Source organism: Paroedura picta, chromosome 7, assembly GCF_049243985.1.
Source record: "Paroedura picta isolate Pp20150507F chromosome 7, Ppicta_v3.0, whole genome shotgun sequence".
Taxonomy (NCBI): Eukaryota; Metazoa; Chordata; class Lepidosauria; order Squamata; family Gekkonidae; genus Paroedura; species Paroedura picta.
The window spans coordinates 89296593-89567451 of NC_135375.1; the positions used below are offsets into that span (position 1 = coordinate 89296593).

The following is a 270859-nucleotide window of genomic DNA, read 5'->3' on the forward strand; positions in this document are numbered from 1 at the left end:
GTTACCTAGTGGAGCCTCGTCCTTAATCCTACCATGGGCAAGGAAGACACGTATCATCTGAAACATAAGATCAGTGGTGCCAATTCTCCAGCTTACCACATGAATGGCAGTACATCCATCCTACATTCACACCGGTGAATACCAATGAGAAGTGTACTGAATTCCTCATCTCAGAATGCCTATGGCAGTGCAGATCATGCCAATGTTGAGCAGACATGAGAGCCCAGAGAAGGGAATTCGAGCGTATCAGCTGTTTCTCTCCGTGCATCTTCCTTGCAGGACTGGAGGACTTCTTACGCACTACTGACAATTACCCAGCCCAAGACTCAGTGACTGTTAAGACAGTCTTCAGGCTATTACATACTTTGGTATCCCACCCTTATCCAAGAAGAAACTGTTTCTCTTCCGCCTACAGTCCCAGTCGGGTGCTCTGTATACTATGCCACTCAATGTTTCCTTAAACATACAGAACAGCCTAGTTTAACTAAACCCAGATGGTCTCACCCCTTCAGGATGTCCCTTTCATATCTGGTGATCATGAGACGCTGAAAGAATTCCCAACTTTACCTTTAATTTATTTATATTTGGAGTTATACGACGGTCCCTCCCGGCACACCGGCCCGGGGCAGTTTACAGCAGCTTAAGAACATCACATTCAATCCACTAAAATGGTTAAAAACCATAAAATGCATTTTTGTTTCTGTTTTAGAATGCTTACTTGCAGAATTACTCATATTCGGGGGAGGGGGGGCTATTAGAGGCTCTTGTAGGAGGCAGGGATTCCCAAGCAGGGGGGCATGGGAGTTCCAGATGGGGGTCTGCAGCCTTTCCCCTCCTGCCTTAATGGACCCAGCCACAAGCTAGGGAACCAGCTGCTTCCATAGATGCCCCTCCCCTCTCTCCTGAGCATGAGTTCTGTATGCCTACTCTGGCCTGTCTCCACCCCCTCCAGTAGTCCTTGAGATTGCATGTTAACACAAGTGGTGATGTCACTTCCAATGGGTGTGTGACAGGGAGGTGTGGCCAGCTGACATCACTTCTGAGGCTCCTCGAAGCCTAAAAAATTACTTCAGGGCTCCTCCACACTTTGAGACTCCTTCAAGTAGAGAAAAGCAGCATATAAGAATCAACTCTTCTTCTAAGTTTGACCCCTTGGCCCTGCAGATGGCCACCAGCACCTATGGCTTAGGCCCCTCCCTCACACCTGCGTACAGAGATTCAGCAGACTGCTAATCTTCCATTCCTATGCAATGGTCAGCCATCTCTGCACTTCGGGCATTTCAACATATACATTGGTCAATTATTGGTTTCGTAGCACATTGATGTAGGTCTTGAGGTGCAAGTTTCAAAGTCTACTGGATTGGGCTGGGCCCAGGTGGAGATGGAGGAATTTCTGGATCTCTTTCCAAGAATGGACTTGCGCTGCACCATGGGCTTGGCCCTCCCCTCCCCAAACGACAGGAGAGGAGATATGAGGCAACCAGGACTGGTAACAGAATGGCGAACTTGGGGGTTCTATCAGGTGCCCAGCCCCTGGGTAGGAAAGAAGGGCACAGTGGGTTTTCCCGAGCGTCTTCATCCTCTCCATGATTTCTGTGGCAAAAGCCTTGCTGTTGTAGTTCCTGTCCTTTTCTCCTACAACAAAGAGGATCTTTCCCTGGGCTTTTTCCACTGGGATGATACTACCCCGATGCAGCTCGGCCTGTGGGTCTCCAAAAATGTTAGATAAATCCACAGCGCCCTGCTCAGTTATTAGCATATGTTCATATTTGTATGGGATCGGTTGGATGCAGAGGTCTCGGTAATAGAGAGGATATCCATGGACAGCGTTGGTCCCATTGATGCAAACTGTAGCTTCAATCTGGGTCAGGTAGGTCGCCATGGCCAACGCTATCTCCGCCCCTTTGGATATTGCCACTATGCCAATTCTGGGGCCCCGAACCTGAGAAAGACATCAGAATCATTAGACAGAGTAAGACCCAGGAGCCTTGGGGAGGTCAGTGGAGTTAGGGGAATCACTGACTCTCAGTAGTTAGGTTCTAAAGAACATTGTACCAGGACAGCCCTGACAAGAAGATTAGGATTCTCTCCATTATGCATAAATCTGCCAGGAGCTTGGCTACTGTCCTACTGTTTAAAGAGGGTGTAGACCTTGGCTCCCCATTAAGGTGCCCACGAGGGCCATGGCACTGGCCCACTCCATTTAGAAGGTGAGAAGAACTGTTTTTATACCCCACTTTTCACTACCCAGAAGAATCCCCAAGTGACTTACACTTTTCCCTTGCTATCCCCACAGCAGACACCCACTGAAGTACATAGGGCTGAGAGCTCAAAGAGAACTGTGATTGGCCCATTGTCACCCAGCCAGCTGCATGTGGAAAAGTGGGTCCTCCAAATTACAGGCTATTGCTCTTAACCACTGCACCACACTTAGAAAGTGGGCAGAATCACGTGGGCCTTTCTCCAGCAAGGATCCTAATTGGCTTTTGAAAATATAAACAGGTGCATGAGGCAGAATTCATGCTAAATACTACCCAGTTCTTTCTTGAATGTACCACTGAAGAACACCGGAAACGCACTATGCATATTTGAATTTCCTCTCCGCTTACGTTTGGCTGACATACATTACTGGGTTCTTAGTTTGGGGTCCCCAACCCAAGAAACCATTCCCCCTGAGTGACAGGTCCTTTACAATTCCTGTAAGAACAATGCTGTCAAAAACTGGGGAGGCATCCACCTACTCCCCCCCATGTCCTTTGTCCAACCCAAAATGGTCCGGGGAAGACAATATCTGGCCCACTGGGTATCTATCTCAGGTTGTGAAAGCAGCCTAGAGACTGAAACCTGTCCTCCATGCAGAACATGGCTCCGCTCTGAGACAAGCCTCGTGTGCATGGGAGTTAAGGAGGGCCTGACTGTAGACAGAGCAGGGATTCCAGGTGCAACCTGTGTATGTCATAAGGTGCGAACTGTGTTCATGGAGAGCTTGAACAGCCAAGAGAAATCCTGCTGCTCTGACCTCTGAGCTCCATTATGAACACCATCACCAAGCTTTAGTGCTGAGACCCAAGAAAGAGATGTGACCTGGTGGCACCCAGGAATCAACTCTCCAGTGGCCAAATCCCTCGGCCAAATCCCTATGTAGCCATTCCCACGGTGACCACACTGGGGGTCCCTGAACTAGATTCCTCTTTATTTCTTGTAAATGTCCCAATAAGCAGGCACTGTAGGACTGTTATAGAACAGCCATAATGTCTGCAACCAACTCAAATAGACAAAACAGCTGTAGGAGGCACACCTTATCACTGACAATTTAACTCAGTAACCAAATCGCCCAAGAGAATTACTTGATGCAGTTAATTGGAAGCAGAAGGTACCTTGGGATGCTTCAGGAGAAACTCTGCAGCCTCCTCAAAATATTCCAGATCTATTGGGCCCAGAGCACTGGGCAGATCTTCGTAAGCAAAATAGGCTAGAGCCAAAGTCGCAAAACCGCGGTTGGCAAGAAGAGCAGCCCGGAATTCTGTCAGCCCACCAACACCGCCAAAAATGTCAATGACGCCAGGAAAGGGACCTTGTCCTGTGAACACAATAAGGACAACAAGGTGAGAACGCGGTAAGGAGGGGAAGGAGAAAGAGGGCGGAATACGAAGCTATGACAGACAGAGCAATTGATAGTTCCTTTGCTGGATGAGAGTGGACTGCAGATATCAAGATGACTCAGATTTGCCACCTCCCGCTTTAGAACAGCTGGATGTTTGAGGGTGGAGCCTGGGAGGGTGGGCTTTAGAGATGGGCCGGACCTCAGAAGGGCATAGCACCATACAGTCCACGTTTCAAAGCAGCCCTTTCCCCCAGGAGAAGGAAACACAAAGGAGGAAACTAAAGAAGGCATCTCTGCAGCCTGAAGATCAGTTGTAATTCCAGAGGATGACCAGTCCCCACCCAGAAGTTGGCCACCCTAGCTGGATGGGGGGCATACCATTAAAGCTCCTCTGCGGACAACCTCCCTGCAATCTAAGCACATGAGGGTGGGGGAAGTCCTTGCAAATCCAGCACAGGTTCCTGATTTACAGGGAAGTATTCATGCAGGGAGATTTCAAGATATGCAAATCCCCATCCTGCAGTCTGAAGGGGCACTGTCCATATTACCACTTCCATCATTTCACCAAATGCGCAAAACAGAATAGTTCTGAAGGGCGTTCTTGCGGCTCCACAGCTTCACTGCAACAATTCAGCTCAGAGAGTTACCTTTATTAAGGACACAGTCCTTCCTACACCAAGTGCCTCGCTGCCTGAAACCGAGAAGCTGGTTCATATTCCGGTTTCGCCACTGTTGCCACCTCCACCTACCCACCCACCATCCCAGTCCTATGGCCTTAGTGGGAATCTTTTTGGCCAGATTCCAGCATTAACCTATCTTGCACCCCCAAGGCATGTTATGACAGCAGCAGGTGGCCTTGGCCCTCCCTGGCACTGTTGCAACAGAGAAAAGCTGTAAAACTAGCTATTCATTGTAGCTCAGGAAAGAACCTCCTCGCTTGACTGCCTGAAAGCAGGCCCAAGGTCAGTCTGTACAAAAGCAGCACAGAAACAAGGAGAGGAAAACCAACAAGCACCTTCCAGAACTTCCTTGGAAGAGGAGCCCCTGCCCAGTTGTCCAGAGGCTATGCCTCTACAGGGCTCTACAGGGGTCCATATAGGGAGGGACCTGATTATCCTGGCCCCGCCTCAACAAAATGCCTGGCAGAATAGCTCCATCTTACAGACCCTACAGAACGCTGACAAGTCCATCAGAGCCCTCAGCTCTTCCAGGAGTTCATTCTATCAGGTCAGGGCCAGGCCCTACAGGGAGAAGTGCTGACACAGATCTCGCAAAACGGCTTGGTTGGGCAAACCATGCAATCGAGCTAGATCTGTGCAGGACTCTTATCCCAAGCCAAGCCTTCATCTTAGGCCAGAAATTTCGCCCCCATATGGAAATCTCTCTTCTCGAGGACTCTGTGAGCTTGCAACTCATAATATACATCACTGTTCAGTACACTCTGCATAAGATAAGGTTAAATGTCAAATCATATAGGGATGCGCAGTTCTGTTTTCTTTCTCTGCTTTACACTTACATGTACCTTAAAAGGTGATCAATAAAAGGAAGTGCCCCTTGAGGCACTGAGTACTCTGCTCACAATGTGCAGGTTTACTTCACCTCCCGAGGCTGGGGATAACCAGCAAATTCATACCTGTAGAGCAAGGAGCCCTGCGGGGGGCATAAGGAGACAAGCGGTCACTCAGATATGCAGGGCCCAGGCCGCGATGGCCTTAAAGGTAAGAAACAAAACCTTGAATCTGACCCGGAAGCTAATTGTTAACCAATGCAGCTGCCTCAGCATAGGCTGGACATGGACCCCCCAAGATGACCTTGTGAGGACCCTAGCATCTGCATTCTGCACCAACTGCAATATCCATGTCAAGGTCAAGGGAAGGCCTACATAGAGCGAGTTACAGAGGTCTATTCTGGAAGTGACCATTGCATGGATCACTTTGGCCAAGAGTTCTGGGGACGGGTAGGGTGCTAGTGGCCTAGCTTGGCACAGATGGTAAAATGCCGTTTTGGCTACTTTCGTGATCTGAGCCTCAATAGACAAGAGGTATCAAAGATCACCCCCAAATTCCTGGCCGCAGGCACAGCCATAAGCTGCAACCCATCCAGGCAGGGGAGGCACACTTCCTGGTCCCGCCTCCTTCTGCCCAGCCACAGCACCTCTGTCTTGGAGGGGATGAGTTCTAGGCAACTCTGCCTGAGCCATCTTCCTCTCACGTAGCTCCTGGGAATACCATGGAGCCTGCTTGAGATGGAGATGGAGAGGGCGCTGAGGAGTGATCTCGCCAATAGCAGCTGTTAGGCGGGACTGCCAGTTCTCCACCAAGACCACCAACAAGTCGCCAGAGGGCATAGGATCCCGCAGAGCATTCAGGAATCCCTTGGATTCCATAAGTCTCCGCAGGTGGATCAAAATACATCCGTCACCCAACCGGGGATGGGGTAGTACCCTCAGCCGGGCCTTTAGGGCACAGTGGTCTAACAAGATTAGTCTCCACCAGATCCACCTCTACCCCCACACCAAAGATCAAGACATGGGTATGGCCAGCTTGATGGATGGGGTTGGCAACAAATTGCAAGAACCCCAGTGTCACCATGGCTGACACCAGGTCCAGGCCAAGTCCTTAGCTATGCACTGCTTAGTTCTCGAGCTTGCCGTGTCCTTCCCCTAAACCCTCTACTGTTATGGAGAAAATGATTTTTCATTCACTCCTGGTGGTGAGTAAAGGGCTGTCAAGCCACAGCTGATATACAGTGATCCTGCTGGGTCTTCAGTGCAAGAGACCTTCAGAGGTGGTTTGCCGTTGCCTTCCTGTCCATAGTGCCCCTGGGGTTCCTGGTGGTCTCCCACCCAAGGACTAACTAGGCCCTGCCCGGCTTAGCTTCTGAGATCTGGCGGGTTTGAGCTCCCCTTGGCTGCCCAGATTCAGGCTCTGTTCCCTCTTGCCATCTTGTGAAGGACCAGGGAAAGTGAATCACCTGCGGGAAGAAAGAGAGCCCCCCGGACTCTGCCGTGCCTGACGGGGACTCTCTGCACACCAGGGGCCGTGTACCACCTCTCCACCATTTGGCTTGCCAGGGATTGCTCTTGCAGCTGAGAAACCAGGTAAATGGAATCGAAGACGTCCAGGCGGACCTTGTAGGGGCTGCTCATCACCTCTCGTTTCATCAGCCTAGAAAAGGGCTTCTCAGGCTTGAGGAGCAGGAAGAGGCCCATTGGCTGCACACCCGAATAATCCCCACCCACGGCAGCATCTCTCGTGAGGTCCACTTGGCCCCGCTGATCCGTCCAGTAGAAAGCACGGGCTTGGAAGAGCACCCCCTTCTCATCCGTCAGCGAAGCCTGGACGGTCACCAGCTGGGAGGGCTCCAGGCCGGCCACGTGGATTTTCAGGGGCTCATCCGCAAGGGAGGACTTGGGAGTAGCCGTGATCGTTGCCATCTTGAAACCAGGGAAGCTGCCTTTGAAACCTGAAACATCCAAGGAAGAAGGTGGAATAACCAAAAGGGAAGAAACTTACCCCTGAAAGCCCCCACAAAGATGGAAAAGCCAATAAGGCGAGGTGCCGTGCCCCAGAAGAGGCCGGGGTCAGACCTTGGGGCCATTCCATCCGTTCAGCTCTCTGATCATGCAGAGCTCCTAGCAGGTGGACCCAAGGGCCACTGGTCCAAACTGGCAGAGGATTATGGCAGGGGAAAGTGGCATCAAGTCACATCCGACTTACGGCAACCCTGCAGGTTTTTCAAAGTGAGAGACACTCAGAGGTGGTTCACCACTGGCTGCCTGCGCATCACAACCCTGGACTCACTCCGTGGTCTCCCATCCAAGTGCTAGTCAGGGCTGACCCTGTTTAGCTTCTGAGGCAGGAAAACTTTGATACAGGAATAGACAAAGAACAAGGCTGCAGCTTACAAGGAAGTAACTTCCTACATAGAGCTACCAAGGAGGTCCCACCTGTCCAGTTACTATCAAGTTGTAGCCCACAGAATCATGTGTGTGTGTCTGTTCATCAATATTTAACTACTGGTGAGGAAAACAATAAAGTTCAAACCAAATAAAATGTCAGGTTTTACTATTTTGTTAAGCAAAAGTGGCTTTTTTTTTGCTTCCATTAGTCATCTATTGGTTGCAGCTTTGTACCAGGTCACCATGCCCTGCAATCGTGAAAGCCAACCAAGCATCTGGCACAAGATGTAGACAACAGATACCTCAAGCTCTTGGCCTAAAAGGTTTTTTCTCTCTCCCCTTCCACGCTTTCTTAACATCCCGCCTGATGAGTCTGACATACTTTGTTGTAATATTTTGGATGCTCTTAGAATCGTAGAACCATCAAGTTGGAAGGGGCCATCCAGGCCATGTAGTCCAACCTCCTGCTCAATGCAGGATCAGCCTAAAGCATCCAGGATAAGAATCTGTCCAGCCGCTGCTTAAAGACCACCAGTGAAGGGGAGTTCACCACCTCCTTAGGCAGTAGATTCCACTGCTCTTAAGCATTTTTTGTTGATACTGTTTTGAGCTTGACGTGCATTTTATGAGCTGGTATTGGGACACACAGACAGCAGTAGCTGAGAGGGTTGACCTCTCCTTGTTATAGTTTCCCTGTAGAAACACGCATACATCATTCCTGACCTGGCATAATGATGACGCCCTATTCTGCTGCCCACGTTACCATTCCAGAGAGAAACCCTACAATCTCCCCTACTGGCCTCCTACACCTATGGCTTTCAAGGCTCTTGTGGTGAGCTTCAATGTCTATTAACTCTGCAAGATGCTGAGACCTGCTGATGCAAACAAGCTGGGAAATTTCTGGATATATGGGGGTGGAGCCTGAGGAGGGATCTCTGCAGAATATGATGCCATACAGTCCATCCTCCAAAAAGGCATTATCTCCAGTAAAGCTGATCTCTGTTCATTTCTGAAGAAAATCAATTGTTGATCTGAGAGATCTCCATGCCCCAGATGCTGGTTGGCAACCCTAGCTGTCAGGTGTACGAAACTTTACATCCATGCAGTGCAGGCTTTCTCAACCAATGTTTTGTGAAACCCTGGGGTTTCTTGATGGCCCACAAAGGGTATCCCAAATGTGTGGAAGTTAATTCATATAGATAGATAGATAGATAGATAGATAGATAGATAGATAGATAGATAGATAGATAGATAGATAGATAGATAGATAGATAGATAGATAGATAGACAGACATAGACATAGACATAGACATAGGCATAGGCATAGGCATAGGCATAGGCATAGGCATAGGCATAGGCATAGGCATAGGCATATGCATATGCATATGCATATACACACACACACACACACACACACCCTTTTGGGTTAAATAAAGGACATGGGGGGAGTAGGTGGATGCCTCCCCAGTTTTTGTCAGCATTGTTCCTACAGGAATTGTAAAGGACCTGTAACTCAGGCGGAATGGTTTCATGGGTTGGGGATCCCAAACTAAGAACCCAGTAATATATGAGTCAGTCAAACTTAAGCGGAGAGGAAATTCAAATATGCATAGTGCAGTTCCTGTGTTCTTCAGTGGTACATTCAAGAAAGAACTGGGTAGTATTTAGCATATATATATATATATGTGTGTGTATATATATATATATGTGTGTGTATATATATATATATATATATATATATATATATATATATATATATATATATATATATATATATATTTATATATTTATATTTATATTTATATATTTATATATATATATATATATATATATATAAATTAAATTTGGATTTATTGGGAGATATGACCATATACTGTCATGTCCACCCACCCCAACCCAACATGGCCAGTGATGGGTCTGCAGGAGGTGGAAAGGGGAGGGGCCCTGAGTGGGCGGGTACACCCAGGGCCCCTGGGTACTCTGCATTTCTAGGGTGCGACTTCTGGGGTTTCTCAAAACCTGAAGGATGTTTCAGGGATTTCTCAATGCTAAGTTGGGAAAGGCTGGTATAATGGAATGAGAATTCTCATCTATCTGGCAAGTCTGTGATACTCAACAGGCCTAATCAACTTGCAGAATCAAACAACATTGATTCTACAATCACGGTGCGCAGGGAGGGCTCTGCAATCCCAAGCTCCCTCTTCCCGTGCACAACAGCTCCCTGAGTGCTGAGTATAGCTTCCTTTGGATTAAAAGTAGTTGGGAAGGTGTGTGAATAACAGCCAATGAGCATAGCAATAATAAAAGAGTTGACAGATGGTTTGTAAACTAAAAGGTTGGCAAAATCTGTATCTGACGAGGTGTGCACGCACATGAAAGCTTGTCCCAGCCTTTCTCATCTTTCTTACTGTTGAGAAACCCCTGAAATATTCTTCAGGCTTCAAGAAAGGGCAGAAGTGGTGCCATCATGCAGAATATGATTGGGAAGCAGAGCTGTGTGCAGGCCCACCCAGGGCCCCCCTCCCTTGCTCTTCCCCTCCAGGCAGATCATTGGCCATTCCGGGAGGGGGAGGTAGGTCGACATGACCATATATGATTATATCACGATAAATGTTTAACAACATTTTAAAATATATTAAAAATTAATTAAGTCCCACCCATTTGGGAAACCCTTCATGAAACCCTGGTAGAGAAAGCCTGGCTTATTCCCTGGAAAACGCTTGGTTGGTCTTCAAGAAGAAAAAGAAGAAGAGTTGGTTCTTACATGCCGCTTTTCCCTACCCGAAGGAGGCTCAAAGCAGCTTACATTCACCTTCCCATTCCTCTCCCCACAACAGAGACCCTCTCCCCACAACAGAGCCCTGATATTCCTGCTCGGTCAGAACAGTTTTATCAGCGCCGTGGCGAGCCCAAGGTCACCCAGCTGGCTGTATATGGGGGAGTGCAGAATCGAACCTGGAGTCCAGGGGCTCCTGGACTCCAGCTTTGTGCTTTTGCTTCATACCCAGAGGGCTCGGCCCCCCATCTACCCCCCCTTCCTGAGTTTAACACCGTGGCTGCCTGACCCCCGGCCAGCTTTGTCAGGCAGCCTCACCAGAGAGCTGATTCCTCAAGTCATGCCACCAGCTTGCCCAGCAGATCCCTTCCAAGGGATCCTCAAAAAAAAGTGGGCACAGCTTAAAAGAAAGGAGCAAGGAGCTTTCTCTTCTGTCCGAAGACCGACTTAGGCGTCGGCCCCTTCAGACACTTCTTTAAAGACAGGCAAGAGCCAGCCTCCAGGTGGGACCTGGGGAGGCCTCGGAATTACAGCTCACCTCCAGACTATGGAGATCTGGATGCTTTGGAAAGGGGGGTCTGTGGCATCGCACCCCAGGGAGGTCCCTGTCTTCTCCAGGAGTTTCCGAGCCTGGATCAGACAGCCCTATGCCCCCCGACCCCGTGCCCCTTCTTGTAGGGGGGTGGGGGGGGGGTAATGGCAAGCCTAAGTGGAGAGGAAGGCACAGGCAGCATCGCCTCCCTTGGGCCATCCTTACAGAAAGGGGGTCGCTCTTTGGGGCACTGAGGCCTGTCCTAAAAAGACCCAGGCCAATTTTCTCTTCCCTCGACCAGGCGGCCACTTCGGCGCGGGCAACTTTCCCAATCCCGCGCCTGATACCTGCCGGGGACCTACCTGCCTCTGCGCCGGAAGGGCTCCGCTTCCCCCGTGCGCCGCCCGAAGGACTTTGGCCCCGGCGGGTCTCCGGGGGCGGAGAAGACGCGCATGCGAAGCCGAGCCCCCCCGGGAAAGCCAGCCACGCCTCCCCGGAGGTGGGGCAAAGAGAAGGCTGTGGAGGCTGAGTGGCCGGCCCGGCCCACCGGCCTCAGATTGGATGCCTCCGTCCTTTAACCAGGACACCAGGCTGGAGCTTGATGCACCGATCCCTGAAAGTCAAGGGTCGGCGCACTGTGGCTCATGCTGATGTGTGTGTGGCCCACGGGTTGCCGCTCCCTGGCCAAGAGCAAAGGAGGGTGTGCGCCTTGCTTTTGCAGACGGTGAAGCAGCCCCCTCCCCACGAAGAACCCCACGGCTGTTTCTGAAAGGACAGAATGGGGGAAATCCCCGCTCAATCCTGCCCGCTTCTTCGTTGTCCAGTTTGCCCGTCCATGACTGGTTAGTTTTCTAGCCCCTTCGTGGCTGCTGTTCCCCGTTTCACAGTCTTTAAACCCCTCCAATAAGACGGAAACGACAGGTAAAAAGGGCTAGTAAAGATGCGCCCTCCACTCCAGTTCTAAGACACACCAGCGTAGGGCGCCAGAAGAAGGGCCATCCCATCCCTCTAAGTCAAAAGGTAAAGGTATCCCCTGTGCAACCACCGGGTCATGTCTGACCCTTGGGGTGACGCCCTCCAGCGTTTTCATGGCAGACTCAATACGGGGTGGTTTGCCAGTGCCTTCCCCAGTCATTACCGTTTACCCCCCAGCAAGCTGGGTACTCGTTTTACCGACCTCGGAAGGATGGAAGGCTGAGTCAACCTTGAGCTGGCTGTTTGGATCGAACTCCCAGCTTCATGGGCAGAATTTCAGACTGCATGTCTGCTTCCTTACCACTCTGCGCCACAAGAGGCTCTCTAGCTAAGTTAATGTTTGTCTAAACATGGAGAAAGATTGACAAGCGGTTATGTCGGTCTGTAGAAAACCCCGAAGTCAACAGAGCAAGCTCCTCAGTTCCCAAGAAATGTCTCTCAGGCGACTCCTTCAAAGCCAAGGCCGGATCCTGTATGCGGAGAGGGGAGGGGTTCGCCGCCAGGGTATGTGGGTCTTAACTGAAATGGTGGGCTTTCAATTTTTTTTTTATTGGGGTGTTCCCTGGCACCAGCCGCTATGCGGGAGTGGCGGCTTAGAAAATCAATCAGTCGGCGTCCTAAAATATATTCATTTAACGGCTGAAGAATGTCCTGTGTCGTGCCGAAGCAGCGCATTCATGAAACCAGTTTAAACCAATGGCTTTCGAATGCTTCCCGCTGTCTGGGAACATTTCTCCACGGAATTATGTAGATTTGCCCTAAAAACCCATCCCCGCCAGGTGGGCCTCCACAGCCTTCTCTCCCCCCCCCCCTCCGGGGAGGCGTGGCTGGCGCGCGCGGGCTTGGCTTTCCCGCGGGGCTCGCCTTCGCACGCGCGCCTACTTCTCCGCCCCCGGAGAACCCGCCGGAGCCAAAGTCCTTCGGGCGGCGCACGGGGGAAGCGGAGCCTTTTCGGCGCACAGCGTCCGGCGCGAAGCAGGTAGGTCTCCAGGGCTTTCCCGACCTGGAGTTAGGAACCGGTCTCCGCGTCTTGCAGCTGTAGGAGGCGCAGGACTTGGGGGCTCCCGGGATTGGAAAGTTGGCCGCGCCGAAGTGGCTGTCCGGTCGAGGGAAGAGACAGCTGGGCTGTGTCCGTGTCAGCACAGGCTTCTGGGCCCCAAGCAGCGTCCCGGTTTCTGTAAGGAAACCGCAAGGGAGGCTTCATCTGTGGCTGCAAGACGGAGCTCTCCCGCTGAGGCCGGAACGAGGATTGACCGGAGTTACGATCTGTGCGTCCCGTATTGCAGGGGTAGTCAGCCTGTGGTCCTCCAGATGTGCATGGACTACAATTCCCATGAGCCCCCTGCCAGCAACTGCCGTATTGAATGTGGAAGATCAGGACCTGTAGCTACTCTGTTAAGATCTTAAGACTTTAAGATATTGACTTTGGTCCTCGGTTGGGACCAGCTGAGTATTATGTTTTAATGGGATTTTATGGGTTATGCTGTTTTATGGTTTTATTTTGTAACCCACCACGAGGCAACTTTGTTGAGAGGCGGGGTATAAATTCTTAAATAAATCTCCACTTAGGGTTGCCACTCCCCTCCACCGCTACAGGAAGGGGCATGGGGAGGGGGGGGGGACAGGCTTCTCAGATCCAGCTTCAGGAACTCCTGGAGAGGACAGGGGCCATCCAGTCCCTCTTCCAAACCATCTATTATCCCCAGGGGAACTGATCTCTGTAGTCTGGAGGTGAACTGTCATTCTGGGGGATCCCCAGGTCCCACCTGAAGGCTGGCAACCCCCTCTGTACTTTGGTTGCCTATTCCTGTATCAAAGTTTTCTTGCCTCAGAGGCTAAGCAGGGTCAGCCCTTGACGGAGGACTGGCAGTCCCTGCTATTGGCTAGCACTTGGATGGGAGACCATGGAGCAGGGGTAGAATCATAGAATCATAGAGTTGGAAGGGGCCATACAGGCCATCTAGTCCAACCCCCTGCTCAACGCAGGATTAGCCCTAAGCATCCTAAAGCATCCAAGAAAAGTGTGTATCCAACCTTTGCTTGAAGACTTCCAGTGAGGGGGCGCTCACCACCTCCTTAGGCAGCCTATTCCACTGCTGAACTACTCTGACTGTGAAAAACTTTTTCCTGATATCTAGCCTATATCGTTGTACTTGAAGTTTAAACCCATTACTGCGTGTCCTCTCCTCTGCAGCCAGCAGAAACAGCATCCTGCCCTCCTCCAAGTGACAACCTTTCAAATACTTAAAGAGGGCTATCATGTCCCCTCTCAACCTCCTTTTCTCCAGGCTGAACATTCCCAAGTCCCTCAACCTATCTTCATAGGGCTTGGTCCCTTGGCCCCAGATCATCTTCGTCGCTTTCCTCTGTACCCTTTCAATTTTATCGATGTCCTTCTTGAAGTGAGGCCTCCAGAACTGCACACAGTACTCCAGGTGTGGTCTGACCAGCGCCGTATACAATGGGACTATGACATCTTGTGATTTTGATGTGATGCCTCTGTTGATACAGCCCAAAATGGCATTTGCCTTTTTTACCGCTGCATCACACTGCCTGCTCATGTTTAGTTTACAATCCACAAGTACCCCAAGGTCTCGTTCACACACAGTGCTACCTAGAAGCGTATCCCCCATCCAGTAGGCATGCTTTTCATTTTTCTGACCCAGATGCAGAACTTTACACTTCTCTTTATTAAATTGCATCTTGTTCTCATTTGCCCATTTTTCCATTGTGTTCAGATCTCGTTGAACTCTGTCTCTATCTTCCGGAGTATTTGCCAGTCCTCCCAATTTGGTGTCATCTGCAAACTTGATGAGTAGTCCCTCCACCCCCTCATCTAGATCATTAATAAATATGTTAAAAAGTACCGGGCCGAGCACTGAACCCTGAGGTACCCCGCTACTCACCTCTCTCCAGTCTGATGAAACACCATTGACAACAACTCTTTGAGTGCGGTTCTCTAACCAATTCCTTATCCACCTAACGATCTGAAAATCCAGATTGCAGTCCTTCAACTTATCCATCAGAACATCATGGGGAACCTTGTCAAAAGCTTTACTAAAATCCAAGTAAATGACATCAACCAAATTTCCCCGATCCAGCAAACCTGTTACTTGGTCAAAAAAGGAAACTAGGTTGGTCTGGCAGGACCTGTTGGAGACAAATCCATGCTGACTTCCTTGGATCACCAAATTGTCCTCCAGATGTTTGCAGATCGCTCCCTTTAATATCTGCTCCATTATCTTCCCCACAACAGAGGTCAGACTCACTGGTCTGTAGTTTCCCGGGTCATCCTTCCTCCCTTTTCTGAAGATCGGAATAACGTTTGCTCTTTTCCAGTCCTCCGGGACATCTCCAGTCCTTAAAGAGGTTCCGAAGATGATGGACAAGGGCTGTGCAAGTTCTCTGGAAAGTTCTTTGAGTACTCTCGGGTGCATTTCATCTGGACCAGGGGATTTGAACTCATCCAGTGCAGCTAAATGCCTCTCGACAACCTCTCTATCCATGTTAACCTGCCACCCAGACACTATCCTTTGGCTACAGCCATCTCTAGATGTGCCTAAACACTTTGACCTGTGGGAAAAAACAGATGTAAAATAGGCACTAAGCCTTTCTGCTTTCTCTGCATCTTTCGTTAGAGTTTGTTCATCCACACCCAACAGCGGGCCTATTGCCTCCTTTACTTTACATTTGCTCCTCACGTAACTGAAAAATCTTTTCTTGTTACAATGGGCTTCCCTGGCCAATCTTAGCTCACTCTCAGCTTTGGCCTTTCTGATGATTGATCTACAGTGCCTAGTAACCTGTAGGTACTCTTCTTTAGAGCTCTGTCCTTCCCTCCATTTCCTGAACATTTTCCTTTTCTTTCTTAGTTCCTCTTGAAGTTCTCTGTTCATCCAAATAGGCTTCTTAGAGCTCCTGTAGTGTTTTCGTATTTCTGGAATAGTCATTGATTGAGCATGCAATAGCTCTTGTTTGAGTAGCGCCCACCCTTCACATGCTCCCTTCCCTTCCAGCATTCTCGTCCATGGTATGACACTCATCATGTTTCTGAGTTTATTAAAGTTTGCCCTACGGAAATCCAACATCCGCGTCTGGCTACAAGCTTCCTTGGCTCCCCATCTCAAAAGGAATTCTATGAGGACATGGTCACTTCCCCCTAGGGTCCCCACCTCCTTCACCTCATCCACCAACTCTTGCCTGTTGGTCAGTATTAAGTCCAGTATGGCTGAACCTCTTGTGGGTTCATCTACCATTTGATAAATGAAATTGTCAGCCAGGCAAGTCAGAAACTTGCATGACTGAGGACGCTTCCCAGAGTTTGTTTCCCAGCACACATCTGGGAAATTGAAGTCACCCATGATGACAAGGTCCTGCCGTTTGGATATTTTCTCAAGCTGCTCACAAAGTGCAGCATCCACATCCTCTCGTTGGTCAGGCGGTCGGTAGCAGACACTAACCACCACACTGTTTGTTTTCCCCTCGCTTATTTTCACCCAGATGCTTTCCACTGTAGATATGCTCTCCTTCACTAGAATTTCCTGACAGGTAAGCCCTTTCTTCACATACAGTGCCACTCCTCCACCTCTTCGATCTATTCTGTTTTTTCTGAACAGTTCATATCCATCCACCATTACATTCCAGTCATGAGAATCATTCCAGCAAGTTTCTGTGATGCCTACTAGATCATACCTTTCCATTAGCATGAGAAGTTCCAGCTCTTCCTTTTTATTGCCCATGCTTCGGGCGTTAGTATAAAGATATCTGAATCCTTTTACTTTTGGTTCCCTATGAGCTGGCCTTGCCGGTTGGGCTGCCCCCGATCGGTCTCCTTCCTTACACTCCCTATGTTGATCGTCTCCTTCCCCTAGTGGCTTTAGTTTAAAGCTCTCCTGATGAATCTCCCCAGGTTCCTGCCAAACACATTCTTCCCCAGTTTCGATAAGTGCAGTCCATCAGGTGCCAGTAGGCCTTCCTCAAGAAAGCCTATCCCATGGTCCCAGAAACCAAATCTCTCCTGCCGGCACCAACTACGCAGCCAGTGATTCACCTCCATTATCTTCCTCTCCCGACGCATTCCTCTTCCCTTGACAGGCAAGATTGAAGAGAATACCACTTGTGCCCCCATTTGCTTGAGCTTCCTCCCCAGATCTTGATAGTCTTTTTTAATAGGAGCGATGGTATTCAGGGACAGGTCATTCGTTCCCACATGGACCATCACAAATGGGTAGCGATCCGTAGATTTGAGGAGTTTGGGCAGCCGTTCTGAAACATCTTTAATTTTCGCCCCTGGCAAGCAACACACCTCTCGGGTTAGGGGGTCGGGCCCAGCCACATGGCGATCCATTCCTCTTAGCAGGGAGTCTCCAATTACCAGTACTCTCCTTTTTTTTTTCTTCTCAACTCCATTTCCTTCTGTCCCTGTGGCCTCTTCCCTTTGTCTTAGAGGTTGTTTTGGGACCTCTTCCCTTGTTGACCCTTGCACCTCCTCTGGCAGGGGCTGGCAGGGGCTTCTGGGAGTTGTAGTCCATGGACATCTGGAGGGCCGCAGTTTGACTACCCTGCCATGGAGTTTGACTACCCCTGCCATGGAGTGACTCCAGGGTCGTGATGCTCAGGCAGCCAGTGGTGAACCACCTCTGAGCATCTCCCACCTTGAAAACCCTACAGGGTTGCCATAAGTCAGCTGTGACTCGATGCCACTTTCCCCTGCCATAATCCTCTGCCAGTTTGGACCAGTGGCCCTTGGGTCCTTCTGCTAGGAGCTCTGCGTGATCAGAGAGCTGAACAGATGGAATGGCCCCAAGGTCTGACTCTTCTGGGGCACGGCACCTCACCTTAATGGCTTTTCCGTGTTCATGGGGACATTCAGGGGTAAGTTTCTTCCCTTTTGGTTATTCCACCTTCTTCCTTGGTTGTTTCAGGTTTCAAAGGCAGCTTCCCTGGTTTCAAGATGGCAACGATCACGGCTACTCCCAAGTCCTCCCTTGCGGATGAGCCCCTGAAAATCCACGTGGCCGGCCTGGAGCCCTCCCAGCTGGTGACCGTCCAGGCTTCGCTGACGGATGAGAAGGGGGTGCTCTTCCAAGCCCGTGCTTTCTACTGGACGGACCAGCGGGGCCAAGTGGACCTCACAAGAGATGCTGCCGTGGGTGGGGATTATTCGGGTGTGCAGCCGATGGGCCTCTTCCTGCTCCTCAAGCCTGAGAGGCCCTTTTCTAGGCTGATGAAACGAGAGGTGATGAGCAGCCCCTACAAGGTCCGCCTGGACGTCTTCGATTCATTTCACCTGGTTTCTCAGTTGCAGGAGCAATCCCTGGCAAGTCAAACGGTGGAGAGGTGGTACACGGCCCCTGGTGTGCAGAGAGTCCCCGTCAGGCACGGCAGAGTCCGGGGGGCTCTCTTTCTTCCCGCAGGTGATTCACTTTCCCTGGTCCTTCACAAGATGGCAAGAGGGAACAGAGCCTGAATCTGGGCAGCCAAGGGGAGCTCAAACCCGCCAGATCTCAGAAGCTAAGCCGGGCAGGGCCTAGTTAGTCCTTGGGTGGGAGACCACCAGGAAGCCCAAGGGCAATATGGACAGGAAGGAAATGGCAAACCACCTCTGAAGGTCTCTTGCACTAAAGACCCAGCAGGATCACCGTATATCAGCTGTAGCTTGACAGCCCTTTTTTCACCACCAGGAGTGAATGAAAAATCATTTTCTCCATAACAGTAGAGGGTTTAGGGGAAGGACACGGCAAGCTCGAGAACTAAGCAGTGCATAGCTAAGGAATTCACCACACCCTGCTCTGGCTTTGAAGAAAAGTGGATCTGTGGAGGGTAGGATTATGCACCGCAGTTGGCCATGAGGACTTAATAGCCTCTCTGAGTCAGAATATCAGGGTCAGACAGGGTCCAACTGCTGCCCAGGTGCTGTGGTTGGAAGCATTATGGGTAACGATAGCATTCCAGGAATCCATGCCCTGGGTGCTGAGATGTTAACTTTCCCGTGGGGTGGATGACTGTCTCATAGGCCACCAAAGTAGACCTAGATCAGGGGTGGCCAAATGGTGGACCTTCAGATGTCCATGGACTACTATTACCGTGACATTTTTGAAGGTGGGCTGTATGGCACTCTACGCTTCCAAGGTCGCTCCCCTCTCTAAAGCCCACCCACCCAGCCTCCACTGTCAAACGTCTAGCTATTTCCAAATTGGGAGTTGGCAAGTCTGAGTCTAGCCTGTTTTGCCATCATGAAATCTGCAGCCAGTCCTGTAAAGATCCTAATCCAGCAAAGAGAACTAGCAGTTGCTCTGTCTGCCATAGCTTCTTATTCCGACCTCTTTCACCTTCTTCCCCTTCAGACATCAGGTTTGGGACCTGCATATCTTGAAATCTCCCTGCATGAATACTTCCCTGTAAATCAGGAACCTGTGCTGGATTTGCAAGGACTTCCCCCACCCCCATGTGCTTAGATTGCAGGGAGGTTGTCCGCAGAGGAGCTTTAATGGTATGCCCCCCCATCCGGCTAGGGTGGCCAACTTCTGGGTGGGGACTGGTCATCCTCTGGAATTACAACTGATCTTCAGGCTGCAGAGATGCCTTCTTTAGTTTCCTCCTTTGTGTTTCCTTCTCCTGGGGGAAAGGGCTGCTTTGAAACGTGGACTGTATGGTGCTATGCCCTTCTGAGGTCCGGCCCATCTCTAAAGCCCACCCTCCCAGGCTCCACCCTCAAACATCCAGCTGTTCTAAAGCGGGAGGTAGCAAATCTGAGTCATCTTGATATAGGCTCACACCTATGCCCCCCCCCCAATCTGGGATTGGGATTGGGACTGGTACCATCAGGATCCCCTCTCCACCTGACAGTAGTAGGAAGGGGAAGTTGATTAGCCGATCTTGCCATGATAGTTAGCTAACTAATATTGTTGAAACTATAGTGTTGTTTTAATGGATTTTATGGGGTTTTTAAGATGTTGTAACCCGCCACGAGCCGCAAGGGAGTGGTGGGTAATTAATCGGGAAAAAAAAAATCTGCAGCCCACTCTCATCCAGCAAAGGAATTATCAATTGCTCAGTCTGTCATAGCTTCGTATTCCGCCCTCTTTCTCCTTCCCCTCCTTACTGTGTTCTCTCCTTGTTGTCCTTATTGTGTTCACAGGACAAGGTCCCTTTCCTGGCGTCATTGACATTTTTGGCGGTGTTGGTGGGCTGACAGAATTCCGGGCTGCTCTTCTTGCCAACCGCGGTTTTGCGACTTTGGCTCTAGCCTATTTTGCTTACGAAGATCTGCCCAGTGCTCTGGGCCCAATAGATCTGGAATATTTTGAGGAGGCTGCAGAGTTTCTCCTGAAGCATCCCAAGGTACCTTCTGCTTCCAATTAACTGCATCAAGTAATTCTCTTGGGCGATCTGGTTACTGTTTTACATTGTCAGTGGTAAGATGTGCCTCCTACAGCTGTTTTGTCTATTTTAGTTGGTTGAAGCAGTTGTGGCTGTTCTGTAACAGCCCTACAGTGCCTGCTTGTTGGGACACTTACACACAAGAAATAAAGAGGAGTCTAGTCCAGGGATGCCCAGTGTGGTGTGGCCAGGTCAGGATTTCACCCAGTGAGCTTTCTCAGTGGCCACTGGACAGTTGATGGCTACACAGGTTTTTTGCGAACTTAGCTTGGTCAGCAGGTGCCACCACAGAACAGGGACCTTCACTGTGTGGCTGAAGGCAAACCCCAGCGACCATTTTGTGGCTGGCCTCACCTCCTGCAGCAGCCATTTTTTGACAAAGAGTTTTGGGCCCCTGGCCATTCTGAACTGCTAAGAGGGGGGAATGAAATGCCCTGCAGATGACAAGGAAATACTTTGATTCCTGGGTGCCACCAGGTCACATCTCTTTCTTGGGTCTCAGCAGTAAAGCTTGGTGATGGTGTGCATAATGGAGCTCAGAGGTCACAGCAGCAGGATTTCTCTTGGCTGTTCAAGCTCTCCATGAACACAGTTCGCACCTTACGACATACACAGGTTGCACCTGGAATCCCTGCTCTGTCTACAGTCAGGCCCTCCTTAACTCCCATGCACATGAGGCTTGTCTCAGAGCGGAGCCATGTTCTGCATGGAGGACAGGTTTCAGTCTCTAGGCTGCTTTCACAACCTGAGATAGATACCCAGTGGGCCAGATATTGTCTTCCCCGGACCCTTTTGGGTTGAATGAATTCTGCCTCATGCTCCTGTTTATATTTTCAAATGCCAATTAGTATCCTTGCTGGGAAAAGCCTCACCTGACTGCCCTCTTTCTAAGCATCAGGTAGTGGTTAAGAGAAGTGACCTGTAGGCTGGAGAACAGGGTTTGATTCCCCCACTCCTCCATGTGCAGCTGGCTGAGTGACCTTGGGCCACTCACAGTTCTCTTAGAGCTGTTTTTGCAGAGCTGGTTGCTTAGAGCTTCCTCATCCCCACCTACCTCAGAGGTTGTCTGCTGTGGGGAAAGCAAGAGAAAAGTGTTTGTAAGTCACTTGGGAATTCTTCTGGGTAGTGAAAAGTGGGGTATAAAAACAGCTCTCCTCACCTTCTAAATGGAGTGGGCCAGTGCCATGGCCCTCGTGGGCCCCATTATGGGGACCCATGGTCCACACCCTGTTTAAACACCAGGACAGTAGCCAGGTTCCTCCTGGCAGATTTATGCATAACTCTAAGGCTCTTGGGTCTTACTCTGTCTAATGATTCTGATGTCTTTCTCAGGTTCGGGGGCCCAGACTTGGCATAGTGGCGATATGCAAAGGGGCGGAGATAGCGTTGGCCATGGCGACCTACCTGACCCAGATTGAAGCTACAGTTTGCATCAATGGGCCTAACGCAGTCAATGGATATCCACTCTATTACCGAGACCTCTGCATCCAACCGATCCCATACAAATATGAACGTATGCTAATAACTGAGCAGGGCGCTGTGGATTTATCTAACATTTTTGGAGACCCACAGGCCGAGCTGCATCGGGGTAGTATCATCCCAGTGGAAAAAGCCCAGGGAAAGATCCTCTTCGTTGTAGGAGAAAAGGACAGGAACTACAACAGCAAGGCTTTTGCCACAGAAATCATGGAGAGGATGAAGAAGCTCGGGAAAACCCACTGTGCCCTTCTTTCCTACCCAGGGGCTGGGCACCTGATAGAACCCCCAAGCTCGCCATTCTGTTACCAGTCCTGGTTGCCTCATCTCTCCTCTCCTGTCGTGTGGGGAGGGGAGGGCCAAGCCCATGATGCAGCACAAGTCCATTCTTGGAAAGAGATCCAGAAATTCCTCCATCTCCACCTGGGCCCAACCCAATCCAGTAGACTTTGAAACTTGCACCTCAAGACCGACATCAATGTGCTACGAAACCAGTAATTGACCAATGTATATGATAAGTTGCCCGAAGTGCAGAGATGGCTGACCATTGCATAGGAATGGAAGATTAGCAGTCTGCTGAATCTCTGTGCACAACTCTAAATAGCAGGTGTGAGGGAGGGGCCTAAGCCATAGGTGCCGGTGGCCATCTGCATGGCCTGGACAAGGGGGACAAACTTAGAAGAAGAGTTGATTCTTATATGCCGCTTTTCTCTACTCGAAGGAGTCTCAAAGCTGTTTACAATTGCCTTCCCTTCCTCTCCCCACAACAGGCACTCGGTGAGTTGGTGAGGCTGAGAGAGTTCTAAGAGAACTGATGTATGAGAACAGCTCTAGCAGGGCTGTGAAGAGCCCAAGGTCACCCAACTGACTGCATGTGGAGCAGCAGGAAATCAAACATGGCTCTCCAGATTAGAGGCTGTCGCTCGTAATCAACACCCATTTGTCTCTTAACACAAGCTGATATATGGAGCACAACTGTGGCTGCTTTGTAAAATAAAATAGAAGCAAGCTTTGGGGCAGGTGTTGCTGAATGGAAAACCATTGAGTGGGTAAGGATAAAGCAGTTTCTCCAATCTTGGTGGGGCTGTGAGCTCTTTTTGGATTTCTTTAAGGAGGCACAGTCAGCAGTGCTGTCACCAAATGGCCATCACCAGGGCATTCACAAATGGTTGTCATAACTTCTACCTGAGGATGTCAGAAAGATATTTGGTTCCCCCATTTCCAAGGACTGCAATGGGTGCCTCTGGAAGAAAACAAGCTAAATTATGCAGATTTCTGTTGATTGATCTTTAACAAGACAAAGCAGGAAGAAGTGGAGGCAACAGAACCAGCTGTTCCAGCAGAAAAGCAACCAGTTCTGGTTTGCCCTCCATGACCAAGCAGAAAATATCTTCCACCTGAGGATCTCCAGAGTTGCTTAGAGCAGGAGTAGTCAACCTGTGGTCCTCCAGATGTTCATGGATGTTCATACAATTCCCATGAGCCCCTGCCTGCCTTAGAGGCTCATGTCAGAGAGACATTTGGAAACTCCATTTCATAGAATCATAGAATCATAGAATCATAGAGTTGGAAGGGGCCATACAGGCCATCTAGTCCAACCCCCTGCTCAACGCAGGATTAGCCCTAAGCATCCTAAAGCATCCAAGAAAAGTGTGTATCCAACCTTTGCTTGAAGATTTCCAGTGAGGGGGCGCTCACCACCTCCTTAGGCAGCCTATTCCACTGCTGAACTACTCTGACTGTGAAAAACTTTTTCCTGATATCTAGCCTATATCGTTGTACTTGAAGTTTAAACCCATTACTGCGTATCCTTTCCTCTGCAGCCAGCAGAAACAGCATCCTGCCCTCCTCCAAGTGACAACCTTTCAAATACTTAAAGAGGGCTATCATGTCCCCTCTCAACCTCCTTTTCTCCAGGCTGAACATTCCCAAGTCCCTCAACCTATCTTCATAGGGCTTGGTCCCTTGGCCCCAGATCATCTTCGTCGCTCTCCTCTGTACCCTTTCAATTTTATCGATGTCCTTCTTGAAGTGAGGCCTCCAGAACTGCACACAGTACTCAGGTGTGGTCTGACCAGTGCCGTATACAATGGGACTATGACATCTTGTGATTTTGATGTGATGCCTCTGTTGATACAGCCCAAAATGGCATTTGCCTTTTTTACCGCTGCATCACACTGCCTGCTCATGTTTAGTTTACAATCCACAAGTACTCCAAGGTCTCGTTCACACACAGTGCTACCTAGAAGCGTATCCCCCATCCAGTAGGCATGCTTTTCATTTTTCTGACCCAGATGCAGAACTTTACACTTATCTTTATTAAATTGCATCTTGTTCTCATTTGCCCATTTTTCCATTGTGTTCAGATCTCGTTGAACTCTGTCTCTATCTTCCGGAGTATTTGCCAGTCCTCCCAATTTGGTGTCATCTGCAAACTTGATGAGTAGTCCCTCCACCCCCTCATCTAGATCATTAATAAATATGTTAAAAAGTACCGGGCCGAGCACCGAACCCTGAGGTACCCCGCTACTCACCTCTCTCCAGTCTGATGAAACACCATTGACAGCAACTCTTTGAGTGCGGTTCTCTAACCAATTCCCTATCCACCTAACGATCTGAAAATCCAGACTGCAGTCCTTCAACTTATCCATCAGAACATCATGGGGAACCTTGTCAAAAGCTTTACTAAAATCCAAGTAAATGGCATCAACCAAATTTCCCCGATCCAGCAAACCTGTTACTTGGTCAAAAAAGGAAACTAGGTTGGTCTGGCAGGACCTGTTGGAGACAAATCCATGCTGACTTCCTTGGATCACCAAATTGTCCTCCAGATGTTTGCAGATCGCTCCCTTTAATATCTGCTCCATTATCTTCCCCACAACAGAGGTCAGACTCACTGGTCTGTAGTTTCCCGGGTCATCCTTCCTCCCTTTTTTGATGATCGGAATAACGTTTGCTCTTTTCCAGTCCTCCGGGACATCTCCAGTCCTTAAAGAGGTTCCGAAGATGATGGACAAGGGCTGTGCAAGTTCTCTGGAAAGTTCTTTGAGTACTCTCGGGTGCATTTCATCTGGACCAGGGGTTTTGAACTCATCCAGTGCAGCTAAATGCCTCTCGACAACCTCTCTATCCATGTTAACCTGCCACCCAGACACTGTCCTTTGGCTACAGCCATCTCTAGACGTGCCTAAACACTTTGACCTGTGGGAAATAACAGATGTAAAATAGGCACTAAGCCTTTCTGCTTTCTCTGCATCTTTCGTTAGAGTTTGTCCATCCGCACCCAACAGCGGGCCTATTGCCTCCTTTACTTTACGTTTGCTCCTCACGTAACTGAAAAATCTTTTCTTGTTACAGTGGGCTTCCCTGGCCAATCTTAGCTCACTCTCAGCTTTGGCCTTTCTGATGATTGATCTACAGTGCCTAGTAACCTGTAGGTACTCTTCTTTAGAGCTCTGTCCTTCCCTCCATTTCCTGAACATTTTCCTTTTCTTTCTTAGTTCCTCTTGAAGTTCTCTGTTCATCCAAATAGGCTTCTTAGAGCTCCTGCAGTGTTTTCGTATTTCTGGAATAGTCATTGATTGAGCATGCAATAGCTCTTGTTTAAGTAGCGCCCACCCTTCACATGCTCCCTTCCCTTCCAGCATTCTCGTCCATGGTATGACACTCATCATGTCTCTGAGTTTATTAAAGTTTGCCCTACGAAAATCCAACATCCGCGTCTGGCTACAAGCTTCCTTGGCTCCCCATCTCAAAAGGAATTCTATGAGGACATGGTCACTTCCCCCTAGGGTCCCCACCTCCTTCACCTCATCCACCAACTCTTGCCTGTTGGTCAGTATTAAGTCCAGTATGGCTGAACCTCTTGTGGGTTCATCTACCATTTGATAAATGAAATTGTCAGCCAGGCAGGTCAGAAACTTGCATGACTGAGGACGCTTCGCAGAGTTTGTTTCCCAGCACACATCTGGGAAATTGAAGTCACCCATGATGACAAGGTCCTGCCGTTTGGATATTTTCTCAAGCTGCTCACAAAGTGCAGCATCCACATCCTCTCGTTGGTCAGGCGGTCGGTAGCAGACACCAACCACCACACTGTTTGTTTTCCCCTCGCTTATTTTCACCCAGATGCTTTCCACTGTAGATATGCTCTCCTTCACTAGAATTTCCTGACAGGTAAGCCCTTTCTTCACATACAGTGCCACTCCTCCACCTCTTCGATCTATTCTGTTTTTTCTGAACAGTTCATATCCATCCACCAAGGAATGGCAAAGGGTGTCACTAGGAGAAAGCAAGCTAAAGTTTTGCCTGTTGGTGCGGTTGGCTAAAGATCTGGGACATGCCATCTTTGTCAGTCAGAAAGAAGGAAAGGGAAAGTGCATGCTAGTTTTCAGCTTCTCACCTTCAAGCAGTTCTCTCTGCAGAGGCCTGCTGCTCACATTGTGCTCTATTGTCATATGTAAATTATTTGGTATTTATTCAGAAAAGACTAGAAATACTTTTCTGGCCCTAATTAGTAATGTGCATTAAGAAAATTGTGGAAGGGTCTTGTAAATGAAATTTTAGCAAAGATTCCGTAGTTACAGGGAGAGTTAGAGATGCTGTTCAACAGAAAATGTATCTGTATGGTTTTGGGAGACTGTCACTGCATATGTGTTCAGGAGTTAATTTTCTCACACTCATAAGGCTCCCGTCCTTGTTTGTATCCATTTCATATGGGAAACACACACGATTGTAAAAAAAAAAAATCATTCTAAGCTTTGTCTGTATTGACCATTAGTGCTCTGGACAATGAAGAAAGCTGACAGGATTCAGCAGAAATTTTCCATTCCCTCCTTTTAGAAATTCACAGCAGAAGTTTGTTTCTGTTAGTGCTTTTCTGACCGAACAGTCTTGTCAGAAGTCTCTCAGCCTCACCTGCTTCACAGCGTGTCTGTGGTGGGGTAAGGAAGAGAAGGCGATTGTAAGCTGCTTTGAGACTCCTTCAGCAGTGAAAATCAGGGTATAAAATCCAACTTTTCCTCTTCATATGCTCACAGCTTAACTACCTCACAGGGTTGTTGTGATGATAAAAGATAGGAGAGAACAGTGTAAGCCAGGGGTAATCAACCTGTGTTCCTCCAGATGTTCATGGACTACGATTCCCATGAGCCACTGCCAGCAAACACTGGCATGGGCTCATGGGAATTGTAGTCCATGGACATCTGGAGGACCACAGGTTGACTACCCCTGGTGTAAGCTGCTTGGGGTCCCTTCTTGAGGGAACGTATAGTAGAAATGAAGTGAATAAATAAAATTTATGAAAACTGCTTGATATTATCCTGTCAACTTAGAAGAAAAGACCAGAAGACCGACTTCCAGCCTCCCTGATTATTTATCAAACTGTTTGCATTGAGTTGGGACCTCGAATCGCCCTGTGCCTAAGTGAAGAGCCTTGTGCTAGAATCTTGTTCTAGACATTCTGAAATATCAAATGGAGTCAAATGTTAACAAAAGGATTTTGTGCACCAAACTGCTTGACAGTATGAGGGTGAAACTATAATGCTTATCTCCCTTTTCCTTTTTAAAACTGAAAAGGATTTAACTTGGGAGAAGAACTGGGGCAAGCAGCTGTCAGCTGTAGTACACATTACGTGGATCTGAGAGAACAAAAAGTGACCTTGACCCTTCTTTCTCTCAAATGACAGGATTTTACATGTGGACGAGTTATTGTTTAGATCAGTGGTCCCCAACCTTTTTATTACCAGGGACCAGTCAATGCTTGACAATTTTACTGAGGCCCGGGGGGGGGGGGGTAGTCCTTTGCCACTTGCTTTCCCGCCGGCGCCCCTGACTTCCCGCTGCCCGCTGGGGGGCGCTGCCAGCAGCAGCTGTGCAGTGCCAGGCCGAGGGGGAGCCCCAGCCATGGCAGCCGCCGGAGAGCACCAAAGGTGAGCCGGCAGCAGAGTGGCAGGGCAGCCCCCGAGGCAGCAGCTGGGGAGGAGGACGAGGAGGAGCCGCGGCCCAGTACCAACTGATCCATGGACCAGTATCGGTCCCCAAACCAGGGGTTGGGGACCGCTGGTTTAGATGATCCAGGCATAACACAGAGGGGTGTGGGCTCTTCATTTCAGTGGCCATCATTTCCCCGCAATAGTGACCAATCCGAAAGTACCATCATAGGCCACACAGTGTCACTGTAGAACAACTTTTGGAGGCATCTGGATTGTTCCTAATAATGTGGACTTTGTTTCTGGATCTTTCCTTGGAGTTATTTCTGGCCTCTGTCTAGTTAAAACTTGGCATTAGTACTGTGCTCAAAATCTGGAAACTGTAAGGTCTGACTGCATATGCTGAAGATAAGACTTCACAGCAATGCTTTCCCAGAAGACATTCCCATATGTCACATGTTTTAGGATTGCCAACAGCTGATGCTCCCTAGTCAGGCCTTTTATAATTAGCACCTGGTTCTCTCTACTTTCAGACTAGACAGAACCTTGCTCAGCTTCAACAGGACTTCTCAGATGTTTTTTGGTGCTTTGATGATTGGGCACAGTTGTAGTGTCGTTCTTAGGGTGGCAGACTAGATTCTAGGAGCTCCAACTACAAATCACCACATGCCATGATGCTCAACAGTAGGGTTGCCAGCTAGGGGTGCAGATAGGAGATACAAAGGCCATGAAAGGCTTTGTATGTAATAGTCGATATCATGAATTGAGCCTGGTAATTGAAAGGTACATATGACAGGTACCTATGACACAGTACATACTTCCCCACTGTGAGGTAAATTTTCCCTCCAAAATGAACTGTTGTTCCCTCAGAGACTAGTATGGGTTTCTTTGTTATAATAATGTTTGCTAATCCGCCCTGTCATTATTAGATCCTTTCGGATTTATTCAGCTGTCTTCTCTTTAAAAACAAAACATCCTTTGTCAGAAGCACTGAGGTATTTTTGCCAGCAAACAAACTTAAGCTTTTATATAAAAAGGGAAAAAGTTGGGAGTTAAGAAAACAGATTTCTTTATACAAATCAGTCATTACACAGCTTCTAGTTCTTAGTTACAGGCTTTTTCTGAGGTTCTTGCACTATTTTGCAATGGAAAAAACTCTCTTAAACTGATTTCTTCACTGTGTTTATTCCCAAAGCACATTTTTCTTTGCTCTTTTTATCTCTCCCCGGTCCCTAAAAAGTATTATTAGCTTGTACTACTACTTTCTTCCTTCCAGGATGAACCAGTATCCAACTGCCTTCTGGGGGAACTGAAGTATTTTCTCTCAGGCCCATTATGAACAGAGTGGAAGGTCCGCATTCGGGGTGGAATAGCGGCGGCTAAAATCACCAATTATGCACGCTGCAGGCGGCAACCGGGCACAGAGTCAGCGTATGCCGCCGAAAAAGCCGCGTTAGCGAGATGCGGAAGAAAGTGGAGCTTCTCGGGACCAGGGTGCAACCAGAAGCGGCTCCGGAGTAGCCATGTGCATAATCGGATACTCTGGATTTTGCCGCCATTGCATTCCATCCCGTGCATAAGCGGTTTCCTTCGCTTCTTCCTCCTCCGCGTTCTCCATGCCGCTGTTTCAGCAGCAGTGCATAATAGGCCTCACACATACATATATCTTAGGAAATACATCTCTGATTCCTCCTTCTCTTCCTTAGGATTCACCTTGGGAGTAAACACCTGACTCCCCAAATTCTCACTGCTAAGTAATTGCTCTAGATACAGCTCTAGACACAGTCCAGACACTATGGTGATTAGCTCTCAAGAGAAAACTGTTCTCTCCTCAAAGGAGTTAATCGGCTAAATTCAGTAAGAATCAGACATCCCTCATCCCAGTCTCGGACTGAACTGCCTTTCCCTCCAGCCCACAACTAGTATATCAACAGAGTTAGGTAGAGATTTTATTAGCTAACAAATGCTTGTTTTGATATTAGCTGGCAAAAAAATTAAGACTCGTTTGCTGTTCTTACAAGCTTAGATCCATTTACATAATGAAGATACAAGCACTACCTTGAAATGGCCTTGAATCTAGATGTTCATAGGCCAGGACCCTCATATTTATGTGGTAAGGTCCTTCTTATGTTGTTATTGTATCACAATAACTCCTGTAATAATTTTGTAAGAACCATATGTAATCTTATGAAATTATATAAAAACAATGTTTTTAATAGCAGATGTTTAGTTTTTGTCTCTTTACAGCGATCCCATTTGTTATTTTACTGACAAGGGTGATCCAGCAGATATTATGTACCTGGACCGGGATTTTTTTCATACAGTTCCTCACCATAGGCTCCTAGGAAAACTTAGCAGTCATGGGTAAGAAACTGGGCTCTTATGGCTTAGAATGTGGCTTAACAACAGGAGAGGAAAAGACTTTGTTTTCCAAGGGCAGAGAGAACTGCTTGAAGCTGAGAAGCTGGAAAATAACATGTACTTTCCCTTTCCTTCTTTCTGACTGACCGAGATGCCAGCATTCGGCAGATTGAATATGTACCATGTGGTTTTGACTAAGCAAGTGTTGCCAAACGTTTTGGTATGTTTCTTGTGATTGTACAGCAGATTCCAAATATTCAAGCATGCTACAGTGGACAAAGAAAAAGCAGACAAAGAACAACAAAAAAGGTCAAGGTGATTTATTGTCCAACATTTCATTTCAGTTGCTGCCATTTCCAATCAACAGCAGCCAGCCCGTAAGTAGAAATGTCCTATCACCAACCACGAAGTACTGATGCTGCAGAACAAAGCCTGCTGCTAGTAGCATTAGTTTTTGCAAGAAGTGATTACAAACATGAGAGTTCTCTTGGGTGCTTTCAGGCATTCCTCTAGATGTCTCAGTACTGCCAGCGGATTTTCAGGTTTGGGGGAAGCTCTATTGTGCTGAGTTCATCAAACTTGGAGACGTCTTTCACGGGTATGCTGTAAAAAGCCAGAACATCACTGGCACTCTTCATCTGATGGAGACGGGAATTAGGGACAGCATGTCCCAGATCTTTAGCCAACTGCGCCAACAAACAATACTTTAGCTTGCTTTCTCCTAGAGACACCCTTTGCCATTCCTTGGAAATGGAGGATCCAAATATGTCTCTGACATGAGCCTCTAAGCGACTCTGGAGATCCTTAGGTGGAAGATATTTTCTGCTTGGTCGTGGAGGGCAAACCAGAACTGGTTGCTTTTCCACTGGAACAGCTGGTTCTTTTGCCTCCAGTTCCTGCTTCTTCCTGTTAAAGATCAATCAACAGAAAACTGCATAACTTTAATTGTCTTTCTATCATGCCCTATATCAATAAAAAACTTACAAGGAAATTCTAACCTCTATTTAATCTGCATATCAGCCATGACATGGATTTTGAGCAAGTTTATTTTCTCAGCCAATATATCACTTGTCAGTGCAGAAATCCAAACCAAGTTCGTCTGCATCTATGTCCATCAGTCAAGGTCACTACATTACACTAATGAATGTCACTAACAATTATTGTGGGAATGGCATGTTCCTACTGTCAAAACTGATCAGGGGAGTGGGGAGTCTGAAGTCATAAAGCTGTTCACTGTTTGGTGCTCTTTTTGAAACAGACCAAGCATTTACTCCCCACATCAATTATTAGATTGGGACTGCAGGCCTCACCATGTTTTTCACAGGAAATACCTGTGATTAGGGAAATAGCATGGGAAAAAGATAAAACACCTAACTACCACCAATCCCATTTTAGATTCCACCCCCACTTTATAACAGAAAAAGAAAGGTTATCATCTATACCCAACTATTCACCACCCAAAGCAGCGGTCCCCAACCTTTTTATCACCGGGGACCACTCACTGGGGACCACTCAACGCCTTTTACTGAGGCCCGGTGGGGGGGGGGGTAGTTTACTCCTCTACTCTCAACCACTGCCCTAGCGCTCTGATTGCTATGGTAATGTTTAAACATCCCTTCAAAATAAGATACAGACACACCACAACAATGAAGTGTGTTGTAAATGGCTGGGGGGGATGAAGTAAAGGGCCGGGGGGGGGGGAGAAGGCGTCCTTCGGGGCCCACCTCCAAGTAATCTAAGGACCACATGTGGTCCGCGGCCCACAGGTTGGGGATCGCTAACCCAAAGGACTTGTAAAGTAGTTTCCAATTGCCTTCCCTTCCTCTCCCCACAACAGACATCCTGTGAGATAGGTGGGGCTGAGATCCCTGGCAGGACTGCTCTATGAGAAAGACTCTAATAGGGCTGTAACTAGCCCAAGGTCACCAGACGGCGCAGGGAATTAAACCCTGCTCTCCAGATTACAGGCAATTGCTTTTAATCACTACACCATATTGGTTCTCAGATGATCCAATCAAATAGCATGTACGTGGCCCTTTGAGTGTACAACTGTTTCCACTTGGAAAATTTTCACCAGGGAACAAAGTTCACTTTAAACTCCCTTTGTGTTTTCCGTACTGAAGGTCCTACAATTTGTAAGAAATTCCTAGACAATTAAATGTTTCATTTTGACAGCCCTATCAGTCTACCATTGGAGGATAATAGAATCCTAAATTTGTAAGTAGATGCAAGTGTGCTAGTATCACAAACTAATTCTTAAAAAAACCTAACTTCTGTTCCTAGCCTTTATCAAAATAATACCAACATTAAACCTTCACTAAAATTAAAAAGCTGCCCTAAAAACCCAAGTTAAAATCACAATAACAACAAAACCGAGTTGAGTTTGGACCCAAATCCCCCCCCCCCCCTAACCTCTCTCTCGGTGGTGGTGGTGCTGCTGCCAGGATAAGATGAAGGAGGGGAGACCCACAAATTATGCCTTGGGACCCTTCAAAAAATGGGCGTGATAAAATGCCCTCAGACAAATAAGTGATGCTGCAGCGTGGCGAAGTAGTTGCCCCACTCTAATTAATTCCGGGAGACCGGAGCTCCAGAATGATCCTGGATTACTCCATAACGGCCAGCCTAACCCTCCCCCCGAGGCTCCTTGCCCGAATTAACAGAGCGATGCCAAGAAGGAAAGCGGGAAATCAAAATACATTTTCTTCCCTGGCAAACTGATATTACCTCCAGTTCCTCCAGAAGGCCCTGCGAGGAGGAACCCCCAAATTCAGCCTCTGCCTCCAAACCATGAGAAACTCAGTAGCGGCCGCCATCTTGGAATAATCACAGAACACGCTCCGCCCCAACTACGCAATAAGGCTGCGTCTGCGGTGAAGCAACCCCGTACCGGGACTCTTTCCCACGCCCCCCTCCCAGTTATCATGGGAGCGGAAGGCACGTCCGGAACTCGTCGCTGAGCCTTGTGGGAGTAGTAGTTTACTTGGTAAGTAGTCCGCCGCGTGAGATGCTCTCGGTGGAAGTATGATCGGATGGTTGTCTGTAGTCGCCTTAGCAACCGAGAGTGCCCACTTCTGGCGCTGTTGCATATAGGCCCGTCCTCAGCCCTCCTTTTCTATGGAAACCCAGTGGTGCAATCAGTTTTACGACCGAGCATTCGATTTGGACGCTCCTCCATCTCCCGGGGGGGGGGAGGGGGGCTGAGTGTCTCGCAAATGTAGGTTCCCCTGAGAGACGGAGGAGTAGGGTGGCTCGAGCAAGGCGGATGCGGAGATATGGGAAAACAGAGATTTGGGGATAGAGCCTGGGGAGAACATTGGTGGGGTACAAGGCCGTAGAGTTCACCCTCCAAAGCATGCATTTTCTCTGAAGCCCAAGGAGCTGTAAGTCTGGGGGATCCCCACCAGGAGGCTGGCATCCGTACGAGTTTTGCACAGGTGAATCCAATTGCAAAAAGCAGGTAAACTGGTCTTGATCATTAGGAGATCATCAGTTATAATATTGGGTGCTCTCCAGGTGTCACCTAGAGGTTGGCAACCTTACTGACCAGCTTGCATTACTGCAGAGCAAAGTTAAGTTAGCTGGAAAACAAGGATCAGTGTCTCGTTAAATAGGCTTGAACGTACCTAATTAATGCAGATTTGTTGCCAGGTTCTTCAAACGTGTCTTGAGATTTTTGTGCAGTTTGGTTTGGTTCACAGTTTTTAACAGCTATATAGTTGGATTCCCCCCCCCCCCATTCTTACTGAAGAGAGCTAGCCTATTGCTGATAAACACGAGAAAGTGTTTATCTAATCATCAGCCTATATGTGTGACCTCTGCATCTTTGGAACTGAATTTCCTCATACACTTTTCTCATGCACCAATCTTTTCTCTTTTTGTGGGAAAATACCAGTGTATCTTTTTAGAGGAGGTTTTTTATGAAATCAGATTTAATCAGCTAAGTGATGAAAAACACGATTCTTGATATTTGTTTCATTTTGTGGGTCCTGTTGCATATAGAATCTCCTTTCCAATATGAAAGAATATATGGGAGTGGGGGAATAGGAATTAAATATCTTTAAAGATCATAGCTCTCCCCCCCACCTTCATTCCTATCCATTCCTATGTTGATTTAGAATGGAAAGGTATTTACCATGAGACCCACAGCAGAGTAGATGTGCGGGTTTGCAGCCAGCGTGTAACTGCGTCTACAAATACAATTGTTTACTGTGCCGTAATCAATTAAGATCTGCCATGCGTCAGCAAATACTCAAGCGCTTTCTGCTCTGAAGAGCCAACCAAACATACATGCGGCCAGTACAAAACCCAGATATGTTTCTTGCCTGATTCTAATGTTTATTCCAAACAAGTCCAGCTGTTCATAATAGATCTTGTTTCAAGATAAGTATACTTAGAACAGTAGCCTTTTTAAAAAATTCTGGCATTGTTTATTAGAATGTTTGTATCCTCCTTTTTTCACAGTACATGGCTACTCACAGACCCTAACTAATAAAATGGGCTTGGTTAGACATAGTCTGGGAGCTCCTTCTAGTGCTAGGCGACAACATCAAGGGAAGGTCTTGGAGACTATGAAGAAGAAGGTTGGTTCTTATATGACGCTTTTTATTAGAAGGAGTCTCAAAGGGCTTATAGTCGCCTTCCCTTCCCCTCCCCACAACAGACACCCTGTGAGGTGGGTGAGGCTGAGAGAGCCCTGATATTACTGCTCAGTCAGAACAGCTTTATCAGTGCTGTGGCAAGCCCAAGGTCACCCAGCTGGCTGCATGTGGGGGAGCGCAGAATCAAACCCGACTTGCCGGATTAGAAGTCCATGCTTTTAACCACTACACCAAGCTGGCTCTGTTTATTGGCCTTGGCCAGTGCGTGAAATAGGCCTGCCAGTTTGCCCTCTGTAGCAGTCATTCTTCAGCTCCTTCCCTTGTTCTATAGAGCAGCAGGTGGGAAGGAGTGCTAATACAACAGAAGAATTGGACATGTGTCTCAGCACCTAAATTTCCTTTTTTGAGTGCAGTGTGGTTGGACTCTCCTTATTGATCAGTTTCGTGCTGGGTGTATTTTCTGAAATAGGAAGTTCTTCAATCTGTATTTACTCTCTGGTAGCATCTTAGCAGAACATTAGCAGTTCTCCTCCCTTCATTGGTGAACAAGCTCTTTTCCTATCATGTACAGTTTTTTTACAAGGCAGATGAGTTTTGCAATATGCATTTATTGTTAAAATGGGGGGGGGGGATTATTGAAAAGGAAAGGCACCGAACCTGGTTCAGAAGTGGTGGTTTGTGCATATGTGTACCCACACGTAGAATGGGCTATCAGGCACTTTCCCACGAAATGGGACCATTAATCTCCTTTCCAATCTCAGTGACCTTATATCTCCCCCGTTCTTTCCACTGTGTCTCCAGGGGCTACTGGATGGGTTTCTCTGCTAGGGTGATTTAACCAACTTCTTGTCCTGCAGCGGCTTCTATGCTGCATAATCCAGGAGGTCTCCCTGCTGTCATCATTGGCTTTTTGTCTATCGCAGAGGTTTTGCAGATACAAAGATCCAACATATCATGTATGGGAAAAGAGAGAAGGGTCAATGGAAGGGATGAGAGAACCCACTAGCCAGTCTTGTCTACTGGCCAAGTGCAAGATGAGCCATGTTGGCCCAGGTTCTATCTGCATTTGAATTAGTGAGACCAGCGCTCAAAATAGGACACCCCTGTACTTATGCTCAAAGTAATAACAGAGCATACTTTTGAGACAGGAAATGAATAAAATGGAAACAATTGCTAATTTTGTACAGGCATTTATTCTCTTTGCTGCAGCAAGAAGATAATTCACAGCTTGTGGACTGGAAACATTGAACAATAAGGGTGTACCGATTTTTACTCGATATGTCAGATTCTGAGGCTGGAAGCTTGATTCAATCCTTTGTGGCAATGATTCGGTATCTGATATTGCCCAGCTCTCCAGTTAACTGTAGAAGCATCTAAAGCCCAGCTGTCTTGAGAGAGGATTAAAGTCAGTGAAGGATGGACTCCCTAAAATCCATCCCGTTTCTTTGAGGTGTGAGGATGTGGTGAGCCTACATGAGCCTTGCGTTGAAGAGCAGACAGATGCAAAGGCACTTGTTGTACCAAACCACCTTTCCCACCAGGTTGTGTTACATGAGCGTTTACTTTTTGGACCTCTTCTTTCCGCTACATGGAGGAATGAGCTGAATCCATGCTAGCATGGATCTAGTATGTGTAACTTGCAGTAAAAAGCGATTGGCTGGCTGCAGCACTGCTCTTCCCAGAGGTGGTGTATTGGCCTCTGCAGGCTAAACCGTTAATCTGAAAAACAAGAAAAAGAGTCTGTTGTAGAGAAGAAAGATTCGAGCAAAGGACAGACAAAGTGTGCATCTGTGGCTTAATTCAAATGAAACAGGAAAGGTTGGCCATGGTAATTGGTCCCTGATGATTGTGTGTTCACAGTAAAGATTAAAAATACAGAACACGGACTCCATGCTAATAGGGAGAGGTCTGCTTCATCGCACGGCCCCCCCTTTCCCTGTTCATGTCCTACCGCCAGAAAACAAAAACATGAATGTGTTTTAGATAGGGTTGCTGCCCGCTCCCAATATTACTGTGCACACTGAAGAGAACACACCAGTACATTTTATTTCCACTGATTCACGGGCATATCGCATTGCGGTCCCATAGCTACAAGGACCTCGGCATTACAAAAAAAAATTAGCGATCCAGAAATGCAGAGGGGAGGGCAGATGCGAGGCAGGCAAAATGCTAATGAGACAGTCACACCTTTCTTCTTTCAGACAGGCTTGCCCCTGTTTGCACCTCGTTGTGCACCGCAACAAGGAAAGGGAAGCGGATTCTCCCACATTCCCTCATTGCAGGACAATGGTGACAAAAACTCGTGCCAACCACTGAAGAGCTATGGGTTGCTGACATCATGAGAAAGCAGCATTAAAACCCGCGAACAATAAGGGGCTTGGCAGGGGCAAATTCCTCATGCAGAAATGGTCTGACTCTACAGGTCATTCTCCTTGAAAAGCAGTCCCTGGCTCTGCATTTGGAAAATAGCTGTTAAAACTGAACACAGGCCCTGAGGTGAGAGATAATTGTACAAGCAGTTTGCACTGAGCAAAGCACTGTAGACTCTGGGCAGGGTACTGGTGTGACACACTTAGCATGCACCTTGCATGTGAATGTGTCCTAAGGTCAGAGAAAAAGGGATTGCAGCAATGCAGTGATATGCTGATACTCCCTGTACTCGATAGCACCTCTTTGCTTTAGGGTCTTTGATACTTGCAAAGACAACTGACCTTTGCTCGGGTGCGGAAGGCCTCCTGTGCAGCCTTCTTGTTGGCGGCTTTGCCAGCCCATGCATCTAGAGCAGACGCCTGCAGGGCCCGTCCGTAGGAGAAAGTCAGCTTCCAAGGTTTTGGCAGGGGGCACAGATTGATGGCATTGAGGTTGACGGAAGCCTCCTCTTCACTTTGGCCTCCAGAAAGGAAGCAAATCCCTGTAGGAAGGGAGGACAAGATGGAGCTGTCACAATGGGAAGCAGTGAGAAATAAATTTACCATCAATCACAGGATTTCAGAGAACGGAACCAGGGCTTGAATACATATTACGTTTTCCTTGCACCCTTTAGGGACATATGCTATCTGATGTCCTCCCGAAGGAAGCCAATTGCTAGGTGTGTGGGGCCCAATTCAGACTCGGACCATGGTGCAACTAACCCCATACCATTTTCCTAACCCTAAATGGCCCCACAGACGGTGATTTGTCCTCCTGAAGAGAACAGTACTCACCAACAAAACATGTGGTGCACCCAACTGGCCAACTAGCATTTTGAGGCTGTAGCCCATTATTGCATGCCCCATCCCAATGTGAATTGGGTCTTACAAACCTGGGAATTGAGCTTCCCAGGATAAAACGTGCAAATGCACATGGGCTACATAGACCAAGGGAGAGAGAATGGTTGAAACCAAAGAATCAATCCTTTTGCCAGCCCAACTGCCTTAGTATGAGATACACAAGAGCGACAAGCTCCAGAATGCTTTCCTGGGAATACCGTGGAAAAACAAAATACTTGAACAGAAGACTATGAACGTCAGGAAGTACAGGGCCGCAGAGAATTACCAGGAACAGCAGCGGGGACGGTGCGACTGAGGGCGGTGACCGTCGCCATGGCCACCTCTTCAGGGGTATACTTCCTGGGACAAGCTTGCCCTGCCGTCACCATGTTGGGCTTCAGCAGAGTTCCTTCCAGATAGACGTGGTGATCATTCAGCGCCTTGTAGACAGCAGCCAATACCTAGGAAGGCCAGAAGAGGCGGGGATGAAGGACTGAGGCAGGTCTACTAGGTTCGGGGGGGGGGGGGGGGCTTTACTACTTTCAGTGTATGTAGGGCTATCCTGATATAACTTAGGCCTTAGCTGTTGAGGAAAACATGCTGGGAGAAAAGAGAATGCACCCTCTGTTATTGACTCATTTGACTGCATTACTCAAAATAGTTCAAAACTGTCTTAAGGGCAGGCAGGTTTTAAAAAGGTTTAAGAAAATAAAACAAGCCACGTTTTAGTATTTATGTACCTCTGCTTTCCTCTTTGTAGGTTACTTGGGAATGAGCTGTGAAGCATATGATTTACTTGTGCATCAACATTAAATATCGACGTAGTTCATTGACAATTTGTATTTTTATTTTCATAGAAATAAAAATGTGTATATAGCCTCCTTCAAAAGCTTATTTGTTCCTTTGAAAGAAGGAAGAAGAGCTGGTTTTTCATGCCCTGCTTTTCACTGCCCAAAGGAGTCCCTAAGCAGCTTACAAACACCTTTCTTTTCCTCTCCCCACAACAAACACCCTGTGAGGTAGATGAGTCTGAGAGAGCTCTGAGAGAACTGTACCTGACCCAAGGTCACCCAGCTGGCTGCATGTGGAGGAGTGGGGAATCAAACCCGCTGCTCTTAACCATCACTATACCAGGTTGGCTCTCAGAAGGGCCAGCTTACCTTTTCTGTCACATACTGGCAGCGCTGGAGGTCATGTTCTCCATCAGGTAGGATCTCAGGTTCCACAATGGGGACTAGGCCATGCTGAAGTTGAATAAGACAGAACAGTGAATGGAATTCTGCCTAGAGCAGATAGTCAGCATTTCTACTTTATGAGCTTACAAAGGGTCATGGAAGTGGGGAATAGGCCTTCCCCCCCCTGCCAGCCTCTCCAGTCAAGCTAGCAGAAATGCACTGAAATGTGGAGACTGCCTACCTGTTGGCAGATACTGGCGTAACGTGCCAATGTGTTAGCATTTTCCTGGATGGCAAGAGGAGATGGAGTTGTATCGGTGATCTTCAGCACAGCACGCCATTTGCCAAAATCCGCTCCGTCTTTCTTATACTGGGCACAGCGTTCACCTAAACCATCCAAACCTGCAGGGATGAAGAGGTGTCTAAGTATTTTCTAGAAGATTTGAAATGCAATGCATAGGGGAACAGATTGGGAGAATGATCTAGCAGAAGCATTACACATTGTACTCCTTGACACAGACACCAGCTGGTGCTGCCGCAGCCCTGAGTCCCTGCTTCAGGCTGAGAACAACTTCCTATTTGGTTGACACATGCGGTGTCAGCATTTTGCCTCTCTGAGGCTCTTGTCTTTTCTGAATGAAGACCATTTTGCTCTCAAACCCCAATCCCCTTCACCAATTTCCTATGAAAAATCCCACCCTCCATTTAAGTCTTCTGAATCTTCTCACAGCCCCAATACTGTTTGTCAACATTTCATCACTGATCTTTTATTTCAGATGCTAGAATGTTTATGAATGTTGTGGCACAATTGGTCAGCTGGGTTTTTTTTGGGGGGGGAGGAGTCTCATAGGCAAGTTGCAAACTGGCGAGTTGTAAAGATTTGTGAGCTACCACACAGTACTGATGGACATCTGTTTGGCACTGACTTTTGGAAATGTTTGTCTAACAGTAAAGCAGCTGGCTACAGATCAGTCATGAAAAGCAGCAAATCTGGGTCTTCCATAAAGAAGAAGAGTTGGTTCTTGTATGCCGCTCTTGTTTACCCGAAGGAGTCTCAAAGTGGCTTACATTCACCTTCCCTTTCCTCTCCCCACAACAGACACCCTGTGAGGTAGGTGAGGCTGAGAGAGCCCGGATATTACTGCTCAGTCACAACAGCTTTATCAGTGCTGAGGTGAGTCCAAGGTCACCAAACTGGTTGCATATGTAGGAGCGTGGAATCAAACCTGGCTTGCCAGATTAGAAGTCCACACTCCTAACCACTCCTAAAAATTACACCAAGGAAAGGTCTATATGTTCAGTGGATGCCCTATATGTGCAGGAAAATAGTTCTCTGTAAATAAAAAGGAAGAAAAAAATAAAATACAACCCATCCACCCTGCCTGAGGAATACTGAAAATGCTCAAGTTGGCTAAAGATTGAAAAGAGCAGAAAAGGAAATGGGGTGGATTAGCATTCCAAGATCCTGAGAGCTTTTAAAATCCTAAAGAAGGAGATTTCCAAATTGTGATACCCACAGACACCCTCCCACATGCATACACAATTTTTCTATAACTGTGTTACTTTCTTGTGCTGCCACAGAGGACAATCCCATGAAATTACCGCTTGAACTCCTGCATGAATCTTTAGACTAAGAGCCATCTTAAAGGTGCAGCAGAATCATCTCACCTTGAATGGTGGTTTCTCCATTAGTTCCTGCCAATGGGGCTGTCCCTTTATCCAGCTGTAAAAATCCATTAAAAACAACTTGTGTTAGCAAAATGCTGGTGGAAAAGCCAGAGGAGATATTCTAACTATAGTATTATGTGTATGTATTCAGGCACACATAAGCAAGCTATGGAGCAGAGGAATATATGCTGCATTAATGCGTGCTTAACCTTTGTGACCCTCATCACCCCACTGATGGGGCATTAGAAGAAGAGAAGAAGAAGAGTTGGTTCTTATATGCCGCTTTTCCCTACCCAAAGGAGGCTCAAAGCGGCTTACAGTCGCCTTCCCATTCCTCTCCCCACAACAGACACCCTGAGGGGTGGGTGAGGCTGAGAGAGCCCTGATATCACTGCTCGGTCAGAACAGTTTTATCAGTGCCAAGGTCACCCAGCTGGCTGCATGTGGGGGAGTGCAGAATCGAACCCGGCATGCCAGATTAGAAGTCCGCACTCCTAACCACTACACCAAACTTAGCAACAGCCAGCTGAGTGACTCGCCTTCATGGTGCCAACCAATGCAGCTCCAGATCCCAAGCTGTTCTAGGCCTCATTGTCTCCATTCTCCAAGACGGGCCTGCAAGACAGCCTCTTGCAATGGAATACACTAAGACAGGTTGAGAAATTCCATTTTTCTGCCCTAGCTATCTTTGACAGAGATTCTGGATCATCCCCTCTTCAGGGACCATGAAGCTATTTACCTTGATTCCAACCACTATGCCTTTATCCTTAATGACGGCTGGGAAGGGCTTTCCAGTACTGTCCTTTTGATAGAGGGTCTCGTGGAAGAAAATAACTCCCCCAATTTGCTGATTGATGGAAGAGTCGGCCGAGAAGAGGATCTCACGGAAAGTGCGCCGATTCTCCTCAGTGTTTTCTACTTTGATCCGCTGCAGCCTGTTTCCCATAGTACCTGTGAAGAGCAGAGGGACGCAATGGATAGCTCCTCAGTTTGCTGCCATTTCATAGTAACTTCCTTTGCAAAAAGCTCCGCTGAACTCAGGAGGAAGGGAAGGAGAGCATGAGCCTTCGTTTAACTTATGGCTAAAACGATCGTGGGGAAGAATTTGGAAGGAAATATAAACTGTGTTCAGGATTGCCACCTTCACAGCCCTAGAATTACCTCTGCAGTGTAGCGGCAGAAAAGGAGGTGGGAAACGTGTTCATGGAACACAATACATATTGCAGGCCTTTGACCCTTGATCTAGAAAGGACTGCATGAAACCAACATAGCCGTAGGAAGAGCCCTGAAATGTTTTTCTTGGTATCTGGACTTGTTTTCACAATGATCTCCAAGTCCCGGTGCTGCAGGTGTCTTACTGGCCAAGAGGGGTGGCGCTCACGGTTTGAAAGCCAATAGATCTTTGGGAGAGGTATTGGTTGCCAGATGATTGCTTCAGTGTACTGCTTTGGCCATTGGAAGTCAGCACATAACAGCACATTCAGACAACCTCCTCTTATTCCAAAGAGGGTTCTGCAAATGGTTCCCAAAGAGGGTAAAGCCCAGGAATTTCTCTTTCATGAGTCATCTAAATGAAATTCCCAGTTATCAATACCATGAAAAGGCCCAGGCATAAATGCTTCAGGCTAGGTGTGAACATCTCCCCCTCTTCCTCCTTCTATGCATTGAGTGACCTTAAAAGACTGAACAAGACTATTGGAACCATTATTTCCCGCCAATGCAGTTCACTCAATTCCTTGTGCAATTCCAAAGACCAAAACTATGCTATAATAGCAAGGAAAGTCTATACCATGCGATATGATATGGCATGCTAGGTTAAGGGTAGACAAAGCATTTCGTTACTCAATGAAGAATTAAATTGTGGCGTTCCTTGTAAGTGGGTGTAGTTGTGAGCACTGGCATTAATTACTTTAAAGAAGTTAGGCCGACTCAGGGAGATGGATAAGTCCATCAAAGGCAGTAAACCTCTGAATACCACTGCTTGGAGGCAGTATTAGGGAAAACTTCAGCCTCTCTGCTCTGTTTTTTTTTTGTTGTTGTTTTGGCCATGCCTAATAGCTTGGGGTGGCTACTGTTTGAAACAGGATGCTGGATTAAATGGACTACTGGGCCCATTCTGTGCAGGTTGGATAATGCACTTTCAATGTATTTTTGTAGCTGGATAATCTAAAGTGCATTGAAAGTGCATTATCCAACATGTGCATTATTATTATTATTATTATTATTATTATTATTATTATTATTGGATTTCTAGCCCGCCCCTCCCCTGAGGCTTGTGGCGGGTAATAATATGTAAAACCCCTAATACATAAAACACCTAAAAACAGTCCCCAGCCCACCCAACCTGATGGTGGCGGAACTATCCGGGAAATGAGGGGTCACTGCAGATATAGAGGGGGGAGCGATCTAAAAGGGGGGGCACCAGCCTCAACCATAATAGGCCCTGGTCTCATCCAGCATTGCATCTCTTATGCTGTGGAGCTGAATGTGGAACTTGAGTTCTGGATTCTAGTATTCCTATAATAGATGCAAATATGGACCTCAGCCTGCCTCTGAATGGCACACTTACTTCAGGAATCATTGTATTCGGAATGCAGAGTTAATTTAATTGAGTTGATTAACTGAGACCAATCAAGCTTGAAAGAAGATCGAGGATGCCAACAGAGATTCAGCGACACTCACCCACAGATTCATCTGCAGCCAGGATCCCTTTGCCTGTGGCCACGATCCTCTGCGCTATGTCAGAGAGGGCCTTTTTCTGCTCTGAAGAGAGGGCTGGAAATTGGTGGGTCATGATGGCTGAAAACAAATGTTTAAAACCCAAACTTTAATAAATTCAGTCCATTTCTTAACCATGGGTCAGTCATTCCAATAAGAAAACAACAGACCAGAACAATAATACATTCCAGACAAAACACCAAAGGGTTCCAAGAGTTGCCAACCTCCAAGTAACACATGGAGATGTCCCAATATTACAGTATATCTCCAAACTACTGGAGTTAAATCCATGGGTTCAAGATGGACACAGACATTGGAAGTGATCTGAACTCTTTATTAGGAACCCAGCAAGGTATAACAAGAAGCAGAACTGAACCAAGAAATTCACAATCAACCCCAGCAGATATACACAAGCCCTTCTTCCCATCAGTGTGTGCTCTTGGTCAATTTTTAAAGTGACTGGATCCGGCAGGTGGGATCTAGCCATGCATTGATCAATTACAGAGCAGGTTTACAATCCTGCCTGGACCTCAAGCTTGGTCCTCAGCAGAACCACAGAGACAATAACCAGGATCAGTTCTCGGGGAGTAATTGGTGGCTTTGGAAAGTGGACTCCAGGGCACTGTGGCCTATTGAAGTCCCTCCCCTCCCTAAACCCCGCCTTCCCCAGGCCTCACCCCCCAAATCACCCGCTATTTCTCAACCCAGAGCTGGCCGCTCTGTTCATTGTGCCATAAAGGCCAACTTCCCTAGTTACTTATGGACAGTTTCTGACAGAAATTAAAGGCAGGATTTGACACATTATCTTCACTTAGCTCTATTATAAAATACAGTTCAAATTATGAAACTTCGTATCAGGTTTTGAGAAACCCCAGAAGTGGTTGATTGTGGAGAACATTGTTGATAGCATAGCCGTGTACATGCCCACCCGGGGGCCCTCCCCTTCCCACCCCCTCCAGGCCCATCATTGGCCATTTTGGAATGGTGGGTTGACCTGACCCTATACAGTCATATCACCAGATAAATGTTTAACAATTTTTTAAAAAAAAGATACAATTAATTGCAAAATCAATTCTTACCTATTCAGGACATCATTCCAGGGGCATCAAGAAACCACAGGGTTTCACTAAACCCTGCTCTATGGCATTGAACTCCCCCACACACACACACACACACAAGGTCCATGTGTCCGTCAGACTCCATCCTCAATCTCCAGGATTTTCCCAGCATGGAGCTAGTAACCTCTCCCTCAGGTTCTTACATTGGGCTACTCTGGAAATTATTTCCAAGGTTCTTTCAGTTGCCCCATGTGCCCCTGCTTTCCTTTTTCCTCTTCAAGGAGGCAGCAGCAGGAATGGAGGGGAGGGAGTGGAATGGGATGAGAGAGCTGGAACATTTTAGCATCCAGGGTCTAGAATGGCCTTCTGAAATTAGTGTAGGTGCAGGAAGACAACACCATCTGGAGACCTGGCTCACCTGCTTCCTCTCCTTGGACAAAGAGACTGACCTCTCACATTTCCCCAGTCCCCCCCCCCCATTGAGCATCCTAAGTCTTTTATGCCATTTGCTTTGGGTAAGGATCATGGGAGGAGGGTCTCCAGATGGGATTTTTGTCCTAGGGCCCCATGGTAGATCTGAGCAGCTCTGCTTTGGCTCTCAAAGAGCAAACAGGTTGTCCATTTAAAAACTGGGTCAAAGGAACAAGTACGGCACCCTTAATTGCAGGCTCAGCAAAATTCTCAGATCAGCGTGTTTATTCTTATCAGATTTCCCCCCCTCAGCTAACAAACCCTCTTGTCCACTCGGCCAGCTTTCTCAGTGTTTGCTAACGTGCTGTTCCTTTGGCCTTTTAATGAATGCCTGGGACTTTGCATGTGAGAGGTTATTAGCCCATAGGAAGGGGACTAATTTCCATGCTTCAAGAGGGAGAGATCTAAATCCACAGTGCCTGCTCTGTTTTAGTATCTTGAATTACAACAGCATCTTTGCTGTCCTCAGCAGTTCCTGATTTTATCTCAGAGATCAAATTAGATTCAAGTGTTCTTTGGCAGCAATTACATTTAAGACAAGTCCCAGGCGTGCTGCAGCCAAGACAATAAACAAGACACTTTAAAGACTAACAATTTGATTGTGGCATAAACTTTCATGAGTTAAGTTTGGGATATGCCGGGCTACAGATCATGTTTCAGATATTTATGTTGCTACAGCCCTGAATGTAGGCCTTTTTAAGCCCTGGTGATTCCCCTTCATTTATACCATGCATTCCCTTTGAGTATATTTTTCCCTTCTGCATGCCAATTCACTGCTGCTAGGCACTTAAAGTGTCCTTTAAAAAAAAAATACAAGCTCCGTGAAGTCTGTTGATCTATTATTCTGTGATAATGGACAGGAGATGGGCAGCGAATGCAGAAAGAGCAACTGTCCTTCTGACAAAGTATCTCAGAGTCTACCCCAAATAAGAAAGGCCCGCCTGCTACTGAACACAGTGTTTTATACCATTGATATTTACACTCCTTGGGCCTTTATCTCGTAATGTGGATAAGGCTAATGCTGAACTTTCCTACCTGGTTTCCACTTTTTATAACTTATATAGATTACTAAGAACGCTAAATAAGCTGGGGTAAACTCTGACTTGGGAAACTGAGATCAGAATGTGATGAGGAAGTTATTTGTTCTTCATGTCACTATGTGACGTGTTTTCAGATCCTTGTAAGGGATAAGTTTAATTAATCGTGACATTGTTGTATATGTTTTTTTAATTGTAGTTTTAAACCACACATTAATAATAGATTGTGCTGATATAGAATGACCGAGACCAGTAGGGATAGTCAAAACCTGAAATGCATGAAGATAGATCAGATTTAGCTCTTTTGGCCAATCAGGCTCTACTAACTGCTGACACCTTAAGCAAGATCTACTGTAAACTGGATTAAATTTCTTCTCAAATAAAATTTTTGATGCATAGCAGAGAGAATTCACAAGGGTCACTCAAAAGTGAACATACTAACTGAGGGTGATGAGCTGGTAGACATACAGGAGGAACCTCAATTTTTCCTGGATCCATACAGAGATGTATTAACAACCTCTCCTTTTATTTCTTGGAGTATTTGCTGGTTCTCCAGGTCATTTACAAAAAATGTGATGTTTTGGCACCAGTTGAATGTTGACACCCCCTCAGTTCCTGCATTGTACAGGTGGTTGGACTGGATGGTCCTGGAGACCCCTTCCAACTCTATGATTCTATGAAGTTGGGTAAGAGACCAACAGGATGGGCAGTGCAAAACTGTGCATGTTGGCTGCAAGATGAAACCAAAGCTCAAATCAACACAGCCAAAAATAATAGAATTCCATCCATGACGTAAAAGTATTAGCAGCTAATGTCTGAAGGTACAGTAGGACTTTGACTCACGTGCCTTTGTCTTGCAGCGTGGCCCATCCATGTGGCCTTCTGCTTGTTGGTGACAGGGCCCAACACAATACCAACACAATCTTCCATACCAGTGAGAATTATACATCCCACAATTCCTGTTTTTATTGCTTTTAAAAAAAATGAACTGCAGAGTATCTGTTTATTTTAATACATCCTCCTTATATAGTTCTTAGCCAACGAAGGTTTTTCAGGTCTAGAAGAAACAGTATTCTGTAGAACCATTTGTGGCATCGTTCCAAGGGACGTCAGAGACTTCTTAATCAAATAAAAATGTTTGCCTTATTCAGGTTCTGGCAGAGAGCCAACAGGACCCAGGGCTGTCTTGTCAACAGTGCTAGAAACCTCCTCTTTGCTTGCAGCGGCAGGGCAAAGAAAAAGGGGAAAAACCTACTGACATGAGTACAAAGGTTGCCTTCTGTTAATATTCCAACCTGTTGTGGCCAAAGGGCAGGAGGAGGATGGGAAAATGGGAAAGATTTCAACATTATTGGTACATTGATCATATCAGGTCCCCTCGAAAACATGGTGTTTTCGGAGGAAGGGTCAGCAAGGATGGGGGGGGGATTCTGCAACCTTCATGTTGATTTTTCAGATTCTACAACTGACTGAACTGCCTCTGTTTCTGCAGGGTCTTTGAATGACATTGTTGGTGCTTGAGCAGTCCAATAGAGTAATAATGCTGTAATCTTACTTTTTCTCTTGTGTCTTTAATTCTGTGTTTCATATTACTTTGATCTTATGCAGTACAATATGTTGTGTCTCTGGGTAGCAGCAACCTCAAAAGATAGCATAGAAACATGCCAAATACATTCGTAATAATGGGCCATCATTCTATAGATGTGCAAGATGCTGATCTCTAAACTTCAGGTGCCCAGTGCCATAAATTAGGTGTATGCACATCCCTGCCTTTTTTGGATTAATTTAAAATGAGTCTTTATTCATTTTTCATTAACCTCCTTTGCTCCTACAGTAACTGGCCAGGCACCATGCAGGCAGTGAGGGGTGGTGTAGGTCAGTCTTTTTTTCCAAATGTTGTTTTTTTCTGGAGTTAGGAAATACCATTCCCATTTTCCTGGTTTGCTATCCAGCACTAGGACCACAATACGTGGAGGTGGGGAAAGATTCCATAGCCGTGATATTCTCCCCATGGAGGTACCACTGAAATATTTTTCAGGCTTTGAGGTACCAGGAAGTGTTGTCAGCTGGCCACGCCTCCCTGCCACGCCCCCCAGAATTGTGAGGAACTTTGGGTGACAAAGGTTTAAATGGCTGGGGCCCCTCCCCTTCTCTCTCCCTGCAGGCGTGTCATTGGCTACTTTGGGAGGGGATGAGTCAACCTGCCCAAATAAGGGTCGAATTTTTAAAAAATTAAACACTTTTTCTTTCCCCTTTGCCTGGAGCTGGAAATGGCAGACATAAGGTGGGAGGGCTCTCCCCAGCCGCCATTTTGGAAAACCTCATGCCGCAATACCATTGAGGGGTACCATGGTTGGGAAACCCTGCTCTAATTATTCTACCAGCCCAGCTCTTTCAGGCTGCTACTGTCCATCCATTAGGGTTGCCAGATCCTCTTGGCTACCAACAGGGGACACATGGGGTAGGGTTGCCAGATCCAGGATGGAGAACTTCTGGAGATTTGGGTGGAGTCTGGGGAGGACAGGGACCTCAGTGGAGAACCATGCCATAGAGTCCTCCCTCCAAAACCTCCATTTTCTCCAGGGGAATGGAGCTGTGTTGCCTGTCGATGAGTTGTAATTCTGGGGGACCCCCAGGGCCCACCTAGAGGCTGGCATCCCTAACTTTCATGTGGACAGCCTGCAAAGTTCTAGGATCTTGTGCTGCTTCCAGGGCTGAATCTGCACTTATTTTGTTTATTCCATTCTGGATCCTGCTGAATCCAGATTGATTTGAACTCGGGTCTTCCTCTTCCTCCCCTTCCCCATAGAAACAGAAAAGTGTTCTGCGTTTAGGGAGGCTCAGAAGGGCGGGGGAGAGCCAAGCATAGCAGGAGCCTCTTTCTTTCTTTTCTGTTCTTGAATGAGGAGGGGGGGAGAGTATCAGAGACAGCAGAGGAGGAGGGGGGAACCACGAGGCAAACATCTACCGGCAAAAGTTAGGGCTTCTGCTGAGAGAAAATTAGGTCTTCCTCTTTAAGAAAAGCTTGGCAGCCTTGGACAATCAGGGCTTCTCTACCACAGAGTCAGCCAGGCCAATCAGGTCTTCTCTACCACAGAGTCTACATCAAATGCAAAGCAGCCGGAGATCTTCATGGTTTCTTAATCCGATTCTTAAAATATTGAGGGTTAAAAGCACTCTATGATATTGCAGGATAAAGGCAGGGTCACTCCGAAACAATCATGCTTGTTGCAGAGGGAAAATTTAAATCGGACAAAATCAAAATGGGAATCACATTCAGTGGAGATGGCAGGGACTGAATCAGCTTGGGGTTGTAATAAAAGCTCCATGCAGACTCCACCCAGGTGAGCACTCCTGAAAGTATGTTGCAGAATCCTCTAATGCAGTGGTCCCCAACCTTTTTGAGGCTGGGGACTGGCGGCAGCAGAGAGGGCGATTGCCCGGCCGCGCATGCCATGCATGCGTGGCCGTGCATGTGTGTATGCGCGATGCGTGGCTGAAATCGCGCATGCGTGGCACTTTCGCGCATGCGCACCTGTGTGAAATTGCCGCGGATGCATGATTCTGGCCATGCATGGTGCATATGCACATGCGTGGCCCTGCTTCCCTCTCCCCCCCTCCCACAGTAAGAAGCTTGCCGGGCTGCAAGCTTGCAGCCTGGGAAGTTTTTTACTGCGGGGGGGGCGGGGGGGAGCTGCGGCCCGGTGCCAGGGCGGCCCGGTGGTTGGGGACCACTACTCTACTGTGATGCTAGGGGTGTTAGCCTAAAGGAGCAAAACAGCCAGATTTGAGTCCAGTGACGCCTTCGAAACCAACAAGGTTTTGGAGTTAGATGTTTCCAAGCGTCAAAACTCCCTTCATCGGATATGCTAGGGAGAGCAAAAGTTCCCTTTGCCCCACTCTCAAAAGACTTTCTTTTGCTTTTGCAATTCACAACCCACTTACCCCCCATCCCATGGGGTTTTCAAGGCAGGAGGCATTCAGGGGTGATTTGCCATTGCCTGCCTCTGCATAGTAACCCTAGATGTCTTTGGTAGTCTCCCATCCAATACTGACCAGGGCCCATTCTGCACACATAGGACAATGCACTTTCAGTGTGCTTTGGCAGCTGGATTTTCCTGTGCAAAACAGGAAAATCTACTTCTGAAGTACACTGAAAGTCCATTATCTATTGCGTGCAGAATAGGCCCAGATCTGATCTTCCTTAGCACAAAGACTTGGTTAGGCCAGGCTATGCAGGTCAGGACTTACACCCGCCCCCCAAAAGAAAATTTTGTTGGCCTCGTAAAATGCTCCTGGACTTGAGTCCAGCCATTCTACTGCAGACTCACACAGCTACCCTCCAATGCAACAGCAATTAAAAACCCTTTTGAGTTAACTTAGGTGACAATGGGTGGTGGGAGAGGAAGACACTGAGGATTGTTAAGGAAGTCAAATGGTTCAAATGCACGTTGCCAGTCCAGGAACAATGGAGAGGTGGGTGTCATTGCGTGATGCCTCCTGGAAGCAGCCAACCGATTGCTTCAGGCAGCAGGATTAGCAAAGCTCTTGATTGAGTGCAGCTTGCAATTCCTTGAAAAACTGGTTCTCTCCAGCCACAGTGGGTGGAATTGAATCTTTCCTAGAGTCACACAAATGAAGGTGACAAGCTGGGACCCATGACAGTTTCACCAAGGAAGGGAACAGGGACTGGACTCTGCAAGTGTGATCCCACTTTTGGACCTTGGGATTCTAAAAGAAGCAGTCATTGACAGAAACGTATGGCAAAAGCTTTCCTGTAGCATCGCGGAAGGTTGGACATGACTGAACGGATAACATTATCATCATTCTGGAGAAGTCTCCTCACCACTTACAAAAAAGTGCTGGTGAAGTCATGCATTGCCCAGAGATCCTTGAGGCTGCTTCTCTAGGCTGCTTGCATCCCATCAGCTGGTGGCCTAAGGGCAAGTATGTCTACCTTCTGTAGCCATGTCCCACCACCATACCCCGTTTAGAATTGCCATTTACAGGGGGAAACATCCTGTCCCTTTAAAGGAAGCTTAAGGGGTTAAAATGGGCATAGCAAGGAGACAACATCCCTCCCATTAAGTCTCTATTAAGGATGCAGACCCCCACCCCCCACCCCCAATCCATCTTTTAAACTGTTCCTCTCTTACTTCCACATTAGAATGTGATCTGGACATGGAAGACAGAAGGAAGTCTGTTGGTCTTAAAGGTGCCACTGGCCTCAAAGTTTTAATCTGGGCATATCAGCTTTCATATGCATGCACCCTTAGACCCAACACAAAGTGGCATTGTTAAGAGATCTGCAGCTAAACACTGGCATCGGCCCCCTTTGCACCTTCAGGCAACACCTACTGCATTCGCTTCCTTAAGGGATCCGCACACACACAATGTCATTTCAGCAACGCTTCACATCCACACTGGTGCTTAGACATTTTATGAGAGCACACAGGGAAAACTACCCTCACAGGTCTCCCTCCCACATATTATATACTATTTACTTTTAGGGATGTTCTCTTGCAGTACCTGGGCACAAGAGAAGCTGCAGCCTCCACCTGTGTGGGCTGAAGCCCCCCTCACCCCCATCTCGACAAAACTATTCCTTCATCCTTCTACCTGTTTTTGAACACTCAATGCTATCTATAGAGAAATCACTTCACCAATATGAGGCACGACACATGCTGTCAGACACACCTATTTCACAAATCCTTTTCATGCACTACACACCGGGCATTATTTCGGCTCCCAAAGCAAAGCTCATTCATTCTGTACCCCCTAGGGCCGATTTTGAAACAGCCATACATTTTTAAGAGCTGCTGTAGGAAGAGCCTCTGCAGAAATTGCAACAAAATTGACACATTTGCTCCTTGCCCTCCTGTTGCAACAAACTGTAACCCAGAAAGTGTTGAAATGTCAGCAATATCACACCAGCTTCTCACAGTTGTATGATTCGCTTCTCCACACACACCCCTTTCTCCCTCCCAAAGTTTCCCAAGCATCACATGACCACGCACCTTTAGGGTATATAATCTGGGCCTGTTCCAGAAATGCCTGTTGGTTGGGTAGCTGCAGCCAAACAGGTTAAGCACTCCGACTGAGAAACCCTTTATACTGATCTAAGCCACGTTACGCATTAACTTCTCCCTGTTCCACCCCTCCTCTTCTGCCAGCAGATTGGAGAAGGGCGGGTACTCAGGAGCTCTCATTGGCTGCAGCTGAGTGACCCTTTCAACCAATCAGAGGTGCCCTTCTCTTTCTCGTCCCCCCCCCCCCATTCTGATTATTACACACCCAGAGAGAATATCTCCTAGGGACGGAGGCAGTGCACATACACTAATAGCTCTAAGTCTGCAAGGCTAAATCTTTAGGTAGCTCTGCTTCAGACATCACAGAAAGCAATCCTGTTTCTCTTTTTTAATTCCCACTTTTCTTTAGGTCGGTCCTTGCTCATATCTTCACAAGAGTACTGCGGCATTGGCTAAATGGAGACAGAAGAGCTATGCAAGCTAGCCTGGAATTTAAACTACCCAGGATTGGAAGAGCCTAGTCTGATTTTGTAAGCACTACAATCATGCTAGCTGATATACTGATGGCCAAAAAACAAAAAGGCTTTACTATATACACACACACACACATATGTATGACTTTTGCATGTTTGAATTGTGGAAATGGACCGACATTGGCCATGTATATACAACTGGCAACACTATTATGTGATAATCTATGCCAAAGAGGAGGGGGGAAAGTCACTCATAACAACTGGTAGATTCAGGTGGGTAGTTGTGTTGGTCTGAAGGAGCAGAACAAAGTGTGACTCCAGTGGCACCTTTAAGACCAACCAAGTTTTATTCAAGGTGTAAGCTTCTGAGTGTTGCACCTGAACGCTTATAGCTTGAATAAAACTTAGTTGGTGTGAAAAGTGCCACTGGACTCAAATGGTGTTCTGCTGATTGCTGTGGGTTTTCTGGGCTGTGCAGCCAGGGCCGGGTAGTTTCAGTCCCTGACATTTCGCTAGTAACTGTGGATAGCATCTTCAGAGGTAGACAACCCACAGCGACCAGTTGACTCTGGCTGTGAAGGCCTCCCAACAATCCTTTGTTCTGCCACTTCAGACCAATACAGCTACGCACCTGGAGCTATCTCCATGGAAGGCACCGCATTAAGCCACAAGGAATGTAACTCCATCAGGAAGACGTGTATTTGCATGCAAAACCGTAGGGCTTGAATAAAACTTGATTGGACTTATAGGTAGCACCGGACTCAGACTTTGTTCAAAACAGCTGGGTGAGAAGCAAGCAAGAGAAATCCACTCTGAGAAGGGCTCTGTAACAATCTCAAATTGACTTGGATTTCAGGGATTTTGTTCAGCTAACACAAATACCAGGTAACCTTGGACATTAGCTCTTGCTTTCATTGAGAAAGGAATGCAATGTTTGCTGAGGCACTGACATTCTCTCCCTACGCTGTTGAAGAGATATTGCTGGACTTTTAGCCATCATGCAAACAACAGCTAGCCAATTGGGTGTAGTGGTGTAGAGTTTGGAGTAGTGGTTTAAGAGTGGCCATTTCTAATCCGGCAAACCGGATTTGATTCCCTGCTCCTCCACATGCAGCCAGCTGGGTGACCTTGGGCTACTCACAGTGCTGTTAGAGCTGTTCTCACAGAGCAGTTTCTGTCAGCCCCACTTACCTTACAGGGTTTCTGTTGAGGGGGGAGGAAGAGAAAGTCGACTTGAAGACACTTTGAGGTTCCTTCAGGTAGGGAAAAGTGGGGTATAAAACCCAACTCTTCTTCTTCTAGCTGCAATACACGTGTGTAGAAGTAACCAGGATTCTGTTTTCATAAGAATCTCCTCCCAGTCTAGAGAGATGCTAATTAAATTGACACTTGTCAAAGACTGATTTATTACCTAACTCTGCTGTGATCTGTAATGACTCCCAGGCAACAGCGATGTGTAGGCCTTTAAAAGCCCTTCGAAAATCATCCTCCATCAAACAATTCAGGGTTTTAAAATAATCAAAATCTAGAATGTTTCAGAAAACCTGGAGAATTGTTAAATGTGGTTAAAACAGCTTATCAAAGAACTGCTACTAAGAACTAAAAGAACAAAATCTGAGTCCATTAGTGCCTTAAAATAGGGATAGTCAACCTGTGGTCCTCCAGATGTTCATGGACAACAATTCCCATGAGCCCCTGCCAGCGTTTGCTGGCAGGGACTCATGGGAATTGTAGTCCATGAACATCTGGAGGACCACAGGTTGACTACCCCTGCCTTAAAAGACCTCAGAACATTGACCAGGGCATAAGTTTCATGTTTACATCTAACAAAGTGAGCTTTGACTTATGGAAGTTTAGACTCTGATAAATTTGGTTGGTCTTTAAGGTGCCTCTGGACTCATGTTTTGTTCAACCATCACAGACTATCGTGGCTATGGTGGTCCAGCTGAAATCCTCTTCTAAGAATTAAAAGGCGGCAGTAGTCCCGCTCTCTTCTACCGCTGTGTGTTCCTATATTTGCTTGCAACCAAGTAATCCCCTAGTTTTCAGACAGGATTGCCATCTGCCAGGAGGGAACAATGTCCTGCCCCTTTAATAAGGATGTTACTGACCTTTATGCTAGTAAAGCTTCAGCTGCTCATTTCTACACATTAATGCTGATTCTGAGCTTACTTTGTTTTTCCTGTTGTGGATTCTGCTGAATTCAGTTCGATTTGAACTTGGGTCTTCCTCTACCCTTTCCCCCCCCAATTGAAACCGAAAGTGTTCTGCATTTGATTGGGGAAGTTCAGAATGGGGAGGGGAGCCAAGTGCAGCAGGAGCCTCTTTCTTTTTTTGAATGGGGGTGGGAGAGAGAGGATTGGAGACAGCAGAGGAGGGGGGAATAAATCTAAGAGGTAAATCTCTGCTGAGAGAACTTAGGGCTTCTGGAGCACAATCACTTTAAGACAAGCCTTGCAACCAGGAACCAGGAAGTCTTTGAACTGATGCCCTGGCCAATCAGGGAAGAATGCTTTGCTGTGAGGCATGGAGAAGGGAGTTAATTTGAAAAAAGCAAAACTCTGCACATTTACTGATGCCGGTTTTCAAATATCAAGGGTTATATCCACTTCTGAATATTGTGGGGGGGAAATAGCGGCACTCCAGATCAATCATGCATGTTGCAGAGGGAAAATGTAAAGCGCCCAAAAACAAAACGGAAATCGAATTAAGTGTAGATGGGAGGGATTCATTCAAACTGAGAATGGTTTAAAAGGCCCATGAAGACTACACCTAGGTCTCTATGATAAAGTGATGGGACATTTTTTTCTCCAGGTCTATTAGTAATCCAATTTTCAGACCATGTTCTTGGCCATGCTAGCATTTCTCAGATGGGCAGCAGAGTTATTCTGTAGCCAGACTCCTGCTTTGTCTAGAATTCCAGTAGCTTATCAGGAATTCCTTCCTGAAAATGATTGTCAATCAAGTGGCAAGAAGCCAAGTGGTAACTGATCCACATGAGGTGGAAGAAGTGCTCCAGCAGTTTTATGGCTCTTGTGTTATCAGTAAGAATGGTTGTTCGGTACAAGGCTCTACTGGCACAATATACCCTTGTTTTGATACATTACATGCCTTGGGTCTCCGTCCTCAGTTCATTCTCTTCTAGTAGGGGTTGCTAAACAGTCATTTAGGGAACAAAGACTTTGTCAGCTTTTTTCCTTTGGGAACTAAATAAAATGTCCAGCAACTGTTCATACCCCCCACACTTTGGCATGGAGAGATTCCCACCTTGCCGTGTCCTACCCCTGAAGATGCCATCTGCAATTACTGGCAAAATGTCAGGGACAAAAACTACCAGGCCAGGGCCACATGAGCCAGGAATACCCACAACAGCCGATGTAGCTCTACTTAGAACTGTGAATGAACAAAATACAAAATACAAAATACATTCCTTGTATGTAGTCAAAATCCGCATGCGTGCCATGATCATGACTGGGATTTGCATCCTCCCAATGAAACTTTGCAGGATATTCCCCCACCAAAAGACTGCTCTGCCTTTTGAATAAGGCAGAAAGGCCACATGAACCAGCATCCCTCCCTAATCCGAAACTGTTTGTGACTGATGGACTTTGAAATAGCTCTGCAAGAGAATACACAGAGTGACAGGAGAGAGCACACTTATGAAAGGAGAGGGGGAAAGGAGAAGGGCTTGGATTAAGAGCAAGCTAGACCAGACTGTACTTTAACTCTGACTGGCCAGGCACATAATGTTGATTTTCTTGTGCTCAGACATGAACAGCCACAGAGGGCTGCCAACAACAGGGAGAAAAGTCTTTCTTCTTTAACTGAGGCTTGAGTTGAGGCTTTTCACGGTGGGGAGGCCTTGTTTTTCCTCCAAGTGGTTGACAATGAAAGCTACCCAATGAAAGGTGCACTGACTAACCCACGCCATCCTAGCAATGCTTTGATGTAGCTTTTTGATGTAGCTTCCATCCTGGGTTTCAAGCAGAAACCGCATTGGTTGCCCTGGTGGATTACCTGTGAGATCAATGGGGGATCACCTCCTAGTGGTGCCTTCTGGAATTCTAAAAGGCTGATAGGGCTGCAAACAAAAACCTAATGGCACTTGATCACATTTGGCAATAGAAACAGATGTTGGTCATCTTTAGGAGTCCACTGGAAGTTTGTTTGTTGTTTTCCAGTGATGGATTTATATGGCTATCCCATTGCCCCTTTGACACAACTGATCATGGTATTGTACTTCTGATTCACCTAGAGTGGTCGGGAGTCCTTCTGGGGTTCTGCTTCAACTGGAGGGTAAATTTCAGAAGGTGGCAATGGAGGACCTTATGGTGTGGATTGCCATGGGGAGTCTGTTTTGTTTCCCAGGATCTTTAATGTGTAGAGATTGGGACAGGTTTATATGTATGATACCCAACTTGTATTCTTCCTCATATAATTCAGGTGAACAGAACATATTCCAAATAGGTGCATCATGTCAGCAATGAGATCGATGGTTAAGGCATGTATCTCCATACATAGTGTACCATGAAAGTGGTGGATGGAGTTGCACTCCCCATTACAGAACAGGTTCTGGGTGTTGTGAGCTAAATTAAAGCCCAGCAGCACCTTTTGAGACCAACAAGATTTTCAGAATCTAAATTTTCAAGACTCAAAGCACCCATCATCAGATAACAAAGGGAGCTTTGACTCTCAAAAGCCTATACCCCGCAAATCTGGGCTTGGGTCTAGTTGTTTGATCAGTGTTGGTACAACTGAAGACAATTGGCCTTGTGTGTGTAGTAAGCCTTAGTAGGTGTCCTCACACCATGCTAACCCAAGACACCTGTCCTGGGTGGTACTCCAACATCTCCACTAGCATCTATGATATTTTGGAGCACAATTTCAACATCTCCAATGGCATCTATGCTATTTTGGAGCACAATTTCAACATCTCCACTAGCATCTATGCTATTTTGGGGCACGATTCAAAGTGGTGGTGCTGACTTTTAGAACCTGAAACCTCCAGAGGTGATGGTGCTTTTAGAACCACCTTCTCCCACGAGGCTGCATGTCCATCGAGCTTGACCCTGGAGGCCTTTCTTCCTTGCTTTTCATAGCTGAGCAAATGCCTGCTGCTCTTTGGATGTTATCATCTGTTTATGCACGTTCCTCCCGAGAGTTCACCTGGAACCAGCACTTTTACAGACCAACATTGTTGTGTTGGTTTATTTATCTTGGTGTTCATACTATGTGTTAAGAGTAGGAGTGCTGGACTCATGCTTCCCGGATCATAGTCCCAACACCATGCTGGCTTGAAATACAGAATGGAATATAATCCCCATAGGATGCTGTGAGCATAAATTGGGAAGCATAGTTGGTTGTGGACGTCATCTCTCCACCCTGCAGTTTTCAGTTGGTTGTGCATTCTGGTCAATTATTACATGTGGCCACATCTAAACTGGTACATCTTCACATCAGGGAACTCTACATCTTCAGGTTAAGATAATGCCCATCAAGCACACAATGCCCATCATTTGGGACATTCTCCTACCAGAATTTGGAACCTTTCTATTCAGAAGGGATGGTGTTCTTGGCAGTAACCTCCTTCCTGTTGATACTGCTTTGCAGGGACATTTATTTATAAGCCCTGGCACAGAGGGTTGCAATGAAAAGGTTTTGCAGTGTAGTGGCTGGAGTATCTGACTTTTGCCAGGAAGACCTGGGCCCAAAGCTCGGTCAGCCAGGACATTCTCAGCATGCCCTTCCTATTCCTGTCCAGTCCAGCCTACCTTACAGGATTCTTGTGAAGAGAGACAAGAGGAAGAACGGTGACTAGTGCTTTGAACTGCTTTGTGGGAGAAATGAGATAAGACCGTATCTTCATTGAACACTCACATTAACCTAATAATAACCGTATTATTAAAACAAACACCACTTCCATAGCGTTCCACAAAGATAGCAGTACCTCCGTAACCAGGCACTTAGCACAGTGAATAGAGCCATCAGTTAAAGCTTCGCTTGCAGGAGAAATGTATACTTCAGTGCGAGGTCTTCTTGGTTTAGGCACTGAAGCTTTTGTGCTTCAAATAACTTCAGCTCTATTGAAGTGGACATCCCTGATCGGACACATATTTAGTTGTTCTCCAGGGGTTTGGAAGACGGTCTTTGAAGGCCATTCACCTACAAGCCCTCCAGTTCCATTCCATAGAACAGTGGCATGGCCCTCTTCAAAAGCCAGGGCTTCTCGTTAACCATAACCATCAGTGCCAAATCATATGCCACAGCCTTCCCATGTTCCTCTCTTCCTTGAGAACAAACAACCAAGAGGGCGTTATTACCACTAAGAGGCATCTGTTGATAAGCAGTGGGACAGGAAACCAATGAACCTCATTTAAACACCAACTTGAATAACAATCTGGATGGTCTTCCAGAAAATGGATCACATGGCAGTTTCACAATCGCAGAGCATCCATGTGCAAGCACCCATGAGAAGGCCCCATTCTGTGTAATTGCCCACCCAGGTGATGAGGCACATTGCTGACGCCTATCTCAGGGCAGGCTGCCACCACTGATGCTTCCTGAGTGACTAGTTGAAGGCTGACACTGCAGATAGGGGCACACTATGTCAGCCTGCAAATGGTGTGCCTAAAAAACCCGTCTCTTCTACACTATTCAAGATAGAATAGCCCTGTCTTCCAGTACACCAGGCCATCCCATTGCTAAAAGAAAGAGGAACAGTTTTTTAAACAAAAGAAGGAGAAAAGACCAGGCTGCAAAATGCATCCAGGGTCCTGCCCCCACCCCAAGAAATGGTTCCCTGTGGAACCACCATGACATTCCCAGGACCCACCCCTTACTTCACCTGGTGACTGTGTGATTTGGACTTGTCTGGCTCAATTGGCCCTTTGGGTGGCCAAAGCCTCCAGACTTCCCCCCCCCCCCCCTCTTAGCTGCTCTGGCAAGAGGGAAGTCTCTTGCAGTGGTGGAAGATGCTGTTACATTGCAGCCAACTTATGGTAACCCCATATGGTTTCCATGGCATGAGACGCTCTGAAGTGGTTTGCCATGGCCTGCCTGTGCAGCAACCCTGGACTTCCTTGGTGGTCTGTCATCAAGGCTCTGGCCAAGGCTGACCCTGCTTAGTTCCTGAGATCTGATGAGATCAGGCAAGCCTGGGCCACGCAGGTCAGAGCCCACAGGAGCCACTGGGACCCTTTGAAGAAGACTGCAACTTGACCCTTTAGAAAGGAGGTCAGGGTTCATCTACCATTAACAGTCACATTGGAGAGGGATTTCTGGCCAGCTCAGCTTGCCATGCCTTGATGAGAAATACAGGAGCATCTGAACTGTCTTCTGCCCAACTATGAATGGTGCATACAATATTTAGTTTCACAAAAGTTCAGCAGCAGGTGACGGAGGCCTAAAATTCTCAGTAAGAACACTGACAACTTGATAGCAAATCACTTTATTATAAAAATGGTAAAACCTTAAACCAAATGCACTAGTATTATTATTTTTTTTGTATCTGACCTGGAGGTGTGTGTATGTGTGTGTAGATGATTCAGCACCACAGTCCATCCCTTGCATGGTAGTTATCGAGGCCCTTTTTAAAGATCTTTAAGAGATTAGCCCTCACATCACCCTGTCTTCAAACTTCTGCAATTGCAGTAGAGTGTGTGTGGTTTCAAAACCCTGTCTATGGGGATGATCTACATCCGGTAAACCACAAAAAGGAGGGGGAAGGCCGAAAGGAAACGCCTCTTCCTCTGCACTATGGTTGAGTCTTGCAGTCAGCCCTTGCCCGTTCATAGAAGTCTAAAGAGACATAGGTCTGACATGAGCTCTCTGGCAGTATCCTTAGGGAGAAGTTGGGGGAGGGGGGTGCCTTTCTTTGCCTGGAACTATAGCACTGCTGCTGCCAGGGCAGAGGTGGATGGACCAAGTATCCACTCTTACATATATTCTGAGGGATAGAAAACTAGAGTACTTCTGCTGGGTGTGAAAATATATTTGACTAGCTCCCCCCTCCCCCCACCAGCCCACAGTCCCAGGCACTCCCCCCTCCCTCCCAGCGCCTGCTTTCCAGCCTGGAACTCCTTCCAAATGGAAGAAGTCGGAGGAGGATGTGACCAGGGGTTGGCTGTTCCATTCAGGAATGGGGCAGCCAGGACAGCTGACCTGATTGGTGGTTAGGCGGTGAGTCCCAGCTCCTCCCAGCAACCCTTACCGGCTTTATTAATGGTTACAGATTACAGATGAGTTTCATTAGGTGTGTGGCAGGGCACTGGGAATTCAACACTCCCCTTCTCCCAAGTTGAAAAAATTGGGTTTTTTTAGACTGCATTCTTCCCCCTCTACTTGCACATTAGGATTGAATGAATGGGTTTCCATAACCTCCAATGGCAAATAACTGACAAGGAAATAGCCTGGCTTGCTTGCAGGTTTAACCGTAAGCAGCACCTGAGCCAACATTCTTAAGTAGGACAGCAGCCCCATGCGGTTGGGGAGTGTATTTTCCAGCTGGGAATGGCCAGATAATGTAGCGCAAGATGATTTTGGGTTTATAGCGCAAGACGATTTCGGGTTTTTATTCGGGTTTATTTCGGATTTCGCCTTTGATTGTGTTCAGCACGAACAGTTCGGTTTATTTCCGTTTGTCGTCTGGATTTAGAAAGGCAAGCGAGAACGCTGCAAATTAAAAACACACCTGTGTTCTTGGGTGAAAACCCTGACAAGGTAACAGAGGCCAGAGTCTTCTAGTCTCCGCTCTGCTCTGAACCTTGCTGGGTGATGCTACACCAGCCACTGGCTCTTTTTCAACCTAACCTGCCTCACAGCAATAGTGCAAGTGGGAAATGAAGCACAAAAGAAGGCTTGGGAGGAGGGCAATGAGATCAGCGTGACAGGCAGGAAACCCAGATATGCCACACGATTTCTGAACAGAGCAAGATTTCACCACTTGTCTGTCACAAACAACAAATCTTACAGGCAAATTATATCAATGTAGATTTTTAAAAAGAAAATTAACTGTCCATTTTATTTGGATTAGCTGACACAGGCTTCAGGTGCAGCCTCCCTTTCTGCTACTGCTAGTTTTTTCACTCTCAGAAGGGGCTTTTTCTTTTCTTTTTCTTTTTTGCCAAGTCTTCCCTCTCACTGGAGCCCTCGCCCTTATGACCCCCACAATGTCCTTGGGGGCTCACTAACATACAGTGCACAAATCTGAGCATTACAGAATATGGCAGGAGAGGGAAGGGACAAAAGTCCCTGTTTACGCTACTCTGCTCTGCAGACATGCAGCACAGGCTTTGAGCTGCAAGCTCTGGAGCTGCCTGAGCATGTGCTGTCAAGACACAGCCCCCAGAGCCAACTTCACTGAGCCTAAGGGCTCCCTTCTACTTTGTTTGCAGTCTGCGAAGCTGGGGGGGGGGGCACTTGCAAGAAGTGATTGAAGGGGCACGAACCATCAGAAACTGTTTGCAGTTTTGTGAAATCTTTGTGCTTCCAATGGCAGAGTGCCACTAAGTCGCTGCTGACTAATGGTGACCCCATAGGGCAGTGATGGCCAAACTGTGGGTCTCATGCAGTGCATACTGGCAGAGGCTCATGGTAATTGTAGTCCATGGACATCTGGAGAGACCTGCTGTAGGGTTTTGGATTTCTTTGGTGGTTTCCCATCCAAGTATCAGACAGGAGCTGATGAGATTGGGCTGGCCTGGACCCTCCAGGTCCAGGCATGCTCTCAATACACTCCCTTTTACTGGGCCAAGGAAGACACAACTCCCTTCTTGTTGGCTACTGCTAAGAGAAGTCCATCAGATACCAACCAGAAATATACCACTGGAACACAACGTTCTGTCCATCTCTAGCCAGATGTGTTCCCCACAGTCATGATGGCAACAGAATTAAAGACTGGATTCTGCCCTGCGATAGCAGAGGAGAAATGTCCTTCCATCTGCACAACACGCTGCATGGCAGTAAGTGAGAACAAGTGTTGATTCTTCATTTTGGGCCAGTGTACAGAAATTAAAAATGCAATCAGCCCATCCAGCCCAGCTGAGGAGCATGGTATGAATGACTGAAGGAGGTCACTATCGGAGGAGGGGCTGCTGAAATACACCTTGCACTGGGTCGTGTAAGTGGAAGCCGCAAGGTGCGACACTGCCAAGGGGACACAGTGCAAGGGCCATCAGTGGTGTTTCCACTTGCACAAGATCTCTTGCATCAATGAAATGTTTTGGCAGATCGGACCAGCACCCTTCTCCTATCCCAGTTATCATTCAAACAGTATCCCTCAAATGACACCTTCTCACATTGCTATGGCCTATGTAGAAGGACGCTTCATTCTTCCTACAGCCCGGCATATCTGTGAACAATCTATATGGGTTTGAACTCTGCCTTTTCCCTGCCTTAGTGGAGAGTCTGTGACATGAACAGGTGTATAAATCAGTTAATCCAGCCTGGGAAAGGGGCAACTTTATTTATTTTTTGTTAGCACGTTTGTTTTGTTACATATGAACTCCTACTAAACGAAAACAATGTTCTTCTTCTTTTTTAAGACTACTGCCTCTGTGAAAAGAGAGCACCAGTCCTCCTGGAGCTTGCAGTTCACACAGATTATCGAGAGTGCAAAAGAAGTACGGAAAAACTTTTCAGGAGTTGTGTACAAAGACTGCATAAGGCACTTCTGCTTCTTAAGAAACCACTGACCACAAAAAAGGGGTCGTCAGACTGACTAGCACTTAAGACCAGAAAAGGTGTGAGAAGAAGAAATGGGGGAAGTGGGGAGAGACAGGAACAGTTGCCTGTAGGACAGCCCTGTATAGTGCTAACCCCTCATGGCTGACTTGCAGGGAAGCAAGTGCTTGAACAGGCTGAGGCCAAGGGAAGGAAATTCCTCCCAATTGTCCCATCTTGGGGAATGTGTATCATGGTAGGGGAAGCATGGGAGAAACTGGAGGGAAGCATGTCTAGTAAGGGTACAAAGATAATCCAGCCTAACTGGATGGATCTTCTACAGCCTGTGGTGTCTCTTCACAATGGAAGCTTCTTAGGCATAGGGAGACTTGGATTTAAAATCTCACATGCATTGTGAACTGGTACACACTACTTCTGGAGAATGGTGCTATGGCAACAGATGCAGGACTGGCTCCAAAATGACCAGGAAATAGAGACACTGGGTGAGATTTATGTAACAAACTGGCAATGATGACTTGCCCTACCCCCCGGTCTTCTGTCCTGGTGATATCAATCTTTTGTTGATAGGGGCTAAGATAGGTAGCTATCAACTGTTTTATCTTATGCTTAGAAGCAAACCAAGAGAAGGGAAAACAACTCTTGAAAATGTTTATTAGAAAGTGTTTACAAAGAAACACTTTTGGTATTTGCAGCCAGCCACCAAGCTCTTGCCCTGTAAGAATTCAGAGAGATAACCAGATACCCCCTGTGCGTCTATATTGCTGGGGTGGAGCATTTCAGGCAAGAGACTAATGCTCTCCAAACAACACTCACAACCACCTTATCAAATCAGCACAGCATGTCCAGAAAAAGGCTTAACTTGAACCCACCTGCTCGTTTTGTATGTGTAGTTTCTTTTATATATGGGCTTTTCCCCACATTCCCATTTTACTCACTGGTACATGTCTGTTTCTCTGGGGGGAGGGGAGTGGGCAGTTCTGTTCCACATGAGTTTGGCTCCCTCTGGGTTACAGCTGCAGGGAGATATGCTGGAAATAAACTACTGTAATAGTCAACTGACCACTAGGGGGAGCAAAACACATGCCGAAAAGGGGGGGACAAAAGCAAAGAAACAGAAATAGGCACTTAACAGATGGTAAAATGAGAATGTGGGAAAGTCCTAGGACAGGGAACATGCAAGCACTCAGCAAATTCCCCTTTTATTCAAAACCACCCGAAGGAGTGTAATACAGTCACAGGAGGTTCTTGCTTTTAGTCTGGTCTAATGGTCTCCTCCACAGCCCCCGAACAGAGATCCCTTCCACAGATACATTTCAAGGTGACAGGGAGAAAGGAGGAACTCACCAATCCATAATGGAGTGGAAGGAGAAGAAGCCTCTTTAGGAATCCACAGTCGCTAATTTAAACCTGTTGCTGAACTAGAAAAGACAGAAAGGGTTCACCGGCAGTACAATAGGATGTGCTAAATTCTCAAGTGCAGCAAAGAGTCCAAATGAGCAGTTGTGGCTTTCTAGAGAGGCTTCCTGTTGTTAGTGATGCTCCAAGACAATAGGCATCATTGTGCTGTCTATTCCCTTGTGCTTGCACGTGAACAAAAACGGGCAGGTCGCTTGCCTGGATTCTCAGACCAGCAGAGCAACTCAGGCCACACACGCACGCACGCACGCACTCACACTCACTCAGAGCTCACTTTGCAGCATCAGAGCAGCTTGGGACTGCCATTCACCCTGAGGCTAGAAAACATCCCCACATGCCGGACCAGATTGGGCTCCACCACAAATGCCCGTTCTCCCTTGGTGCGCAAGAGCGAGTAAAGGGCGGTATCTTTGGCAAAGCCTGGCCGGCAGTGCACGTCACTCAGGTACCCCAAGGCACGGCGGGCAGAGGAGGCAGAGAACAGTGTTGCGGGTGTGCAGCATTCTGTGACGGGCACGATGCTGTAGAGCGGAGGGGCCAAGCGGCGGAGTTCCAAAAAGTAGTGGCGTCCCACCAGTTCTACCAGCAGCATGCTGTACAGGGCAAAGAAGAGCACAATCGGCCAACTGAGGCTGGAGCGGCTGGAGGCCCAGGCATAGGCAAGGCCCAGCAAGGACCCCAGAAACATGCCTAGTCCGAGCCACTCAAGGATCCTCATGGGCTCGGGATTGATATAATGCTGGAGCCTCTCTGGGTGGTAAAGCTTCACGTACAGGGCATCTTTTAGGTGTGTCTTGGAGAGCCGCACCTGCAATAGGTGATGCAACACTGGGAAGATCTCCTCCTCGGGGACAGCATCATCTTCCACCAGCAGCACATACTCCGGGCTGTAGGCCTGCAATGACTTCTCCAGACAGTAGGTGTAATCCCGTTTTTCCCTCTCAAACTGGTTCAGTGAAAGCTCTGCCTTCTCACGGCCTCCGTAGCGGCTCACTGTCGCCATAAAATTGGACAGCAGTTTGGCATCCCAGTGGCTACCCGGATCCATTTCCACATTGCAGAGCAGGATTTGGTGGCGGCGGCAGGGAGGGCCGCATTCCCGGAGGAGGCGGTGGAAACGGGAGGCCACCTGAAGGACATAGTGGAATTCGGGCCGCCTCTGGACCGTGATGATGGTAATCAGTAGCCACGGGCGGAAGGCATCGCTGCCCGACCTCTCTGATGCATTAGGGGTCTGCAGTCTCTCGAAGTAATTGAGGGCGTTCAGACCGTCCTCTTGGTTCTGCTTCAGGAAGTCTTGGCTCATGGGGCGCAGGTACCAGCGTCGCACGTAGAAATACGAGTAGAGGAGATGCTGGCAAGTCAACGGTGCGAGCACGCCGAAGGTCACCACCGTCAAAGCGAGGAGCTGCACAAAGGGGCTTGACCAACGGCACAACCTCCCCCATGGCTGCAGCAGTCCTCGCGGGAGCATGGCTGCTGGTTACAAGGCCTGGCAGTTGAGGACTCATGCCTTGGGTCATTCATTTAGCCCATTGTTTCCTCTGGGATATGGGGGGGGGGGGGCGAGGATATGAACAGTCTTGTATTGAATTGAGCTAACCGCACAATTCAAACCTGCAGAGAAGGGGAGACAAATTATTTATATATTTATAATTTAATTTATACCCCACCCCTCCTGACGAAGTTGGCCTGAGGAGGCTTACAATTTTTTAAAAATAATACAACAATTTCCATTAAAAAAACCCTCAATTAATCCCCGATAAAATAATAGTACAATCTAAAAACTCCAACAGATGGTGGAAACAACATCCCTTTTCTGCTTACCACACAACATAGACACTTTGACCACCTTCACAGTAGAAAAGAAGGATCATAGGAACACCTGCCTCTCCCAAGGGCCAAATTTGACATGATGGCAACTATAGGATGACCTCATTCAGATGGATTCAATTGTAAAGAATGTAGCCATTAAAAACTTTTTAAAGTGCTCAGACATGCTCTTTTTCTTGGCCTGAACTTTTAATGGAGAACAGCATCTTTTTTTTGGTGTGGGGGGGAGTTATTTGCAGTTTTATTACAGATTATTTGAATCTGATTTGTAAGATGCCTCAAGATGAGGAAAAGTGGCATATAAATACCTGAATACATACGTAATGTACCGTAGAATACATGGAAAAGGTTGATCCAATTGCTTTGAGATATGGGAGCAAATACATATGGTTAACTCAAGATATGGTAAATCAGAAAAAGTGGGGGTACCCAAGGTGGGTGGTATGCCCCCTCCCCCGGTGGTGGAGGGATCCAGGGGGCGGTGAGGTATTTTGGAGCAGTAGGGGGGCAGTGGTCTTATCCTTCCTGCTGCAGCTGCATTTTCCTAGCAAGAGACATTCCAGGGTGGTTAACCTTTGCCTTTCTCTAGGTAGAAGAAACCCTGGGCTTCCTTGGTAGTTCTCTAGGTAGTAGCAACCCTGGACTTCCCCAGTGCTGACTGGGGCCCACCCTGCTCAGCTTCCTGATGAAAACAGCTTCAGAAGGTGGGATGGGATCATGTTCCTACTGAGCTCCTCCCCCTCCTCAGATTCTGTCCTTCCCAGGCTCTACCCCAGATCTAAAGTGTATTTTGAATTTGCAGTATACCTTAACACCTGTGTGTGTATGTGGGGAGGGGGGGGACTAGGTATATGGCCTTGAAGCCAAGGGCAACCCAAGAAAGTCTGGGAACCACTGGGCCATTCAGTCTGGTTTTGGCTTCAAACCCCAGTCGAGTGTATTGAATTCTTCCATTGTCTAGCTGCATTAAGAGCCAACAGGGAATGCTTCGAGATGGCTATGTTTCAGCCTGGACTGTATACATTCCTCAGAGATGTGTAAACCCACTACAGCTCAAGTACTAGGGCTGCCAGCACTGGGTTGAGCCATATCTGGAGAGTCGAGTTTTCAAAGCAGCCATTTTCTCCAGGTGAGCTGTTGCCCGTAGGTGAGTTGTAACAGCAGGCACTTTCCAACAACCACCTGGAGATTCAACAAACATGAAAGCCAAACAACGTTGGTTGAAAACCAGGGGGGAAAACCCAAAATGTTTGAAGCTAGTAGAAAATCAAAATCTTGTTTAATGTGGTCACTAATCTGAATCTTCATCAAAGTGCTATGTTCTTTGCCCTACATTTAGGGAAGCACAGAAATTGGCAACCGTCCAATGAAGCAATTCAATATATAACATACAAGTCCAGACTATAACAGTCAAGTAATCCCCAGTAATGATCGGTTTCTACTTGCCAGAGTGCTCTTCTGGACTGTAGCTTAATTGCATCATTGGATGGTTACCCATTTCTATACTTCCCGAAATGTAGGGAGTTTCTTTTGGCAAAGAACATAGCCTTTTAAATAAGATTCACATTAGTGACCACGCTTAACAATATTTTGATTTTCTATTTTTCCACCACCTGGAGGTTGGCAATCCTAGGTACAACGGTAAGGAGTCTTCTTATTTCTTGGTAGGAACTTTTCGTCCTCTATTATTGATTCTGACTGCATGAAATCCTACTTTCCACACACACCCCAAAGATGTAATCTAACATTTACAGTAATCCAACTGTGAGCCTGCCAAAATTCAACATCAAGTGCAGGCATGATAGGGCCTTAATATCTGAGAAATTTTAGGTTTCTTTCCTCCTCCAGTTACTTAAAAACAAAACAGCATCCATGTTATGAAGGGTTCCATAGAGTTCCAAACTCTGCACAATGCCTTGTGTCCTTTGGGTCAAAAGTATCCCAAGATTTTGTTCCCTTTTTTGGATTCTGCATCAGCCAATATGCCTTCCTATAACCTTTTCCTTCTCTTTCAGTCCACCCACAAATATTGGTTGCTTACAAATATTGGTTGCTTCCACATTTGGCAGCTAGATTCAAGTCCAGCAGCCCCACAGGGCAAATGTTTCAGGGGAGGAGCTTTGTTGAATCAATGCTCTCTTTGTCAAACACAAGTAGAAATGGAGGTCCCTGGGTCCTCCAGTCAGCAGCTGGGAGGGGCATTGTAAAGGAGGAACTGAGGATGTAGAGATACAGTCTGATAAGAGCCGAGGAGAAATGCTCGTTCCTCATAGAATCATAGTGTTGGAAGGGACCATACAGGCTATCTAGTCCAACCCCCCTCCATAATGTGGGATCATAAGGACTTTGATATTCCTTGGTATTTTACCACCTCAGTCCTTGCTTTCCTATACGAGATATTTAACAATTCCTCATCATGGCAGGGCATTTGCTCCAGCTCGGAAGAAATGGGAGATTTTGTAATATTCCACTACTAAATCGACTTTGTTCTTGTGGCTAGGGTAAAGTTGGTACTTTATGTCATAAAATATTGGAATTCTCTCTCTTCAAAACCTTTTAGGAATTGCTGGATCTTACCTGTTTTATCATGTTTATCGTTTAATATTTTTCAAAGGGATGCTATCCCTATGTGATGCTAGACAGAAATCCTAATATCAACTTATTGGCTGCTAAAATCTTGTCTATCACACTTTCCTCTGGAAACTAATTTAGGATTATTCTAGTCATTGCTCAAGATCTATTGATTCGAAGAAGTCTTAAAAGGAAAGGAATGCGCAGTCTAAAATGCTATTGATTTTTTTGGGTAGCTTCATAATGCTGCTGATTCATAGTCTGCTTATGACTGAGTGGAATCTTGAGATCCATTACACATGCACTAATGCCAGGTTCCCACCCTATACTTGTGGATCCGCCCCCCCCCCCACTTTTCGCTGAAATGCAGAATTTTGCATGTGTCTCTGCAGAATTTTCACTTCGTTACTTTCAGCCCAACATCTCAACCTGTTGGGGTCTTTCTGCATTTTATTTCTGTCTTCCAAGAGGTTAGCCATACCTCCTCCCAGATATGTCATCTGCAAAGCTGAGAAAGGTTCCCTCCTGCCTCTCATTGAAGTTGCTGAAAACAACACTGCAGACCCAGAAGAGGTTCTGGTGGCACCCCACTTGAGACCTCCCTCCCGCCATTTATAAAGTCTTCGAGGGCAATTCTCCAACCATTTTCCCCTGACACTCACTTGGGCAGGGGACAGGGCACATCACTGGGGGTCCCCTGCCAGAACCATGTTAAGTGATAACCCTAAGGTGGAAGCAGCAGCTATTCTAGGGGCCACTCATGGATTCTGCCTTGATCTGAATCCAGTTCCCATAATCCCCAGCATATAAGTTCTGTGGACAGACCTGGGGACCATGTAGGGCCTTAGTCATTCTTCTGTCTCTTTCATAATTTCTTTTGCTTAGTTCATGCAAATTAGAGAAGATGCCACCTTACTTTCCTTCCATCTCTTGATTATATCCTCATTCCTGTTGGCATGACCTATAGAATTCTTCCATTTTCCAAACAGCAGGTACTCAAAAGCAACTGAAAATTATCTCCACTAACATGAATATAAATCTGTTGGGGACATTCCTTTGAAGGAGAGACAGCATAATCTCAAATGACAATGTACTGGTGGTGTCTTCAAAATGGTAGGAAGTTCAAAACCAGGCATTATTCTATAATGAAAACAGATGCTTGCTGGGTGCTGATAAAGCACTTCTTATTCCAGCGCAAAGGAAGAAAGCTGGGCATGGGCCTTTGCTTTGGGAGATAAGTGGGTGCCAGGAAACCCACTGGCAGATGCCACAGTGCCCACTGGCACCGTGTTGGGGTTGTCCACACTAAAGGCTTACACACAGTTGACATGTAAAGCTTCCAAACTGCTAGGATATCCTGGGAGGAATAGCGTACGTCTTAGTTAAAGTCATTTCCTTTGATACAATGTCCACTCAGGAAAGGAATCCTGCATCTTCCCAAGCAGAAAGAACTGGCCAGTTAAGTCGAAACTTGGCTTTACCACTTAGATGCTTCCTTATTCTTAGGCATGTGTGAAATAGCACCTTTCTTTTGTTAAAGAACCAGCTGGGCAAGTAGAAGGTTACAAAGTGAGTTCCTTGAAGCAGCTCTGCAATAGCAGTTTTCAATTCCAGATTGGAAATCACCGCAGTTAGCAAGGTGGCAGACAGAAGAGCACGCAAAGTCTTGACAAAAAGTGGCCAGTACCTCTATAAACAAGGTACTTTCGATACTTCCCCGTTTTGCGTCTTTGCCTATAATTTTAAGAACGCTAGGGCTAGCATTTTCACAACTGCCATGGTAATGGTGACGGTGACGGAAATGCAGGACCAACATTTCCTCACAAGCCCTTTGTTGGTGGTTCAAGGACTAAAGCAGAAGGTCTGGGTTCATGACCCACATGTTTCCATCTCCCTTTCCCCAAACTTTGCTCATTTCTATCTGGACCTCTAGCCTGTGGTAGGCCCCCAAGGCAGTTGCCGCACTTCCCAAAAAGAGAAGCGATGTAGCCAAAGCCACCCTTACCCTTTTCCTCTAGCAAAGAACTAACTGAATGTGCTGAGATACTAACATATCTATTTGTTTATCTTGCCATCAAGTCACAGCTGAGTAACGGTGACCCCGTAGGGTTTTCAAGGCAAGAGACTGTTCAGACGTGGCCTGCCTCCATGTCACAACTGACCTGGAGGTCTCCCATCCAAATATGAGGCAGGGTTGACTCTGCTTAGCTTTGGAGATCTGACAAGACTGAGTTTGCCTGGCCTATCAAGGCCTCTAGGGGTATGCCAGTATAATAATCTCTGCACTGTAGATAAGGAGCCCAAAATATCAGGATTTGAACCCAAAGGTGAGGCTGCACATTATGTGAAAGACTACTTTTTTTTTTAAAGCCCTTATGAAAACAAATAGCATTCGAAGGTCAGGGTTACAATTATTGCCACCTCTCCTGCGGTTGAGGGAAAGTATGATTACTCATATACTTTCCTCATTAGAGATAAAAATAGTTCAAAGGTGGCAATTTTCAATGGGGAGAAAACAAACTCTCGACAAGAGTCAAGATAGCGTCTGTCGGCCCACCCTGATCGGCCCTTTGAAATCACAGGCAGCGTTCTAGATAAGTATGTGCATAGTGCTGGTCTAAAGCCACCTAGCAAAATGTCTGGCAGAGGGGAGCTTTAAACTGGAAGCACCCCAGTCTGCGGTTCAGCCTCTCAGCCCCTGTGTTAGTTCTTACTTGAGTCGTTTTGTTTGCCCTCGAGTTCTTCTATTTTTCACATTTAAGGAACTGGATCGCAAATGACGCCACCATGCCAAACACATCCCTTGATCTACGTGTCACGGACAGCAGTCAAGTCCACACGAGGAAAGAAAGAAAGCCATCTAAGGGGACTCTGGGCGTGCTGGATGCTTGTCTATGTTTCTTTCTAGCATGGATGTAGACCGCACACACCCACTAGTCGCCAACAATGGTATGATGCCATGGAAATGACAATGCAAAAATAGACCCAAATGAATTTTGGCTCCATACAACTGTGTCTGTTGGTGTGACTACCTGGATTGCAGTCATGCCTCTAGCCCTAAAGTTCCTTTTTGGTCTGTTTTGTTCCTATCCACCTTCTTCTCTTTCTCCTCTCTGATCCCTCATCAACGACTTCTTCTCCAACAGCCATCAACAGATTTTTAAAAACTCTGTTCTCTTCTTCCCCAGGATTCTACAAATGCCTTTCCCCTCCTCTCCCCACAACAGAGACCTTCTGAGGTAGGTGGGGCTGAGAGAGCCCTGAGAGAACAGCTTTACAAGAACAGCTCTAAGAGAATGATTCTCCAGATTCTCCTCTCTGCTGCTCTTTAATCACTATACCATGCAGGCTGCTTTTGCCCGTCAGTTTGCCCGTCAGTTTGCAAGGAGGATGCCTGCCTCTTCTTCAGGAAAGAAACAGGTGATACATATCTGTGCAGATTTCGTATTTTTGATGGGGGATTTTGCTTCGGCTCAGTGTGGCTACCTGCAACCTCTGTTTGGGAAACAGCAGATAAAAACAACTGCCCTGCGAAAGGCTGGGTTTACGAGGCAATGTTAGAGCATCATCTACATTTAATTTCCCACGTGATTACTAAGACAGTTCTGTTTGGAATGATGTTTGATTAATCTCTGGCTTTTGGCATCAGCAATTTTGTAAACATCTAGCCTGGTCAAAGGCTATGGAGAACCCGACATTGTACATCCTGTTTTCTTCTGCTCTGTTTCCTTTCTTTTGACTGAAGTACTTTTTGCACGCTGCATGGTGAAATTGTGGACAGGAGAAATAGGTGGGGCACAGGAAGCATACAGTTAGACCAAATTACAGAATTCTCAAAGAGGGGGGAAACAGTGGTTATGGGTAACTTCAGTTACTCAGATATCTGTTGGAAGACCAACTCTGCTAAAAATACAAACTCCTTTAATTTCTTAACTTGTCTTGCTGATAGATAACTGGTTAACAGATTGTACCCAAATAGTACTTGTTAATGGTTCAGCATCCTCTTGGAGAAGAGTGACAAGCGGAGTTCCCCAGGGATCTGTCCTGGGGCCTGTGTTGTTCAACATATTTATAAATGATTTGGATGAGGGATTAAAGGGTATACTTATTAAATTTGCAGATGCTACTAAACTGGGAGGGGTAGCAAACACAACTGAAGACAGCAACAGAATACAGGATGATCTTGATAGGCTCAAGAAGTGGGCTAAACTGTATAAAATGAAGTTCAGTAGGGACAAATGTAAAATTCTGCATTTAGGTAAAGGTAAAAAGGTAAAGGTAAAGGTATCCCCTGTGCAAGCACCGAGTCATGTCTGACCCTTGGGGTGACGCCCTCCAGCGTTTTCATGGCAGACTCAATACGGGCTGGTTTGCCAGTGCCTTCCCCAGTCATTACCGTTTATCCCCCAGCAAGCTGGGTACTCATTTTACCGACCTCGGAAGGATGGAAGGCTGAGTCAACCTTGAGCCGGCTGCTGGGATTGAACTCCCAACCTCATGGGCAAAGCTTTCAGGCGGCTGCCTTACCACTCTGCGCCACAAGAGGCATTTAGGTAGGAAAAACCAAATACATCAATATAAGATGGGGGAGACTTGTCTTGGCAGTAGTATGTGCAAAAAGGATCTAGGACTCTTAGTAAACTATACATTGAACATGAGTCAACAGTGTGACTCAGTGGCTAAAAAGGCAAATGGGATTTTGAGCTGTATCAAACAGAGTATGGTGTCTAGATCACGGGAGGTGATGGTACCGCTTTACTCTGCTCTGGTTTGGCCTCACTTGGAGTATGGTGTTCAGTTTTGGTCACCCCAATTGAAGAGGGGTGTAGACAAACTGAAGCATGTCCAGGGGAGGGAAACAAAGATGGCGAGGGGTTTGGGGACCAAGACGTATGAGGAAAAGTTGGGGGAGCTTGGTCTGTTTAGCCTGGAGAGGAGATGACTGAGAGGGGATCTGATAACCATCTTCAAGAATTTAAAAGGCTAGCATATAGAGGATGGAGCAGAGTTGTTCTCTCTTGCCCTGGAGGGATGGACCAGAACCAATGGGATTAAATTAATGCAAAAGAAATTCGGTCTAAACATCAGGAAGAAGTTCCTGACAGAGTGGTTTTTCATGGGAACAGGCTTCCTTGGGAGGTGGTGGGTTCTCCATCTTTGGAAATTTTTTAACAGAGGCTGGATAGCCATCTGACAGAGAGGCTGATTCTGTGAGGGTTCACGGGGGTGGCAGGTTACAGTGGAGGAGCGCTAGAGTTGTGAGTGTCCTGAATAGTGCAGGGGGTTAGACTAGATCGCCCATGGGGTCCCTTCCAACTCTATGATTCTATGAGTCAGAGTAAGAGAGTGCACTGCATGCAAGTATTTAACAAGATCTTTTAAAAAACTATCTCAAGCATTGCTGAAATGAAGCTGAATCCCCAGTGTTTGGGCATGACCAGTTTTTCCAGAACAAAAGATTATTATAGAACTTTTATTACACAATACATTAATTACAGGAACATTAGATATACTATTAAACAATATAGTATAACTAATGTTTTTGTAATTAATGTAATAAAAGTTCAATAATAATCTTTTTTTAAATAAGGTGATTTAAAATGGGTGTGACCAGTACCTGTTGGAGGAAAACATTTGGTGACAAGCAATGCATTTGGAGGAAAATGTTTCCACTACACTGGAAAACAAGTCACCTATTGATCCTAAACTTGAATCCAATAACAAAAATAAAGACTTCCAACTCCCTTCTTAGTTATCCTCAATTATTAGAGCAAATCACTTTCATCAGAGAGCGCATCAGTATTCAACATAACATCACCCACACTGGATCTAAGACTTATGCAGAATCCACACTTTTACAAGAAATCTGGGACTTGCGTCTCCTCCACAACGAATTTCAGATGCACTCCCTGAAGATGGTGATTTGAAATGGGTGTGGTCGGTACCTGTAGGAAGAAAGCCTCTGGCAACAGACAATGCTTATGAAGGAAAATATTTCCACTACACTGGAAAACAAGTCAATAAAATTCCATGCTGTATTGTGGACATTTTCTATGTTGTATGTAGGACAATTATATTGCATAGTGAAATTGCAGAACCTGCTGTGGTGATGGTGATCAGGTCGCCAGACTTGAAAAGGACTGCAGACAATTCCACAGAGGATGGGGCCATCCATAAAGAAGATGGATTTTGCAGACAATGTCCTTCTGGAGCAGGCCTAACTGTTAGGACTAATGATACCTCAGTAAAATCTATGCCCCTTTAGCTGCATCTGCAGAAATCCTTTTACCTGCCTAGAGGAGAGAAGCTTATCATGAATATACTCCCTGAAAGAAGGATCAATTATATGATTTAAAAAAAAAAATTATTGGACTACAGTCGTAAAAAGAGATGGCAAGTCTGGCTGGGGGATGGAAAGCAAGTCCAAGGCCTTTTGATATCCGTGTAGAACAAGGAAACCACTTCCACTAAGACGGCAACTGTTAATCTGTTCTCCTGAGGAAAGTGCTCTCGCTTAGCTGATCCTGAGTCTTGGGCAAACCTCGAGGCCTTGATATCCTGGTCTCTGCCGCCAAGATTATGCTTTGCCCTGAAATAGGTCACTGCCCCGAGAAAATCTAGCAGAGATCACAGTGAGATATTCTGGTCACGGCCTAACTGTCACGCCATGCAGCCTCCATCTTTTTAGAGCAGCATGTGAGGCAGGCCACCTGACAGTCACGGCCCAGCTTCGAAAGGCTGGGCGACGCTGGACGAGAACCATTCAATGGACTCAGATGGCAGAGGTTCACCGCAGCGGCTACCAGAAAGCGTCTACACTTGGAGAAGGCACGCCACATCTACCAATGATTAACACAGCCAGTTGAACCCGGAACGCTGACATTCTGCAACGTACATGCGTGAGTGACAGGCTAGAGACCCTAATCACCAGGATCCTTCTCTTTTAATTTTTAAAAAGTAAATTGTGTCTAAGGTAAGGCAGGGCTTGTGGCATTTTCACGATGGCTGCCCTACTGCAGAGCAATTCTATCTTCTCTGCATCCGGCGTGGAATGTGAGGCAGATCTGAACAAAGAAAACAGCGCTGGGTGGGGCGGGGCGGGGCGCAGGTTGCACATTGGTGCCCTCTGGGAAGAGGCCATTAACAGCCACAAGCCCAGCCTCCTAGGCAGGGCTGCCGAGAAGATCCTGGTAGGGCCCCTGTAAACAGCGCACTGATGCAACGCATCCCTTCTGTATCACACCTTATTATTGCTGCGACGTCAGCAAAGGCCTTGTGCTGGCATAGTGCACTCATGTAACTTCCATGAGTATACTGCAGTCATGCACTTATATATGTGACTGCCTTTCTCCAGAGCCTAACATACCACGAGGGAAAGAAACAACACATCATTTGAAAACATTAAAAGAAGAAATAAAATACACCACAATGACACAATGACACAATGATACCCACACCACCATAGCCCAGATACCAAATGCTCCGTTTTAGAGCTTCACTGGATAGTCACAACCTCTTCAAGAAGCCACTGGAAGTCACTGAAAAAGCCAGAGTCCTGGCTGTCACAGAGTGTACCCCAGCAGGGAGAAGCCGCAGTACAGAGTAGGTTCCTTGTGTTATTGGGTGGCACCAAGGCAAGGCCTTCTTTGGCCACTAGGTTATACCTGACTGGTGGTGATCCCCATCCACCGGGTTTCCAAAGCAAGAGACCAAGAGGGGTGGTTTGCTATGGCCTGCCTCTGTGGGGCTACCCGGGACTTCGTGGCTGGTCTCCCATCCAAATACTGGCCAGGGCTGACCCTGCTTAGCTTCTGAGATCTGCAGAGATCCAGGCGAGGGACAATGAATGCGCACCTTCATGAGCTCGGCAACTCTCTGGCATTAGATGGCAATGCAAGAGACCAGTCCTACCCTTTTGGATGTGACATGTAAGTCTCAGAGTTCACACTGTATGGCCTACAAAGGTCTTTTCTAGTCTTGGACAGAATCCAGGTTTTACAGCCCCATCCTAGGCATGATTCCTGTAAAGTAAGCCCCATCCAGTTTAATTAGGACTTGTTTTCTAGCAAGTTATGGAGAGCAACTGAAACCCTCTTGTCTGCAGTGAAGTCCCCCTTTCTCCTGAAAAAAAAAAAAAGATTACAACCCTTTTTGGATACACCCCCCCACACACACACACGCTAATTCTCCTTTCCTGTTCCTCTGGGGGAAAGTAAGGATTAGGTAGCCTTGCCAAGCAGAGATTTCTAGGATTAGAGTACTTTCCTGGGTGAATGGGGGGGGTGTATTGTGGGGAGGCAAATGCCAGCTGATCTTCCGTTCCGCCCTCTGCAAGGCTGCCATTTGAGGAAGACCACAAACACCCCCTGCCGAGACAAGCATCATGATGGCCAAAGGTATCCTACTTGGGGAAATCCACCCTGATTTCATGGCTGCCTCAAAGTCTTGATGGCTCTCTTGAAGTATTTGGAAGGTGGTCACGTGGAGGAGGGCAGGGAGCCGTTCCTGTGGGCAGCAGAGGATAGGACCCCCAGTCATGGGTTTCAACTGCATGGAGAATGGTACTGGCTAGATATCCGGAAGAAGATTTTCAGGGCCAGAGTAGTTCAGCGGTGGAATGGACTGCCTAAGGGAGTGGTGAGCTCCCCCTCACTGGCAGTCTTCAAGCGGAAGCTGGACAGCTACTTCTCCTGGATGCTTTTAGGCTGATCCTGCATTGAGCAGGGGGCTGGACTAGATGGCCTCCATGCACCTTTCCAACTTTATGATTCCATAATATAAAAGTAAAAATCCGGCGGCTTCCTTTAGGGCCAGAGCGACACGCAGCAGCCTCCCCCACCCCCCTGCTTCGCAGAACCAAGCGGAGCGGAAGCATTCGCACGATCCCCGACTTCACGCCGGCGCCGCAGAAATGTCGCTCAAGCGGGCACGGGCGGATGGCGAAAGGCCGCGCAAGCCGCAGCTCGAGGCGGATCCGCGCCGCATCCGACTACGGGGCTTCCTCCCCAGAAAGCGTGCGGAGCGCAGTCGGCCGGGAGCCGCTTCGGAGCGGACGAGCCTCATCTGAGGGCGGCTTCCGAAGAGCCCGGCCGGGGCTGCCCTCCCCTCCCCTCACCCCCGGCCTCTGTTCCCGCTGGGGCCGGAGGAGACCCCGCCTGGGCCCTTTCCCGTCTGCTCGCCCCACCTCAACCCGCGCCAAATGGCGTCGCGGAACACGAAGCGCTCTGCAGGGCGCGGGCGGCGCGGAGCGGCTCATTCCGGCAGCCAGACTCGCAGACCCGCAGCGACCAGGGCACCGCCCCAGACCCCAGCCTCCCCCCCCCCCCCCCGCAACGATACCTGCCAAAGCCGCCCTCCGTCCGGGAGGTTGTGCGCCGGAGGTTCCTGCGTCGAAGGCGCGGCGGGTCCTGCCCGCTTGTTGCTCCGTCGGATCCGCCCCCCGTGAGCAGCGGCAGGCCGGCCCGGTGGGATTAGCAGGGCCCGGGGGCGGGCCTTGCGCCTCCCTGCCTGGCTGCCTGCCTGGCTGCCTCCCACCCGCTAGCGGGCAGCCCCGGGGCAAAGGCGCGCCGGTGCCCTCGGCTCGCTGGCTTGTGCAGTAGCCGCTGGACGAGGAGGACGCGCCGGGTCGCTTTGGGTCGGCGACCCTCCAGACGAGGCTCTCCGGGGATGAGACGCTCGGAAGACCCGTCGGCCTCCTGCCGCATCGCCCTTCCACTGGACAGGCGCGGGGAACATTTCAAGGCGACCCAACAACTGTCGGGCCGAACAGTTTTCTCTGGAGCTCGTCAAAGGTGGCGCACTTGTTTCGTGCCGGCATCAATCCGGATTTGCAAGCGAGTCCTCCTGCTCCGGTTGAAGGGGCTGGGAGAGACGACGCTCCGTGTCCAGGGTCCTCTGCGCATTTATAGAACCCAGCCCTTTGGGGCCACTGAAGCCCTCACTCTGCCTATATGGAATGGCTGGGGAAATTCTGTTTCACTGTATCTGAGGAAGTGTGCAGCACACGAAAGCTTATGCTTTGAAGAAAACTTCGTTGGGCTTAAAGATGCCACGGGACTTAAACTTAGGTTTTTTTAAAAGGTTCATAGTTATATGTTTAATTTTAAGCAGTTGTATTAGGGAGTGGGTAAAAGTCAGATCTAGTTGATTTTAAACAGATCTTCATGAATGCATGTGATTTTTTAATGGAATAAAACCACCATTAAACTGAGTCTTATAGGCGGCAGCACCAAAATCATGCATCCACGGGGCCAGCAATGGCACAAAAACGTAACTGAAATACAGATGTTCATGGATCCTCATGAGTTTTGCACAAGGTTATGCCAATTTCATCATCAGATTATCTATAACAGCGGTCCCCAACCCCCGGTCTGGAGATCGGGACCAGTCCGTAGCTCAGTCGGCACCAGGCCGTGGCTCCTTGTCCTCCTCCCTGGCTGCTGCCTCGGGGGCTGCCCTGCCACTCGGTCACCGGCTCACCTTTGGTGCTCTCCAGCAGCTGCCATGGCTGGGACTCACCCGCGGCGTGGCACTGCCCAGCTGCTGCTGGCAGCGCCCCCGCAGCAGGTGGCGGGAAGGCAGGGGCACCAGGGGGAAAGCAAGTGGAGCAGGGGCTCAGGTGGTGGTGGCGACATCCCTCAGCAAAAGACTACCCCTCCCCCGGGCCTCATTAAAATTGTCAAGCGTTGACCAGTCCCCAGTGATAAAAAGGTTGGGGACCTCTGATCTATAATGTCAGTAGCCAAAGGCTACGCAGCAAAAATCACTGATCCATTTCTTTGTGGCAGTGCCAAAGCAAAAAAACATGATTCCAATGCATGGATCCTCATGGGCCCTCAGGGTTTTTGCCCTGGGTGAACCCGTCACATATCATGGCTATGGCCATGGCTTACGGCAGTGGTCCCCAACCCCCCGTCCGGGGACCAGTACCGGTCCGTGGATCAGTTGGTACCGGGCCACAGCTCATCCTCCTTCCCAGCTGCTGCCTTTGGGGCTGCCCTGCCACTCTACCGCCGGCTTACCTTTGGTGGTCTTCAGTGGCCATCATCACTGGGGCTCCCCCTCGGTGTGGCACTGCGCAGTTGCTGCTGGCAGTGCCCCCCAGTGGGCAGCGGGAAGTCAGGGGCACCGGTGGGAAAGCAAGCGGAGCAGGGGCTCAGGCGGCGACGTCCCTCGGCAAAAGACCCCCCCCCTGGGCCTCAGTAAAATTGTCAAGAATTGACCGGTCCCCGGTGATAAAAAGGTTTGGGACCACTGGCTTATGGCACAAAAATCACAGATCCACACCTTCATGGTGATGCCCTCAAGCAAAAACGTGTTCCCGAGGCACAGATCCTGATGGATACTCTGGGTTTTTGCACTGGGTCACTTCAAACTCACTATCAGCATCACATCCTGTCCATGGCCACAGCTTGCACCACAAAAATCACGCCTTCGAGGTGACACCATGTGGCAAAAACAGGATTCGGAAGCATGGCACCTGATGCTCTCCCAGCCTCGGCCCAGCCCAAGCCAAGCATTGCAGCATTGGGGTGACTGAAAGATTTGCCTTGGGCAATCACGTATCATGGCTATGGCCACATCCTGTACTACAGAAGTCATGAATCCACACCTTCATGGCAACAATTAACGACACAATTCCAAGGAAATTTTGGGCCTCCCTCCCGCCCCACTGCCCTCCGTTTTCCCCATGCTTCCTCCTTAGTTTAACATCTGGTGGGCCACTGTGGTGATGAATCACTATCAGTAAAGGCTGGTATGATAGTGACAAACTGCAGTTGCAAATGTTTTGTGCTGTGATTCATTTAACAGTCTTGCTGTGCTTTAAATTCCGTAAACCAGGGGTAGTCAAACTGCGGCCCTCCAGATGTCCATGGACTACAATTCCCAGAAGCCCCTGCCAGCATTCGCTGGCAGGGACTCCTGGGAATTGTAGTCCATGGACATCTGGAGGGCCGCAGTTTGACTACCCCTGCCGTAAACCATCCTGAGATGGTATTCCGAGAGGGGTGGTATACAAATCTCTATATAAATAAAATAAACAAACATCATGGAGCAAAAACATGATGCCGAAGCAATTTCAAAGCACAGATCTTGATGGATCCTCAGGGTTTTTGCATTGGATCATCCCAGACTCCATCAGGGTTCATTTCCCCTGACTCATGTAGAGGCCTCGGACACAGAGCAACCCAACCCCCAGTTCCCTCCATGGGGAGAGAGTGAAAACATATCAACAGGATGCACAGAGGGGGAGGGAGGGAGACAGACAACCAGGCTGAAGGAACAGATAACCTCACAACAGTGATGGCAAATGATACCCAGTCGCCTGCCACAGCTGGGGAAAGGAAAAGCCCAGGCTATCAGGAGAGGAACAGACCAGGTTCAAGACTCCGAACAAGCACCCCACCCTCTCCTGCTGGAAGAGGGAAGACACCTTTAAGCCCTCAAGGGAGAGGAGTCCCAAAGGGAGAGGAGAATAAAAGGCGAGGCCTTGAGAAACAGGAAATAAGAGCTGGAAAGCAGAGAAAGAAAGAAACTGGGCATCATGGCATCTGAGCCGGTTGTGTTGCAGGCTAAAGGGCTGCAAGGACATCCATCCAGTTTCTTGGGGGTTGCCCAGTGGGATGAAAGGAGTGGCCAGAGCTGCAATCCCTGTGGAAATACCCAAGGACCCAACAAATTGCTAGTCCGTATGGGGAAGTTTGGGTGCTGGTAGGACTGGCTAGCAGCTGAATTCCATGGCTGTAATTCAGGCAGTGTGGAAAACAGGCCAGAGGGAGACTCACCCAACTAATGATGCCAGAGCCAAGAGCCTCCTGGTCTGCAGGTCCAGATGCAGAAGACATAGGCAACACCCTGGCACCCATGGACCTCAGCTGTATCAGCTAGTGGTTGGCCACACAACAGACACAGCTGATGGAGAACTTGTGGCAAATGTAGCAGGAGGCTCATGTGGAGATGGTATGGGAGCTCTTCCAGGCAGTAGGGGCATTAACACCTATGCCCAGCTTTGGAGTGGTAACTCCGGGCACTAGCCAGCGACCAAATGTCCTTTCCTGGTTCCCTTTGACCAAGATGACTATGGAAGATGATGCAGAACCCATCTTGGAAGCCTTTGAAAGAACAGAGGAGGCAAAATGCTGGCCAAAGGAGCAGTGGGCTTTTCTCATTGGGCCATACCTAACCAGAGCAGCTCAAGTGGAGGCGCAAGTTCGCAGTAGGGCTGAGGTGGTTGTGTATGAACACTTAAAGGCAGCAATCTTATCTTAGACCGATAATAAGAGTATCCTGAAACTCAGTACCTGAGTTTCCGAGCCCTTCTGTACTAGCCCTCAGATCAGTCTTGGGCTCTATTGGCTAAACTGAGCGGCTGTTACTGACCACTAAAGAAGGTTTGTGTATGGTGAAAGAGTTTGTGATGGAACAATTGCTTCAGATACTCCCTGCTCACGTTAGACATTGAGTGGTATGTCAGAATCTCAGAGAACTAAGAGAGACTATGGAATGTGTGGAGAACAACCTAGTGGCTGATGCACGGAAAGAACCTCAGGAAAGACTCTGGCAAATCCCAGGGCCACATTCAGGGATGGAGATCGGGCCTCTGCAAAGCAACAGAAGAGTGCCGCCTGTCAAGCAAACAGACTTTTTGGGACCCTTGCCCAACCAGATCATCTTAAGCATGGTCACTACAGGATATCTCCTGGTCAGACAGGGACTCCCAGCCCCTCAGTACCAAAGACTCCTGAGAAAAGGGGATGGAAGTATGCAGGGTATCAGGATGCTTCAATAAGGGACCCTGTTTCACCTGCCAACAATGGGGACACTACCACAATGTCTCAGGAAGAAGCAGAACCCAGAGAAGAAAACCATCATGCAAGCAGCCAATAGCCACAGCTTGATCCTATCATGGTGCCAATCCAGGTGGAAGATCAACTGAAGGCGTTAGTCAACAGGCCCATCTCCATGGTGAGGGAAGCTCTGGTGGGGGCAATGGTGCTTATCCAGTGACTGGTCAAAATAGCCTGTTATCAAGGACACAGTAGGAGGCATCCCATCATCTCATTGCCTGTGACATACTTAGGGCACACCTGTAAAACGGAAGTGGTTCTCATAAAGACCCTCCCATATTATATCTTTCTAGGGTGTAACAGTGCAGATTCTGAGATGTTGCTTCAAATGGTCGTTCTCTGAAGTGTTGGCTGTTGCCTTTTCTGGGCAAGAAGGGGCAGATGATCCAGGAGAAGGCCCTTCAGATGGCCAACCATAGAGTCATCAGGATGTGGGACCTGGATCCAGTCTGTGGTTATGGACATGACATGTGACTTTGCTGGTGACTTTGAGACAATATAATGCAAAACCTTTGAGGACCCATGTTTTGGAACCAGATTTTTTTGCACTGTGGTGGTATCACATAGTGGTGGATGTATGATTTTTGTAGTGCAATCTGTGGTTATGGACATATGTGGACATATGATTTGATGGTTTGTTTGAGACAACATAATGCAAAAACCCTGAGGATCCATGCTCTGGAACCATGTGTTTGCAGTATGTTGTTGCCACAAAGCCATGAATGTATGAAGTTTGTATGCAAACAGTGCCCATGGACTTGATATGTGATTTCATGGTGACACTTGGATCACCCAAAACAAAAACCCTGATGATCCAATATATGCACTAATAAGGAAAGACACAATTGAAAATTTTGGGCAGCCTTTGGAAGAGAGCTAATGACTGAAAATTAGACATCTTTCATTAAGTGACTCTGATACTTTACAGCTTACTCTGGAGCTTTTATTGGCTACCGAACAAATAATTATCCTATGGCTGTATTTGGATGTGTGACACAATTTACTAATTTAACAGAATTAATGTTTGCTTTATATTGCCATTGTCATGATGGAAGTTCATAGTCTGAGGAAGAGTGCTTGCACTCGAAAGCTCACGCTTGGAATACATCTTTGTTGGTCTTAAAGGTGCTACTGGACTCTGATTTTATTGTGCTACTTCAGACCAATATGGCTACCAATTTGAATCTAATATTTTATATGTGTTAAGAACTGTTGTGTGTTAAAAGTCTGGGGAAATATGACGGGGTCTTTTCCCGCATCCCCCCAAGCAGAAAATCGCCCCTGAGAGACTGAACATTGCCCCTTGGGCTGACATCGCCCAGTGATATTAGTGAATTCACACCTGGAAAGAGAAGCACTGAGGTGTCCAGGGTTTTATTAGAGGTGAGAATGCTGCCGTCTGTGATGCAGTTGGGATATGTATTGGTATTTTATGGTATTGTGTATTTTTGCTGCAATGTTGTTGTGAACTGCCTTGAACTGGCTGGTCCAGGAGGGGTGATATATTAATTTAACAAACAAATAAATCTAGACCTTTGAAGAAAGCCCTACAAGGGCCGAAGCGAGTCAGTCTATTGGTTCACATAGCGCATAGCATGCTGGTTTCCCATAGCCTATGGGCTGGACATACGTTTTTAATTCCTATAGTTGTTTTTTAAAACTTGTGCACAGTAAAACAAATATAATTTTAATAACAATACATTCAACTTTTGTAGGTTACCAGATCGGGTTTTTATGGTTTTAGTGTAAAAATCATATCAATTCATGAGGATCTGTATCTCAGATTCGCATTTCTTGTTGCTGCAGTGCCATAAAAATATGGATCCATATTTTTAATGGTCCAGTCAATCTCATTTGGATAAACCCATGTGTTCTAGAGCTTTGACCCATTGCAACAGGCCTGCAAAATGTTAACCTCAAAATACCTCTTCCATGGGACAAACTAATCCCAGTCAGGGCAGTGGATTTCACAATAAGAAAAGATCCAGGTTTAATGGGACCTTCTAGCATAAATAGGTTTACCGTGGCATATTTCATTGAAGCTTTAAATGCTAGGCATTTGCTTGTCTTTAAGGGACAACTAGCCTTTTTGCGATTTTCAAAACAGACATTTCTACTCTCATCTTTGGGTTTATCAGGCCACATTTTATCACTCAGCAAATCAACAGCCTTCTTTTGAAAAAACATCTCTCCCCCCCCCCTTTTTTTTTTTTTTAACGGCTGCTCTATTTCCCATAAGCTTACTCATTTCAGTATAAGGGAAACGCGCTTTGCGACCATCTTGACATCTTTGCACCAGGTTCCGTTAAAAACAACGGCCGGCCTGGCATTTAGATTGCACGACCGCGTCGGGGAGGGGACAGGAGTGGGGAATCCGCCTGGCATCTATTCAGACCTCAGAAAGGAGGCAGACATATTTTCTGGTGGGTACGCCAGCTTCCAACTGGCAGGACTCAACGGGCTTTGGACGCCATGTTGGATAAGGGCGAGGGGACCGTGACGTTTCGCCGTTCGCCCGCAGAACTCGGAGGCCATATTTGGTAAGGGCAAAGGCGCGTCGAGACGGCCGGAAAGAAAGTGCGGTCGGCTGTCATATTTAGTATGGGCACGGAGGCCCCGAAGCGGATTGGTTCAACCCGACGAATGACCGCTTCCTTGAGAGACGGCCGTGGGCGGCCCTAGGCCCGGCTGGAGAGCTGGTGAGTATGGAAGGAGCCTTTGGGATGCAGGGGGAACAGTCCTTGGCCAGAGGCGAGAGGCAGAGGAGGACAGAAAGGGGTGCAGCAGAGGTCGACAGAGTAGAGGGTAACCCAGCGGCCTGTGCTGGGGCGGGGGGGGGGTGCTGGTGGTTCCGTGGCTGGAGTGGCATTTCCCCGGGGGGAAGACCTCTGGCAGCCTAGGGAGGGGAATGGGTTGCATTACGGAATTGATCCCAAATAGTCCCGTGGCACCTTAAAGCCTCCCAGAGGCATGGGGTGGCCAAACTGAGGCTCTCCAGATGTCCATGGACTACAATTCCCATGAGCTCCTGCCAGCATCACTTTGGCCACCCCTGGCATAGGTGTTCCCATGTCCGAGCTCGCCTGGTACGAAGTGTGCCTTCCTGGAGGAGCATATATTTGCATAAAATTGCAACAGAAAGAGGGAAGTGGCGTGCCTTCCTTTCTGGTACGTGCAAATAGGCCTCCATGGAGGTAGGCTTCTATGAGGGGCTCTCAGCCTTGCAACCGCCTATGATGGAATAAGCCTTGTTAGCCTCTCAGGGGGTTACTGGACTCTGGCTTGTTTTCGCTGCCATATAATACATGTATGTTCACACTGCTTTTCCACAGAGGAGCGCTGAGCAGGGTGCTTGGGCTCAGTGCTCTCTGTTTAATCATTACAGCCAGAGATGCAGTGTGGAGAATTTTCCTGTGCTTTATGTTTCTGTTTGTGTGTGTGTGTGTGGAGGGGGTATGCTCATTTGTAGTCTCTTACTTTGCAAAATTACGAGCAATTAACAGATACCATTGCCAATATAATCTTAGGAAAGCTTGCCAGTTTTCAAGTTGTTCTAAATTCTAATGATACGTAAAGGTGACATTAAAATTATGAATACAAGGGTTGCCAGCTCTGGGTGGGGAAATACCTGGAGACTTTGGGCATGGTGAGTCCTCAGTGGTGAAAAATGCTATGGAGTCCACCCTCCAAAGCAACCATTTTCTCTGTTACCTGGAGATGAGCTGTAATACCAGGGGATCCCCAGACCATCCCTAATAGAAAATAGATGATGAAAGAGAAAACAAATCAAGAAAAACTATATTTAAAGGTTTCCTATTTTACCTATAATAAATATATATCAAATTACTTACCAGTTACACGATTGCTTATATAAAAGAAATGAAATCCCCCTTTTTTCTGTAAACTCATATTTCCCCCTTAATCCTTAAAACTGTATCCCATAAGTTCATTTGTCTCCATATCATGCAAAAAGTCAGTAAGGTTTCCAATTAGCAACAAATGTAGATCTTGTCCTTTCTCTAATTAAAGATGTGAATTTAGCCATCTCTGTCAATTCCATCATTTTAATGAACTATCGTTTTGTTACAGGTAAGAAGTAGTTCTTTGTGTGATTGCCCTGTTAGTATGTAAATCATGTTCAGTGCCTCTGTTTTCCCCTGAAAATTAAGCAAGATTAAGGAAGTATGTTATATTGTCATTACATTTTCACAAATAGTGTTTCAATAAAATAATTTTCAGCCAGTGCTGAATCACACTTGATATTTTTTCCATCATGAAATATTTCAATTCACAAATTAAATTCCTAGAGGGAGATGAAATATGAGATAGGGTACTTCCTAAAATATGCTTACTATTGTAAGTCAAAATAACTGTACTAGATCAGATCACACTCTATCAGGGGTACTCAAACTGACATATGGAGGCCACAGTTTGACTACCCCTGATTTATAGCGATGGGAGATGTTCCAATTTATGTTTTCCCAGAAAACCCACATCAGTGCATACAGCAGTTCTGCGAAACAGGTTAAGATGAGAAATTGCAGCTGGCCCGAGGCTACTTAGCTTTCTCCCTCCCTCCCTTCCAATTTATATCCCTCCACTCTCTGTGGATTTGTGGCAGGTTACAGAAAATTGAGTAAAACCCTAGTAAAAACAATCATCAACCCCTTAATACCATAAAACCACAAGAGGCAGCATAATCCCGTTCCTTTCCCATCTGCAGTCAATCATCACAGGGTGGAGGTTCGGAGAATGGTATAACATTGGCTGGAGGATGGGCCCTAGTTGTTCCTGGTCCTGGCCTCATCCGAAGACTTGGATGAAGAGCTCTGTTTTGCAGACCCTGTGGAACTGAGACTGCTTCGTCAGGGCCTGCAGTTCACCCGGGAGCTCATTCCACCAGGTTGGGGCCAAGACCAAAAAGCCCTGGCCTGGGCTGAGGCCAGGCATGCTTATCTGGGGCCAGGAACCACAAGCAGATTAGCACCCGTGAAGCAGAGAACCCTGTGGGGGGCATAAGGAGACAAGTTGTCCCTCAGGTAGGCAGAGCCCAAGCTGGCCTTAAATGTTAGTACCAAAACCTTGAATCTAATCTGGACCGCAACTGGCAACCAGTGCAACTGCCACAGCACAGGCTGGATGTGGGCTTTCCAAGATGTACCTGTGAGGACTAGGGTTGAGTGTTTCGGCACACCTCAGCTGCTTTGGCGATCGCGGAAGCCCGAGGTGGCGCTGGTGCCGTCTCTCCCCTCCGTGCTGCAGTGCTGGCCGCCTTGGGCTTCCGCGATTGCCAGAGCAGTCGAAGTACGCCGAAGTGCCCAACCCTAGCGAGGACCCTAGCAGCTGTATTTTGCACCAGATGTAATTTCTGGGTCAAAGACAAGGGTAGGCCAACGTAGAGTGAGTTACAGAAGTCTGATCCAGAGGTGACTGTTGCATGGATCACTGTGGCTAGACAGTTCAAGGGCAGGTAGGGCACTGGTAGCCTTGCCTGGCAAAGATGGAAAAATGCCATGCGAGCTACACCTGTGACCTGGGCCTCCACTGAAAGGGAGGTATCCAGAATCACCCCCACATTTCTAGCTATGGACATGATGTTGAGCTGTACCCCAGCCACAGTTGGTAAAGGCACTTTCTGTCCAGCCTCTTTCCTGCCCAGTTACAGGATGTACAGCTTGGAGGGGGTTGAGTTTCAAGTGACACTGCTCTAACCATCCAGCAACCACGATCGTTTCTGGCAGGGGGGAGGGGAGTCTGAGTGGCCGTCCATGAGTGGGTGTCATCCACATATTGATAACAACCCTGTCCATAACTCCGGCCCAGCTGGGCCAGAGGGCACATAAAGATGTTAAATAGTGTAGGGGAGAGTACTGCTCCCTGTGGGACTACACAAGGGAGTTGATAGGGATGCGATAACTCTTCCCTAGCAGTTACCCTGTGTGTCTGGTTCTGGAGAAAGGAGAACAGCCATTGAAGGGTGGTGGGCCAACAGCTTGTGGTTGACTACATTGAACACAGTGGACAGAACAAGCAATACAAGTATGACTGAACTGCCTCCATCCAGCTGGTGCCAGAGATCATCCATCAAGGCGACCAGCACTGTTTCCCCCCCATGGCCAGGACAAAAGCCAGACTGGTATTAGTCTAGCCCCAGAGTTTTATCCAAGTATGCCAAAAGGTGGTCCACTGCAGCCCTTTCCAGCACCTTGCCCAGGAACGTCAAATGCAACACTGGGCGATAGCTGGCCAGATCCCACAGGTCCAGTGATTTTTTTTCCAGTAAGGGATAGGCCACCGCCTCCTTTAGCATCTCTGGGAACACCCCAGTAGACAGGGAGAGGTTGACAATTTCTTCCAGAGGGCCTCCTGTCCGATAGTCCAGTAGTCTAGTTTTGAGCATCTAGGATGGACAGGGATCGAGGGGGCAGGGGGTCGTCCTCACTGACCCCAGCAGCTTGTCCACTTTCAGAACCCAAAGTGAAAGAGACAAGTGAAAGAGACACCTGAATCCATCAAACATACCCCCCTGAGGTGGCCAGGGCATCCAGTCTCAGTGCCAGGCACAGTGTGTGTGTGGGGGGGGGAGGGTGGTGGTGGTGGTTGAGCCTGGGGACCTCAAACCTAGCTAGACTCGAACCATTGCACTGTGCTGCCTTTCCCCCTTGAGAAATACCATTCCCACAGAAGAGAAAGATAATAAGAAATGGAAGGGGGGAGGGGAGGTAGAACTCCTTCAAAACTGAAGAGGCCACCACTTGCTGAATTTCTTCAGATGATTTGTGTTTTCTCTCGTTAAATGCTCTGTACTCTTTTGTAGCTTGGTTCTTCCTTCAGTGTTCAGAGGTTCTTCAGTACATGGTGACATTGGCTTAAAATAAAGTGGGAGCTCCCAAATGTTTTCTGCTGTTTCTGGAGAACCGGGGGTGAGGCCTTCCCCCTGGGCTGCTGGTGCGCATCATGTCTAGAGATGTAAAACTTCTAGAAATTTTGAAACTACGTGGAGAAAAAGTAAGTTTGGGGAAAATTCAAAATCTGTGCAATATTTACTGTCCTATCAAACCCAAACTAATTTTCTGCCTTAGCAACATGAAATACATCATTTGGGACTTACTGAAGATATGAAATTGAAATGTTTGACATATTTATGCAAATGAAAAAGTTATAAATGCCTTAGTTTTGTACACAAAGCAAGCAATAGGGCACTGGGATACCAATATGGTGTATCAAGTGTCACAGTATAATAAACAGACTTCCAAGGAGTCTTTAAACTTCAGTGGGTTCTTTAATGTTCAGACTATTAAACCGATCACAACGTGTTTCGCTGTGTGGCTTTTTCAAGGGACATCAATTCTTAGAAAATATATAAAGGCACAATTAGTGATTGTTCGGAAAATAATAATTGTATACTAATAATAATAAGATATACTTGACTAATGTCGTGAATACATACTCAGTGTTTTCTGTCTGGTCCTTCACTGGGTCTTACCCCTCCTATTTAGTTTTGTACAAGCAAAGTTGCAAACAAACCTAATAGGTGAGAGAAAACTGCAAGCTGGAGCTCACTTTGCTATCTCAGTAAGTGTACCCTAATATCTCAGAGTCAAATATTTGCATACAACAGATGTGACTTATTTGGAGTTTATTTCAAACATGCTTTCAGTGATTGAAATCCTGGAACAAAACAGTGCAGGCCAAAACAAGGACACCATTCTAAATTCATTGGGATAGCAAGTCTGCTTAGGATGGTATTGAAAATAGAGAAGCAGCAATAATATAGTAAACTTCTGTCTTTTCCAGGCAACACTTTAAAGAGCAGACATCTTTAGCAAAGAAAGTCACCATGAGTGGAATTGGGAACAAACGAGTGGTGGCAGAGTCCAGCCCCTCGGGACCCCCAGAGAAGAAGGCCGGGGTTGAAGACTCAGGGACCACTGTGGAGACCATTAAACTTGGTGGCGTCTCTTCAACGGTTTGTATTTCTCTACAAAATGACAGGATTAATTCCTGCATATTCTGTTTATGTCCTGATAGTATTAACTGGAGTCTCCAAAATTCAGGCTGGGGGGAATACCTGTGTAGGGGGCTTTACAGTAGTCTAGTCTTGATGTTTCTATGGCATGGATCCAGTTGGCAAAGTCAATATTGAGGGCCATTTTCCAGGCTAAACTAAGTTGGTAAAAAGTGTTTTTTGGTTTTTTTGCAGCTGCATTGCTTTTCCAGCATTAAAGTTGGGTCCATTATAACCACTAGGCTCTTGACCAAGTCAATGGGGGTCAAAGGAACCCCATCAAATGTGGAATGCTCAATGTCCTTCAACATTTGTGTTTTACCAAACTGTATGACCTGTGTATTGTCAGTGTTTTGTTTCAGTTTGTTCACTCAGCCAGACAGGCAGGGATTCAGGACTTTGACCATATCACTAGGTGATTTGGGGTGTTGTCATTATAATGTTGACAGCCAACCCCAGTACTATGAAAGGTTTGTCCTAGGGGTTGTACATACAGGTTGCATAGAATGGGGAATAGGATTGCTCCCCGTAGAATCCCAAAGGATAGGTCCCATACCGATGATGTCTCCACCCCTGTAAAGTGATGTGATATTGTCTTTTGCCTCACCTTGACTCCAGTAGTCACTAGGGTGAGCTTCATCAGCCATCTGCGTGGTTTGAAGCCTAGTTCTTACTGAAGCCCTTTGCGTATCTCAGATGCAGATAAATGATAACATTATTAACTGATCTCTCCTTGCACATAAAAAACCCTTAGCACATGTAGGTCAGGACTCTTTTGTTTCACAACGTTTCAGCATTGATTTCTTGTCCATGATCATGACAAACTGCGATTTCTGCAACCTTATTTCCAGCCTTGGTAAAGTACCGCAGTTTCCAGTGCTTAGTAATTAACAGGCTAGCTCCTATCATTAATGTGATGCTAAATATCATTGGTTAATGGGTAGCTGTTCAGCCCAAAAGACTCTTCAATACTCCAATATCTCTAATCCCTTTCTGAATCCCATTCCAGTCATCCTTATCTATTGTTCCTCTTAATATTTGTGAAACAGTCCTGGGGGTAGAGAGTGTCCTGTCTGTCTGAGATGGAATAGGGCCCTCCCTCTCCAGCTCCTGCCCTCCTTCCCTGGACGCTAGCCACTTTGCTGTCAGACGCCTGAGAGACACACACAGAGACACAGAGAGCTCTGCCAAACTGCAAAGCAACCCTGATTACCTGCTATGGCTCCTGCTGAGAGAGAGAGAGAGAGGAAGAGAGAGATCTGTGCCTGCTGGTGTCCCCTGGGTCCTAGCGCCCATTAAATTCCTGGTTGCAATGGGCTTTCTTGCTAGTCTTTTATAGGAATCATAGAGTTGGAAGGGGCCATACAGGCCATCTAGTCCAACCCCCTGCTCAATGCAGTATCAGCCCAAAGCATCCTAAAGCAAAGAAAACGTGCCTAACCAATGGGGTTTCTACATGGAGCTTTTTGGGTGTGTTTGTTCAGTCATGATCTCCAGCTGCTGTCCCTTTGTAGTGATAAACTTGCTCAATACGATTGCAGGAAGAGCTGGACATTCGCACCCTGCAGACCAAGAACCGCAAGCTGGCCGAGATGCTGGACCAGCGGCAGGCCATTGAGGATGAGCTGCGGGAGCACATTGAGAAGCTCGAGCGGCGACAGGCCACGGACGACGCTTCCCTGTTGATTGTCAATCGCTACTGGAGCCAGGTCTGCCAACCGTTTGTTTCTTTTGCTGTTCCATTTTCCATAATGTGTTTGTCCTCCTGAAGTTAACTGGAGCGTTTCCCCCCCTCTTTTCATTCAGTTTGACGAAAACATCCGCATCATCTTGAAACGCTATGACTTAGACCAAGGCCTGGGAGACCTCCTGTCAGAACGGAAAGCGTTGGTAGTGCCAGAGCCGGAACCAGATTCTGACAGCAACCAGGAACGTAAAGATGAGAGGGAGCGAGGTGAGGCTTGTGCTCCTGCCTGGGTTTAAAATTATTATAATCGCTCAAATACATTCAGCAATGATGCACAGATAAACACCATTCTCATTCAGCCCCATCAACTTAAGGAGAATTTCCAAATCTTAACTGTACACCCAAGTCAATGCTTACTTTTTAAGAGATTCCATTGGGAAAATATTTTTCCAGAAGTCAGTAAAAAAGGACCCTATGGTGAACAAAAAGTCCTTGTGCATTTTTGTTCATACTGTCATCTCATTTCAATATTGATTTCTTGTCCATGATTGTAACAGATTACAATTCCCACCTTGGTAAAGTACGGCAGTTCTCAATGCTTTTCAGTTAACAGTTTAGCTGCCTCTTGTTAAATGTGATGTCATCGGTTCATGGGTAGCTGTTCTGCCCAAAAGACATATCATTTTACTCCAGTGTCTCTAATCCCTTTCTGAACCCTATTCCATCCATCTTTTATAATTCAGCTTGCCCACCATGTGGCGATCGGAGCCGTGATGCCTTCCTCATCTCCAGCATATACCTGCAGTGTTTGCAGACATTTTTGCTTATCTGTGAGGTGTAAAGTACCACCCTTAGGAAATTTTCTCCGGCCTCTACATTTTTTAGATCATCATATCACTTTTTAATAATTACTTGTCCATACTTTGGCGGGCACTTCCTATTTTATACCTATCACCCAATTTTGCAATTGGCTTATACTTTCTCTCGTAATGCCATTTTACAGAAACCTAGATATGCCCTTGAGAGGTAAGAAATAATTTCTTTTTGGGGTTTATGGGAGTATAGAGGTCATTTTGTGTCTATTTCCTTGCTTCCTTGTTTTTAGGGGAAAGATTTGAGCCTGCATTCTCCTTTCTGGCTACCCTGGCCAGCAGCACCAGTGAGGAAATGGAGTCTCAGCTGCAGGAACGGGTGGAGTCTTCCCGCCGTGCTGTCACTCAGATTGTGACCATGTACGACAAGCTACAGGAGAGAGTGGATATGCTGTCCCAAAAGCTGAACAGTGGAGGTAAGGCGTAGATCCAAATCTCTTCCTCCTTGGGCAAACGCAGGATATTGTTTGCATCTGACAGTGGGCGTGCAATTGCTAAATGGCAGAAGTAGTATTTAGATGAGTACTGTCCCTTTGAAGTCGGCCTAGTAAAAAATCGATAATTTATGGGACTTCTCTGGGTGTGCCACACAGTTCACAGAAGCTGTCGGAAGAAAAGTTTTCAGTTTACTCACTAAATGCTTCTCACGATGATTAATAGGTCTTAGGGAATTGGCAAGGCCTGGTTTGTCTTTTATTATTATTATATATTATTATATTATCATCATCATTATTAAGTTTATTAACCACCCCTCTCTGAATCCAGGCTCGGAGCAGTGCACAACATATATTTCCCCAGTAGTGTTAAAAGCAGAATATAAAAACTGTAATCACAAAAAATAGCAGTAAAAACTCTATCTTAATGCTCAGTATATGTGGGTAGTATGTTGGTACCGTATGTACTCGAGTATAAGCTGAGTTTTTCAGCACATTTTTTACACGGAAAAAGCCCCCCTCAGCTTATACTTGAGTATATGTGTTATCCCTGGGGGAAGGGGCGGGGACATACAGTTCATCTGTGTCCTGGTTTTAGCCTGGTGGAAAAGTGCCATTTTACAGGCCCTGTGGAACACAGTTCTGACGACAAATATATCTATAGTGAGCCAAGCCACTGTGATTGCTGACAGGCCCAAGGTTTAGGGTCATTCTACAGCCAGCCCCGACTGCACAGGAAAATTGCAGTGTGGCTCTTTTGGTGGATAGTCATTGTGAATGTGGCTCTCTGTGAGCCATGGAGTGAGTAGCACTGCCGTAGATTCCTTCAAATTCAATAGTACCTGAAAAGGACAATATCAGGGTTTTCCAGCATGTTCTTTCAAGCCTACTTTGTAGCCTTGAGAACTAGAAGCTTAGAGTAATTCCAAGGATGCTGAATTCTGCACTTGAATTGCATATGTGCAGTCCTAATGGCTGCCTGCCTGCCAGGTTCTTATGTCCTGTGGTCCCCATGTGGTGGAGAGCCCCTAAGGGTCAGAGGATCTCATGAGCAGGGAGAAGGGGGAGTGGGGAGTTGGAGAAAATTAAACTCCCCCTCCCCCTGCTGACTGGAGGGTATCAGTGGGAAATGACAGCAGAATCCAAGCCGGTGCTTTTCACAGTAGTGTCCCCAATGCCATTCTTCCTCCAGATGTGTCTCTGATGGAGGAGGCTGTCCAAGAACTGAACTCCTGCCTTGGAAATGAAAACAGGCGGCTACAGGAACTGGCAGACTTGCTGCAGGAAAAGCACCGCGCCATGTCACAAGAGGTACGGAAGGAAAGGAATGTGCACTGAAGTCAACAGTGAGGTGATGAGCAAAACAAGTTAATGAGAATGTTGGCAACAGATATTCTGCTACTTGAGATGCGGAGGAAAGGGAGGGGATGTTGCTGATTGGAGGCGTTTGTGCTAGCTGGAGATCTGACGGGGCTGAGTGTCAAAGACAGGGTTTATGCTTGGGGGTCACCATATCCTTGCAAGGATGATATGATTCCCCGGTCTCCAGACCTATAACAGACCCCCCTTTTGATAGTTTGACCAAGGCTGGGTTTGGACTCACCCATGCATTGGAACACACCAATAAAAAACTACAGGCTTTATTGAAAAGATGTAAAAATTGGTTCAGACTTAAACCGAAGGCAAGAATAAGTAGGTGAATATAATAACAACAGCTTTAAATTTACAACAGGGCCAAATGCTGATGTTTAAACTGTCAGGTTGACACTGAATCATCATATTTGTTGATCCCTTTTCTGTCCCATCCTTCTCCAAGGAGGCCTGGGAAATGCACTTATCCATTCAGCCCAGTGATATAGTTGGGCAAGACATTTTCTCAGTGCTAGTCTATTTAACTAGCAGCTCTCCCAGTGCTCTTTCATTGCACCACATTGATTCTTTATAGAGTGGATCTGGGAAGCATCAAAGAGAGAGAGGAAACGTAGACACCTGTTGTTTGAGGGTGATAGAAGGTGCCCGTGGGATATCACTGGCTGCAGTGTGAATGGGCTTGGGTTGAACCTGGGACTTGAGTGTTCCCGCCTCTCATCCATGGTAACAAGAGTAGTTGCTTTCATAGCTTGCCATTTATGTCAGAACTGGGAAACCACAGTCTGGGCTTTCAAGAGCCAGATCATACTGGAGTTATGAATCCTGGGTTGTAAGGCCAAAGGGGCATGAAATGCAGGAAACATACGGTGAGCTGTAATTTTGTAAAAATTCACATATAAAGGAAAAGTTGAGAGACTGTTCCTAAAAAGTGGAGAGAGCCAGTTTGGTGTAGTGGTTAGGAGTGCAGACTTCTAATCTGGCATGCCGGGTTCGATGCTGCACTCCCCCACATGCAGCCAGCTGGGTGACCTTGGGCTCCCCACGGCACTGATAAAACTGTTCTGACCGAGCAGTGATATCAGGACTCTCTCAGCCTCACCCACCCCACAGGGTGTCTGTTGTGGGGAGAGGAATGGGAAGGCGACTGTAAGCCGCTTTGAGCCTCCTTCGGGTAGGGAAAAGCGGCATATATGAGCCAACTCTTCATCTTCTTCAAAGAGATAACCGTTGTTGCCATCTACAGTTGCCAGCTCAAACTATTCCTGTGTTTTTCCCCACCAGCTAGAAAATTGGAATATGGCTGTATGCACAATGCATACAGCCAGGTCTTTGGTTGAGGCAGGTTGTTTAAGAACGCCCCCCCCCCCCCCCCGCGCAGTTTGCACTACATCATCAATAGAAGTGGAGGGAGTGGAAGGCTTTATTTCCTTACTTTTCTGCCACCTGGAGGTTGGTGGTTTTAAGATCAGGGATTTTATGGGGTTTTATGTAATCTGTCTTGAGTCTCTCCAAGGAGGAAGGTGGACTATAAATGTAACAAATAAATAATAAAGGTGTCCCAAGTGAAGGGTTAAAAAGAAATCCATGGGGCAAAAGGTGCACAAAGTTAGGTGTTTGTAGTCACTCTGCAGAAGAGCACCAAGAACACCATTTCCTGCATTGACCCACTTTCTTGTTTCTGACGTTCCAGTTTTCCAAATTGCAAGGGAAGGTGGAGACAGCAGAGTCTCGTGTGTCCGTGTTGGAGACTATGATTGACGACCTCCAGTGGGACATTGACAAAATCCGCAAACGGGAACAACGGCTCAATAGGCATCTAGCAGACGTCCTCGAGCGGGTAAGCATTGGGCCGGGCCAGGAGCTGAGATGGGAAAGTATTTCTCTCCCGCCCTTCCTCTGAGGTGCTTGGGAGAAGTTACAGTGGACATTCAGTTTATAATGGATCTTATATCTCAGAAGAACCTTGCTTAGGTAGGTGAGTCTAAAAGAGGGCGACCGGCCCGAAGGCACCCCTTGAGCTTCATGGCCCAAGCAGGGTTCCAAACCCAGATAAAATCTGTGATATCTTTAGGAGAAAAGTGCCCCCCCTTCCCCCAGATAAGCTTGGATTTTATCTTACTTTGCGTCCAGCTATCTTACACATTCATCCAGTCTGATAGATGGAAAAATAAAATTCTGAAATCCTGAACATAATGTTATATGCTACAATACTGGTTTTTATTAGCTGAAAATGGCTGCTTTAGGAGGGAGAGGGTTTAGAATAGACTCCATCTGATGTCGGCCCAGGCAGTATCCTGTGATTTTTCTGCTTTCGGAAGTTTGGTAATGGCGAGCAGAAGTATTTTGGGAGCAGAATATGTTCTTGCAGAGGCATTTTGCTCTTCCTCCTCTTACAGGATAAATTTGGCTTATAATCAGGGACAGAGTATAAGCCAGGATGTCACAAGAGTTCATAAGAAATATTTGTAAAGGATCACACAGAAAGTGATACTGTACGCTGAGAAAATTTCAGCTTACATTACTTAATCCCAAGTTTCTGGGAAGCTACAGTTGAAAGCCTATGGCTAATGTTTATGAATATTGCAGAAGCCAAAGGGCGGTTCTGCAAGTTTTCCAGGAGCTCAGCGGAGAGTCTTCTTAGTTTTTTTCCCTCTTTGCATCATGGCAAAACTGGGAGAATTTATGCATAGCATTGTAGACTATACAAGGTAGATGCAGAGAAATGCTGCACCAGCAGTGTATGTAAATTGCAGAATTTGCCTTGGGCTGAGTACAGAATCTAAGTGTAGAGTAACATGCCTAACAAGGAGAGGAGCAATTCATTGGCTACATGCGTTGTGCAGGGCAGTTGGAATTGATGGCTTTCCCCCCCTTCTAAATGTGGAAGCCAAGTTTCTAGCTCTGAGCATAGAGAGAGTGTTTTGCAGGGTGGTGGAGAGGGGAGACCACCTCTGTCTTTAATACTGATGTTTATTATCAGATGCCTAGTACTGTTTATGTAGAGCCCAGATTACCAGTGAAGAATGATGGTTAAAGGTCTGTCCTCCTTGTCCACAGGTACTTGGAAATAAGCCCCATTATACTTGATGGATCTCATTTAGGAATCTCCTTACATAGATTTGGACTCAAACAGGTGTTTTGTGTGTGTGAAGGTGAAACTTCTTTGTTTTTGTTAAAAAAAAATACCCTTATCTTTGCAGGTGAATTCAAAAGGATACAAGGTGTACGGGGCAGGGAGCAGTCTATATGGGGGCACCATCACCATCAACTCTCGTAAGGTGACTTTCACGAATACGCGGGGATAGCTGGGCGAGAGGGGCAAAGCGAGGCCTTAACTCTTCTGCCCTCTTCTGCCTTCTCCTGTCCAGTTTGAGGAGATGAACGCGGAGCTCGAGGAGAACAAGGAGCTGGCTGAGAACCGCCTGAGTGAAGTGGAGAAGCTGCGTCAAGACTTCGAGGAAGTGACAAGTCAGAACGAGAAGCTGAAGGTAATGAAAACACACCCCTGCCTCTGAGTTAAGCCTGGAGACATGTGTGCTTACCTGTGTCTGTTTAATAAGCTTATTTGCCTCATTTATATTGGAATACTAGTAATAATAGTCACAGCAGTTTTAAAACGATAGCAAGCAACCCACAGTTCAGAATGACAACATCAAAGTCAAGTTCTTAAAAGAAGCAAACCTGTCATGAAAGCAAGGGAGAATAAATGGTGGTGGAACATGCAGCCCAGCAATGGCTGGCTTAAGGGGAAGCCCATGGGGTTTCCTGGCCAAGAGATGAACAGAGGTGCCTTGCCACCAGCGGCCTGCGCATAGCAATCCTGCCCTTCCTTGGTGGTCTCCCATCCAAGTACTAACCGGGATTGACCCTGCTGACCTGCTGAACAGGGATACTATAAGCAGTGCGAAATCTCAGCTGCAGTGGGTCAGAATCCTAATCAGTAAAATTATAGAAGATTATGAAAGCAATTTAAAAAATTAAGCAATTAAAGCAATTTAAAAAATTAAGAATCTTGGTGGAGGAAGAAAGAGTTAACCCGCTTTCTAAAAGGTAATCAAGAAGTGACCAGTTGGACATGTGCCGGGTTTGATGATATGTTTTTCTAGTCTTTCATATACTGCTGGACTTTGTCTTACTTGGTTGAGGAGTCTGCTGAAAAGACTCTGACCTGGTTTGGCAATGGTTATGCACGAGGCCTTTTCAGAGGAACTCTCGGTGTCAGACACAGATTCAGGTGACTCATTACAAGAAGGGAAGCCCAGGCAAAGATGCCAACAGTGGCTTCCTTTTACAGAGCAGGTAGCTCTGTCAGGCCTCCTTATTGTGAATGCTGGACTGCTCCAGTTGCACCAAAGATGCCAGAATTTAGCCTCCCTTCTAGTGAAGGCTGGTTGGAAGATGGGAAGGTCCAGGGTGGTAGCGTGCAGGGCTGCAGGAGGCAGGGCCACTGGGCCCCAGAAGCCTTGAATGGTTTGATGAATACCGTTTCTTGCAGCATTCTAGTGTGGTCTGGACAAACCTGCCCTTTTAATCTTGTTTTGTGAACTCTTTAATACACTTTCAGCAGTTTTGTCTAAAGACATCTGAGTCTGAATTTGTAATTTTGTTCCGAACATTGTCTTGGCTTTATTGTAGTAATTGCTTTTGGCTTTCTAGCCAAGCTTTTTGGGCAGCAGGATTTGCTCATTTGAAAACAACAACAACAACAGAAACACATTGGCTGTATTGTGGTGAAGAAACCCCCAGTGTGCAGGTTGTAGGGCCTTAAAATGGAGATCAGGGGGTGGTCCAGCCTTGACTGGATTAGGTTGTATCGGGTGCAAAATAGCTGTCAAGGGCAAAGTTGCATGTGAAGAGCATCTTTTTTCCTTAATGATTTAAATGTGGCATTTCCCAAAATGAAGACTGTAGGTTGCACTTTTGGTCCACTGATGATAACATTCTAAAATTGTGAAAAGGATTCCAAAAATACCTTTTTATTCAGGCTACTCAAAATAGCCAGTAAGCATTTTGAGTTTGCTGGGAGCTGTCTGATGCAATGCTGTCACCACGTGGCCAGTTGGGGAATATGCAGAGTGAATTCCTGTCTCCTGCAGCAGCTTTATATCTAGATCACCTTCTCCTTTGTGCATGGGAAGCAGCTTCAGAGTATGTTAAAATAAATGCTGTTAGTGTTTGTTTTGTGATTTTGTCTTAAAGTAGGGGCCAGTGGAACTGGTAGTTTCCCCAATTCCATTATTTAAAAGAGCCAGCAGGGTGTTGTGATCAAGTATTGGCCTGTGACCTGGGGGACCCAGATCCAAATCCTTGCTTAGCATGAAGCTTCCTGGGTGGCCTAGAGCCAGCCATCCTTTCTCAAGCTAATTCCCTCCCAAGGATATTAGCGGTGTGCATTCGTGTTCATCTGAACCAAAATTATACCTTATTGTTAATGGTATTTGTATGAATCACATCCTGAATACAAAAAGTAACAAATATTTCCGAGCTTTCTTCCTTTGACACAGACACATTTTTTCAATAACTGTTTTCAAAACAGAATACATTGATGTCGACTAAGGTTCACAAGTGTGCTGTTGTGCTCCAGCAGGCCCCGCTCACATCCAGCAGTAAGGGTCTAGGGCTCCATTTGCCTCTTGTTCTGTGGGCGCTAAAGGAGGGGAGCCCGGAATTTGAGGTTCATACCATGCTGTTGCGTCCAGTTATCGTATCAAGGCAGGCTTATCCTGCTCCTAGCCTCTGATCAACTGGTCTGCTTATATTACTGATGCTGAATGGGGAGAGGAGAAATCACTGAGCCAGCAGCTCCGAACTTCAGACCCCTAATCCTCCCAATCTTCACCCTCCCCGGGGGGTCGCTTTAAAAAATGAGAATGTTTCCTCAGTGGTTTGGCACCTCATTGTACTCATGATCCACAAACGGAGAATGAGTGTGGCGCAATGGTTCAAGACCAGGGCTTGGGGGGACAGCAATGTTCACACCCCCCCCCCCGTTAAACCTGAAGTTCTCTGTTGGAATGCTGGCCCAGTGCTTTGTCCAATCAGGTCTCAGCATTGGCATGAGGATCAAATGGAAGAAGGGACCCCAGCGATTGACGTGAGGATAAGTGTAAGGTGATGGACAAAGCAGTGGTTTGGAGGGCAGGTGATGGTGCGAGGGATGGCGCCTAAGCGTGGCTTTTAAACAGGCAGCTTGGGCTCTGACTTGATTGACCTTGTGGATAGTCTTGCGGCTTTAGCCCCTGCAAAGGGCATGATGCAACACCATTTTCTTTTCTTTCCTCCTCCTCTTCTGTTGCGCTGGCCAGGTGGATCTGAGGCGGGCCGTGGAGGAGGTGGTAAAGGAGACCCCCGAGTACCGCTGCATGCAGTCCCAATTTTCTGTCCTCTATAACGAGAGCCTCCAACTGAAAGCGCAGCTGGACGAGGCCCGCACTCTACTCCACGGGACCCGAAGTACCCACCAGCGCCAAGTGGAACTCATTGAGGTGACTGCTCCTTCTTTTTGGTCCCTCCTGACTCAAGAAGCTGGCGATGCCTTGTGATCACTGCGCATCTGCTTGCTGTCTGCCAGCTGTTGAGCACTGCACGTAGCACAGGAGGGGTCTAGGTCTCTCCCAGAAGAGGGGAATGCTGGTAAAAACTCACAGAAGAAGAAGGACGGGATGGCTGGTAACGTAGTCCTGTGGGGCTAGGAGAGGCTTGGAGATTCATGGCCAAGCAGAGCAGATAGTACTGGGCTATGTGGACCGATGGGACGGCTCTGTATCAGGAAGCTTTCCCGTGTAATACCAGCAAGATTTACTGTGTTCATCCACCTGGGCAAGCAGAGTCGAATTTACTTCCTGTGTTGTCTGTCTTATGCACAACCTCCATAGACTCATTAGAGATCCAGTGTGATCCAGGGTTTTGAAACTCCAGAGGGGTATGTGGGTGCAGTACATGTCCATAGGGCCCACCACGATGATGCACTTGCCCATCTTCCTTGGCACACACGTCACCACCCTTCTCATAACACAAACAGGAAATCATTCTGGAATGATTTCCTTCACCTTAGGGGAGCCTGCGAGGAAGAGAGCTACGTGATCAGTGTCAAGAGTTGGGATTCTAGAGGTGCCCAGGCGAGTTCCTTTATTTCTGTACATCAGCACATTTTACATTGGCTGATGTAATTCAGCTTCTGCGTGCCTTGAGTTTTGGAAAGGCACAAGCAGTCTTCTGGGATTGGACATCCCGCCCCGGTAGTGCTTTGTGGCTGGAGTTGGATTCGCACAAACTTTGGTTTGTAGGAGACTGAGTTGCCTGTGAGGCTTCACTCCTTGAAGTCGTGGTTGGGAAAGCTGGGAAGAACAAAGAACAACCTGTGCTAGCTGCCCTGCACCTTAGAAGCATAACGGCAGCCATCGGCCTCTGCTGGTGATCAGTCTGTGGGTGTTAGGAAAAGGCTTTGCAGGGAGCGTTCAGGAGAGAATTCCTTCCTCTAGTAATCTGTGCCCTCCCCTGGGGAGGGAAAGTTCTCCTTTCTGCAGCCTCTCATCTGCCCATCCAAGTGGGAAGCACCTGTCCCAAAGCTGCTCTCCTTGTTGTTCTTCCCCCTCCAGCGGGATGAAGTCAGCCTGCACAAGAAATTGCGCACCGAGGTCATTCAGCTGGAGGATACCCTCGCCCAAGTCCGCAAGGAGTACGAGATGCTGCGGATTGAGTTTGAACAGACGCTGGCAGCCAACGAGCAAGCAGGTGCATCGGCCCTTGATTTAGCACGCTGTGACCCACAGTGGCCCCCGGGATGGGTTACCAGCATTCAGCAAAGTATGATTATCCAATAGATACTTCCACGTCAAGTCTCATCATATGAGGCCTTTTCTCGGATCCAGCAGCTTTTCTCAGCCTTTTTGCATTAAATCAACTTGTTCTGGAAAAACTGGTCATGCCCAAACACTGGGGATTCAGCTTCATTTCAGCAATGCTTGAGATAGTTTTTAAAAAGATCTTGTTAAATACTTGCATGCAGTGCACTCTCTTACTCTGAATCATAGAATCCTAGAATCATAGAGTTGAAAGGGACCTCATGGGTCATCTAGTCCAACCCCCTGCACTATGCAGGACACTCACAACCCTTTAGCTCATCCACTGTAACCTGCCACCCCCTTGAGCCTTCACAGAATCAGCCTCTCTGTCAGATGGCTATCCAGCCTCTGTTTAAAAATTTCCAAAGATGGAGAACCCACCACCTCCCGAGAAAGCCTGTTCCACTAAGAAACCGCTCTAACTGTCAGGAACTTCTTCCGGATGTTGAGACGGAATTTCTTTTGAATTAATTTCATCTTATTGGTTCTGGTCCATTCCTTTGGAGCAAGAGAGAACAACTCTGCTCCATCCTCTATATGCTAGCCTTTTAAATACTTGAAGATGGTTATCAGATCCCCTCTCAGTTGTCTCCTCTCCAGGCTAAACAGACCAAGCTCCTCCAACCTTTCCCCATACGTCTTGGTCTCCAAACCCCTCACCATCTTTGTTGCCCTCCTCTGGACACGCTCCAGTTTGTCTACATCCCTCTTCAACTGGGGTTCCCAAAACTGAACACAGTACTGGCCATCCTTTGCCCACCACTTCTCTAATAGACCACTCTGGTCACTATAGTTTCCCTGTGACTCTAGAGAGTTGGTGTAGAATGGGCTTGTGGCCAGCATGGTCTGGAGAAATCCAGCAATGGTGTGCAAGAGTTTTGGGCTTAGAAACTGTAGAAAGTGTGAGATGAGCTTCCAGCAGCCAGGAAGGAAGCTGATCCTGCGTTGAGCAGGGGGTTGGACTAGATGACCTGTATGGTCCCTTCCAACTCTATGATTCTAAGGAAGGTCTGCTTCTTTGTTGGTGTCTCCCTTGTCCTTTCATTTCTTATTCCACTGGAGACAATGTAGTATTTTGCTTCCTAGTAAAACCTACAGGCAGTGCAGAGCTGGGGTAGCCATCCTTTCACAGGAATATTTTATTCCCTGCTCTTATAACTACAGTCTGGAGCATCAACAATTCAGCAGCAGCAGCAGCAGCAGCAACAACAAAACCCAGTAATAATAACAAGGAATTCCTACATTTTTATCATGCCAGTAAAGTTATGCACTGGGTGTGAATCAACCAGGAATGACTTGGGTATCCATTTTAGATTCAGCAAGGCAGTTGTTATGCCAGAACTGTGGAGACCTCTCTGTAACCCTCCTGTGCGATGGTTTCTGTGCAGGTCCCATTAATCGGGAGATGCGTCACCTCATCAGTAGCCTCCAGAATCACAACCACCAGCTGAAAGGGGAGGTGTTGCGGTACAAGCGGAAGCTGAGGGAGGCTCAGTCTGACTTGAGCAAGGTAAGTGACATGGCAGAGGGAGGAGCTGTTGTGGAACTCTGCTTGGTTAGGTCCAATTTTTTGTCTTAGCTTTGAGGTTTGGGAAAGTTGGCCTCTGGGACCTCTGCAGTTTGTTTTCTGGGGGGGGGGGGTCTAACCATTTGAAGTCCAAGGCAACCTCCAGAACTCAAGCAGTGGGCCTAAATTCATGCAAATGGTAAACTTGTTCAGTTATTTGCTAGGACTGTTGGAGATGCTTGTCAGTTCTATAAAAGAACCTCAGATTTATATGAGCATGACAAAGCTGGTGGACTCAAACTTAGCAGGCTGGAGAAAGAGGAGGAAATGGGGAAATCCTGCTCTGCAAGGTCCATGGATGATAAGGAATCCCTATGACAAAGAATTGCTCATACATTTGCATGTGCCTATCTTCCCTCCTGTTCTCCCAGACCCGCTCCCGCAGTGGCAGCACCCTCTTGCACTCCCAGTCCAGCACCGAAGACACCAAGGAGGAGTTGCCCGAGATCAAACAAGAGCCTGACAACATCTCTGCTTCATCCGCGGCCTCCAAAGCTCCCGCCGAGGATGCCTCCGAAACCAAGGCCAAGCGAGACGAGGAGGAGCGGGAGCGCGAGAGGCGGGAGAAGGAGCGGGAGAAAGAGAAGGAGAAAGAGAAGGAGAGGGAGCGGGAGAAGGAGAAAGAGAGGGAGCGGGAGAAGCAGAAGCAGAAGGAGTCTGAGAAGGAGAGGGACTCTGGCAAAGAGAAGGACAAAGGGAAGCATGACGACGGGAGGAAAAAGGAGGCAGAAGTGATCAAACAGCTGAAGGCTGATCTCAAGTAAGGCGGGTCCCGCAGCTGTCCTTCCCCAATGGCATGGGTGGGGTTGAAGAGACGTGCCGTTTCAGAACTGATTGCTCGTCATCCCACTTCTTAAGGCTCCAAGTGGCCTGCAAATAACCCTAACTCCAAGCCCTTACAGGAAGGCACATAACTTACATGGCAGGCACTGGAAGACTTTGAGCGAAGCTTTCTAGAACTGGGTGCGGAGGCTTCCTGGCAATTGCAGGCATGACCGTGTGCCTCTTTTCGGCTGTCATTCCAGCATGGTTGTCCATCTGTGGTAGATGGCAATAGTGGAGTGCTGGGTTCAGGAGCCACTGTGAAGCCTGTCCAGGCCATCCCCATTCTGTGCCTGAATTTACCAATGAGTCCCTTTGGGTTATTTCTTTACTGCCAGCATAGGCCATTGGAAAGAGTGTTAGTCAATGGAGCCCAGTGGTCTCCCCCTCACACAGGGAGGAGAATCTACCATTATTCGTCAAGGTTAGGTTACTTCCTCAGTCTCCTTGTTTCTGGAATGAGCAATGGTGTTTGTGTACTTCCTCTGGGGCAAAAAGTGACTTTTGCGAGTCTCAAGATGGCTGTTGTCGCCCTGTCATGGGGGCTGGGGGCGGTGGTAGAAGGTGCTCGTGCTGCTTGTGTAACTGTTATCTTTCCCTTTGTTTAGGAAGGCCCAAGAAAGCCAGAAGGAAATGAAGTTGTTGTTAGATATGTACCGCTCTGCCCCAAAGGAGCAGAGAGACAAAGTTCAATTAATGGCTGCGGAGAAGAAGGCCAAAGCTGAGGTAATCCTGTCTGCCATTCTCTCTCTTGTCTAGAAGAGAGTAGATTTGAAATGGCTTCTGCTGTATCTGCAAAGACCTCGATTTTACCTTGTGAAACAGAGTTCTTTCCAGAATTTTTAAACAGAGGCTGGATAACCATCTGATGAATTGCTGATTCTGTGAAGGTTCAAGGGTGTGGCAGGTTACAGTGGATGAGCAATAGGGTTGTGTGAGGGGTTGGACTAGATGACCCAGGAGGTCTCTTCCAATTCTATGATTCTGTGATTCTAGAATGGCATTCCCTCTGCTAATGTTTTGTTTTGGATCCAGGTAATCACAATTAATTCCTTAAAAATACATACTTTTCTAGAAAAATTTCGTCAAGGAGGTTTTGAGTGAAGTTTGGTACCTTCCAGTTGCTCTGACCTGGATGACCCAGACTAGCCTGATCTTGTCAGATCTCAGAAGCTAAGCAGGGTCCGCTCTGGTTAGTCCTTGGACGGGAGACCAAGGGATTCTGTTGTGGAGGCATGCAATGGCCAGCCACCTCTGAAGTTCTCTTGCCTTGAAAGCCCTGTGGGGACAACCATCAGTCAGTTGTGATTTGATGGCAAGAACAACATCAACAGAAAGTTCTCATTAAATCGAGAGAGAGAGAGAGAGAAAGAAATCCTTTCGAGTGTTACAAGCTCATTCCCCATCTTCTCACATCCCTCTTCTGCTTGCTGCAGTTGGAAGACCTGAGGCAAAGACTGAAGGAACTGGAGGACAAGGAGAAGAAAGAGAGCAAAAAGATGGCTGATGAGGATGCCCTCCGGAAGATCCGGGCCGTGGAGGAGCAGATTGAATACTTGCAGAAGAAGCTGGCTATGGCTAAGCAGGCAAGGAGTGCTTTCTCCTTAGGAAGTCTCTGAGGCAGTGGGCCTCTGGCGTCTTGCAATACATAAAGGGTGGTGAGGCATGCTGTGCCTGTTGAGGGCAGGTTGGCTGGGAGGTCTTTGCATCATTTGCATAGTGTCTCAGGTCTCCTTACAAACCCGGCCCCAATAATTTGTGTCCAAAAGTCTGCCTACTGAGTTCAAGAAGGAACTCGGGGACTCCTGGATTTGCAGAAAAGGGGTTGGGGAACAGAACCAAGAAATATTTGTGTTGTAATCTTGTGAGGCTCCAGGCCAGGCGTTGTCAAACGGCGGCCCTCCAGATGTCCATGGACTACAATTCCCATGAGCCCCTGCCAGCGCTGGCAGGGGCTCATGGGAATTGTAGTCCATGGACATCTGGAGGGCCGCCGTTTGACTACCTCTGCTCTAGGCAATCTCAGAATGGCTGTCAAGATCTTATCTTGCAAGATCATCACAGGGGGAAGAAGAATGGGCAAGCGTGAAGATGGGGAGGGGAGCAGAGCCAGCACAGGAGGAAGGTTGAGCAAAAGGCTGAGAAATGGGTACTGGGAGGGGGGAGGAATTCTCCTCCTCCATAAGTTTTGTGAGCCTTCGTTGTGTGTCTATTTATACACATATGTCCCACAGGCAACTGAATCCCCAAAGGTGCACAAAGCAGAGCAGGCTGTGGGATAGGGAATCATTTTGCAAATCCAGAAGGCCATTGCAGGAGAAACTAGTGGTACCCACTGATTTGATGAGGGGAAAGTGCCTTTCTTCTCCCATGGGCCTCTATCAGTTCCTGGGTGTGAAGCCAAGCTGCTTGCAACATCTTCCACGCTGTCAGTGGGCCATGTATTCAACAGGTCTCACTCTTCCTCGCCGCTCTTCTGGCCGCAACCTTGATTCGGTTTGTTTTTTGAAAGCGGCCTGGGTAACCACAGAAGGGCAGGGCAGGGCAGAGCTCACGGCTTGACTCCCCCCCCCCCCCCGTTTGTTTGCAGGAGGAAGAGGCGCTGCTCTCTGAAATGGACGTGACGGGCCAAGCCTTTGAGGACATGCAGGAGCAGAACATTCGGCTGATGCAGCAGCTGAGGGAGAAGGACGACGCCAACTTCAAGCTCATGTCGGAACGCATCAAATCCAACCAGATCCACAAGCTGCTAAAGGAAGAGAAGGAGGAGTTGGCAGACCAGGTTCTGACCCTGAAGACCCAGGTAATTAATTGGATTACGGGAGATGGAGCAGCGGAGCGCAAGCCCACCTCCTTCTTGAACCAAGGCATGCATTAACGCTGTGGCTCTTTTCAATGTGCAAGAAATGTATTTTGCTGTATCATACTTGGGACGAGGCATTTGCTGTGGTTTTCTGTAGGATTGCAGGCGGCATAATTACCGTTAGCTTGGGGCAACCTTGGATCCCCCACAGCCCAAGGGGCTCATTGCTTCTTTCCCTCTGTGTTTGCCTTGGAAGGTGGAAGCCCAGCTGCAGGTCGTACGGAAGCTGGAGGAGAAAGAGCACCTGCTCCAGAGCAACATCGGGACGGGGGAGAAGGAGCTGGGCTTGCGGACCCAGGCCCTGGAGATGAACAAGCGGAAGGTACGGGCTGCTGTCCCTCAAAACGAATTCGGCCTGCCTGCTGCGGATGGTTCAGGGAGCCCTTGAAAGCAGTGGGAGGGGAGTGTGTGTGTGTGTGTGTGTGTGTGTGTGTGTGTGTGGGCGGGGGGTGGGGGCGTTGAGTGATCATTCTGTTTGATCTCCTCATGGAGAGAACATTGCGAAATCTCCAATGAAGCTGTAATTAGGGCACAAAAGCAGAAATTACAGGCTCAAAAAAAAGGGAAAGCAGTGACCACAAAGCAGTATGACAAAGATGAGAAAGGGCAGTGGATGAAAGGAACGACCGAGCCGGAGGAATAAAGAGGGAACAGCCAGATGAAAATAATGAGGCTGCCTGAGGTTTTCGGGAGGGAGGAGCAATGAGAATCTCGGGGAAGGAGAATGAACCGAGGGGCTGGAGGTCGAGTGAAAAAGAAAAGTAAGCAACAATGTTGTGAAAGTGTTCTCCGCCTCCAGAGATCGCACAGGTGTCACCAGCGTGGGTGGCGTTTCTGGGTCTGCAAAATCTATGCTTCCTGATTCATAGAGGAGAAATTTGCTGGGACTCCTCAGCCCAGCACTTGGATTTGGATTTTGATGACAGAGTCCAGTCAAGGGCTTGCAGGGGACTGAGGACACTTATAGAAACTGGGGCAGGACCCACAGCCTGAGTGGGTCCTAATCCTGTGTTAACGTAATTTTCAAGCTTTGGGATGTGATAAGAGGTGAGGTTTTGGACTTGTTTAATTTTGGATCCATTTGTGTGCATGCAGGCAAGTTCTTTTCTTAGAACATCCCTTTTAAAGCTTAAAATACAAACGGAGTTCAGAGTAGCGCGTGTGGTCTTGAGATTAGGGATGTGCGTTTGGCTTGGTTAAACTTGGCAAAAGTTTTAAAGCAGACTCACGATTCTTTGGTTTGAGTTGACTTTTGATTTCAAGTCCTGAATCGCTGACCCAAATTGCTCCTGCTGGACCCAGCTCCTCCGACCAAGAGCCAGGTTTACCCATCTGCCAGACAGACTGGCCAGGCGAGGATCGGGGAGGGGGCGTGTCAGTTCCACACCCTCACTTCCTGTCCCTCCTGGGGCCAGCTCTTCTGACTGGCAGCTGAGTTTATCCAGTTACCAATCAGAGGAGCCAGGTGAGAATCCAAGGGCAACAGGAGATGACAGGTCAGCGCCACACCTGTGCTGGGATTTACCCAGCTGTCAGTCAGAGGAGCCAGGTGAATATGGGGGCGGGCGGGCAGGAGCTGGCAGGCAAGGATCAGGAAAACCCAGCTGTCAGTTGGAGGAGCCTGTCAAGGATGGGGGTGGGTAGGAGCTGACATGTCAGCTCTGCACCTGCGCTCCCTGTCCCTGCTGGGGCTGGCTTCTCCAAATGACATCTGGGTTTACCCAGCTACAAGCCAGAGGAGCAAGGCCAGGATTGGGGGGGGGGGGGGCTGTTTGGCAGGGTCTGCTGGGCTCAGCAGATTCCAGTCTGATTCTGCAGCGATCATCTGTTTGATTGGCTGTGCAAGGGGGAGGGTTGATTGGTCCCTTCCTGCACAGCCCAAGTTGATTCCAGGGAGAGAAGTCTCTCTGCAGATCAACTGTTTTTAGGGCTGGGGGGCAGTTCGAATGGGCTTTCCCCCCACAGCCTGACAAACTGCTGAGCCACAGACAGAAGTCTCTCTGCCGTATCAGCTTGGGCTGTGTGGGTGTGAGTGGGAGGGTTGACCCTACCCCCTCTCCTCGGTAAAGCTTGACAACGATTCACAGATAGAATCCTCTTTGCAGATCAGCTGTTGGGCAGTTCTGGAGGCATTTCATTGGACCTGGGTGCCATTAAATACTTCAGCCCTGAAAAAATTTCCTGCATCAAGCCGATCTAGATAAACAGTGCGTGAGCAGGGACATGACAGAGATAGAGATAGTAATGTTTAGAGATATAACAAGTAATGTGTAGTTTGGAAAAAGTGGTACAGAGAAGTTATCTTTTCCAATCAGAGTCATCTGATGAGCATGATAAGCGATAGATTCCTGACAGTTCCCTCCACAAACTTCAGTGCATCAGTACTTGGAATTCACTGCCTCCAGATATGGGAGCCTCCCCTGTCTTCGATAAGGTGTAGACCAATCAAGAGAGGATAGCTCTGCCAACGGCTATTGGGCATAATTATGGGTTGTGAATACCAGTTGCTGGGGGCAGACAGGTCGCAGTCAAGGAGCGCCATTGCCTTCTTGTCCTGCCCATGGACCTCCGGGGGCCTCAGATCCCACTCCTTTGGGAGAGCAGAATGCAGGTCTCTGTGGACCCTGTGGTCTGCTCCAACAGGGCTCTCCTCAGTTGCATCTCTTCCAAGAGAGCCCATTTGGCAGAGTGGTTTCCTAGTATGGACTAGGCTCCAGGAGAGCCAGGTTTGAGACCCCACTCTGCTTTCCGGGCTATCAGCTTAACCTTCCTCCAGGGGGTTGGGGAGGTAAAATGAGGGAGACCGAATCACGTAAGCTCCCCAAGCTCTTAGGAGGAAGGGTGGGGCGAAAGTAGACCAAACAGACCAATAGATTGACGTCCAAAGTCACCTCATGTGACTGGACCAAACATCCCTTAAGGTTCCTTTAAGAAGTGTGGTGATGTTGAATTCCCATTCCTTGCACCCACAATGTCTGCAGCAAAATAAATCCCTTTATATATCTGGGGAGCCTCTGGGGAAGGGCGGGGTATAAATGTAAAAATAAATCTCCATATTTATTTGCAGGCCATGGATGCAGCCCAGCTGGCTGATGACCTTCGGGCACAGCTAGAGCTGGCCCAGAAAAAGCTACATGACTTCCAGGATGAGATTGTGGAGAACAGCGTGACCAAGGAGAAGGACATGTTCAACTTCAAGAGGGCTCAGGTACCCAGGGCCCTTTGCCTCCTGAGGCATAGCCTTGAGCAGAGCAGGACTGCTTCTTTTTGGCCTCCATGTGCCTTGCTTGGTGAACTCTGTCACTTGCCTTCTGCTGACTTCCCTCTACTGTTCCTCTCACTGGAAGATAAAGGCTTACAGGGGCCTATGTGAGGACTGGATTTCTGGACCAAGCCGGTGACCTGCTTTAGTTCAGCGACTTATTTCCGAAAGGGGCCAGGTTGCTGGGGAGGCCACATGTGGGGCATCATAGCAAAAGCTCTCCTTTGTACCCAGCATCTGGTGCTGAGTGCTGGAACTGCCGTGTAGAGCTAATAATCATCAGTAGGGCCGATCCACCATGATGTCCCATCTGGCAGCTTCACGTTTTGAGGAGGAGCCGTTCTTCAGTGGGTTAAAAGCCAAGAGAGTGGCACTTGGAAACCCTTGCAGAAGTTGACCTGTTCACAGTCTGTCCCCCCCTTCCTTCCTCCCTTCCCCCCTTCCCTTCAACTCTCAGAAGACTCTGCCCCCCACTGATGCATCTGCCTGCTTCATATTTTCTCTGCAGGAGGATATCTCGAGACTACGGAGGAAGCTGGAGACCACAAAGAAACCTGACATGGTGCCCAACTGTGACGAGATCCTTATGGAGGAGATCAAAGATTACAAGGTAGGACACCTGATCCAGAAGTTCCCTCTTGGATGGTGGTTCGGGCATGGTTGCATTTGGGGTGGGGGGTGTATCTGGCTACACTCTGCATCAGGTTTTGTGGATGGAAGTCAGTAAGGCCAGGTGTAGTCTGGAATTTATGGCCAGTTTTTTTTTTCTCGAATAGAGTCCCAAAGCCGCTGTAGCAACCCTCTCCCATTTTATCTTCGTCTCAGGCCAAATGGCGATGTGGGTCTCTGGGATCCTAGTCCATCCCTCTTAACCCCATGTTGACTCTCCATATAGGTATGGGATAACTATAGGATATCGTCCTTATAGGGCAGGGGTGGCCAAACTGTGGCTCTGCCCCCGTCCATGGTGGAGGGGGCTTATGGTCATTGTGGTCCATAGACATCAGGCCACCCCTGTTCTAGGGTAATAGTCCCGAGAATGTCCTCTAACCCAGGGCTAGTCAACCTGTGGTCCTCCAGATGTCCATGGACTACAATTCCCATGAGCCCCTGCCAGCGTTTGCTGGCAGGGGCTCATGGGAATTGTAGTCCATGAACATCTGGAGGACCACAGGTTGACTACCCCTGCTCTAACCCCTTTGTGCAAAGGACTCCTTGGCGTAGTCCTCTCGTTGGCTGTTCGGGGAGGGTTGCCCTCATTGGCTCCCTGGTCTACCAGCCCCGGCTCATCACAACGTGTCTCCGGTTCCGCAGGCTCGTCTGACCTGCCCCTGCTGTAACATGCGCAAGAAGGACGCCGTGCTCACCAAATGCTTCCACGTCTTCTGCTTTGAGTGCGTGAAGACCCGCTACGACACCCGGCAGCGCAAGTGTCCCAAGTGCAACGCCGCTTTCGGGGCCAACGACTTTCACCGCATCTACATTGGCTGAGCCCCTGCCCAGGAAGGGCCGGAGAAACCCCTCTGTTGCCAACTACCCAGGGCCCCCCTTCGACTTGCAGGCTGGAAACTGCTCCTTTGCGTCGGCTGCATTCCCTTGTCTATTTTTAAAAATGCAATTCTCCGTGGGTTAGAGAGTAAAACGGGATTCTCTTTGGACTCTCTCTGCTCTTGTTCTTTCTGGGGACGGCCATCCCCGGCGTGATCCTGCCTCGTTGCCTCCGCTCCTTGGGGTTGACCGTCTTTGTTTACGTGGCCTCTAGTTCCACAGCCCACGTGAATCAGCCTTACACTGGAAAATTAGCTCGGGTAGTTACAAGCCGTCCGTCCGTCTGTCCTGGTGCGTCTCTTTTAAATTTAATTTTAAATTTAATTTTCTTTCCCTGCGTTGTGTCTGTCTGCGCGAGCAGACTGTCTTTGTTTTGAGAGGCTTCTCTTCCTGATTGCGGTGGTTCAGCGTGACCCTTATTGCCCGTTCAAGAGCTCGGGGTGCTGGCACGAAGGAACTCCACGCGGGTGAAGTATGAGGAGCGACATGGGACCAGTTCTGGGCACCAAACGGTGGAGGGGCTAGCAAAGAAGGCGCCTTCTCTGGGGGCTGCGTGCCTGGGCATGCCGAAGGAAGGGGAGCAGCTCGGTCTGATTCACTCTTCAGTTCCCTTTCGTGAGTCCCACTCATGACACAGTTTGGGAACAAACCTCATGCGCAGTGCCATCCCACATGTGTCACAGCTCCGTAAACAGAAGCCTACATAAATAGGACCTCTGCCTGCCGTCTGTCTGCTCTCCCCCCGCCCCTTTTTACAGCAGATGGCTCATGCATGAACAGTCACATTAGGCTTGTACAGGGCGGGGACTGTGGCCTGTGCCCTGTTCTGCACAGGATCCACACGTGGGACTGAAGCGTGATCCATATCCTCGAGACCTGCTTTTCCATTCAGAGGCCCCCTTGGACTGCCACACTGGCACTTCCTTCCGAGGCTGTTTTGGTCTCTCCTCACTCTTCTGGGCGGGGGCGGGGGGGGGGGTGAGGAGGCATTTTATTATTTTGTTCTTCTTTTGCTGTGAGAGACGAGTGATTGATTGGCATTGCATCTCTGTTTCAATAAAAGCTGTGTCATTCTAGAAACTCTTCGGGGACTCTCTCTATACCGCTCGTGCTTTGTGCTGCTGCTGTCCTTTTTTCTAACATGTCAAGACTTAAAGCTCACGCTTGGAAGGCGATGAAGCCCTCCTGGAAGCGTCTTGCCAAAGTCAGATCCACTCAAGACGTTTGCGACGGAGAGCACTTGAAAGGCTTTCGATCAGCCCTTGATGTCCGCCTCCCCTTTCAGACTCCCACTGCCATTCCAACGACCGTGCAAAAAGGGAAGGGCGACAGTGTGGGACCCCTTGTGCTGGACAGCCACTGGGGCTGTCCAAAGACCGGAGAAGGAACTTCTTAGTGCTGCCAAACCCAGATCCTCCCATGGCTGCTCTCAGGAGGGTTCTTGATCCAGGCCCCCCATCCCAAGAGGACATGGCATTTTCCTCCCGGGGCCTCAGGAGAGCAGCAAGTGTCAGTCCCAGCCATGTTCCGGGGCAAGAGGAGAGACTGGGTCAACTTCTGCCCATGATGCGAGTGTTCTGTGCACACAATCTCAGGAGCCAATTGTCTGACTAGGCAGGTTTTAAAGAAAGCACCACACGCCTTTGGGACCCCAGAAGTCTCGGGATAACGGCTTTTTAAAGAGACGTGCTTCTGCTGTTCCCGTCCCAGCTCTGCTAAGTCACAGGTCAGTGCCTAGTTCCAGCTAACGCCTAGCACTGTCCAGTGGTGTTTGGCTGCCAAACTATTTCAACATGAAGCATCAGGAGGCAAAGCATAGTTGCTGGTGGCCATAAAGTGGGCAGCCTTTCTCTGCTCAGCATGTCAGCCTTTGCACAGGCTCTTGATTCCGTTGCAGGCTTCTGTTGATGACTCTGTGCCTTCCTATACGCTTTTTGGACATTTCTTTTTACTCCAAAAGGCAAATGAGTCACTGCCCGTTGGTGGAGTACTGGAACACGCTCGTGATGTCAAGGACTCGGAGCCCCTACAGGAGCTGATGACTCCTTCCTTGGGCCGGTGTGTGTGGCTTAATGATCAAATCGGGCATCTGTTTCCAACTGGGCAGTGGGTGCCAGGGCAGACGGACTGTTTCAATGCAAGATGGGCTGTGCCAGGGACCCTGGGCGGCGAGAAATAGCTCTGCAATGGAACGGCATTGGCTTTTGGCTGCTCACGTCAGTAGTCGCCACTCCATTGACGCTGCCCTCGATCCTTTCGAGATGGTAAACCCCGTGGGGGAAAGGACCTGTCTTTGGGGAGGGGGAATGCACTATAAATTGCTTTTGTGCCTCGATTGGGCTGTCTATAATTCCTGCCCTGAATCGATACTGTAAGAAAAGAATGAGGCTGGTCGGGGAATGCCTAGTATTCAGACTTGAGTCTTGTGTGTCATCCCGCTTTATGGCAATAATAGTCCAGGTTGCAGTACAGACTTAGAGCCTTCCTACTGAGTTGAGGGTTCAGTGCATGCTTAACAGTAGGCTCGCCAACCCTGACCCTCCTCAAAGCCCATTGGCTTCGGTGGATTTAGAAAGGGGTAACTTTGCTTAAATTCCCCTGTAAATCTCTCCTGTTCAAAACTGTGGGGCATTAAGTGCCTCACGTCAACTGGATTTCGTCCTTAGCATGTACGGAGTGCTTTCCCCAGTCGTTCAGTCAGACAAGTGTAGTGATCCATCCAACGACCCGGTGAGGGAGGCCGTTATCCCACTAGGGCAGATGGTTCCACTAAGGCCCCTTCGCCTTTGGAGCAGAGGCTAAGGGGGAGTCGACACCCCTTTAAATAGTCGTGCTCCTTCGGTACTAGAGGTTGAGTTTGTAGAGAAGGTGTGGATGCTGTACATAGGATCTCTCCTCAGCACCTTTCCCTGGGAGAGGCTTAATCCACGGAAATTGCCTTGCGGGATCCGACCAGGGTTCCATTTCATCCTGCATTCTGCTTCCAACCTAGGAAGCGCCTCATAATTACATTGTAGTTAATATATTTTGATGCTTTGGTTTTTTAACTTTCATTTTGCAAGCTGCCCTGGGGAGATTCTGAGAGAGGGAAAAACCTAAATAAATAAGCAGGGCATGAAAGGGGATCATCCTCATCAGCTTTCCAGGAATCGGAAGGGGCATGGCAGATGAGGGAAAATCGTACTATAGAATATTAGCCTGTCTTACAAATAGAAATGCAGCTCAGCAGATGAAGAAGGGGTCAAAGATGTCTCCCTCCAGGGCTAGTTTTCTATTTGCTTGGTGTTCTTTATGCAAAGGGATTTTCACAACTGTACTTTCTCATCTGTATTTTGGATCTCTATGGTCCAGAGGTGGCCAAACTGGCTCTCCAGATGTCCATAGACTACAATTACCATGAGCTCCTGCTATGCTAACAGGGGCTCATGGTAATTGCAGTCCATGGACATATGGAGAGCTAGTTTGGCCACTCCTGTCTCACCTCATTCTCTTGCATGTCTGGACCAGAACCTTTGGACGATATTGCTTGTTATGGACCCTCTGTGCAGTTTAGCTGCCATGACTAATAATGGAGGCTTAACCTACACGACTTTTTCTAATCCCTGTAACTAACACCTAGGGGCTGCTCTCTGCACAGGTAGGTAAGTCCCACGCACGGAGGCCAGCTACAACTATGATTCAGAGTCAGACTTTAAATCATCTTTGTTTTGGCGTACTGCTTCCCCCAAGTTACTAATTTATGCTCATGTACAAACTTTTTAAAAGCCAGAGTTCAGGGGCATATTGGCTGCTGTAGCAACTCAGGAGAGGTTGAGAGAGTTGGGCATGCGTAGCTTGGGGGAAGAGGAGGGCAAGGGGTGATATGACAGCTGTGTTTAATTACGTTAAAGGTAGACCTATTGAAAAGGGTGTCCACTTGTTTACTGCTGCTTTAGAGACAAGGACTTGGAGCAATGGGTTCAGATTACGGGAAACGAGGTTCGACTTCAATATTAGGCAACAATTTCTGATGGTGAGGGCTGTTCGTGGATGGTATGTGCTGCCTCAGAGGGTGGGGAGGTCTCCTTCATCGGACGTTTTCAGGAGGAGATTGGATGAGCATCTGTCAGAGGGACTGGATGGTCCTCTGGTCTCCTCCAGCTCTGTGTGATTCTTATTCTGAGAATGGTATGTGAACATGAAGCAGAGTAAGAGAAGAAGGGCCTTTGGTAGCAGGAGCTGCAGGGAAATTGTATTTCTTTCCCCTAGGCTCATGGGCCTCCTCGTCTCTATGCTGATGCTCATTCTGTGAATGACGTGATCATGAATTTCACACTAGATTCTTTTGACAGGCCTGCACTTATCACCTATCAAGGCTGTTTTTAACCATACAGTAAATATTTAACTCTTATAGATTCCATCACTTGAACTTTCTCTGGATTGAGCCCTCTGAATGAACATATCCTATGTATCATGGAGCTTTTGTGCAGGAAATTCCAAGTCAAATGGCCCTCTACGTCTGATAAAAGCTTACACTGGCCAATAATAACCATCCCATAAAACAGGCAAAAAAGGTTGTGAGATTAGGGTTGGCTGTTCCATTTGAGACGGAAGGGGAATTAAAGGATTTTACCTGAACAGAGTCTGTTTCTGTTCATAATTATGACACCAGTCATGGTCAACCACCCAAGCCATTGTGCAAATCAACCAGCCTAAAAATAGTATTAAAATTTATTTAAAACCAAAAAAAAACATACAACTATGACTCCCCTCCCCCAAACCAGAGATTTTATCCAGAAAAAGAACATGGCCAGGGAATGCCTGGAAGGCAAGGAAAGACTTCATGATTAATTTCACACCAAAGATGTTAAACATAGTTTAGTGCTGGCTTTCGGCTGGGTATTTGAAAAATGCTACTTATATACTGGAGAGAGGGAAAGAGGTGGGTTTTGAGTGGGGTCAGGTAGCCTGGTAGAAGGGGGCCTTCTCTAGGCACTCTCTGTCATACACATTTGTGTCTAGCTAGATGGTGGGAGGGGAGATACAGGCCAGGAGTTGGTGGTAGGTTCCATCTCCTCTGTAGAGCCACTTCAAGGCAGTTACTGAAGCATTAGGCACGCTCCCTCAAAGATACGCCCACACTCACAAACTACCATTTCCTCTTCTTGATCTCCAGTTGGCAGAAAATCTTGATCTGAAGCATGTTGCCTGTTCATACAAGTCTAGGTGTAAACGCTAGCTGCTTTAGGCATGTCCCTGCTGCTCTGTGTAAGATGTCTTAACAAGGGATGGTTTGGTTCTGTGTTGATCCTGGGCTGCTAGCCCACTGCCTAGCCAATGTGGGGATCTATGGTACAGCCCTGAAATGACTGCAATCCTTTTTCCAAGGTTGGGGACAGAGAGTGATCCTAGGGGAGAGATCTTCCAAGTAGTATGCCGTAATAGGGCTATTCTCTCTTCAGTGTTGCTTAACATATATACATGCCTCCTGCTGATCTGGAGTTCCAGGCTGGGATGTTATCAATATGTTGATAGCATCCAGATATGTCTGTTGATGGACGGTCTCCTGTCACACCCACCCCCCAGATTCGTTGGCTAGGTGTCTGGAGGCCATGGTGGCTCAACTGGAGGTGGCTGAAGTTAAATCCAGCTAAGATGGAAGTCCTCTGGCTGGATCAGAATGTCCCAGGTGAAATTGTGCAATTCCCAGCTCTTGATGGAGTCTAGCTTCAGGGACTGTCAGGAGTCTGGGGGGGGGGGGATCCTGATGCCTCTTCATTTATGGAGGCTCGAGTCACCGATGTCACCTGCCAGGCATTTTACCATCTTCACCAGGCATAACAATTAGCACCCTACCCATCAGCACCTGACTTAGCTGCTGTGATCCATGCAGTGGTCACCTCCAGGCTGGACTACTGTGACTCGCTCTACATAGGGCTACTCTTGAAACTGCTCCAGAAACTTCAACTGGTCCAGAATGCAGCAGCACGGATCCTTAATGGGGCCCAATGGAGAGCAAATATTTGACCTGCTGCACTGGCTCCAGGATGAAGACCAGGCAAGTTCAAGGTTTTGGTTTTAGCCTTCAAATCCCTAAACAGATTAAGACCACTGTACCTATGGGACAAGCCTCTTCCGTTATGTCCTTCAAAGAACACTGAAATTGAGCCAGCAAAATCTGCTCAGGATCCCTGGCCCCAAAGAAGATAAACGCCTCAACCAAGGCAGCCCTGGCCCCAGCCTTGTGGGACCCTCTGCCTAGCGAAATCTGGGCCCTGCAGGACCTTAAGCAGTTCTGTATGGATGGTAAAGCCAAGTTGTCCTGCAGGCCAATGGCTGAGGCCTCAGGAAAGCATCAGAGTTCTCCCTGCCCAAATCCATCTGACAAATCGCCATCTAAGAAATGATACTTCAGGCGTGGTTTCCCTCTTTCTCGATAAACATATTAGCACCAGGCAAACAGCAGTGCCTTTTGAATCTTTTTAGAAATGTGTATTTTGAGTAAAGTTAAGGTTCATATATTTTGTACGACATATGTCTTAGATGTTGTCACCTCCCCTGAGCTTTTGAGGAAGGGCAGGTTAGAAATACAATAATAAAATAAATGCCTTGCTGGTTACCACCAAGTGGACATCTCAAGCTTGGTACATAACCCACTGAGATGAACCATGTGCAGGTTGACCAAGTTGTGGAGGCCACCACCGACTGAAGGGGAATCACACAGCTCCAGGAAAACTGGATCTTACCAGCAATATATGTTAGACAGGGGTGGAGTGGAATGGGGTGGGGGAATGATTTGTCAGGTGGTTGTATACTATATATTTTTTCACCCACTGCTTGCATGGCACCTGCATAAAGAACATACATTTACAACTGGATAGCAAGCCACCACTGGCATATCACACATCACGTTTCACTGAAGGATACCACTGCGTTCCAAAAACATTAAGCCATGGGAGTGGCTTGGGGCTGGCCAAGGGGCCTGCAGTTCCCCACCGCCAGCCTACCAGGTCCCTCGAGTGATGACTGGAAAATGTAGGCCAAAAAGATGAGGAGAGAGAGAGACTGGGAACTCGCAGCATCATCAAGACCCTGCAACAGATCAAACCATCGGTAGCTTTCCAAAAGAACAGAAGGCTTTGTTGTTCATTTGTTTTGGGAGTACAGGGCCTGCTAAAGGTAGCCAGGAGATTCTTTGCAAATGGTAAGAAGTGGAGAAGGCCTGCCCTCCACCTTGGCAGCTAATTCTGACTAGGTCAATCGGGGAGAGAGAGGGTTGTGAGGAGGAAGTGGCCTGGAAGAAAAATTTAAAAGAAAAACAAGACCTTACCTACTTACAGGAAGTTCTGGCCATCAACTTCCGGGTGATTCCAAGAGCTCACCTCTGGGTAGCTCTTGGAATCATCAGGAACTTGATGGGCAGAACTTCTTGTAAACAGATAAGAAACTCTTAAGGTCATTTTACCATAGAGTTTCTGGTGATTCCCAGGACTACCCTTGGCACTTTTGAGTAGTCCTAGAATAGAAATACCAGACCCCCCCCCCCACGCAGGCAGCAGAGTTTTGGGCACTCCTCTCTGATACCAGCCAGCTGCCCAGCGAGGGGGGGGGGAGAATTACCTCCCCAAACAGGCAAGAAGTTGGAAATGAATGCAACAAGCCTACATTACCCAGAAGTGATGTAGGATGGGGGGGGGGGGTGATATGCTCTCCTTTGGGGTAAAACTCTATGGTAAGAAGCTAATTTTATCATAGAGGTTTTCCCCACAAATCTGAGCATAAGCCCTGATGTGCCCAGCGTGCCTAAGTCAGTTCTGTGTGTTGTAGGCATGTTGTGTATTTCCAGTTTCTTCCCTCCCTGTCCTGGTAAGTTCACCCTCCATCCCCTGCTGGATGCTCCAACAGGCCTGGCAAGCCTACTTTAGGAATCTTTAGGCACTGTATGGTAGCAGACGAGGTCTTGTTCTTTTAAAATTTGTCTCCTCAAGGCAATTGTGTCCACCCTGTTTGGCCCCAGTTTCCCCTCTCTGATCAGGTGAGCAAGGGCTGCGATTAACCGGAGGTCTCCCGCCATATGCAGACAAATGGGAGAACATAATTTTCCAAGACATTTGGCCACTGGGTTACTTTTTATGCCAAATGATGATGATGGGGTGCTGAAATCTGGACTCTACAAGTTTCACCTTCCAAAGGAAAGGAGGTTATATTTGAACACTCCCTCTTACATGGATTGAACTGCATTCTGTGCAGGTAGTGAATGACACCAGAGGGAGAAAGGTAGCACCTTCTGGGTCAGTTGACTTCACCTGGGAAGATTTTGTACAGGAGCATTTGAAAATATTGCTGTGTCCAGAATTCCATACCCTCCGCCTCCCCTGTGTAGTGAGTGGACCATTGCTTGCAGTCACAGAACCGTTTATCCTTTTGGTCTGGCTCTTTTAGGGCACTGTCTCTCCCAGTGACCAGACTGGTGAAGAGAAAGATCTGAGAATTAAGAAAGGCAAAAACAGAGCCTTGGGATGTGCCCTCTGGGAGGTGACCCCAGCCAGGCCGTCACAATTTCGACTAGCAAAATCCACACAAAGCATCACCAGGATACACAATTTAGAATCATCATTTTAAAGTCGCTCTCGTTCTTTCCCCCTTTTTAAAAATCAATGCACAGAAAGGGCCCCGGCGTGAAAATTCCACTTGAGTGTGGTGAGGAGAACAACAGGAGGCCGCGTAGCATGGAGGCCCTCCATTTCCTGTAGGCCCAAGTCCCCGAGAGGCCGCCTTCCCATGGTGCTGGAGCTAGCCAGGAGCTCAGAGCTGCTGCCTTTGCAGGCGATGAAGGAAAATATTGCTTGCTGATTCCAACAGCCACTTCCTGGCATTACCCCTCCCACCCAACAAGTGTGTATTGGAATTGTTCCAGGAAAGCGGTGAGGGTGGGCAACGTAGCCCCTTAGGACTCGGCGGTCCTGTTGGTCCTCTGAAACTCTTCCAGCTCCAGTTTCCTGCTCATGGCCAGCTGCAGTTCCTGTTTGATCACCTGAATCTGCTTTTCCAGCTCGGAGAGTTCTTGCATCACTGAGGTCCTCGCCACGTTCAGGGATTCTGCTTTCCCATTGGTGGTCAAGGAGGCCGGGGCCTCTCTCTTCAGCGGGGGGAGAGAGATGTCCTGCTGCTGTTGCTTGAGGATCACGTCCGTCTGCCGTTCCTCACTGCAGATGTATTTCTTCCGATGGCAGTTGCCTGGGTTGGCTGTGTTCCACACCGAGTGCTGGCTGTTCCCCGCATTGGACCTACACGAGGGAGTCACACCGAGAGTTAGGAGGCAGCCACCGGTTGGCACTTACTCTTTGCCGGTTGGCACTTACGCTTTTCTATAGAAGTAGAAGCCAAAACCTCTTCCTGGTTTCATAGCTAAGGTCACCAATAAGGGGGTGGGGGAACACTAAGGATATGAAATCTCTTCCATCTGGGTTATCCTGAGGATCCAGGAAAACCACTCTCAGGCAGCAGGGGGAGAGGGGTCCAGTGGCAAAGCATCAGCTTTGCATGTGCAAGATCCAAAGTTCAGTCCCTGGCATCTCCTGTCAGGGTGAGCTCTAGGAGCACCCAGAATTCAATGGTTAAACTGGGGAAATGTCAAGGTTCTGTGAATCCTTTAACCCTCCCTGTACTGAAGCTCAAACAAAGATTGTTTGGCTCCCTGAAATAGCAGAATGATTGCAACAGAAGGGTTTGTTTGTTTTTTGAAGAATAATCCACACTAAGACATTCTTCAAGATATAAAAACCAATACACGCTGATTGCAGCAAAACAAAACCTTGAATTTCTTCACACATGAAGAATGATGCCTTATCTTGGGGGGGGGGGAAACATGTTGAGAGACCAATACTTCTGCAGTCCTTGGTCTTGACTACTAGACTGTATGTAGGGCTACCCTTGAAGAATATTTGGACCTTTCAGGTTGAAAGGCACACCTTGAAGGCACATGAGTTATCAACCTGGATAAAGTTATGGAAGTTGTAATGTGGGCAGTGCCACAATGGGAATCTACATGGAGACACTACCCATGCAGCTGTAATCTTAAGGAAGGGTGGGTGGGTAAAAATCTGCTCAAAAATGAAGACTGATGGCCATGCCACCACTCTAAAGGCTGAAACCTGTTGAGCATTGAAGTACATTACTAGAAGGAAAGCCCAAAGGATGGGTGCAGAAGAGGCTTCTCTCCGAGCCTCATGGCGGCGGGGAACTCAAGGAGCCGGCAGCACTTTTCCCCACTGGGAGAGGTGCTGCCTGACTCCCTGGGCTCCAGCGCTGTCCCCGTGGATGCTGTCTCTGCACCCTGTAGGAGCGGGGGACTTCTCCCAGAGCGCTGAACTTTTGGAAGGCCCCTGGTGGGCAGGCCTCACTCTGGAGCCTTCATGACATTCAGCACATCATGAGAAGTACCAATCCCTCTTTATATATATAGACGAGCCTCTTACAAACTCCTTGCAATCAATCCTGTTGTTAAGGAGTCTTTGCTTCTGCTGTAGGCACATCTGTAACGTTGGCCCCTCAGTTAAAACAAAAAAAACACCACTGGCAAAAGCACAACCATAGAAAAAGATGAATCTGTTACTCAACAGAATCCATCTGTTTCCGCACAGAACAATTGCTGTGTCTTTACCAGTCTTCAACGCAGCCGTGCTTCCTATAGCTCCTGGCTGGAATAAGTCACAACTACCTTCATCCCAGAAATGGTTTCACAGATCTTGGAAAACTGTCTTAAGAACAACATTAGCTTATTACGTGAGCTCTATCAATATATGCCACAATAAAGCCTGCTGGCTCATAGGCCTATGTTTATTGTGTTCTGGAATTTTGAGTAAATTATGATCCAGGACTCAGATTTTTGTGTCTTTTGATTTGATATAATCTTAGGGGATATGCAATATCTCTTCTGTGCTGTTATAGAAAAAGCTTTTTATATATATAAAAAAAGGAACTGAAAATCCTGACGCACTTAAAACTGTCAGAAGGCTCAGTGCTGGTACATTATTAAAAAGAGACTTTGGGGAAGCATAGGACTAAAGGAAGTATTGGTCTACGGTTCCCCCGGGAAATACTAATAATATAGCAGAAGTTACTTTCATCGTTCCTCAATTTCTTACCATTTCCCTTAGAGCAACCATCTAAAAGAATAAGTAAGTGTTATCGTGTAATGGACTGGGACGAGGGGAGCTGTCTTTTTCTGTGAATTCCCCGTCCGCCTGGGGTCTGCTATTGCGCCACGGCCCTGTAGACGTTATAGACAAATCCACCACAGATACATAACAAATTTGAACTGGCTTGTTGGCCAAAGGGTTCCAATTAGTCATGGCAAACATTAAGGAGGTATTTTTACGATGGTTTTCTGCCCTTCTGTAGTCTCCTCAGCTGCCCCATTTCAAGTAGCTTATTTCTTTGTGTCACAAAAGCGACTGGGAAGTTATATTTGCCTCTGGATCTTGTTTTGTCAGATCTCGAAATTGCACCCTTCAGTCCCGCTGGGTTCATTACGGGGACTTGAAAGAGGCAGAACCATGGAAGAACCCAGGCAGCTGCCTTCAATATTAATTACCTTGGGAGTGATAACGAAGAACAGCTGTCAGATCTGAGGAGACGTTGCAATGGCGGTCAGTATACTAAAGCTTCTCAGAGAACAGCACCAACATGTTGTAAATAGCACTGTTATTTTAAACATTCAGTGGAACGGAGGTTCAAGTTGTTATGAAGGTGGGGTGGGGCGGGGTGGACCTTGACACCATGACAGTTTATCTTCATTTCAGAAGTTGTAACTAAATGCAAGCCAGGGAGAGTCACAAAAAATAGAAATCGGATTTCAGCTGGGAAAGGGCCATTTTGGTCTACAGGCCAAGCACCGGAGATGAATGCCAGTCATAAAAACCAACCAACCAACAATCCCTGGAAGGAGAGCTACAGGCCAAATGACCTCACTGGGAGAGCTTGGAGTATATCTCATGAAGGGTAAGATCCTTAACACTGGATTGGGGGACATGTTTTCACCTAAGTTGGAGGAAGGGTTATAAGGTGGAATCTTTCTTTGTTTGCATCCTTTGGCAAGAGGCTGTGACCTGCGTTGGTACCCAACCTCCTCCAGAAAGGTGCAGTAGGAGATTTGGGGTGTGTTTCCTCCATCTAAGGTAACTGTCTTATATTGTAACCTAACTGGACTTATGGTTCATTTTTCTTAAATCTGTCTCTACAAGAGCTGAGTGCTATTTTCCATGTATGTTTTCTCATTTAATCTTTAACAATAAAACTTCTTTCTGGTGACTCAAATCTCCTCTGCTCACAGAAGACTGCTAATACACATCAAGAACATGCATCTATGGGAGGAGTTGAATAAACTGCGGGAGCTCTGCTCTTTGTACCTGCTCAGAGGCTGCCTTACCAAGGTTCCCCAAGGTACTGGTGATGTGATAGGCTGGGTTTTATATCTCAGAGTGGTGGCTCTGAAGAAGACCACGCCTTTGCATCTGGGCAAATACGTTGCATACAACATGCATGTGAGAAAATGCAAACCCAGGATAGGTTTGTTACAGATGTTACTGGGGGGGGGGAGTTCCAGGGAGGAAAAAAGGCCAAATAAAAAGAGGTGTAGGACAAACTTGCATTGCAGTCTTCCTCTGTTATGGTAAACTGGTTTGGCCCCAAGGCATTTAACTGGAACAAATAGTAATATATGTGAGCAAAAATGGGAAGTTTACAGTACAGCCCTAAGCAGTTTAGAAGAAGATTATCCTTTTCCGCACAGGAAAATCCTGTGCAAAAGCACACTGATGGTGCATTATCCAACATGGGAGCATAGGACATTGTCATAAGGTTGCCAGAAGCCAGAAGTGAGTTGATGGCACTTAGCACACACAGACATCAAAGAATCATCCCAAGATGGCTAAATAGGCATTGAAAAGTGATTCATACTGTTCTCCCAAACACTCAGAGAGTTAAAGCCTTTACTCATACCAAAAGACAGTTCTGATTTGCAGTTGCTTCACTGGTCTTCCCATAATGTGCCCCAAGTATGAAAGCCCCAGTTGAATTATTTTAGCTTCTAAGGAGAATTCAGGCTTGATTTGGTCCAGAACTGACCAATTTGTCTTTCTGGTGACCCATAGTATCCGTAAAACTCTCTTCCGACACCACATTTCAAATGAATCAACTTTCTCCCTGTCTGCTTTTTTCATTGTCCAGCTTTCACACCCAAGCATAGTAATGAAGAATACCGTGGCATAAATTAACTTGATCTTGGTCTCCGGAGACACATCCTTACACTTCAGGATCTGTTCTAGCTCCTCCATGGCTTCCCTTCCCAATTTACATACCATGTACTACTTAATGGACTGTTAAAACAACAGTGAATCTAACAGTAATAGACATTGTTAATTTCTATTGTATATCTTATTTGAATATAGAATCAGAGAATCAGAGAATTATAGAGTTGGAAGAGACCTTCTGGGTCATCTAATCCAACCCCCTGCACTATGCAGGACACTCACAACCCTATGTTCAATCCTTTTCAATCGGTGGATTCAAGGTGGTTTTATTGTACATGCTTTTAACTTGTATATTAGACCCTTTTGTAATTTTGGACTTTTGCTTTGTCTATTTCAGTTTTGCTTTGGGCAAATATGGCTACCTCCAACTTCTCCCTCTCTGGGAGTTTGAGTTCGTAAAGAACCTTCTTGGCTCTGCTGAGCACAAGCAATACATGGCAACCGAGATTGCCTGCCAAACTGTCCTGTCAGTGGTGAGATCTGACAGGAGAATGATGCATATGAAAACTGACGTGCCTGATGTTGCCATTGGAGAAAGGCATGGTATCATAACAGTTCTTTATTATTTATGGCTTGGGGAGCACAATAATAAATACCTTTGTTTGTTTGCCTTGTACAAGGCTATCTTTGCTATTGTTTGCATCTTCCTTTTAATAAAAAACGGGTTTTGTGTCTGGGGAACTAATATCAGAGATCCATCGGTAAACAGATTTTGAATAGTGTTTGTTCTTACCTCTTTTCAACTCGCTTTGCTTTAGGCTGGTGCTTGTCTTCTATAAATGAACTATTTAGAGCTCGGTGGAGTCTCTGGAGAAAAGGATAGGAAAGTACATTTGTTAGTATTAAAACTAACCTTGAATTTGTGTGTGTGTGTGGGGGGGGGGATTAAGACAGTGAGCAGATTTTCTATGGATTTCTATGGCACCTTTTGCATTTATGTGTGGCTGGGTTTAGTATTTGGTGAGAATCCACCAGTGTCCAGCCACATCATGTGGGGAGGTCTGATAGCTCATTAGTGCTGTGTGCAGAAGGCCCTCAGAGACAGCACCTGGGAACTTCCATTAAAGCTGAGGAAGTATTTGGACTGAGGTCTCAAAGAGCTGCTGCAGGTCCCAACAGACCATACTAAGCTGGGCGGAGGGAGGGGGCACTGACTTAGTATCAGGCAACTTCATATTGTCTCAGCCAGGGGTGGGCAAACTGTGGCCCTCCAAATGTCCATGGACTACAATTCCCATGAGCCCCTGCCAGCATATGCTTAAAAAAAAAATTTGTACCACCATCTTGTTGTTAATTGTTGATGTTAGTGTTTAACTGAAGGGTTGGGAAGATGTTTATTTAACGCTGTCTAGTTTTTATGGGGTATTGTTTTATTGTTTTATTCTTGTGAGCCACCTCGAGTTGACTTTGTCAGGAGAGGCGAGATGTAAACAAACAAATAAAACTGAGAATAAGTACTCTTTGAAACTATTTTACCAGTACTTAGGAAATTGCCTATGATGATGATGCTCTGTATCTACAGAGGGACTGTATGTTGCATGGCTAGACAACCGGCATCTGGAGAAGCATCCAAGATATTCCAAAGTGCAATGCTTCATTTTTCCAAGTGAGGTGAACTACAGCTACTTGCTTAACCAATTTCTTGGCCTCAAGGACAGAAGGTTACCCTACTAATTTTATCCAGACTGTAGGCCATTGACTCTATCCTGTAGGATTTTGTAAGGACTATGTAGAATTTATTGTGATTCCCTAACTATCTAACTCCACTCCTTCATCTGCATTGCCCCACTGTTGGTTGTATTTCTTGGTCACACTAGAAGGCGGGTGTTTGAAGTGCCATATACTGAGACCATCCATTTCAATTTGTTGCGGGGAGAGCATTCCATCATTAAGTGGTTCTACGGTGCCAAAACACCCACCTGACTTGTATGGAGCCAATATTTCATTCTGGATTTCTTTTTAATTCTAGGGATCACCAGTCTATATACTATGTGTTCTCCAATGGTCGTGAGAATCGATAAACCAAACCCAACGCATAACATCACAAACAGGCCTGAAAAGTGCTTGATTCCCATCTGCAATGTCTGTTGGGAAGGCAGAGAACACTGACATATTAATGATATCACCAAACCATACATACATACATACAGAAAAGGAAAAGATTGTATATATCAAATTAAAGATTGCCATACATTGTATAATATAGTAAAATATAAGCTAAAAACAACAGAGTTGTCTCCTCTTCATCTAAGCCCTAATAATAGTTAGTGTTTAACTGTATCACTATTTACCACTATGCTAATAATTTTCATCATGACAACTTATTCCATTAAACATCTTATTACCTCTACATATTCACCTTAGCATTTTATAATCTTAGCTATAATCACCAATATTATTATACTATTTCAAAACAATAGAACATCATACGTGACATATTAAAAAGGAAACAATAAAAGAACAATTCTTAATATTCAACGTCCAATACTTTATAAGATTCTATAGTAATTTAAGTTGCTCTCATTGTACATTTCACTCCTGCCCTCATAATAAACTTTCCACCTTTCCTCAAATTTTGAAATCGATCTATTTTCTTTTTTTAATAATATTTTATTGAAATAGATAAGAGTCAGACAAAAAAGTATGAACAGAGGAAAGTCAAGACAGAAATATTCCAGATAAAATAGAAAGCCATCAGTTACATTTTCAACACTTCAGCAACCTACATCAAATACATTCTAGTTTTTTCTCTAATCAAAATGGTAAGTTTAGCCATTTCTGAAGATTTCATTAATGCCAACATCAGGCTTCTTCTGTAGGCATTTTTGAGGCATTCCAATTCTCTTGTTGCTATCACCATACATAGGAACAGATTTCCATAACTATTTTCAATTTGTTGATCAATTTTTCAAATGTAACTTTAATTTCCCCATTGTAATATATTCAAATAATATATTTTATTATTTCAATCTTTCACGCTTGGGCAAACATCTCTAAACTCCTGTTCCCCAGGCTCTGCCTCCAAATTCCCAGGAATTTCCTAATGTGGAATTGGCAACCCTAGCACGAGGTCTGGGTACTAGGTAGATGTTTCAATGAAACATTGATGTCTTAATGGTGTTTTTCTATTTATTGTTGCAAATCGCCCTGAGCCCGTTTCTGAGAAGGGGTAGCGTATCAATAAAATGATTAAATAAATCAATAAATCACACCGTGCCAAGTATCCTCCTTCGTTGGCAGGGGAGATCCACCATAGAGCATGAGCGAATGAGAAGAGCAACATATTGCAAGACTGCTCCTCCTTGAAGCCGATGCTTGGAGATCAGCTTCAGGGATGCATTTAATGGGGAGGGGAAGGAGAAACCAATCACAACAACACGGCTGCGGTGGGGGGAGATGAAACAATGAATGGTCTTGACACTGGCGATGTCTTGAGTTGTTGATTCTATACGGCGCAAACAGACATTCTCTTTAATGGTACTAGAAAACAAAACAATGCCCATATATTTCAGTGTCTTTCTAGAACAGCCACTTTCCCTGACCCGTTTCATTATTGGTAGAGGCTAAAATCCAGCTTTTCACTAATTATTTTGTCAATCCATCTGGCCCAAATCCCCATTTTCCAGTTGGCACACCATCTCAACTGTCATGGGGTTTATTCGGCAGTAATGTGAATGGATCCAAATCAGCAAAGACACTGTGGTGGGAACAGTGTAGGAAGAGAGAACTGAAAGGTCTGATCAAGGTAAAATTGCACAAAAACAGCTTCTCTAAATGTTTATGCTTGCAAGGTAACTATGACAATGTGAAAAGTGGGTATAAAATCCAATTCCTCTTCTGATACATACAATCTAACTAGCCTTTGTCATGATGCAGAAACAGCATTTGTGTCCCTGTACTGGTCACAGGCCTGGAGAGATCTCTCTGAGTGCAGAACCAGTCTAAAGCACATGGGGGCATGCTATTCCAAGTAAAATATACTCATGCTTGAGCTAGCAGCTGGTCTACAAAGGCAGATAGACGGTTGTGATAGAGGAGCTTCTTGGACTAACCTGTTTCAGATGGGGGAGGAATCATGTTCCCTCATATTAAAAGACAATTAAAAAAACCCCAGAAGGTCCAGAAGAGGTTTTTAGTCTGGCTTTTCACCTAGGGCAAGGTTAGTCAAATTGCGGCCCTCCAGATGTCCATGGACTACAATTCCCATGAGCCCCTGCCAACACCCCTGACCTAGGGTGTTAACTATCCACATGCAGAAGCAGGACAATGTGCCATCAAGGGTCCCCGCCCAGGGCATTCCAGGAAAGAGACCAGCAGGGGTGGGTTGCCGTGGCCTTCCTCTGCATAGCCACTCCAGTCTCCCTTGGGGGTCTGCCATGGAAGTACGGACCACGGTTGACCCTGCTTAACTCCCCAGCCTAGGCTAAGATGCCTTATTGAGGCTACAATTTATTTATTATTGCATTTATAGACCACCCCTCTCTGAAAACAGGCTCAGGACGGCTTACAACAGATCAAAATTTGGTTTCAAATACAATAAATGCCCCAGGCTCCATTTGCCTGCTTCTTCTCCATGTATTCAGTGGTGGGATGTTCTGGGGAGGAAAGGAGCAGTGTGATTTCATTTGCTTGTTCTGGCCTCAACCATAAGAAGACAGGAATAGTGCTGTTGTACAGGCCTTGCTGAACTTCAGCCATACCCTTAGGCCCTGGATCTCAGCTGGCAACTGATCCCACCAGGTTGGAGCCAAGGGCAAGAAAACTCTGGTTCTGTTCGAGGGAAGGTACACTTCTTTTGAGCCAGGGACCACCAACATGTTCATATCTGAATATTTTAGTGTTCTTTCGGTGGTTGCATTGGGAAGGACGGAACTTCAGCTATTCTTTTTGGAAGCATAGGTACAGCCCTCCATACATCTCTGTTTAAAATGGTAGTCTCAAGACTCCTAACCGGGAGTGTGTTGGAGCACATAAGGGAGCTGATCTGAAGCAGCAAATAATTCCTTGGAGGTTAAAGATAAGCTTCACTGCATTAAAATTGCTGCACTGAGCTAACCCTAAGGCATTGTGGCTTCAGTAGCAAAGCAACCCCCTTCTCCTCCCCTCAATTCTGCTTGCTCTTCCTTGGCATGAGTTGCGTTTGTAATCTAATTTCTTTCGCCGGCTGAAGTAAAGCTTGATAAGGAATGCACCGCTGGAGAAAGGTTTCCAATTCGAGATCATTCTCTTCATATTAAGAATTGATTCATTAAGTATGGCAGCTACGCTTGATTAATTAAGTCGTGAGTGTAATGATTCCATTTACTTAATGGAGAAGAAAAGGGCATTTTTAATTTGTACAAGCTGGTGCCAAATCAAAGAGGGAGTGGGCAGTGTTTTAACAGGGGCGCCCCCCCGCCCCTGCTGCATAAAGTACTTTTCTAAATATGGAAATGTGGCAACCTGGTTGATTTTGGGAGCCTCTCTTCCCTTCCCTAAGAAGCAAAAATAAGGTGTTTTGTCATGTTTTGTGAGTAGCTTATATAAAAATAAAATAAAATAAAATAGAAAGATGAAAATTGACAGCAGTGGAAGGGCTGTAGGAGCTGTGGTACAAAAATGCATCTTGGAGATTTCCATTTATAGCAATTATGATCCCAGCCTGACCTCTTGGATATGCATACAAATTTCCCCTTCTCTCAGAGCACATCTATATTCTAGACTTAATCCAACATCTCCCATGTGCTTTTCCTGGAGAACTTTAAGCAACATAGATCTGTTCTTTAGTACAGAAACAGCAGCATCAGGTAAAAGGCTGCCATATCGAGGATGGAGCAGAGTTGTTCTCTCTTGTCCCAGAGGGACAGACCAGAACCAATGGGATGAAATTCATTGAAAAGAAATTCCATCTAAACATCTGGAAGAAGTTCCTGACAGAGCAGTTCCTCAGTGGAACAGACTTCCTCGGGAAGTGGTAGATTCTCCATCTTTGGAAATTTTTAAACAGAGGCTGAATAGCCATCTGACAGAGAGGTTGATTTTGTGAAGGAAAAGGGGTGGCAGGTTACAGTGGGTGAGAGATAGGGTTGTGAGTGTCCTACATTGGGGGGGGGGAGGTTGGACTAGATGACCCAAGTGGTACCTTCCAACTCTATGATTCTATGATTCTATGTAAGGTTGCCAATTGCCATATTATACCTGGGGATCTCCCACTGTTACAATTGATCTCCAGATGACTAAGATCAGTTCCTCTGGGAAAATGGCTACTTTGGAGGGTGGACTCTATGGCGTTATCCCCTGCTAGGGTCCCTTCCCTCACTAAACCTGCCCTCCATTTCTCACATCTCTGGGCATTTCACAGCCCAGAGCTGGCAACTCTTTGAGGGAGACAGTGCACATTGACCTAACTTTGTAATGTGGCTGTAAGCTAGTAGAGAGCCTCATTCACTTTCTGAAGCTTCCAGGTAAAATGCCTAGTACTATCTCTAATTGAGGTATCTCAAGTGGGAAAGATGGGAAAGATCTCTACTGATTTCCTTGAGGAGGGCAGACAATGCTGAGCTAGTGTGATTTGGGTGTAAGGCTGCTTCATATACAGAAATCTTTATCCTATGTGACCGAGGGCATCCAAGTAAAAAAAAACAAGAACAAAACAACAAAACGTCAATCAAGGTTAGATGAAGTTGGTAAATTGTCCAGCAGAGAACAGGGTATATTGCCTATCACACGTTTATCTATAAAAACTGGAAATAAAGGTCTTGAAATAAATTTGGGAGGAATTTCATCTGGGGGGGAGTGCAAATGTGTTTGTTTTGTGCCTAAAATTGGTTAGAAAGCTGCAGAGCAAGTGACAAAACCAGGAAGATAGATATTTCATCATTTCAAGGGTCACCCAAATCGATACTTCACTTACAGATCTGGCCATGGTCGTATCATTAGTCTTTGCTGACACGTCTTTGTACGCCAGCCAAAAAATTGCATCAAAAGGGATTCCAGGGGAAAACTCTATGAAATAATGATTCAGGGCCCTGTTGAGGAATGTTCACAAGGAAGAAACTTCTCTTCTTCACTCTTCCAACCCAAGAGAAATGGCAGTGGACTCAGCAGAAATGCGTGGGGATTACTGTGGTTTGAGAACACATTCATGTCACAAGGCTATAGGTAGATGGTGTTCTAATGGCAATCCCGCGGCCTTCCATGTACGCTATTAGAAGGGGGCATGCACATCTGGAGCTCCCTTGCCAGCATTTTCAGGATCAGAAATAACAGAGCTGGAAAAGGTCTTTGCCTAAGGTTTCAGTGGGATGCTGTCATGCAGGGGCATTATCCAGTCACACAGGTATTCCGAGCCAGGGTCCAGTAGATCCCGGGGGGTCTGTAGGAGCACTGAAGGGAGTTCACAAGAGTTCTGGTGTGACATAGGGATGTCTTCTCAGGGATGTCTGGGATGTCTTCTCAGCTCCTACTCTTCTTTTCAGCCTACATGAGGCAGGGCCACCGTAGTAGTAGTAAAGGTGGGGGGAGAGAGCAAAAGAGTCGAGTCTGCACAGGCTTTTAATCCCTCCATCTACACTGAATTCAATTTCCATTTTGATTTTTGATGCTTTAAATTTTCTCTTTTCAACATGCATGATTGATCAGCAGTAACCCTACCGTTCCCCCGCAATATCTAGGAGTGGATATAAGCTGTGATATTTGGAAAAACTGCCATCAGTAAGTGTGTAGGTTTTTGCTTTTTGCAAATTAACTTCCTGCTCCAAAGCAGTCTTCCCTGATTGGCCAGGGTGTCAGTTCAAAGACTTCCTGGTTCCCGGTTGCAAGGCTTCCCTCCCTGTTTTAAAGTGACTGTGCTCCAGAAGCCCACACTTCTCTCAAAAGAGATTTGCCTCGTTCTCTGAGAGGCTGCTGCTGGCTCAGGAGTCAAAAGAGAAGGAATAAAGCACTAGTGCTGGCTGGACTTCACCAGACGCCCCCCCCCCCCTGCCAGTTCAGGAAAGGTAGTTCAGCTTCATGACCAGCATTCCCCTCCTCTCTCTGAGCTTCCCCAATCAAGTGCAGAAGGTTTTCTGTTTTCGGGGTGGGAGGAAGGAGAAAGACCCGGGTTCAAATCGATCTGAATTCAGCAGGATCAACAGAGGGGGGAGGGGGGAGTTAGTGCAGAATCAGCCCAGGAGGGCTCAGGGTGCAGATAGTGACATCAATTCTGTGGATGTGGTGGGGAGGCATGACAAGCTGATATACCTTTTGGGGCTCCTTGAAGTCTGAAAAATTATTTCACGGGCTCCTCCACAGACAAAAGGTTGGAGCAGTCTTTCTATTAACAGAAGAGAATGGTGATTTTTGTTGAGCCCCCCCTTTCACTGCAGACCTCCCTCCCCAGCACCCTTTGTGCTGCTTGTAAAGAATCCACTGACTCCCAGCAACAAAACCTCAGGGGGTTCCGTGAATTGCAAGAGGAGGAGGAGGAGGAGGAGGAGGAGGAGGAGGAGGGAATGATTTTTCTCCTTGTCAGATACGGAGGGGTCGTGGCACAGTGGAAAACATTCTTGGATATTTGTAGATTGGTGGACACTTGGATGCATGCCAGCAGCATTTTATCCTTCAGCTAACCAAATGTCTTCCTTCTCCTGTGATAATATTGAATCTATTTCATACCCTTATGAAAAATTAAAGAAAAAGAACCCTGATCCCATTACAAACATGATTTTTCAAATACATACCATTTTAGGAATGTAACAGAATTCTATACTAGCTTTTTTAGGCGTTCTGCTCCAACTCTACCTAAGTGGAGTGCACATGACTCCCCCCCCCAAAAAAAACCCTAATGTGATTGCACTTGTGTTTTCTATGCACACCAGACTTTGGTACATGCAAATAGACCTTTGAAGAAAGATCTTTGCATGTACCAAATCTGTATGCAAACAAATGATACATGCATCACTAGATTTCCATTAAATGGCCACCATGTGCATTGGAAAGATAATTTGTAGTGTACACTTTCATGACATGCAATTGGAAAGCCAAAATGGAGTGTCTAAAAAAAGACTAGTATGAAGATCCCAATTTCCCACCAGGGCAGTCTCTGCAAAGAAAGGTTAAATTCTGTGCTGTGGATCAATGATTCCAGTTAGGCAAATCTGCATGTTCCTGTGTGTGTTTTGCATAATTGATTCTCTTTCTGCTGGCCAGGGGGAGGACAAGGAGTTTGGCGGAGGAAACCCTGCTGTTTTGGCTCGAGATTTCATCAGCCACAGCTGACACAGCTTCACAGTTATCACGGCAGCCCCAAAACATGGAAATTTCCCCCTCAAAAAAGGCTGAGATCTTTAGGATACATGAAGTACTATACAATATAGTCCTTGAAAAATGGAATTCCCTGTATAAAAATTATCAGCACTGTTATATTTATAACCGGCTTTTCTCCCCAGAAGGGATCTAAAGCAGGTTATGAGATCTTTCTCCCTTCCTCCATTACTTCCTCACAACCACTTTCTCGGGAGGTAAGCTAGGCTGACTGCTGCAAAGTCACTCAGCATGCCTCTATGGCAAAGGAGGGATTTGAACCTGAATCTCCCAGACCTGGTCCTCACACTCTAACCATTGTATGAAGCCTCCTGAAATCTAAGAACACTTGCAATGTCTAGCTGGATCAGATGGAGGATTCATCTAGTGCACCATGGTCACAAGGGTGGCCTGCCTAGGGTTGCCAGGTTCATTGAAGCTGCCAATGAGGGATTTGGGGTTTGGGTGTGTTCCAGAAGCTTATTCCAAAGCTGGAAGGACTCTGGAAATGAATCCAACATGCTGACATCACCCAATGTTCACATGTTGGGGACATCAGGGGAAGGGAAGCGGGTGACACTCTTGCTTTTGGGCAAAACTCTATGGTGAAATGTGCTTCTAACCATTGAGTTTTGCCCAAAAACTAGAGTGTCACCCTCCTGATGACCCTGATGTGCCAATGTCACTTCCAGGTGATGTCAGTGCATTGGGTTAATTTCTGGAGTCCTTATGATTTTAGGTAAGTTTGGTGGGGAGTTGGGGGTGGGTGGGGTTAGGAGGACTGGGAAAGTGGGAGAACCCCATTTTAACCAGGGAACCAGTCAACATCCTGCCAGATGCCTCTGATACCTCAGAAGGGATGGCCTCCTCTCTTTTTAGCCTTGCCACCTGCTTTTCAAGGGAAGAGAGTTTCTGAATTTAGTCCTCAGTAGTATGGAAAGGGTGCAATCACTGGGGAGTTCAACTTACACACGACACTGGGGCAAAATAAAACAGGAGTCCCACGGCACCTTAGAACAGTGGTCCTCAACCCCCAGTCCGGAGACCAGTATCGGTCCGTAGATCAGTCAGTACCGGGCTGCAGCTCCTCCTCACCCTCCTCCCCGGCTGGTGCTCTCCAGTGGCCACCATGGCTGGGGCTCCCCCTTGGTGTGGCACTGCGCAGCTGCTGCTGGCAGCGCCCCCCAGCGGGCGGTGAGATATCAGGGGCACCAGCGGGAAAGCAAGGGGAGCAGGGGCTCAGCCGGCGGCGGCGATGTCCCTCAGCAAAAGACTCTCCCCACCCCGTCTCAGTAAAATTGTCAAGCGTTGACCAGTCCCCGGTGATAAAAAGGCTGGGGACCACTGCCTTAGAACACTAAGAATGTGTTCTGGCATAAGCTTTCTTGAGTCCAAGCTTGCTTCTTCAGGTCCACTGGACTGCACAGTCAGAGGCTAAATGGCTCCTTCCCTCTCCCTTTCTATTGTGAAGGTGAAAAGCACTGACCTAATGAGGGAATCCCAGGAAGGGAGCCCCACCTCATGGAAGCTTATCCTGGAATGCCGTCTGATCTCCTTTCAGGGGCCACGGAGCTGCTGTTTTGTTTTGCTGCTACAGACAAGCAGGGCATCATCTAACACTGAGGTCCCGGAATGGATCCCCATCTGCATGATGTACAGGGCAATTCTAAGCATTTATTTCAACGCACTTTGAAGGGTGAGACGGCTGAGGATTGCTCTGGGCTTGCAAACTGAGGCCGCGTCTTCCCCTAGTGAGTCAGTCTCTCTATTCTTCGGTCTTCCCCTTTTTCTGCCGCCTTCTCCTTTGATTGACTTTCTTAGTGACTTTGCATCGTGTAATCCAAGTATAACAGCTTCAGTCTGGTCCTCTTAGCTTCAAGGGAGAGTTCTGGCTTTATTAGATCTGAAGCTGCCATATGTCTTTTTGGCAGTCCACAGTATCTGTAAAACTCTTCTCCAACACCACATTTCAGAGGAACCAACAGTCTTCCTGCCTGCTTTCTTTGCTGTCCAGTTTTCACACCCACCCCTAGTCACGGGCAGAGCTATAGCGCGAATTATCCTGATCTTGTTGGCCAGTGACATCTCCTTACACTCGTGCCGGCTGTATTTGAGCTCCCCTCCGAGGCTCCACTAGGTGTCTCTCTTTTTGTACAGATGAATTACAGTTTCCAAGTCTCTCCGGCAAAGGTGCTTTCCTGTGATTTCGCGTTTTAACACAATTCAGCACCCGCGTTCTAAACCATCACCGTTTATACATTTCCCTTGCACCGTTGCCAAGAAATGCTTTAAAACATAAAAAGGAACTTGCTGGGCTCTCCCTTCCTGACCTTTGGAAGCCACTCATTAAAAATGAACCTTGACATCAATCCTGTGTCCCTCTGCCCAGCTTTTCGGCCCCCTGGCGAATGCGAACCTTGCCTGGAATGGGCCTGGTGCTAATTGACTCCAATGGCCCACTGGTGCTTTTAACGGGATTTCATCCAAGAGGAATGTGTTCCAAGATGTAAAGGACCAAAAGGTCACAGATGACACCGTTTGCCTGTTGCAAGTTTGCTCTGTTGAAGGGTGGCCTTCCTCCAAGCACGTTTTAGTCTGCTTGACACAGTTTCTGGATTGCTTGATGTGCAATTCGCTGGGGATAAGCTGCTTGGAATTCTGGCACACTAACTGGGGTGGGGTGGAGAAGGGGTGGGGGGCTTAATATTGACCGAGTCTTAATATGCAGAGGAGCTGCAAAGCACCAGCTGCTTAAAGGATAATTTTATTGAGAAGACTAAATAAAAGTGTGAGAGGAGAGAGATAGTCCTAACTGTCTAACTGACAAACTGTCGAGGGAATCAGAGAGGAAGTGTCCTCAAAGGAGCAGGAAGTCTCCAATCGAGCCAATTAGGACACAAAACCTCCCCTTCCACCACACACTGCCAGGGAAGGACAGGCAGGGAGTATTCAGTGGTGGCACTCTTGGCAGACATGGTGGTGGTGTTCCCATCTGTGCATACCACACCACCCAGCGCTGTTGGGGGAAGCTCACGTTGCCAGCGGGAGGGAAAGACCCCCAGGCAGGTGGGGATGTGTGTGAGCTGGAAGAATGGCACAGAAGGGGTTCATGTGCTGGTCCAAGGAGGACAGGGGGCCCTGAGCACTCTGTGCCTGAGGCTCTCCAAAATCTGGAACTGGACCTGAGATTTTAGGCAGTTCACCTCTACAGCACTTTTCTGCACCCCAAAGCTTTCTTTATATTAGAGCTGTAATAGGACAGGCCTGTTCTCAGTTTGCAAGCCTGGATCTGCCTTGTCCACCCTCTTTTCCAGCTGCCTGCCAACTCCAGGAGAGCTGCCAAAGGTTCTCTCTCTAGGTAACACAGTGCCACCACATGGTCATAGTACAGAGCTGCCTGCTGGGAGGGCCAGGACTCCAGCTGTCCCTTCCACTTCTGAGGTTTCGTCTCTGTTTTTCCCACAACGCTGGGCTAATATTTCCAAGATAGGAGAGTCAGAGAACCAGTGTCAGCTTGAAATTTTGATGAGCAAGGTTCATAAACATATGTTTAGCATAGCACAGAGTTAAGCAAAAGAGTCAAAAGAAATGGGGTGAAATTGGGTGTCTGTCTGCTAAAAAGAAACCCTAACTGTTGTAAACTATAGAGTAGGCACCTTTGCTTAAGAAGTTCCCAGTTCTTATGGTGTGGTCAATTCACCTGGCAGCCACATGGTCCAAGATGGCTGCTCACCTCAGCTCCTAAGTCAGAGCAAGCTCCTACTTTTATGGCCAGCAGGTGAAAGAGACCTCCTTCCTGTGGTCAGCAGCAGAAATACTCTCTGTCCGCTCCCACAGGAAGCTCCTTTGTTTCCTATGGGATTTGGAAAAGAAGAAGCTCCCCCACTTCAGGTACCTGCTTCCTGGCTGGGCAAATTAGCATTTGAAAGGAGGTGAACATTTTGTCATAGGAGCCAGCCATCTTTAACTTTTTCCCCACCCAGGTTTCCTGCCATCTCTAGGGAAGGTTAGTGAACACTGGTCCTGAATCAGCCTGATCAGCATCGGCAGAAGATCTCTTACCTCAGTCACAGCGAAGCTCCTTTTCCCGCATGGCACCACCTTGTACCACTTGTCATGCAAGACGTCCATGAAGCCATGGGATTTGTACTGGCTTATCAGTTCAGAGATGTTTGAAGTTAGTGGAGAGTTTGGAGGAAGACCAATGCCGTATCCTAGGGAAAGAAAAGTCACTGCAGTCACAGGAGTCCAAAGCCATTCTCAAGCAATCCTTTTTTGGCCATCCTCTTCCCGGAATTAGTTGCCGGATTATGAGGCATCCTTTTCACAGGTATTTGGGTGGCACCAAGCATGCCGGACTGAAGGCACCAGCTACAGCTACATTTATTTAACTAGATGCTCTATTCATTCCCATTGTGTACTTGTTTCCTTGGTTCGAATAACACCTTTACACATTTTAATTATCTTCAAAACTTTATGTGACATTTCATATTTGTTCTCTCTTTGGAATTGTTTTTGACTGTTGATCTAAAACAAGACGAGGTCCAGTGGAAGCTTAAAGCCCTGATGTGACAGAGTGGTTAGAGTGTAGATTAGGACCGGGAAGGACTGGATTCGAATCCAGATACAGAGGCCTGCTGAAGGACCCTGAGGTGAGTCTGTCACAATCTTTCCACCTAACCAGCCCTCACAAAGTGGCTGTTGTGTGAGTTAAGTGTTGGTGGGAGAGGAGAAGGATATAGAAAGCTGTCTGGGGTTATTAAAAAACAAATGGACAAAAAAATACAATTTCAACATAAGCCTTTTTGAGTCGTAATTGTCCCACAAGAAGCCATGTCAAGGGCTCCTAGGAGGAAGATCAGGATGAAAACGTGAAAGGCACAGACATGATGAAATTGATCAGTTTCTTCTCGATTCAGATTTGGCAGGATAACTGCAGACCAGAGGCAGACCATTCTTTAGGTTTCGAGAAACCCCAGAAGTGGTGCAGAATATGGCTGGGAAGCATAGCTGTGTTCATGCCCACCTGCGGTCCCTTCCCATCCCCTCCAGGTCCATCCTTGGCCATTTTGGGAGGGATGGGGGGGGGGGTTGATGTGGCCATATATGGTCATATCACCCAATGAATGTTTAAAAGATTTTTTAAAAAAATGTATACAAAATTAACTCCCACACATTTGGGAAACCCTTCTAAGGCCGTCAAGAAACTCCAGGGTTTCACAAAACCCTGGTTGAGAAAGCCTGTTCTACACAGATGTTGACATACTTGCCTCGCAATATTAAATGCATCTGATTTCCCAGACTTCCTGCACAAAACCTGCTTCCTACATTTTTTTCTGAATTGTTTCCAGCTTTGTCTGCATATTTCTTGAAAGGTGGTTGCCAACTAAAGCCCAAACTGAATTAGGACAAATACAATTTAGAATTTGCTGTCTGGCCCAGCACTTTTGGAGACCCATTTTGAGGCTGCATAAAAGAATTAGAATATTTAGAGGCTGGATTCTCCAGCAAAAGGATCCTGGAATTCCAGTACCATTCCTTTAACTTAGTGAATGTATATCTAATTGTGTATCATAATTTTGGCATTAAAGTGAAATAATGGGCACTGTGGACCCAACTATCAGATCTTCCAAAAGGAAACAAGACTCCCCCTGTCTTAAATCTTCTGTGTTGTGTGAAAATTTGTGTAACCCTGTTCAGTCTCTAAATGGTGATCTTGTTGGCTGAGTTCAAATTTGTGAAGAGGATTGAAGCACCAGGCTGCTTAAATTCTTAAAATAGTTCTATTAAGAGAAACAACTCTGTATAGAAAGAGAGAGGAGAGAGATCTAATTAACTGGTCTGTTGTTCATTCAGTCTGTTCAACTGCTGTTCTGGAGGCATGCAGGCAGGAAGTGGACTCAAAGGAGCAGGAAGTCTTCAAAGAACCAATCAGGACACTGGAGGAGAGCATCTGAAAAATTGCAGGAAGTTCCTATTCTATGTTGAATATACAACTCATCCGATGCCCCCCGCAGGATATTCTTTTTATACTGTTGAATCATGCACATTGCAGATTTTGCATATCCCAACAGATCAGTAATCGAGCAAACTGTATGTGTTGTGATGTCTCTGGATACGCAGATGGATGATCAAGACTGTAACAACCAAACGCTTTAAAGTTCAAGGGAGAAAGCTCTCTTCAGGAGAGCAGAGTCTTCCCAAGAACAGCTCTGGAAGAAGCTCAGATCAAGATAACTGACACTGGTGGTGTCTTGCAACTGCTTTTCAGTTATTGGGCCATGCAATACACAGATATGTGTCACATCTACTTTGGCCCCTCTAGGGGCAGTGTTGCTTTGAGTTCCCAGTCTTCAGGCAGTAGCTGGAGATCTCCTGGAAATGCAGCTGGTCTTCGGGTGACACAGCTCATCCCCCCTGGAGAAAACGGCTGCTTTTGAAGCTACATTCAGTGGCGTTATACCCCATCGAGGTCCTCCCCTCCTCAAACCTGCCCCTCCCCAGGGTCCACCTTTAAAATTGGCAGGTATTTCCCAAACCAGAACTGGCCACCCTAATTGTTGCCTCACCTCATGAAGTCAGCTAAGCAGAAGGGGAAGAGGGGAGGCAAACTGCATGGTACAGCCCCGAGAAAGTGTTGGAGAGAGGCACTGGGCCCTATGGGGGGGGGGGAATTCCAGGAGACACGAGTGAATACACACTGGCAAGTCCGCTAGCATCTTGCATCCTAAGTTTGATGAAATGTTGCATCCTCGTTGGGGAGCTGCTTCCCATGAGAAGAGAAAGGCAACATCAGGTTTTAACCAGGTTTTTGTGTTTTTTTTTAAGCTTTTGTGCCTATTAAGTGGGTGAATTCACAAACAACTCTGCAATTTGCCAGCGGGAGATTGCTAATTGCTTGTATAATCGCCCATTTAGCGCATGCAGATTCATGACTATTTGTGGAACAGGAGCCGCGACGCCATGCGCCAAACTCCTCCGTTTTTTGCGAGCCCCATGCTGGAAAGTGGCAGGAGGTCGGCAGCCCTGGTGCCGTGTTACACAACTCAGAAATGAGGCAAAGTTGGGGTGTTTCCACGTACGTACACAGGAGGCTATATTTAGCAAGCTGAGCTGGCCTGCTCGAGGGCCTTGCCCCTTGTAATCAGTTAAGCGCATACACTGAGAGGAAATGGCTAGCCTGGGTCTAGGGAGGTGAAAGCCCAGACAATCTGATCTACCAAAAATAGGGCAGGCTGAAGAATCGTTGTGAATCTGAAGCTGGCAGCCATAGAAAGAGCATTATTATTTATCATGTGGCAGAGTTACACACAGGAAGCATATCAGTAGACCTTATAAAACCCAATCTGACAAGTCACCCACTACCTGATTGGCCATCATCCAGGAATGGCCCAGTTTGGACCCAATGAGGAGGCAGTCCTCAGCCAGGAAGGGCTTAATAAGGAGTCAGCTCTCCACCTCCAACTTCCTGCCGATTTAAGAAGTTTGCTGGTTGGAAGAGGAGCTGGCCTCAGAGCATGCACTGGCTGAAAAGTAAGTTGCCCTAGCCTCCTGGCCTCTTTCAACTTGGAGGCCATGGGGGCTGGAAGCTGGGGTAGCCTCTGCATACCTTCTAGAGATCCCAGAAACAGCTCCTGATGGCCTCCTGGGTCCCAGGGAGCCCAGGAAAAGCCTCTGCCCTGGGAATGTTTACTCATGAGTAAGTCATGTGAGGTTTGCAATTTGCAATCTGAGAAGAGAGGAATGCTCCTCCCAGTAGAAGAATTGTTTTTATACCCTGCTTTTCACTGCCTCAAGGAGTCTCAGGGTGGCTTATAATCGCCTTCCCTTCCGCTCCCCACAATAGACACCTTGTGAGGTAAGTGAGGCTGAGAAAGCTCTGAGAGAAACTGCTCTGTGAGAACAGAGCTGTGAGTAGCACAAGGTCATCAGCATGTGGAGGAGCAGGGAATCAAATCCAGCTCACCACATTAAAAGGTGCCACTCTTAACCACTATACCAAGCTGTACAAATTGCCATTGCCTTAAAGAGATGTAGCCAGAGCACAGGCAGAAGCAGCTGTTGCAGGAAGATGGTGTAAGTCTTTTTGGACTTGCTCATTGACTGATATGGGATTCTTTTACTTTAATTTTGGACCTTCTGGCCAATGGCTCCTTGGAGCAATCCAAGGAGGGAGATACTCAGGTATTTCCTACATGAAGAGGTGACTGAATGGTTAAAAAGGTTTTGCAATTTCAGAAGAAAGGAATACTTTTGTCGTCTGTGTTCTCTTTCTCTCTCTGTCTGTATAGAGGGGAATGCCACACAGCCCCCATCCCCATCCCAAGCAGCCCTTTCCTCCAGGAGACCTGATTTCTGCAATCTGGAGAGCAGCTTCCATTTTGGGGGTTCTCTGGGTTCCACCAGGTGAGATCAGGACCCTCCAGGACCTTCAACAGGCCTGTAAGACAGCTGTTCCACCAGTCATATGGCCGAAGCTAGAAAACCAACTAATATTGTGGGTATGCTAGCATCCCTGCTTAAGAATTCCACCCACAAGAAAAGATATTTACCCACCCAGTATAGATTAGTACACACCCCCCCCCTCAGAATGTTTTCAGGAGATGGATTGTAAGTAAATAATTTTAAGCTAAATTGATATATTAATTATGGGAAGCTTATGATTTGTAAATTTTGTCTTTTGTTGTCACCCGTCCTGACCCATATGGGAAGGATGGGATATAAAAATAAAGTTATTTTTATACCAATATTTATTTATTTATTTATTTGTTTGTTTGTTTGTTTGTTTATTTATTTATTATATTTCTATACTGCTACCTCTCGAAAGACTCATGGCGGTGTACAAATTAAAACCATAACTCCCCATAAAACTAATTCAAGAATCCTCCAAAATCTATGTTTCATTCCCCCTAAATATTAATATCATATTATTCAATCACAGCTGGGGAGAATACAAAGCGCTCTGTCACATCTCCTTAGAAAGGACAACACTCACATTCCTCTGGCAGATAGAAAATAGCTTGGCAGGTTGCACCACAATCACATTCAGGGCCTGGTATATTGCCCATTGAAACAACATGCCTGCAGCACTGCCAAAGCCTGTTCGTATTCTATTAGCTGTCTTCCATAAGTACAGTGATGCAGAATGCATCCCCCTTTCGTCTTGCCCTAGCTACTTATCCAAAGGAGGCAGAATGTACTGGACTGGCAGCTCTTCGATGCTAAGTTGGAGATCCACAGGAAGACAAAACTTTCTTAAGCCTCTTTTCCCTGCAAGTTAACCATTACGGTCATTTGATAAGATGCATTGTATACGGCGCGGGGTTCTTGTTGCTCCATGCGTTCATTATGGGTCCAGTCAACTGGATGGACTCTGGGAATTCCATGCTCGGAACAATTCCTGGGTATGTTCAGTCCTAGTTTGGGTCAGGACAGGATGATCCAGCCTTCCTTCCCATGTGCCCAACCAGAAATGGCCCAGGGAGCCGTTTTGGGAACGGACAAGTAACTTTCCCTAGAGAAGCACCCAGTGAATCTTCAGAGTATTCCAGCTTGGGAAAATGGCATGGGGAGAATTTTATTGCTTACTCAGTAAGTAGAAGCGCAACTGGGAAACATATATAAACCACATCATTTCTTTTAATTTAGCAGTTTTAATCTGGATGCCCGTTTTCACCACCTGGACCTTCAAAATGTATGTATGTATGTATGTATGTATGTATGTATGTATGTATGTATGTATGTATGTATGTATGTATCTATGTATTTAAATTTATATACCACTGCTCACTCATGTCTGTTTCATCTTATGAGAAACCTCCTTCCTCTTCTCTCACTTCTCATCGACTTTGGGAATGCCCTTTGACTTCCAGTGCTGTGCGCACACTAATGTGTGGCTGTGACTAAATTCAACAGAAAAGCCAAAAGCAGCAAAGTCAACAGTGAAGTCGAAGCCATTATTTAAAGCTGTAAGACAAACGCAGGAGCCAAGATGCAGAGCCTGCAAGACGAAGCAGTACGGCAGTCTGGGAAAGATGCCATTGGGAAGGAGAGCTTTACATGACATGTCCTCCTGTCTGATTGGTGTTCCAACTGATCTCTAGACCAGGGGTAGTCAACCTGCGGTCCTCCAGATGTTCATGAACTACAATTCCCATGAGCCTTGCCAGCGTTTGCTGGCAGGGGCTCATGGGAATTGTAGTCCGTGAACATCTGGAGCAGTGGTCCCCAACCTGCGGGCCACGGCCCGCTGCCGGGCCGCAAAGGCCATGGCACCGGGCCGCGGCTCCCTCTCCCCGCCCCGCCCCCGCAGTAAAAAACTTCCCAGGCCGCAAGCTTGCGGCCCGGGAAGCTTCTTACTGCGGGAGGCGGGGAGAGGGAATCAGGGCCGGGCCGCGCCTGTGCGGGCCACGCCCGCTCGGCCCGATCCGCGGGCGCGGCCCGTGGGCGCGGCCCGGGCGCGGCCCGCGGGCGCGGCCCGATCCGCGGGCGCGGCGTGGGCGCGGCCCACGGGCGCGGGCCGATCCGTGGGCGCGGCCCGCGGGCCGATCCGCGGGCGTGGCCCGCACGGGTGCGGTCCGCGGGGGCGCGGCCCGATGCCCTGCCGGTCCCCAGCCTCGGAAAGGTTGGGGACCACTGATCTGGAGGACCGCAGGTTGACTACCCCTGCTGTAGACCATAGAGATTGGTTCACCAGGATAAAATGGCTGCTCTGGAGGGTGGACTCTATGGCACTGTTCCCCCCCCCCCCCCCAAGGTCTGTCCTCTCCCCAAACCTTGTTCTCCCCGGCTCCATCCCCCCCCCCCCAAAAAAAAAAATCTGGCAGACAACAGCTAGCTGGACGGGTCTCTCTTCTCTTCTGTTTCTACATAGTTACTTCTCTTCATAAATAAAACTCTTTTATTCTTTAAGCATCCTAGTGCTTTGCTCTCTCTGCATATTCAACCTCTGCCAACAGGAACTGAGTGCAGGCGCTTATTCGTACCTTCAATAGCGAACGGTTTCCCAACGGTCAAAAGTTTGCAGTCTGCATCTATCGATACTTCATAATCCAGGAGTGCTTTATCCATGATGAAGGCATCGAGCTTCTCTGGATCATGCCTGAAGCCAAAGGACAACATCAAACAACTCCCCTTGGAAAACGAACAAGAAGCGATGAGGCTGGACTCATTTGTACAGAATTTGTATTGTTTCCGGATGGAAACTCTGAATCTATTTGACCTCCTCCTCAGGAAGCTTTTGCTACCAACAGAGCACAAAATCAAACAGAAATCTAATTTATGTCAGTAAACACAAGCGTGTCCTGCAAATAAAGGATTGATGCAGCGTGGGGTAGAAGAAGCGTTTGGGGGGATCAGACCAAAGAGCAACTTAATCCAGCATTTGGTTTCCAGGGCAGTCCAGTGTGATGCTTCTGGGGACTTTACAGCAGGGGTAGTCAAACTGCGGCCCTCCAGATGTCCATGGACTACAATTCCCAGGAGCCCCTGCCAGCATTTGCTGGCAGGGGCTCCTGGGAATTGTAGTCCATGGACATCTGGAGGGCCGCAGTTTGACTACCTCTGCTTTACAGTGTTCGAGGGAAGGGCCATGTTTACCCAAAACTAAGCCCCATTGAGTGCAGTGGGACTTACTCCCCAGCAAGTGTGCTTGGGAGGACTGCCTTAGTCCCAGAGGCCCATGCTTTCTCTTGAGAACATCCACCCTCCACCTCCGATTTCATCAGTTCCCCAAGAGAGTGGAGGGGCATGAGATTTCTGCTTCACAACTGGGAAATCAGCTACGAGTCAAAGCAAGCGGGATAACCTTATACATTTGTTACAAGCAGGGCACGAAGGCAGCGTTTTTCTCTGTTTGCATACACGCTGAGAGCAGTTCCTTGGAGAGAGCTGTATTAGTGTACGGAGCGGTTTTGAACTCGGCAGACGGAAGAGTCAAACACAATGGTACAGTTTTACATAACATAATTAAGCTGATTTTCCAATCATTTTCTGACTCTGGAGAACTCGCGGAAGCATAGTGTGTGTGAGTGGGGGGGAGAAAGAACTCTAAGGGCATTTCCAGCTAAGCAAATAATATTTTCAATTAAGCAAACTATATGGGATCCAGCTTGTAGTGATTATGAAGAGTGGCCTCCAATCTGGAGAGCCAGGTTTGATTCCCTGCTCCTCTGCATGCAGCCAGCTGGGTGACCTTGGGCCAGTCACAGTCCTGATGGAGCCGTTCTCACAGAGCAGTTCTGTCAGAGATCTCTCAGCCCCACCCTACCTCACAGGGTATCTGTGATGGGGAGAGGAAGGGTAGTGAAAAGGAGGGTATAAAAACCAACTCTTTTTCTTCTTCCATTTCCCAGGATTCTTTGAGGAGAGTTGTAGGGCATGGATCATTCCATGACACAATACAGTAACCTATGTTTCTTATGAGCTGGCACTAAGAAGAAAAGTTGGTTTTTATACCTTGCTTTTGACTACCCAAAGGAGTCTCAAAGTGGCTTACAATCACCTTCCCTTCCTCTCCCCACAACCGACACCCTGTGAGGTAGGTGAGGCTGAGAAAGCCCTGATATCACTGCTCGGTCAGAACAGCTTTATCAGGGCTGTGGCGAGCCCAAGGTCACCCAGCTGGCTGCATGTGGGGGAGCAGGGAATCAAACCCGATTCACCTGATTAGATGCCACTGCTTTTAACCACTACACCATGCTGGCTTCAGGTCCACATTTATGTGTCCAGTTTCTGGCAGCTTCTCTACATTTTAAAAGTTAACTTTAATCAAGGTGGATTATTGGGAGCCAGTTTGGAGTTCCATATTGTGGCTAGGGGAACAGGACCTGTGCCTTTCCCATGAATATACATTTCCTTGTTATTTTGGGGCTTGTTGCGCGTTCTGAAAGGGCATATAGCTGATCCAATATCTGCATGTGAGGATTCAAGGATCTGTCAGCTCATGCTGCTGAGTCTCCTGTGAACCCTTCCGCAGGTTGGAGGCTGTAGCAGGGGCATTCATGTCTAAGTATTCATGGCTATGTATGAATGAGGATTCACGTGATTCCTGGCACCCTTCTAAAGGGATCTCTCTATTATCTGCTAGCACTCTGATTGGCCAATCCAAACAAGCAACAGGGTCGAAAAAGCAATGTCAAAGAGCACACTAACCAATTGACGGTTTTAAAAGGCCATTTCCCCCCCTCTGGATTGCAATCAATGCACCCTGTAAATACTAAAAAAATTCATCCTGGCTGAAACACGCATACCCAAGAGCTCTTGGCAGACAAATAAATAAACTAAGATTGTATTGATTATATCCCAAATGCAAAGAAGGCCCAGCTCATTATAGTCAAACGTGAGGGTTTCTAAGACTCACTGACATAAAATTTTATTCCTGGATGAGTCCCTCGGGAACAGCAAAGGGGTCAATGGCAAAGAGGAAATGGTTGCAAATAGCCTGGTCCATGTCTCTTCCTTTTCTTCCCCTGTTTTTGCTCTCCCTGTGTCTAAATTTAGATTATAGACTAGAATCATAGAGTTGGAGGGGGCCAAACAGGCCATCTAGTCTAATCCCCTGCTCAATGCAGGATCATAATCCTCCTTGGGGAATATGGATTGGACCCAGGCTGCGTCTTCTGCTTACTGAAGACAATTCCCTCAGGAGAATAGAATTCCCCTGCTTCCTTTCTCTCACCAAAGTCCACTGATCACCCAGAAACGATGCTCTTTGGGGATAAGGGACCCTTGGGAATGGCATGAAGGGCACAAACGGGAAGTTGGCATTAATGAAGCAAGAAGTGGTAGAAATGACCTCCCCTTCAGGATCTAACCCAAAGCTACTGCCTTGGATATCGATATCTCTTAAAGGGGAGGGGATATGTGAATGGGGAAACGGCTGCACTGAAATATTCATTAAGGGCTCAATGCCAGGGCCCCATTTTTTTCATCTGCTGAAATTCCCATAATATGCACACCCTCATCTCCCCAGCCCTCCCTCCCTCATAATGACAAGCATTTTAGTAACATACCAGATGGGAATTCTGATATATTAGGACTATTTATTGGCTCTCTCAAGAGCTCTGGGGCTCCAGTCCTACCCAGTGGAGGTCACAGGTATTGAGCGCAAAGTGAACACTTACTTCAGGTATGCCACTCCATCTGGAGTCGCAGGCACGTTGTACCTCTTCATGTACTCATGCATATCTGGAAAGCTTTGCTTGAAATAATCTTCAGCGCTGCTTTCTCGCACAGTCCCAAAGCGAAATCCTTGTGAGGGGTGATGCAGCTGGGGAGAAAGACAGAGAGAGAATTTTTATCATCCATTTTCTCTACCAGTTCCTGTTCCGGATATATCAAACTGATAAGAATCACTATTTTTGTGCTTAGAGAGTTGCACAGGTGACGCTAAGATATTTGGTGGGCTGTAAACCTCATCTTCTCATCAAGGAAGAAATCAAGATGTTATAGAGGCCTGGGGATGGAGGTTCTGTGACTGTGAGTTCCCACATCTCATAGAATTGCCTGGTAACGTTTTATACATGGTTCTCATTTATTTATTGACTAGGATCATAGGCCATTTTAAAAATGGGCTTTGAAAGGGATGGAAGGGAGGAGGGCGTGAGAGGGTGGCCACAGCTCCCTTTGGCCCACAAAGCAGTCTTTGGCCCACACCAGCAGCAACAGGACTTTGCAGCCCGCAGGGATGCTGCAAACTCCCCCCTCACCGGCTCCCTCCCAGCAGAAGCGTTCCTGCAGGCCGCAAAGCCCTGTCGCTGCCTCTCTCCTCATGGGTGACAAATGGCGGCCGCGGCTCGGCGCGGCCCGCTGTTGACGCGGCGGGGGTGCCCAGTGGGGAAGCGGCTCTCAGCGGCGTCATCGGGCCGCGCCGGAGCGCGGCTGAAGAGGGGCGGGGCGGCCGGCTATAAGAAGGCCGGAGCTGGCACGCCCGCCCTCTTTCGTGCCAGCCGCTCGAAGGGACAGACACCCGCCCACCCTCCCCGTGTTTATTGTTGTTTTCTTGGTGTTGGGAAGTTTATTGTCGCAGTCGGATATGCCAGGTAGGGAGCCTGTTGGCAGGGAGCCCGTCTGCGTGCGGGACTCCCTGAGGTGGGGGTCTCATTAAAGAGACTGGTGTGTCCCGGGCGCGGCCTACCCGGCTGGGAGGCCAGGGGCCCGGGGGGCCAAGCGGCGGGGGGACACCAATGGAGGCGGACGCCCTTTGGGTTCCTTGCGGCCGCTTCCCTGGATTCCGCGGCGGAAGGCGTCCCATCCTCCCGGCTGGGAGTGAGGTGTGGAGCCGGGCGCCGCGGTTCAAAGCAAGCAGCCGGACGGCTGAAGGGGTCAGGCTCCCTTACCTTCATATGCCAACCCTACGTTAGGGTGGTTTGCTAATAAACGGCTGCGGCCAAGTTATACGCCAAAAGCTGGAGTCGTGTCTTCGCTGGTTGAGTCGCCACCTGCAAGTCAATGGAGGCCACAGCCACAAGGCTTCTAGCAAGCAAGGAGGGAGGGTGGGAGCTGGAAGGGGAGGGCCAATCAGGGTGGACCTGGACAGACAGGGCCCTGGACAGTCTCCTCCCAGGAGGCTGTTTCTCAAATATATAAGGGAGCAAAATAGTGTTAAGGACTAGCTATAGCAACAGGACTGGTAGTCCAGAGGCCAGCGGTATGGGCTCTTCCCTCCTTGATTCATCATCACAACATTCTTGCAAAGTAGGGGAAGTTATTGTTTCCCACGAAGACACGCAAAAAACCCACTTTGTGTCGACTGTCAAACTCCATCGGAGGTCACAGGTGGAAATACAACACCAAAGCCGAATATCAAACGCATTCGTTATCCGGCGTCAATCTTTGAGATGTCAAATAAAATACCAAACCATGAAATTAACCTGTCGGCTGGTTCCTATAAATATGAAATTGTCAGTGAGTATTCAGCAAACATTCCGATATGCCAAGTAAGATGAAATCCAACATCAAAATTCACAGGAGGCAGAGAGGGGGGGGAGCAAATTAATTTCTGCTCTTGAGAAACGCCTCTGCTCTGTGTCAAAACCATCATGGACAAAACATGGCTGAATCTGGAGGGCCCAGAAGAGCCCTGCGCTGTTGAGTACCAAGGTGACCTTGCTAAAACGCAGCATATGCCAGTCTTCTCTCGGCCCTTTTGAAGGCCAAGGCCGAGAGAGCAGCTCTTAGGGTGAAAAGTGCTGCTCGTAGCTTGCTGCTCTCTAACACTCAGTACCACTTATTCACTGTAGTGCTGTTTGAGAAGGGAAACAAACAGATCCATTATCAGGCTTTTCATAGGCCTACTTAAGCACCTCATTATGGTGCCTGTCATTATAGCATTATTGCACCTTTGCTGTTCCGTGACTGAAATGATCTCCCCCCCCCAGCCCCCATCACGTTTCAGAGACTTTGAACAATACTGCTGATGACACCCCCCCCCCCCAAGCTACCTCTTCCCCACAAAGGGTACAATTTGTGACCCAGAATGCTATAGAAAATGGAGAACTGAAGAGTTATGCAAAATCTGTTCCTGGGGAAATTAATTTGCCTCTTTATTGATGCCCCAGTTTGTCAGATCAAGAGAATGGCTCAGCCCAGCAGCACTAAAGAGACTTGGGAATATTTCCACCCCAAAACATTATTTCCATGTCCATCTTCACTTTGGAAGCTAACCAAGAGCACCATGGGGCCTAACATGGGTGATACAATAGCTGGGTTTAATTATGTAAAAGGTAGAGATGTTAAAGAGGGGGACAGCTTATTTACTGCAGCTTTAGAAACAAGGAGCAATGGATTCAAATTACAGGAAAGGAGGTGCCACTTAAATATGACAAAGCCTTTTCTGATGATGAGGGCCGTTCGTGGATGGAATATGCTGCCTCGGAGGGTGGTGGAGTCTCCTTTGTTGGAAGATTTTAGGAGGAGATTAGATGAGCACCTATCCAGGAGTGTGTGATTTAAAAATCCCTGAGAAGGTGAGGACCTGGACTGGATGGCTCTTTGTGGTACTCCAGCTCTGTGTGATTCCGACTCTGAAACACATTTATCTCCTCCACCTGAAATGGTAGAGTTTCTAGCCAGTGGCTGTCTGAAGGTGCTCTATGGTAAAACCCACAGAGTTTCCAGTGATTCCTAGAGTGACATGACAGCACTTCTGGGATTACTCTAGAAATGCAACATCATGGTGCTGTTATCAGTTTTCTCCTACAGGTTGACGGAGTGGCAGCAGGTATTCCTGAGAGGAGCTCTCCTGCCATAAAGGGAGACCTGGAAAGTGTACCTGAAGGGCCACAGGTAATCCCTACCTTGCAGCCTCTAGCTGGGTAGAACCTGACCAGGCAGTTTTCGCCTCACCACTTCAAGGTAAATTCTCTGTGAAAAGGCCACTTGGAATTCTCTCTTTCATAAACTTAAATGCCTCCAATTTGAAGCTGCCAGCCCTTAAAGACAAAAATACTAAGCAGGGCTACTCAGAAACCTACTCAGGTCTGTTCAAGATAAGTTATTCCCAGGTATGTGGCCTTAGAATTGCATTGTCAATTAATTGCATGAGGTTTTATTGATTGTGTAAATTGGCATATATTTGCATATACGGGAAACATTTCTAATGGCAAAAAAGCAGACTTTCAGGGTTTTTTTAAAGACTCTGGTTGGTCATCTCTGGGGCAACAGGGCATTCTTACCCAAATGTTCCCCTTTTAAGATGGTGGCTGCCATCCAGAATTAATAACAGTAGTAATAATTACACTTAAAATTTGCTTCCCTGGAAATTGGGGACATCATTTTAGCTGACTGGAATGCTTCTGCTTCATTAACCTCACTGATCAAACATTGTTCTTCCAGCTCTCCTGCTGTCCCTCCCTCCCTCCCACTTGTCTCCTGAACTGGGCTGTTCACAAGAAGTATTCCTTCCCTTGGGATGCCCACATCTGCACTGAGCAAAGCCCCCCCCCTCCAGTCAGGGGGTCATTTCCTCCGTCCCCATTCTGCCCAAGCATACGAGGTCTCCCCAACAGGACCTACATCTGGACACGTTCTCAAACACAGGGCTTCACACAGACCAGAAAACTCTACGTTCAGATTTGTGGACTGCTTGGAGCTTCCTTTCAAACTGCCAAGACTGAGACGCCTGTGGGGGGACACTTCAACCTTCCAGAAAATTCAGTGGGTAACCTTAAAGCAGCTGTTTTGTTGCAAAGAAACTTCAAAAACAGATTGAAAAGGGAAATTGCTGAAATGCAAATATTCAGGTGAGTAGCTGTGTCTGTCTGAAGTAGCAAAACAAAATTTGAGTCCAGTGGCATCTGAAAGACCCACACAGTTTTATTCTAGGCGTGAGCTTTGCAAAAATTTTATTCTGCTGAAATGCAAGTTATTACAATACTCAGAACAATGGAATCTCTAGGACTCAAGAAGGATATTGGTTTCTTATCTCACTACATATGCTAACCTGCATTCTTAAAAATCCCTAGAATGGCCAAGTATCCTTTAAATGTATCTCTTATCTAGAATAATTGATTTGAACCAGTTGATTGTAATGTAACTATGACTAGTACAATGCAATGTATATTGGAATTGTATATAACAAATGCTCCACTTCCAGGAAGATGATGCCCTAAGATGCTTCCATGCTTGAGAGGAGAGGAAGGGGGCAAAAGGGCAAGGCCTCAGCTAACTGCTGTCAGCCATTGAGAATATATTTGGACATCATTACTCTATGTAGAAACTTCTATAGAATCCAAAATGTTTCCCATGCAATTCAATCACAAGTGAATAAAAACAAATCCAAATAGCTGCTTTTTCCTGTTTAACTCTGGAACCTGTTAACCATTTCCGTTATGTTGTATGTCAATTTACTCTCACACTCCGCCTAGACGTGTGAACGAATTATTTCCATTCCGTGACATGGTATCTGAGGAAGTGTGTGCACACACGAAAGCTCATACCTTGAATAAAACGTTGTGGGTCTTAAAGATGCCCCTGGGCACTAAATTTGTTCTGCTGTTCAAAATGCAGATCCCGTAATAGGGCATCAGATTTAAGGGCCCCAGTGTTGCATGCACGGACACCATACTCTGAGGGAAAAACCTGTTAACTGAACTGTCTGGCCATTCCTTAGCAGCGAGAGGCAGAGAACAGTTCACAACGCCTTTAAAACTGGCACCCAGTTGTTCTACAGTGGTGTCCTCCAGCAATATCACATACATTAACTGCTTACTGTCTAGCAGTTTTAGAGCTATTCTCACAGAGAAGTCCTGTCAGAGCTCCCTCAGCCCCACCTACCTCACAAGGCGTCTGTGTGGGGAGAGGAAGGGAAGAATCACAGAATCATAGAGGATTCTGCATGAGGAATTTGCTCCCTGGACATAATTAATTTCGGGGCTTAGGGGGAGGGCATAAGCTTGAGTCCCTAAAACAACCGCTGTGAAAGGATTGGTGGCTTGCAGTGACAAGCCAATGAGCTGGGGTGGGGGGGGGTAGAGAAGTTCGGGTTGTTCTCTCTTCTGGATTCTCTGTCGCCCTGTCGGGAGGCAAAAAGCCATGATGAGGCAGTGGGAAAATGTGGGAAGGGTCTCCCGTCAGGAAGCTTGCAAATGTGTGGCTTCCAAATGCACGTTTGCAAGCAGGAGGCGGTGTGAGTTTTGTGCCTCCATGTGGAATCGGTCACTGAGTTGGAAGAGACCTCCAGGGTCATCTAATCCAACCCTCTGCACAATGCAGGAACTCACAACTACCTGCCTACCCACAGTGACCCCAATTTCATGCCCAAGCCTTTAATATAGGCTTAAAGGTTTTTATTTATTAGGCAATGTTATTTCTCTCCCTGTCATAAAAACCTTCAGCTGCCCATTCTCCACACGTTAAGTCTGTACTGACTGGCAACTCTAATTTCTGAGGCTTGTTCTGGGACCTGTCTGGGTTCGGCTTCAGTTCAGATAAATCACTGGGAGTATTTCTTTCCTTTCTCCACCCCTCCCCCCTTTGGCTGAAGTTCTTTGCAAACATTTTGGGGACAGGATGTCATTTGAGAAGCTGAGCTCTGCTTTCTGCCCCATCACTTTTCTGTTTTGTAATTACGTGTCAGTTTGCATCTCTGTATATAAATAAGCATGGGATGGGGGGTGGTGTCGCATGGATCTTGACCTCATCAGATCTCAGAAGCTAAGCGGGGTTGGTACTTAGAGGGGACACCAAGGAAGACTCTGCAGAGGAAGGCAATAGCTAACCAACTCTGTCTCCCACTTGTCTTGAAAGATCCTTGCTGGGGTCATCATAAGTTGTGTGCTGTCCAGATAGCCAGTCAAAATACTAAGAGGTAAGGGTTATTCTCCCCTTTTGCTTTAAGAGCCAGGATGCTGGGAATTGTAGAAGAAGAAGAAGAGTTGATTCATATATGCTGCTTTTCTCTACCAGAAGGAGTCTCAAAGTGGCTTACATTCGCCTTCTCTTTCCTCTCCCCACAACAGACACCCTGTGAGTTGGGTGAGGCTGAGAGAACCCTGATATTACTGAAGAAGAAGAAGAGTTGGTTTTTATATGCCGCTTTTCTCTACCCGAAGGAGCCTCAAAGTGGCTTACAGTCGCCTTCCCTTTTCTCTCCCTTCTCTCCCTTTTCTCTCTCTCTCGCCTTCCCTTTTCTCTCCCCTGGGAGGTGGGTAAGGCTGAGAGAGCCCTGATATCATTGCTCGGTCAGAACAGTTTTATCAGTGCTGTGGTGAAGAAGAAGAGTTGGTTCTTATATGCTGCTTTTCTCTACCCAAAGGAGCCTCAAAGTGGCTTACAGTCGCCTTCCCATTCCTCTCCCCACAGCAGACACCCTGGGAGGTGGGTAAGGCTGAGAGAGCCCTGATATCATTGCTCGGTCAGAACAGCTTTATCAGTGCCATGGCGAGCAGAATCGAACCCGGCATGCCACTCCTAACCACTACACCAAACTGGCTCTCTTAGTCAATTAGTCCTTTTGAGTTCAGTTGTAGTTCAAAGAAACATTGAAGAAATAAAACTGTGTTCGTAATAGGGATAATGAGCTGAACTGACAGGAACAAGGTGGTTGAACTTTGAAGAACAAGAATGAAATCTATTCAGAAAGGAAGATGCCACTGAGGTAAGTATTACCATTCATCCAGGAGTGATGGGACGTTAGACAGCACTGTGGGCACTTTTCTCTGGCAGGGTTATGACATACCAATGCAGCTCTATGCAGCTACTCACATATGAAGCAAACCTTGTTAGCCTCCTCTTTGAACACGGTCAGTACTCCAGAGAGGGAAACGTAACCAGAGATGTGACCTCTCTACAGAGCTTTAATTCACACTTCTGCTAAACTTTTCCTTCTCCACCACTCCGCCACTCACAGTGCCTGACCTCTCGCTCTCAGCCCTCAAAGCCTAACTCAGCCTTCCCGGCCTTTTCCAGTACGTAGCTCCTGCTGATTGATTCAGACTACCGCTTGCACGTGGAACCTTTGTGCTGGAGTCCATTTTTGGGCTCCCGCTGTCACATACATCTTTAGTATAGATTTTGGGCTCTCCATTATCTTCCTGGCCACACGCATAAACACCCTGCAATGTCTTTTCCCGTAGGCAAGGAGCCAGCGGTCATTACAACGAACAAATGATAACCATGCGTGTGAGAACCAGTCCTAAATGGAACCTTTCAGTTAAGATTTGCCGGGGTGGATAAACTTTAATTCAGGAAATTTCTCCATAGCTAATAATACGCAGCAATGGAGTCATCCAAAGACCTCTCTGCAGCTTGAGATAACTGAAATGTATCCTTGGAATTAGCATTCCCCATTGCATTTGAAGACTAGCCAAACAGAAAGGTGAATAATTGCCCCATAACACAGCAGGAGCAATTGCTACTATCAGTGCTTTATTGGGGGGGGGGGAGGTACGGCACGCTATCTCAGGAGCTTGGGAAGAAATGCTCTTATTGCAGTCTTGTGCACACTGATTCATGATGATTAAATCTAAATGAACTGGAGTGCTGTAGATTCATCTCCATCTCTGCGACGTGGACCTTCCTGCAAAAATGCAGATCTGGAAACCCAAAGTCCCTGTAACCATCAGGGATATGAACATGTATTGCAGGAAGAAACCAGAAGGGGTGAAGGCCAGTGCTAGAGCAGAGGTGATTTCTCCTAGGATCTATAGGATCACAGGATCTATAGCAGAAACTGGTGCACCAGTCTAAAGACAGGTGCCATACACGCTACCTGTCTCCACTTCAGAATTCCTGTCTTGTTGTCTTGGACCCTCTGAAGTCTAGCCGTTCATGTTGTCTGATGTTTCCAGCAAGGAAGAGTGCCTATCCTCACTTACACTTTGTGGGATGCTCCGATTTGATTAGCTAGCCACCTTCCCTACCAGTCAGCTCTTGGTTCTTATTTCATAAGGTAAAGTTAAAGGTAAAGGTATCCCCTGTGCAAGCATCAAGTCATGTCTGACCCTCTAGCGTTTTCTTGGCAGACTCAATACGGGGTGGTTTGCCATTCCCTTCCTCAGTCATTGCCGTTTTACCCCCCAGCAAGTTGGGTACTCATTTTACCATCCTGAGAAGGATGGAAGGCTGAGTCAACCTTGAGCCGGCTACTGGGATCGAACTCTTATTTCATATCATCATATAAATATTTGGAGTTTGTTTATTTTAACCAAGTGTGGCAATCCTGTTGTTAGTCATGTTGGAGACTTGTCAGAAGGGTGGGCGATAAAGATTTTCAACACAATGGATGATCAGATATGAATGAAGAGAAATGTCCTAATCCAGATAGATGCATGCCTTTGTAGCAATCCTGGGTGGGTCCCCATCCAGGGCCAACCCAGCCAGCATCTGAATGAGCTGGCCTGGGCCATCCCAAGTCAAAATAATATACAAAGCATAGAGGTACGTAAACATTGTAATGCAAACCCAGTTGCTTCCTCACCAGGACGCCTTCTTTCCCCCAGCCTCTCTCCTGCTGATGGGCTAATGGCAGATCTGCTTCTGCTGAGCATTCCCAGAGCAATTTCGCCATGGAAGCTGTTTTCAGAAGGAAATAGAACAGCTCAAGCAACCCAGTGCCGGCTAAGTGGTTTCACAGTAGGTGCTTCTGGCTTTTGAAATGGGAAATCTGGTGGTACAGCCGTGCAGTCCAGATGGCCTCCAGAATATGGAATGAAGCCAAAAAGAAAAGAAAAGACCTCAATTACGCAGCCACCATACTTGACTGAGATGGCGTTTCTTTCCGGGGAAACCTGGGGCTCCTTGATGAGTAGCTGAACAACAGCAGAAAACTTCCCCAGGAGAAAGCATGCCTCCCCCCTGGAGTGCTTTGCTGTACAAAAGTGCTTTGTGTTAGATTGTCAGCTTTTGAACAGGCCCCTGTTGTTGTCCCTTCAATGCAGTCTCACTCATCTGGAAACAGTTGATCCCCTCACAGGAGGTGCTTGGTTTGGCTCTTCCTAGCTTCTTGTAATTGTCCTCAGGGCAGCCATTTTGTGATTGGCCCAACCTCCCATGGCAGTCATTTTATGATTCACTTTCTCACCTTTCTAGAAATACCCACAGGCTCAACAACATTGGGACTCCTAATCTTCTAGTGCACATTTCTACACAACATAAATATTTCTACACAACTATAAATATTTCTATAAATATTTCTACACATTTCTACCCAACATATTTGCCCCCCCCAACATTTTAGGGCCATCAAAAAAGCCCTGTTTCTTTTCCACTACAAACAAAACTTCTGTCAGTTATGACAACAGGACTGCAAAGGCCCCTTAATGTCCTCTAAATCTTCTCAGTGCCATCCAGAACTATGCCAGTTTATACATTCGGACGGAGAACGACAGGGGATGTTAACCAATACTTTTTCTCCAGTCCGTAATGACATTTAAAAATATTGTTTCTGGACCATGAATTATTATATCAACAGCAAGAATGAGTAATAGAATACTGAGTTCTTGACTGAAAATTAAATGATTGGCCTGTAGACTCATCAATGACCTTAGACTTCACCCCCACTGAGAACTTGGTATGCTCGATTTACTAATATTGCAAGAGTGGAATTTGCAGCTGCCTCCTCGAATGTAAAAGATCTGGCCTAATTACAGCAGAACGTGCAGGGTGTAGTTTGCTGTGGATTTGCAGTCAATCTAATAAGGTGTTTGGTTCAGGAGACTGAGCCACCTATCTTCAAACCAAATCTCCCTTTCAAAACTCCAGTGAGGATTAAATAGGGCTTTATTTGGTGTTTCCTTTCGCTTTCCTTCTTCAAAATGCTAATGTTTGACACATTTGTTTCGCTTAGTTGCTTTAGATCTTTATCTGAATTGAAATGGCTTTTTGCTGTTGTTGTTCTAGTTCACTTACAGTTTAACTGCCAGAAGGGAATTATCCCCCCCCCCCCCCAAGCCCACAGAAGACAGTAGTAGGACAACTGGTATTGTCAGGACTCAGAAGATGCCCATACTTAAATCTATACCAGGAGGATACCAACTCACTTGAACGACTTCAGACGAGTCTTTTGGATCAGAGCAATGTTTCATCCAGTCCAGCATCCTTTCCATGATTAGCCAATTCCTTCGTGTTTTTTGCACTCCTATTGTAATAGGACACTTTACAAAATGCAACATTAGGGACTGGTTTATTTCTCCGGCTCTGAATGTGCTCAGGGTTAAACTGGAATGGTAATGAGTAGATGACTGGGGAAGGCCCTGGCAAACCACCCCATATTGAGTCTGCCATGAAAATGCTGGAGGGCATCACCCCAAGGGTCAGACATGCTTGCACAGGGGATACCTTTACCTTTACCGCTGAAATATACAAGATCTACTGGGCATAAGTGCAGACGGACAGCTAGCAAGAACTGCAAGGTTAGGGACCTCCCTCTATTTCAAAATTGTTCACTTCTTGTATCTGATTGGCTCATTGAGGTTTTCCTTTATCCTCAAAGAAAAATTAGTCTCTTCCTCTCTCCCAGCTAATACAGACAGACAGGCTTCCATCTCTTCTCACTCCTAGTGTGATCAGCTTTTCTGCATATTTAGACTCTGCCAGCAGCTATTACTTGGTGGTCCAAGTAATGGCAAGAATGGCAAGAATAGTCAAGGGTCACTGGGGGGGTCTCCATACAAAGATTCCCTCTCCACTTCCATCAGCTTATTTAGGTCCAACTCAAATATCCTGTGAATGTAAATGACAAAGGACCAGCACCCTCCAAGAAGGACCTGCAGTTAAAAAATTTATTGATGTGGAACACATCTACTAGTGCATTCTCTCAAGCAGAAATGATAACGGATGTGACATCCATTGTCCTGACTTAGGGAGTGCGCTAGTAGTGCCACCACCAGCAGAGCTCTGAGGCCCAGGGCTGGGTCTTGGAGCACTGCTGGTGGTGGTGCTCTATTTTCCACCCTGGCCCCGCCCTCTGAAGAGTGGGGGCAGGCCAGGGAGGTGAGAAGACACACTGTCGCTACCAGCAGCACTCCACTTTGCAGCCTGGCTCCACCCTCCACAAACTGGGGGCAGGCTAGGGAGGCAAGGAGACATGAGGCCACTGCTGGCAGCATTCCAAGGCCCAGTCCTGGACCTTGGAGCTTTAGCATGCCAATAGTGGATGGAGGCAGAATTCCTTCTGCAGGTAAGGAGGGGGAAGAGGGAGAAACCAGGAAGGAAGGGTGGATGGGAAAGGCAAGGGAAGAGTGGGGGGAAAGGTGTGTGTGTGGGGGAGGGACCAGGAAGGAGAGGTAGGTTCAAGATGGGAGGGGGGAAGGAGATGGAGAGGAAGGGGACCAGGACTATAGAGGCCCACAGCAGGTATGTGTCCCATATACACTGTGATAGTTGGACTCTCACTAGATTGTTTTCTGTCATTGATCAATCGCTTCATGTTGGTCTCCTGTAGAAGAGTTCAGTAGCATCTTAACAGCCAGCGTAGTGGAGTGGTTAAGAGCAGTGGTCTCCAATCTGGAGATTTGGGTTTGATTCCCCACTCCTGCACATGCAGCCAGCTGGGTGACCTTGGGCCTGTCATAATTCTCTCAGAGCTCTCTCAGCCCCATCCACCTCATTGCAGCCTACCCCACAATAGACATCCTGTGAGGTAGGTGGATCTGAGAGAGCTCTGAGAGAACTATAACTGGCCCAAGGTCACCCAACGGGCTGAATGTGGAGTCATGGGTATTGGAATGATGAACAGATCTCTGCTACCATTTGTCAGAATCTCTGTTACCAATTCTATTGAACCCCTTGCCACTTATTGTTGTGGAGGAACAATACAGAAAAAGAGAAAGAAAAGAGAAAATCACCTTGCCCCACTGCATAAATACCACCTTTAGTACACCTTAAGAGAGTGCAGTTTTAAGCCTTTACCTTAACTCCTGAGGGGAGGGTTCCATGAGAAGCAGGAACTCTGGACAGAGGCTAAAATAATAAAGTTTACTTGCGCAGATTTACATAATCATATATAATACTTTCTGATCCGGTCTTTCACCAGACCAGGGCCACAAAAACTTAGCAAGTTACAAGATACAAACTTTACATAATGGAGACTCTAAGACAGAGAAGCAATGTGACTCTGAGTACAAAAGGCCCAGTTTTTCTTTTATTGAAGAGAGCAAGTAAGCAGCGCCAGCAGGAACAAAGCCCTCTTGAGTTTCTCAGAGGCTAGACTAGTTCAAACTGGTTTCTTGCAAGAGTCTGCAGTTCCTGAGCATGTAGCCAGGCATCTGCTGAGCATATGATCAGGATCTTTCAGTGTAGAAACACCAGCCCTTCAGTGTAGGCCTGGACCAAATAACTTGCTGATTGCATTTCAACAATGAGGAATCAAACCTGGTTTTATTTAAAAGAGAAACAACTTTTCATAGAAAGAGAGGAGAGAGAGGCCTAAACTGGAGGCAAGCAGGGAGGAAGTGTGCTCAAAGGAGCAGGAAGTCTCAGGGCCTTTTCGCACAGGGATCTTTGTTGCAAATTGTTTGCGGAATGAAAAATCGCCATTTAAAATAGTGGAATTCGTCGTTATGCATACCTGCCTTTGTAGTGGAATCAGTTGCGTTTTTTAGCGTTTCCCACAGGCTTCCGGTCTCGGCAGAAATCGCTAGAAAGGAAGCGCTATTCCCAAGCTCGTCCCGCCCCTGGCCGTCAAGCAGCCAATGGGCAGCCGTTAGCATGCTCCCAAACAGCCCCTTTCCCTTTAAGAAAGGTTTTTTTTTAAAAAAAAAAACGACCCATAGCAATGAATCTAGGTAGATTCGTTGCTACGGAGAGACCCATCCAGCTGCCTAATGTGAGCTGTCGTTTGATTGTATGATCATTTGCACGCTGCCTCGAGTGATAAAAAAAAAATCCCCCCCCCCTCTCACGGGCACGATTTTCGGCTGAATTTATTTGTAAAAAATAAAGGGACTTTATTTCAGCAAACGGGCTTTTCAGTTGTTTGTGCTTAGTGACTAAAGGTGAAGGACTGAAGCCAGGGAAGCCTCTAAACAGAAAGAGGCTCGCCGGTGCGTTTATCCCCGCTCGCTCGGAGAAAAAAAAATGGCGATCGCTTCGCCGGAAGTTTGGAGGAGAGAGCCAGGGGGAGGGACTTTGAAGAACCAGCAACAATGGTAACGCACAGGTCTTTAGCGCTACTGTTGCAGATTGGTTGCAGGAGTGTATCGCTATCCGGAGGGTGAATCCACTTTTCTGGATTCCCCTGAAAGCGCCACAACGAAGCGCTTTTTGCTGATTGGTTTCAGGATTGTTGCAGATTGTCTACGACGTCGTGGGTTATGTCAAATTAGTAGCATTTCCAAATAGCAACCATTCTGCTACTTTGAAGCCGTGCGAAATGGCCCTCAAAATTAGCCAATCAGGACACAGAGATGACCTGAAAAATATCAGGAAGTTCCTGTTCTAAATATTCTAACTCCACCTCCAACCATTCTCCGTATTCTTTTCAGTCATGCACACTGCACATCTTTGCATATTTCAACACTAAGTTCCACCAAAGTTAATGGGTTTCAAAGGGCAGAATCCTGCTTAGGATGACACAATTGGAGGCTGATTAATAATAACGTAATGAGGCCACTGTGATCGAAACAGCAGCAGGTTCCTTGGATGGTGGCTAGAGAGCTTTCCAGGTTGAAAGACTGTGAGTGAATGTTGTTCTTTCCTGTCACTGTTTCAGTTACCAGGACATTATAATTTTTACAACCAAGGGTGAGTCATAAAAGAGCACTTGACCCTTATTAAGTCCTTCCTGTTCAAGAGGAATCCTGATGCTAAATGGACATGGCGTGATTTGCCATCCTCCTGAGGAATTCCAGCAGATGTACTGGAGGAGACATTTGACTTCTACTGTGAAATCTGCGGAATCTTTCAGCAGACTTATTGGTCAGGCCTGTTGCTCATAGCAACACTTAATGATTTACACAGCAGCCACTACAGAAACGGAAAAGCAGATGCATAGAGTATAGTGTGATAATACATCCTTATGATTTTGGAAGATTTATAGTTTAAAAAAATAAGGGGAGTCATATGACAATATGACAATGCCCTTGTAGTCAGAATGACACCCTTCTCTAAGTTCTTGATTTTTTGCCCCCTATGGGCCCTGTTGGCCTCCCACAATGGGCTAAGGAAACACAGATTAGCCTCACTTCCATATGAGAGAACAACTCTGCTTCTATTCTCCATGAGTTTGCCACTCCCTTTCTTCTACAAAATTCAAGCAAATTGTTTGTCCTGTGCTCCCCTGTTGGGTGTATATATGTCACCTCTGTCTCCGTCTCCACTCCAGAGCACACTGGAGCAGAAAGCAGAACAGCAATTAAGACCACCTACTCATATAAAATATTGAAAAAAAAAACTTTCATTAAGCAAGTGAGGCAGTTCAATGACTGGTGGAAATTGAAAATGACAGAAAACCCTAACAGGGTTATTCTCTTCAGCCGGCATATCTGTTAACTCTTATGGTTGGAAGATGTGTCAAACTTTCTTTTCACTGCCTCTATTGCAGCCAATTCATAAGCAGAGTGGACACTCAACGGATTTTTCTAACCCCCCTCCCCCAAACAATTATTGTAATGTTTAGCAACAACTATATGAAAGAAAAGGGGATTAGGTTGGGATCATTGCTGGTTTTCAAACTGCACATACTCAGGACTTTTCTGCATGTTGGACTTAATCCTTATTTTCTGGAGAGTCAATTCACAAACACTGGAATTAGTTTGAGCATAGTTGTTGCTTACATCTGCCCTTCTTGGATATTTTCACAGTTCTGGAGTCAGCTTATTTTCTTCTGTGGGTGCCTTAAATAATGATGATTTTCAAGTGAGGGTGCTGTCATTATCAATGATGTTACAGTACTCCCCCTTTAAGAATATTCTTTCTTTCTTTCTTTCTTTCTTTCTTTCTTTCTTTCTTTCTTTCTTTCTTTCTTTCTTTCTTTCTTTCTTTCTTTCTTTCTTTCTTTCTTTCTTTCCCCCGTATAAAGACTTAACTTGAAAAAAAAAAACATCACAGCTGGGAATTCAGAGAACCTCCTAGCTTATTGTTACAATGCTTCAGTGGTGCATCATTATTTTAGGGCCATTAAAAAGAAAGACAAAGAAATCACTCATATTCAGGGTGGGGTGGGGAAGAGGGAATGAAACAGGAACAAAGGTCATGTAGTCCAACCCACTGCAAATACTGCTGCCCACCCCCCTCCAGTGAGTAACATGATAACCATAGACCAATAATTGAACAGTGGGCTAGAAGTGGGTGGAAGTGGGCAGGACAAAGGAAACCGACAACAAAGCATACAAAGATGTTTTTCTGGTTCAAAATTGGCCTCCAGAAAAACATCAGGGTAAAATTGGTCTTAAGACAACTGGACAATTGGAAAAGGCAGGAGGGGGGGGGGAAACCAAAGAGAAAACTAAAGGTACAAAAATGTGCATAAAAATCAGGGGATAAAACAAAGTAATATGGGGCCACAACCATGCCCACCCCCCGAATAATGCACTCCATGTAGGGAAGCCCTTTTGAGTGACTTGAGCAACTTTTAATGATGATGTGGTATATGCTGCCCACAGTTTAACACATAAAGAAAACTGTTTTCAAAAATTTAGGGGAGAGAGAGATCTGTTCTGTGGCCTCTCCCTCTGGGTTTTGCTTGTAAATCCTCTGCTGTGGCTGAGCAGATGTGCTTCAGAATGAGTAACTCTTAGCATTTACGTCCTTGCTTTGGGAGTGTGCAATGTACGTCACATGCATTTACTCAGCTCTGGGTGGTTTCTTATCTTCCTACTGCTGATGGGGTTCTGAATTCATAGCTAAAGTGAGATATCAAACAGGCTCTTTTCAGCTCTCACTCTTAGCTGCTATACCGTGAAATTGTTTCGTTGTGAAACTTTAACTCCAAGGTTGTGCTGATGGTATTATTCCTAAAAGGATCAGGGCAAAACTATGTGTGACACTGACTTGAATGCACATATGAGGGAATGTATCTTAACTTCACTATGTAGAACACAGAGGCTCCTGAAATGCAGACGCTAGACCTCCTGGTGGTCCAGATCTGGTTTGCCCTAACTGGCATTTTCTACTATATAACAAATAGACTGGGACCATTTTTGCAATCCTGCTTACTGACATGTTTGTGCTATTAAATATGCAAAGTAGCCCATGATTTCCCCACCAAAACCCCCATGTTCGGGAGTAAAATTGAATTGCATGCTCCCTTACCTTGTAGTTTTCAGAAAGTCAGATGTGCCAGTTTTAAATTTTCTGTGGAGGCTTAATGCAAAGTTTTCTAGTGAAGTATTTATTATTTTTTGGGGGGGGGGAAACATTGCCTGCCATATTGCCATGTGTCCATATGTTCTCCCCCCCCCACACACACACACATAGCCCCTTCCTTCCTCAGCTGCGATTGCTGGGCTTTTAATTTTTTAAAAAATTCTTGTTATTGCACTTCAGTGCAGTGATTTATTTTTTTTGGGGGGGGCGGTTGTGACCAGTGGGTGAGCTTTAAACCATCGCCATGCTGCTTTTGGTAACATTTTACATGTGCTTTGCTCCCTCCAGTGGTCAATGAGATATTATACCACTGTATGTTCAGCATACCTCCTTGCAGATTTAATCTGTACGTTTTTATACCAACCTATTGAATTGACCACTAAAGGAAGCAAAACACATGCCCCTCCCAAAGAAACAGGAATTTACAAAAGAAGAAAATAAGAATACAGAAAAGCCTGAAGAAAGAATCTTGTGAGAGTTTGGGAAGTTCTGCTGGGCAGCCATGACTTGCTCCAGCCCGGTATTGGAAGCAGAGTGGGAGTGGACAAGAAGGAAACACTCTGGCTTCAGCAGCCCTTTCAGAGATCCCAGAAGCTCAGGGCTGCTTCAACATTTGGAAGAGACTAGCAACAACAACAACAACAACAATGCTGACATTGTGCATTAAAACAAACCTGACATTGCTGACATTGTACATTAAAACAAACCAGGGAATTTGTCAGATGCCACAAATTAAGAAGAGTTTAAATCTGAGGCCTTCTTTGAGCTTGAAATTCAAGTCTCATGACCCCCTATCCTCAGTACAAGGTACTGTGGGTGTAACAGCCAGCATCTATGACCATAGAGTCCCAAAGAAAGGGGAGTTTAGGCACACAGACCACATTGGGAGCTTCATGTGGAAATCTCTCTTGCTATTCTGGATGAACCCCATAGCATGTCCCAACAATAATATCTAGTCAAACTGTGGCCCTCCAGATGTCAACGGACTACAATTCCCATTTGCTGGCAGGGGCTCATGGGAATTGTAGTCCATGGACATCTGGAGGGCCACAGTTTGACTGCCCCTCATCTACGCCCTCCCCATAATCCTAACCCAATGATCAGGCAGTTCTCCTGGGTGAATATCGATGTCAACCACACCTTCATCACACACTGGTGGCAAAGGTTGACCTCACTAGCCTAAATGCAGTCCCAAGCACCAGGCAGCATCCCCCAATCTCCCCCACTCAGCCCCAGCAGTCATATGAAGGAAGAAGGGAGAGAGTAGTGGGGAAAAGATAAAAAGGTTGTCGAGATTCAGTTGCATAAAATCTAGGTTATTTTCTATGAACGCATGTTGTGCTAGCCGAGAACTACCAGAGGGTTGGGCAGTAAATTTGTACCTTGCTTAATGTGACAAAATTCCTTGCAATAGCTCTTGCATATAATTGCAACAACAACAACAACAACAACAGCTCAACTCCAGAATACAATGTTGCTTGGAACAAGAATCCTGTGAAGATACATTATCAGTTCCCAAGAACTTGGCCAGATCTCAAATTTCAAAACACCATCAACCTGTCAAATACTTGACTGTGAGAGTTATTATTATATATTATATATTGCAAATGACAGGGAACAACTTTCCTTGGTGTAGTGGTTAAAAGCTATGATTTTTAATCTGGCGAGTTGGATTTGATTCCCTGTTCCTCCCATTCCTCCCCATGCAGGCAGCTGGGTAACCTTGGGCTGGAAACAGTCCTAATAGGGCTGTTCTCACAGTCCTGTCAGGGTTCTCTGAGACCTACCTACCTCAAAGGGTGTCTGTTGTGTGGAGAGGAAGGGAAGGGGATTGTAATTTGCTTTGAGACTCCTTCAGGTAGTGAAAAGCAGGGTATAACAACCAACTCTTCTTCTTGGCAAACGTGAGATTCAAACCAGCACCCTTCAGGATCAAAGTTTATTCTCCTGGCCACTGCACGACTCTAGCTCTCATATATTTAATTAATCTCAGCAAGCTTTTTCTGGCTCTGTTCTGACAGTTCCTATTTCGCTTCAGGATGACTGGACTGAAAAGTCTTCCTCCCTGTCAAAAAAATAAATAACAGGATACATTTCAGAGAATCCTACACACTCCCATAATTGAGAAAGTAAATTCGGAGAAACCTCATCGCACAGGGTCAGCAACTTAATTCTCCTCAGACTCTCACCCCAAATCCATCCAACAATTTGGAAAAGCTCCAGCTGGCTTGAGGGGACCCTGACTAAGTTTTCTTGCCCTGCTGTTTCCTTTTGATTAAATGGCTCTCTGTTGAACCAATATTTCTCGGGAGCAAATGGCTCTTTTTCTTTTCTTTTTTTAAATGAAAGCTTTGGCGTAGGAGGAAGACAGGCAGTTCCTGAGAAGGATTCGGATTTCTTTCTTGGCAGCGGCTGAAAAAGCTTCGAAGGCGTCCCAAGATAAATTAATTAAGGGGGAATGCTGTTCCGGATTTCAGCATTGGCAAATGACAGCATGACAACTGTACATCTTCATAGCCGTGTGCACTTCATGTCTCCTGGTACTGTATGACTACAACACACAGATGGGAGGAGGAGCGCCAGACAAGCTGCTTTCCTGTCGGGAAGGCCAGACTCATGTCATTATCAGGCATTTCGGTCTTCTAGATTTTGATTACTTCAGATCGATAGCAATTAATCTACTCCTGGAATGAAGTCTGAGGGGAAAGTAGTCAAGAGAAAAATGATGCAATCTGTAGCTGCCGCGCCAGTAATATCAGGATGGTTCACCCTGGCAAAGCAAATCACACGCCCGGATTTATTTGTTCACTTAATATGATTTTACCCTGCCCTCAGGACAGCAGACGGACCCCTACCTCTGGCTTATCTTTATATGAAATACCCGGCGGTTGGGGGGAGTGTAGAGGTTGAGGAGGGTGAGGTTGGGAAGGGGAAGGACCAATGGGAGATAATGCCACAGAAGCCTCCTTCCAAGGGGCAGGTGCCATTTTCTCCAGGCGAACTGATCTCTATTGCCTGGTGGCCACTTGGAATAGCAAGAGATCTCCAGCCACCACCTGGAGGTTGGCAACACACCTGTGAAGTGGGTTAGGTTGAGAAAGAGAGCGCAAGTGGGTCAAGATTATGCAGAGAGTTTCATGGTGGGTGGGACGGGCCGCTCCCATCGCTAGGCCATATTAGCTCTCGCCCAGCAAAAAGAGAAGGGGAAACAAAACCCAGCCTCTAAGAGAGTTGTGAACCTAAAAAGGTTGAGAGAACTAAAAAAAATCATTGGTATTTTATTTATAGAGGTCAAATATATAAAAGTAATCCAAACAATAGAAAGAGCAGGGTGGGTTGTTTATTCCTATAGGCTATACATATATAAGTGACATATATCCAAATATCCAGAGACCTAATGTGTTTCGACCTTTTGCAGGTCTTCCTCAGTGGTCAGTATTAAGCACACACGTATGTTTTAAATTGCGAAAACACACATAAAATATACATATAAAATGGTTATTATCAACCACTCTGTGTGTAAAAAAGTCATCATTCAAGTGGAGGCCCCCTATGAGGAACCTACAACTGATTCTGCTTATACCCAAGGGTGGTTAGTGGACACAGCACTTTCTAAAACCCTGATTTGTGCACAGGAATTTATAACATCTAGTACAGTGGTCCCCAACCTTTTTATCACCGGGGACCACTCAACACCTTTTACTGAGGCCCGGTGGGGGGGGGGTAGTGTACTCCTCTACTCTCAACCACTGCCCTAGCGCTCTCTGATCGCTATGGTAATGTTTAAACATCCCTTCAAGATAAGATACAGACACGCCACAACAATGAAGTGTGTTGTAAAGGGCTGGGGGGGATGAAGTAAAAGGCTGGGGGGGGGGAGAGAAGGCATCCTTCGGGGCCCACCTCCAATTAGTTGAAGGACCACATGTGGTCCGCGTCCCACAGGTTGGGGATCGCTAATCTAGTGGACATACAAGGAACCTCCATTTGAATACTTTTTTTTTTACCCCTCTGGTGGTTGATAACCATTTTATATGCACATTCTATGCGTATTTGTAGGTTTTAAGATATCTGTGTGTGCTTGGTATAGAGAGACAGCTTGGTGTAGTGGTTAGGAGCACCGACTTCTAATCTGGCAAGTCGGGTTTGATTCCCTGTTCTCCCACATGCAGCCAGTGGGGTGATCTTGGGCTTGTCACAGTCCTGTTAGAGCTGTTCTGACTGAGCAGTAATATCAGGGCTCTCTCAGCCTCATCTAACTCACAAGGTGTCTGTTGTTGGGAGAGGAAAGGGAAGGAGATTATAAGCCTCTTTGGGACTCCTTTGGGTAGAGAAAAGTAGCATATAAGAACCAACTCTTCTTCTTCTTCTTCTTCTTCTTCTACTTCTACTTCTTCTACTTCTTCTACTTCTTCTTCTGGATGTTTAGATATATGTAACTTATATATGTGTGACCTACAGGAATAATTGTTACTCCCTGCTGGTTTTATTATTTTTATATACTTGACCTCCATAAATAAAATACCAATGATATATTTACTCTAATCACATCAAGCACAAGGGCCTAATTCTCAGAAGGTTCTATGTACCTGCTTTACCACATGGGTCCAACCTGGCGTGGAAGATCACTCTACACGGGGATAAGGTGAACTAGAAATCTGGTGTTTTACTTCAAGAATGCTCCAAAGCTGCTTATAATAATTTAAAATACAATACAAAGATAATACCTATTAACTCCAAACAAAAATGTCAGGCAAAGCAATCATGATCCCTCCTCCCAAGGGTTAATGTGCTTTAGGTCAAATTGTTTCCATCTTGCAGGTGCTCCTAACTGGATCCTGCCTGTGTCTCCTACCTTCAAGGACAAGGCATAGCCTGAGATACCTGGCTACAGAGAAATAGGATGGAAGGGGGAGAGCGAGAGAGAAGGGGCAGTTTTCTGGAGGATTCTAACAAGGATGGAATCTGATTGGATCAGTCTCATCACCTGACTCAGGTAGACCAAAGCCTAGTGATTAAGGAAAGAGAAGCTAGCTTGGATTTTCAGAGGCTACATCTATGAATTGTTGCAGCAATGTAGACGAAAAACTTGAACTGTGGCCTGCAATTTGAAGACTCTACCTCCTAATGCCATTCTAAAGAATATTAGGTAGGAAGCTAGCTGTTACTATTGTCTGCCTTGCTTGTTTTGAAGTCTTGAGCTGTGCCTAATGTAATTGCTCAAATTAATATTTCTAAACTTCTTTGAATCAATTACATATCTATTTTTATGAAACATCTGGTGATTTGCACACTCTTTCCCCAGGGATCCACTGAGTCGAGGTTAGAACTCATAGATGCCAAACATATATACTAAAACACCAAATTAGATTGTAAGATGAATACCAAGCCAGCAGTAAGAATACAACAAAGGGATTTTATCTTGTTTATACATTTGGGGCCCAATGAGGACTCAAAGAAGTCTACCACATGGTTTTCCCCTCTTCCATGTCATCCTTACAATAACCATCTTTAGGCCAATGGATTTGAATCCGGGTCAAAGAGATCTTAGACTAAAACTCTAACTACTACAGCAAGCTGGTTTAGATGTATATATTTGGTTGCTTGTCTACAAAGCATCACTGTTTTAGATGCCTACAGAAAAGGACAAAAAGTTGCCAGTTAGAGTAATGGCAAACACATCTCTGTGGTTATGATTTCATGAACAGGAAAAGTGCCAACTTTATTTCATAGCTCACGGCGCAGTTTTCTGAACCTTCTCCAAAAATTTTATTTTATTTATTTATAGTCCAATTTATATCATGAGTACAATGCAAAAGCTGCACCTAAATGTTGATATGACTGATTGTGGCCCATTCAATCTCTTCTAGCTGAACCAGACACTGACATCTCAGTTGCAAAGTTATTTTAACCAGTAAGAAAATATTATTCACTTTATCAAACCACTCCAAAAGCAGTGGGCACTTTTTTGATGGCCTGCAAAGGCGAGCCTGGCTGTGTTAATCATATATAGCAGAATGACCTTAAATGTAGCCAGGAACAGTGAAACACAGTTTAAAAGGCATAATTTCAGACAGCCTTGTATAATAATATCATAGCCTACATTTAGCAAATAAGGGATCTTAGCCTGGTATTTCTGGCAGGGAGCTGACCTCTCCTCTCCTTGGCGACTGCCCACTCAGGTGCAGAGGAAGGAAGAGACTCTCTGTCCCTTACCCAGTGATAATAACCTTTCAGCCAGTGGATTTCCTGCATCGCTGAACAGGCCCCTCTAGGGTTCTGACGGAAGGACTCCGCTGCCACCACCCTCTCTATGGTGCATTTTGACTGAACGTTTGCATCAGATGTCTGTCTCTCTGCACGTGCTTCTTTCTCGGGGACACCAAGGTACTCTGGCAACAGGCACTTCAGATGGCAAAGTTTCTTATCTCCTTTTCAGGGCAGAAAAGTCTGTTTAATATTTCAGCGCAGGCTGTCGGCTTGCTTGAGAGCTCATGGGGGATTTTATTTCTAAGTCAGACCTGCCATCTGCCAGCCCAAAATCATACTTGTCTTCCACCACCTTGAAAAGGTTAGCATTCTTATAAAGGAAAAAATAAAACAGCCTTTAAAAGAAAAAAAAAGCTGCATATTAAAAGGGAGTTCTTTTGATTTAGGAATTCACTCAAGGCCCGGCGAGCGCCACACTACGGGGAGGGAGGCACGGCCGCCAGCAGGCTGGTGGGCACAAACACACTTGCGTGGAGCTCTGCACAGGTGTGTTTGCATCCGCTGGTGGGCGCAAATGCATGTGTGCAACCGCTTCGTGCATGTGCATTTGTGCAGAACTGTCACACATGCTCATTTGCGCCCCCGGGGCTAGAGGAGTAGAGTCCTACCCAGGTCTTACTGCCCTAGACCCTCTTGTTTCAGGCACATTTCTCCAGCCTTGGAGTTGGCCAAAGTGGGAGAATAGTTCATTGAGATGATGGATTTCTGTGTGGTGAGGTAGGGAAAGAAGGAGGATTCATTTCCCCTCCCACTGGCACCCATTTTCACATTAAAACATGTCTGCCCTCACCACACTCTTATTTGTCAAGATGCAGGCATTTGAACAAGCAGACACGGATGCTCACCTTACCTCCAGTTTGGCTTTCAGGCATTAGTGCTCTAGCAAGGGGTAGTCAACCTGTGGTCCTCCAGATGTCCATGAACTACAATTCCCACGAGCCCCTGCCAGCAAATGCTGGCAGGGGCTCGTGGGAATTGTAGTCCATGGACATCTGGAGGACCACAGGTTGACTACCCCTGTTCTAGCAGGACTATCATTTGCTTGCCTTAGTTCTTCATCCAGAACGAAATGCTACAGAAAACACAAGGCTTTCACTGTCCATACACTCTTGCCCTCTTCCTTGGCAACTTGGTGAAGTTTCTTTTTAACCCTTTGACCATGGGGCTTGAGACTTCTATACTAGAAAACTTGAATGTGGCCTGCAATTTGGCTGCAATCCACCGGAAAAGAGCCAAACCACCTTTCCACAACTATTAGACAGCACAAGACCTAATCAAAACTTAAGGAATGCTCCAAATCTGGACAGTGACTAGGGATTTCCACCTGGGAATCCCCTGGAATTATAGCTCATCTTCAGGTGACCGAGATCAGTTCCCCTGGACAAAATGGCTGCTTCGTATTATACTCCACTGAGGTCCCTCTCCAAGTCCTGCCCACTTCTGGCTCCACCCCCAAGGTCTCCAGAGCTGGCAACCTTAACAGCGACCTACCCAAACGACCATAAGGATTCAGTAGCCCAAAGGGTAAAACTCCTCTACAATCTTTGAAGGAAGGTTGTGAATACAGAGAATAGAAGGAGAGGCTTAGCCGGAGAGAACAGGTCTGGAGTTCACTTGAAGGGCGAGCTTTTGACATCCATATTATTATCCCTATAATTACCGACTAGTGCTAATAGTTCTGATTGGAGTGAGATGCCAGGACCAAATACCCACAGGTCCAGTTTTGTTTAAGATCTGGATCAAAGCCAACATTTCATTTAAACTTTCCCCTAAGATTGCATGTTCCTACATCTCTCCATTTTGATTTGTTTGATATTCCGTTCTGCTGGGTCAATATTTCAAGCATTTCCTTAAAGGTCAAAGCTTCTGACTTGTACCACCAACATTACTGTTGTGCTCAGAGAAGCCATGTGTGTTATAACATATCCTTCACCGGAGACAGTGCCAGAAATGTTATTACTGAGCACAGTGGAAGCAGTGAAGGTCTGAAGGAAAGGTGCAGACAGGCATATGAGAAATGGTCATTTCCCACAGTCTTTGGTAGTTAGTTGGTACTAAACAATACCTATGTTATATCTAATTTTGAACCATGCCCTAGATAATGGATTAAAAAATCTACACTATGGAGCCAGGGCTAGATGAGGGTTTTTCTACAATCCTGGTGGAAGCCACATATTCACAGACAATTCTGGAAGCTTGAAAAAAAAATACATTGGGCAGGTTAAGCTCAGCAATGGGAGTTGTGTCTGTAGCTTTAAGAAATGACTACTCCCTGAGATCGATTGGACCTGGAACCTTCTGCATGCAATACAGATGCTCTAACGTTGAACCACAGCTGTCACCTTAAAGTTAAGGTCTATCCAGGGGCTCATAAGCTCAGGACATGATTAGGATGGTTATGCATTTGATCCACTCTCTCCCCTTGTAACAAAATCAAATCAATAAACCTTTAATGGCATAATCTGCAAAAGGAGTAACAGTGATCAGAATAAAGTAAGATGTTAATAACGAACTAAAATGAGATGAAATGGATTAAAAGAGGCTATCCAGTTTGATGATGGCTAAGGGTTTTGCAGAGGAATCCAGCTACAGCTGCTGAAATCACTGGGTCGCCTTGTAACAAATCTTGAGTGGGAACAAGTTTAATCTTTCAGCAGATACTGAAAGAGAGAGAGAGAGACAGAGAGAGAGATGAGTCTTCTCTCCCACTAAGATCAATAGGATTTACAAATTCTTATCTGGGGCAGGATTGTGCCTTGACTCCCTAAGCTGCAATCAATATTTCCCGAGAACCCACCATATAATCACACCTGCAGGGGAGCAGCGATGGCTGGGATGTAGTTCTCCCGAGGGTGTTTGTACGTCTTAAGTGCTGTCCTTTCAGCTCTGCCTTGCCTTCTCCTGAACGAATTCCACCACAAATACAACCAGGCAGGAGCTAACTGCACACAGAGAAGGGAGGGAGGATTTGTCATAGCCAATTAAGGAGAGGATGAGAGTCACCCAGAGGCTTTCCAGTTAATTAAACACATCTGGGGGGGGGGGAGAAGCAGCCCATTAATTTGATAGGAGTTGGTCCAGACGTCCATGCAAGTTGCTTCTTGATCGCTGAGACTGCCAAGCCTCTAACCATCATGAATGCCAGCCGTACCCCCACATCTGTTTGTCAGCTGGAATGAAAAAATGCTGTTCTAGGCTCTCAGCTATGGTAGATGGGGAAGCATCGTTTCCCTCTCTGGCCTGAGCCTCCCTCCCATGTGATCCCATCCGATGCAAGCAACGTTAGGAGCTGGGATTGCTGAAATGACATATAAGAAGATGTTATGAGAAGGGCTTGCAGGGTGGGCCAGGCTACCTGGAACTCTTGGAGCTGTGGTGTAGCCGCTGGTAGCTTTGCACTAGAATTTGGTTTCTCCAGGTTCAAATTCCCACTTTGCTGTCCATCAAGCTTTCACAGCAGAACAGGGATTCAAGCCAAGGACTCACCGATCCTAGTATAAAACTTTCTATCTGAGGGACCATCTGTTGTCCTATGCCCTCCCCAGGGCCTTACCCTCTGTGGGCACTGACTTGCTGGTTGTTCCCAGCCCTAGAGAAGCTTGCCTGGCGTTGACCAGGGCCAGGGCCTTTTCAGGACCCCCACCTGGTGGAATGAGCTCACAGGAGAGCTGCAGGAGCTTTCAGCATTCCACAGGGCCTGCAAGACGGAGCTCTTCCACCAGGTTTATGGTTGAGGCCATGGTTTGAGAGAAAGATCTTGTGCCCCCCCCCCCAGTGTTAAAGGCAGCAGTACACTAGGGGCATCTATTAGTGTTGGGTCATGGCTCCCCTCACCATGTCCCCCTTTGGGGATGTTCATGGGGGGATGCATAGTTGATCACACTGCCATGTTTCTCCTTATGTTGTAATTTTTATGTCCTATTTTAAATTCTAATGGGGTTTTATTGGGGTTTTTAATGGACTGTTGTAACCCACCATGAGCCAGCTCTGGGAGTAGTGGGGAATAAAAATCTAAATCTAAATAATAATAATAATAATCGTGAACAGTCAGTTCTGGGTGAGCCATGGCAGCTGCAGCAAGCCAAAACAGCCCAGGAAAGGGTTCTGTTTCCTTCCCCTCCTCTTTATATATTTTTCCAGGTAAGGGGCATGTGTGATGATTTGCCTTTTATGCCCCAGGTGCTAGATGTCTACAAATGACTGAATAAGTGACATTCATAAATGTTGATCCAGTAAGCTGGCTTTGACAGAAAACGTGGCCTTTGGCAAGTGAAATCCCCATGTGCTAAAGCCAATCCGTTATCCTGGGGCACAGGATGCTTTAACAGTAATGAAGACTCTGGATCAGAACTATTTGCAAGGGACAAGTTCGTATCGCTGCAGCTTCTGTTGTGGTTCCCCTTGATGGATCAGGTGCTGCATATGGAACAGAACTTGTTAGCTGGGGAAAGAAGCCAATACAGGCAAAATAAATCGGATTACCATTGCAACAGTCAACTAACTCTCTTATAATAATGAATATTCTATGAGGAGGCAATAAAAGCTTTTTAAAAGTAAGAATCACTAGTACAATTCATTCTGTTGAACGGAATCACTTTCCATCCCATTCGAAGCGCTGCTAGTACAAAGAACATCATCCGAGAGCTTACAATAAGAACTGTGTCCTGAAATGCATAAGAATTTCTTATGTTGTATATTCATTAGACTGTATGCAAAGAGGTGTGCATTTCTTCACTGCGGCACAATTGAGAAAGCACCTCTCAGTCGGACTATACAGGCTTCCTGTCCTGATGGAGTGGATCTAATAGAGCTACCATCTCTGGGTTGGGAAACACATGGAGATTTTGGGGGTGGAGCCTGGGGTGGGCAAGATTTGGGGCGGGGATGGATGTCACTCATGTGTCAGCACAGGCAGACTCCTTGGGAGATAAGGGCTGACTCATGACAAGAGACTTCATCAAGGTATAATGCTATAGAGTTCACAGTCCAAAGTGGTCATTTTCCCCAGATGATCTCTGTTGCCTGGAAAACAATTCTAATAGCAGGAGATATCCAGCCACTACCTGGAAGTTGGCCACCCTAGGGTCCAAGAGACCTTCCTCCAGCTTAAAGAGCCTTCCTGCAATTTAAGTGGCTCTTCCTCCAATGGAAGATTGGAGGTTGGAGGAAGGCATCAGACTTTGCTCAGTAGAATGGCAGGGTAAGATCCACCTCATAATCTGAATCAGGTCTACTATATTTAAGGAACAATTCACATGTGCCTATAAATAAGCTGCTTTATTAACATGTCCTCCCCTCTTTTGATGGAGGTCAATTGACCCTTGCTGACTCAGTGAAATGCCATGGATGTAGCTTCATTACAAGTTAACTGAACCCTTAAATCCATGAAGCTGCTGAATCAAACCCTTGGTTCATAAATGTCAGTATTGTCTACTTCGACAGCAGTGGCTCTCCAGGGTCTCAGGATGAGCTCTTTTAACTGTGGATGCTGGGGATTTAATTTAGGGCCTTCTGCATGCAAAGCAGATATTCTGCCAGTGAGCCACAGCTGCCAAAAAGAAAAAAAATGCTTTCAACTGACTCAGATAGCCTATAAGATGGCTCTTACATTGATATGGCTGACCTCTCCATCTGGATCCACACCACAGTGACATTGAGACTAGACTACTGTAATGCACAGTATTTGGTCTCCCCTCAACTGGGAAACTCCAGCTGGTCCAGAATGCTGTGGCTCAACTATGAGCAGGAACAAGATAGAACATGCCTATCACGCCTATTCTGCACAAGCTCCGCTGGCTGCTCATTCATTGCTGGGCTCAGGTGAAGTCATTGGCCTTCTTGGTCTTGGCCCACCTTATTTGTGGGACCACCTGTCTAACTATGCTTCGCTACAGCAACTTTGCTCATGTCGGCAGGGGCTTCTGCAGGTGCCATCCTGCCAATGAGCACAATCAACCACAGCCTGGGCATGGGCTTTCTCCCGTTGAGGCTCTCAGCTTGTGGAACGGCCTGCCCAAAAGGGTCAGAAAAGCTCATATTCTCCCAGCTTCCCACAATCTGTGCAAACCTGAATTATTTAAGAGGGCTTCTCTGCACAGGTCATAGCATTGCACTTTACAAGATGGTTCACAAATGTACTTGGATAATTGATTAGGGACTGTGCTGTCTATTGCTCGGTAATAGCTTATTGTAAGTGGAATCCTAGTATGGAATTCTTGTACCACTTAATGCATCTTGTTAATACTTCTGCCACAGGTGTTGAACTCATTCGTTAAGAGCTGGTTCTGACATAAATGTCACTTGGCTGGGCTGGGTCAGCATGCCATAAGACTCAAAAAGAGAAGAAAAGAACTTAACCCCCCCCCCCAAATGAATCAAGAGCCCCAAAGAGGTTAAAGAGATAGAAATGTGTGGCCTATGACTGTATACAATGTGTAGATAATTTTAAATGCCCAAATATATGAAAATGCATGCAATTATTTACAAGCATTTTCATCTGTCCCAGTTAATATTTCTGGTAAGGGCTTGGAGGAGGAGCTGGTCTCATCCATTCAGGGTGGTTGTCCCGCCCCTGCCTCCTCCTCCATCCGGCTTGCCTGTCTGTCCAGCGGCCAGCCAACTTCCTTCTGTCCCCCCCACCCCTTGTCTATCCCCTCCTCATTCCACTTCCCTTGGAGGGTCGGAGGCTACAGATCCCTGCCATGTGAGAGCTGCCCCTGCCAGTGAATTCCCTGCAGCCTGCAGCCTTTCCAGGTCCTGGGGGGAGGGAGAGGGCATCTGCAGAGTTCTTCCACCACCACCCCGCCCAATCTAGCGCCCATTGTATTCCTGAATGCAATTGACTTTGCCCCTAGTATATTTCTAATATTTGAGTTTTTTAGCCAAGCCGTGAACCCCTAGCATGATTCAGGTCCCAAATGGCAAGCGCTGAATATATTTGGCTTTTAATTTGAGCCCCCAAAGCAACTGATCTATAGAGAGAAGCCTTCCCATAAATTAGACATTTGGTAGCTCTATTTCCTTTAAATGTCTGAGTAAAAAAATCTGGTTTACCCAAATCAAGATAAACCCAAATCCCAGTATTAAAACTGGGATTTAATAGAAAGCCAAATCAGGTCAATTGGGTCTGAACCTAACATTTATTGGATTCTCCCCACACAGTTTGGTGTAGTGGTTAGGAGTGCAGACTTCTTCTTCTTCTTCTTCTTCTTCTTCTTCTTCTTCTTCTTCTTCTTCTTCTTCTTCTTCTTCTTCTTCTTCTTCTTTTTCTTCTTCTTCTTCTTCTTCTTCTTCTTCTTCCAGACTTTTAAATTTGAATGCATTGTTTATTGAATGTCCCATTTTGTTGATTGTCGCAACCCATTTTGTGTAATCTACCCTGAGTCCTGGGAGAAAGGCAGACTAGAAGCAACAAATAAATAAGCAAGCATATCATTACTCAGTTATTCAAAACCTCCACTGAGATTTGAGTTGAAGAATACCCATGCCGTTTGCCAGATTAAACATGGTAAACTCCTAGCCATGCTTCTCCTTCCCTCCTCTGCCCTCTGAAGAAGCAGAGTAAAAAGGTGTGGGAAATGTCATCATGTTGAGCAACTCTGTAGGAACTTCCCAAACCTATATGGTCTTGGGAAATTCTGAGAGTGTTGCTTGATCCTGCTATGTTTCTTTCCCCCATGCCTGGTCCTCAAAACCCTTTAGGAGGTGTCAGGCGTGCCCACGGCAACCCTAATAATAAATGATGGGAAAGTTCCACCTGCAAGAAGTCATCTTTGATAGTTCATTCACGTGATCCACCAGTTTATTCTTGCTGTGACCACCAAGTGATGAAAGTGTGAACCAATCTTCTTAAGCTCTTCAAATGACAAAATAGGAAATGTGATCATTTATGACTCTTTTACTGCAGATATGACAAATAGCTCTCATATTTTATATCCTGCTCTTTCTTACACAAATCTCAGGGCAGTATATTCAATTCTGTTCTCTCATTATACACAATACTTCAGATCGCTCTAATCCGGTAGCAGAAAGATCCAAAACTCAAATGCATCAAATTGCAGCAAAAGGATTCCTTACCTTAGGGTCATGTATTCCAGAGAGCTCTTCATAGATTTTCTCTCCCACCATAACAGCAGCCAGATTAGCCGTGTAAGTTGACAGACAAAATAAACAAAATATGGCCCAGAGGTTCATTAAGAACCTTCCGGTCCAGCACTTGGGGGGTTTGATGGCAGCAGTTCTACCAAACAAGATGGCGTAACAAACGTTCAAGGCAGAGGAGAAAGAGAACACTTTGTTCCTGTTTCTTCCCTTTGGGGTCATCCCAAAAGGGCTTTTCCATTCATACAGGGTGAGGAAGATGGCGGTGATGTGGAGAGCCACAAATATTCCCAGCCACATGGTCCAGTGGAGTGGCCACATAAAGGCTCCAATAGGAGCCGCCGTGTCTTTGGTTCTCACCAGGATGCCCAAGCTGGTTGAAAAAAATGGGCTGGTGAAATCGATCACTTGGCTACGGGCGGTGTTGATACTGAATGATGTCACGGCCATGTGGGCGGTCCCAGCCAAGAGGTCCCCCACAAGCCCCGTCCACTGGCCGTTTTTCCAAGCCCCATATTTCCCATCCCCAACAATGTAGAGGTCAAAATCAAAGTTCATATCTTCAGCCAGTTTTTCCAATAAATCTATACAATAGCCATAGCAGCACTTTTTTAATTCAGAGGGCACTGTGTCATTGCCTCCTTGGAGGCTTTCAAAGAGAGTATCCAGCAGTGCTGAATTATTGGTCAAGGGATCCAAGCAGAGCTGCCCAGCTGGGCATAATCCTTCATCATCCACATTCCTTGTGAACACAAAGGGGTGTTCAATGAGGGTCACTACTCTCAGGTGTAGCCTGGTAGGATGTTGGTTGTGACTCTTGTGCCTCTGGGCCTGTTCTGGCCAGATCCCATAGTCCATTATGACCCTGCCTTCTTGCCAGCTCCCCAAACGAGTCCACATAGGATTCCCTACAGGATCATGCTGCAGGTTCCAGATGAAGAAGTTGTTTTCAGAACTGATGATGGAGGAACCTTTGACTTTAATGTGCCCACTAAGCCCATAAAAAGTGGTGTTGGCTAAAAACCTGTAGGACAAAAGGAAAAAGTTAAAATCATTTACCGTAAGTAATCAATTTCGCAACATTGCTTTAGGTTAATGATTGCTGGGCCCTTCCATTGCTATGTCCTTTCTTTTAAAAAGGCTAGGATTGCCATGTGCCTGCTAGGATTGGGAGAGCTTCTGGAACCAGTGTTTTTTTTTCCAGAAGCCAGTGAGAAGAAAAAAAAAAAAAACCATGGTCGCCAGCAACAACATGATTTCTTTTCTGGAAAATTCCAGAAGAGATATCATGTCTCTCTAGGAAAGGCCTTAGAGTTGTTGGTGATTCCTAGAAAACCAGGGCATCACTCCTGGGTTACCCTGGAAATGCTGTCAGGCCATCACTGACGGACACCTTCCCCTGTACCACCTGATCTCCGGCCCAGCAGCCCTAAAAAAGGCCCACTCAACTTCTTCCCAGGGATGAAGATCCTGTTCCCATGCTGTGTATATTCATATCCACCTGTCTTTCCCCATTTGGAATATTGGGGAAATCGCATGCATTATCCCCTTCCAACCAGAATTTCTGCCTCCAGGATTTGACAAGCTGTCAGAGAAATTTCCCTATTTTCCTCTTTTTCTTTCTTGATTTGACTCTCAACTGTTTTTATCATTCTCGGGACAACAAACATATGCAGAACTAATCATAGTGTTTTCAGAGAATGCTATTTCTTTAAAAAGCAAGGTTTACAAACAAATATTCTTTACGTATATATAGAGACCCTATATAAACTGAACATCCTAACATGTCTGCATTGGATTGACAGGTCCATTCTGGCAATTGGTAGGGGGTGAGGATGGGGGAAAGAGAAAGGAAGTGACACAACACCAGAAGTGACATCATCATGCCAATGATATCCAGGAGATGCTGTGGTATTTGGATAAAACTCTAGGGAAAACCGGCTTCTACCATAGTATTTTGGCCCAAATATCAGAGTGTTGCCTGGATGTCAGTGGCATGATGATATCACCTCCTGCGTGACATCGGTCTCAAGATCTAGGCCTTCTTCTGGTCACCCCACACACATACTGGCTAGCTGACTGGCAGCCAGAAGTAGGACTTGGTGGTAGGGGATCCTGGCCCACACAGTGGTGGCTGGGTCTGGCAATCCTATATCTGCAAATGGTCTTATTTTTCTACCTGCTGACAGGCATTTGTCCATGAACATTAAAATTTTAAGGGCTGTCCCAGTCTCAACCAACCACTTCAAAACTTTTTTTTTTTTACTTTTCCAGTCTGGCCACATTATTCATTGTTCTTGCAATTTTGGACTACTGTAACATACTGTATACTGAGCAGCCCTTGAAGACAACTCAGAAGCTACAATGGGTTGATAATGCAGCAGCCCAGGAATAATCAGGGCCTCGCTGATCACATCTCAGTTATTTAAAAACAGCTACATTTGCTGCCGGTCTGTTTCCAAATTCAGAAAGGCGGGTTGATGTGATCTTTGAGGCCTAGGACTCAGATGTCTGAAGGACAGGCCAACTCCAGTCTTTAAACTGCTGCCTATTGGCTGGCCACTCAGCTTAGTGGGCTCCACTTGGAACTGACTAGAGCCCATTGCTTTTCCAACATGGCTCCCCCCCTTGTGGAACAGGCTCATTGACAAGAGGGGAACACAGTCTTGAAGTTTTTAGGAAGCCCGGTAAGTCCATTTTATTGGTCAGGGCTTTTAAGGTGATTTAAGCGGGAGGCATTTTCTTGAGGATGAGCAGTGAATAGGTTGGGGCTGATTCTACCCCTATTTTACTACTCTCACTGAGCAAAGTTTGACCTCTTCTTCCAGCCTGAGGAGTCTTCCTCATATAGCTCTTCCTGAGTATGCATAGAAGGAGTTTAGTACATTGTCCCCACAAGAATTCTTTTTTGGGTAGAATCGTCTCCTACATATAGATATCAGAGCAGTGGTATGTCTATTTAACCCAGAAGAGCCCTAGAAGTCAAGGTTCCCGGGTGGATTAATTGAATTGTTCCATATTCATTAGTTTGATGACTTGGTCATTTTGTTTTGTTTTATCTCACTAAGTCTAGCAGGAAAATGAGAATGGGCAGCAAGTCAAAACCACATGGCGCTTTAATTACCTAAGGAGCAGCGTTAAAATGCCATAATTTACAGACGAGATGGGTCTTTCAAAGCCTAATGCTTTCCCCTCCTTGTAACAAGGGCGATTGTGAGATTAGGAATTAACTCAGCAGAGATGTGGCTGTCACAAAGGCCTCGAGTGTAAGTACTCCGTCGCCGAAGCACAGCCCCAAATCTAAAAGAGAGCCATTTGTGCTTTGCGGTTCAGAGAGCCCAGTTCTGATTGCTGCTACAAATCCTGTGAGCCCAGCTTTGAATCCTCAAAAGGGCTTTAGAAATGTTGCAGGAAAGGATGCAGAAGAACATGCACCGAGTCTGGCAGAGCCCATATAGTCCTGGATCCTGTTTTGCTGATATTTCGGGTTCACAACAGATAACCAGGGCTGAATCTGCACGGAGCTTTTATTCCAATCCCAGATTGAATCAATCCCTGCCATCTACACTGAATGCAATTTCCACTTTGATTGTGGGCAATTTAAATTTTCCATCTGCAACAAGCAGGATTGATCTGGAGTGACACTACCTTTCCCCCGCGATATCCTGGAGTGGATATAACACTTGATATTTGAAAAATTGGCATGAGTAAACATGCAGCTGTCTGCTTTCCCCAAAATAACTTGCTGCCAAGCCTCCAACATTGTAGAAAAGTCCTGATTGACCAGGGCATCAGTTCAAAGACTTCCTCCTTCCCAGGTCGCAAAGCTTCCATTAAAGGGGAAGCCCTAACTTCTCTAAGCAGAAGCTCCAGAAGCCCTAATTTATCTCGGCAGAGATTTTCAACTTGGATTTATGCCCCCTCTTCTGCTGTCTCCAATCCCCCCCCCCCCGTTCAAGAAAAGAAAGAGGCTCCTGCTGTGCTTGGCTCCCCCCCCCCGCCCGTCTGAGCTTCCTTAACCAAATGCAGAACATTTTCTGTTTCAATAGGGAGAGATAGAGGAAGACCCGAGTTCAAATCAATCTAAATTCAGCATGACCCACAACGGAATAAACAAAGTAAGTGCAGAATCAGGCCAGATGCCTCCTGGAGCCCCCTGAAACAGAGAATGGTCCTCTCTCTCTGTTGCTGCCCCCTGCACTAGTGGCCACTGATGTCTCCTCTGTACATTTTTCTAAATCTCTTTCAAAGCCACCCAATTTAGTGGCCGTTACAGTATCTTTTGGCACGGAATTCCATAAATATATATATTTTAGTCTGTCCTGCACTGATCGTTTCCCCATGGTGTCTATCATCAGGAGCACGTTATTACTTAATTTGTTTTTACTGCTGTGGCTGGCAAAACTGATTTAGTGGCTGCATGTCTACCTATTCTTTCTTCCACCACCAGTTGCTGTTTTCTCATCCAGAAACTGACTAGTCCCCCCCCACCCCGCAATTAGTTAAAATTCTTCAAAGATGCTATATCGCATGATTTCAGACCCTGGGACCTTAAGTGCAATCTTACGAGAGCAATACGAAGCATATATAACAATAATACAGTGCTGCCAGATCACAGCCAGCTTATGGAGATCCCTCATGGCATTTTCAAGGCAAGAGATGTTCAGAGGTGTTTTGCTATTCCCTTCCTGTTCACAGCAACCCTCATTTTCTTTGGTAGTCTTCCATTTCTATACATTCTCGCAGAATCTCACATACAACTGGAAGAGACCACAAAGGTCCCCCACATTCTCAGGACTTAAAAATCACATATTCTTGGCAGTTGCTCATCCAATCTTAGCTTCTAAGAACCTGACAAAAGCTAGCTAGGGCTATTCAGGCAGTTCACTAGCTGTTTAGTTTTGCTGCTGTATGAAACAGCAAGAAAACCCTCTCTGTTGTGTTCATGCAGATATATGTGTGTGCATGAGTGGGAGAGAGGCGGGGCATGGATTCCAAGACCTGCATCTCCAGCAAGGCTCTAATTTGGTCATTCAAACATTGCTTGAATATTAGACCCACTTGTCATATTTTTACACAGAAATTAATTGAGAGAGGATCTTACTTTGATAAATACTGTCCTGAAGTGAGATTTTTTTCTTCCACGTTCAAGCAATTAGTGGTGCTTGGAATAAGAGCCAGTTCTGGTTTGATCATTGTAGCAGAAGCGACAGCTCTAGCTACCAGCTCCATTGCATCCTGTACATAGTCTTCAAAAAAAGACTGCGATGTTTTCCCATGAGCTATGAGACCCAACGGCAAACCTTCTGTCCTCAGCTCTTCCACGTTATGTGAATCCCCAAGTATCCAGTGAAGTTCAGGAGGCATCACCCCAAACTGGGTAGTTATCTCGAAAATCCGTCTTGTGCTTTCCATGTCACAGCCAAACATGACCACTGTTGACGTTGTGTCTTTAATGTTCTCCAGATGAACTTGCAAGTAAGTCAAGAGGTCACTGGTCGAGGTGAGGTTTCCTGTGATGTTGATAATGGATCCCAGATGGAATTTGGAGCTTTGCTGTGTGAGGAAAAGAAAGTCGGTGATGTTCCACTCTTCCTGGCAGACCATCAAGCTGAAATTATACCAGTTGTTCAAAGCCAAGATGGAGAAAGTGACATCTGCGTCAAAGCTTAATGAGCTCTCTAAACTCAACTGTAGGTGAAGAGGATTCTGAAAAATAAGAAAGATATTAGTTAGAATGCTAACAAAGATAAAACATTTACAAAGATAAATGCGTATCCTCCACCTGTCAGTAGTGGGAGGGGAAGTAATTAGCTGATCTTGCCATGCTAGTTAGTTAATTAATAATGTCGAATTGTAGTCGTGGTTTTAATGGATTTTAATGGGGTTTTAAGATGTTGTAACCCGCCACGAGCCGCAAAGGAGTGGCGGGGAATAAATCGAATAATAATGATAATGATAATGATAATGATAATGATAATGATAATGATAATGATAATGATAATGATAATAATAATAATAATAATAATAATAATAATAATAATAATAATAATAATTTCTTGGTCCCCCCCTCATTTGCACCCTGATCTGCCAGCTGTCATCCTGGAATACTAACAATCAATATTTTTAACTTTTATTGGGCTGGAAGTACAAATCCAATTCATATCTATAAGCACAGATTCAAATTCCTTGCTATTGCTAAAGAGAACAAAAGAGCTCCTGTGTTAGATCAGACCCATGGTTCATCTAGTCCAGCATCCCATAACCAACCAGATACTTTGGAAGGCCTACAAACTGCTTTGGAAGGCCTACAAACTACAAGACAACCCCCCCCCCCCCATTACATAACATGCCCCCTCTATATTCCACAATCCAACACATCTTGCTACACTTGGCTTTCTTTTAGATTGTTGGTTTCTACTGGAAGGAAAGCTACACAACCTAGGCTATAACAGCGTTGCCCACTGATCAGGGGATCTGAGGCTGTTTATGCAGCAAATCTCAGCTTTCTAGGCACTCTGGAAGTACTGCAGCCATATGGGAGGGAACTTCATTTCACCCATACTGAAAGAGAGCTCAAAAAAAGTCTCATGATACTTTTCAGTGAGATGTGAATTACATAGGCACCGAATTTCCGAGTTTCTAGTTGATGTGGAAGCGGCCTTGACAATCTTGAACCATTGTTGACATGTGTGCATAGAGGGATAATACGTATTGATGGGGGAACCGAAGCTAGCTGACTTCACCCTTGCACATGATCACCTTACTCCTACGAAACCCATTTGTACCAGCATATGCACAGTGCCAACACATGGACAAATCAGAGAAAGTAGCAGAGGGGCAGAGCCTTCACACTAACCTTTCACATGTCCATGGACCTGAACTGAAAGGGTGCTCTCTCTCATCTGATTCCTATATGCACAGTACCCTGACCCCGCATTTGTCTTGTGTACAGTGCTACCACCAGGGTCCCCATTGTCTGTAAATGCTTGTGGTCTGCATGTAAAATTTTATTTAATCTGTTGGATTGCAGCTGCAAAGTGTTATCCATGCAGATCAAGAGATGCTAGATCACAAATGTTATCATTTTTTAAGTACAGCTGAGCTCCCCCGCCAAGCCAGTTAGAATCATAGAATCATAGAATCATAGAGTTGGAAGGGGCCATACAGGCCATCTAGTCCAACCCCCTGCTCTACGCAGGATCAGCCCTAAGCATCCTAAAGCAGTTGGCTCCTCTGCAGCCACCCTCTTGCCTCTTCTGCTGCTATCCAGTGGGAAACTTCCCGAAGGGTAGCTGTTCTTGTTGGCAGAGTTGAAATATGTAAAAGCACAAGTACATAAAACACCACACATGGATATGTCATTAATAATGTCTGAATGGGAAAAATGGTTTTAAGGTATTGGAGAAACACATGAGAGGAAATCCAGCTGCTTGCCAAGACTGGAGCCTGGCTTGTGCTTGGAGGAAGGAGGAGGAAGCAGGAAGGATTTGGGCGGTCACTCAGCTCTTGCAGGAGTGTCCTCTGCTGCCATCTGTGAGGCACTGGATGGGTTGGGCCTGATGCATCCTCACTAGCCTCTAATCTTGATATTTTTATTTCCTTTACTGTATTTTTTCACCCAGAGTTGAACCCACGTGGATGATAACCTTATCAACTTAGCTTGTTATTCCTGTAAGGCCCTTGTTTCTATTAAACATCTTCATTATGATGTGTACTGTCATGACCCACCCATTGCCTATATATGTGGACTTGTATTTCCTATTTCATTATGCCTGAGGAAGTGTGCGTGCCCATGAAAGCTTACTCCTTAAATAAGACTTAGTTGGCCATAATGGTGCCCCTGGACTCAAACACTGACCGGCTGCTTTGAAGCAACACTGTGATCTACCTGTATCTATCTATAAAGTTCAGTTTGTGTTTCAGACAAATAAAAGTGCCAAATTTCAATGTTCTGTGCCAAAGTGATGGAAAAACAAAGACACAAACAGACTAGCAAAACACAGTGATAAAAAACAGAGTGAAATATTTTCCGTGCAACAGACAGAAGGAGACACAAGCGGTCAATTCTCCAGTGTCCCATGATGCAATGCCATTGTTCCATGATGTGAAGGGCATCCAGATGGTAGTGTGGGCACAAGGTGGAAAAAGATTAACAGAGAGATGACAAAATGTATTTCTGGACCTTGGATGGCATCAGGTAAAAAGCTCCGGCTTTGCATTAGGGTGGTAAAGTTTATGATGTATTGGTTTTGGAGCCATTTAAAAAAAATGGGGGAAAAAATTCCATTTGTTTACAGTCATTTTGCAACAGTAACGAATAGGAATAACAATGAATCAATACGCAAATGTAATTCAGGACATTTCAATTCATTTTCCTGAGGCCTGGAAGGCTGCTGAAGTAGAACAGAGGGAAAGGGAGTCAGGAGAGATTAGTAGATGTGAAACTGACTTTGGAGATCTCCAGCTTTTTTTGAATAGAGAAATTTATTGACAAATCTTTCTTTTCATAGTGTTTCTAGAGCCAGTTTCTAGAGTCATTCTCTACAAGCAGCAGTTGCCCCCCCCCCCACTTCTGCAATGCACTAGAGAAAGAAATGCACTTCTTTTTTAATTGCCTCTAAAACCAGAGTCTTCCCCCAACCAAAATGTAAAATATGGCCAGGGGGATCAGTTTGGTGCAAGGAATAAACATAGAGAGTTTCATCCAAACATGCTAGAAAGCCAAGAAATCTGTTTCCTGTTGAAATTAATGCTGACAAAAATTAACGTAATGATGAAAACCAGTACAAATGAACAATGCTTTCGAAACAAAAACGACCATGAGAAAATTGTGCACATCTGTCATATCAGATACACTCAAGATCCGAGAGATGACGATGACTTCCCAACTGTCCTGAAATGCCTCCCCACAGATGGTTTTAACCTTTACACAGGCATAGATTTCAGTTTAGAGAAGGCAAGCAAAGTCTAAAGCTATAGCCAGTAGATGGATGCCACACCGGAACGTGGCTGCTAGAAATGCATGGTGCATTTGAGAACACTGATCAAGAGATCAAGCCGCAAGACATAGAACACTGCGGATCCATTCAGCGGCAAGAGTGAGATCCCAATGATGGCGGCAATACCTGGAACAAATGGCTAGTTATTGCATGCGCCAAGAAGCCGTGCAAGTGGCCAGCACTGACATATCTGGTCAGCCCGCAGAAGAAAAGAAAAATATGTAGCTGACTTGCTATAGAAGTGAAACAAGCAGACCTAGATTCTGGGATGAAGCCAAAGCAGGATGACTCTACAGGACTGTCTGGCACTCAAACACATAACTGCTGCAGTGACGAATCAACAAAGGGACTACTGCCCATAACTGCCTGAAGCCACCTTCCACCCACCTCCCCTGCTAGCAACCTCCTCCCAGAGTACCTAACTCCTTTCCTTTCCATTCTCTTTAACACAGTTCAGCTTGCCATGACTGAAACCTCTTTTGTGAGACTCTGAGAAACACTGTCAAGCATGGTCAACCTGCCATGTTCTGTTGAAAGATACCTAGGGAAGTGTGGTAGAGAACAACATGAGTCATTCTGGCATATGGATGGAGGGTAGTGAGGATATCATGGTGGCAGTGGCAGGTGTGGCCACCACTGAAGATCCACCATGTGAGGCCAGTATTCTACCATGCTTCAAAGAGCTGTCCCTCCCTATGAGTCCAAGGAGAAAGTACCAATGAAAGATAGATGCAGCTACAACCAGCCTTCCCAGTAAATCACACCCAGTTCTCACCATTGGGCATCATATTAAAATCGTTTGCTAGCTGTACCATAGGATTTTCTTGGGAAATTTTTTTTTACAAGGTAGGTTGCTGGGTCTTTCCTTAACCCTCCCAAATTACCCATGATCCCATGATGCAAAGTGCCATCAAGTAGCAGCTGATTTATGGCAACCCTTCAGAGTTGTCAAGGCAAGAAAAAACAAAGGTGGTTTGCCATTGCTTGCCCCTGTAGGGCTAGCCTGGAGTTTCTTCGTGGACTCCCATTCAAATATTAACCACAGCTGACCCTGCTTAGCTTCTGAGATCCAATGAGGTCAGATTACCCTGGGCTATCCAGTTTAGGACAGAAACTATTCTCCCAGCAGCCAATAAACACACAATTAGCTCCAGATCAGTTTGTTCTATTTGCCCTTTTAAACAATTGAACAAAGTAGATTCAAGATTACATGGAATGTCATGTCTCAACATATCATTCAATGCTTAGTGCGTGAATCCAAGAATTTCTTAATGGGGGGCAGGATGAAGAACCCGAGATGTAGAGCTACAAACTTTTAGCCAAGAGGCTAAATAATCAAACACTTAATATTACAGTAACTACATTCCTCAGTGATGTTGAAAGTTATCCCTATGGAGTCACATAAATGGCTAATCAAGCAAACAGGCATCTAGAAATACACATCATTTGTGATGTTCATATAGTACATTTCAGCAGAGATTATCTCAAAGCAGTTTATACATACACTAGATATTAAGCCCGCCGTGGCCAGAATTCAGCAGGCGCTAGCGTGGTGGGTGTGTGGACGGATGGGGCGAAGGAAGGAGGAGAGGGAGAAAGAGAGACAGAGAGAAAGACAGAAAGAAAGGGAGGAAGATAGAAACAGATAGAAGAAGAGGGAGAGAAACAGGGAGCGAGAAAGAGGCAGATAGGAGAGAGGGAGAAATGCTGGGAGGAAGGGAAGGACAAAGGGAATGCTGGGAGGAAGGAAGGCAGGAAGGGAGTCAGGTAGGTGGCATGAAAGGGGACGGGGTAGGGGTGATAGGAAGAGGGGGGTAAGGTGCTATGGGTGGAGTGAATAGTAGTGGCGGCGGCGGCGGGGGGGTCCTGGCCTTCTGCCAATCCTGCCCCAGGGCCCGGCAGAAGGCTCCGTGGGGGTGCAGAGGAAGGTTTCCGGGGCGGGGAAAGGAGCAGGGACGCCGCGCCAAAGACACAGCATCCCTGCTCCTTTCCCTAGGGCAAGGGGAGGCCGCAGGAGGACTCACCGTGTCGGAAGGCTGCTTGTCCTTCTGCACGGCAAGTCCCCTGGCGGGGGAGGCTGCTTGGCCCTTGAGTGCCACTCAGACAGGCGAATCAGGAGCCGCAAAGCGACTCCTGTTTCGCCCCTCCAAGTTTTTATCCAGGACAGGGCCCGCCCTAACTCCTCCCCATTAGCCCTTAGGGATTTATTTTATCCGCTCCATAGGAGCGGTTAAAGGTACTGGCCTTGATTACAAATGATAGTGCCATCCTAAGCAAAGTCGTATCTTTCTAAATCCAATGAAATCTATGAGCTTAGAAGAGTGTAAACTTGTTTAGGATGAGGCTGTGAGCCACTGAAACATTGCTTGAAATGCAAAGTCACATTCTTCTTGTGATCAACTGTAAATAATGGTGCCATTGGTCAAGTTTTTCCTCTTTGGGACCCCTGACAGTGATTCACGAGTGATGTTCTGGAATATTTCTGTTCCTGATCGTCTCAGCGGCAAAGGCTTTCTCGGATGTCAGTTACGAATCACCATCAGGAACCTAAGAATGTGAAATCCGAGCAATGGCATCATGGCCAGACCTTGGGAAGAACCTGACTGCCAATTAAGAGCAGGATTTCAGCTACCGAGAAGAAAATATAACTCTTAGGGGACAACCTGAAATCAACAAAAGATCCCCATTGTTTTCTAAAGATGAGATCTCTTCAGACCTAAGGAAAACACCAGCTGTTGAAGCAGCAAAAAAAAATCAAGCAATGGAAGCAAAATTAGAAACCTTCTAGGACTAATCAACTGTGCCTCAAGAATTATCCCCAATTATTCCACAATCAGATTCACTACAATGCTTAACAGACAATGTTGAGTGGGGAGGAGCCCAGACACAACAGAGAGCTTTCCAAGCAATAAAAATTAATCAGTACAGCTACAGCAGCAAATTAACAAACCCTGTGAAGGAATTATACGTGCATTTCTGACTAGACTTGGAGGGTGCAATGGGCTTTTGTGTCATAGCATATGCAATCTGAGCATTAATTGACACAGAGCAGTAATACTTGCAGAGAGAAAGCAAGATCTTGGGAATTGTTTGGGGAGGGGAATGTTTCCATTGATATTGTTATAAAGTGCCCCCCCATCAGTGACCAGAGAAATTTCTAACCTTTCAAATTCAAAACATCAAGGAATGCAAATCTAGGGGAAGAAAGCTCAAGTAGATCTACTCAAGAAGTAAACCCCACGGCATTCTATTGGACATAATAGGACAGTGTCTGTAGAACTGCAACATATTGCTCCATTCATTGTGCCATTCAAATCAAGCCTTGATTCTGCCATTCATGCCTGAGCCACAAACTGCATTCAGATATCACTTTTAGTGGACGTTAACTTGCCAAGGGCACAAATGTGGTGTGTTGCCATCCACCCTCTGCCCTCCTTCCATTCTCCTGAATTGCCCTGCATGAAATCAAAGGAAATCAAATGCTTCCCCAAAGAAACAAAAGAGCCATTTTGCAGAAAGGAATAGTGCTTATACTCAAAAGAAGGTTATTGGACAACGAATGGGAGCAATGCAAGAAAAGGTTGGTGATGTTTGCCCATGTAAATGACACTCTTGTGGCTGCAGCTGCACTTCTGAAGCAATCCCAACAAATGAGTACTAAAACGTTCTCACAATGGATGGAAGGAACCCTAAAGCTTGGATAGGACTAAGGTGGCTTGCCTTGCATGGCTGCTGCACCTCATATGACTGAGAATCGTGTAGAATGACTGCCTTACTAAGACCACAGCCTGGAACACAGGAAGATGTGGTGGCCTTTTTCAATCAGGAGATCACCTGCTGGTTGTTATGGATGAAGAACCTTATAATGCCTTGACATGAAGACAGTGAAATCTTCATCTGCTACAGCAGCCATTACAAAACTGGACCAAGTCATCTCTGCTTTTGGATTCCAAATGAACCAACCAAACAATGGCCTTCCTTTCTATGGAATGGTCTTTGGCACAGTCAAATCATGCTGGGTTTGCTCACCGGACAGAAATGCCTGTGTAAATGAAAGCCAATGGAGAAGCCTAAAGATTCATAGGAACCATTAGAAACACGTGAAGCTCCTCTGTATTGCAAGCGACATGGCACACATATGTAGACGATATACAAGTTTCTTGACAGCTACTTTATCTAATAGAACTAGTCATGTGCTTGCAGCAGTGACATTCAATGACAGCATTTCCACCTGTGCACCAGAATACTCTCCTCTGACCATGAAACAGTTCTGATTTCAATTCAACCATGGAGAAGAGCAACTTCAACATAAGAGTCAATATAATTGGAAAACACAATGACAAGGAACCTGTGATGAATGACAAGGAGGCACAGTCTTTGTGCCACACAAGGAGGAAGGGAAATTAGCAACTGTCACTGATGTCATTCTAGCGACAGTAAAAGAAGCTCAGGCACCCACGAGCCCAACATGGAAAGAAAATGGTTCCATCATTAGAAATCCATCTAATTTTAAGGTCTTTCGGGAAGTCTCTGTTAAGGACAAAGAGGAGAATGAAGATGTATGACAATCTAACACCCCAGGTAATGGGAAAGAACCAGCAAGGAACATAGAAAGTGCAGCACTAGCACAGAAAGTGCAGCAATAGCACAGAACATCAGAAATGTTGACACCCATCAATGTTCTTGGGAGATTAGGCGTATCGAGTGTATGTGAATGTACATATTAGCATAACTGTTGACTTTATATTTTATACTGAAATGATGGGAAAGGACATTGCATCCAGCAGAGAGAGCTCCTCAAGAGCTAGAAGACTAGAAGTGCAAGGCACATGGAGTTGTGAGCCAGGACTGATCATTGTTTAGTTTGTTGAACCACTGTCTGAAAAAATAAATGTGTGCTTTGCTAATCTAGTGGGTATGTGGGAGACTGAATGAAGATCCTCAAACCAGAGCAAAGTTTTCAGTTTCCATTAATGGGAAGCGTTTCCATCAATTGAATGAAACTTTTTCTGCTTCCCCTTCTACTGGAGCCACAGAAGCCTTCACAGTAGTCTCCATGAACAGCAAATTGAGTCTGGATATGTGACAGACAGGAGGCTGAAGGGGAAAACAGCCACTCAGCTGAGCCTATGGAGGTGCTGCTCCAGCATCCAATCTGGCTCTTGAAGGGAGCTAAAGGCAATTGGGCTGAGCCAGCTTGGCACAGGCTGGGCAGTCATCATGGGGTGAAAGTCTGGGACAGACAGCTTGAAGGAGGGAAAGTTTCAGAGCTGTGGACAAAGGGACAAGGGAATGAGGGTCTGAAACCCAAAGGAAGGGTGAAATGGTGAGATGTAGAAAGAAGGAGAGCGGCATTAAATGATACGTTGCTGATTCTGTTGGGTGCACATTGTCCATGCAGCTGCGTGGTGACGGATATCAGGTGGAACCTACTTTGACAAGTTAAAAAAAATTCTGAACTTCACAGGCTTTCTGATCATGTGATGCTAGAAGACAAGTAGGGTTACTTGCCTTGTCTGGAGTTCTTTTGGGGACTATGTTAATTTTTCACAGGTCATCCTTTCCTTGCTGATTAACTCAGAAAGGCTATTTGACAGTCCTCCCTGATGGTTGAGTATCCTTTTGGATATTACCTAAATATGCAGGAATGGGCTTAATGGCTCAGATAGGTTTGTCATCCCATTTCCCCAAATTGAGGGCGATCTCACAGAATCACAAGGCATGCACTCAGGCAATGGGGTTGTACAGTTTCCTTGTTGGGAGAGAGCACGTCAGTTGCTTTCATTTCCTTGATGGGTCAGGTAAAAGTTCTTTGCCCGAAATGGACTCTGCTCATTCTACTAGTATTTTCCCTGGACTTTGGATTATAACATATTTGAGGGGACAGCTATGTTCTCAAAATAGAAAATGTCTTTGTAAAATGGAAAATGATTTTAAATGTTACCTGATGTGAGATCAGAGAACATTTGTCCCTACAACGCCACCCTACTTGTTCCGTATGTGCTGAGTGATCTTACCTGCACCACTAGTGCTTATGCAATGATGACAACGTTATAGTGCGAGTGTGTGGGCCACCTTGCTACATTCAAAACAGTTGTAGGCAAAGGCTCTGATTCATAATGTGATGGCCCAGGTCCACTTGGTAAGTACTATGACATATGGGAGCCCTCAACATAATTTATATGTCAATATTTAAGGAGTCCATCTGAATTAGAATGTTGAGACTGGTCAACGTCAACCTAGTCAATGTCATACCAAGTGTAGCTTCTGCATCACAGACATGATAAGAAAAAGGACCTCCTGGTTTCCTTATTGGTTCAGGTGTGCCAGTTTCTAGTCATCAGGGCTAAGTGACAAGAAACGATGGATGAACAATAATCTTATCATCATGTTCAATGCAGACAACTATCTAGATATTCAGAAGTGAGGAAGGGTGGTCAGATGATCTGGTCACTGTAGCTCCATCTTACCCCTTCCAGAGCCATTCCATCCACTTACCTAATTTACAGCAGGCCGCCCATCCCGCTATGTTCCACAAGCTATATTTCAGAATTAAGAGCATAAATATTCATGAGAGCACCTATGAAAGGAAAGCTAATTTTGACCACCTTAAAGGTCCTTGGCTCCTTGAAGCAAAAGGGATGGGGCAACCGGCCAAGCTTCCCAAACAAACTGACATCGGCTGTTGATTCCCTTTCTAACACACACACACACACACACACACACTCACCGGCACAAACTGTCTTCTCATTGATTCACTTAAGGCTTGTCAGAATTTGTCTTGGAAATGATTCCTCTTTGGACCACAGATCAGGCTGAAGGGTTGCTTAGCATCTTGGAAGGCAATCTGCAAGCTCCCCCCACCCCCGCCACCGCCCACTAATAGGCATGAATATTTAAACTTTTGTACAAGGGCAAACAGGCAGTAAGAAAAAAAAAAAGAAAGAAAGAAAATTATGAAGAGTCAGCCATTTTTGGAAACAATGATCTATTATTTAGCCCCCTCCCTGGTTTCAAATGAGGATAAATAAAAAGTAAAGAACTGCAGGTGTTCTTATTTAGAGGGCATCTAAAAGAGGAGGGATGAGCTGGAACCTTAAGTAGGCTACTTTTTAGAGAAGGAAATCGGACCAAAGATGAAAGGTTGCCTGAATTGGCCTGAAGTTGAAGCTTAATAGCATCAATAAGTGAGAGACTTTATACTAGAGCCTAACTTTTATTGCCAGGGCTATTGGATTGGCACTGCATCATAGGACAGGTAGATGTATTGATCCATGCTTTATACACGGTTAGAAGATAAGTTAGTCTGAATGTCAAAACTGGTCCTCAACTTAGAAAGAAAACCATGGTTCAGAGTGGAGTCCACTATCCTTGGTTAACACATCAGTTAGTACGTTGGTGATAAGCAAACCATGATTCAGGCCATTTCTGCTTCTCCCATCTCTACTTCCAAGCAGGTCTGTCCGTCTCACTATCATTTCCCCATACACATGATACAGGTTGGGCACAGCTTGACAAATTATGCTGTGGTTTCAATGGCTACTTGAGAACCTGAATGCCAGTGTGGTGTAGTGGTTAAAGTGTCATGTTGAGACACAGGAGATAATCCCGGGCCTGGGGACCAAGCCCAGTGAGGAAAGGCTGAATGTCCAGCCTGGGGAGGAGGAGGCTGAGAGAGGACATGATTACTGTTTCTGGTTGGGTGCTGCCAAGAGACGGCAAGCCCCCAGGCTTTGCTTTGGAGGAAGAGATGCCATTTGGTTCTGGTTCTCTCCTTCCTGCACAGCCAGGCTGCTAGGCTCAGAGATACAAGACTCTCCCTTGGCCAAGCTGAAGGTACAGTCTGGAGTGGTGGTTAAGAATGGTGGCCTCTAATCTGGAGAACCGGGTTTGATTCCTCTCCCCTCCACACAGAGCCTGCTGGGTGACCCTGAGCCAGTCACCGTTCTCTCAGAGCTCTCACAGCCTCACCTAACTCACAAGATATCAGTTGTGGGAACAGGAAGGGAAGGCAATTGTTAGCTGCTTTGAGACTCATGAGGCCTGCTGAGTGACATTAGCCCCGTTAAAGTTCCCTCAGAGCACTCTCTGCCCCACCTACCTCACAAGGTTGTGGGATGAGGAAGGGGAGGCAATTGTCAGCCGCTTTGAGACTTCTCAAATGAGACTCCTTTGGAGAAAAGTGGGGTACAAAAGCCAACCCTTCTTCTCCATGGCTGTGTCACATCTGTCTGGAATGAACTCACAGCTTGGCTAGTCAGCCAACTGGCAGGGAGCCGCTTGGCATTCCCTGTATTTCTTATGTGCCATTCAAGACATTTGGATTTCATAACCAGGTCTTGAGAAAAATGTGTGGTGAATGCCTGAGTTTATATCTGCACTGGACTGACTTATATCCCTTCTGTGTTTCTGGAGAATGATTGGTGGTGGTGGTGGTGGAGGAAGGGAGTGAATGTGTCAACATGAAATAAGACTGCAGAAATAAACACCCCAAATATATATTTTTCCCGTAACAAACCTCATACTTTCCTGCTAGCATCCTCAGCAGCTGAGCCGTCCTACGGATCCCTATTCTTCTCCCCCTCCCCAGGAAGTCCTATCTGGGACACATCAGTCCTTTGAGCCTTCTCTTCCTCTGGGCCGTTAGAGGGCACTCTCCACCCACTTTGCAAGGGAACCTTCTGCAGTGCAACGTCTCTCTCCCGATTGCCAAGATGCCCCTTGCCGGGCACATAAGTCTGCAGCCCCTGCAATAATCTGTCACGCTTCCCAGCAACGCTCCAGCTTCCCAGCAACGCTGCAGAGATGTCCTTGTAGCAAGAAAAGGAGGTAAGAGTTCCACTGACCCGTCTGTCAAGGCCACTGTGGTGATGATTATGAGCTAAAGGAGCTGGTGGGGAGACAAGCCAGCTCACTGTCCAGTGTAGGCTGGAGCAAGGGAGACTTGGCAGGAATGGACAGGGATCCTATGCTTCAGTGGCAAGGATGCGGAATTTTAAAATGTGCACTTTGTGGCTTGCCCACTGCTCTTGCTCCTTCCGGGAAGGACTCTTGGCTCTTTGGATGGCGCAAACCTGGTGTGCCACAAAGGAATCATTCATACAGGATGTTTTTTAAACATAGGCCAGTGGCTCCCAACCTGGGGTTTGGGACCCCTTTGTGGGTCGAACGACCCTTTCACAGGGGTCGTGGCAGGGCAAGCACCTTGGCCGGGTAGGCACCGTCCACACAACAGCCTTGCAAGGTAGATCGAGATAGAGCGTTCGTCTGTCTGGGAAAGAGTGAGATTGGCATGATGGGACAAGAGGCAGAACTGAACTGAGAAACCCCAGGGGGAAAACAATTTATATACAATCATGAATAATGGATCTTCACGCCACTTCTTAGTTTTGATTTAATTTCTGTGAAAGAACACTTGCATAAATTTTATGGTTGGGGGTCACCACAACATGAGGAACTGTATTTAAGGGTCACGGCATTAGGAAGGTTGAGAACCACCGGCATAGGCTTCCAAGGGTTTCTTTGCACCCCAAAACTTTTCAGTCCCTGGCCCCTACTTGGTGGAATGAGCTCCCAGAGGAGACTTGGGTCCTGTTGTAGCTGGCGCAGTTCTGCAGGGCCTGCAAGATGGAGCTCTTCCACCAAGCTTTAGGTTGGGACCAGTGACTTCATAACATCCACGCCCTCCCAACAAAACACCCCCACAGAAGTATGCAGCCTGGAAAGGTCTACAGGTAGTGATCAATCATCTGATGCTGCTTTACTTGAGATAGCTGCTAATTTGTTAATTAATTTTGTTGTGGCGCAGAGTGATCTGTCTAACTGATCTGTTCAGGGGGCAAGCAGGGAGGAAGTCTGCTCAAAGGAGCAGGAAGTCTCCAAAGAGCCAATCAGGACACTGGAGGAGATAATTTGAAAAAGATCTGGCAGTTTCCCATCTAACCATGCTAAATCTCCTCCAATGCCCCCTGCAGGACAGTGTTTATATGCCGCTCAATCACCCGCCCTGCAGATCTTGCATATTCCAACAGAATCAACTCCTCTGGGGTCAAAAAAGAGCCGCTGGCTGTAGGGGAAAGATAAGAAAATCTATAGCTGTCCATGCCTCGTATATTCAAGAGCTGTTACCAGGCCAGTGACACATGACGTGGAGCCTGACTTTGGGGCAGAAATGTTATCTTTCCTCTGTGACTCCTTCTTGAGGGACTGTTCTGTGGGATACAACCTTGTAGGAGGAAATGGCTGCAGAGGGGGGCGGGGGCTCTTTCTGTTTCGTTTCCTGTCACCAAGTCAGTTATCAGTGACAGGCAGAGCCTGCCCTTCAGTGTCCTATCAAGGGCTGTCAAGAGGGGTCAGCGTTTCAGCAGCCCTGTCAGAAAGGCGTTCTCCTGGCCAGTTGCTAGATAGAAGTCTGGAATGAAAAAACAGAGGATGTCTGATGCATTTCCCCATGGATTTCTGGAAAAAAAACCCTCTTTGCCAGCTAGAAACAAAACAAATTGGCAGCATATGCACCAACGTGGGCTTGATGCCTTTAGAAAAATTGCTTCTCAGCTAAGGGAAAGGGCACCCTACCCACGTTCAGACACACCGTGTGCTTGTTTGCCGTTTGTCCGTAAAATAAAGACAAATAAACCTCCCCCAAGGGAAAAGGCACGCTGAACCCAGAGCAGGCTGGGAAATGAAAGCAGCCCTGGGGAAAGTGAAGTTAAGAAGTCCCTGCTGTGCTATAAGCCACCACTGCAGGAATCACTCAGCTCCGTGGGCCTGACAATGGCTGCTGGCCCACCCACGGCCTCATCCCCCCAAATTGGAGCAGTTCCATGTTGGAAGAGGCAAGATCGGCTGTTTGCATGATTGAGCAGCATATAGTGGCAGTAGTGACCTCCACAGAAGGTAGCTACCACAAGGGTATTGGCTCCATATCACCTGACCAGGATGGGAAACTCATGGGAGAAGAAGCTCTCTCTCTTTTCTTCTTCTTCTTCTTCATTAATCACTAAAGTTGAACTTGCGTGCAGACAACTCACTCCCTACCTGTTTGCCTTCCCTGGGGATGTCCTGCTAACTGGCAAGCTTGCCCCACCTGTCCCCTGCCAGTGGCCAGGGAGGATCTGGCGACCCTAGTTGAGAGTCCCCGTATTTTAGCTTCTATTACAGGCAGGGCTGGATTTACATGGAAAGAGGCCCTAGGCTATTCCACTTATGTGGCCTTTTCACCTCCCATTTTTAAGTTTGTAAATTACATGAGAGATAATAAAATACATCATTACTGTGATATATATCAATATGTTAAATGGTACTAACCTTTATTTAAAAATGTGGAATATAGGCCCCTCTTGATCTTGAGGCCCTAGGCTGAAGCCTAGTTAGGAAAATCCGGTCCTGATTACAGGACACTAAATAATGCACTTTCAATCTGCTTCCAATGCACTTTATCTAATCAGCTAGATGTAGTGGTTAAGTGCCGCAGCCTCTAATCTGCAGAACTGGGTTTGATTCCCCACTCCTCCATATGCAGCCAGCTGGGTGCCCTTGGGTCAATCACAGTTCTCTCTGAGCTCTCTCAACCTCACCTACCTCTCAGGGTGTCTCTTGAGGGGAGAGGAAGGGAAGGCGATGGTAAGCTGCCTTGAGACTCCTTTGGGTCATGGGAAAACAGCTCTTCTTCTTCTTAACCCTCCCCCCCCCACGTACTTCACAGCCCCAATCTGCTGTTTGGCATTAAATAACCCATGGGAAATTCATTCATGAAGCTTTCCTCATTTCATTGATTTTGTCATTTACTTAAGCCTCGTTTCAGGCCAGAGGAAGAAGCAAGAACTATTCAGTGGAAAGACTGATCCAGATCCAGTGTTCGTCTGTCTGTAGCAGTAGAGAAGAGCAAGCGTCCTGTAGCATCTTAAAGACTAGCACCTTTTGCAGCAGGCTGCAAGCTTCTATCAGTCACTGGCCGCATCTTCAGAACTTGGCAGAGAGATTGAAGCTGTACACGGCACGACCCATGCTGATAAAGGCTGATAGTGGCTCGATGCCATGCTGTGATGTGGGATGCCAGAGCACATGGTGGGCAGCATCGCAGTGTGAAAACTTCATTGCAAGGCTCAGAGGGGCATTGGGTTACCCAAAAGACAAAAATGCCAATGCCCTTTCCACTGGGAAATCTTCCCATGAGCTCTCTGTTTTAGCACTAATCCTTGGATTGCAACAGAGACCATTACCGGTTCTAATGTCGGATTGGGAGAAAAAAATCTGGCATCCAGTGCTGAGCACTTCTGAAGACTTGCAGTACTTTGTGTGTGTGTGTGTGTGTGTGTTTTCCCCCTGAGAGGCATTTTTCAAAGGAATTAAATGCTTCTGAGCGCGTGGAGAATTCCTCGCCTGCCAGGCGGGAGACTGCACGGTGGAAATCAGTCTCATAGAAAGCCGATTAATCATTTTTCACAGTCAGAGGAGTTCAGCAGTGGAATCGGCTGCCCCAGGAAGTGGTGACTTCCCCCTCATGGGCAGCTGCTGGACAGATCCTTATCCTGAATGCTTGAGGCAGATCCTGCACTGAGCAGGGGGCTGGACTAGGTGGCCCCTCCCAACTCTAGGATTCTATGAAAACACCGACCCCCCCCATCCCTTTCCTGGCTTTGTATCTTCCTGTTTTGGCAAGAAGGTCAGAGGATGAAACTGCTGGTCAGGCCAGTAAAATTCTGTCCAGTAAGCAATTCCTGCTACACACACACACAAACACACAAACAAACACACACACACACCCTACATCTGGCAATAGCTCACTCTGTGCTTCACAGCAGAATGTGTGAACTGCTTCTATTGAAGGGCATAGGCCCTGTTTGCCAGACAACAGCAAAACACTGAGGTATTGCATCTGTGATGGATTACTCCGTATGTGCAAGTGAAGAAGAAGGAAGAGATGGATTTTTTTTTGTGCCCCACTTTTTACTACCTCAAGGAGTTTCACAGCAGCTTCCAATCACCTTCCCTTTTTCTCCCCACAACAGACACCCAGTGAGGTAGGTGGGCTGAGAGAGCTCTGAGACAACTATGGCGGGCCCGAGGTCACCCAGCTGGCTGCATGTGAAGGAGTGGGGAATCAAACCCGGTTCTCCAGATTAGAGGCTGCTGCTCTTTAAACACTCCCCCAAGTGAGATATAATCAGCTTAGTTGGAGAGGTGATTTCCAGGAAGGGCTCAAACCAATGCCTTGGAAGCAGAACTGGGTCCAAGGATTCCCCTCTGCAGAGCAGGGCTTTCTCACCTCCCTCCCCCAACAGCCCTAAATGCCCCCCAGTCCTTTTTGAGGGGTCCCATGTCTCCCAGGAACAGGCTTTCACAGGGGGTCCAAGTTGGGTTGCAACTGCACTCTGCAGGCAGAAATCCACAGAACTGCTGCTCCAGTTCCAAGCCAATCAATTTAAAACCAGCCAAGTGCTTTCTTGTGCAGATAACCCTCGGGTTGCAACAGAGATAATGGCCCTTTCTAATATTGGATTGGAGGTGGGGAATCTGGCTTCTGATGCTGAGCACTTCTGAATACTTGCAGTATATCGATCTGGGCTGAATCTGCACTTACTTTGTTTATTCCGTTGTGGATCCTGCTGAATCCAGATCGATTTGAACTCTGGTCTTCCTCTATCCCCCCCTCAATTGAAACCGAAAAGTGTTCTGCACATGGTTAGGGAAGCTCAGAAGGGGGGAGCCAAGTGCAGCAGGAGCCTCTTTCTTTCTTTTCTTGAAGGGGGGTGGAAGAGGATTGGAGACAGCAGAAGAGGGAGAAAAAAACCAAGAGGCAAATTTCTACTGAGAGAAGTTAGGGCTTCTGGAGCTTCTGCTGAGAGAAGTTAGGGCTTCTCCTTTAAGGCTTGCCTTGGGAACGAGGAAACCTTTGAAATGAAGCCTTGGCCAGTCAGGGCTTTCCTACAATGGAGGCTCAGCAGCAAGCAGAGAGCTGCATGCTTTCTCATGCTGATTTTAAAATATCAATGGTTATATCCGCTTTAGGATATTGCAGGGGAAAGCTAGGGTTACTCCAGATCAGTCTTGCTTGCTGCAGAGGGAAAATTCAAATTGGATAAAATCAAAATGGAAATCACATTCAGTGGAGACAGCAGGGACTGAATTGACTTGAGATTGGAATAAAAGCTCTGTGCAGATTCAGTCCTGGATTCAGCAAGATCCACAACAGAATAAACAAAGTAAGTGCAGATTCAGCCCGTCTGCATAGGAAGCAGAAGCTTTCCCTGAGCCACAGGCCCTCCCCAAGCAGAAGCCCAGTAGCAGCTTCAGGACCGGCAGCACTGGCTCCATTGTGAGCTTTCATTTAAGCCCAAGTGAAGCTAAAGCCAAGCTTGAATCAGTGTTCTTAGGCTAGATTTTGCCCCTGAACGTCTTTTTTGTTTTGCTGCCCTAGAGTGACATGGCTATCCCTCTTTAATAAATGGGAACAGCTACTTTCATATTTTACATTATTATCATGAATCCACAATAGTGTCTCAGATGGCCCCTGCCTCTCTCTAAAGCTGATAATATCTGAAGGGATCTCTCCTCCCTCCCCCTTCAAGGATGTGATCAGATCGCTAGTAGTCTGCAAAAAAATCTACTGAGAGGATATCTTTTTCTGTGTGGGGGAGACCAATGCCCATTCCGCACACATAGGATAATTCACTTTCAATGCGCTTTGGCAGTTGGATTTTTCTGTGCGGAACAGGATAATCTACTTCTAAATACATTGAAAGTGCAAAATAGGCCCAGCACAGTTTCTTTAACTCAAATGTTCCTAAGTTTGATGTTCTTTTTCCACCCCCACAAAAGTGTGGGTGGAGAGCGACTTCTTCCGGACAGAAGGAGAGGAATGTTATAAGCTGCTTTGGATTCCTTTGGGAGGAAAAGTGGGGTACAAATATCTAAACAGTTATATTTAAGTAAATCAGGCCTGGCTTCTTGATGAATTTAGGAAAAGATTGACCAGCCTGTCTAAACTTACCCAAACAAAGTTTCCCTTGACATCCTTTGGCTAGTTTCACAGAAAGTGTGCTGCTCCTGTCAGTGACTGATGACTCTATATATTTCCCCTTCAAAGTCACCTTCAAGGTGCCAGTAAAAATGTTAGGCTCTTATTAAAAAGACCAGTTTTTTAACAAAAATTTCTTTTTTCTCCCACATCCATTTTTAAACAGCATTAAAAGTGGCCTTGTAGCAGTATCTTTTAGAAGCCTCAGGCCAAATTCCTCGCTGATTTATATGCTCTGCAGTCTGACTTAATTTCAGATCTGAATATTTTACAGTCAGGAAAACAGACTGCAGAAACCTGAACAGTTGGAAGCTCACCAGATGCTTCTTGAGCAAGTGCTGCATCGAGGGGGAGCAAGGAAGCCTGGTGTGCTGCCATCACAGAGATGGTGAAGTTCATGTTTTGAGGGGCGGGGGGGGGGAATCCAAGATAATGCCGGTGTTTTGCTTGCTCAGCCATGGGCAGCCCTGGAAATTTCTAGCAGGGTGTTTTTCTTGCCGATGCTTCCACTTCAGGCTTTGGACATTTTTGGCCTTGTCTAGTGTGTTCCCTCTCCCAGGGTCAGGGAGAGAAACATGAGGCCACTGGCTGTATCATATTCTGCACAGCGTAAGAAAAGGATTCTAGTGGGAATGATTTCCAGCCACACCATTAACCTGAACTGGATCTTATTCGGAAGATTTGCTTGGGACAAAATCATTTGAATGACTTCTTATACTACTGACTGGATTTTAAACATTTATCTGTTGTTGAATGGCCAGCAGAGCCGATCCTTCTCCTCTGTGCAGCAGGGCATGCAACGTGCTCCATATCTACACTTGCAGCTGTGTAGGAACAGGAAGGCCAGTGGGGGGCAGGGAGTCCGTATGGGTAACTGCTTGCCCTGAGGCAGTTCTGCAAATATGTAGAGCTAGACATAACTAAGGCTTCCAGCTCTTGTAATAAAAGATCTCAGCCCCCTGGTCATCTTCACATGCACTGCTTTATTTCCCACCTCTTTCATAGAACCATAGAGTTGGAAGGGGCCATCCAGGCCATCCAGTCCCACCACCTGCTCAATGCAGGATCAGCTTAAAGCATCCAGGATAAGTACTGTCCAGCCACTGCTTGAAGATGGCCTGTGAAGTAGGTGATGAGGAGAGAGACAGCCTTTAGGCTGTGGTACCTTGAACTGTGTTATCTTTCCTTCTCTCTTTGCCTGGCACAGAGGTTTGTCATCTTCTGGGGCAAGGCCCAAACGTTCTTATCTGAGCAGGCTTCATGAATGGCCTTTGCTAATAGGTCTGGTGAGTTGCAGAGTTCGCTGTTGGCTGAATAGAGGGAATCACAGAAGGCAAAACATGGCAAATGTTGGTGTGTCCAGGAGAAGACCCAGCTTAGGTCTTAGGAGTGTGGACTTCTAATCAGGCGAGCTGGGTTTGATTCCCCGCTCCCCCACATGTAGCCACTTGGGTGACCTTGGTCTCGCCACAGCCCTGATAAAGCTGTTCTGACCGAGCAGTATTATCAGGGCAATTGTTACCCTGGCGGAGATAATCTGGAAAAGATTTGGCAGTTCCTGATCTAACTATGCTAACTACACATCTCCTCTGATGCCCCCTGCAGGACGCTCAATCATTGAAAGGGAAGCTGTAACTCTATACATGGTAGTGGAAAGTGCCATCAAGTTGAAGGCATGGGGTTTCCAAGGCAATAGATGAACAGAGATGGTTTGTAGTTGCCTTCCTCTACATACCAACTCCTGACTTCCTTGGTTGTCTATCAAGAAAATACTAACCAAGCCAGGGCCAACCCTGCTTAGTTCCCAAGATCTGGGTAGTCTAGCTGGGGTAGTCAAACTGCGGCCCTCCAGACGTCCATGGAGTACAATTCCCATGAGCCCCTGCCAGCATTAGGGGCTCATGGGAATTGTAGTCCATGGACATCTGGAGGGCCGCAGTTTAACTACCCCTGGGCCTAGGCCATCCAGGCAGGGTCTGTGAACACGTGCATGCCTATTTATAACCTGAGGGCTGCAAGTCCTTTTTTTTTAGTAGGATAACAGAGCTTGTAGGAAACAAATCAGTAACATCGAAAACTTCATTTTTCTAGCTCACTGAGAGGAACTGTTACAGCGTTTAATTAACGGGAGCACTTCTTGCGGGAGGTCGTAATTTAAGACTGAGACAATACATTATTTCTTGCTGATGTTGCATTTCTGCCACAGTGCCAGGTGTACTTCTTTCTCTTCTCCGGGAAAAGCCCCACATGAAATGGTTATCCCCCACCCCTTTTGAACATCTGTTTTCTTGCGGAAAGTTATAAATATCTTCCTGCCGACTAGGTTAAAAACAGCCCAGATCCCATTAACTGAAAATACGCATGGCCAGCTTCCGCACTGGTGTTCCCCGAAACATCTGGAAAGCTGCTAATATTCTCACCTGGAACTTTAGCTACTTTCTCTACATTTTTATGAATGCCACTGGTGTGAAACTGGTGTCAGTGGTCATGTCATAAAAGAAGCTTCACCTGATCAGAGTTTTCCTTTCTTTTCCGCAAATAAATCCCCTGGGAATTCATCATGGTTCAGAGATGCTCGTCCTTCTTCTTGGCTGTGGCCCCCATTTGAATGGTTGGGGAATGAACACATTGAAGAAAAGGAGGGACACAGATCTTGTACATGGAGGAAAAACCATGTATATGGACCTTGTAGATTTAATGTCCATTGGACTGTTTAACATTCATGTGATACCCAAAGAAGAAAATATCAGAAATGGAAATAATAGCAAATGTCTTTGTCCATGAATAGCCAGTATTCATTTCCAGTAACCGGAGCCTGATTAATCAGTCTGACTGCATATTTCAGTAAGTGTGCTCACACAGTTTCCACAAGTCACCATCAAAAATAAAAGATCCTAGCAAAACTCAGTTGCCATTGGGGGCCGAGGGTCATAGAGGTGAGCACAGCAGGAGGAAGAAAACCTCCAAAGCAAGTTGGAGAATTAAATGGCCACAGATTTTATTGAATACAAATGCCAGGAAGCTTGGCTTAGCACAGACACAGATCCTGCACTGAGTGACCCACCTGCCATCAGATGAACCACATTGAGGAAGTAGCAATCCAAAGAGCCATGTAGGTGCTGACTGTAGGGTGGTTCACCCATGTAGGGTGGTTCGTTTGCCACTTGGTGGTAAGCCCTGTTGACAGCCCCCAAGCTGGGCATGCCACTTAATTGGTTCCACCTCAGGAGCCCATAAGGGGGTCCTATAATGCAGGATGCGGGTGGGCAGACATTACCTCCCTAGCCAAAGGACCCAAGCATAAAGCAGACAGGATGAGGTTGATCTGGAGGAGTATCCAGGAACCACATTGAAGCTGGCCAATCTTGAATGGCCATCACCAGGGATGGAGACCTCAAGGTCCGGCCAGAATGGTCATGCTCTTTCACATCACCTAGTGAAGGTTGGCCAAACTTTGACTCTCCAGATGTCCATGGACAATGATTCCTATGAGCCCCTGACAGCATGGGTGGGCATGTGCTGACAGGGGCTCATGAGAATTTTAGTCCATGAACATCTGGAAAGCCATAGCTTAGCCACTGCTGACCTAGTGCCTGGTTCTTCCCACTGGAGGTGCCAGGGATTGAATCCTGGACCTTCTGCATGCCAAGCAGATGCTCCACCACTAAGCTGGAAATGCCTTGCCTCAGTTCCTCAGGATGCAAGCCTCCAGGCCAATAATTTCACAAGCAATTGGCTGCACTTTTTCTCTGTGGTGTCTCCGTTGCCCTTTGGAAAGGAGTCCTTCCTCACATGGAGGTCGTAGTAACTTTGTGGACAGGAAGCGCTTGGAGAGCTAACTCTTATTATGTCAGCCATAACTGTCCTTGTGATGTTATTTATGCTTCTGCATGTTAAGGACAATGCATTAAGCATTAGCTCTGGTTATAAAGCATTTCCATAAAGCAGGACTTGACATCTGGTTGGCTGAAACACTGTCTCCCACATTAACAGACTCTCTAGGTGACAAAGACCAAAGAGGGAGCTTGAAAGAAATCAGTGGAGACCAAATGAGGGACAAAGCTTCTCGGTGGCTCTTTTGACCCTCAGCCCATTCCTTGCCAGTTCTTTGGGACCTGGATTACCAGTTTGAAACCATATAAACCAGGATGGTGTAGAAAGGTTTTTGACACCTTCTGTAACAAACTTGGAAGGAGACACTTTCTGGCACATTGATGTGTGAATAGAGGAATCCTGGCTGGGTACAATATATTGGTCTAGAACTATGAAGAGCCAGCAAGGTGTAGTCGTTAAGAATGGTGCTGGTGGACTCTAATCTGGAGAACTGGGTTCGATTCCCCATTCCCTGCTGGGTGACCAGTCACACACTATTCTCCCTGAGCTCTCTCAGCCCCATACTGCCTCACTGGGGGCCTGATGTAGGGAGAGGAAAGGAAGGTGATTGTAAGCCACTTGGAGACTCCTTCAGGAAGATAAAGCTTTTAGGGGTCTCCAGGATTTAATCAAATGATTAAATTTGCCTACCTCCTTTGCCACCTGGGTAAGGTAGCAACAGCACTGGAGAAACATCTCCCCTAGGACCACCCCTGTGGCCACCCCTGTGAACAACTCTGAAGTCCAGGATGGACACCAGAGGCCCTGTCACTGCAGCACAACGTAGAGACCTGAGGGACATTGTTGTATGCCTTTCTGGCATATGGAGTGCAGAGCATGCTCCAGAGAGGGATTGCCAACCTCCAGGTAGAGACTGGAGATCTCACGGAATTGTCACTCATACCCAGACTGCATAGATCAGCTTCCCTAGAGAAAATGCCTGCTTTGGAGGATAGAGTCTATGGCATTAGGTCCCACTGAGGTGCTTTCCCTCCCTACACCTCACCCTCCCCAGGGTCAACCCCGCAATGTCCAGGAATTTCCCAACCCGGCACGGGTAATCCTATTCTGGAGGCAGATGTGGCAGGAATAGAGCATTTGAAAGGCACCGGGATGGAAAATAAAATATCAGAGTCCTCCAGAACTATGATTCTCTGACAGCAAAGTCATTTATTACTATGATTTATTCATAAAATAATCTGCGGCAGCTTTTTAAATTTAACCATATAAATTAGTATTTACTTAATCCATTTATTTAATCCATTTAGGATGTTCAAAGCACTACGCGCATTTGAGTCCTGTCATTTTTTATAACAATCCTTTACAGAAAGGGGGGATATATTCTGCCTCCACAAATCCAGGCTGTCTGATCTGGGTATTATGCAAATTTCTGCTACTTATTCAAATCAAGCACCTTAGTTCTTGCCCTGTGTACCCATGGCTTTGTGGCTGCCAAGGCAGAGAAACTGTGAGCTTGCCAATCATGGCTGTGACTTCCCTTAATGGTGAACCTTTTAGAGATGGAGGGCCCAAACTGCAACCCCCAAACCCACTTATTTATCGCAAAGCGCCAACACGGCAATTGAACCTGAATACTGAGGATTTAGTTTAGAAAAAACAACTCACCCATCAACATCTTTTGTCTTAAAAGAAAACCACAATAACAGAGCCCTTTGCTGTTGGGCTATTTATATTTAGGTTTTGTCTTTCCCCCCCTTTTCCCCCTCACCTTTCCCTTCCCTCCCTTCCTTCACCTTTGCTCCTTTGAGGGGAAGCAGCGAGGCCTGGCGTGTGTGAAGGTGGGCAGCGGTGTGTGGCGTCTCCAGTGGGGTCTGGCCCAGCTCTGCTCTCCCCGGGCTCCATTCAATGCAGCCTTTCCACTCCCGCTGGCAGGAAGTTGCCAGCGCAGCTGAGCGACCCGAGCCAGCCAATCACTTCCCAGGGCAGGGAATACCTGGGATGGGTCCTCCCTGTCCTCTGGGCACCAGGAAGCCAGACACTGTGCAGGCTGACTGAGTCAACTCTGTGCTGGGGGTGATGATGCGCGTGACCAGAGAGAAGGCTCTGGCACACATGCCATAGGTTCACCACCCCAGGGCTAGAACAATGGAAGGTGGGCTTGTTTCTCATTAAACTAGACTCTCTCCACCAGGGTTTCATGAAACCCTGGGGCTTCTTGATGGCTCCGGAAGGGTTTCCTGAGTGGGTGGGAGTTAATTAATATTTTTTAAACATTTTAAAAAACATTTATTGGGTGATATGACCACATATGGCCATGTTGACCTACCCCCTCCCTCCCAAAATAGCCAATGATGGGCCTGGAGGGAGTGGAAAAATAGGGGCTCCTGGTTGGGCGTGTACACAGCTATGCTTCCCAACCATATTCTTCACGATCGTGTCACTTCTGGGAGTCAACCATTATTTTTTCTTTAAAAACCCCCAAACCACTAGGAAAATGGGTTCAGGCGAGCATGACTGAGGGGAAATGAGGTAATCTAACAAGTGAACAGGAATGAAGCTTTCCAGAAGGAAACACGAGGATAAGAGAAATATTAACAACTGACTAGGAGTTGTGGGATGTTGGGTTTTACATAGCACACGACCAAGGAAAAACTTTCTCTCAGACACATTCGTAACATTCAGTTATAATTAAAGTACACTCCAGGCATAAGAAGCCCCCTGGCCTACTGTAGTGCCTTAGTTCTTGAAATCTGATATTTCCAGGTATCTTTAGTTCACACTGCTGTTAAACTAATCCTTCTTCCTCCTCCACAGCTTCCAACGTCTCATGCTCATCTCTCAAAACCTAACTGACTAAACCTTCCCTGGCAAATCTTATCATTTCCCTTACACAAAGCTCCTATTGGTCGGTTCAAAGCCCTGATTCGATCTAGATTTTGTGTTCTCTTGGGGACTCCTGCCATGGTAGATCTGGGATTCCCAACCAGGGGTCTGCAGATCCCCAGGGAGCTCCAGAAGGGTTCTGTGCCTTTCTCCGCCTGCCTTAAGGGATTCACTCACAAGCTAGACAACTGGCCGATTAGTAGGCTGCTGTTACACCTGCTTGTCCTCCAAACTACCTGGAATAAGTATTATATAAAAAATAATTTTTGAAGAATTTTCTCTTAAGATAATTATTAATGCCGGCCCTGAATGAAAATAGATACAATTCTTTGTAATATTTTTTAGTTGATTTGCCACTGAAGAAAATACGTTTGAAAATGCTTGATAACCAGTCTGCATTCTGGCATACTTTATTTGAATTATAGAGGACTTTGCTTATTGACTTTACTGGGGTAGCCTGTCAGCTTCTTTGATAGTTTACTCCATGGGGTGGCGGGGAAGTGTGGCCAGCTGACATCAGTTCCAGCCCCCCCCCCCAAATTATTTCAAGGTCTCCTCTATGGTCAAAATGTTGAAAAAGGCTACCACTGGGCAGTATAGTTATTCTGAAGTTGCAGATGCAGAGTGATATCTCGGGAATTAGCTTGTACAACCACAAAGGACAGGGCATGATTAAATGACCTCACCACAGAGGTATTGCAGAATTCCCCACCCTCAGTGAGGCCTGACCGGAAGAAGACAAGCCAGATCAACAATTCATATGGAGACAAAAGAACCCTGGCTATGGGATTCTATCAAGAGTCTAATTCATTTCTGGTGGCACACTGGTATTTTCTCCTGGCATCCTAGTCTGGGTCCCAGCCACAACCCAGCCCTTAGTTAATCCCATGCAAGCCCACCAGTGTCTTTGGTGGACTTAATGCTGTTTTGGCTTGTAGCTTATAAACACAGGGAACAACATCTTTGCCACTGGTTCTCTTGTGCTGGAATATGCAAGATCCGTAGTGTGCATGATTCAAAAGGATATGAAGAATATCCTGCAGGGGGCATCAGGAGAGATATGTAGAGTTGGAATAGGAACATCCTGATGTTTTCCAAATAGCTGCATCCTCTGTCCTGCCTGGCTCATTTGGAGACTACCTGCTCCTCTGAGCATCCTTCCTCCTTTCTTGCCTCCTCAACACAACAGAAGGAAGACAACTGGGCAGTTAGACAGTTAGGTCTCTCTCTCTCTCTCTCTCTCTCTCTCTCTCTCTCTCCCCATCCAAAGTTGTTTCTCTTCTAAATAAAACTATTTTGTTCTTTTACACAGCCTGATGCTGAGCGCCTTTTGCACATTTAAACTCCGCCAACATCTTGGAAGGGTTTCATATTCCTGCAATCAAAAAAGAACCCCCAAAGCGAGGATGTAAAAATAGTGCTCAAGAGATGATGATCGCTAAAGGAGATGTTTGGGGTGTAATTGGATGTGAACACAACACTAATTGCTTTGGCCAGCCACTAAGTGCCCAGTACCAAGTGAGTAATTAATCTGGACAAGAAATGGCCCCAGAGATGACAGGGCAAATTGTAGTCTGGCTGTAATGGTTGCTGTCATGGCCCAATTTTGAATCCGAGTCCACAAGAGAGCACTATGGGATGTGATAGACCATTTATGGGACACGTGTTTTGTTGGACTTTATGCCACCAGGCTTAATGACCTGATTATTTTTAAAAGAGGATGTTTGCTCCATAAACCTCAGAGGACCAACTGAACTTGTTGCTAAATTTTGTGTACAAGAAAGACAGTATATAAGGGTTAAACCAAAAGAACTCCACTAGCTCATCTGAAAGGGATGCTGGACGAGAAACTGAAACCAGCAGGGTGGAGCAAACATTACATCCTCACATCTGGGTTTTCAAAATTTTGTTTCAAAAATTCTGGGACCTAAATGTTGCCATTGTTAACGGTGCCTTGGAAAGCTTTGATGGGTAGAAGGTGGTCATTGCATCAGCATCAAGCCAATAGCCTAATGCCTGGCATCTAGTGTAGGGTGAAAAAGCTGTACAAGGATGTGTGCCTAAAAGCACCCCTTCCTGCCATGCTGTCCAACTTCTCCACTTCCAGCCACTGTAATTTTCTCTGCTCAACACATCCTGTGTGAGTTGAAAGATGGGCAGGAGCACATATGCGCCCAACAGTCCCAAATGCAGTTGTGAAGAATTGTTGTTGTTGTTAGGTACGAAGTCATGTCTGACCCATTGTGACCCCATGGACAATGATCCTCCAGGCCTTCCTGTCCTCTACCATTCCCCAGAGTCCATTTAAGTTTGCACCAACTGCTTCAGTGACTCCATCCAGCCACCCCGTTCTCTGTCTTCCCATTTTTCTTTTGCCCTCAATCGCTCCCAGCATTAGGCTTTTCTCCAGGGAGTCCTTCCTTCCCAAGAGGTGGCCAAAGTATTTGAGTTTCATCTTCAGGATCTGGCCTTCTAAGGAGCAGTCAGGGCTGATCTCCTCTAGGACTGACCAGTTTGTTTGCCTTGCAGTCCAAGGGACTCGCAAGAGTCTTCTCCAGCACCAGAGTTCAAAAGCCTCAATTCTTTGACGCTCGGCCTTCCTTATGGTCCATGTGAAGAATAGTATCCCTAAATAGTTCAAAACATATGAAAATTTCAATATGACAATTTCAATGCCTCACTTGTAGTGGTGAGGTTATGGCTCAGACAGCATGCACTTTGCATGCAGAGTGTCCTAAATTCCCAAGGTTTAAGGATTTCAAGTCCCAGATATACAAACTTGGCACCTTAAGTTAAACTTAAACATACTCATCATACAGCCCATTGCAGAGCTATGAATAGAAGTCCTGACCATGAAGTAACAATTTCCCCTTTTACAGCCTCGGATTTGGGCAGGCTGCCGCACAATGTGTGGAAAGACCTTAATTTCCTTGGTTTCTTCCTCATTTTTCCTCACTTATGCAGTGATTTTAGGTCCATTCAAGGCACAGTGGTCAGGCATCTACTTCCCATTCAGAACATCCCAGATTCAATTCCCAGCATCTCCACTTTGAAGGATCCAGGTAACAGAGGATGTGAACGACCTCTGTCTGAGATGCTAGAGAACCACTGCCAGACAAATAACGACCTTATAGGTTGCTTCTGACTTATGGTGACCCTATGAATCCATATCCTTTCATTAGCAGTCTTTCTCAGATCTTGAATCAATCCATCATGCCTGGTCTTCCTCTCTTCCTGCTTCCTAGCATTATTCTCTTCTCCAGAGACTCTTATCTTCTCATGATATACTCAAAATATGATAGCCTCAATTTAGTCATTTTAGCTTCTAGGGGAAGTTTAGGCTTGATTTGATCTAGAACCCACTGATTAGTCTTTTGGGCCATCCATGGTCTCCATGAAACTATCTCCCAACACCACAGTTCAGACTAATCAACTTTCCTCCTGCTAGCTTTCTTCACTGGCCAATTATCACACACACACATAGTGATGGGGTCTACTATGGTATGAATGATCTTGGATCTTCGTTGCCAGTGACAAATCCATACACTTAACAATCTTCTGTAGCTCCTTCATGGTTGCTCTTCCCAGTCTCTTTCTCCTTCTGATTTCTTGGTCGCAATTTCCTTTTCGGTTGAAGGAGCCAAGGAAGAGAAAATCTTGAACAATGTCTATTTCTTCATCACCAGCCTTAAAGTTGAATAATTTTCCAGTAGTCATTACTTTGGTCATGGTTTGATCCAGAGCCAAGTGACACATTATAAAGATTGATGAATTGGATTGCCCTGGCCTTGACTTTTTTCCCTGCACTATTCTGTGTAGCTGCAGCTCCAAAGAAGGACATTTGTAACCTGTTGTTTGGCTTTTATGATAAGGCAGTTTCAGTGTTCAAAGAAACTTTGGGGATTTTCATGTGAATAACATCAAGTTAATTCCTGCAGTGAGGCTGCTTTTAAAGGTGCAAGGCCAGGGCAAGGAAAACAAGTGGCAACTCGGGGTCAAGTTTGCTATATGGGACTGAGAAAAATGACATTTGCCATCCACATGAGTCGGTATTTCACCTGGAGTCTTCAGTAAAAAGGTAGACAACAAATGAAGTAAGTAAATAGATCTGTAACATCCCCTCTTCTGCACATCTATTAGAGGAGCAACATATGTGTCTTCCTTTTGCCCGAGAAACTACGAATGAAGACAAAACGTATTGATTTTAGCCAATCAGATTCCATTTTAGTTTAAGTGGATGTTTATTGTGAATTCTTGGGGCTTAAATTTCCAGTGGGCATAATACAGAGGCTGTCTTTGGGCAGCAACAGCTGCTCTGGAGCATAGTTTTCTCTGGATTCCATTAGTTCCATTAGCTTCCAGCCACCTGGGCTTGGATCTGTTTAAAAATCCGCTACAAGTTGCAGACCTTATCAAGCTTAGTCAATACCTAGCCTGCATGGGACATCCAGGAATGTCTTGAAAACCACAAGCATTGGCAAGTCTGCTGTTAGTCTCTCTGGCAAGTCTGCTCTCTCTCTCTCTCTCTCTCTCTCTCTCTCTCTCTCTCTCTCTCTCTCTCTCTCACACACACACACACACACACACACACACACAAACCATTTGTCACAGAAACACTGAGAATACAGATGAGGCCAGGGGATGAATCAGCACAAAGGATAACCGTGTGGAAAGGAAAGGGGTGCCCGGCTCATATGTCCCTGACATTTGATTCCCGCTATGTAATCCTAATGCTTAAACGATGACTGTAATTTCCTCATTCATTTCCCACTGGCAAGGGCTAATGGTCCACCACCGTGCCGTCTCCCACCCCTCCATCTGCCGCCTGCAGCGATTCGGATTTCTGCATCTGAAACCTCTGAGATAAAAGTTAATTAGCCAGCACAGCACAGATCAGATCTTTCCAGGCCGGATGCTTTCTTGCCAGGTAAGGCAAGCTGGTCTTCTCTCTCTCTCTTCCTCTAGTCTCCATCATCAAACCTGTGAGATTCTCATCTTGAAGGAAACTCTGGCCGGCAGCCCTGGGGGAACCCACCTTAACATTCCTTCCATCTTGTGGAGAACACGGGCTTATTTTATTTATTTCGTCAAAGCCCCATTCTCTTATTCCTGGTGACTGCAAAGAGTGGGGAGGGAGTAAGAGAATCGGGCTTTGATGAAATAAATAAAATCCCATGCTCTCCACAAGATGGAAGGAATGTTAAGGTGGGTTCCCCCAGAGCTGCTGGCCAGAGTTTCCTTCAAGATGAGAATCCCACAGGTTTGATGATGGAGACTAGAGGGAGAGAGAGAGAGAGAGAGAGAGAGAGAGAGAGAGAGAGAGAGAGAGAGAGAGAGAGAGAGGGAGACCAGCTTGCCTTACCTAGCAAGAAAGCATCCAGCCTGGAAAGATCTGATCTGTGCTGTGCTGGCTAATTAACTTTTATCTCCGAGGTTTCAGATGCAGAAATCTGAGGCTGGGACTGACTGCATGCGATGCATCCTTTCCAAAAGAGAGAGAGAGAGAGAGCTCTTCCCTAACAGCAGACTTGTCAATGCTTGTGGTTTTCAAGACATTACTGGATGTCTCCTGCTTGGCCATTGCCGCCTTCTGCCAAGTCTTCTCTGGTGGTCTCCCTTCCAAGTACCAGTCCGGCTTTGCTTTTCTTGCTTTGCTTTTCTTCCAAGAGCTGAGCAGATCGGGCCCTACCTTGACGCTGTCCCTCCCACTGTGTTAGTGCCTCCCCCCCATTCTTCCTGCAGTCTTGCTTGAGAAGTGCATCAGGGAACTCCTGCCCTGTCGGTGGCTTGGCTTGCCCTTTTCATTGCATTACCCAATCGACAGGGCAATGATTTTGTACCAGTCAGCCGCAGAGTTGCTTTGTCACGCCGTGCCAGATAAATGAAACAAACCTGAGCTCCAGGAGTGCATGACAACTCCCGGAGTAATTAATTTCTGCAACTTGCCAGCTCTTGTTTTTAAGAAATGGCTGCAACTCCCCCCCCCCCTCCCCAAGCCTGGCTAGCTCTGAAGCATCGCAAAGGAAGCTTCCAACAACCATCCACTTTGAGCGGACAGCTGTAGCTGCAAAATGTTTCTTGGCCAGGCTCAGGGTGCACCGAGGAAGCTGGAAGTTGGGGAAATGGAACAAGGAGAGCTGCTCTTTTTTCCTGACGTTATCAGCAGTTGCTCTGCTAGCCCATCAGATAGACCAAGCCGTTCCAGATCACTACCTGTTAACATTAGCAGGAAGACAGAGTCAAATTCGCAGGGACCAAAGATGTTTCGGGGCCCAAGGCAAAAAAGACTGTTGTTCTGGCAGTCAGTACGGAACGATAAACCAACACATGACCATTTACTGCTACTGATGTGCTGCAGAACTTACCTGGCAACTGAGAAAAGCTGGCCCTGGGATTTCAGCTGCCAAAAGAAATTGGCTAGATTGAGGGCAGATGACGCATCACGGAGGCCGGGGCTCTCCAGTTCCTGCCCCAGTTGTGGGGTGTGCATTTGGATTGTGATTTTGCCACACATGGAGAATGGGCTACAGCTTCCCCCCATTCACACCTGTGACTGTTTCATTGTAGAGAAAGAGATGAGGCCTGTCGAGCAGTGGTCCCCAACCTTTTTATCACCGGGGACCAGTCAACGCTTGACAATTTTACTGAGGCCCGGTGGGGGGGGGGGATAGTCTTTTGCTGAGGGACGTCGCCGCTGCCTGAGCCCCTGCTCCACTTGCTTTCCCACCGGTGCCCCTGACTTCCCGCTGCCTGATGGGGGGTGCTGCCAGCAGCAGCTGCACAGTGCCACTCTGAGGGGGAGCCCCAGCTATGGCGGCTGCCGGAGAGCACCAAAGGTGAGCCAGCGGCAGAGTGGCAGGGCAGCCCTGGAGGCAGCAGCCGGGGAGGAGTACGAGGAGGAACCACGGCCCGGTACCAACTGATCTACGGACCGGTCCCGGTCCCCGGACCAGGGGTTGGGACCACTGCTGAAGAGCAACAAGGGAAGTCTGCTCCAGTGATGCCTACTGATGTCAGCGGCCATCTGAACTTCTGGGAAAGGCTGCATAACACCCTGGGGAGCTCTCCTGTATAACCACTACATTTTCTTTGTCTATGAAGGCTTTCAAAGTGTGTGTGACGTTAATTCATTAAAATTTTAACACAAACAAGCCAACCCCACCCCCAAGAAACCAGCCACCACCTCTTCTCTTTCCTGGAAGCATTTGTTTGAAAATGTCAAGAAATTAATCTGGGTTATTTTCCAATGATGTTGCATTCACCTCACACCCTAGCTTTTCTGTGTGCGGGTGTGAGAAAAAGCCAGAGCATTCTATTGTCAAACAAACTGCATGCCAGAAACTCATTAAATCAATGATCCAGAGCTGACACCTGTGCACATTTTAGGAGCTCTGCCCATACTACTCATATCTGCCTTGTCATCTACTCCCACAAAGTAGAAATTGGGAAAAGGGAAGAAGGTGGAAAAAGACATTCTTTTTACTGGCTTCCTGGCTACCTGTGTCCTGACTGGCTGTCAAACTGGTGTAGCACTTTCCAGTGCATAGAATGTGGGTTGGGAGACGGGAGGGAGGGGCATTCTTCTCTGGCTTGGATTATAATGCCAAAGCAGGGACAGGCTGTAAAGCAAGCTTTTTGACTGAAAGGAAGCATTTACTCAAGCTTGGATTCCTAGCCCCAGATGGTTCAGGTTTGGCACCAGCATTTAAACACTGCCCATGGATGGATGGAAACTGCTGTCGAGTCACAGCCAACTCATGCACCTTATGGAGAGGTGATAGCCTTTGATCTCTCTACCAGCAACACTTTGGTTTCTCTTTGTAAAGTACACTGAATTCTAGGGGATTCATTGGCTGTTTTGACAAAGGATTATCATTGGCTGTATCTGGTTGAGACACAGATGTAACAGAACTGATTTTTGCTATATATTCCCTGTCATGTAAGAAGATCATAGTCTGACGAAGGGTGCTTGCACTCGAAAGCTCACGCCTTGATTAAATCTTTGTTGGTCTTAAAGGTGCTAGCGGACTCTGATTTTATTGTGCTACTTCAGACCAACACGGCTACTCATTTGAATCTAGCCAATTTATGTATCTTTACTAGAGAATGCCTTTGTATTACAACTCAAAAGTTTCTCAGATTGCAATACTAAAAACTGTATATACCTTGGAAGAAGAAGAGTTAGTTCTTATATGCTATTGTTCTCTACCCAAAGAAGTCTCAAAGTGGCTTATAATCTCCTTCCCTTTCCTCTCCTCACAACAGAAACCCTGTGAGGGAGGTGAGGCTGATATTACTGCTCGGTCAGAACAGCCTTATCAATGCTGTGGCAAGCCCAAGGTCACCCTGCTGGCTGCATGTTGGGGAGTGGGGAATCAAACCTGGCTCGCCAGATTAGAAGTCAGGGCTCCCAAGCTGGATTTGTCCCTGTGGAAAGAAATATATATGGATATCCACCAGACCAATTAAGCTTTGTTTTTGGAAGCATCAGTCAAGGATGAGAAATCAATCCAAAGAAGCACTCTTGGTGGCACACTATATTGACACGGGGCCGAAAACTGAAGATTTCAAATTTGTCATCTTGGAGACTGTCCAAGGCTTGCGAAAGAATTGAGAAAGGATTTTTTTACCAAAAGGGGCAACATTTATTCTTCACTTACCTACATTCTTTCCAGCTGGTTTGAACAATAAGATGGATTTATTGTGTTATATATGATTATTTATGGGTTCCTTGTCAGAAGAATGTTTAGCCTATCTGCTTGTTTTTTTTAAAATATGTTAGAATGGTAAAGGCTTAATGGCTTAAAAGTGCTTAAAAGTACTTTATTAGGTTTCTTTAACATCATTTTCTATGTATAATTGAGAACACCTGTCATGTATTATTTAAGTCAGTATAGCCAAGCATTTCTTAACATCTGGAGCACAAATGAAGAGACTCTCTCCATTAGACGCAAGTAAAAAATAGTATTTGTTTAATGCTCTGTAGATCTTTGCTGATTTATGTTTCTAGGAATGTTGGGACAATATGTTTGTACATTAGAACATTCAAATATTATTTTCTCATGTAGATATAAAAACAATCCTGAAGAAGACCGTATAAATAGTTGAAATCAGCTTTACTGGAAGCTGATCGACTGTGGATTCTGACTTTAAATTGACTTTGTGTATTACCAGGAAGAATAATCTACATGAGAAAGATCTGTGGATTGCCCTTGACTATGACTTTAAGTTCGCTTTTGTGTATCACTATAAAGATTATCCCACATTAGTAAAATTTGCTGATTATATTAAAAATAGCTGAAGACATTTTTTTTGCATTTTTTAACTGTCTCAAACAGCTTCACATATGTATTGTAACCTGCACCGTTTGGCCATTTTCGTTGAACCTCCCGGTGGTGGCTGGAAATCTTTTGGGATTAGAAATGATCTGCAGGTGATGGAGACTGGAAAATGGCTGCTCTGGAGGGTGGACTATATGATATTAGATCCTGCTGAGGTCCTTTCCTTCCCTGAATCCTGGTCTCCCCAGACTCTGGGGTTATGGAAGTGGCTGGGTCAGGTCCCACTGAGAAGAAAGCAGTCTTTGCTCATTGATGTGGATCCCAGTTTAGGCTATGGAGACTTCCATCATCTTAAGGATTATTATTTATTGTATGGTGCATGTGTGGTGCAGCCAGGTTATCCAAAGGTTGTCTGGCAGCCAGGCAAGGGACATTAGGTAGTGGTTTGCCATTGCCTGCCTCTGCATCACAACTCCTAGTGTGCCGTGAAGGGACTACCACCCAAATCCCTGGAGGTCTCCCATGCAAATACTAGCCAGGCCCTGCTTAGCTTTGGAGATTGGACATGATCAGGCTTTCCTGGGTCCTCCATGTATTATAATTATCAATAATAAAAATAAATTAATAATATTTCTTGAAATGTTATTTAAGATTTTTATATGTCTGCCTTTCTCCAGAGAAGCTCCAGACAGGTTGGGCAACAACAATGTAAGAACTATGATGAGTCATTATTATTGATGAATCATTAAAGCGGCAGACAGAAACATTAAAAGCCAATCTAAAAATGGCTGATCAGCAGAGCATTCTCCTATCAGCAGAGCATTCTCCTATTGGTCAAGTTCAGGCTGCATCCAAAGCTCTCTGGAATAACTTTTGTTTGACATCTCACTAGAAAGCCAGGAGGGCTTCTTCTTCTAGGAAGCCAGTCCAGATGAATGAGACGGTCGCTGAAAAAGCTCAAGCCGGCCTGTTGCTGAACGTTGCACAGCTAAGGGGATTTCTGACCAAAGCTCCTGCTTGGAACACCAAAGCTGCCCCATGAGAATATGCAGGGAGAGGTTGTCCTACAAGTATGTAGGGCCCAGGTAATTGAGGGCTTTAAGACTGAGTGCCAGCACCTTGAACTGGACCTGGAAACTGCAGCCAAGGATGAGACCTCAGAATAGGAGTGAATCGATTCAACCAGCTAGTCCCTGGTAACAAATGGGAGGCTGCCTTGCACACCAGCTGCAGTTTCTTAATCCTCTTCCAGGGTAGCTTCCTGTAAATGACATTACAGTAATCCAGCCTTGAGATGAATGAAGCATGGATTGCGGCCAGATCTGGCATTGAAAGAAGGAACCAGACCTAGCCAGAGAAAAAGTATTTCTCTCTGTCAAGGGCACCTTTTTCTCTAACAGGAAACAAGAACCCAGCAAGACAACCAAGCAGAGTCTTTTGGGGAAAGAGGCAGGAACCACATCCCCATTGGAAGCAGGAGCCCTTCCAGCCAGCCTGACTTTTGCATTCTGTTCAGCAGGTGATATTTGCAGACAGCCACACGACCTCTGCAGAGAGGCCCTGGTCCAGGACAGAGGCTGCAGCAGCTGGTGGCTTATTCAGAGGAAAATATTGCAGCATGGCATGAGCATACTGATGATTATGTACAGAAAGGTATCACCCGTTTTCTGTCTGTGTCTCCTTCCACAAACTATTTCCTCTTTCCCTCCTTCTGGCAATCCTCTTTCCCTTCATCCCATGGGACCTGGAATCATGGATCATCTTCCCCTGGAGAAAATGTTTGTTTTGGAGGGTGGAACCAATAGCATTACACTTCACTGAGTTCCCTCCTTGCCCCAGATCCCACCCACTTCCAGTTCCACTCCCTAAGTCACTAGGTATTTCCCGACCCAGAACTGACAACCCTACACAAAGATATTAAACAAGGGAGATCCTACAGAGTCCCCACATCAGCTCCCAAGAGGACGATTCAGCATCTCCCGAGGTCAAAAGTCTGCCTAAAAGGACTGGAATCACCTCAGCATTGCTCCTGTAGCCCCTCTCACCTCCCAGGTTTTTGAGGGATAGAGGATCCTCCACAAAGCCAAGGCAATGCTGGGCTCGGTACATTTGCATGTGGCTTGCTCAAGCTAGGAGTTGCCTTCCCTGACTGGGCCCAGAACACCTGAGCCAGGAGCCACTGTCTCTGGGCCAGGTGTAGCCCTTTGACCCTGGACTGGACCATCCTAAGTATGTGTATTTGTGGAAGGAGGGCAGGTCATTGGCCACCAGGAAATTCTCTGACAGCTGTAATGGTCAGTCCATACCTGACACAAGGGCCACTTGGCTTAGCTTCTTCTGAGCTTCCAGATGGCCTCCAAGGCAGCAGCTACCATGAACCTTCCACCCTTGTCCCTCCAACTCTGGGTTGGAAAATACCTAGAGATTTTGTGGGTGGAGGCAGAGAAGTGGTGGAGTTTGAGGAGGAGACGAACTTCAATGGATATAATGCCATGAAGTCTACCTTCCAAAGTGGCTGTTTACTCCAGGTGAACTGATCTTTGTCACTTGGAGATCAGTTATGATCCCAGGAAATCTCTAGCCACCACTTGGAGGTTGGCAGCCCTATCCATATATCTGTCTTCACTGGATTCTGGTCATTCGGAAGGAAGAAACAGATACTTCTCAGAGGGCTGGGGTTACATCAGTTCTGATGCAGATGAGTCCCTGTGTTGGTCTGAAGCAGCAGAACAGAGTTCAAGTCCAGTGACACCTTTAAGGCCAACAGGGTTTTATTCAAGGCATAAGCTGTGGTGGGCATGCCCATGGACTCCAACTACTGTTAGATCAGTGGTCTACTTGCTACTGTGATTGTGTTACACACTGCTCTGCTCTGATATCTTAAGAACATCACAATCCCACAGGAAGAGAGGACAATGCAGTTACTCATCAAGGAGGAAGAAGAAGAGGAAGACGAAGAAGAAGAAGAAGAGCCGGTTTTTATATGCCTCTTTTTACTACCTGTTTACAATTGCCTACCCTTTCTCTCCCCACAACAGACACCCTTTGAGGGGGGTGAAAGCTGAGTGAGCTTGGAGGGAACTGTGACTAGCCCAAGGTCACCCATACATCTCTGAGTATTGTGTTATAATTTTTTTGTAGTAATAAAAGTTTTATTTCGTTAGCCATGGGCTGTCACAATCACACCTATTACATAATCCATATGTAGTCTCTCTATATAATGAGTGATTAGTACTTCTCATGATGTGCTCAATGCTCAAAATGCTCCAGAGCGAGCCCCACCCACCAGGAGCCTTCCAAATGCTTGGCATGCTGGGAGAAGTCCCCTGCCAGTGCAGAGCGTAGAGAGAAAGCTCTCTGTGCCCCATGACGGCGGTGCCAGGGCCAGGGAGCTGGCCAGTGCCTCTTTTCCTGGGGAGAGATGATGCCTGACTCTCAGAGTTCCCTGCTGCCGCAGAGCAGAGAGAGAAAGCTCTTTGCACTGGGTCCCTTTAAATCCCCCCCCCCAGTGCCTGGTGCATTTCTGACCGCAATGGGCTTCTAGTTAAATATTTAAAAATACATACATACATGTATAATGTCATAGAAGGCTTAAAAGCTATCGAGTAGAGATAGCTAAAATTGACGACAAATTGTGAGGTTTGAATCTGAATAAGCCCAATCATTAAAAGCTCCCCTTACAGAAATTGGACCTGATCTCTCTAGCAGCAAGGGCAAAGAGCGCAACTCCATTAGAAAACTAAAGGTCATCATCAGACAACAGCAAAACCAATTTCTCCAGTGCTGTAGTGTCCCAGGCAATGGGCAATTGTTTCTAATAAATGTATTTCTTGGATCGTCCTGGAGGGGGAAGCCCAAGACAGGAGGCGTAAGGTCCACAATGGCCTGATTGCCATGGATACAAAGGCATTCTGATGCAGGGGAGTGGCAGGACCGGCCACTGCGGACTTGAAACCTCAACCAGGGGAAAGCCATCCTTAGTGTGAAAGTTGTCATATTTGTGTCTGGTAGGACAGATAATCCTGTGCCTCTGTGCAAACCAGAACACCCAGGACTATCCAAGGATGTTTGGATCCAGCCCATGCCTGAGCTGTTCGGCTTGATTCCACGCCTGTTTATTCAGAAGTCCCCTTGACTTCCATGAGGCTTACCCCCGGCACGCTCATCTAGGATCGGCATCCTTGGCTTTGTTTCCCGTCTCTTCGCTTTCTTCCCCTGCGTGGGATTACACGACTGTGTACAGTCAGAGGGTCTCCGGATGTCGCTTCACCGTCAGCATCGAAACCCCCCCCCTCCCCGCCTGCTAACCATTACTTGTCAGAGCTTCAGAGCAACGCGTGTCCTTATGGAGGAAAACCCAGGCTGCCTTGGCCAAACGATTGCTTCAAAATTGCTGCATTTTCTTTCGGAGTTATGATTTATTCTTTCCAAATGGCCATGGTGAAGGAAGCAGCCGTCCCTGGTAATAACAGTGTTTGGATTTATTGTCACTTGACGTTAGCAAATAAATCTCAGGGGAGGTAGGGGAGAAATCAAGCAGTTCTATCAGATTGCTCCTCTTTGACATTACGCGTGTTTACACGAAGGGCGGGCGTGACAGATGCTTCTTGTAAATCTAAATCCGTGACTAAATCCCCACCATCCCTCCTTTTGTTAGGTCTTTTTAGTGGTTTCAACATTTGGAAAGAGCAAGAGTGTTTCGCTGGCCTTTCCCAGGAGGATATCTCAGGGGCCGGTGTTCACACACTGAGGTTGGATTGTAAGTCTCCCAGGAGGGGCCACGAGATCTCCAAGAAAAAGCTAATCTCCAGGCTATGGAGATCCGTTCCCCTGCAGGAAACAGCAGCTCTGGAGGGTGGGATAGATCAGGGTTAGTCAACCTGTGGTAGTCAAATGCTGGCAGGGGCTCATGGGAATTGTAGTCCATGAACATCTGGAGGACCATAGGTTGACTACACCTGGATTACATTATAGCCTGCTGAGGTCCTCCCTTCCAACCCCCACCCTCTCCAGGAATTTCCCACCCCAGAGTTGGCACCCCTGCATTCAGGCCAGGGCTGTGCATCCTTCCCCGGCAAATTACTTTTGTTATTCCGTATAGTTTGAACACATCCTCCCACTCATGAAGTCAAAGTTCTCCCTTCTGACTGGCCCAAAGTCCCCTAGGAATCTGAATGGCACAGTGGGCATCTGAACCCAGGACTCCCCCATCTGCTATACTCACTACTACGCTAAGCTGGTCGTGTTGTATACATTCTGTCTGCAATGTATGACTCATGCCAGCCTAACACATTAGCATCTTGACGGAGTTCCATAATGTATTCTAGACAGTTCCAATCAGAAAACCAGAAATGATTCTAGTGAACTATGTAGAAATTGTTTATCTATCAGCACTTGACATTAAATTTCTTTGCCTCTGCAGGAATACTGTTTCCGTGCTATTGGAAATCCCAGCTTTTGCCTAGCAAAGGGAAACAAACAGTTGTTAAAAACGGGGGATACAATGAAAATGGAAACATACAACTAAGAGAGAGAGAGAGAGAGAGAGAGAGAGAGAGAGAGAGAGAGAGAGAGAGAGAGAGAGAGAGAGAGAGAGAGAGAGAGAGAGAACAGCTGGGGGGGTTATACCTTACTTTTCACTACCCAAAGAATCCCAAAGTGGCTTACAAACACACAGAATCATAGAATCATAGAGTTGGAAGGGATCTCATGGGTCATCTAGTCCAACCCCCTGCACCATGCAGGACACCCACAACCCTATCACTCATCCACTGTAACCTGCCACTCTCTTAAGCCTTCACAGAATCAGCCTCTCTGTCAGATGGCTATCCAGCCTCTACTTAAAAATGTCCAAAGATGGAGAACCCACCACCTCCCGAGGAAGCCTGTTCCAATAAAAAAACGCTCTGTCAGGACCACTGACAAACCACTCTAACACCTTTCCTTCCTCTTGCCACGATATACATCACATGAGGTAGGTGGGGCAGAGAGAGCTCTAACAGAACTGCTCTGTGAGAATGGCTCTAGGAGAACTGTGAATGGCCCAAGGTCACCCAGATGACTGCATATGAAGGAGGGGGAATCAAACCCAGTTCTCTATATTAGAGATCGCCACTCTTAACCATGACACCAGTACACCATGGCTATATTGGCAGCATGGTGGGATTCTAGGAGTGATGGGTGTGACCCGGTGTCCATTGTTCTTTGTCCTTCAGAAGGACCCAATGAGTATTTGCTTCTTAGGAGCCTTGCAGAAACAGTATGTTGTAGTTGAAAATATATGCAGTAATCAGTAATTTTTCGGTCAAGGCAAAGCAAAATACCAATATTCAGTTTCTGGCAGTGTGGTTGGCCAGCCATGGAGTTTTAGGTAGGCCTCTGGAGCTTTGTTCCCTGATCAATGCAAATATTATTCAGGGAGTTCGCTGGCAACGGCTCACCAGGAATTCCCAAGCAGGTTGCACAGCTGTGAGAGTTAGAAAGGAAGGGGAATCTGGAAGAAACTGACTTCTGCATCCTTTACGAAGGTCTACTCTTTCCCCCTGCGATCACCATTGTGTGGGGAATGTTCAGCAGCAGAGCTGGACTTGTGTACAACATAAGCAAGGACCTGTGTATGTTCCCTGATTAAAAGGGGCCTGTAAATGCAACAATGATCTGAAATCCCATTTTGGGTGATCTTATGGAGCCTCTTAAACTTGACCTAGCATGGGGCCTCTGTGGGAGCAAGCCATAGCAGGTCTACTCAGAAGTCTGGCCCATTGTCTTCGGTGGGTCTCACTCCCAGGTCCTGGTCTGAGGCTTATGCAACCAGCAGGATGTTGCTGCCATTAGAAAGCATAATGGGTGATTTAAAAACACCATGAAGTTGTGGCAGGATGAGGTGTTCTTGTTCTCTCCTCCACTGTTTCAATGGCTGCAATGCCAGCTCCAACTTGTGAAATGCAAGGAGACTTTGTAGATGGCGTGGGGGGGGGGCTCTGCACAGTACAATGCCAGAGACTTCTCCCTCCAAAGGGCCATTTTCTCCAAGGGAACCAGAGAAAATGTCTGGGGATCACTTGTACTAGTGGGAAATCTCCAGGCAAACTGTTAAAGATCTTTGTGGCTGGAGAAACTCAATGTTTGTTGTCCTTACTGATAGCCGGTAAAGGATTCCATATGTACAAGGTCGGATAGTTACTTAGTCGAAGTGCATACCTGCAGCACAGACAGACAGTGAAGCCTCTGGTTGCTCTTCTCAATTAATGGAATCAACTTTATATATATATAAAGGCCTAATTCAGTTGTTTGCTCCAAGAGCCAGCTTGGTGTAATGGTTAAGAGTGTGGACTTCTAATCTGGCGAGCAAGGTTTGATTCTGTGCTCCCCCACATGCAACCAGCTGGGTGACCTTTGGCTCATCATGGCACTGATAAAGCTGTTCTGACTTAGCAGTAATATCAGGGCTCTCTCAGCCTCACCTCCCTCACAGGGTGTCTGTTGTGGGGAGAAGAAAGGGAAGGTGAATGTAAGCTGCTTTGAGACTCCTTCGGGTAGAGAAAAGCAGCATATAAGAACCAATTCTTCTTCTTCTTCTTCTTCTTCTTCTTCTTCTTCTTCTTCTTCTTCTTCTTCTTCTTCTTCTTCTTCTTCTTCTTCTTCTTCTTCTTCTTCTTCTTCTTCTTCTTCTTCTTCTTCTTCTTCTTCTTCTTCTTCTTCTTCTTCTTCTTCTTCTTCTTCTTCTTCTTCTTCTTCTTCTTCTTCTTCTTCTTCTTCTTCTTCTTCTTCTTCTTCTTCTTCTTCTTCTTCTTCTTCTTCTTCTTCTTCTGTCTTTTACATGATTCTTTGATTACTTATTGAGTGTGCTAGATTTGAGAATAGTTTTGTAGGGTTTGCATTTTGTCATTAAAATTGTATGCAATACTTTTTCAATTTGTATAGTTTCGTGGCTTTGAGGTTCGTTGTGGTTTGCATGTCATCCTTTCTGAATTTTGCCACAAGGCTGCCTGTTCTTTTGGTGTCCACATGAAGGTCGGCAACCCTCTGCAATGCCCACTGTGGGGAGGGAGCTTTTGGTGTTCGAAAAGGGCAGAACAAGCACACCTCCCCATATCACGCTGGGAGGGCCCAATCCGGACTGCCAGATTTTAAAACCACTTGCATCTTCCCCGAGTCAGACTTGGGGACGCCACTGTGTCTTACTTGGCTCTGACGGTCCCAGGGTCAGGCCTATTCACCTCCAGTCTCTGCCATGCCCCACACATACTCTAGACTGGAGTACCTGAAGAACGGCTGCATAGCAACGTGTTCTCATGCGTTTTACTCCTTTGTCACCCATCGTCATGCAAGCAGAGAGGGGCAATGCACTGCCAGTCAGACTAGCCCTGAATCTACAACTTTTGGCAGTGATTATATTCCACAGTAGTTTTCATTGCTGTCACCTTCAAGCAACCTTGCAAAGTTTTTTGTCAGGAGCTGCCAGCCTCCAAGGAAGAAAGGTCTGCTCCCCAGATGTCAGCGCCGATCAATACCCTGTCAGAGAGCTGGTGAGCGAGCTTGAGGTGTAGAGTTACAACAACACCCCCTTCCTCCATCTCCTGTCTCCAGACTGACTAATATGCTCAGATTCCACACTGGAAAGAGAGGAGCTGCAAGAATGCAGGAAGCATCTCGGGGCTTTTTCTTGAAGTGTACCAGGACAGCTTTCCCCATATGAGCCAACTTCAGGTCTACTGAGATATTCATAGTTTCAGGTGGCTATTTGTGTTGATCTGCAGTAGAAGACCAAAGTTTAAGGCTAGTAACAGTCCATCAAGTTTTCCAGAGTGTAAGCTTTCAAATAATAAATCTCCCTTACTCAGATCCGTTTGTGACATCCTTATTTTGCTCCGCATTCAAAACTCCATTGCTCGAAAGGATAAAGCTGTGGCTGAGACTTGCATAGCCCCCTTACTGAGAAGACCAGGCCTTTCCTGCAGTAGCTTCTTTGCTGCCAGGGCCATTCTTGCATTAGTTCCCTTGCTGAGAAGACCAGGCCTTTCCTGCAGTAGCTTCCTTGCTGACAAAACCAGGGCCATTCTTGCATTAGCTCCCTTGCTGAGAAGACCAGGGCCTTTCCTGCAGTAGCCTCCTTGCTGAGAAGACCAGGGCCATTCTGCAGTAGCTTCCTTGCTGAGAAGACTCACATCCATTCAGGAAACACATCCATTCAGGAATGGGGCTGCCAAGAACCCCCCAGGGTTTCACGAAACTCTGGTTGAGAAAACATGATCTAGCATTATAAAATGACCCTCTGGCAATATTGGCAAAGGCTGAATTGTGTCCTGTCATGCACTGTTGTGCATCTGTTAGCTCATAAGTACATAAATACATAGATGTGTACCCTACTGGACCAGACCAGAGATTTATCTCATCCAACCTCCAGTTGGTCACAGTGGATTAGGAGAAGCTTCCAGGGATCCCCCAATAAGTGTAGGGAGTCAGCTACTGATCCTCCCTTCAAATGTTGCTCAGAAGCATGTTGTCTCTGAACATGGAAGTTTCAGGTAGTCATAACAGTCATGAGATGTTGAACTTGTCCACACCCATGAAAATGTCCAATCATGGAAGTGTCTAATCCTCCTTTAAAGTCAAGTTAACTGTGGCATGCTATATCTTTTGGCAGTGCGTTTTAGATGTTAATTATGTTTTGTATGAAGAACATTTCTTTTTGTCTGTCCAGTTTATTGTCCATTACCTTCTTTGAGGCACCCTCAGCTCTAGGAGAAAAAGTTCTGTCCAGTTTTTCCATGTTATATAACTTTTTTGTATCCCCACTTTCTCCCCCCCACCAATCTCAAAGCTCTCAAGTATTTCCTGATAGGAAATATACTTCACCTTATCTCTCCAGTGGGACACCCTTTTCTCAGTTCTTTATAAGAGAAGGAAGCTAGAATGTCCCAGGCCATTCCAAAAGTGATTGTACCAGATATCATGGGGTGGGGTGGGGTGGGGTTTCCAATCCAGAACCTCTTCTCTTAGGTCCAGTGAAAAGCACCTCAAGCAGAAAGGCTGAGCCAGGTTCCTTACTGAGACCTTAGAGAGCTGCAGCAAGTGCTGAGCTTCAAAATTCATCATTGACATAACTGCATATGGCAGACCCTTATATTATAGCTCTCTTATTGCTTCCTACTGGCTACTGACCTGGCTCAGCAGGCTCACTTATGTCCTTCATTTACCTCTATATATGTGTTGGCAGATTTGTTTCTAGTGTCTGTTTCCGTACAATCCAATTGCTCATCCCAGACTAGTCAATGACCGGTTGTATCAGAGACCAGGTACATCATTTTGGTTCACAAGGTTCTAAATATGCATTTTTTGTTTTTTGTTGCCCAGCTGCATTGGGTACCAACTCTTCTTCTGGAGAGGGCAAAACACACTCTGGCCTCATGAAGGAAACAACATGAATAACACCAGTGCAAAGTAAGTTACAGTTTTTTTCTCCCAAGTGTGCATTGCTCCGGGTGTCGTGTGCATAATTATATGCAGAAGTACTGCAGAATGTTTCATTCTTTTAATAAGCTTGAGTCAAGTCCATAGTTATTCCAATGATGAGGCTGCCAGTGGGATGTTGTCACAATTGGGTTGTCAGTTGTTTGCTGAGAGGACTGTACACATGGTACAGCTCAGCCATAACCACCAGAGAAATACCTCCACAATGAATGCTTTCTCTGCCATGACTATAAGGTCTTGAACAGCTCAACCATATGGTACAGCTCAACCATAACCACCAGAGAAATACCTCCGCAATGAATGTTTTCTCTGCCATGACTATAAGGTCTTGAACAGCTCAACCATATGGTACAGCTCAACCATAACCACCAGAGAAATACCTCCACAATGAATGTTTTCTCTGCCATGACTATAAGGTCTTGAACAGCTCAACCATATGGTACAGCTCAACCATAACCACCAGAGAAATACCTCCACAATGAATGTTTTCTCTGCCATGACTATAAGGTCTTGAACAGCTCAACCATATGGTACAGCTCAACCATAACCACCAGAGAAATACCTCCACAATGAATGTTTTCTCTGCCATGACTATAAGGGTCTTGAACAGCTCAACCATATGGTACAGCTCAACCATAACCACCAGAGAAATACCTCCACAATGAATGTTTTCTCTGCCATGACTATAAGGTCTTGAACAGCTCAACCATATGGTACAGCTCAACCATAACCACCAGAGAAATACCTCCGCAATGAATGTTTTCTCTGCCATGACTATAAGGTCTTAAACAGCTCAGCCATATGGTACAGCTCAACCATAACCACCAGAGAAATACCTCCGCAATGAATGTTTTCTCTGCCATGACTATAAGGTCTTGAACAGCTCAACCATATGGTACAGCTCAACCATAACCACCAGAGAAATACCTCCGCAATGAATGTTTTCTCTGCCATGACTATAAGGTCTTGAACAGCTCAACCATATGGTACAGCTCAACCATAACCACCAGAGAAATACCTCCACAATGAATGTTTTCTCTGCCATGACTATAAGGGTCTTGAACAGCTCAACCATATGGTACAGCTCAACCATAACCACCAGAGAAATACCTCCACAATGAATGTTTTCTCTGCCATGACTATAAGGTCTTGAACAGCTCAACCATATGGTACAGCTCAACCATAACCACCAGAGAAATACCTCCACAATGAATGTTTTCTCTGCCATGACTATAAGGGTCTTGAACAGCTCAACCATATGGTACAGCTCAACCATAACCACCAGAGAAATACCTCCACAATGAATGTTTTCTCTGCCATGACTATAAGGTCTTGAACAGCTCAACCATATGGTACAGCTCAACCATAACCACCAGAGAAATACCTCCACAATGAATGTTTTCTCTGCCATGACTATAAGGGTCTTGAACAGCTCAACCATATGGTACAGCTCAACCATAACCACCAGAGAAATACCGCCACAATGAATGTTTTCTCTACCATGACTATAAGGGTCTTGAACCACACGTCCTTCAAATGAAAAATGGTGGCTGCATGGCACAGCTGAATGTTCACATGATTTGGAATCCCATTAGCAACCACACTGCTGCAGTATTACGAGCACTTACAGCATATCTGCCCATTGCAAATAATGAAATCTTTTGCAGTAATATTTCTGCATGTAATGATGCATGACCAAAAGTCATCTTAAACAACCATCTTAAACAACAACAACAACGTAGTATTGTTCTGTCCATGACATTCCTACCTTATCCTTCCCCCAAGAACCTCTGAGAGGCATACATGATTCCCCTCTTCCTGCAACAAGCCTTTGAGGTAGGTCAGACTGAGAAAGAGCAACAAGGCCACTCAATAGACTTCATGGCAGAGTGGTGGTTTGAAGATGCTTCTCTCCAGTTGCAGCCCCACACTCTAATGAGTGCACTAAACTTGCTTCCTGTTTTCTATTGGCTACTGTGGGGGTGGGGTGGAGGCCAAATACATCCAGCATGGCATCCCATTCATTTTTTTTCCACATAAGGTATATGAAAATTGAGCCTGGGATGAGTGCTACACTCTGGGTGCCATTGGTTGGTCATGCTAGAGGATTTCTCTCTCTTTGATTCATACCCAAACATACAATTTCTACCAAACAATGTGTTAAATATGGCTGAGAAGATTCCACAGAGACATAATACCACTCATCATCTGGAAATGAAGAGCAGAAAATGTCCTAATGAATCTCAGCTGAACAGCATACAAGATGCCTGCAGACCAAACAAGGATTGCTTTCCATCTGGAAATCTTTCAGAAAGCAAGCTTAAGCTGGATCTCAAAATATACAAGCAAACAGCAGGAGGAAAACAGCATTTACGAATGACTACAGATCAGATGGTTTGTTTAGACAAACAATCCAGATTCCACAAAGTCAGCAGCTCCTCCATGCTACAAAACAAGGCGTGACCCATCCTGAGTCAACCCAGCAGCCTGGGGAGGAGAGAGGTCCCCACTCATTCTTAGTCCAAGGAAAACTCCCATTTTTTCTCCACTAACAGGACTGCTCGATATTGGGTCACTCTGATTGTGACACTTCAGCTTCTCTATTGTATATTGATTAGGTATAGACTGACTTGTAGCACATCTCCTTGACTCACTAAACTCAATGCAGCCCATTGGTCCTACATCAACAACCTCAATGCCTTAAAGTCCTCTTTTTTGATGCCTGCTTGGAATTGCAGGTGATGGGTATGTGGCAGGCCACTATGTACGACAGACCGGCTGACTGGTTCAGTGGGCCACAAACCCACTTGTCAAAAAAAAAAAAAATCCACAAGTACAGTTTTCCTTCCAGCTTCCATGTGGACCCATGCATATGAATTTGTTAAACTGAAAAAAAAAGTTAAAATGGATGCAAAATTCAAAGAAATAAGAAACCCATATGTTGTCTTCTCTCCCTGACTCTTTTGTCACCTCTCCCCTTAAGGTATAATCCTGAGGTAAGTTACTTGCAGGTGCATCCTATCCTGTGCATGTCTATTCAGATGTCCCATTGAGTACAGCGAGGTATACTCATCACTGAATGCACTCAGAACTATAGTCTTGGTCCTTGTGTGCCTCAGTTATCCAAGGGGAAAATAACAGCTTTCTCAGACTTAAAGAGGCCTTTTTGGGTCCTAAGACCTTCTGCAAACCAAACGACGAGAAATAAATGAGAGGGGGAAGAAACCATGGTAATACTATTTTAAATGGTCATGGTCATCAATTCCCTGGAGTGAACAGAGATGGGTCTCTAATCTCTGGCTTGTTGCTCTGTCACAGTCCTGTAACTGAAATGCAAGCAAGCAAACAGAACCTGCCAGGGGTGTTCTTTGTCAAAGGGTACACCAAAGTTGCTTTAAAGGGCACAGTGCAATCTGTAGAAGAGTTGCATCCTTCTAAGAGACACAGACCAACAGACCTAAAAGGACGGAACTCTGTTGACAGTCGCCCTGTAAGGCAGCAAAGATCGTTGCTGGGAAAAGCACACCATTTTAATCCAAATAATAATGCATCCGATTGTGGACCCTTCAGTCTTGCCTACATAGAATGTATCTCTCAGTGAGTTTTTCTGTATCTGTATGTACAGAGCTGTATGAGCCACAAGCAGTTCACTTTCCCTTAACCCGTGCATTCCATGATCTCCTAGGTGAATGGACTAGGAGCTGTGCAGCAACTTTAAGGAAGACCCAGGCTGAGTTGTTTAAAAGTTTCCCGGGTGTCAGAAATGACCCCTTCAGACCAAAGTTGAAAACCAAGGGATCTCTCTGCCGATCCGCCTGGTTTAAGGGGGGCGGATTCTTAGAATGCAAAGTAGGCAAGTGAAAGCCCCTCCTCTCATTCCCTGGAACAGGTCCTGGCACAACCGTCCCCCTGATCCCCAAAGTCTTGGCCAAGCCGAGCTCTCTTGAGTGGGTAGGAAACTAGCGGCGGGAGAAAATCGAGCGTGGCAAATGCCAACTCAGAAGCGAGACGGGCGGCAAAGAGAAAACTTGGACGGGGAGAAGGGAGGGAGGGAGCCGTCTGTGCCCAGCTTCCAACCGCAGAGGCTGGTGCGCTGTCCGCGGTGCTGAAACCTGGCCGCTGTCCGTGGTGCTGAACCCCCGTCATCCAAAGTCTGACCTCCCCATCGCGGCGGCTCCCCCCGGCAGGTTTCCCCCCACAATCCCGTCACAATAGCTTCCCAGCGCAACCTCCCACAGTGTGGCGACCCCCAGGCGTGCTCCGACCGGGCTGGGCGGCCTCGCCCCCCGCTTCCCTGCCCCCCCACCCCTACCCCCACCCCGCCCTTACCTGGCTCTTTCGGGGGAACTCGTCGAGCACGATGCTGATGACGGGGATGTGCAGAGCGGTGGCCACGAAGTCCATCTCCAGCATCTCGCTTCTGCTCTGCGGGAAGGCGAGGATGGCGGAGACCCCTTGGACCACCACGGTGTGGCAGATGCTCTGCAAGAAGGAGACCGGGTCGTTGCTCCACGAGGCGCTGGGGGAGGAGAAGGGGAAGAGCGGGAGATCGCCCAGGCCGGCCTCGATGGCCATCACGACCTCCAGGGACAGGTTGTAGGGCAGGAGTCCTCTGACGCGGTTGAGGTGCTCCACCGCCCCAAGGAGCGCCTCCCGGGGCAGCAAGGGCGGGAGCTCCCCGGTGCGACTCGCGTTGCCGCCCAGGTGCCCGGCGTCTAAGTGCGCCCTGCTCCTCAGGCCGGTCCCGATCCTCCACCTCCCTTGCCATCCGGAATCTTTCCCGTCGGTCGTCCGGGGCGTCTGCAGCACCGCTTCGGGGCCGCCCCCAGCTCGTTGTCCTTCTCCTTCTCCGGCCGGGATCCCCGCGAGCGGGATGTCATGGCGCGCTCCGCCGCCGGCTCGGGAAGGGGCGGTAGCCCAGGGCTGCAGGTGCGCCGCCCCGATCCTGACCGTGTGCCCGATCCGCTTGAGGATCTGGCAGGGCTGCGGGTGGCAGGCGGAGCCGGGCACCCCGGCCAGCACCAGGGCGCAGGGGGGCAGGAGCAAGAGGCAGATCCTGCTCAGGAGCCACCACACGCTCAGTCTCCACATCACTGGAGAGCCCGGGGACCAGCGCGCCCCGGAGAAGCCCGCTTCTCCCCCGCCGCCTCAGCCTCCGCCGCCTCAGCCTGGCGCTCCTCGGCCGCCCGCAGCCATCCAAGGGGGAGCGCTCGCCGGTCACTCGGGCGCCCCGGGGCTCCGCACGCCGGCCTGGGCAGGGCACCGACGGTCAGGCGCCTCGCCTAGGCGAAGGCTCGGCAGCCCCGCCTCGCGCTCCCCGGCCGCCGGCCCTCCCACCGCCCCCGACGGGCCCCGGGGCGCAGGAGCCGAGCAGCGGCCGCAGCCATCCAGTCCCGGGCGGGAGCGCGGCGGGGCTCGGCGCCGAGGGGCCCGCGGGCCACGGGCGACGGCAGGCACAGCGCTCCCCGCGCCCCCCGCCGCCTCCTCCTCATCGCCCCCCGACGCCCCCAGACCCTGCTCGGCGGCCGCTCTCCCCAGCGGGCGCCCGTCCGCCCCGCGGCACCAAGAAGAGACCAAGTTGCCCGGCGGCAGCCAGCCAGCCACGCAGCCAGGCAGGCAAGAAGGCAGGCAGGAGCCGCGCTGGGCTGGGCGGAGCGGAGTGGAGCGAGCGGCAACCGCGCTTCGCCGCTCGCCGCTCGCTGGCCGAAGTGGCTGCAGCCGGTCGCTTGGCTGCGCTAAACTCCCACCGACCGACCGCCAAAGGCGGCTCTGGAGAGGCGAGCAGGGGTAGCCGGCGGAGAAGGGCGAGCCCGCCGCACGGAATGCTGGGAGTCGTAGTTCCCTAGCCAGTCCCCCTCGCGCCTGTGGGGAAGCCCGGGATTTCGGGAAGCGCCGGGACCCCTGTGGCCCCGCACCCCGCGGAGGCCTCCCGGACCCTGCCCGGAGCCTGGTGGTCCCACGAGCAGCTCCTGCCCGCGCCGCCGGCCGGTGTCAGTGCTATCCCGTCGGGCGTAACTGTGTGCGGGACAGCGCCGTCCAGCTCTGCGCGGAATGCCTGCCCCCCCCCCCCCCACGCTTGCTCTCCGACGGGCTGACGGAAAAGCAACGCAAAGGACTTTCTGCGGCACGAGTCGAATTGCGGCAAGAGTCAAATTTATGTCTCTTGACTCCGGGCGAAATCCTCGTCCGCGACTGTGTTCCTTCCGTCGTCTAAAACTTCAAATTGGGGGGGGGGGGGGGAGGGGGGATGAAAAGGGCCGCGGAATCCACTTGGGAGCCCGTCTTTTTCTCTCTCGCCAGCCTCTTTTGCCCAAATCCCGCACATTAGGCAGAGGACCCGTAGCTCCGTGGCACTGGATTGCTTTCTTACTTCATTTCTCCCTCTATAGGAGCCAAAGCAGTTCACTTGGTTCTCCCCTCTTCCACTGTATCAACAACCCTGCGGGGTAGGCTAGGTGGAGTGTGTGTGACGGATCCAAGTGCATCCAGCAAGCATTCTCAGCTAAGAAGGGATTCAGACCTGGGTCTCCCGGATGCTTGGCAACCAGATACAATCCCCAGCATCTCAGGATCCACCAGGATCAGGTAGAAGATAATGGAAAAGACCTCTTCTGCTGCCAGTCAACATGAACACTGATCCTGACAAGTGGTCTGACCCACTAGACCCCAGATTCATGTATTCAGAACAGGCAGAAATGCAACAGGTGAAGTAAAAAAAAAAAACAGCCCAGCAGATATAGAACTGTGTGTGTGTGTGTGGGGGGGGGGGGAGAATAACACATCCATTTATTATATGCTGTTCATTTTTAAAGGCACAGAAGCTTTGTCCAGCAGTGACAAAAAATGGCACCTCTATTTCCAGCAACTTATGAGAGAAGCATGAAGGAAGATCCCTTTATACACTCACAGTACGATGATTGGACAGGCAGAACTTGTAGGTGTGGGTGAGCCATCCCAAATGTGCCGCCACCTCATCAGTACTATCCCATGACCCTTCAGACACAAAATGCTTCTGTGATGCTGATTTGTGCATTCAGCATGTGAGTCATCGTGCAGTGAGGAGTCCACGTGGTCACACACGTGTGTGGACTGACCCCCTGAGACCATGGGCAAATGGCAAGGCAATCAAGACTGCTTCATGGGGGGCACGTTGCATTTCAAATTATTCAATTCTTTTGTCAAGAATAAATAATCACTGCACAAGAGGAGGAAGAAGAAGAGTTGGTTCTCATTTGCCACTTTTCTCTACCAGGAGGCTCAAAGTGGCTTACAGTTGCCTTTCCTTTCCTCTCCCTATAACAGACACTCTGTGAGGCTGAGAGAGCCCTGATATCACTGCTCAGTCAGAACAGCTTTATCAGTGCTGAGCCCAAGGTCACCCAGCTGGCTGCATGTGGACCAGGAGCAGGGAATCAAACCCGGCATGCCAGATTAGAAGCCATTAAGCCAAGGGAACTTGAACCCTTAGCCTTTCTCAGCCCTGGTGCTGGCCTGGTGGAATGGTCCCCCAAGTGAGATCAGGGCCTTGTGTCAGTTTGCAGGGCCTGCAAGACAGAGCTGTTCCACCAGGCTGATGGCTGAGGCCCACAGAGCACCACCAACAAGCTGACCTCCCTACACAGACAACATGCTTCGTATGCCACAGAGTTAACATGAGGGCGCTTGACCCCCTCCCTCCCACCAGAGAGAAGGCAAGGAGCTCCTGGATATTTAATGTAAACTGGCTGTAATGATTTAAAGGTGAGCTGCCATCAGCCCTCGGGGAAAGGCAGCATAAAAATCTTAATCTATAACCATTAATAAAGCCGGTAAGGGATGCTGGGAGGATCTAGGACTCACTGCCGAACCACCAATCAGGTCAGCTGTCCTGGCTGTCCCATACCTGATTGGCCATCCATCCAATGAATGGCCAATCGGGACGGATATCCCGCCCCTGGTTGCACCCCCTTCCAACTTCTTCCATTTGGAAAGAGTTCCAGCCCAGTAAGCAGGAGCTGGGAGGGAGGGGGGAGGGCCTGGGACTGTGGGCTGGGGGAGGGGACCCCTGGCAACACTCCTGCTGCCCTGAGCAGCTCCAATTGCAGCCTTGCCAGGCCTTGGTAGAGCTGCTTGGGTGGCAGGAGGAGGAGCGGATGCCTGCCAGTGTCGTCCCCCCCCCCGGTCTGAAAAGGCCCGCTGAGGTCTCTCCAGGCCTCGACTGGCCTGCCCAGGGTGGAAGGTGGGGTGGCCTAGTGCCCCTTGTATTCAGGGATACAACGGGCTTTTCTGTGAGTGAGTGTGTGTGTGTGCGCGTGTATGTATATGTATGAAAGGGCTGCTTTATACATCAGAGGAAAACAACAGCAGCAGTGATGCTTGAAAAAGCAGCTCTTGTTCTAAAAAGGAGCTTGAACCATGCCCTTCGCGATCTGTTGATCTAGTACCGTAATAAAGACATTTGAATTTGATAGAATTTGATAGAAGTTGTTTCATATACTTGATTGTGTTTGTGGAAACAAATCTCTGGGCACAAAATACATAGACACAATGATGCTACGTATCAGTGAAGTGCACAGATTCACACCATAGACTTTCATCCCTCCCTCCCTCCCTCCCTCCCTCCATGCCTCCATCCATGGGGACGGACAAGAGCTCATCAACATTGCATTCAGGGGCTGATGAGTTAAAAGACCCTCAGCACATACAATGACCTTACGCTGAGTCAGATCGCCCCTTCTGAGTGGCAGCAGCTCTTTAGGCTCCCAGTCTTTCACATTAGTGATGCCGACCTGGTACTTTTACGTGGAGATGTCAGGGACTGAACTTGGGACCTTTTGCCTGCCAAGCAGAAGCTTTGCCACTGAATTCTAGCCCTTCCCAGTAACAGCCTCTGCTTGGAGAGCCACTTCCGATTAGAATCAACAACCCCTGGCTAAAGGGACCACTAGTCGACTCAGTAGAAGGTAACTTCATAGGTCAGTTCCCATGGCTGAAATTCTAACATATGAAGTGGGACTGGAGACAGCAAAAGCGACCCAGGAAATGGCCGCAAAACACCGTGTAGCAAACAACAACAGCTGCTGGGTAGGACAGAGAAGACTGGCTGGGCTCCAAGGAGGAGTGCAAGATGTTCCAGAAGCCCAAGGAGGCTTTGGAGTTGGGTTCCTTGAATCACAGTCCTCCATGCCAGATGGTGGACCGTTTTTGAAACGTTGAGGAGTTCCAAAAGCAGATTGCCATAAAGCGCAGGGAGGTTATTGTTGCAAAGGAAAATAAAGGAACGCAACAATCCAAGGCCCGTTTGCTCAAGCCTCCGGTTGTTTTTTGGATCCTGAATGTTACATCTTATTTTCGCCCAGTTTCAAGTGGAATATTTCTCAAGGGGATTGCCTCTACAGGCTTAAAACTGACAAGATATGAACGTTTTGGTTAACACAATAATAGAATTGAGAGTTTGCGGGCCTCTTATCTGGAGACCTGGGTTTGATTCCATACTCTTCCACATGCGGCCAACTGAGTGAACTTACTGGGCCAGTCACAGTTCTCTCAGAGCTCTCTCAGCCCCACCTACCTCATACGGCGTCTGTTGTGGGGAGAGGAAAAGAAGGCGTTTGTAAGTCACCTTAATTGAGTCAAAGGCTGAGAGCCTTGCTGAGAATATAATGGTGGGTTGTCTTGCTTAACATGTTTCAAAAATCTACAGTGAGATCAAAATGGTCTAGTCAGTGCCAGCCTACTCTAGAGCAATTTGGGACCACGACACTGCGGACTGCTGATGGAGCATACTGTTGAAGGTGCCCAAGAAAAAGTTATGTTCAAGAGAAAGGATGAACACAGTTCTTTCCCTGATATTTTAGTTTATCAGCTTCAGCTTTTCGTATGGTAGAACATTTCATATATAACTTCCTGTCTTTAGCCTAGACCAGGGGTAGTCAAACTGCGGCCCTCCAGATGTCCATGGACTACAATTCCCAGGAGCCCCCTGCCAGCATTCGCTGGCAGGGGCTCCTGGGAATTGCAGTCCATGGACATCTGGAGGGCCGCAGTTTGACTACCCCTGGCCTAGACGGTCTAGAAGTTGACTATCGCCTCCTTCGGCATCATGGGTAAGTTGGTTCTCGATCTTGTTGTTGGAGAATGGCGCATATAAGTACATCACGTCCTTTTCTCTGCAACAAATGCAGAAAAGGGATTTCATTGTGAAAACCAGCCATTTAAATGGGAGCGCATCGTTCCTGCCAGCATGGTACGGTGTCTGACATATTAGACTAGGATCTGAGGGGCACAGGTTCGAATCCCTGCCCTGCCATGGGCACTTCCTGGTTGACCTTAGGCCAGCCACATGCTCACAGGCTAATCTACCTCACAGGATTGTTGTGAGGGAAAGATGGTAATGCCTCTCCCCCCGCCCACTGGGGAGAAAAGCAATTCATACGGAAGTAAAAGTCCGTCCATTGATAGGCATGGCATGGCGAGTTCTCCACTGGGATTTTCATATCCAGAAACAGACATCAATGAAAAGAAAATGCGTGTTCTCTCTCTCTGCATTTTGTGTAGATATGCTGTAAATTCCTCCCATTACTTATTCCCCCATCCTCTCTAATTGTTATATCCAGTGATGTCAGAATCAAATGATATCGTCCCCTCTGAATGTGGGGTCCCTCTATTGGGTGCCAAATCTGTCTCTCCCTTTGCCTTAGTGTTTTTTTTTCTTTCTTTTTGGCTTTTCTGCCTTCCTGTATGGCAGGGATAGTCAACCTGTGGTCCTCCAGATGTCCATGGACTCCAATTCCCATGAGCCCCTGCCAGCATTTGCTGGCAGGGGCTCATGGGAATTGGAGTCCATGGACAGCATTTGCTGGCAGGGGCTCATGGGAATTGGAGTCCATGGACATCTGGAGGACCACAGGTTGACTACCCCTGCTGTATGGGATCCTACCACTTTATTCGCTGCTTCCCACAAGCAAAGAACCAATCCTGACTTTCTTCACGGGGGAAGAAGGGACTCATGATGAACTTGGGAGACATCCCTTTATGTCTGCAGAAACACCCAGGAGCAGTTGCCTCCATCATAGAATACTGGGCTTTTGTGACTGGTCACGGACCCCACAACAGTCATTTTTATAATTGGCTCTGCTCTCAATGGTGGCCCTTTTGTGGTGGCAACCCTTCCTTTGCTCAGCATTTTAGAAAACCAATGAAGACCCCTCCCAAGGCTCAACCAGATGGGGGTTCCTCTGGTCTATATATCTAAAAGTAATGGAGTTTTTGGCTGGCTTCTGGACATTGGCACAGAGATGGGGAGGCAAATAATGACTCCAATTTAGCTAGCTTTGTCCATCAACCTGATGTATTTGTAAGGCAATCATATGAGGCCATCACATGTCAGAGCTTGCCTGGTGTTAGGAAGACTAGAGGAAGACTAGGACTCAAGGACATGGGTCAGTGATGGCATGGCATCATTTCGGGGGGAAACCTACAAGTGACCTTCCAGTAATTCTTAGAGAGGTGTGATATCACTTCTGAGTTTTCTCCAGAAGGGACATCATGCCATAGCCTGGTGCACATTTCTTCAAAATAATACTTTTCTGGGAAATGGGAGCTGAGGGCAGGGAATCGCACACCCTTACTAGGAGACTGGCAACTCTACAAACAGCTGCTTTGGCTTCCCTATCAACCGCAGGCCAGCTTGGCTCAAACCGACTCGAGCAGGTTAAGACCTACCGTTGTCTGTCTAGCAACAATTCCGTTCTGTTGGGCAGTGGGCTTTGTTCATTAGAGCAAAGTTGTGAACGGCACCAAGAAGCCTGACCAAGGCAGATTTTCTCCCTGCTGGTAAAGCTGACAAGTCGTTCTGTTCATCGTCTCCAAACAACACGTGTGGGTGTCCATTCGGCTATTCTGTGCACATTTGCTTCTGCGCTAATTAGCGTCTTTCCAAAGAGGAGAAACAGGCATTTTTAATTGGGGGAGGAATCTAGAACACATCATTAGGCTGAGCATCCGTGGCACCATCAAAATGCACAACCACATGGGGTACCATAAAGGTTTTATTGCTGCCTGTTTGGAAAAACATATATAATCTAGCCATCTCAAACAAGTGGCCGTAACTGACTTTATCGCACCCTGCGCATTAACTCATATTTCGCCTTATAGCTGGCATGGCACCCGATGGCATTTTGTATTCTTCTTCCGCAGCTCTGCTTTTGGATGTTCTTCCTGCAGACAAAGCTGAACAAACACGTCCGTAGTCTCTGGCCATATCCACTTTGTGTAGCTCAGTGGTTTTTTTTTCTTTCTTTTTGGCTTTTCTGCCTTCCTGTATGGCAGGGATAGTCAACCTGTGGTCCTCCAGATGTCCATGGACTCCAATTCCCATGAGCCCCTGCCAGCAAATGCTGGCAGGGGCTCCTGGGAATTGTAGTCCATGGACATCTGGAGGGCCACAGTTTGACTACCCCTGAGCTACACAAAGTGGATATGGCCAGAGACCACGGACGTGTTTGTTCAGCTTTGTCCGCAGGAAGAACATCCAAAAGCAGAGCTGCGGAAGAAGAATACAAAATGGTGTAGCTAGATTTATTCCATTTGTACTGGGAGCCTGGGGAAAGCAGTTCTTAAAAATAAAATTCCCCCATCTCCTCCTCTTTGTCATCTTAACAATAGTTAGCTATAGTTCTTCACATATTTTGTAACCACTCTTTTTTACCACGATGGTATTAATTTTCATCATCGCTGCTTATGCCATATTAAACACCCTTTCACCTTTGCATTGCAGCCTGAACATATCAGCATATTAGCAGAGCTGTGACTTGATGGTAATTTCCGTCCCCCAAATGGAGAAGCAGAGAACAAGGTTATAAGCTAGGTCCCCAGTGGAGAGCTAAAGCTGGGTATATCTATGTAAACAAACAAGCCAAAGAGTCAGTGTGTGAAAAGGAATTTTTAAAGGACCATCCTAAGCAGAATCACCTCTTTCCAAGTCAGCCAAAGTCAACGGATGTAACTTGATGTAGCCAGCTTGGTGTAGTGGTTAGGAGTGCGGACTTCTAGTCTGGCAAGCTGAGTTTGATTCTGCACTCCCCCACATGCAGCCCACTGGGTGACCTTGAGCTAGCCAAGAAAACTGAGAAAACTGCTCTGACTGAGCAGGAATATGAGGGCTCTCTCAGCCTCCCCTCACAGGGTGTCTGTTGTGGGGAGAGGAAAGGAAAGAAGGCGAATGTAAGCCACTGAGAGTCCTTTGGGTAGAGAAAAGTGGCATATAGGAACCAACTCTTCTTCTTCCTCTTTGCTTAGGAGCACATCATGGTTGACTTTTCATGGAACTGAGGCTTTTCTGCAGCAAAAGAAGGCTTGTGAAAAAGAAAGCTAGAACCAAAAGCCTATTGTGCACTCTTGTAGGTTTTGAGGATCTAAATAAGCTGCGCCACCTTCATGTTGCCAGCCATAAAGGGCAAATGCAGGAATCCATCCAGCCACATGGGAAATGTGGGGAAGCCTAGCTACTTGGTAACCGCCGGCACCTTTACCAAACTTGAGGACATACCACATTTTGATCAATGCAGATAAGCAAGCAACAAACTCATAGTGATGTCATCAATACCAACATCTGGATTGGCTCCCGTAGAAGCCTAGTTTAGAACCATCCAAATCTTTGTACACATCGAGGATTCCTCCTCCCCCTCCCCTTCGCCAGACTCTGGTTTGCAGGGCTTACTCTGCTCCTGAGCTTTTGCATTGCAGATCAGCTTACAGTTGCGTCCCCTCCCTGCACGCAACTCAAACATTCCTGCAGCGGAGAACAGTTGGCGGGGGCTAGCTTATAAATGTTAATGGGAGGTGATTTGCAGATCTAAGCATATTCACTCTGTTGTGCCCAAACAGGTAGCCGGAGTAACAAATAGCGGAAGAAGACACGATTAAAAATAATGTCGTGTTTGCCTGAGGAACTTACTGATGAGCTGCTGCCGCATAATGGAAGAAGTCGATTAGAGAAATCTCAAAATGGAATGACTAATGGAAGCTGGAGGGGGGATTCTTGGCAGACGTACACCCACGGGGTGGTTTCATTGAGAAAAATCTCTGGACGCATTCCGGCCTCTCTGCATCGAGTAAAGAGCTGGTTCCCTATGGCAGGGGTAGTCAACCTGTGGTCCTCCAGATGTTCATGGACTACAATTCCCATGAGCCCCTGCCAGACTCATGGGAATTGTAGTCCATGAACATCTGGAGGACCACAGGTTGACTACCCCTGCCCTATGGCAAGACCCCATGATGCTCTGAGAGGATGTGAGCACATGGAACATGTGGATGTGGGGAAGGATGCCCTTCCTTCCATGGGCTAGGGAACAAGCCATGGCATTGTTCTCATCTGCCTGGCCTGTCTGTCCACACGCTCCAGGCACAATGTGGAATCTCCATAGGGGTTAACGGCTCCCTTCCCACTTTATTCAATCAATTGCTTAATTTGGGCCACATAAATGTACAGAGACAGGATTCCTGCACTTACACCCCATCTAGGGATTTATTTATGTATTTATTGGTTGGAAATGTTTATCTGCCACTGTTGGAGGAGGCAGCTCATGACATAAAAGAGAACGCTGCAGAATGTATACATATGAAAATTAACCAGCATTGAAAACCAGGTGATAAGACCTCAAGCATTAAAATAGCTGAAAGCACAGAAGGACATAAAACCCCATTTCGAAAAGCCCACAATCCCTTTCCATTCTTTCATCCAAATTTCTGTTCCCGAAGTTTGCCAGCTCTAATGGAGCCATCGTGGAGTGGAAGAGGAAACAGCGTACTCCATGCTCCCTCTCTTTTCTCTCTCCCCTCCTTATAAAGTTCCCCGTCCTCTATTTATAAAGTCTTTATAGAGACTGTGGACCCCGGAAAAAATAAATCAGAGCCAGGAATTTAGAGTTTTCCAGCTGCCTGGGCCTTTTCACATTCACATTTTCCTTGCTTGTAAGTTCCTTTCTAACTCCCCCCCCCAAATGTGTTTTGCTTTAGTCTGGCATAAATACCTGCAATTTAAATCTTCATAGCAAATCAATTGCTTTAGGATGCTTAGGGCTGATCCTGCGTTGAGCAGGGGGTTGATGGCCTGTATGGCCCCTTCCTACTCTATGATTCTATGATTCTGATCACTAAACTGCAGGTTATTATGCTGTAATATTGAACTGACCACTAGAGGGAGGAAAACACCTGTAGAACGCCTCCCCCCCCCCCCCCAATAAGCAGGAATGTACAAGCCAGGAAGATGAGCATGTGGGAAAGCCTAGCGTCTCTAAACTAAGCAGCATCACTTCTAGGCTCTGAGGCTCCATCTAGGCAATTGGAAACCCTTTCGAAAGTTCGCTCCTGAGAACCCACTTCTGGGCCCACAGGAGATACCAAGGCACTTCAAGAAATTTTACAAGCTTGATCTAGGATGATCTCATTTGATCCCATGAAGGGTCTGAGGGTATGGGGACCCTGTTAGGATTATGAAATCTGACCTCGTTTTTGCAGTCTTTTCTGGAAAAGATAGGGGTCCGTGTGAAGTCTCTCAAAGTCGCTCATGTTGCACATCGGCCCATTTCCCGCCTTTTTTCCTTGCGTTCCAAGTTAAAGAGGAACTCAAGGGGTGGGGGCAGCGGCGTTTCAGCAGGAGAAACCATGTCGCATTAGAAGCACGAACCTCCCTCTCCTCTCACGAGGCACCATATGTCTGAAGTTTAGCTCTGAGAAAGGAGGCTGGGATGGGCTGTGAACGGATCTCCCCACCTCTCATTTGGTATGATCATCACCTAGGGAAACTTGCTTTTTGACCAGGGGCCAGTTACAATGGCTCAGCCTGGCCTCCCCCACAGAACTGTTGCCAATAAAATAGATGGGGAATCCTATCCGTTTTTACAGTGCCATCTATTAGCCTTATTGTGGTGGTGCTGGTGGGTGTCCATCTCTTCCTCTGTGTCAACACCATCTAAGACAGGGGTAGTCAAACTGCGGCCCTCCAGATGTCCGTGGACTACAATTCCCATGAGCCCCTGCCAGCTTTGCTGGCATGGGCTCATGGGAATTGTAGTCCACGGACATCTGGAGGGCCGCAGTTTGACTACCCCTGATCCAAGAGGCGGTGCCATTAGGAAGGCCATGTGCTCGGAGGCATGGCTTAGTCAGTACGCAGAGAAGCTAGAAAAGTGTGCAGTGTGTAGTCACCTTTTGTTCCTCATGATGACTGGGAGGAATTCCTTATGAATGAAACCGTACGCTAAAAGGTTGCCATTCCCTGCTGAAAGTTCCGCAGGGCCTCTGGAGGCCAGCCGAAATTGCTCTGGGGGCAGGGGCCGCCTTCCCTACTCCCAGGCAGGCCAAGTGTTTAGCGGCAGGAAAACGTTGTTTCACATCTCAGGTTCACAATGAGAGATCTCTGAGCACCGACACGACAGGCGAACGCGGCATCTCAGTTTGCTCTCGCTGGGGAGGCGCATGACTGAGAATGCAAGGGAAGGCTTCCTTCAAACAGAACGGGAGATAAAGCACCTTAAGGGGTGGTTCAACCAAATAAGCAATTGTGTGTGCGCATGTGTATGAGTGCGCGTGCGTGCCTTGGGGACCCAACCCTGCCTGCAAACTTCCATCACTTCAACATGCAGATGAATCAGCAGACGTGCTAACTGATTAATCGTCAGGAGCTAATTTTCATCAGTGAGGGCTAATTTCAATTGGAGGAGCCGAACGCCCGCTCGTTTTGCGAGGCTGGCTTGCTACTGATGCCTTCCCGCAATCAAGCATGAAGGATGGATGGCCTTTTGTTTATTATTAGGACCGCAATCCCACTCGTTCTTCGTTATCTCCAAAGGGCATCTGAATGGAGATCTCAGCGATAAGCAGTTTTATTTAAATCTAGGCTCTTAATGAATGAGCGAACGCAGCAGCTGACTTGCTGACAGTCAGGGGAAGAGGCATGAGTTTTGAGCAAAGCTACAGCACTGACAGAGGCCAGGGCGCCTTGCGGGAACACAGCTCCTCTGCAAGCAAATTAACAGAAGCACCTCTTAGCTTTGTAGGAGCTTAGCGTCGTATTAATCAGGATGAGGATTTACATGCAGAGAAGAAGAAGCTTCAGTTTTCTGACTAACCTGGAACACTGCGACAGCTTAGTGCAGGGAAGAGTTCTGAAGCTAAGGCATTACACAGGATGGGAAATAGGACTTCCAGCTCCCATGCACGGGGGGATTCTCCTGCTGGAATATTCACCAGCTGTCCCTGCCAGGCCTGTTGGCTTGCTATGTGCGGAGAACACAGGGACACAAACCCGATTGCCTGACTGTCCGTCAAAGGTGAACCCCAGAAGACGGGGAACAAACTCAACCCCAAATATTCCAGATTTGTCAAGACAGTCAAGCTACAACAAATGAAATCAAATCACAAATTAAATATTTATTATACAGTATGCACTGTATCTTCAGACACGGAATGTTTTTAATTTTACAGACGTGTAGTCTGGGGATTACTTCTAATTCCAGGAGGCTGGCAACCATAGAATGCAGGCCACACCATTAACTATAGCTAATTATGGTTCCATACATAATAGAATCGTATATCTCCTACACAGAAACCGAGGCACTTTTATACTGCATAATGCCCTTTCCCTCCATTTTCAATGCACCTTAATGATCATTTGCTGGTGTATTTTGCCATTTCACACTATAAATGTGATGACCCTGTTTGGCATCCAAGATCTGATGAGATCTGGCAAGCCTGGATTATCCAAGTGAGGGATTTATTGAATTCCCCCCCCCCTATTTCTTGACTGAGCTGTACCTGCAGTGAATGCAGGGATAGGTTGTACATCTATGGTTTGGATGAAACCCAGGAACGTGACAAGAGGAAACACATAGTCTATTCCTTCCTTGATGTGCCTCTTAAAGATCCAAAGGAGCTGTGAGGTTCAGACAAGGATGGCATCCATCCCTGGAGGAGCAGTCTCCGTTGACAGCCTTGGCTAGGGCGAGAAAATGCTCAGAGACAAAATCCGGTCGTGTAGGAGGATAAAACAAACACTTTAGCAAAATGTCATGCTGTAAATTTACTGCGATAACAAGCCCACGGTGAGCAATAAAACAAACACAAGGAAAAGGCGTAATGAATAAGCTAAGCAATCAAAAAGAAATAGCAGTCCTTTAACATACCGCTTTGGGTGGAGGGAAGAAAAGGAGGTTTATTAATCATTATTTGCATAGAAACTATCGATTCACGTGGAATCGCACTATTGCCCAGTTAGGTGCACAGTTTTCTGGTGGACTGGAGACTGACTTCCAAATCTCATTGATTTTACCCCAACCCAATGGGTCTACAAAGAGAGAGGCCAGAGTGAAAGGCTGTCCAGCAGCACAGGTTCTTGCTGTGGGAGAGGAAAGGGTACATGGCACATGCTGAGAGGCACTTGTGCATCCTTTCTAAGCTGGAGGTGGGCCTCCCGAGGGGAAGGGAGAATGAAGCAGAGGGAGAAATTGGAAGAAATGAAGATGACAGGGCAGGAAGTAGGTAAGCAGAGGCCCAAGATCCTGGGAAAGTACAGATGCATGTAGGCATTATAGTTACATCACAGCTCCAATCCAATAGCTGCTTTCCAGCACTGAACTCAAGGAGGTTTTCATGAAGTTTCTAAGATGTCTCCCATCCAGATATAGAGCAAATCCAGTCTCCTGAGCTTCAGCAAGACTAGAAGAAGAAGAGCTGTTTTTTGTGCCCTGCTTTTTACTATTTACCATGCTTATTAAATTTATAGACCGCCCCTCTCTACAAACAGGTTTGGAACAGTTTGCAGCATATTAACATTCAGTTTAAAATACAATAAAACAACAAATACCTCATGCTCTGTTTTCCCACCTCTTCTCCTTCCTTGATGTGCCTCTACTTGGGAGGGGGGAACTCTCGGGCTTTGGATCCCATGGAGGTGCAGGGATGCCAGACTAAATAACTATGAAATGCAATGCTGCATGAAGCTTTCTGGTGTATCACCAAGATGAGTTGTCACCCAACGCCCCTACCAGCAAGGCTGCTATCTCATGTAGCTTCAAACTCTGCAGCTGCAGGAAGCAGGAAGCTTAATAGAAGAGGGTGGGAGAAAGCTGGGGTCAAGAGAAAGAAAGGTGTGCAGGCCAGGAGAGAAGAAAAACTGAGTCTGGGGCATAACTGTTTTGCCCTGACCGGGATTTCATCAGATCTCTGAAACTAAGCAGGGTCAACCGTGGTGAGTATTTGGGTGGGAGACCAGCCAGGAATGCCAGGGTCATGATGCTGAGGCAGGCAATGGCAAACCACCTCTGGAGGTTGCTTGTCTTACAAACACGATGGTGACGGGATTGCCATAAGTCAGCTGTAACTTGAAAGCCCTTTCCACTCCCAAGCACCTGATCTTGTTAGCCAAACTTGTTCCCAGTACTTAGTGGATATTTTGCTAGTTTATGACTGATCGGCGTATCTAGAATGGTTCTATTTTAACCTTGATTTAATGAAAGGGACACGTTTCTCAAGTTCACCGTGTTAGTGATTCGGAAGAGAGAGCGCCTGTAAAGTAAGTGATATGTAACCGACTGAATTGTCTTCAGTCACTGGAAAATCCCTGAACCACATAGCAGTCACTATTATATAATGACCCACTGGTTCATAAAACTCAATAACGAGGATCTTATTTTAAAATATAAAATCCCACATGCTTTTAAAAGTAACTTTTCCCCACCTCTGATCTTTATCTTTAGGGCTACCCTAAAGTTTTGTTTCGGTGAGACTATGGTTGTCTTTCCTCCGTGAATCCAAATGATTGAAGGAGGGAGGACAATGCACGTTTTGTTGGGATCTTACCGAAACATTGCAGCTGACCTTTCCAATCCATTGTGGAAGTCTTCAATTGCTACCACTAAGGTCTCCCTGACCCTTTTCTATTTTGCTTTTCGGTTTTTCAGACCCACACATTTGGAGCTAAAAATATTGAAGAAACCTCTGAGATTTAAAAGAAAAATTCTGTAACTTAGACCAGAGGTTTTCTTTATTATAAAAGTCAATACCAGCCAGTGTTTCATATTTTTTTATCCCACCCTTCCTCTAAGGAGTTCAGGACAGTGTGCATTATTTTCATCCTTCCCATTTCATCTTCAAACTGCCCCATTTTAAGTGGCTTAGTCTGAAAGAAAGACTGGCCTAAGGTCGCCCAGAGAGCAACTTGGTTGAGTAATGATTTGAACCTTTCTCTTTTCACGTTTAGTCCGACACGCTAACCACTATGGAGAAAAAAGATCCAGCCCTCTAAAAAGAGGAGTAGGAAAAAATGTTAAATACTACAAGCCAACATATAAAAGCCATCAGACAAATGTCTAAAGTCTTCCAGCAATGGATAGGATGGAACACCAAAACACCAAGAGTCAACGATAAAGGTGTAAATAAATCATCAATTATGGAGAGAGAGCAGATATACAGCCTCAGGTGTCAATGCTGAGCATAAACAGCATGTTCACTGGTGAGAACGACACCTCAATATCAAGGGAAAGCTAGCTAAACGCCATTCTGAACCATGTCTCCCTCAAAGATAAAAATGGTCATCATTATACAAAGAATGGCTGGATTATAAATGCCTCGTAGACCAGGGGTAGTAAACCTGTGGTCCTCCAGATGTTCATGGACTACAATTCCCATGAGCTCCTGGGAATTGTAGTCCATGAACATCTGGAGGACCACAGGTTGACTACCCCTGTCGTAGACCACCAATAGACCAATCATTGCTCCTATTAGAGAAGTTGTACTGATTTTATATTGGGGTATTTTAGAAGGGAATTTGTGTTTATCTTAAAGGAAAGTGTAGAACGGCAGCTGACAGTCCTCAGGTGATTTGGTGTGGCTATTCACAACATTGTGAAGGACAACTGCAAATTAGTTTTGAATCTGCTTGCTGCTACTGGAAGAGCATCGTCAATCGCTCACATGTCTAGGCTGACTCAATTAATGGGAACTGGAAAAAATATGCTGGCTTGTAGATTTCTTCAAAACAGAGTTTATTGACTGGAATAATAACTTTCAAGACTCACCCTTGTGACCTTCTTGATTTATTGTAGACATTAGATTATATCTTACAGGTATCATGGAAGTTTGTTTATTTATTTTTATTTATTTATTTAGATTTTTATACCGCCCTTCCCTATGGCTCTGGGCGGTTTACAGAAAACATTTTGGAACATGTCCATGGGACAGTATCAATATAACAATATAACAATATAACAACAAGAACATACCAACTAGAACTAGAACAGTATTCCAACAACAATAACATTGACACTCCCTTGCTAGGCTTGGCCTCTCAGTCTGGGGAGGGGGGGATCTCTAGATGTTATGGGTCAGTCGGCCTCAAGTTACTCACAATATTTATTAAACAGGTACAAATGAGGGCTGGCATGCTTCTTTGGTCATCCGGAGATCTCTTGATGTCACCTGGAGGTCGGGAACCACATCTGACACCTGAAGCATAGACCAGAGCTTACATTTATGTTCAGTGCGTAGGTGTTGGACATGCACAAGGAAGTTTCCAAGAACAAATGGAGCAGAACATTCATTTCGAAATGATTTTAACACACACAGACACGAAGCTGCCTGATGCTGAGTCAGACCACTGGTCAATTCAGTTCAGTGTTGTGCACTCTGACTGGCAGTAGGTCAGCACTTCATGCGGAGGGCCTTCACATCACCTCTCTGATTCTTTTAATGGGAGATGCTGAGGAAAGCATGAACCTCTGAGCCACAGCTCATCCCCTCATCTTGGGGTCCAAGGCAGGAAATGATGAAAGCAGAAGAAATTTCCAGTGTGAGGCAGAAGACCTCAGCCTGGTCTGGACCACAGCATGAAGGAAAAAGGTTTTCCTGGTTCTCTCCTACTACCACCACCTCAATCTCAAACAGCCCCACACAGTTTTTATTTGCCCCATTGGGGACAATGAACAGCTTGTTTACATGATGTAGGTCTATGTTCTCCACCCCTCCCCTCACCCCCCCAGAATAAATATCAGGAGGACTCTAAAACCTGAATAGTAGAAAGGGAGGATGGGAGCCAACACTGCTTTCTGATATCTGAGATCCCAGCTGGAGCCTCCCATAGCTGCTTGTACATTGGATCAGGAATTTTCCAGTGTCTCTTCTCTTTTGAAGGACTGAACGTTTAAAAATCTGTCATCCTATGAGCTAAGCAGGGTGAGTCAAAGCCCTGCCCTCACACGCCAGGAACAAAAGAAATGTAAGCATTATGCAGACAGTTTGCACTTACAGATGAGGCTTATGGGAGTTATTGCAATGAATCTGTGGCCATTTCTTTGGATTCAGTGTCATAAGGATGCCTGTCCTCAGGAGGGACCTGGAGATCCCCTGGAAGTACAGGCAACATGGATCAGGCAACATGGATCAGTCCTCGTGGAGCAAATGGCTACTTTGGAGGGTGGACTCTCTAGCTTTACACTCCACTGAGGTCCCTCCCCAGCCCAAGTCATGCCCACTCCTAAATCCACTGTTTCCCAGCCCAGAGCTGGCAACCCTAGCTGTGCCTTCAGGTCACAGTTAACTTATAGACCCCCCTCAAGGGGGTTTCTAGGTAAGAGCCAACCTGTGGTAGCTTGCCATTGCCTGCCTCCATATCACAAACCTCATATTCTGTGGAGGTCTCCCACCCAAAACTGGCCAGGACTGACCCTGCTTAGCTTCCAAAATCTCATGCACTCAGGCTAGCCTGAGCTATCCTAGTCAGGGTGTTCTTACCACAGGCAACAGCCTACATGGTTGGACTGGCATGACACACCCATGCATCAAGCCACTCCTGAAACCCATACTGGACTGGGAAAGGGCAAGCCAGACCACCAGCACAAAGCACTCTGGGAGCACCAGGAGCCATGTTTGGACCACCTGACGCAGCTCCTGGAAGATGCCTTTCTGCACAGAAACGGGGTGAGACAAAAAAGCACCTGTGTTCCCTGACATCCCCTCCCGTCCAGTGTATTGCTACCTTGTGGCCAGCAGGCTCCTTTTTCAATCTCATCCTGAAGGTAAAATCCTTTGTTAATACCCCAACACCCTTTCCTGTCCCAACATTAGCAAGAGTTGAATCACTCTCATCAACTTGACACTAGATAGCAGCTAGTTTCCTGACTCTTCACAAAGCGTTCTATTCCCCTCCCCCCAAATATCCCCTTTTATTAATCCCATCATCTCAATCACCACCACGATAGGGTGGTCAAACCTTTTGTTTATCGTCCGGAAAGCTAATCCAGCCCGTGTGCTTTCCCACCCTGAGTACCTGCCTGAAAAGGGTATAAAAACTCTTCCCTGAGGCCCCCAAGCCCTCTCTGGTGGCCAGCTTCCCTGGTACCAATCCTGCCAGGTGCCTAACTTGAATGCAGGTTCATTCACATTACTCTGCTTCTTTCCAGCACACCCCATATCCAGATCGGTAATTACAAACCTTGCTGACCCTCATTCCCTATACCTAGTCATTTCCTTTTCTTTTTTTCCTTGTGTCAGTGTAATTGCATATCTGTTAGTGACGTTTACCATTCATCTTATATGTTTGTCCCAGTAGAAACAGAATTCTTTTATTTTGATTTCTGTTGTCTTCCTAAAAGGAGATAATTACCTAGTAAAACACAGGCAATAGGTCCTGCTAGTTTCCCCCTCTTACTTAGCGATTCCCCACGGCTGCGTGTTTATTAACATGCATTTTGGGTAACAAAGTGATTCAGTGCATGAAATGAACTTGGTAAGGGTTAACGGCTGCCCCTTTGCTATCTATAAACACATCTTAGCCAAGTTTGAAATGTGAATGTTAAATTTTATGGCAACAATATCAAGTTTAACTACCTTCTTTGCTGCATTTTCTATTACTCTTTTCAAGAGCTTTGCCGATTGCGAACTTGTTAAGAACTAATTGTATCATTTCCTACTTAATGATCTTTTTTGTGTGTGTGCTCTGTATTTGCTTCTTGGAGTAATTCACCAAACAGAATCATCAGAAGTATTTGAGTTTTATTTTTTATTCTAATCGGGTTTTTTCCCCCTAATGTAAGTAATATTTAATTATTCAGCTTTGCCTGACTCAGAGAGGACTGGGGTGATTTTGAATGGGTATAGGGTTGCCAAACTCCAGGTGGGGAACTGGGGAGATCGCCTGGAATCACAATGGATCTCTTCAAGGTCTCTTCAGGCAAAGGGACATAGAATTTGTGACAACAGCAGTTGTTTGTTAAAAGACACTAGATGTGCTGCAACCCAGCAATTTAGTCAATCAAGGGAAGAACAGACGATTACAAAGGATGTATTTTCATCAAGGTTTCCAAACCATACACAGGTTTGGACTTCAGCTGAAGTTGGGAAGAAAAACAGCTGGTTTTTATACCCTGATTTCCCTACATGAAGGAGTCACCAAGTGGCTTTCCATCACCTTCCCTTTCTCTCCCCACAACAGACACACTGTGAGGCAGGCGGGGCTGAGGGAGCTCTGAGAAAACTGTGTCTGGCCCCAGGTCACCCAGCTGGCCGCATGTGGAGGAGGGAATCAAGTCAGGTATGATTGTGAGAATTGACCCCACCATCTGGTATCCGGATGTGTTCTGCATCTGGACACAGAGATCTTGTCTGACAATCATGGTTAGTACGGTCATTGACAGATTTGCCTCGTGAAATAGACCTATCTTCTATGCTCCATTCAAACACAAGGGATTGTTGGGAATATCTTGCCATCTGCACAACATCTCAGCTGCATTTCTGTCTGCAGATCTGAAGTCTAGGCAGGCTGAGAGACACAAGCCCTTTGACATGAGTCAGAGGGCAAGACCCAAAGTGGTCTTGAAAGCCAGCGTGGCATAGCGGTTAAAGAGTGGAAGACTCTAATCCAGAGAACCAGGTTTGATTCCCTATTCTTCCACATGCAGCCAGCTGGGTGACCTTGGGCTAGTCACAGTCCTCTTAGAACTGTTCTCACAGAGTGGTTCTCTCAGAGCTTTCTCAGCCCCACATTGCAGGGTGTCCATTGTGGGGGAAGGAAGGGAAAGGTGTTTCTATGGTACTTTGGGGCTCCTTTGGGTAATGAAAAGTGGGGTATAAAAAAACAGCTCTTCGACTTCTTCTTAGCCCTTGGGTCACAGCAGGAGACCACAGAGTGAGTAGGCCACTGGATTAAAAACCTGCAAAGGGCTTTTTTCCTTCCCTTGTTTATTTATGTTTGTGTGTTTAAATGTGTTATTTAAACTGGGGTTTTTAAAGGCTATTTTGGGAGAAAAGTGACTACTGACGTACCAAAATAAAAATAAAATACTGCCTTTGTTCAGATCTATTTCCAACCCAGAGGTGGTTCTGTCCATCACCTCAAGCAAGACAAGGCACAGCCCATTTTCGAGTAATTTGCCATGTTTCCCCGTCGTCATTAGGAGTGTGTTCTGCCAACATGAAACAAAGGCTACAAAGTCCAGCTGCCGCTACTATTTATTATAATGTTGCCGCTGCCGGCAATAAATATCTTGTCCCTTGATAGATTCATGATCTTAATTACAATTTCATGAATAGTCCTTTGGATGCCAGATGGTAAACTTAAGCAATCAAGTCAGATCTGGGGCTCACTTTGCAGCTAAATGAATTGACTGTCATGGCCTTTCCAGTCACATCCCATACGAGGAAGAAAGAAGCCGCCCCGCTCAGAGCCGATGGTTGCATGCCGAAATGCCAGACGAACGAACAAAATCGTTCCTAGGCTTGTCACTTCCACTAATTGCTATGAAGCATTTGTATGACATATATTTTATTTATGAGCCTTAATAACATGCCGTGGCAATTATATGCTTGTCTAAGCATTTCCCCTCGTTGGGAAGATGGCATCTGATTTTCCTTAAGACTAAAAATGCATTTCAGGTTCGACACGAGTTCCTTGGCCTGGCAGAGAGAGATGTTGCTGCCCCGCTTCCCCATTGAAAACAAAGTCCATGATTTGCCAAGCAGCTCAGCTGCCCAGGTAAGAGGAGGCTGGCAACTGAGCCGGGGTTCTGGTCAGTCAGCCAGGCATTCTGTGTTTAGGGCTGTTGTCAGAGGAGGTGGTCGTGCAAAGCAGGGGTAGTCAACCTGTGGTCCTCCAGATGCCCATGGACTACAATTCCCATGAGACCCTGCCAGCGTTTGCTGGCAGGGGCTCATGGGAATTGTAGTCCATGGACATCTGGAGGACCACAGGTTGACTACCCCTGGTGCAAAGTGTTGTGAAAGGTGCAGTCAACCAGTGACAACCCTGGACGGTTCTCACAGCAAAGAGGTGGTTTGCCACTGCCTGCCTTGGTAGAGCTACCATGGTGGTCTCTCATCCAAGCTAACCAGTAGGGATGGGCATGAACTGGGACACACATTTTAAAGATACCATGAAATGGCCCTGGTTCGTGATCCCCTGAACCTTTGATGGAATTTTGTCTGGTTCAGGGTTCGGCTGGCAGCCTTTTTATGCTGCCAGGAGAGAGGCACAAATGCCTTTCTGCGAGCCTATAACACCTGCAAGCCATTTCAGTGCACTGGCTGACTTCCATTGTTTTCAAAGAGAGGGAAGGGGATCAGTGTGCTGAAATGGCTGCTGTGGGGCAATCCAGAAAACCCCAAGCTGATTGTGTGGAGAACTCACTGTCCACATGATTGGCTGTTTGCCAGGTTGTGCTGGGCAGCCCAGCAGACCCTGAGCCTGATCAAACTGTTTGGCAAGAAACCGTTTTTGCCTGTCATTTGGCTTCCTCCTGCTTTTAAGCGGGGAGAAGTGAAACAGACTGGCACAAAATGGAGTGGTTCGTTCCAGGGGATTGGATCATCAGGGGAATTTTCCATTCTGTGCCCAAACCTACTAACCAGGGCTGATCCAGCTTAACTTCCAAGATCTGATGAGATTGGGCTAGCCTGGGACACCCAGATCATACAGATATAAAGTGCTGTAGTACATTGAGTGAGATCAGTTGTCCATCTAGTTTCAGACTTTAGTTCACAATGAGGAAGAAGAGTTGGTTCTTATATGCCGCTTTTCTCTACCCGAAGAGTCTCAAAGTGGATTACATTCGCCTTCCTTTCCTCTCCCCACAACAGACACCCTGTGAGGTAGGTGAGGCTGAAAGAGCCCTGATATTACTGATATTACTGGTCAGAACAGCTTTATCAGTGCTGTGGCGAGCCCAAGGTCACTCAACTGGCAGAATGTGTGGGAGCGGGGAATCAAACCTGTCTCGCCAGATTACAAGTCAGTGCTCCTAGCCACTACACCAAGGTGGCTTGGTGAAATATGGATTGGCAAGCAAAGATGTCTGAAGTGATTCATTAGAACTGTGGTTCCCAATCCTTTGAGAATGAGGATCCCTTTTAAACATTAAACAAATTGCAGCCCCCAGCCCCACTTGATCATAGTTGTATGATTAGTATGTGTTCATTGGGGAAAGTTCTAAAGACAAAAAGATTGAAATGATAATGCTAAGTGTGCATATGGATCCATGGACCCCTTGCTATAACTTTGAGCCCCCTGTCCCAGGGTTCCCAGTCCTAAGGATAGGAATCATTGCATCAGAAATTCATATACTTCCAAATGTTAGGGACCCATTTGAACTGATTTGTCTCTTTCTCCTGTGAGATTTATATCTTTTGCTGCCTTGGGCCTCTAACACACATCGCTTGAAAAGAGTTGGGACATGTTTATGGAGGATAGGTTCATGATAATTAAAGAGCACCTCCACAATCAGGAGCAGCAAACTTCCAACTACCAGGATGAGAATGCAGCACCTTAGCCACAGTGGCCTGTTTGGTGATTGTTTCGGGCAATTGTTTGGTCATGGTGTGAAAAAAAGATCCTGGATAAGACCGTTTACGCACTGGGAACTTCACTGCCCTAGCTTCCATGCAGGAGAACAAATTGAGGGCAGATGAGGTACACCAAGCCAAATGCACCCCCATGTGGGTGCAGGAAGAGGTGAGGCAACCTGCCATGACTAAAACTCCAACCTGCAACCCAGCATGAAACCTCCAGTGCAAAAACGGTCTAAGATGGATCACTGCTTATTGACAGCCCTGGAGAGGTTTCCTGAAAGGGTTGGAATTAATTATTGATATATTTGTTAAGAATTGTTAAACATTTATTGGGTGATGGGACCATATCTGATCATGTCAACCCACCCACCCCTCCCAAAATGACCAATGATGGGCCTGGAGTGGCTCTGGGTGGCCGTTTACATGGCTATGCTTTCCATCAATATTCTGTTTAATTGCTCTACTACTGGGGTTTCTCGAAGTCTGAGGAATGTTTCCAGGGTTTCTCGATGCCAAAAACGTTGAGGAAGACTGCCCTAGTGACTAGCTGAGGTAGAATAAGTCAAAGAATGAGTAAAAAAAATCATGAATTATGGCAGCAACAGAAAAAGGGAACTCATGTCAGGAAAGATGTTTTTTAGAAGGGAAGTATTACAATTATTATAAGGGTTTCTAAGGAAACATTTCTGCACCCTCAACCCAGGAACCAAAATGGGAGGACATCTGGTGAAATGCTGCCATGGTAAACAAAGTGATTGCATAAGATATCACGCTGGCCTATTATGCACACACAGCTTACTGCAGATTTTCTGATCAGTAAGCCTTTACGTTTGACGTCAGATTCTTGTACCTGCCTTATGCACTGCTCTTGTTCCTCCAGTCTATTTATTTTGCAGCTTCAATGAAAAAACACACTTTTCTAAACTGGGGTGGGAACATCACTTGTGATGTGTAGCGGGTGGTGTCCAAAATTTTTTTTTTTAATGTGTGCTTGCCCTATCACAGTTGTGTGGCAGTGCCCAGGAAGCACCTTCCATTTAAATACTTGTGGTTCAGTTTTTGCACATACGTTTCAGCGTTAGTTCATTGAATGAGCGGGGACACAAAGGAACTCAGGCAGAGGGGAGAACCCGATGTGGAAACTGACTGCTTTTCAACCTGACAAGCAACTATGAAGCCCTGTTTTCCATCTTGCCAAGCACTAGGGGATTCTCTGCTGTGTTATCAAGCCAAGGGGGAAAATGGAAAAGAGTCACATGACCTCATAATATGGAGGGGGGGATGTTGAACATATGGAATGCATGGTAGAACCCAAAAACCTTGGCATTGCAAGCTTTGATCATTGGCAATGTATAACTGGAGATCCAGTTTGGTGCAGTGGTTAGGAGTGTGGACTTCTAATATGGTGAGCTGGGTTCGATTCCCTACTCCTCCACATGCAACCAGCTTGGTGACCTTGGGTTTGCCACAGTACTGATAGAGCTGTTCTGACCGAGCAGTAATATCAGGGCTCTCTCAGCCTCCCCCACCCCACAGGGTGTCTGTTGTGAGGAGAGGAAAGGGCGGCTGATTAGAGACTCCTTCAGGTAGAGAAAAGCGGCATATAAGAACCAACTCTTCTTCTTCATATGTGTGTGCCTGTCTGTACAGAGTTGGCTACAACTCCCTCACACTTTGTGTGGGACTACAGTTTGTGTGGGGGAGGTGTCCTCTGGCAGAAGCTTTGGAGAGCTGTTTTAGTCTTGTGCCACTAAACTAGGGGGGGGGAATGAAATTTGTGCTGATGTCCTAGTGCAACTGCACTGTAATGCTAATTTCCTTCCCCCACTTGCAAGTTTGCGTAGTTTTCTCTTTGCGATGCTCTAATTTGATCCTGCACATTGATCTGTGTTCTTGACAGTTTTTAAAGGCTCTCTTGTGCTGATTTTAGTCTTTTCTCCAAAGGTATCGATCCTAAGCAATTCTTAAATTCAGCAGCTTGCAGGTGCCATTTTAATATTAGGCTTCTGGAGACTGCCAAAACTTTGTTCACTGAAGTATTAAAAGGTAAAATAAGCTACAGGCTTCCCAACCCAGTCTCTCTCTCTCTCTCTCTCTCTCTCTCTCTCTCATGTCAATTTCATCCCATGCTGTCAATCCCCCCCTCTATTTTGTTTGCATGCAGCACTGAAACTTTTTAAAATTTTGCAATGGGAATGCTGCCATTTACTTCCTTTTTAATCCCCCTTTTCAAGTAAAATACAAACAAGTAAACTGAACTGCATACAGATCCTTTTAAACTTCCCCCCATTATATACAGTTTTTAAAATTCTGCAATCTGAGATTAGTCTCATATCAATGTGTGAACAAAATTAAAAATGTAAAACAAGGCAAAATGTAATCAATGGAGCTTGTACACTGATGAAAGGGAGGTGGGAAGTGCAGAGCAGGCAAAATGACCTTGTGTGTGGGGAAGTGACCTTCAAGGGGCAGAATCAAGATGCTTGTTATACCTTTGAATCACCTTTAGCATGGAAGCAAAACAAGGGGGAAATCAGCACAAAAGCACTCTCAGAATACCTGGGAAAACAGTGACCAGAAAGTGAACTGAGCACTGCAAAGAGGAAAATCAATGCAGAATGAAAAAGAAAACCTGACACACATGCATGGTAGAAGGTGTGTGTGTGTGTGTGTGTGTGTGTGTGTGTGTGTGTGTGTGTGGAGGGGAGACATGCTTAAAGAAAAGCAAGTTTTTAGAATTCAGTTGGAATTCTAGCAATATAACTTCCAGAGCTACATTGTGAAAAAACATCAAATAAATCTTTGGATAAACCTAATGTGAACAGCATACAGTCATGACAAATTAAACCAAAGTCATGCCTGCCCAAAGAACTGAATTTTCTCACATTTCTTCCTTACTGCCATGGCTCCTCCTCATTCTAGCTGTCTGTTGTTTTCTCCTGTTCTCTGTAGTTCAATTGTAAGATTCTTGAAAATTGCACGTTTCTTAAAAACATGCACACAAACATCACCCTGCTCATATTAGGTAGAAACTGACATTAAGGAATAGCAAAGGAACATACGGACAGCATAAACAACAAGGTACTTTCAAGTGAGTAGCCATGTTGGTCTGAAGCAGCAGAACAAACTTAGGGTCCAGCGGCACCTTTAAGACCAACAAAGTTTTATTCAAGGTATGAGCTTTCCTGTGTATCTGAGGAAGTGTGTGTGCACACGAAAGCTCTGTTAAGAAACTTTGTTGGTTTTACAGGCGCCCCTGGACTCCACATTTGTTCCAATAAGGAACTTGCGGGACTTAATTCAAAGACATTTAATTTATATGGGAGTCATGAATACTTCTATAAAAACAAATTAGCTTCTTTCCAGATGTTCTCCAACCTCTCATGCCATCCTAGAACATTTCCACACAGGATGCTGAATGCACCTCTCTCACGCTGCTCCTTGAGTGGATGTAGCCGAGATAGGCAATGGCAGAGAGACACGTTTAAACCGATTGTATCCTGGAGCCAATGTTGGTTTTGCATCTGCATCACAGATGCAGGAAAGAGAAAAATGCACACAAGCATTTGCTGCGAAAATGGCCTTAGTTGGAGGACTTCTGTTCTATCTACCTAGTCCATTTTAAAGTCTAGCCTCTTCCTCAAGGAGCTCTGGTTGTTTTTTAAACTGTTTTATTTGGCTCCGTGCAGAATACCTCCAGGGCAGCAGCCCACCAGGGAGCTTTCCTGTAAGTAAAACGGACAATCCACTCCAATGGCAAGAAGGCCTTTGAAACCACATGTCCCAGATTCTAACTGTAACAGCATATTAATGGCTCTCTCCGGCTTCTCCAAATTCCCAAATCTGGATGTTTCGAAATTTTAAAAAGCATTTCTCTTGGGTATTGGGCTTTATCATGTAAACTGTCCGATTCTAACCTCTGTCGAACTTGAGTGAAATAAACGAGGTCCGGAACGAGGTCCAAGTGAATAATTTTGCTTCCGCTCGTTCATCTGGATTAATTTGTGCTCATGTTTTCGTTCTGTATCTTCTGTATTGCTATGGCCGGAGGCTAACATGACTTTTCGCATACCATCGTAGGATCCACTGGCAAAAAGCTTTATTTCCCTTTTTTTGTGCCCTTTTTAGAGTCTAATAAATACACACTGACCTTATAAAGGGCTAAGCAGGAGGGTCCCTGTTAGTTTAGCACATGTAAGCCCCCGTATGTCTCAAGGATTCAAAGCTTTGACTGACTATCGTGCCTAGGGGCACTGGCAGAGTTTTCAAAGAACACTCAGCAACTTTCCCCTGTGGCCTTTACTCTGGAAGCATTTCTCTGAAGTCTCATTGGAGCCTGTTCCCATTAAGGCATGAGCTGCTGTGGAAAACCATGAGCATATGATCCCATTCTTAGAAGTAGCCCAATGGTCGCCTGTCCTTTTCCAGACTCAGTTTTGGGTCATGGTTGATGTTCTTCACAATCTGGGAGCCTGATGCTTAAAAGAGCACTTCTCCTTAAGGCTCTTTGGTTGTCACTTCTTTCTGTTCACCAAATGCAAACTTTTAAGCTGGAAGTAAAGCCCATCTCCCTGTTTTATCTATTATTTATTTATTTATTATATTTATACACCACCCTCCCCGGAGGCTCGGGGCGGTTTACATAAAATGTAGAAAACAATACAAGGAAATTAGTTTTTCCATAATATATAGATAACCATAACATTAATACTATTAACATTGATCATTGTAACAATGGAACTTATAACAGTGTAAACAGGTCCAGGGCAGAACATGTTGATGGATTTCTCAGAGGGAGGGAGCAGGGGCCCTGCAGATGTTGTTGGTTATGCCTGGTCTCAACAAATGCCCGGGGGAAGAACTCCCCTTTGCAGGCCCTGCAGAACTGTTTTAGTTCTGTCAGGGCCCTGATCTCCTCTGGGAGCTCATTCCACCAAGTGGAGGCCAGGACAGAGAAGGCTCTGGCCCTGGTCGAGGCCAGGCGGGCTTCCTTAGGGCCAGGGCCAGTTGATGGTGGCGGTGCATAGAGCTCTTTAGCTGAGCTGTCGTTTCTTTGGAAGAAGCTTTCTGAGAAAGTGAGGAATGCGTCCATTTTGTTCTCTTTCAAAAAAAGAAAAAAAATGAAAGGCAATTGTTTTGTAAGGACTTTGGGGGAATTGAGATCAATTTTGTTCAATCCACCAGTTAAGATTCTCTTATCAAGCCCTGCCATCCAATTCTCACCTTTAGGTGCGTAGTTACTAGAAACAAGACTTTTTCAGTGGTGGCCCCTCATTGTTCAGCCCTGTTGAGTCATGAATGTTACCGGATAACCTTAAGCCAGTCATGATCTCTGAATGTGACCTTCTTGAACAACTAGAATACAGTCAATGAACTCAAGCACTTTAAGGTTCCATTGATTTTCATGTAAGATACCTACATATTTTATTTCTTATTCTTTATATGCCACACTCTCTAAGAAAACTGAGAGGGTTGTCCAGTTTAAAATGTTTTGTAGAAACACAGTATACTGATAAAAACCAATGATGTCTACAGACTCCCAAATTACAGCATTAAAAGCAATCTGAATCACAGTTCATCCAACAGCAGAATCTGTTTGTTAAAAACAGTTAAACAAACACCATAAAATGGAACCGCCAAATACTGTGTTTCAAACCAGGAGCAGAATTTCACTCTAAGGACAAGATTCACATAACTCAGAAGTAGTTTGGGTCCACCAGGTTTGGGTTACCAGATGTCCTTTTATGGGTCATCTAGAGTTCAGCCCATAAAGGTTATTTAGGAAACAATTCACTTTTGTAGCACAAGTGGTATCCTCAGTAAATAGTAAAACTTGAGAAAACTTATTATGGGAATTAAGAAATGCTGCTTCTTCTCAGGGGCCTGATCCCATGCATTAATAATGACTTCTTTTGTCATGTAAAATTAATCCTCACCCATCTGCTTCTAGATAGTAGATGTATGCTCCCTAGCTGCTTACCATTCCTCTCTCTAAACCCCCAGGAGAATAAACTCAGCCAAGAATTCTACATGCTCCTTCCAGCTCTACTCTAAAATTCTTACTCTGGCAAAACTGTTATTAGCTTATTTTAAAAAAGGAGTTCGATCTAGTAATTATTGTGATAATGGCCGGCTCATGTCTTCAGCAGGTCTACATATACCACATGTTATTTCAGGAGTCCCCAACCATGCTGAACCTTTGAGCACTTCTGGAATCTTGAGGACAGGCAATGGATATTGTACAAAATGGCTACCAGGGGGCGGGGACAGTTTGTCAGTAGATTCCAAGATGGCCATCCTTTTTCCTGTAATAGAGGCAGTTGTTTCTCAACGGGTGCTTCGTGAAACCCATAGGAGATGCCTCTTGATCTCTTCTGAAGAATTTCCAGCTCCAGTGAGGTGGACAGTCAGGAACAACTTTTGGGTTTGGGGAAGAAGGGAAATGAGCTCTAGGAGACACATTGGTGGATGCCATGGGGCCTACAGGTGCTGTATTGGGAATCTCTGCTTTGGTGTGTTTGACTCATTGATCGTTTCAGCGATCAAGTGATGAATGTACAAACAGCAACCAGCTCATCCATCCCATCCTACATGAGTGGCCTAGGCCCTAGGGGGTTCAGTGTTGGCTAGCCCTGCACCTGTTTTCAAGTGGTCAGATGCTTTCAACCAAAGCAGGGCAGAGTCTACACTTACTTTGTTTATTCCATTGTCAATCCTGTTGAATTCAGATCGATTTGAACTCGGGTCTTCCCCCCCCCCACTGAAACAGAAAAGTGTTCTGCACGTGGTTAGGGTAGTTCAGAAGGGGGGGGGGAGCCAAGCCTCTTTCTTTCCCTTCTTGAAAGGGGGGGGGGAGAGGAGCCAAGCATGGAGCCTCTTTCTTTTCTTGGAGGGGTGGGGGAGAGAGGATTGAAGAAGGCAGAGGAGGGAGAAAAAAATCCAAGACCGACAGAAGTTGGGAGAAATTAGGGGTTTCTCCTTTAAGGCAAGTTTGTCACATGACCAGCTTTGGCCAATCAGGGGTTTTCTACCATGGAGCAAAGTCCAGATTCAAAACAGCCTGCTTTCTCAATTCGATTGTTAAAATATTGAGCATTTAAAGCACTCTAAGTTATCGCACGATAAAGGTAGGGTCACTCCGAATCAATCCTTCTGGTTGCAGAAGGAAAATTTAAATTGCCCAAAATCAAAATGGAAATCGCATTCTGTGTAGACGGCAGGGACTGAATCGACCTGGGATTGGAATAAAAGCTCCGTGCAGTTTACAAAGTTTGTTGTGCCAGACAGCCAACTGCTTTTGGCTCTCTCCTGCTACCTCCATCCATTCCTGCAAAGTGAGTGACCGCATGCTTGAAACCCAGCCACCTCACTTCTAAACAGCAACTTCTATGCAGCTGCCTTCTGTGACTCATCACTTTTGTCCTGATTTAAAGAAAATGCCAACTACGGGAGAATTCCCCGTCCCCTGTCACTTAAGGATGGATTAGAGACACTGAGCACGCCTTAGGAATTGTAAGCCTGAATGCCATGTTGGCTGGTTTGACATTTTTAAGTGCTATATTTTAATGAATAAATGGATTTGGCCAATAGATAGCAACAAATGGGAGACCCAGGAGGACTCATTGGGGAGTATCGCCCCTCATTTCCTCTTTCCCTTCCCCGAAAGCCCCCTGGCAGCTTCCCTACTTTCCCTGCTTCCTTTTCCCCTTCAAGTCAATGAGCCAACCATTCAGCATTCCTTCCTTCCCTCCCTAGCACCCTTCCTCCGGGAAATATCTGGCCCAGTTGCCTTGGGAAGACAAGATCAATTCGTATTCTGCCTGCTGCCTGAATAGAAGTTTTGGTTGCTTCTGGGCTCAGCCAACTCAGCATTCCAAAACAGTATCATAAGATGACCAGGGTAAACAGTGTGTGTCCGAGAGTTAGATACACACTTAAATGAACTCAGTGACCCGGGAAAATAAAAATTTTGCGAAGATTCTTTCTTTCTTTTTTGGCCTGAAAGTCACACTGAGCAAATTGATCCATTGCTCTATTGTTTTTTCCCCTCCTGCTTTAACAAGCAAGGAAACCAGCTCAAGCAAGGAAGAGTGATAATAATTTCTAAAGTAGCTCCAAACATTTCAGCAGAAAAGACATTGGCCAGGGCCCATGTCAGTCGTCTTCCAAACAACCGTTCTATACATCAAGAACCGTTCTATACATCTTGTAGCTCAGATCTGATTCCTCGAGATAATAGTATCTTTGCTTGAGAACCATGAACTTCCCTGCTGGCAAACTGATACCAAGGCAGAGAAAAATCTCTTCATTTCCTTCCATGAATAATTCATTGAAAACTTCCTACGAGGAAGGAAACCAGCTCTCCTTGCAGCTTGGTGCAGTAGTTAAGAGGGGCAGACTCTGATCTGGAGAGCAGATTTTGATTCCCCACTCCTCCTCCACATGACACCTGCTCGGTAACTGTGGGCCAGTCACAGTTCTTTCAGAGCTCTCTCACCTCCACCTGCCTCCCAGGGTCCCTGTTGTAGGGAGAGGAAGGGAAATGTGATTGTAAGCCACTTTGCGACCCCTTAGGGTAGGAGGAAAGAAGGTATAAAACCCTCTTCTTCTTACCCACATTCCTGATTTTGTTTTGATCTGTTTCCAGCTATAAAAGATGTCATAGTCCCATTGTATACGGCACTGGTCAGACCACACCTGGAGTACTGTGTGCAGTTCTGGAGGGAAGGACATAGATAAAATTGAAAGGGTACAGAGGAGAGCGACGAGGATGATCTGGGGCCAAGGGACCAAGCCCTATGAAGATAGGTTGGGAATGTTCAGCCTGGGGAAAAGGAGGTTGAGAGGAGACATGATAGCCCTCTTTAAGTATTTGAAAGGTTGTCACTTGGAGGAGGCCAGGATGCTGTTTCCGTTGGCTGCAGAGGAAAGGACACGCAGTAATGGGTTTAAACTACAAGTACAACGATATATCAGAAAAATTTTTTTCACAGTCAGAGTAGTTCAGCAGTGGAATAGGCTGCCTAAGGAGGTGGTGAGCTCCCCCTCACTGGCAGTCATCAAGCAAAGGTTGGATACACACTTTTCTTGGATGCTTTAGGAGGCTTAGGGCTGATCCTGTGTTGAGCAGGGGGTTGGACTAGATGGCCTGTATGGCCCCTTCCAACTCTATGATTCTAGGATAAAACTGAAACAAATTCAGAACATTAGGTTTGGGGTTTAGGAGGGCTGCATCCACAGCTGAGACTGTCACACATATTCTAAAGTCTGTGTCAAGTCAGATCTGGGCAGCTGCTTGCCTTGACAGTCCATTGGATAGTTTCATGGTACTTTTGAAGGCTGGAATTCTTAATCACCCCAAAGTGTCGTCCCCCCAGCAGCCGACAAGGCAGCATTAGCAAGTCTTGTACATTCATTAGTAGGTTTAACAATTCTCCTTGAGTATCGAATCTTGTTAGTGGGCTTAGCGCTCACAATGCAATCTAATGGCCAGTAAAACCTTTAATGTTGTCACAGATGAAAAGGAAAGGCAGAGCGCGGAGCTTGTTAACATGGGACGTGACAACCATTTATCGGATATTTTCTGCACATTTGAGGTTGTTTCATTACCTCTGAGGAGCCTGGCCCGCCTCTTCCCAGACGCCTTTCAGAGAAGCGGCATGACAGAATGGCTTTGGACAATGCACAAACAAAATAGGGAAAATATCTTCAGGAGTGCGTCTCCCAATATGTCCCCCAGAGGGACTTGAGATCTAGTGATCAGAATCTCCTTAGGACCCCTGGCCCTAGGGAGGTCAAATTGGTCTCATCCAGATCCAGGGCTTTCTTGGTCCTAGCCCTGGCCTGGTGGAAGGCTCTGCCACAAGAGATCAGGGCTCTGAGGGAACTTTGACAGTTCTCCTGGGCCTGTAACGCAGAATGATTCTGCCAGGCCTGTGACTGAGGTCTACAGTCACATCTAGCCTCTGACTACTCTACCTCTAGGCCAGTAGTTCTCAACCTGGTTGGACCCTTTTGGGGGTCAAATGACCCTTTCACAAGGGGTCGCAGCAGGGCAAGCAGCTTGGCCAGGGGGGGGGGGTGCCATCCGCACAACAGCCTTGCAGGGTAGATCGATATAGAGCGTTTGTCTGTCTGGAGCAGCGGAAAAAGCAAGATCGGCATGGTGGGACAAGAGGCAGAACTGAGAAACCCTGGAAAAAACCCAATTTATATACGATCATGAACAATGGATCTTCACGCCATTGATCAGTTTGTGTTTAATTTCTGTGAAAGAACACACAGAATTTTATGGTTGGGGGGTCACCACAACATGAGGAACTGTATTAAAGGGCTGTGGCCATAGGAAGGTTGAGAACCACTGATCTAGGCACTAAGCTATATCCCTCAGTGAGGGTTACACTAAGTGGACCCCCCCCGCCCTTCCCATATATATAAGGCAATAGTAGCTGGGTAATTTTAAACATTTTAACTATATTTAAATAATTTTACATTTTATTTTAAAAATATTCTTTAAAATCCATATATTTTACTGACACTGTAATCCAGGGGTAGTCAACCTGTGGTCCTCCAGATGTCAATGGACTACAATTCCCATGACCCCCTGCCAATATTTGCTAGCAGGGCATCATGGGAACTGTAGTCCATGGACATCTGGAGGACCACAGGTTGACTACCCCTGCTGTAATCCACTCCAAGCCTTTGTGGGGACAGGGCAGATTAAAAGCCAGAACATGAACGAGCAAACGAATGAACGAAATGAAATGAAAGTATTATGGAAGTCCAGGAACCCCTGATGTGGCATGGGGTCGCTGGGTCAGCCATCCCTTCAAGCTTACACTAAACAAAGGATATTCTCTAAACAACCCTCCGTTCTTGGCGTCTTCCTTTATTAAAAATTATCCCATCAAGGATGCAAAGTTACAGTGACCTAGAATCTTAATCAAAACATAATTTCTTAGCCTATCTGGCACTTCTATAAACCATTTCCCTTGTGTTTCATTGTAGGTGAAAGATTATATAGCAAACAGCATTTCTTAATACAGAAAGAGAGAACCGACCTTGATCTCCAATATGGAACTAAAGCCAATTTCCAAGAGCTGTATGATCAATTAGAAGGTTATAATCATTTCCTTTATCACCACTCCATCACAATGATAGCTATTATTCACCTGATATGCATGTAAAGCTATAGAAGCTCAGCCTTTGATGATTCATAAATCAGTATGTTTGCTTAAGAAGCTGAACACAAGATATTTGATCCCCCGCAAAAAAGTAAAAATAAATGAAACCATATGCTATATAGCTCAAACAATGATCACAAAGGCTGGCATACTTCCCGTGCTTATAATCTATTTAATGTCAAAGAAAGGTACGATCTAGTTAATTAATGTTGGGGCTTTCGATTCATTTTGAGTATTGAATCATTCTGGATGTTAGCTGCAAACTTCCTATCATGGATCATTTCAATTGAGGCTGATTAGTAAGAAGATGCCACATTAAAAATCAGGCATCAATTGTGATGCTCACTGCGACACACAACAGGTATCTTTGCATGGGAGGTGTATGGCTGTGGAGTGATGTACAGTGATTTGTGTTGGGCCAGACCAGGGATAGCCAAACTGTGGCTCTCCAGATGTGCATGGATTACAAGTACTATGACCCCCCCTGGTGAGCCACATTTTGGCTATGTCTGGACTAGATTTTGGGAGACCTGGGTATAAACCCTTAGTCTGCCATTAAGTTTGCTGGGTTGATCTAGTCATTTTATCTCCACCCGACCTGCTTCACATGGTTGTTGGGAGGTTAAAATTAGGAAGAGAGTATTGGCAAAGTTCAAATATGCAA

The 270859-nt window shown here is 46.7% G+C and overlaps 7 protein-coding genes, 1 long non-coding RNA gene and 1 pseudogene across 14 annotated transcripts; 4 read left to right on the forward strand and 5 right to left on the reverse strand.

Moving 5' to 3' along the window:
• Positions 1–554: 554 nt before the first annotated feature.
• Positions 555–11297, reverse strand: LOC143841255 (acyl-coenzyme A amino acid N-acyltransferase 2-like). The gene is made up of 4 exons (XM_077345334.1): positions 11176–11297; positions 6578–7069; positions 3378–3580; positions 555–1942 (listed from the first exon to the last, which is right to left on the reverse strand). Exons 2-4 carry the CDS (start codon positions 7038–7040, stop codon positions 1346–1348), a joined length of 1263 nt encoding a protein of 420 aa, XP_077201449.1. The 5' UTR covers positions 7041–7069; positions 11176–11297; the 3' UTR covers positions 555–1345.
• Positions 11298–12179: 882 nt separating this feature from the next.
• On the forward strand, positions 12180–22659 carry LOC143841258 (acyl-coenzyme A amino acid N-acyltransferase 2-like). Of its 2 annotated transcripts, none has more exons than XM_077345340.1 (4): positions 12180–12292; positions 17713–18204; positions 19929–20131; positions 21503–22659. In XM_077345340.1, exons 1-4 carry the CDS (start codon positions 12220–12222, stop codon positions 22097–22099), a joined length of 1365 nt encoding a protein of 454 aa, XP_077201455.1. In that variant the 5' UTR covers positions 12180–12219; the 3' UTR covers positions 22100–22659. The 2 variants fall into 2 exon arrangements, with proteins under 2 accessions (XP_077201455.1, XP_077201456.1); XM_077345341.1 differs by lacking the exon at positions 12180–12292 and adding an exon at positions 12394–12767.
• On the forward strand, positions 22611–30928 carry LOC143841935 (large ribosomal subunit protein mL50-like; annotated as a pseudogene).
• LOC143841262 (large ribosomal subunit protein mL50-like) lies at positions 30243–32842 on the reverse strand. The gene is made up of 2 exons (XM_077345349.1): positions 32665–32842; positions 30243–30843 (listed from the first exon to the last, which is right to left on the reverse strand). The coding sequence occupies exons 1-2, from the start codon at positions 32751–32753 to the stop codon at positions 30456–30458; spliced, it is 477 nt and encodes a 158-aa protein (XP_077201464.1). The 5' UTR covers positions 32754–32842; the 3' UTR covers positions 30243–30455.
• Positions 32843–35712: 2870 nt separating this feature from the next.
• Positions 35713–52084, reverse strand: ALDOB (aldolase, fructose-bisphosphate B). The gene is made up of 9 exons (XM_077345345.1): positions 51931–52084; positions 43312–43428; positions 41369–41580; positions 40630–40684; positions 39203–39363; positions 38947–39030; positions 38073–38247; positions 37250–37449; positions 35713–36257 (listed from the first exon to the last, which is right to left on the reverse strand). The coding sequence occupies exons 2-9, from the start codon at positions 43421–43423 to the stop codon at positions 36162–36164; spliced, it is 1095 nt and encodes a 364-aa protein (XP_077201460.1). The 5' UTR covers positions 43424–43428; positions 51931–52084; the 3' UTR covers positions 35713–36161.
• Positions 52085–62862: 10778 nt separating this feature from the next.
• On the reverse strand, positions 62863–85062 carry PGAP4 (post-GPI attachment to proteins GalNAc transferase 4). 3 transcript variants are annotated; one of them, XM_077345343.1, is made up of 2 exons: positions 85007–85062; positions 62863–66128 (listed from the first exon to the last, which is right to left on the reverse strand). In XM_077345343.1, exon 2 carries the CDS (start codon positions 65983–65985, stop codon positions 64795–64797), a length of 1191 nt encoding a protein of 396 aa, XP_077201458.1. In that variant the 5' UTR covers positions 65986–66128; positions 85007–85062; the 3' UTR covers positions 62863–64794. The 3 variants fall into 3 exon arrangements, with proteins under 3 accessions (XP_077201458.1, XP_077201457.1, XP_077201459.1); XM_077345342.1 differs by lacking the exon at positions 85007–85062 and adding an exon at positions 78255–78838; XM_077345344.1 differs by lacking the exon at positions 85007–85062 and adding an exon at positions 78100–78225.
• Positions 85063–85319: 257 nt separating this feature from the next.
• On the forward strand, positions 85320–114123 carry RNF20 (ring finger protein 20). Of its 3 annotated transcripts, none has more exons than XM_077345336.1 (21): positions 85320–85461; positions 89580–89770; positions 90560–90731; positions 92312–92479; positions 92577–92724; positions 93563–93745; positions 94956–95074; positions 96825–96971; positions 98335–98412; positions 98503–98622; positions 101440–101619; positions 102733–102940; positions 104367–104488; positions 104917–105305; positions 105976–106093; positions 106804–106953; positions 107958–108170; positions 108427–108552; positions 111298–111438; positions 112001–112102; positions 112807–114123. In XM_077345336.1, the coding sequence occupies exons 3-21, from the start codon at positions 90603–90605 to the stop codon at positions 112981–112983; spliced, it is 3018 nt and encodes a 1005-aa protein (XP_077201451.1). In that variant the 5' UTR covers positions 85320–85461; positions 89580–89770; positions 90560–90602; the 3' UTR covers positions 112984–114123. The 3 variants fall into 3 exon arrangements, with proteins under 3 accessions (XP_077201451.1, XP_077201453.1, XP_077201452.1); XM_077345338.1 differs by having other exon boundaries at positions 85321–85461; positions 102733–102868; XM_077345337.1 differs by lacking the exon at positions 85320–85461 and adding an exon at positions 85471–85567.
• A 7499-nt stretch (positions 114124–121622) lies between these two features.
• GRIN3A (glutamate ionotropic receptor NMDA type subunit 3A) lies at positions 121623–236511 on the reverse strand. The gene is made up of 9 exons (XM_077345335.1): positions 235529–236511; positions 185812–186416; positions 180684–181731; positions 149717–149862; positions 146579–146694; positions 139656–139807; positions 128252–128416; positions 127066–127139; positions 121623–122306 (listed from the first exon to the last, which is right to left on the reverse strand). Exons 1-9 carry the CDS (start codon positions 236288–236290, stop codon positions 121967–121969), a joined length of 3408 nt encoding a protein of 1135 aa, XP_077201450.1. The 5' UTR covers positions 236291–236511; the 3' UTR covers positions 121623–121966.
• LOC143841263 (uncharacterized) lies at positions 124442–127026 on the forward strand. 2 transcript variants are annotated; one of them, XR_013232644.1, is made up of 4 exons: positions 124442–124670; positions 124824–125022; positions 125354–125463; positions 126670–127026. It is a non-coding gene; the product is annotated as an uncharacterized LOC143841263 (long non-coding RNA). The 2 variants fall into 2 exon arrangements; XR_013232643.1 differs by lacking the exon at positions 124442–124670 and having other exon boundaries at positions 124677–125022.
• Positions 236512–270859: the final 34348 nt, after the last annotated feature.

Coding starts and splice junctions, on each gene's coding strand:
- LOC143841262 (XM_077345349.1), bottom strand. CDS start 32,753: ATGGCGGCCGCTACTGAGTTTCTCATGGTTTGGAGGCAGAGGCTGAAT. Junction 30,844..32,664: donor GCCTTCTGGAGGAACTGGAG/GTAATATCAGTT, acceptor GATCTTTAACAG/GAAGAAGCAGGAACTGGAGG.
- ALDOB (XM_077345345.1), bottom strand. CDS start 43,423: ATGACCCACCAATTTCCAGCCCTCTCTTCAGAGCAGAAAAAGGCCCTC. Junction 39,364..40,629: donor TGGAGAAACCACCATTCAAG/GTGAGATGATTC, acceptor TCATCCCTGCAG/GTTTGGATGGTTTAGGTGAA. Junction 37,450..38,072: donor CGTCCCCGCTGCTGTTCCTG/GTAATTCTCTGC, acceptor CCCTTCCTACAG/GGATTTGCTTCCTTTCTGGA.
- LOC143841258 (XM_077345340.1), top strand. CDS start 12,220: ATGTCTCTCAGGCGACTCCTTCAAAGCCAAGGCCGGATCCTGTATGCG. Junction 18,205..19,928: donor GGCTCTCTTTCTTCCCGCAG/GTGATTCACTTT, acceptor TTGTGTTCACAG/GACAAGGTCCCTTTCCTGGC. Junction 20,132..21,502: donor TTCTCCTGAAGCATCCCAAG/GTACCTTCTGCT, acceptor TGTCTTTCTCAG/GTTCGGGGGCCCAGACTTGG.
- RNF20 (XM_077345336.1), top strand. CDS start 90,603: ATGAGTGGAATTGGGAACAAACGAGTGGTGGCAGAGTCCAGCCCCTCG. Junction 108,171..108,426: donor TTCTGACCCTGAAGACCCAG/GTAATTAATTGG, acceptor TTGCCTTGGAAG/GTGGAAGCCCAGCTGCAGGT. Junction 112,103..112,806: donor AGGAGATCAAAGATTACAAG/GTAGGACACCTG, acceptor CCGGTTCCGCAG/GCTCGTCTGACCTGCCCCTG.
- GRIN3A (XM_077345335.1), bottom strand. CDS start 236,290: ATGTGGAGACTGAGCGTGTGGTGGCTCCTGAGCAGGATCTGCCTCTTG. Junction 181,732..185,811: donor TCAGGACAGTATTTATCAAA/GTAAGATCCTCT, acceptor TTTGTCCTACAG/GTTTTTAGCCAACACCACTT. Junction 139,808..146,578: donor GAAACCGTTCGCTATTGAAG/GTACGAATAAGC, acceptor TTCTTTCCCTAG/GATACGGCATTGGTCTTCCT.
- PGAP4 (XM_077345343.1), bottom strand. CDS start 65,985: ATGCTCCCGCGAGGACTGCTGCAGCCATGGGGGAGGTTGTGCCGTTGG.
- LOC143841255 (XM_077345334.1), bottom strand. CDS start 7,040: ATGGCAACGATCACGGCTACTCCCAAGTCCTCCCTTGCGGATGAGCCC. Junction 3,581..6,577: donor GGCTCTCTTTCTTCCCGCAG/GTGATTCACTTT, acceptor TTGTGTTCACAG/GACAAGGTCCCTTTCCTGGC. Junction 1,943..3,377: donor TTCTCCTGAAGCATCCCAAG/GTACCTTCTGCT, acceptor TGTCTTTCTCAG/GTTCGGGGCCCCAGAATTGG.